This window comes from Schistocerca serialis, chromosome 7 (genome assembly GCF_023864345.2).
Source record: "Schistocerca serialis cubense isolate TAMUIC-IGC-003099 chromosome 7, iqSchSeri2.2, whole genome shotgun sequence".
Lineage (NCBI taxonomy): Eukaryota > Metazoa > Arthropoda > Insecta > Orthoptera > Acrididae > Schistocerca > Schistocerca serialis.
The window spans coordinates 598,808,417-599,079,814 of NC_064644.1; the positions used below are offsets into that span (position 1 = coordinate 598,808,417).

The following is a 271,398-nucleotide window of genomic DNA, read 5'->3' on the forward strand; positions in this document are numbered from 1 at the left end:
ATAAGTGAGATTAAGTGCTTATTTCTGTTCATATCCTGCAGAATGGGCCATGTCACCGGAGAAAAGAGTACAGTGGTTAGGGGAGAGGAGGGAGAGCAGGAAGAGAGGCTCCTTCTCTCAGCACCCGCTACCGGTCTAATTGTGAACTTACTTATTGGTCTTCTAACGCCTAGGTAAACTTTTGCAGCTGCCTCCACTGTACTGGGTGAGGGCTTTTTTTATTACAGTGATTTTTCGTGATTTTTTTTAAGTTATGGTCGATTTCAGGTATTAGCAGTGTATATAATGATCTGAATGGTTGCTTACAACAGCTTAGAGTAATCGTTGTTTTAGAAGATCTTTGAGTGCATCTTCCGTCAGTTGTGGCACAATGATCTGTGTGTTTCGAGCAGCAAGGTTGTTTGCCTGATCAGTTATAAGATCCGTAATTTTAGAGCTTGTCGAAGGCTATATTGTGAAGTCACTCTCCGCGAGTCCTCTAGGACAGCGGAATAGGACGAAGTCGTCGGAGAGGTTACAGAACCAGGACTGCAGAGAAGATGGTGCCCCTCCACGCCCACACCAACGTGGTGACCAAACCAAAAGTTCTACTGTCACCTCCGTAAACTTGTTAGTTGTGAGTGGATCACAGGATGCTGGGCTGTGATGTAGTCCGTGCGTTTGGGTAAGGGTACGCATTAACACGGTCCATCAGGTGATAGATAGTGGACGAAACGCGAGTGAGGGTAGCGATTTGAAGAGCAGAGGGAAAAAAGTGCCATGGCTCGTGCCGTGGGAAAAAATCCTCTGCAACAGTGGGATGGGTAGTAAGAGCAGTAGTGGCTTACTAGCTGCGATAGCTCATGCAAGGTTGGATTTGTTAGTATAGGTATCATGCATCATTACCGTGACAAGCGATGGCGATGTGTCCCAGTTGCTGCAGCTGCTACGTTCCTGGAACAATCAAGATCGTTATACAGTAGTGGGAGATCGGCCATAGATCATCTCACTGTGTGGGGGATGTGTGGAGCTTGTTTGCATGCAGTGTACGGTACGGCTTCCCTGTGTGGTGCCAGTTATTCGGCGGTGTATTTCAGCTGGATATCCAGTAATGGCGTCTGATTAACAGGGGCTCGCCTGTGCCGTTATGTTTGCGTATGCTTGGCCATAGATGTTATGTCCTTACAAGTATGTCTTTTGGTCTTTTATGTTTCCATCTATGGTTGTGGTCGTAGTTCCCCAGATTCAGAATAAACGGGTTCTGCGAATGTCTAGAGTTTCTGTATAGTCTTGTGGTGAGTTTGTGGATTACCTCCGTGAGAGTCTCAAGTCGGTATACCCGGTGAAGGTCCGCGATGCGTGTGTATTGTGGAGCATTGCTTATGATTTTGAGTACTTTGTTTTGTATGAGCTGCAGACGGCGCAGGCGTGTAGGCGCAGCGTATCCCCAGACAGGAGCTGCGTACGTCATCAGGGGTCGGATAAGTGTCATGTACATGGACCTCGACACCCTTTTGTTCAGTGCGCTACGCCTGTTGAGCATAGGATAGAGCTGTTTGAGCCTCGCGCTAGCTCTGTTGGTCATGTGTTGTATGTGGTCCCCCCAGAGTAATTTCCGGTCCAGCCAGACACCGAGGTATTTGACTTTCTCGCGGAAACGTATTGGACGTGCATGTAGAGTTATTGGTCTGCAGTATCGGTGTTTGCGCAGTTGCTTCGGTCTTCTTGTGAACAGAACGGCTTCGCACTTGTCGACGTTTACTCTAACACGCCATTTCTCCAACCAAGGCTCGGTCACTCCGAGTGCAGTCTGTAGGCGTGACGTAATGTTTGATGGTTTCCAATCTTGCGCAAGGATGGCTGTGTCATCCGCATAGATTGCCATCATTGTGCTGTGTGTGGTTGGGAGATCGTTTATGTAGAGGTTAAACAGTAGGGGCCCTAGGATGCTTCCCTGGGGTACTCCCGCGTGTATACTGTGTCGTGTTGATTGTTTTCCCTGCACGTCAGTGTTGAAACTCCTGTCTGCGAGGTATGAGTGTATTAGACGCAGCAGCCCGTCGGGGAATCCCGCGTCGCTGAGTTTGCGGATGAGGCCGTTGTGCCATAGACGGTCGAAAGCCTTTTGGATGTCCAGGAACACCGCACCTGTAGCTTTGTTTATGTTGAAGCCATGTGTTATATGTTCAACGACCCGTAGGAGTTGTGTTGTGGAGTGGTGATTCCTGAAGCCGAATTGCTCCGGTCTCAGGATGTCATTTGTTATGCAGTGCCTAGTGATGCGTTTGAGAATCACCTTCTCAACAATCTTACTGAGCGAGCTCAGAAGGCTGATGGGTCGGTAATTTTGTGGGAGGCTGTGGTCTTTCCCCGGCTTCCTGAACATCAGGACCTTGGCCGTCTTCCAAAAGGCGGGGAAGTGTTGGTGCTTTAGTATGGCATTCGTTATGTGTGTTAGGTACTCAGTTGCTTTATCCGTGAACTCCTGGAGGACGCGGTTTTGAATGCCATCATGACCAGGGGATTTCCTAGCAGCGGAATGCATTATAGCCCAGGAGACTTCGGCTGTGCTAGCATGTCGAATGTCGTCGCGCGATGGTTGGGCTAGAATGCGTGTAACCTCTTGGTCAGTAGCAAGTGTGAAAACTGGATCTGATGGTACCAGGTTCGGTGTGAATGACGCTGCGAGTGTTCGGGCCATTATTTCTGCTTTCTCTTCCGCTGAGTATGCAGGTCCGTCAGGCCCTTGAAGCGTTGGGGTGTATATTTTCTCCCTGGTGAAGTGTTAGTTGCCACACGCCAGGTCGTTCGGTGTCCAGCCCTTCGAGTTTTTGGTTCCACTGCTGTGTTCTGTGTATTTGTATTTTATCGTGTATGATGCCCTGTAGCCTGTTAATGTGCCGTTTGAAGTACGGACGCCTGGTGTGCTGCCATTGTCTCCTGAGGCGATTCCTCATTGAGATTAGGCCCAGGATTTCCTGGGGCAGGGCCGCACTGCGTTGTTGTGAGGTGCGATCAGGTATGGCGCCTGCCATTGCGTCCTGGACGGCGTTAGTGAGGGTTTCTACTGCCTCGTCAATTTGTGCTGTTTCATTAATTTCGTGTGTAGGTGGGATGTGGCTATCGAGCGTTTGCTTGAACAATGTCCAATTCGCACGCCTGTAGTCCAACATCTTGCGTTGTTCCATGTGCTGCAGTGTTTCCTCAATGTATAGTATTACAGGTTGGTGGTTTGAGGGTAGATCGTTTTCAACGGCAACGTTGAGTATCGATGTAATGCCCTTGATGAGGGCCGTGTCTATCACGTCTGGCCTGTGTCCCCTCTGATAGGGAATGTGCGTCGGTTCAGTCGGCGCTAGTATAATGTAGTTTCTGCCTAGTGAATGTTCGTACAGTTTTTTGCCGTTGGGATTTCGCATGCGTGAATTCCATTCTGGGTGTTTTGCGTTCAAATCTCCAGCGACTATTACTCGCGGTGAAATGTTGAGTCATGTGCTGATATCGCGTGTTGAAATGCCTACAGGGCTGTTGTATACCGATATCAGTGTGGTGTAGGCTCCGTTGAACTTGACTCTGACGATTTTTTTCAGTTCAGGGAGCTCTATGTTTGTGTGCTCAATGTCTTTGTGTATGACGATTGCAGTTCCACCTGCCACGGCATCGCCCGGTCGGTCGGTACGATGGACACAGTAGCCAGGAAAGTTTAATTGTTTGGGGGGTTTAAGCTTAGTCTCGCTCAGTAGCGCGACAAGGATTCCCTTGCGCTCCATGAACGCGGCAAATTCTGCCCTTTTGTTGTGGATCGAGTCTGCATTACAGAACAGGATCTGTGATAGTGTGTGCGGGTCTGCGTTATGGGCCGGGTGTGGTATATTATTCACGTAAGAGTGTGAAAGAGTGTTGTGATGGCAGTGTGTATGACAGCCCAGTATTGCCCGGGTTCGGCGCTCATGAGCTGGGTGATGAGTGTAGTGACGGCCGTCAGCACCTTGGTAAGGATTTGAACGGTCGTGTGTCGGGGGAATAGTGTTTCCAGTATTCCCCCAGGTGGTGTGTTGTTGTTGGGTGTGGCAGCCTGAGGTGCTGTTGTGGAGTTAGCGGCCGCTTGTGCGGGTATTGGTGTGTTGTTAGGAGCGGCATTTGTGTTTTGTGACAGAGGTTGTGGCGCCTGTGTTACTTCTGTGGTGAGGGGGATGGTAGTGTGAGTTACAGTCTCGGTGTCTTGTTGACTGTTTTCCTGTGTGTTGCTGTTCTGTTGTTGCTGCGTGGCCTGTTGTGGTGATTTCGTGTTCCCCGCCCTGTGTTTACGTGTACGTCTATTCCTCCTCTGGGCTTGGGGTTCGGGGGGTTCTTGTGTGGATGTGTTTTTCTGTGTATGGTGCGTTTCTTCGCAGCACGTGATTTCCGGGAGTGGGGTCGTGTTGTTTGGGGACATAGGTAATGTGGTGTCACCGCCAGACACCACACTTGCTAGGTGGTAGCTTAAATCGGCCGCGGTCCATTTAGTACATGTCGGACCCGCGTGTCGCCACTGTGTAATCGCAGACCTAGCGCCACCACCAAGGCAGGTCTCGTGATACGAGAGAGCACTCGCCCCAGTTGTACGAGAACCTAGCTACCGACCAGATGTACGAAGCCTTTCTCTCTCATTAGCCGAGAGACAGAATAGCCATCAGCTAAGTTAATGGCTACGAACTAGCAAGGCGCCATTAGCCATACAGTGATTGTACTTAAAGTCTCCTGTGTATCGTCAAGATCGATGTACCACCATGATTGAGTAAAGTTAAGTATTAAACCTGCTCCGTACTTTTCTTCCTAACATTAATTACGTATCCTGTTCCAGTACTTCACGCCCGTCTGCGTTAGTCTAGCTTGCCTTTTCAGCCATCTCAACTTCACGGTGTCGGCTCAGATACCGACACAACAGGTAATGGTACCGATGCTTGTTGGGTTTCAGGTGTTGTCTGTGGCTGTTGTGTGGCTGTTGCAGCGGTTGTTTCGCGTGTGTGTGAAGGGCGCTGAGGTTCCGCGGCCTGTGCCGTTCCGCCAGGGCCTGCAACCGTGGCAAACGTTACGCCGTTCCTTACTGGTTTCGGCGCTGGCCTTGGGCGTGGTATGTCGTACAGTACCCTGCTCTTGTCTTGTTTACGCTTCAGCGCCTGTTTGTATGAGTTGCACTGTCTGAAGTTTGCCGCATGGGGCCCACCGCAGTTGGCACAGCGTCGCTGGTTTGGCTGTGTTTGTGTGCAAGTTTTGGATCTGTGACTGCCAGCGCATCCGCGGCAGCGAGTTGCCAGACCACAGCGGAGGGCCGAGTGGCCGAACCGCTGGCAGTTGTTACATTGTTGGGGGACGTTGCGTGGTTCGTAAAGTTCTACACGTACGTCTATCCGCAGAAAGCTCTTTATCTGCAGGACGGCGCGAGAATCAGCCGTGTCGGCTAACTCAACCATGTAGTGTGGTAACGGTGCGTGTGTACGGAACCCTGTCATCCGGGAGGCACTTTTACAGTCGAATCCCAGATAACAAAGGGCCGCCTGTACTGTCTCGTTGGGGGTACTGGGATCCACTCCCTTAATCACGTACTGCTGGGTTCTCTCGTCCAGCGTTCTGTACGTGTAATGTTCGATCTTCCGATCTTTGAGGAAGGTCAGAAGATCTTTATATTCGTTGTCTGTGGCAACGTACAGTGAGGCCCTATCCCCCGAGTACTTTGCATGTAATGTGCTGTTTATGTGCATTTCCGCGAATGCAGTGTTAAGGGCACTAAGGTTTCCACAGTTTTGTACAACGACTGGGGGGAAACCAGTCTTGTGTTGTGTGGGCACCGCTGTGGCTTTGTGTGCTTTGTTGTTTTCGCCACAGCTGTGTTTGCGTTTTGTTTCGTGTTAGTGTTGCTAGCCTGAGATGCGCTAGTAGGTGTAGGCAACAGCGCCTTTCGGTTGCCTAGCGAGTTTGGTTGCTCGCTTGTTTGTGCTGGTGTTTTTCTGGGTCTGCGTTTTGGGCCCTCCACCTGCCAGGGCTCCGTGTAGTGGTTTTCTGTGTCCACATCCGCCACCGCTGCCTCGATCTCTTGAGGCTGCGGCGTCGATGGGACAATGGTACACGACTGTCCAGTGACAGGTGAGTGTAAGGTAATGTTTAGTGTAGTTGTTTTGGTGGGTGAGACGTCCGCCCCGAAAAGTTCGGTGATTAGCCGGCGCGACTCGAGCTGCTTTTGCGCTTTCGCGCCAAGCTGTCGAGCGTCGCCAGCCGCTCCCTTGCCTTCGGTAGCGGGCGGGGCGCGAGTTTCGGCGGGTGCAGTCGATCCTCCCGCCTCGTGTGTTGCAGTCTTACTGCGGGTGACAGCAAGGGAAGTGCTAGCAGCGTCCGCCATCTCGCACTTAGGATTATTTATTGGGTGGGAGGGGGGAAACGACGATTTTGCTTTTCTCGATAGGCGAGAGAAGTGTCTCTTGTTCCCTATTGAAGTGGGTGGTCCCTACTTTACGCTAACATGCGCTGTTCGTGCAAGCGCGGCACCTAAAGGAGGTGCCGGAGAAGAATGGCCTGCAGCACGCGGGCTTGGTCCCGTGAAGGAGCCCTGGTACTGCCTCAGAGTCCCTAAAAGAACGTGAGAATCACGTTGGGGGCGTTGGGTAGCCGGGGGCTACCGGGAGCTGCGAGCCGAAGCTCTTTCGCGGCAGTCCGCGACTGGTTGCGCGGCTCTGCGTCGAAGGGGAGCGAGCTCAACCCTTCGGCACTCGGCCGGTTGCCGCTGGGCGGCTGTATCTGGAGCAGCTAACGCGCACTCCCCGGGCGCTGCCGGGCGACTCGCTGCGGAGCGCTGGTAGCGGCCGGCTGGAGGGGGTAGCGGGCGAGCTACAGCTGCTGGCGGTCGGCGGCTGCGCTGCGAGGTCCCCTCCGCTCAGCGTCCACGCTCCAGGACAGCAGAGTGTTTGGTGGAATAGGTGGGTGGTGTTTTCGAAGTTTTTCATCGCGAGCATTGCGATACAAAGATGAGGTTTTTGATGGCTAGTAATGGGGACTACCTAACTGTGAGCTCACGCGCTGTACGTGCCTGCGCAGTTAGCCACCTGTGGGCGTCACTCACACAGCGGCTGAGGCCACACTCGTCAGCCAACGCCGGACTCGGGCCTGGCAGCTTCGTACACGTTCGCTACGCAACCTTTGCGCATGATCTGAAAGCACTTTTAAGTAGGATTTTTGAGTGAACTCCATCGTCAAACTCATGTGTTTTAGGTCATTCTGCAATGCAGTGTTCCCGTCAGTTTTTTTGAAAGTGACATTGTGAACATGTCTCACATGATACTAAACCCACTGAGCGACGTACCACAAAGGTTTCCGGTGGGTATAGATTTGAAGGTATCTGCATTCAGAAGCGTCAAAAAGAAGCCTTGAGCAGTCTATCACAGTGGCTGAAGGACTGTGTAGGATGGGATAGCCTGTGAGAATCATCAAAGAGATGCTTCAGCCAGTCTAACACACTAGCTTAAGGTATGTAGAAAATACTTCTGGAAAACCTTAACACAAAATAACACTTGTTTCACGTGTAATACAAAATCTGACGAACGGGAATACACACAGGAGACTATATTTCAGTGCTAAAAGTTTCCCCGCAAGTATGAGTATGAGGAAGGACTATGGATATCAGCAGTGAGAGGCCCTAAAGATTACTTTTGACTTGTCTAATGTTTTTTGGTTTTTTTTTTTTCTACACGAACCTGATTTAACTTAGCTGAGGACCACTTTCAGACAGTGCCGGCACATCCAGAATGTTTGAAAGCATATCACTGTTACTGTTCATTTCTTCATCTGTTATCAATAGTCAGATATTTCGCTTTTCTTCCGGTGGGGGGAGGGGGTTCCGGGTGGGGGTCATTCTTTCCAACAAATACGTTGAACGGCTTGCAGGAAGCGTCAAGTTCTTGAGTCTTTTGTCCATTTGTGACTGATTGCTGCAGACTATAAACAGAAGCCTCTCCTTCGACTGTGAGGTGGCATGATCCGTGACATAACCCTTCTCTGACAAGACTATAGTGAGACAAGTCATTACAAGTGTTTGTGTGTCATTGATCCAGCAAATCTGAAATTCCAGAAGCCCTTTTTTCGACTGTGACATATACTGGTATTCTACACACTCTATTTGCCTGAAAGACCGTGGACTGCGATGTGCTGTTAGCATCGAGATCGTGAAACACAGATGGAAGAGACGTTTGCTGGTCCTGTAGATATGAGGAACACATATTATTACGAGTATTAAAACCTTAGTTGACTTTGTAAAGTATGATCTGGAATCTGTTATATCCTTGACATCGGTATACGAGTGAAACTACCAGTTTCCTCTACTGTCGAGTTTCCAAGTAAAAGTCTTTGCAGACAAGATAAGTTTCTAGTTACTCAGTGGTTTGTAGCACGTCCCATATAATGACTTCGTTAAAGTTTGGCTCTCTAAAGAAACAATTTCCGTGGAGAGTGATACAAAAACAACCCATATGTATTTAATCTATTGTAATGATTTCACATATGAATTCAACATCGCTCTCCTTCTCAGTGGGCGCTAAATACAACCTTGGTAACTCGTCCGACTGTTGTGTTTGCAAGGGCGTTTCTGGGCCGTGAACTACTGGATCTGCAAAATAATAATATGAGATTAGCTGTATGGATCACACACACACACACACACACACACATACATATATATACACATACACATACATACATATATATACACATACACATATATATATATATATATATATATATACACACATACACATATATATATATACACACATACACATATATATATATATATATATACACATACACATATATATATATATACACATACACATACACACATATATATATATACACATACACACATATATATATATACACACACACACACATATATATATATATATATATATATATATATATATATATATATATATATATACACGCACGCTCAACATCAGCTGCATATTCCGCTACGAATTTTGCTCTGAGTATTAGCAAACTGCACCACACACAGCCGTTTATAGAAAGTCAGGCAGTATCACATTTACCACTAATCTCATGTGCAGTGGTCAGTTGTTTGTAACTAGCCAATACTGCATGTACGGTATAAAACAGAGAGGGCACAGAATCAGGAGAGATCGCTTGAGTGAAACACAGCACGCATGTTAACAAGTAAAGCAACTTGATATGTCTCTAATAACAGTAACACAGTGGGTAAGGTTATCGATATCTATAAAATATTCATCAAATAGATCAACAGCGATGTAATTTTTTTTTCGTTGATGTTGTTATTCTCAACTGTTTGCCTCCAGTAACAAGTGAACTACACTGTCGACATAAATGTAAACGGTACTATTGTATAACTTAATTGAAATTTCTTGACTGAAAACTGTGTAGTGAATCGATACAGGCATTATCATATAGGAAAAAGAAAGATCGTATCAATGTAACTATACAAACATAATTAACAGATCGAGTCAATGCTTAATAACCCGTTAGATAGCTCTTCCTGTTACCCGTAATACGTGAAATCTGCAGTTCCATCTTCGAAATTTCATTGGACTCTCCATCACTATCAGCTGTAAATCAGCTCAATGGAGAGATGACAACAGCAGAGCCAACTAGAAACATTTTGCGGTATGTATGGTGATAACGCCGTAGGAAATAGCAAGGTAAGAAAGTGGTTTTCTCGTTTTTGCGTTACCGACTCGCCAGGTTCTGATTAAGATCGTTTAACGCATTAACCTACGTTCATCCACCTCAGGGTACTCGAGAGCTAAGACGTGTAATAAACTATGATCATTGAACTATCGTGCAACATTTGAATGCGATGGGGGATTAAAAAATCCGGTTTATAGTTAGACTGCTCTAAGTCAAAATAACTAAGTGAGCAGCCGGTTATATATGCATTACTGATTATGAGTATTGAAACCTTATTTGTCTTTGTAAAGTGTGATTTGGAATCTGTTACAGCATTGACATTTTTATTCATTAAAAAATACGAGTAGAACTACCAGTTTCTTGTACTTTCGAGTGTCCACATACAAATCTTCACAGACGAGATAAGTCTCATTATTTTGCGGCACGTCCCACGTAATAATCTCCTTAAACCTCTTCATCTTCAGAATTTTGCTGTGAAGGTGATTGTTAGCATACTGCCATGCAGTCGATATCGAGAACAGTTGCGTAAATGGTATGATGATATTCCGGCAAACCGTGTGACAATACGTGAAATTTTGAAAATATTCATATGCTATATGATGATTTCAGCAAAAGAAAATGTCACGAATATAGTCTGTTTGACTTCTATAGTCGGAATTGCAGCCGATATATGTTTAGCGATCAGGAAATTAATTCGCAATTGATAAAACATTTCTCACTGATATAGCTCAGGAAGTAAATATTCATGTAATCACACAGGCCGTAGGTGGTCGCAGCTCGTTGCAGAAACACGGCAGTAAACAGTCCTAGCCGAAAACAATGCCGTTAGCGGACGCGCTTGTGCCGGAGGAACCAGCCCAACCTTTGTACACCAGTTCGGAGAGCGCATCGCCGTCCACAGAAGGCACCCCGATCAAATGGAACCTCTCCTGGGAGTCCAGTAGCCTGTATCCGAAGGACCATTGCCCATTTCCTGTAACCCTCGCACCCTCACATGGACGATTGGACACAGAAATAGCGACGCGACTGAACACTACAGGTTCTATGCAAACTTCTCTCGAGGGAATAACGCAGCTACGGTCACCTCACGGATCATCTCCTGTTATTCCAGTAGCTTGTATCCGATCGACTCCCCGTTTACTATAACCCTCACACCCTCACTTTGATGATGCGACACAGAAATTGCGTCGCGATTGTATGCTACAGGCGCCATACCGACTTCTCTCCAAGAGACTAATGCAGCTACGGTCACCACATGGAATCTTTCCTGTGAGTCCAGTAGCTTGTATATGGACCACTTGCCGTTTACTGTAACCGTCGCTCCCTCTCATTTACGATGCGACACAGAAATTGCGTTACAATTGAAAGCTACAGGCTCCATACAGACTTCTCGCCAAGAGGCTAACAGAGCTACGGTCACCATTTGGAACCTTCCCTGGGACTCAGGTACCTTGTATATGAACCACTTCCCGCTCACTGTAAACCTCGCATCCTCACAATGACGATGCCACACAGAAATTGCGTCGCGATTGAATGCTACAGGCGCCATTCCGACTTCTCCCAAGAGAATATCGCAACCACGGCGATGGAACCTATCTGGGATTCCAGTAGCTTGTATCCGATGGACCACTGCCAAGATACTGTAATGCTTGCACCCTCGCATTGACGATGCGACACAGAAATTGCTTCGGGATTGAACACAACGGGCTCCATGCCAACTTCTCTCAACGGACTAACGCGGCTATGGTCACGGCATGGATCCTCTCCTGCTATTCCATTACCTTACATCCGATGTACCACTGCTCATTCATTGTAACCTTCACACCCTCACATTTACGATGCGATGCAGAAATTGTGTCACGATTGAACACTACAGGCTCCATGAGACTAACGCGGCTATGCTCACCGCATGGAACCTCTCCTGACAGTCCAATACCTTATGCCAGATGCACCACTGCCTGTTTACTGTAGCTCTCGCACCGTCACAGAGACGATGTGACACGAAAAACTGCGTCGCGAATGAATACTACAGGCTCCATGCCGACTTCTCTCCAAGAGACAATAGCGGTTACGAGCCTCACCTGGGAATCTAATAGATTATACCCGATGCTACACTGCCCATTTACTGTAACACTGGCACCCTCAGATTCAGAATGAGGCGTAGAAATATCATGGGAATTGAAAGTACAGGCTCAATGCCCCCTTCTCTCCAAGAGACAAACGCGGCTACGGTGACCACATGGAACCTCTCCTGGTAGTACCATATACTCGATAAGCCATAGCCCCTTTACTATAACCCACGCACTCTCACATTGACGATGCGACACAGAAATTGCATTGCGATTGAAAACTGCAGCTCCATGGCAACTTATCTCCAGTAGACTAACACGGCAATGGTCACTGCATGGAACCTCTCCTTGTACTCGATCCTCTACTTCCCCTATGCTGTAACCCTCGCACCTTCACACTGACGATGGAACAAAGAAATTGCAACGCAGTTGAAAACTACAGGCTGCATTCCGACTTCTCTCCAAGAGACTATTGCGAATACAATCAACACATAGAACTTCTCATGAGAGTCCAATGACTTTTACGTGATGCACAGTGTGGCCGAGCGGTTCTAGGCGCTTCAGTCTGGAACCGCACGACCGCTACGGTCTCAGGTTCTAATCCTGCCTCGAGCATGGATGTGTGTGATGTCCTTAGGTTAGTTAGGTTTAAGTAGTTCTAAGTTCTAGGGGACTGATGACCTCAGCTGTTAAGTCCCATAGTGCTCAGAGCCATTTGAACCATTTACCTGATGCACCACTTCCCATTTACTGTAACCCACGCGCCCTCACATTGACGATGCGACAGTGAAATTACATCGTGATAGAAAACTACTGGGTCCCCTCCGCCTCCTCTCCAAGAGATTAATGCAGCTATCGTCACCACATGGAACCTCTTCTGGGAGTCTAGTATCTTATACCCTATGCACCACTTCCCATTGACTGTAAACCTCGAACCCTCACAGTGAGGATGCGACTTAGAAATTGCGTCATGATTGAATACTACAGGGTCCATGCTAAATACTCTCAAAGACATTAATGCGGCAACAGTCACCAAATGAAACCTTTTCTGCGAGTCCAATAGATTGTACCAGATGCACGATGCCCATTTACTGTAAGCCCACAGGCTCCGTGCTGACCTCTCACCAAAACATTAACGCGGCTATGGTCACCACATGGGACCTCTCGTGGGAGTTCATTAGCTTATAAAGGATGCACCACTGTCCTTTTACTGTAGCCCTCACACACTCACATATATGATGCAACACAGATTTTGCATCGCGATTTAAAACTACAAGATCGATTCAGACTTATCTCCAACAGGCTAACGTGGGTACAGTCACCTCTAGGAACCTCTCCTGGACGTCCAGTAACTTGTATCCGATGCACCACTGACCCTTGCACCCCCATATTGACATAGTGATACAGAAATTGTGTCACGACTGAATACTACAGGCTCCATGCCGACTTCTCTCCACGGCTGTATCATGCACAGTCATCGCATGGAACCCCTCATGGGAGTCCATTAGCCTCATTCCAATGGACCACTGCACGATTACTGTAACCCTCGCACCCTCACATTGATGATGCGACACAGAAATTGGGTCGCAATTGAATACTACAGGGTCAACGCCGTCTTTTCTCCAAGAGACTAACGCGGCTTCCGTCACCACTTGGAACCACTCCTGGGAGTCCAGTATCGTGTTTCCTATGCACCACTCCACATTTACTGTAACCCTTGCCCCCTCAAATTGAGGATGCGACTTAGAAATTACGTCACGATTCAGTAGTAAAGATTCCATGCCGAATTCTCTCCAAGACACTAATGCGGTAATGGTCGCCGCATATAACCTTTCCTGGGAGTCCAATAGCTTGTATCCAATGCACCACTGCCTGTTTACTTTAACTCTCGCATCTTCACATTAATGGTGCTACACAGAAATTGCATTGCAATTGAAAACTACAGGCTCCATGCAGACTTCTCTCCAAGAGACAAACTGCATGGAATCTGTCCTGCAAATCCAGCAGTTAAAACCCGATGCACCTCCTGCCCTTTTACTAAAACCCTCGCACCCTCACATTGACGATATGACACAAAAATTGTGTCGCCATTGAATACCACATGCTCCATGCTAACTGCTCTCCATGAGACTAATGTGGCTACAGTCACCCAATGGTAATAATCCTGGGTGTCGAGTACCTTGTATCCAACGCAGCACTGCCAGTTAACTGTATTCCCCTCACCCTCACATTAGCGATGCGACACAGAAATTGTATCGCAATTGAATTGTACAGGCTCCATGCCGACTTATCACCAAGAGGCTAACGCAACTACAGTCACCGCATGGAGGCTCTCCTGGGAGTCCAATAGCTTATACCCAACACACTACTTCCCGTTTACTGTAACCCTCCCACCCTTACACTGACGATGCAAAACAGAAATTACGTCGCGACTGAATACTATAGGCTCCATGCCGACTTCTCTGCATGAGACTAAAGTGGCTTTGGTCACCACATGGAACTTCTCCTGGGAGTCCAGAAGTTTCTATCCGATGCACCACCTCCAATTTACTGTAACCCTCGCACACTCACATTGACTATGAGACAGAGAAGTACCATCGCAGTTAAAGACTACAGGCTCCATGCCGACTTCTCTCCATGACACTACCATAGCTACGGTCACCGCATGGAACCTCTCCTGGGAGTCCAGTACCTTACACCCGTTGCACCACTCCTCATTTACTATGCCCCTCGCACCATCACACTGACGATGCGGCACAGAAATTGCACCACATTTGAAAACTACAGGCTCCAACTTCTCTCCAAGAGACTAACGCGGCTGAGGTCACCCCATGTAACAACTCCTGGGAGTTTAGTAGCTTATATCCGATGCACCACTGCAGGTTTACTGTAGCCCTTGCCCCCTCACATCGATCATGCGACATAGAAATTGCGTAGCGATTGAATACTATATTCTCCATGCCGACTTCTCGCCAGGACACTAACGTGGCACAGTCACCTCATGGAACCTCTCCCTGGAGTACAGTAGCTTGTATTAGATTGACCCGCGCCACCCACACATTGATGATGCAACACAGAAATTGCATCGCATTTGAAAACTACAGGCTCCATGCCCACTTCCCTCCAAGAAACTAAAGCCGCTATGGTCACCACATGAACGTCTCCTGGGAGTGCAGTAGCTTGTATCCGATGCTCCACTGCCCATTTACTGTAATCCACACACACTCACATTGTCGTTGCGAAACCGAAATTGCCTTGCGGTGCACTATATCCTCCACGCCGACTTCTCTCCAAGAGACTACCGCGGCTATGGTCACCACATGGAACATGCCCTGGGAGTCCAGTACCTTACACCCGATGCACCACTTAACCCTCGAACTCTCACACTGACAATGCGATGCAGAAGTTGCGTCGCGATTGAATACTTCACTCTCCACGCCGACTTCTCTCCAAGAGACCAACGCAGTTACGGTCACCACATGGAACATGTCCTCGGAGTCCAGTGAACCACTGCCTGTGTACTGTAACCCTCGCAACCGCACATTGACGTTGTGTTAGAGAAATTGCGTCTTGATTGAATACTACATGATCTGTGCCTATTTCAAAAATGGCTCTGAGCACTATGGGACTCAACTGCTGAGGTCATTAGTCCCCTAGAACTTAGAACTAGTTAAACCTAACTAACCTAAGGACATCACAAACAACCATGCCCGAGGCAGGATTCGAACCTGCGACCGTAGCGGTCTTGCGGTTCCAGACTGCAGCGCCTTTAACCGCACGGCCACTTCGACCGGCGTGCCTATTTCGCTCTAAGAGAATAATGCGGTTACGGTCACTGGATGGAACCCCTCCTTATATTCCAGTAGCTTGTTTCCGATGGACCACTGCCCGTTTACTGTAACCCTCACACACTCACACTGAGAATGCGACAGAGAAATTCCGTCTCGATTGTATAATACAGGATCCGTGCCGACTTCTCTCCAAGAATCTAACACGGCTATGGACGCCGCATGGAACTTCTCATGGGAGTCGACCAGCTTGTACCCGATGCAACACTGCCACTTTTACTGTAACCCCCGCACCAGCACTTGTCGATGTTACACAGAAATATCTTCGAGATTAAAAACTTCTGGCTCAATGCCTACTTCGCTTCAAGAGTTTAATGTAGCTATGGTCAACGCATGAAACCTCGCCTGGGAATCCAGTAGCTGTTATCTGATGCACCACTGCCAATTTACTGTAACCCTCACATTGACGATGCGACACAGAAATTGCATTGCAATTTAAAACTAGCGGCTCCATGCCGAATTCTCTCCAAGAGACCAACGTGGCCATGGTCACCTCATGGAATCTCTCCTGGGACTCCAGTAGCTTATACCCGATGCAACACTAGCCGTTTACTGTATCAAATGGTTCAAATGACTCTAAGCACTATGGGACTTAACTTCTGTGGTCATCAGTCCACTAGAACTTAGAACTACTTAAACCTAACTAACCTAAGGACATCACACACATCCATGCCCGAGGCAGGATTCGAACCTGCGACCGTAGCAGTCGCGCGGTTCCGGACTGAGTTTACTGTATCCCTCGCACCCTTATTTTGACGATGTGACACAGAAATTGCGTAGCGACTGAATACCACATACTCCTTGCTGTCTTCTCTCCAAGAGACTTACGCGACTGCGGTCACCAAATGGAATTTCTCCTGGGAGTGTAGTAGCTCGTATCCGAAGGACCACTGCCCATTTACTGTAACCCTCGCACCCTTACATTGCGATACGACACACAAAATTCGTCATGATTGAAAACTACAGGCTCCATGCCGACTTCTCTCCAAGACACTAACACAGTAACGGTCACCACATGGAACCTCTCCTGGGAGTCCAGTAAACTGTATTCGATGGACCACTGTCCGTTTACTGTATCCCTCGCACCCTCACATTGATGATGCGACACAGAAGTTGTATCGCGATTGAAAACTACAGGCTTCATGCTGACTTCTCTCCAAGAGCCTAATGCAGCTACGGTCACCATATCGACCTCTCTTGGAAGTCCAGTAGCTTATTCCAGATGCATCACTGCCCGCTTTCTGTAACACTCGCACCCTCACATTGACGATGCAACGCATAAATTTTGCCTTGATTGAATACAACAGGCTCCATACCGACATGTCTCCAACAGACTAACACGGCCATGGTCACCGCATGGAACCTCTCGTGCGAGTCCACTGCACATTTACTGTAACGCTTGCACCCTCACATTCACGATGTGACACACAAATTGCATTGCGATTTATTACTACAGGCTCCATGAATACTTCTCTCCAAGTGTCTGACGCGGCTACGGTCACTGCATGCTACCTTTCCTTTGAGTCCAATAGGTTGTATCTGATGCACCACTACCCATTTATTGTAACCCTCGCACTCTCTCATTGACCATGCTACACAGAAATTACGTCGTGACTGAATACTACATGCTCCATACCGACTTCTCTCCAAGTGACTGACGTGGCTACGGTCACCACATGGAAGCTTTCCTGTGAGTCCAATTGCTTGTATCTGATGCACCACTGTCCGTTTACTGCAACCCTCGCACTCTCACATCGCTCCATACTTTTCATGTCCAGGTTGGTGCCGCCCAAAGTTCTCCCCATATCAAGGAGAATGGAGTCCCACAGACTCTGTATTGTTTCTATTTTTAGTGGCCATTAACGGCGGATCGCTCTACGCTGCTACTACGGCTCTACAGAGCCCTTGTTCAATCCCGATTATGGTTTGTGGTTCGGCGGCGCCCTCAGCGTTGCGTTTACTTGTCCCGGTGCACCACTGTGTCGTTCAACTAGCGACCGGAGCTTTTAAAACGAGTCCAGTGACCAGCGTCTTGGTGGAGGCCGGAGTTCCTCCATTGCAAATCTGACGTGCACAACTGCTTGCGAGTTATGTTATTTAACATTCGTATTTCTCCTGAGCATCCGAATTACCGTCTGCTTTGCCCACTCTCGGCAGTTCATCTCCCGCATCGACCGCCCAGGTCAGGGCTAACGATTGCGGTTCGCATCTGACCCCTTCGGTCTGAACTGGAGTCCTTCCCTTTTCTACCTCTACTTGAGGTCCGTTCACGTACACCTCCATGATGTAAACCAAGGCTAAAGTTTCATCTGGACCTTTTGCATGGCCCAAGGGACTCCGTTAATCCACCCGCTCTCGGCTGTCATTTCCTCTCGATTCTTGACCTGTCCCGAGGCTCTGAAGTGGTTTATACTGATGGCTCGATGGCTGATGGTAATGTTGGCTTCGCCTATGTATACAGAGGCCATATTGAACAGCATTCCTTGACCTATGGCTGCAGTGTATTCACTGCAGAGCTTGTGGCCATATCTCGTTCACTTCAGTACATCCATTCATGTTTTGGTGAGTCGTTTCCTCTCTGTACTGACTCCCTGAGTGGCTTACAAGTTATCGACCAGTGCTACCTTCCCTATCCTTTGGTAGCGACCATCCAGGAATCCATCTATGCCCTGGAACGGTCCAATCGTTGTGTTTGTCTGGACCGCTGGTCACGTCGGAATCCAAGGAAATGAACTTGCCGACAAACCGGCCAAACAGCTACACGGAAACCGCTTCTGGAGTTCGGCGTCCCCGTAACTGACCTGCGTTCATTATTACGCCGCAAGGTTTTTCAGCTTTGGGAGGCAAAATGGCACAATCTCAGTCTGCACAACAGCCTGCCAGTCATTAAGGGGACTACGAACGAGTGGAAGTCCTCGATGAGGGCCACTCGCAGGGACTCCGTGGTTCTCTGCCTGGGCGACCCACGGCTACCTCCTTCGCCGTGAAGACCCACTTCACTGTCGGTGCGGTGCCCGGTTGACAGTGACCCATATTCTTCTGCTCTGTCCTTCTTTGGCTGCTGTGCTACTTCATCTGCGGCTGCCGGACTCGTTATCATTGATTTTAGCAGACAACGCCTCATCGGCTGATTTGGTTTTACGTTTTATCCATGAGGGTGGGTTTTATTAATCGATGTAAGTTTTAGCGTATGTCCTTTGACCCTCCGTGTCCTCTATCCTAGAGCTTTTAGGGTGGAGGTTTAACGTGTTGCAGAGTGGCTGGTTTCCCTTTTTTATTCTCATGGTCAGCGAGCCATGGTAATCTGCTTTCTTGTTTTTAATCTCTTCTATTGTCTCTGTTGTGTCACCGCCAGACACCACACTTGCAAGGTGGTAGCCTTTAAATCGGCCGCGGTCCGGTAGCATACGTCGGACCCGCGTGTCGCCACTGTCAGTGATTGCAGACCGAGCGCCGCCACACGGCAGGTCTAGAGAGACTTCCTAGCACCCGCCCCAGTTGTACAGCCGACTTTGCTAGCGATGGTTCACTGACAAATTACGCTCTCATTTGCCGAGACGATAGTTAGCATAGCCTTCAGCTGCGTCATTTGCTACGACCTAGCAAGGCGCCATTATCATTAGCTATTTATCTTGTGATTCATGTACCGTCAGACCGATGTTCACCAATTATGGATTAAAGTTAAGTATTCCAACAGCTACGTACTTTATTTGCTAGACTCAAATCCTTTAACTGTTCCAGACCTCACGCCAGCCTGCGTGAGCTTAAACGCGTGCCTTTCGGCTTCCTCTCATAGTGACTTGGCTGTCTTGCCAAGTCACAACAGTCTCTTGCGTCTTTTCTGTAGTTTTCTTGTCCTGTTTTGTCCATTGTAGTGTTTATTGTCCTTATGTAGTTCTTCTTCTTTTTCCTTTCTCCTGTTATTGTGCTCTACGTCTCCTTTGCCTTCTTCTTTCTCTTGTGTAATTGTGTTACTAGCAGTTTGGTCCCTTCTCCCCCCCCCCCTTTTAAACCAACCAACCGCGAGCCACTGGTGAAGCTGTATTTCAACCTCCCACCAAAAAAAGGCGGCATTGTGGCAGTGGGTTGCTGTCCTACTATTATTAGCCATCCTTATGCCCCTCCCAACAGCTATTCATTTGCAGATAGGAGGCGTCTCCTCTGTACTTCAGTGATGGCTTGCTGCCCTATTATTATCAGCCATCCTTTGTTATACTAATGTTACTACCCTAATGTTAGCACCCTCCTCACAGTTATTCATATGTAGTTTAACACGAGGCTACTACCCTTCACTTCAGTGATTGTTTGCTGTCTTATTATTACCCATCCTTCCCACATAGTGTTATTGGCTAGACTGGCTGGAGCAACTCTATTTGATTAATAGCGAAAATATTCCCTCCACACCCAGCACTTATTCACGAGAGTGGCTAGAGCTGTCGCCTGTTGCTCAGTGGTAGAGGCAGGTTGACTACTAATTTCAAAGGATAGCTGATCTCCTGGTAAGGCAGCAAGTGTGAGACCAACAATAGAACAATCTCGCACACAAGATGTTACCATTCCATAGTCAGAGAATCGAGTGCGACCGATATGAACGTCAAAAATGGTTCAAATGGCTCTGAGCACTATGGGACTTAACATCTATGGTCATCAGTCCCCTAGAACTTAGAACTACTTAAACCTAACAAACCTAAGGACATCACACAACACCCAGTCATCACGAGGCAGAGAAAATCCCTGACCCCGCTGGGAATCGAACCCGGGAACCCGGGCGTGGGAAGCGAGAACGCTACCGCACGACCATATGAACGTCATCGTACTCACTAAGTGAGAGCTCTCAGCTAAAGGGGGTGGATTATTTATGTCGTTGAGGATAGGCTCCGTTCTGTGATGTCATTTGTAATTATCGAATCGGTTCTACTCTTCCAGAGACGTCAGAGGTTTTCAGTACGCTACCTTTGCTTATTGAATTTTTACAGTGTTTTTACTGCTTAGTCAAACATCTGCTAGGTGATGGTGCGACCTGCCTAGAGTCCCTTACATACTGTTTTGAGGGTAACAAAGGCAGTTCTGTCTGTGCTGTTCCAACCATTTTCTGCTGAAATCGCTGACAGCCTCGGTCAAGACTATCGAGGTTGCTATCTTCCTCACCGCGTATCGTCCTTGAAATGTTTATACTCCCCGGCCACTGATACTTCTGAGGAATTGAGTAAAGCTGGGTGTTGTGATAGAAAATCTTACTTTCCCGTTACCTCAATAATTTGTTGCATTACAGTACCCTCCACTTTAACAAAATTCGTCCCGGATTTTATCCTTTCGTTTCTTTATGCACAAAAATAATTTTATCCTAGTTCAACATAATTTTTCTAACTCGTTGGTTTTAACATTTTTCTCTAAAATCTCTGACTCGCTAGTACGAATCCATTCTTAAATAATATCGTGGACGGTTGTTCACTTTCCACGATTCATTCTCTTTCTTGGACAAAAGTAGACTGCACAAATAAAAGCTAGTACCATCGTAACACTACTGGTTGATACACTGATTGTAATGATATTTTGTTCACGCATCTCTTGATATTTCCGCAAATGCTGTGACATTTGATCTACCGAAATTTGTCCTTTTTCTGCAATGACTAATTCATCCATTGCCCGCAGTAAAATGGGATCTAAGGTATTAGCCACGAAAGTTAGGTTTTGCATGGGTAACACGCTAAAACTTTTCTCTGGACAGTACAATATTGGTCGATTTCCCATACTTACAGTATCTGTAATCGAAGCAGAAAAGTGAAACTTTGATCCGTTTACTATTAACTCGCTTTGTTTCAACACTAATTATGTCGTTCCCGTAAATGTCTTATTGTTGTGACAATTAACTATTACTGGTTGTGGCGCAGACATTTGTTTGCACTTGTACCCACTTGGCGATAATTTTCCATCTAATCGAATACCGATGATCGTGAAACATTGGTGAAGATAATGTGCCAGCTAACTGCTGTTTTTGTGTTCCTTGCCTTTTCTTGTACTATCCCTATTGTACTATGAAAATCTGCGATGTCATCGTTAATTGCTGTCCCTAATATCATTTTTAATAAGTTTCCACCAACATCTAACCAACCTCCTTTCTTTCATACTAGCTTTTCTGGAATTATGTCTGTCATCTGTTGTAAGTGGGCCCTAAGTTTCTCATTGGAAAACTTCAATTCCTTGTATTCGTTCTGTACATCCAATTAGCATTCCCCTTTTCTCCGCTTCCATAGATACATTTATGAACATATGTTTTTGTAAATGTCGGATTTCATTTTTTACCTGAGTAAGTATTTATGACCACTCGTGGGTCAGGAGAAGTACATCTGTTTGTAGTGATAATAAGATTCTGTTTTCTAACAGCTGGATTTTAATAACCTCTGCTGAACCAGAACATCATACCAGTGGTAATATATTGCGAAGTCGTCTTCGACATCACTTAGGAGAAAAGAATAACCATCGATCCCCTACCTTGCAGGAAAAAAAGCGTATCTCACACAAACTACAATTGTAAACTAAAAAAAAAAAATTTAATGTAACAATTAAACACAATACATTACTATTTTATCACCTATCGCTAGACCTAAGCTCGTAAGGTAAGTTCAAAACTTTAGATAACAGTATTGGGAACAGCAATCAGCAAAGAAAAATTAGAAATAACAGTCTTGATCGCACAGTCGTTTATTAGAAATATTGACGCTTTCGGTCTCTATCAGCAGGACATCGTCAGATAATGCACCATCCGGATGACGACGACGACGCTTGGAACAGCTGTGCTGACCCTCGTCGCAAAAAAGTGTTAAAATGTCTTTACAGTTCAGTCAAACCGCTGCTAGGTGATGTGGCGTCCTACTTAATGTCTGTCTTCTGACCGAGTAACGGTGTTGGAATGTTTACGATTCCCGACAGTTGATGCTTCCGCATGACTGAGTAACGCCGACAGCGCGGACTTTGAAAAGTTTTACTTTTCCGTTTCCTTACCAATTTGTTGCGTAACAGTTTGTTGTTGACTGCTCAGATAATTTGCACTTGCTAAGGAGAAAGACTATCCTCCATTTGTAACCATCCTTCTAGAACTGACATCCCGTTACTGTTTTCAGTTTCATCACTGAATCCCTCTTCTGCGTTAACTGAATTGAAAAGTTTGAATGAAGTTCGTCGTTCATGGGACAGGACTACCCTATCCAAGGTAAGGTCAAGGTTAAGGTTCTTCGTCGTTCAGCCGCGCATCACGTCCCTTGCAGCTTCACACACTGAAGCTTGATGAGTACCTCGACAGAGGTCTTACACTCTCTAAACGAACCAGTGACACAGAAAATTTTCTGTCTCTCTTATTAATCCTTTCTGATAAGTAGTATTGCCACATCCAAACAGCAGAAAATCGGGACTTAGTGGCTGGGTCTTTAATAAAACGACGAGACAGAGACCTAAAAGTTGGGTCTAAAAAAGATACACTTAAATTGCCAAATGTTACGTAAGTATATCCTTAGAAACTGCTACACCTGCCTAATATTGTGCAGGGCCCCCGCGAACACGCGTAATTGCCACAGCACGACGCGGCATGGACTCGACTAATGTCTGAAGTAGTGCTGGAGGGAACTAACACAGTGATTCCTGCTGGGCTGTCCACAAATCCGTAAGCGTACGAGGGGATGGAGATCTCTTGTGGACATCACGTTATAAAGCATCCCCCATAAGCTCAATAATGATCATGTTTGGGGACTTTTGTGGCCAGCGGAAGCGTTTAAACTCAGAAGAGTGTTCCCTAAGCGACTCTGTAGAAATTCTGGACGTGTGGGGTGTAGCATTGCCCTGCTGGAATTGCCCAAGTCCGTCAGAATGCACAATGGACATGAATGGATTCAGGTGGTCAGACAGGATGCTTACGTACCTGTCACCTGTCAGAGTCGTAACTAGACGTACCAGGGGTCCCATATCACTCCAACTACACACACCCCACCCCATTACAGAGCCTCCACCGTCTTGGACTGTCCCCTGCTGAGATGCAGGGTCCATGATGGATTAATGAAGCTGTCTCCATACCCGTACACGTCCATCAACTCGATACAATTTGAAACGAGAGTCGTCCGACCAGGCAACATGTTTCCAGACATCATCAGTTCAATGTCAGAGTTGACGGGCCCAACCGAGGTGTAAAGCCTTGTGTCGTACAGTCATCAAGGGTACACGTGTGGGCCTTCGGTTCCGATAGCCCATATTGAGGATGGTCCGTTGAATGGTTCGCACGCTGACACTTGTTGATGGCCCAGCACTGAAATCTGCAGCAATTTGCGGAAAGGTTGGACTTCTGTTACGTTGAACGATTCTCTTCTGTCGCCGTTGGTCCCGTTCATGCTGGATCTTTTTCTGATGTTTTAGCGGATTCCTGATATTAATGGTACGCCCGTGAAATGGTCGTACGGGAAAATCCCCACTTCATCGCTACCTCGGAGATGCTGTGTCCCATGGTTCGTGCGCTGGCTATAACACCACGTTCAAACTCTCTTAAATCTTGATAACTTGCCATTGTAGTAGCAGTGACTCATCTGAAACCTGCGCAAAACACTTATGGTCTTATATAGGCGTTGCCGACAGCAGCGTCGTATTCTGCCTGGTTACATATCTCTGTATTTGAATACGCATCCCTATACCAGTTTCTTTGGCGCTTCAGTGTAAATGATGTCCACTAATAGGTGTTAAGATAGTTTTAAAGTTTGTGTAGGAACTCTGCGCAGTAACTACGGTGGCAGCTTGAAGTGACAAACTATAAACAACAGACGTACATTCGATCAGTCAGTAGTGAGCAGGCACTGAAAAGTAGTGGTCGTGATTGAAATCATGTGTTGAAGACACTCTCCAGAATATTTTGAGGAATACAGAAGTCTGTGTAAGGTTGTACCGCCCACCTTGACTCAGGAACAAAAATAAAGATACGTGGACACAAGCTGAAATGCAAAATGACACAACTCTTTTATGTGAGAAATCATCACGGCTGGAGAGACTCGGTGTTATGAATACGAAACAGCCACAAAACGACACAGTGCAGAAATTCAGATGAAATATCAGCGTATTTTGAAGACTTAGCTGACAGTGCGGCGTGCGATTTGAGCAACATCCCAAATGAGGACATCCTGACAGCATCACATGGCTGTATGGACATTCTGTGTGCTGTACTCAAGTGGGAGGAGACTGCGTTGAACACCTGAAGCAGTAAAACCACCATCTTAACTTCTATATTTTTATTATCCGCTCTAGAAACTTTCTCGAATGATTGGGCATGTTAAAAAAATAGTGGCGTGTGTTATCTGATTTTGAAGCGTTGTGCAGCATTCAGTAAAAGTTACTTGGCCAGACGTAATAATGTGTGCGACGGGCGTTCAAAAAGTAATTCAACACATTTTTTGCTCCTACTATTTCGGTAGAAAAACTGCGGAATTTATTGTGGAATATCATGGAACATTCCCGCTTCAGCCCCTACAGTTTCATGAATTTCCGGTGGCGGCGCTATGCGTAGCCTTCAAAACAGCACTTGTAACGGTGTTGCGTTCCAAGCAGAGAGCTGTCATCGAGTTTCTGTTGGTGGAAAACCAGAGCATGGCATATATTCATAGGCCCTTGCAGAATGTCTACAGATGTGTGGCAATGAACAAAAGCACGGTGAGCCTTTCGGCGAGGCGTCTGTCTTGGTCGCAATAACGTCGCGCAAATCTGTCCAATCTCCCGCGTGCCCGCCGCCTGCACACAGTTGTGATTCCTACAATGTCGGAATATGCGAACACTCTCGTTCGAGATGATCGACGCGTCACAATCAAAAACCTCGCTGCTCAATTGGATGTCTCCGTTGGTAGCGCTAACACACTCGTCCACCAGCTAGTGTACTCAAAGAGGTGTTCTACCCTCAGGAAACTGAAGAAATACTTCAGCGTGTTCGTCGCCACACAAATGCAAACTTCTCCTTCGTAGCAAAACAACTCCTCACAGAAGCCTTCGCATGCTAGAGGAGCTCACAAGACTTCACTGGGTTGTTCTTCCTCATCCGTGCCACAGCCCAGATCTCGCAGCTTCTAGCTTGTATCTGTTTCGCCCAATGAAGAAGCAGTACGTGGACGATGCAGGAAGACGTTGGCTCCGAAGTCGACCGGTAGAATGCTACCCCGTCGGCATACAGACCCTCCCAGTGGGTGGTTAAGGTCGTTGCAGTGAGTGGAGATTATGTGGAAAAATATGTTTATATATAGCCAAAAGAGCAGGGAATAATATGGTGAATAAGAATCCTGAATAAAACCAACCTGCTTTCAGAAAAAATGTCTCGCATTGTTTATTGAACAAACCTCGTAAATTATGCTTTGGAGTTGCGTCGCACGTGGACAAAACAGATGACCCTGGCTGAGTGTGTCAACGAGTCGAAGGTGTGAGCGGATTACGCGAGGCAGTCTGCGGCCGCAGACGCGCAGCTGCTGCCCGCCGGTGGGTAATCCTCTGGTCTCCGGACGCTGGCGGCGTGGGGCGCGCCACTGCGATGGCGGCGACGCGAGGACCAGCATCTCTGGTGGCGGCTGTGGCGCTGCTGCAGGCGGCGGCGGTCTGCGCGCACGGCCGGGGCCTCTGGCAGCAGGCGTTCGCACCAGTCGACGCCCTGTGGTGAGTGCCTGCCAGGTGTCTCGATTTTAGCGAGATGTCCCGATTTGTACGTGTGATGTGGCGCGTTCTGCGAAAGCCTTATGCGGTACACCTACTGTCCTGGACTCGTAACAGTTCTAAACACACTTGTGTGCAACACTTCACAACTAAACCAACTCTCGAATGATGTGTTTCTGACCGGCCGGGGGTGGCCGAGAAGTTCAAGGCGCTTCAGTCTGGAACGGCGCGACCGCTACGGTTGCAGGTTCGAATCCTGCCGGGCATGCATTTGTGTGATGTCCTTAGGTTAGTTAGGTTTAAGTAGTTCTAAGTTCTAGTGGACTGACTCAGATGTTAAGTCCCACAGTGCTCAGAGCCATTTGAATCATTTTTGATGTGTTTCTGCCAAGTAACAATGAAACTTGGACCATACATATAAAGAGCTGCTACAGTACAACTCAGAAAGCAACTGAAAGAAATACGCAATGCAACGAACAGAAATGACTCTTTTGTTCAAAGACAACAATTTCACTCAAGTCAATGCATTTTACGATCGTCTGCTGAACATTACAAAACGTTGGACACGGTGCTTATTAGGGTTTGTGATCACCACGGACGACAATGCAAGCTCTGAAACGTGCTCCCCTGCTGCTGACAAAGATTCGTAAGCAGTTCTTGTGGTAGGGCGCTCCATTCCTCCAGCAGCTTGTACATGGTCGTTGGAGCATGTGGAAGCGATGTACACTACATCTACATCTACATGACTACTCTGCAATTCACATTTAAGTGCTTGCCAGAGGGTTCATCGAACCACAATCATACTATATCTCTACCATTCCACTCCCGAACAGCGCGCGGGAAAAACGAACACCTAACCCTTTCTGTTCGAGCTCTGATTTCTCTTATTTTATTTTGATGATCATTCCTACCTATGTAGGTTGGGCTCAACAAAATATTTTCACATTCAGAAGAGAAAGTTGGTGACTGAAATTTCGTAAATAGATCTCGCCGCGACGAAAAACATCTTTGCTTTAATGACTTCCATCCCAATTCGCTTATCATATCTGCCACACTTTCTCCCCTATTACTTGATAATACAAAACGAGCTGCCCTTTTTTGCACCCTTTCGATGTCCTCCGCCAATCCCACCTGGTAAGGATCCCACACCGCGCAGCAATATTCTAACAGAGGACGAACGAGTGTAGTGTAAGCTGTCTCTTTAGTGGACTTGATGCATCTTCTAAGTGTCCTGCCAATGAAATGCAACCTTTGCTCGCCTTCCCCGCAATATTATCTATGTGGTCTTTCCAACTGAAGTTGTTCGTAATTTTTACACCCAGGTACATAGTTGAATTGACAGCCTTGAGAATTGTACTATTTATCGAGTAATCGAATTCCAACGGATTTCTTTTGGAACTCCTGTGGATCACCTCACACTTTTCGTTATTTAGCGTCAACTGCCACCTGCCACACCATACAGCAATCTTTTCTAAATCGCTTTGCAACTGATACTGGTCTTCGGATGACCTTACTAGACGGTAAATTACTACATCATCTGCGAACAACCTAAGAGAACTGCTCAGATTGTCACCCAGGTCATTTATATAGATCAGGAACAGCAGAGGTCCCAGGACGCTTCCCTGCGGAACACCTGATATCACTTCAGTTTTACTTGATGATTTGCCTTCTATTACTACGAACTGCGACCTTCCTGACAGGAAATCACGAAGTCGCTTGTGAGGAACGGTGTCAAAAGCTTTCCGTAAATCTAGAAATACGGAATCAACTTCAGATCCCCTGTCGATAGCGGCCATTACTTTGTGCGAATAAAGAGCTAGCTGCGTTGCACAAGAACGATGTTTTCTGAAACCATGCTGATTACGTATCAATAAATCGTGATTCATAATGTTTGAATACAGTATATGATCCAAAACCCTACTGCAAACCGACGTCAATGATATAGGTCTGTAGTTCGATGGATTACGCCTACTACCCTTCTTAAACACTGGTGCGACCTGCGCAATTTTCCAATCTGTAGGTACAGATCTATCGGTGAGCGAGCGGTTGTATATGATTGCTAAGTAGGGAGCTATTGTATCAGCGTAATCTGAAGGGAACCTAATCGGTATACAATCTGGACCTGAAGACTTGCCTGTATCAAGCGATTTGAGTTGCTTCGCAACCCCTAAGGTATCTACTTCTAAGAAACTCATGGTGGCAGCTGTTCGTGTTTCAAATTCTGGAATATTCCATTCGTCTTCCCTGGTGAAGGAATTTCGGAAAACTGCGTTCAATAACTCCGCTTTAGCGGCACAGTCGTCGGTAACAGTACCATCGGCACTGCGCAGCGAAGGTATTGACTGCGCCGCTTGTGTACTTTACATACGACCAGAATTTCTTCGGATTTTCTACCAAATTTCGAGACAATGTTTCGTTGTGGAACCTATTAAAGGCATCTCGCATTGAAGTCCGTGCCAAATTTCGCGCGTCTGTAAATTTTAGCCAATCTTCGGGATTTCGCGTTCTTCTGAACTTCGCATGCTTTTTCCGTTGCCTCTGTAACAGAGTTCGGACCTGTTGCGTGTACCACGGGGGATCAGTTCCATCTCTTACCAATTTATGAGGTATGAATCTCTCAATTGCTGTTGCTACTATATCTTTGAATTTGTGCTACATCTCGTCTACATTTGCATAGTCAGTTCGGAAGGAATGGAGAATGTCTCTTAGGAAGGCTTCTAGTGACACTTTATCCGCTTTTTTAAATAAAATTATTTTGCGTTTGTTTCCGGTGGATTTGGAAGAAACGGTATTGAGCCTAGCTACAACGACCTTGTGATCACTAATCCCTGTATCAGTCATGATGCTCTCTATCAGCTCTGGGTTGTTTGTGGGTAAGAGGTCAAGTGTGTTTTCGCAACCATTTACAATTCGCGTGTGTTCGTCGACTAACTGCTCGAAATAATTTTCGGAGAAAGCATTTAGGACAATCTCGGAAGATGTTTTCTGCCTACCACCGGTTTTGAACAAGTATTTTTGCCAACATATCGAGGGAAGGTTGAAGTCCCCACCAACTATAACCGTATGAGTGAGGTATTTATTTGTTACGAGACTCAAATTTTCTCTGAACTGTTCAGCAACTATATCATCGGAGTCTGGGAGTCGGTAGAAGGAGCCAGTTATTAACTTAGTTCGGCTGTTAAGTATAACCTCCACCCATACCAATTCGCACGGAGTATCTACTTCGACTTCACTACAAGATAAACCACTACTGACAGACACAAACACTCCACCACCAATTCTGCCTAATCTATCTTTCCTGAACACCGTCTGAGACTTCGTAAAAATTTCTGCAGAACTTATTTCAGGCTTTAGCCAGCTTTCTGTACCTATAACGATTTCAGCTTCTGTGCTTTCTATTAGCGCTTGAAGCTCAGGGACTTTCCCAGCACAACTACAACAATTTACAACTGCAATTCCGACTGTTCCTTGATCCAAGCACGTGCTGTATTTGCCGTGCACCCTTTGAAATTGCAGTCCACCCCGTACTTTCCCGAGGCCTTCTAACCTAAAAAACCGCCCAGTCCACGCCACACAGCCTCCGCTACCCGTGTAGCCGCCAGCTGAGTGTAGTGAACTCCTGACCTATTCAGCGGAACCCGAAACCCCACCACCGTATGGCGCAAGTCAAGGAATCTGCAGCCAACACGGTCGCAAAACCGTCTGAGCCTGATTCAGACCCTCCACCCGGCTCTGCACCAAAACTCCGCAGTCGGTTCTGTCAACGATGCTCCAGATGGTGAGCTCTGCCTTCATCTCGTAAGCAAGACCGGCAGCCTTTACCAAACCAGATAGCCGCTGGAATCCAGAGAGAATTTCCTCAGATCCAAAGCGACACACGTGATTAGTGCCGACATGTGCCACCACCTGCAGTTGGCTGCACCGTGTGCTCTTCATGGCATCCGGAAGGACCCTTTCCACCTCAGGAATGACTCCACCCGGAAAGCACACAGAGTGCACACTGGATTTCTTTCCCTCCTTAGCCGCCATATCCCTAAGGGGCCCCATTACGCGCCTAACATTGGAGCTCCCAATTACCAATAAGCCCACCCTCTGTGATTGACCGGACCTTGAAGGCTGAGAATCATCCTCTGAAACAGGGCAGGCAGCTGCATCTGGCTCAGCCAGAGACAGTGCCTGAAAGCTGTTTGTCAGACGCACCGGGGAGGCTTTCTGATCAGCCTCTGGGGACGTCTTTCGCTGCCTGCCACGCCTTGGAACGACCTCCCAATCAACCACAGGCGAGGGCTCAGCCGCACTGCGGGCAGCAACCGGGGCAACCACAGCGGCAGACCGATCTGGGGACAGACGGGACGAGGTTGACATCCCCGTGATACCCAAGTCCGGCTCCCCACAGTGGTGCCCATTGACAACAGCCTCAAGCTGCGCGACCGAAGTCAGCGCCGCTTGCAGCTGTGAGCGAAGGGAAGCCAACTCAGCCCTCATCCGAACACAGCAATCACAGTCCCTGTCCGTTCTAATCGATGTTGGACAACAGTTACCGAAACACGAGTCCGTGCCTAGATAACGCAAGGGAAACACGCAAAGAATGTATTAACTAACCTGTACAAATGCCTAATGACTGCGCTACAATCTGCCTGAATTTACGAATATAGTAACTAAACATCGAAATTACACCTCCTATACAAAACTCACACGCAATTTAAATAAGAATCTACTATTCAGGTACTAAGGCGCGATGCTACAACTCTCAAATACTATAATACCCCCGAAATTTATGAATTAAACAATGCAAGTACCCAAAAACACGCAAAGAAATTAAGAATTAAACTATGTAATAAATAAGTAAGCTATGGGTATACGACTTGCTGCTGCAGTTGATAATCCAACGGCGGCAGGGAGCACACTCCTGGCATTTAAAACTGCTACACCACGAAGATGACGTGCTACAGACGCGAAATTCAACCGACAGGAAGAAAATGCTGTGATATGCAAATGATTAGCTTCTCAGAACATACACACGAGGTTGGCGCCGGTGGCGACACCTACAACGTGCTGACATGAGGAAAGTTTCCAACTGATTTTTCGTACACAAACAGCGGTTGACCGGCGTTGCCTGGTGAAACGTTGATGTGATGCCTCGTGTAAGGAGGAGAAATGCGTACCATCACGTTTCCGACTTCGGTAAAGGTCGGATTGCAGGCTATCTCGATTGTGGTTTATCGTATCGCGACATTGCTGCTCGCGTTGGTCGAGATCCGATGACTGTTAGCAGAATATGGAATCGGCGGCTTCAGGAGGGTAATACGGTACGCCGTCCTGGATCCCAAAGGCCTCGTATCACTAGCAGTCTAGATGAGAGGCATCTTATCCGCATGGCTGTAACGGATCGTGCTGCCACGTCTCGATCCCTGAGTCAACAGATGGGGACGTTTGCAAGACAACAACCATCTGCAGGAACAGTTCGACGACGCTTGCAGTAGCATGGACTATCAGCTCGGAGACCATGGCTGCGGTTACCCTTGTAGCTGCATCACAGATGGTGTACTCAAAGACGAACCTGGGTGCACGAATGGCAAAACGTCATTTTTTCAGATGAATCCAGGTTCTGTTTACAGCATCATGATGGTCGTATCCGTGTGTGGCGACAAAGCGGTGAAAGCACATTGGAAGCGTGTATTTGTCATCGCCATACCGTCGTATCATCCGGCGTGATGGCATGGGGTGTTACTACCCGTCGCTCTTCCCTTCATTCGATCCCTGCGAAACCCTACATTTCAGCAGGATAATGCGCGACCGCATGTTGGAGGTCCTGTATGGGCCTTTCTCGATACAGAAAATGTTCGCTTGCTGCCCCGGCCAGCATATTCCCCAGATCTCTTACCAACTGAAAAAGTCTGGTCAGTGGTGGCCGAGTAACTGGCTCGTCACAATACGCCAGTCACTACTCTTGATGAAATGTGTAATCGTGTTGAAGCTGCATGGGCAGCTGTACCTGTACACGCCATCCAAGCTCTGTTTGACTCAATGCCCAGGCGTATCAAGGCCGTTATCACGGCCAGAGGTGGTTCTGGGTACTGATTTCTCTGGCTCTATGCACCCAAATTGCGTGAAAATGTAATCAAATGGTTCAAATGGCTCTGAGCACTATGGGACTTAACATCTGAGGTCATCAGTCCCCTAGAACTTAGAACTACTTAAACCTAACTAACCTAAGGACATCACACACATCCATTCCCGAGGCAGGATTCGAACCTGCGACCGTAGCAGTCGCGCGGTTCCGGACTGAAGCGCCTAGAACCACTCGGCCACAGCGGCCGGCAAAATGTAATCACATGTCAGTTCCAGTCTAATATATTTGTCCAATGAATACCCGTGTATCATTTGCATTTCTTCTTGGTGTAGCAATTTTAATGGCCAGTAGTGTAGTACGTCCGCTCAACGCATCCCCCACGTGTTCGATTGAGTTTAAGTCGGATAATGGGCAGGCGAGTCCATTCGCCGAAAATCCTCTCGGTGCAGGAACTCCCCCGCCTGCTCTCTTCGACTCGGTCGTCACTGCGAAGGAGTACAGCGTGACTGTGACGTCCGTAGGTGAGTGTTCGTGTTCAAGAATTTGGGGGTCAGTACGCCCAGGCAACAATATGCGACAGCACACCGTAACAACTGGACCACCACAACGATCGTGTTCCCGGCTTCGTCACGTGTTCCCATCTCTCGCCATATGATGGTACGTCCAGCATTGCCGAACACTGTCGTTTAGGTTGTCCAGGTGTAATGGTGTGGGTAGACGTGATGTTGCACGCGTGTGTTGACCTCCAAATCTTACAGCACGGTGCACTCATCGGTCTACGTTGTTGTGACGCAGTACTCATTCTCCACGTGCGTCTTTTCACACGTGCATTCGTCCCTGTTTTATGGGCGAAATTCCTGACCCCATCGAACAGCGCTGGTGGAGGAACTCTCGGAACGCGAGGATTTTCGTAAAATGGACTGGCCAGCCCGTTTCCTCGAGGTGAATGCCATGGAGCACGAGTGGGGTGCGTTGAGTAGACGTACTACATCGCATCCACATGTACCAACGACTAGGCAATAGCTCTCTGCCGCGTTCGTGGAGGACTGTAGCGCCCTGCTGCAAGAACTCCTTACCAACGTCGTGGCCAGGATGGGACCACACTGTAGAGCGCGGATTATCGTCCGTGCTGACCACACATCCTATTAAGAACCATATCCCGCCTTCTGTAATGTCCAGGAGACCATTACGACTAGCAGCGAGTTGAGTGCAGTTACTGTCTTTGAATAAAAGGGCCATTCTTGTTCGTCTCTTTGCGTATTTCTTTCGATTAACTTCTGCAGTACATTGTAGCAGTTCTTTCTACGTATGGTCCAAGTTTCACCGAGCTGTGTTACATGACAGTGATACAGCACGCAAACATACATGAAAGTTCCTAGATGACTTCTTTGAACGCGTCAGTGGCGGTAACCAGTGAAGCGCGTTAATAGACACATCGGACAGGAGTGCGAATGTAGCATGCGATTGAATTCAGTCACGTAAGTCAAAATCAATTTTATTACACAAGCCATCAGAGACAACATATGACTCTTCTCGTATATGAAATCAGGACGAGGGATTTCCTTAATAATCTCAGTAACATTTACTTCAGTACCCGCAAAATATTGATTGGAGCTCCATCGCCCGTTTTATCAATAATTACCCCCAAAAAACTATACAAGTAAGAATATCAGGCCACACGCCACAGAATACATATAACATATAAAGAAACTATTAACCACTATACTTCTTCGTGTCCAGTACAGCGATATACAGGATGTCCCATTTCTCTTGACCACCTTAAATAACTGTTTGTCCAGGTGCAAATTACCAAATGTTTCAAGCAAATGTTCCTCAACCGTCAGGGGGACATCAATCAGCATGATTCCCTTCGTTGTAGCTTTGCTTTTTACAAAAATACACTCCTGGAAATGGAAAAAAGAACACATTGACACCGGTGTGTCAGACCCACCATACTTGCTCCGGACACTGCGAGAGGACTGTACAAGCAATGATCACACGCACGGCACAGCGGACACACCAGGAACCGCGGTGTTGGCCGTCGAATGGCGCTAGCTGCGCAGCATTTGTGCACCGCCGCCGTCAGTGTCAGCCAGTTTGCCGTGGCATACGGAGATCCATCGCAGTCTTTAACACTGGTAGCATGCCGCGACAGCGTGGACGTGAACCGTATGTGCAGTTGACGGACTTTGAGCGAGGGCGTATAGTGGGCATACGGGTGGCCGGGTGGACGTACCGCCGAATTGCTCAACACGTGGGACGTGAGGTCTCCACAGTACATCGATGTTGTCGCCAGTGGTCGGCGGAAGGTGCACGTGCCCGTCGACCTGGGACCGGACCGCAGCGACGCACGGATGCACACCAAGACCGTAGGATCCTACGCAGTGCCGTAGGGGACCGCACCGCCACTTCCCAGCAAATTAGGGACACTGTTGCTCCTGGGGTATCGGCGAGGACCATTCGCAACCGTCTCCATGAAGCTGGGCTACGGTCCCGCACACCGTTAGGCCGTCTTCCGCTCACGCCCCAACATCGTGCAGCCCGCCTCCAGTGGTGTCGCGACAGGCGTGAATGGAGGGACGAATGGAGACGTGTCGTCTTCAGCGACGAGAGTCGCTTCTGCCTTGGTGCCAATGATGGTCGTATGCGTGTTTGGCGCCGTGCAGGTGAGCGCCACAATCAGGACTGCATACGACCGAGGCACACAGGGCCAACACCCGGCATCATGGTGTGGGGAGCGATCTCCTACACTGGCCGTACACCACTGGTGATCGTCGAGGGGACACTGAATAGTGCACGGTACATCCAAACCGTCATCGAACCCATCGTTCTACCATTCCTAGACCGGCAAGGGAACTTGCTGTTCCAACAGGACAATGCACGTCCGCATGTATTCCGTGCCACCCAACGTGCTCTAGAAGGTGTAAGTCAACTACCCTGGCCAGCAAGATCTCCGGATCTGTCCCCCATTGAGCATGTTGGGGACTGCATGAAGCGTCGTCTCACGCGGTCTGCACGTCCAGCACGAACGCTGGTCCAACTGAGGCGCCAGGTGGAAATGGCATGGCAAGCCGTTCCACAGGACTACATCCAGCATCTCTACGATCGTCTCCATGGGAGAATAGCAGCCTGCATTGCTGCGAAAGGTGGATATACACTGTACTAGTGCCGACATTGTGCATGCTCTGTTGCCTGCGTCTATGTGCCTGTGGTTCTGTCAGTGTGATCATGTGATGTATCTGACCCCAGGAATGTGTCAATAAAGTTTCCCCTTCCTGGGACAATGAATTCACGGTGTTCTTATTTCAATTTCCAGGAGTGTATTAACATAGGTATGACTTTCTTAAATGCCACCCTGTATCTTTTATTCGGTAATTCATTTCCTCTCCTAAAGACCTATTCAAAAATGTATCATAGTGTAGCATTCACTGAAACACAACGCTATTAATTACATAACTCAACATTGACCCTGACGCTCCCATGGCTTAGTGCACGTTTTCGGGGTAATGGAACACATCCACGTGCTGACGTTGACAGGGGACAAATGTAAACGTAAGTATAATGCACACCCGTCATTCCGTCAACCATCGTCAGTTGAAAAGTTGTGAGAGTAGAATGTACACCAACGAAGAGAAGGTGGAAATGCTACTCTATCTATGGGGAATGTAAGGTAGCAGAACAGTAATTGCAATACTGTTTTCCTATGTACAGGTACATTTAGTACGGTAGTTTAGTCATTTTAAATACTGTTGTGTAGAGTAGGCATACAATAAAGGCTGTTCTTCCTACAAACTCCATCGACATACCGTTTCTTTTATTATTGTTGTTGTTGAAGGTAGGGAAATGCTACGCAGGCAGCGGAACTGTACGGAGAGCGATATCCTGGCAAGAAGAACCACCTTCCCGACGGATGTTTTCCCGTCTTGTTGCGAGGCTTCAAGGAACGGGAAGTTTCAACTCACGTCAACGCAATCGTCGTACCACTCGCACAGACGAAGCTGCCGAAGTTATTGTTCTCGCTTCCGTTGCTATGAATCCACATGTGAGCACACGACAGCTTGAACACGAGATTGGCATTCCTAAAACTAGTGTACATCGTATTCTTACACTTCACCGGTTCCATCCTTACCATGTACACCTACATCAAGAATTGCGTGGGAATGATTTCCAGAATCGTGTACAGTTCTGTCAGTGGGCACAGCAGCAAATCCTCGCCAACCTGAACTTCTACTCCAATGTTCTGTTTACCGATGAATGTTCCTTCTCGAACAAAGGAGAGGTAAATACAAGGAACATGCGTTATTGGTCCAGCGACAACCCAAGATGGCTTAGACAGGTGGCACATCAGCGTCAATGGAGAGTTAACGTCTGGTGTGAGTTGCGTGGTACTACAATTATTGGCCCTTATTTCATCAATGGCAGTCTAAACGGAACACCGTATGCCAACTTCCTCAGACGAATTCTTCCTCCTCTTCTGGATGAAGTGCCGCTAAGAACCAGAAAGCTTATGTGGTATCAACACGATGGATGTCCAGCACACAATGCCTTGCGTGCACGTCGTGTTCTGAACCGAAGGTATCCTGACAGATTGGTCGAGGAGGAACAGTTACTTGGCTTGATAGGTCACCTGATTTAAATCCTCTGGACTTTTCTCTTTGGGGATGCATTAAAGACGTTGTCTACCGCGATATTCCTACAACTCCAGAGGACATGCAGGAAAGTATCGTGCTTGCTTGTAACTCTCTTCAGCAGGCAACACTGGAAGCAGTAAGTAATTACATTATTCAACGAGTGCACCAGGGTCTCCACTTTGAGCACCTTTGAATGTTCTGCTCCTGGACAATGGTACAGGAGAGTCAAAGTCAGTTTTTTTATGTTTTTACTTTGTTTTCATTTCTTTTCTGACAACTCTAGCAAGTGGACGAGTTTGTGATCCCGAGCTCAAAGTCAATGTTGTGTTATGTAATTAATAACGTTGTGTTTCAGTGCATGGTACACTGTGATACATTTTTGAATAGGTCTCCAGAAGAGGAAATGAAATATCGAATAAAAAATACATGGTGCCGTTTAAAAAAGTCATACCGTTGTTCATATCTATGTAAAAAACAAAGCTACAACGAAGGCAATCATGCTGACTGATTGAAACATTTTGTAATTTGCGTCTGGACAAACAGTTATTTAGGGTGGTCAAGATAAATGGGACACCCTTTACAAAAACAGATAAGACATGATACGTATCTGGAAGCTACAAGAGGCATATTTTGACTTTAAACTGAACCAACACAGTACGTGAGGAACAAATACCTTCCAGGCACATTATATTAACATACTCCAAACAGTCAGGAACAGGATTCCACAGAGACGTAACGATCCACACCTTAGTATATGCTAGTATACAAAAACAAATATGAGTAACGGTTCCTTCCCCTTCCTTTTTGTAGGTTTGGATCACAAAGGGCAGTATTAGACACCGGTGACGCACAACGCATGAACGCAGGCGTCACCATAAACTGTGACAGGGCACGAAGCTAGTTTGTGAATGATAGTTAGTATCAACATCCACACGCGACCCGCTCTTACAATAAGGAAAACAGAACTTTATTCTTGTTCGTTAATAATAGCCCTCTCAAAACCACTCTGCCGTGGCATACGTAATTCAACTCCCACAAGAAATAAATCGGTCATCCGTAAGCGGCGCGTTGCAGACGAATGAACAGAATACGGGCCGAATACAGTACCTCAGCTACACTGCATCATCCAGAAGCAATCTTCACGTCCACGGCGATACACGGCATACTAGTAAATCCTCAATATGACGTGCCAGGGAACCGCGGTCAGCAGATGAATTAAAGCGGCAGATCAACGCACGCTGCTACTGTACGCTTCGAAAACGCTCAGCTATGTGGCTTCCATTGTGATATTATTTCTCGGCGCTGTTTCCTTAACAGTGTTTCAAATCCAGTCACACCTTAGGCCTTTGACTGCGTACCACTTCTCTTGGCGTGCCGATTACTACTTCCACCAGTAACACTCCGCCCCCGATGCCTTAAATAATACGACTCCAATGAATGAAGAGTCGCATCCTCTGGACTGTGTGTCATACTGTGATATAACTTTGCAGGCTCGTTCAGTGCAATATGTTGATAGTATCTGCAAACTGTCTTGCGAATAGAGTCGGTAGCAAAGAAGTAATAAATTAAAACTTTATGACTGATCCTGCAGATTTACTGCGTGAACAATGGAAATAGGGTAAGCGGAAAAATTTCTTCCGTCATTTTGTGCAAGCTGTTTGCGATGAAAAGTTTCGTGTAGGTTTGCAATAATGTGTTAGGGCGTTTGTTGCAAATCGCTAAACGATCTCATTCCTAAACACAGGTTGTATTCACTCTCAGCTATCGGTTCGTCGTAAACTACAAAACCTTACAGCATATAAACAGTTTCTCTCAGTAATAACTGTCTTCTTGTCCTAAACCTTTAACGTTAAATGAAACATCTTCCTGAGTATATCACGACAGCATTTTAAATTCGGTCAATAAATATATGAAATACTAAGAACAAAATTTTAGCTGTCCCTAGCCGCTGGACAGGCAACTTGCTACTGGGTGCGTAAATCATGAACCATGAACCATGAACTGGGACAGTGGTTTAGTAGTGTGCATTCCATGCCCGGGTCTGCCCCTTACACCTCCAACTTATTCGTTTCGAGCTTTCGTTTGTGGTGAGAAATGGAACGCGGGAGCCAGCCGATTTTCAGATGTCGCACGACGCAAGTCTACGTTCTCAATTCATTCAGTCAGTGCAAATACGAGTGGTAAATAATTTACATAACATAAATCTCTTTTTAAACACAGTAAATACAAGCAATTTGAATGACGCTACATGCCAGTTTTACGTAATTACGCTAAGACGACTAACCATCGGGGTCTTTTACGTTTCAAAGTTCCATTATCGTTCTTAAGATACAAAAAGCATAGAATTCTGTATTGTACCAGTGTTACTTTGTAATTACCTCTTTAATGTGCGTTTCTTTCTGTTAAGATTCTCTTGTAGACGACGTAATGTCTAATACATATCAGGAACACTAATACAATATACGGTTTCACTTTTTTTTGAAAAACATTGCAGGCTTTGTTCATACTGCACACGTAGGAAGATGCATGTAAGAATGAGTACCCTGGTCTGTGAAGAATTAGAACGATAAAAGGCATCAACTTTCGATGTATTATCGTTTCGGCGATCTATTATGTTTCCACAAATTTGGAAACAGGCACGAATTCTGCTAACTACGTGCTGTGTAGCCGTGACAGTGTCTGCTACGAGAACGGAAATGCAGCTAAGGACGATGACACGCGTGAATTCAGACTGTGCAATCAGCAATTAAAATACTTCTATGTAATGCGGAATTGATGATTACCAGTTACAAGAGGCGGGCCGCCATCTTAAAAGGAGGCGCGCAGTGTTGTGTTGTCAGTAGAGAGGCAGTGACAGCACAGTGGGGGACGATCAGGAAATGTCAGTGACTCCGAACGTGGACTAGTCACTGGACCACACCTGAGCAACAAATCCCTCAGAGACGTTACAACACTTACCCAAATGGACTGTTGATTATGTGGTTCCGAAGCGAAAATGCGACAGAACAGCCTCAGACAAACCAAGACCGGACAGATCTCATACACTGACAGACAGGGTCCGTCGGGCGACGCGAAGGGTGCTTGTAAAACATCGCATGCAGTCAGCGGAAGGAATCGTTCGTCAGTTCCAAACTGCCACCAGAATTGCAGCCAGCACAGTGACTGCTCGTAGGGAGTCAAGAAGAACGGGCTACAGTGGTCGAGCACCTCTTCATAAGCCACACATTACTGAAGTCAGTATTAAGTGACGCATGAGATGGAGTAAGGAGCGACGCCTCTGGCCAGAGGGTGACTGGACTTGAGTGATATGGAGTGAGGAATCGCGCTAGACCCTGTGGCAGTCTGATGGAAGGGTTCCAGTTCGGCGAATACCAGGAGAAGTATATGTTTTAGTCTATGGTCGCAATTTACGAGGGTTGGAACTTAAATAGTGGCAACTATTTATTCACAACCGATACTAAAGAGATATATGTTTGCACCTGTTACTGTCCTTCAACGTAGTCACCAGCGTTGTGTAGAACCCGTTGCCAGCGATGTGGAAAACGTAGCACACCGTTAGCAGAGCCTGTTCTGTTGTTGGTGCGAATGGAGCGGCATACTGCCTGTCGAATCTCTGTAACAGTTCTGAAGCGAATGCCACGAAGTGGTTCCCTCATCTTCCGAATCAAATCAAAATAACAAGGACTTAAGTCCAGGGGTATGATGGATGGTACAGCACTTCCCAGTCCCATCGACCGAACAGAGCAGCCACAGTTTGCGCTATATGCGGCCGCACATTGTCGTCCAAAATGATGGGTGGGTCGCGTAGAACGTGTCGCCGCTTCTTTCGTAAAGCTGGCCACAGGTAATGCTCCAAAAACGAACATTAATACTGTGCATTGACGGTCTGCTGTGGAGGAACGCAACCCGCCCTCCTCTTTTAGCCATTTTTTCCTCGCCTGCTCTGTTTCTCTTCGAAGTTCATTATTTAACCTTCGGTATATCTTTCTTGCACCTTCAGTGTTCTTGTTTTTAAATTTTCTTCTAAACTCCATCTTGGAAATCATTTCTTGTTTGACCCTTGGTTTTTTTGCTCTTTTCCGTTTTACATATCCTATATTTTGCTGTCCTGCTTTAATGATTCCTTCTTTCAGCATATTCCAGTACTCGATGACATTATCAGGTTGTTCTTTGTCTCGCAATGTGTTTAGAAACTCAAGTGACAGCATTTCTGTAATTTGTTCTTTGTTGGATCTTATCTTCTCTAGATCCCACTTCTTCACCATGGTCCCCTTCTTCAGTTTTTCATTCTTATTTCTACTTCTGCCATAAGTAAGTTGTGGTCGCTATTAATATCTGCACCTGGTAATGTGTTCACCTTCTTGATTCCATTCCTGTATCTTTCATCTGCCAGTATAAAATCGATTTGGCTTCTGTATTTATCCCCTGGTGATTTCCATGTGTAGAGCCTCCTTGAACCATGTGTTTGCCGCTATCAGCTGCCTTTCCCTGCAGAAGTCAATTTAGCCATCCACCTCCATCATTTCTCTTTCCAAGACTATGACTGCCTACTATGTTTCCATCTTTCCCTTTTTCCACAATGGCGTTCCAGTCTCCCATTACTATTTTGTAACATTTTTTATTTTAGTCCATTATTCTCTCTGTTACATTGTACGTTTCCTCTACAGTTTGGTCATCATATTCTGAAGTTGGCATATACACCTGGACAATCAGTAAATCTTTTTGTGCTCCTTTCAGCCTTACACCAATAACCCGGTCATTTGCATAGTCCACATATTCCACACATTTAGTCAATTCCTTTGTCATACTCATTCCTGGCCCATTCATTCCTTTTACTTCTCCTCCTAAGTAGTACAATACATATTCATCTGACTATAACACTCCACATCCATTCCATCTTACCTGAGCAAATCCTACGATGTCCATATAATCCTTTTCCATCTCTCTTTTAAGGTTTTCTAGTTTTCCTGCTTGTAGCATAATTCTAACATTCCAGATACCAATTCTCGTTTTGATTTTTTGCTCCTTTTAAGTTGTCCCCGCCGGAGATCAGAATGTGTGCTATTTTACCACCGGATACTGATTAAACGTGAGAGGAACCCATTTTTGTGCATAATATGGAGACTGCATTATACAGGGAAGATAATCTGCGGTGGTATTCCGTTGCCTTCCGCAGTTCTGGAGGCCACCCCTAACATTGGATAGAGACGCTTTTCGCAGCCGCCTGCTCCGGGACAGACGCTGCATGAGAAGTACAGGTTGGAAAATGAAAGAACCCTAGCCCTCGAAACCTAATAGAGTCCGGGTCGGAAAAGAACAAGAGTTGGCGGAGTGTCGCCCGAAAGGAAAGATAAAAGTGAGGAGCCTGGCATAAGTAAGTGGAAGCAATGCCAGGACTCGGCTCGGGCCCCGTGGTCGCCAACTACGTGCTCACTAGGTGTGACTCCCTGGGGAGAAAAAAAGAAACTGGTACACCTGCCTAATAACGTGTAGGGACCCTGTGACCACGCAGAAGTGTCGCAACACGACGGGGCATGCACTCGGCTAATGTCGTAGTGCTGGATGGAACTGACTGCATGGATCCTCTAGGGTTCGCCATAAATCCGTAAGAGTACGACTGATATGCTCAATAATGTTCATGTCTGGGAAGTTTGGTGGCCAGCGGACGTGTTTAAACTCAGAAGAGTGTTCCTGCAGCCACTATATAGTAATTCTGGACGTCTGGGGTGTCGCATTGTGCTGCTGGAATTGCCCAAGTCTATCGCAATGCACAACGGACATGAGTGGGTGCAGGTGATCAGACAGGATGCTTACGTACGTGTTATCTGTGTATCTAGACGTATCATGGGTCCACATCACTCCAACTGCGCACCCCCCACACTATTTCGGAGCCTCCACCGGCTTAAACAGTCCCCTGCTGATATGCAGGGTCCATGTATTCATGAGGTTGTCTGCATACACATACATGTCCATCCACTCGATACAATTTGAAATGAGACTCGTCCGACCAGGCAACATGTTTGCAGTCATCAACAGTCCAACGTCGGTGTGACGGTCCCAGACGAGGCGTAAAGCTTTGTGTCGTGCAGTCATTAAGGGTACGCGAGTGGCCCTTGAGCTGAGAAAGCCCATATCGACGATTTTTCTTTTAATGATTTGCAACCTGACATTGTTTTACGTCCCAGCATTGAAATCTGCAGCAATTTTCGGAAAGGTTGCATTTCTAACACGTTGAACGATTCTCTTCAGTCCTCGTTCATTTCGTTCTTGCAGGATCTTTTTCCGGCCGCAGCGATGTCGGAGATTTGATGTTTTATCGGATTCCTGATATGCTTCACTTTTGAAATGGTCGTACAGGAAAATCGCCATTTCATCGGTACCTCGGACAAGCTGTGTCCGATCGCTCGTGCGCCGACTGCCTATACCAGTTTCTTTGGCGCTTCAGTGCATGTAATTGAATTTTTTGACCATAGCATGGCCTGAAGATGGTACTGTGTACCGAAACCGGTAGTCGGCAAAATAAATAAATTGCGACTATAGACTAAAACATAATTTTGTACTTTCAACATTGCAGCACAGTCAGCACTCGTGATAATCTAATATATAAGAAACTATCAGCCTCGATTGCGGTAATGAAACCAACCATTTCCTAGGTTTCAGCCCAAATAATTGAGCCTTCTTCAGAAGATATACCTGAATTTATAGTTTTATTTCTAAACCATGCCCTCTTAGACAAATTGTAGATTCAGGTATATCTTCTGAAGAAGGCTCAATCATTTGGGCTGAAACCTAGGAAATGGTTGGTTTCATTACCGCAATCGACGCTGATAGTTTGTAGTATATTAAAACACCCACGTTTCCAGTATTGCATTGGCCCCTGTTCCACCGACAGTATCTCGGGAATAAGGGATATCTGGAGAACGCTACCAGCCATCACGTGTAGTGCTAACAGTGAAGTACGAAACAGATGGTGTTAGCTATGGGGGGCGTTCCCTTTTGTTGCCCTCAACGGTAAATGCCCAATGGTATGACAACATTTTACAGAGTTGTGTACTGCGTACTGTAAGGGATCGATCGGTTTGGAGAGTATGATTGTATCAGCGTGACGATGCACCGTGTCGTAGGGCAGTGCCTGAGAGGCAATGGTACGTGGACAACAGCGTTCCTGAAACAGACTGGCCTTCCCAGAGTCCCGACCTGAACCCTATGAAACACCTCTGGGTTGAGTTAGAACTACCACGTCGCTTCAGTCCCCGGCTTCCAATATGACTACATTCTTTGGTTTCGGCTCTTGAGGGAGAATGGGCTGCCATTCCTCCAGAGAAACTCAGATACGTCACTGGAAGTGTTACCAGCAAAGTTCAGGCAGTCTCATGAACGCGCTATATTAATGGACCCCTAATATGTGTCCCGGTACCTTGGTCAGGTAGTAATATACCACTGTATCAGCTTTTTTCATAACTTATTACAAGGAAATACTTACCGAATCATTTCTTAAACCTCCAGCCCCTAAGTCCCGATTTTCTAGAATTGACAAGTTCCTGTGGGACCAAACAGCTGAGGTCATCGGTCCCTAGATTTACACACTACATAAACTAACTTCCACTAATTTAAGCCAAGGACAACATTCACACCTATGCCCGAGGGAGGACCCGAATCTCAGACGGGGGGAGCAGCGCGAACCGTGGCAACGCGCCAGAGACCGCACTGAGCGATTTTCTATAAGTTAGATACGGAACTACTAGTCCATTGTCACAGTGTTGCATTTACAGCAACGAAATTCTGCCAACTTTCATGTTGCCATAAAGTTTGACACAAAGGCTACGATTTCCACCGTAAGTCTAACTACTTTGTGCTGTGGCCTCTGTGTTGACTTCTGGCACGTTACCTCTAGGCAACGGATCCGGTAGCGAGACATTGGCCAGTCCGGTTTCATTGTTCTAAAAGCATTTTTATGTGCCATATCTGTTACTGTAGTTAGTTGTTTAATAAATGCTTTCTTTCTCATACGAAGAAGCTCACCGTTATTCATTGCGCGCCATTTTTCACGTTGCAAAATTTTGAAAGAAATTTTCGCTAAAAATATCTGATTTTTTGAAACATGTGATACGGTAACAGCTTCGTAACGAACACCTTACCTTATATTTTGTCATGGTCATTCTGAGATTTCAAGATAAGCCTTCAGTCAGGCACACGCACTTAACTGACGAATGTGGTACTGAAAAAATGGGATTGTGTGTAACTTAATCATTTGTTACGTTTTATATCGTACATTCCAGCGTTGGAATTGTAGCTGAAGTTTCGAAAAAGTTTTTAAACATCGTTCATGAGTAAGTGGATCTGATGTAAAAGCGCTTGTGTTGTACGGCGCGCTATCGCAGCGTCACCGGCAGAACAGCTATTTCTCTCGGCTCTCCATAGCCATTTGGGTGTAGCGACAGCCGCAGCTCGGCACTCCACGAAGGTGGATCACAAGTATTTACGTGACTGGAGTACTTTTTATCGACTACATCAGGGTCAGAGAATGCATTACGTCCATACGATTAATCAAAAAGGACAAACGTTGGAAAAATGGTTATATAATCACTGGAATGTATACAAAAACGTGTATGTTTCGAAGGACATATTGCGAAAAACAAGTAGAACGATTTCTTCAAAAAATGCTTTTCTTTAACTGTTTTTGGAAAATCTTAATAGAGGGCCCCCGTATCTAGACCCAATTCCTTAATGTTATTCATCACAAATTAATTTTTTTCACAGTTAAGAATTGTTGAGAACCTTGCAACAACCTAATAAAAGCGCTCAGTGACATGCTGTATGATGCATTTATTATGGAGGTGCACTGTCGTTTCAGACTTATCACAAACCATACACTTCTTTGAACCTTCTCAGAGTTATTCTAGAACCAAGCGTATTGTACGTCATTTCTTCTGCTAACAAGCTGCTCCTCCTAAGAATCTTTCTAGTTAGTCGCAGCGTCTAACAGGGCTTGTCCACAAAGAATTTCAGACTGCTACGATGATAAGAGGCACCTCTGGATAGGAGCAAAGTAATACGATAACAATAAATTGCAGGTAACTGATCTGGTAGACGTGTGTATAAAACGAGATCGGCACCATTCCGACGCCAGAGAAATCCTACTACCTCTTCCAGAAATTTCGACTGTACCTTGTGCTTGGGTTGTGTGTACTACTGTTCCAGACACTTATAGCTTAGTAGTTATCGAACGCTAATCAGAACACAAGTTATTAAGTGTCATTTGCATACTTAGACACATCCGGATTGTCGGTCCAGCGACAGCTGCGTGCCAGTTCAGAGAGATTACTGCGGAGCGAGTGTCGTGTTACGGCTAGACCACCCTCGCTGTATAGTCTGCGTTCTCAGGGCAGAAGTGAGTGCGCTACGTATTAGACTGGCGCATAATTTCGTAGCTGTTTTGTTTAGCATGTTGCTATTCCAGTTGCTATGGGTTTATTTATAGACTGCCACTTTTTATTTGCAGTTCATTGCTGCTGTGTGGCAGCATATATTGTCATTTGTTATCTGGAGATAGTGAGTGTAGCTGTGGACATTAGAAAATGGAGTACCAAGTGGAGAAATCCCAACGTTTCCGACATACTGACAGCAGCGGAGATAGCAACAAACATTTGCGTCTCGTATGAGGATGGTGCAATTGGACAGAGCGTGGCAACAATATCGTTTTGTCATTTTAAGCAGGATCGTTTTGACATTAGTGACTCACCACATTCACAAAGACCTTCGCGGTTTGATGAAGATCATTTAAACGCATTAATCTACAATGATCCACGTGAGTATTCCAGGCGTGGCAAATGTGGTGAACTGTAAAGATTCCACCATCATGCGACACTTGCATGCATTGGGGAGGTTTAAAAATTCGGGTGTATACGTAACGCATGCTCTAAGCTAAACTCACAGAAATCAGCAGGTGACCAAATGTGGACCTCTGCTTGCTTGTCATCAGTTGCCTAGTCAACAACGCCGACCCTTTCCGTTCTGCATCGTTACTGGCTGCGGGAAATGCTGTCTTCATGCTAACATAAGGAAAAGAAAGGAATGGTTGAACCCAAACAAAGCAGAAACTCCCCGTACAAAGACCTGTGCGCAACCACAAAAGATAACGTTATGCATCTGGTGAAACAACGACGGCGTGGTGCACTACTAATTACTTCCCCCGAGTTGTAACCATCGTTGCTGACATTTACTGTCAACCAATGAGAGATCTTGCAGACGCAGTGCAAGAACAACGATCAGGGAGGCTGTGTGAAGTGATGCTACTGCACAATAACACCCGCCCACATTCTGCTAGACTGACAAAAAACACTATACGGGAGCTGGGTTGGGAAATAATCCCGCAGCCATCATATTCACCTGATCTTGTGCCCTCAGATTTGCCCCTTTTGCGCTCGAACAGTCCTCAAGGGACTTCCTCTACTGATGAAAACTACGTGGAATCGAGTGGTTACCAGAGCTTTGGCAGACTGTTGTAAATAGTGAAGGAGAATACATTATTCATGACCAAATTCTCCGATATGTGAGTCTGTGGTATTTATTATGGAAAAACGCTACGAACATATGCACCAGCTTAACACGATCGGCTTTCTTGAGATTACGGACGCAGAGCTGTTCAAAAAATGGTTCAAATGGCTCTGAGCACTAAGGGACTTAACATGTGAGGTCATCAGTCCCCTAGAACTTAGAACTACTTAAACCTAACTAATCTAAGGACATCTCACACATCCATGCCCGAGGCAGGATTCGAACCTGCGACCGTAGCAGTCGCGCAGTTCCAGACTGTAGCGCCTAGAACCGTTCGGCCACTCCGGCCGGCTAGAGCTCTTACCAGGTGAAAATAAATATTCAGCATGAAACTTCCTGGCAGATTAAAACTGTGTGCCGGACCGAGACTCGAAGTCGGGATCTTTGCCTTGCGCGGGCAAGTGCTCTACCAACTGAGCTACCCAAGCACTACCCACGCCCCGTCCTCACAGCTTTACTTCTGCCCGTATCTCGTCTCGTACCTTGAGAGCACTTGCCCTCGAAAGGCAAAGGTCGAGTCTCGGTCCAGCACACAGTATTAATCTGCCAGGAAGTTTCATATCAGCGCACACTCCGCTGCAGAGTGAAAATCTCATTCTGGAGATATTCAGCATTTTGGCTGCATTTCATATGCAACAATAAATGACCCAATATGCACCAAATTGAAACTTATAGTACCCTATTATGCACTGCATAATTTCGGAAAATCATAGTAACTATGACCATTAACGAAAAGATGGGTATTTCTCCAATAAGCTGATAGATAAGGGTATAAGACGTGAAGGAGTGTTTTTTTTTCACTGAATAGTTTGTTTAACATCGTTTGGGAAGGACTGCAGAGCAACTGGCGCGCGTCCCTGCCACTGCCACTGTCGCTGTGTGTAGTGAGTTGGCCACCGACCGTGTCGCAGCGGGCGGAGAACGCTTCGTTCACTCCAACTAGGCGGCCGCCGCCTGTCCGCAGCTGATGCGCCGCCACTGTGTGCGGCTCTAGCCCATTACTTGAATACCAGAGTACCACAGTTTCTTTAGAGAACCGAAATCCCATGCATAAAACAAAGCCAAACGTCCAATTACTTTACAAATGAGTTACTATTTTAAATATTTGACGTTAAGCATATAAGAGAGGAAAAGTTAAAAAAAGCTTTGAAATTATGCTTAATGTTTGTTGGAAGTCGCTAAGTACTCTCATAATGAAATATTGGATGAATATAGTCTGGGAAATTTGCATCCCTTTTATGTAAAAACATGTTTTTCACGCATATGAACGTATACGATGTCAAATCTCCCGAATTATCTGCCGTGCAACGATATAATTTTGCAAGAACATTCGGTGGTATATGTGGATATAGTTCGCAAACTGCGTTGTGACAGAGTCGGTAGTAAAGAAATGACAGATAAAACCGTCAACTTTCTTTCTTTCGCTTGTGCCTCTTTCCCACAATGACGCAGGGTCGGCATGGTTAATCGGATGTGGCAAGGTTAATGGAAGGGGCGACCGGATGCCCTTCCTGGTGCCACCACCCCATACCCCCCTGGACGTAATTAGTGTACCCCAACAGTCTGTGATTAGTGTAATCCATGGAATAGTGTTCAGATGTCTGCGAGCCGTGTAACTGAGGTGAAACGTGGGGACCAGCTCGGTATTCACCTAGTGGCGTGTGGAATACCGCCTAGAAACTACATCCAGGCTGGCCGGCACACCGACCTCCGTCGTTAAGCCGCTGGGCGGATTCGAACCGGAGCCGGCGCGCCTACCCGAGTCCAGGAAGCAGCGCATCAGCGCTCCTGGCTAACCTGGTGAGTAGATAAAAACGTGAACTATGGTTCTGAAATTTCACTGCATGAACAATGCACGTGAAATCAGTGATACAAACTATTTTTCCTTTCATTATTTTATGGGGAGTGCCAGCGAGGAAAAGACGGGAAAAGAATTGAAATTGCACGTAATTTTGTTGGAAGTTGCTAAGTGGTCTCATTCTCAAATACTGGATGAATAAACCATGCATATTTGTGCGCCATCAGTTAAACTGCATCGACACAAAAACACAGTTTCTACTGTAATATTTGCCTTATTGTGTTAAACTTTTAAGGAAAAAGTGTACCTTTCGATGAGCAAATTATATCAGGATTTTAAATTTTTGAATTTGCTCAATAATTACTCAAAATATTGAAAATCGAATTTTTGTTGTATGCAGCTACTCATGGTGGTCGAGTAAGTGCTATAACTATCGTATAACAGCGAAACTTGGTAGTTATGCGAATGCGTTAATGTGGAATCAGTTTATTCTGGAAAAAAATTATTTGTAATTTTGGCCAGCAGTTGCAAATCTGTTGCTGTGGATGCAAGAAAGACATGTAGGAATGTTTCCATATGTAATGGATTAGGAACAGTCGGTGGACAGAAAAGGTCAAACTGTAAAATGGCAAGAACTATGCCCCTTACATGAAGTCATTAAAGATCACCTAACTCACGTTGAGCGAACAGTAGGGCTGAACAAAATGACTGACAAGGCACAATGTATCTTGTAGAGGATATAGTATGGACGTAGTGGAATAATTAATGTCGGGTGATGGTTTTAAAGTAATTCACACAACATGAAAACTTTGTGGAAACGAGTCGATTTACTGGACGCTAGTTTACCTCAGGGAAGTATTTAGAGTTAACCGTGGCCAGCTGGGGAACGGTGAAGGGAAGCGACAATAGGCAGCTTAGGGCGGCTCAAGCTCCGAGAAAGCGGTAATGCGGCGCGGCCTCCAGCCGCCTTAAGATGAGTGACCACATGGGTGGTTGACCCCAACCCCATGCTGATGTACCGGGAAACAGATGGAGAACCTGTATGCTTGTTGATAAATGTCCGTTGTCCCGTTTTCTGTGAAACATGCGAGAAAACCATGCAAAGCTACAGTGGAGCGGTCAACAGAGGTCAAAATATGCGTGTTCATGACTGTAGCAACTTCATGCTGAATTCACGGTCTGCAGAGTCTGAAGCAAATCAAGTGAAGAGCGACAGAATGAAATACGCTGGCCTCCGATGGGAACGTAGGAGCAAGGAATTTGAAGTACTCTCCTGGGAGTCAGAATTCCAGAAAACTTGGTGTTGTGCAGACACTAACCTTGATGGGTGGCCTGGGAGGAGCTAAAAATAGAAGAAGTTGAGAGGGAGGGAAATTTGTTCACCTCCAGGGCAGGCATTGGTCAGTGCTGGGAAGTGACACATAATTAACGCGACTTGCGCTGCAATTGGCGTAAGTGATTTTGCTGGAGGGGAAACCGAGGCGAAGAGCAGACTGGGGGAAGTCCCCGTAGAGGTCTTCCGTTCCCAGCTTGCCTAGAGTGCGGACGTGGCGTTCTTTACTCAACTTGCCTGAGAAAGAGTGAGCATCTCTGCAGTTTAGGACTTAGCAAATGGAACGATTGAGCTTGGAGATAGAACGTTTTGGTTCAGCTATGTACTGAGCAAGATAGCTAGGAGTGAATAGACGAGTGCAGCCTTGCAGCACCACGAGGTCGGCCGACGTCCACACAACGCCGCCGCTCCGCCACGCTGTATTCGGTGATATTGTGCCCGCTCTGGCCACTGATTAATTTGTTGGATCAGGTCAGCAAAGTTTCCTTGAGGATTTCATGGGCCGTGTATTGTAGAATTCTTCTCGCACTTCGCATTACACCTGGGTCAGTCGATAGCAATTACTTTTGAGTTGTCGCGCTTTACTCCACGCGAACGCAATTTATTACCACTGCCTGATAGGAGAGTCTTGTAATGTGATGATTGAAGGTCAGGAGTTAAGAAATAAATTTGTGCTAATTGACTGCATCTGTTTTCAATCAAGTAGTTGAAATCCCAAGTCACTTTCTTAATTAATTTTATGTTCAACATTCGCATCTGGTGTTCAATAGCTGAATATAACATCAATGTGCGCCCCTTTTTAATTAAAAGTGATCAATTCTGAATAAATTAATGTCAACACTGCCACCGCAGTTCAATCAGGAGTCACAGGGCCATATTACTTTTTTGCATTATCCGATATTGCGGCAGTTTTGCACTCTCTGTTGATCTCTTAGTCAATTAGTTGGGGTGAACACACGCCAAAACCAGCTAAGTGACGGGTGGGGTGTTACAAAACAAGTGAGAAACGCATAATATTGATTTTATTATTAACTGACGCTTACAAAATTCGTTCAGTGTCAGCACTAGGGTCGTCGATGAGATTGCTGTACACCGCCAGATCTGCACCTGGTGGCCAAAAGTGGAACTAGTTTTTTATAGCGGAAATCGATTCCAAATTAAGGTAATAGCATACCTACTAAGTTTCGTTTCCGTACGATAATTACAGCCCACACAGTTGCTCTATCAGAGCTGCACTTTAATTATAACCACCTGGTAGATTCTGCCTGTGACGCACAGATCTACAGTTGTTCTTGGGGAGTGGGGGTAGGGGTAGGGTTTCACAGCTATTGCCTCCCCCCCCCCCAAAAAAAAAAATCTGTCCCTCCCATTTTTGATGTACAGGGTCCAGCAAAGAGTCGTTCCGTTTTTAGAGAAACTGTTGTGTGAGTTGTGGTGGGGTTACTGATGTGGAGGGGATATCGATCGATAGCAGTATAATGAAATGAAATGATCGTATGGCATTGTAGGCCTGGAGGTCCCATCTGGGTTCGGCCGCCAAACGCGTCTTACTGCAGTCGGCGCCATATTGGGCGACTTGAGACCAATGATGAGGACAACGCAACACCCAGTCCACGAGAGGTGAAAATTTCCAACCCGACCAGGAATCGAACCCGGGCCCAGTGCATGGGAGACAAGTACACTACCAACCTGCTAAGCAGGCGGACGATCGATAGCCATCAATGTGCCATTTTCATAAGGCGTATTGACTTAGCTAGGTAAGCATCAAGTGTTTGTTTGTGGAAAAGTATATTCACAATGATGGTTCTGTCATCAATACTCAGCGAGCATTTCGCATTTAGTTCGAACTTGGTCGCATGGTTTTGTTCCTGATAAAAAAATAAAGAAAAATATATCCGAGTTTGAGTAGATAACTTTAAAGAGTCAGGTTCTGCAGCGAAAAGAAAATCTACTGGCGTACCTCGGATGACAACGAGGTCAGAAACTGCGGCATGTGTGAGAGTGCCGGTCCAGCAATCAGTCCAGCATTCAGCACCTAAACATGCAGCTGCGCTGTGATTGTCTGATGGGACAATTTGCGCACATGCACCCCTACAAAATGACGGTACCGAAGAATGAAGTGAAAAGCATTTTGAAATTCGCAGAGCTGTGTGTGAGAAAAGTCTTCAGAATATGGTCCCAAGCGCTGTTTCCATTTCTTGTGAGAAGGCCCACTTCGCCTTGTCAGATACTGTAAATAAACGAAACTTCTGCTACTGGGCAGCGGAGAACCTTCAAAAATTCACCACAAACCACTTCACAGCCATCGTGTGACAGTTTGGTGTGCCGTTGCTGAATGAGGTGTGTGAAGTCCTAATTTTTTCGAAGAAAATAGCGTAACGGTAACAGTTAATTCAAAATGCTAGTTCACATGACAGAAACCTCAGTTAAACCACTTTGTCTGGGGTCCATGAAGAGGAAGAAATCTGGTTCCAGCAATCCGGGGAATCAGCTCACATCTCTCGACGTTGTCTAGAAATTTTATGAAAGTTGTTCCTGATCGTCTTCGTTCTTCGCGAGGACACATCGCCTGCCCCACAAGGTGGCCCGATTTATCATCTTGTGATTTTTTATCTTTGGAGACAGTTAATGACTCGAGTGTACAAACATCATCCCACAACCCTGCAAGCACGTAAGCAGCCAGTCACCCAGGAAGAGGCTGCCATTCCACTGGAAATGTCACAAAGAACAGTGGACAAATTCCGGAAAATGGCTCCATCAATCTGGCATCTACGGAGAACGCCATTTACTGGACATACTTTGTAAAACTAACTAATGCAAATTTGCATAACATTCGCAGTCCACAAGTGAAAGTATTTTCTCTGTACCTTTTGTTTGTAACTACCCTTCGAAATAAGGGAAGCCTTTTTGCCAGACTCTGTATTATAAAACTTAATGTTTTGCAAATAATAACAATAAAATAATAAAATATTTAACATAATAATAACTTGTTTAAATTAGAGTTTAGCGTATCATTTTACCATAACTTGGAAGAAACTGCAAATCAGAATAATGTATCATTTTAGAAAGAAAATGGGGAAACCCATGTGTACGCAATTGATGTAAGAACAATAATAACAAACTTCCACAACTCTGACAGTGTTGTAATTTGTACGACATAATACCGAAGAGCGTGCTCGCCGCGATGGTGAACACAGGCCTGTGAAGTGCGTATATGGCTACGTGACTGTGTGGGATGCTGTTTTTGGCCGTTTTCATTTCCTTTCAGGAAATTCAGTCTTTCTGTTATTCTTTTTTGAGTGGACGATCTTTCCGTTTCTGTCTTGCTTTGTCCAAATTCCTGTGCTTTACCGGTAGTACCTGTGGATTCAGGAACTGCGTCGGATTTGTTGTTGACAGCGGATAGAATGCACTCAGCCTGTAGTATCGTGTCCAGTCGTCTAACATAGGGCGCCTAGGAAGCTGTTTTCTCGGGTCCCTAGACAACAATTCAAGCAAATCATATTAATGGACTTAACTTTGCATATTCACAAAGGAGTGTCAGAAACAAATGGTGGCATGCAATTAATCAATGTCCTTCGGTATATCCAATTTCAATGTAAACAAAATAATACAGTTCATAAGTCACTGCTATAGCGTTTGTATGACGGCTCTTCTTCCACTGTCGCGGCTAGGCGGAGCAGCACTTATATTCTCTTGGCATAGATGCCTCTCCTGTCGTGGCAGCGTCGTGGCTGACGTCGTCTCACAGCCTTCTCTGCTCCTCCGTTCTTCATCGTCGTACCGGCGCTTGCCGTTACGCCGCAACACAGCCTGTGGGTGGGGCGGCATTTGCTGGCTGGAGCGTGGTGTGCGGCTGCTCAGGCCACGAGTTCATTCATGTGGGCCAGTCCTCAGGCAAGTGTGTGCTGTGCTAAACACAGCTTGTGATTTTCGAGAACTGCTTACCGGTTTCGAGACTGTCATCTTTTTCCGGCTACAGCGATGTCGGAGATTTCATGTTTTACCGGATTCCTGATACTCACGGTACACTCGTGAAATGGTCATATGGGAAAGTCCCACTTCATCGCTATATCGGAGATGCTGTCTCCCTTCGCTCGTGCGCCGACTATAACACCACGTTCAAACTAACTTAAATCTTAATAACCTGCCATTGTAGTAGCCGTAACCGATCTAACAACTGCGCCAGGCACTTGTTGCCTTATATAGGCGTTGCCGAGCGCAGCGCTGTATTCGGCATGTTTACATATCTCTGTATTTTAATATGCATGCCTAAGACAGTTTCTTTGGCGCTTCAATGTATATACAACGGAAGCGTCAAGAAGGACTTTACTTTGACTTATTCATTTAACGTACAAACACGATATTGGTGCAATTTATATAGCAAAATACATCAAAAATTTTATCTTATACCTAAAAAGGCTCACTGTGACTTCCAATAGTTATGCAGACCACACTCCATCTGAAGCCGATTTCTTGCCAAACTCGCTACGTCATGTCTGGCGTGACTTCTTCAACTGGAAGACAGATTCTAGCTCTCGACTCTGGTAAGGAAACCGGCAAGGTAGGAACTGGTTCACCTCGGGTCATCCACTTCCCTTGAAAGCAGACTGGTGTGTCAGCACAGCATGGAATTCAACTTTTACACAACGACACAGGCTCAGCACTACAGGCTGCGAGTTGGCAGGACTGGACCAAGCGAAACATCAGACAATCGCCATCGACAGTCGCAATGAACATTTATTTGGCACATTTAAACCAGACAAATAACAAATAAGACCATCAAAACATTTTTTAAATTACCATTTACTATGATCAACCTGAAGAACAATTTTCTAAAATTTAATGAGGAAATGTAGTATTTCGTTACTGTAGTGATTGGTATTACGAAAGTAATTCAGAGTACAGGCAACAACAAACCAGATACCATGGCACACAACCACGTTACTTAAATGGCAGGCACCCTACAATGTACGATATGAAATATAAAATTTCACGTGACTAATTAAATTTGTGATTAAATCAGAATTAATTACCATATCCACATACTGTCACTTAAGGAATTTTGTACTTTCATTAATAGAATCAGTTTCGAACTATTTAAACACACAATAACAACTGGCCTCTCAGTAACTTGTAAGAATTTGTGAAACTACTCATTTAGAATTAGACACGTGTCTCTTGGACACACTAGCACTTTAGATAGAAACGTAACAATAATATTATTGCAATTTGCAGCAAAATATCCAGGGAAAATTTTATCTATGTATATGTACAGCAATTGGCCAGCTTAACTCCGTTGTGTCATATAAATACAATAACCAGGCGGCACTTAGACAAGGACCAGCCAAACTGTTTTCATTGGCAATTAACACTGACAGTAGCAATCTACAAACAGAATGTATCAGCACTCCAGCCCTAGCAGATGCTGATCATAGAGGACAGACTCAGTAGGAGTAGCAATGGCCGGCCAGAAAAATGAAGTCAACAGCACTGAACCCAGTAGTTGATTCCGGCCACAATTTACAGCACAAGCAAGGCCCTTACCCTCTCGCTTGTTCGACGAAGCCAGCCGCCACAGATCCCGGTGGCAGAAGACATGCAGAAAGCGAAATACACCAACGGCTTCCCAGTAACGTGACCGCTTCCACGCCGGCGATATTTGCTACGACGCCGTCACCCAGGTAAACAGCCCATTTTAGATGCGCTCTTCCTGCTGCCTCGCTCGGCGCCTGTATTGTCCACCCGTCTTCCCAAACGACGTTACTGCTAGGCGTCCCAAAGCAAAAATCTTCCCTACTTGCTAGATTTTACCCCTCGCTCCCCGATCGGCCCGTTAGATGGCGCCACCGCGCGCTCTGCGCACACCACTGGAAAGATGACCCATACCGGCTCTGGGAATATCGCTGATCGAGCCACACTACTTACAGACATTTAGGAAATTCCGGAGGGGTGGTGTGGTGATGCGCCATTTTGCAAGAATTGTAGGCTGCTATATTGGTCATCAACTGCAATCTGGGGGATTAAAAAGTTTTCCAGCATACCTGTGTACACTATTCCGGAGCGTTTACTCTTGGAAAAAGAATGGTCTGTAAACTGAGTCATGTGCGGCTCGCGTTGATGCCGTTCATAGCTTGGCATCTTGTAATAGCGATAGTGGCGTGTCGTTTTCTTAGTGTGTTCACTGGCGCCACTACGTTTGCTCGCCTTATATGTCCGTGAAGGGGCAGCAGCCGCGCTTATCGATAGCGTGTAGTGTGGTATCATCTTTGGAGCTGCCTCTAGTATTTCCGGGTCGTCGTGTGTCGAGCGAGTTGAGTTGGGATGGAGCAGCAGTGAGGTCCGGACAGCCAGTACTCGCCTGACTGCTGGCGACACACATGCTCTGTCCGACAGAAGGATGTGGTCACGACCACGTCAAGGACCGGATTCAGCGAGTTGTAGTTGAATGGACCGTGATATTCGAGTAGCACAACTTTAACTTGTGTGTGTGTGTGTGTGTGTGTGTGTGTGTGTGTGTGTGTGTGTGTGTGTGTGTGTGTGTGTCTCTGCATGTCGAAGTGACCTCATGGCAATAAGTTGTCAGTCGACGATTCATACTGGGATCTCTCCCGTGCCTGACTTGAGTGGGGATGACCATTGGTTGGTCGTTCGGTCGGTCGTCACAGCGGACGACGTGCATTTGGTCTTCCGACCGCTTCTGGCTTCTACGTGTTTGTGCCGACTAATAATTCGTCCGTGTTGTTTCACAGTGACTGGTTTTAGTATTGTGCGTTGTTGGTGGAATTGTTTTCCCGGATCCATGTATATCTTGTGGTTTTGAATGAGCAGTTATTTTAATGCAGTCTACGTACTGGATTTAGTGGAGGGGTTGCGAACGGAGATCTGTTCGGTTGGGGCGCAGCAGCGAGGAGGCGCGTGCAGCACGAGGGCAAGCCAGGGCCGCTGGGCACTGCCGGATCGCGGAGGGGTAGCTGCGAGAGCGACGACTTCGTTGCACACCGAACCCTGGATGTTTAAGGTGGCTGAAGAGATAACTGCTAATGCAACCTCGACTGTCCTGAGATCTCGCGTTTGGTCGGAGGTTTGTTGCACCCAGGGCCGCTGAGCCAGGCGGCAACGAGTGAAGTGTTTCGAGGCGGTAAAATATTGCAGCCGTCATTCTGTATTTGTTATTTATCATTGAATTTAGTATTATTCTTATTAGTGAAGTGTAACCAGCGGTATTATCCGCCTTGCGGCCGCTAATGCCCCAGTTACCTCTCCTGGAGATTAGCTTACTTTTCCGGCAGTGTACCTTTCCTCGTCGTGTTTATGCTGTCCCACACGGCGTGTAGTTCGACAGCCTCTTGTGTTGTACTGTGCTTTTTTGGGGCGGGGGGGGGTCTGCCTTGGTTCTACTCTTTTCCTTCGGCCTTGGGTGTTTGCTGAAGACGTAGTGCTGTCTGTCTCTTCACCCTTGCCTAAAAACATTCCATCGTTGTACTGGTGATCGGACGTTAGGCGGATTGGTTAGTCGGTCGGTCGGCGCTTAAGTTGCCCCTAGTTTGAGTTGCCATCCTGTTACGTGAAGGCCGGCCGCGGTTGTCTCGCGGTTCTAGGCGCGCAGTCCGGAACCGCGCGACTGCTACAGTCGCAGGTTCGAATCCTGCCTCGGGCATGGATGTGTGTGATGTCCTTAGGTTAGTTAGGTTTAAGTAGTTCTAAGTTCTAGGGGACTGATGACCACAGCTGTTAAGTCCCATCGTGCTCAGAGCCATTTGAACCATTTTTTTGTTACGTGAATACAACTCTTGGTTGCCTGTCTCACCTTACATTATGTTGAGAGGCACCCACTTGCCTTTCTCATACTGTGGCATCAAGCAGTCAGGCCTGCAAGATGAGTGGTTTGCCAAGCGAGTGGAATCTTCCTTTATTTATCGAGCAACATGAATTCTCGTATCTTACTATTTAGTTACAAATTATCCTCCTGTATGAATAGTACGCAACGGAAACACGCATCTGACTATCTGATTTATAGAACTCTGACTGTACACTACGCACTGGCAATACCACATTTACCTTTTGTCTTTGATTTAACGGCTTTTATATAAATTCGGGACATTACGATAACATACAATTTAATGAAAAAGGCCACCAATCTCTTTCTTTTCACTATTTGATTTATTCCTAAACACACAAATTCTACAACCTACAACAAAATCACATGAGAAATTCCGCCCAGTGGGCATGGCTTTACGTTAGTGAATCTCTATACTATGGTCTCGTAATCTATTTACCGCAACAGTGCACTCCCTGGATCGGATGGTGGATCTTTTATTATACCTCACACTTCGCCTCTCACAATAATCCTCACGAAACTTTCCTCCAGATCGAGCGATACAGAAGGAACAGGCATACCCACAAATCTTTCGAAACTACCTTGCTACTCCCATGCAAAACACACATACCCAAATTACAAGACATACACAACACAACAATATGAAATATTACACAAAGAACGGTTACAACTTCATCACTTTCCGCTTTCCCACTTCAATCAATATTTATCCCAGTTTCACACGACACTGCCCCACTTTGTAATTTCTACTTTCCTAATGTGAACTCTGGAGATAAACGCACGTCTTCCTGTGCAATGCAAGCCATGTGGCGTTGCTGGAAAAACGGCCGACTCACCTTGATTCTCTCTCAGAGTTTAAATTCAGCGTCACACGGAATGATATTTCTTAAATACTTCAACTTATGATACACACGCTATTTCTTAAATATTTCAGCTTATTGTACACACGCTATTAATTCTTAAATATTTCAGCTTATTGTACACACGCTATTAATTCTTAAATATTTCAGCTTAAGCTCACGGAAGTATCTCAACTTATATCTACACGTGGGCTCTTTGTGACCGTTGGTTTACTACAATCCCCTTAAAATTACCTGCCTCACTTTGTAATTTTCCCCACAAAAGGTCCTGTGAAAGAGAAAGTATTAATTCTAACTACTCTTAAATATTCCACATCCATACCATGCCTCCACTCTTTCATTACGGAGCACAACAAAAAAAAACAGGTCTTTACAGCAGAAGGTTCAGCGGCAGAGTACCTGAAACATGGCCGTATTCCGATTCTCTCGCACCTCTCTCGAAGTGGGAGAAGCACCCTGCTACCTTATTGGTCAGCCACATTTCAGACGCTCAAAGCTCTGGTAACTTCCATCTCTTTGGTCTCACCAAAGGTAGCCAAAGGATCGACTCAAAGATGATCATATATTCCGATTCACTATCTGTGGTTAGCAGACGACCATACATTCATTCCTTTCACAGATCTCACCAAACTGGATGTAGGGATTTATTTTGAGGGAGTGCACATGTGATCAATTAAATAAATAAATTGTCATTCTTTCCCACACTGGTATCCGGCTTCGCTGTATTAATTGAAATTGAGTTACTTTTACACAAAAAATGTGTTGTTCTGACAAGAATTTCGTACCTATTTTCAATGTTGGGCGGTACTGTACCCTTTCACCACCGGCTACTCATGCAGAAAAAAATGGCACGGTACTATCCTTGCAATGCGAGGGTAGTTCCGAACATTTTTTTTTAAGAAAACTGTATTAAAACAAACGTAGCAATTCATCAAAATAACCAGGAGGAGACCTTAGCCCCTGGTGACCTCAAATTGACGACCAAATGTTGTTACTTTACCAAATTGGCAGTTGTTGCATTATTGTACTCTCCACAATCCGGAGTAACGTACACATACAAATTTACAACAATCTACATGACAAATAAAACATCACATCATAGAAATGAAAAAATAATCTTGAGATAAAATTTTGCTTTAGTTACTGGGATCTTCGTTATTTTTATGAGTAATCCAAATTTCAATAATTCTAAAACAAATAAAAAATACTAATTGTACTCATGAAATTTTAAATACCTCACCGTCCAAACACAGAACAAGATTATTACTATGGACGACATCAAAATACATCAGTTAATTCCGATATTTTGTTGTGCAATGCAAACTCTTGTCCCCTGTGACAACCTTACTGACCAATGCAACAAGAGCCGCTACGTTAGTATTACGCCACTGGCTTATAATTAGAGCATCATTGTACCAAATATTCTAATAAACATGCTACGTGAACTTGATAACCCAGAACAGACAAAAAAACAAACACTAACTATTCTAAACACAAATGTTGATGAAATACAATTACACTTGCTGTCCCTTCAGGAATGAAACACATAAAAAAAAACATTTACACATTTACAAATACATTATTCCATATCTTGCGAGTCACACGGAAACCTTTCATTCTGTGATTTTCTTGGGGTCAAAAAGTTGCTGATAGTTTTCCTAGAACCACTGTCTCGGTGTCAAAGCTCTCCCATGGTTACCCGGACGAAAGTCTTTGAGTCACTCAAATCGGCATTTTGAACACGCACTGAACAGTAAACTGTATCTCACATTAAAGACAAATGTCATAGTCACTGTCAGAGTACCATCCACACGAATCTGTTCGTCCAAAAAGAAAAATGGCCCTACAACTACTATTACCCACGGTTCTGTCCTTTCAGTTCATGGTGTAATTAAAAGTCGTAAGTTTCAACAAACAGCACTTATTCCCGCACCAGTTCAAGAAATGTCTCCTACTACAGACGCAAATGTCAATGTCCCACTCTAGTTTCTTGCCTTCATACAATAATTGTTCACCAAACGACAACTGTCCTCTAAGTATACCAAGTGTCCCACGTGCAATTCACAAAGCACACTTAACAAGTCACTGCCAAAAGTTTATGGATCCCACCATTCAGTGGTCAAGACAAAACAAAACGATCGTCCTGTCTGCTAAAGACAAAATCTTTTCCACCACTCACAACGTGGAAACACCAGTCCTTCACTTTCCACATTATGTAAAGTCGCAGTCATCCTGTTTCACGGCTCCACAGTCCAGTACTAGTTATTAGCTGCTGGTAAAAAAAATGCTCGCCGGGCTCTGCCGCGCCTCGTCCATTCTGCAGTAGCGCCGCTGCGCGCTCCGTTGAGCAGAAGAAACCACCCGCTGTTGCCTCCGCGGGATACCTTCCCCAGTCGTAAGGGTGGCGGAACTCATGAATGGCCAGTGGTACGTGCGTGTCGCCCCAGGCCGTTGACCTGCTGTAGCGGGCGCGTGGAGTGTACCCCGTCCGACAGTGGAGTGGGGAGTGCCGCGGCTCTGTCGCCTGTCGCCATGGCATCGTCAGCTCGGCCCGCTAGCGGTATGGGCGTTACGACACCCAATCAGTTAGCCTTCCGTGCATCTCGCAACATTACAGACAAAAGGAAATTCTTACATTAAAATTATACACCCTAGTTTTCTACACATACAACATCAACATTTATCTCTTTTCTATAGACAGCCCACACTCGTTCTATTCATTGTACCTGTCGTCCCTCATACAAAACATGAAAGTGTAAAAAAAACAAAAGGAATAATAAACAATCTATACAGCTCATAATTACAATATCAAATAGTAGGCTACTCTAACATCCTATCACAGTGAAAATATTAGAAACTTTATCCTAAAACTACAATATACAATGAACTTTTGTGCTTGTGACACACTGAAATTAATACCCCTTGAAAGTGTTCTAACAAAAAATAAGAATAATCTACATAGCTCACAATTACCTACCACATGTTATTAAATAGTAAACTACTTTCACATCCTAACACAACAAACATTTTTTTGAAACTGATGACTCTAAATCTACAACATACAATGCACCTTTGTGCTTGTGACAGATTGAAATTAATACCACTTGAAAGTGTTCTAACAAAAAAATAAGAAATAATCTATACAGCTCACAATTACCTAACACAGGTTATTAAATATTAAACTACTTTAACATCCTAAGACAATAAACATTTTAGAAACTGGTGACTAAATCTACAACATACAATGCACCTTTGTGTTTGTGACAGACTGAAATTAGTATCTCTTTATACATTTTACATTTTATTATATATAACAACATTTCTAGGACATGTATGAACCATCCACGTGATGTCAAATCCTGACCTGCCATCGAGGTTCATCCAAATCAAACAATACACAATAATGTTTTAGTTACAGATCGGTAGGATCCCCTTTACAGGAGTGGGCGCATTGATCACACTACTCTACGACTCTCACTCACCAGACATCACATTTTCCTTCTCATTCAATCCATTAATACACTAACAGAATAGGTCTAGAAGTCAGTTAACCTTAACACCACCACACTCACGACAACATACCATACCTTTGCTCCCTTATACTCAACCACATAACACATGAAGCTGTTCCGGAGATAGCTTTCCAGTCTCCGAATTCGTCCTTTCACTCTGGCACCTCTCTCCATCGGCTTACCTCCGCATTCACTTCATGCTAAATATCAACTTAGAATTGCGACATTTCATCTAAGAAACAAAAATACACAAATTATTCAACCTGCAAAATAACTGTACACATTCTTGGTACCGTTTTGATTAGTTATCCTGGTACCAGGCTTCAACAACAACAACAATAAATATTATTTTTGCCAAATCGCAAATGTTATGCTAAGAATTAGATCTTACACTTATATTACATCTTACGTCAGTGTTCCACAACGTTCACCATCTGGATCTCATACTCCCTTTATGTCCTTTCACATTGTGCAGTTGTCCTCATCTCTTCATTCGTATTTCGGCTCTCCGTCCGTCCATTACTCCATCATTTCCTGGTCTTCCTTCGCCATTCGCATCAATCTCTATTGCAGCATACACAGGTCTCTCTGTAACATACATCTAAGACATCTCCACATTATTCAGTTCTACTCACCTTTATTTACCACTGTTTCATCACGTCGAATCTCTATTTATTAATCACACTGCTTCACGTCGCTTCTTCCCTTACCTATCACCTTTATCCACTACTATTTATCACGTCGCTTCTCTATCTACCATCTTTATTCCCTCATAAATCATCACGTCGTTTCTGCTTGATCCTTATTCATACGACAAAAAATACGTACATACACCACTCTGTCGACTCCTGTTCATGACTCATTTGACCAGTCTATTCCGTCATACTTCCTGACATCCCGCCTGAAAATTCTTATGTTTGATTTGACCCTGCACAACGTTACACACCACAAATAAATACACTGACTATCTACCATAAATTGCCTACTTTGGATCTATCCTTAACTTTTCCACAATTTGATGTTTGAAATGTGATGAAGCCCACGCGATTATTTTTCCCTTGATCGTCTCAATCAGTACAGCATTTTCATGGACAATCCGCCTCGCTCTGAATGGTCCACTATAAAGAATTTGCTAGTTAGGAATCTAAGCTTACATGAAAATTAAATGTATGCAGAGAATATACAAGCTGGGAGAAATGGGACAGCCCAAGTGTTAGAAACTTTGGTGCTAGTAGCCTCTTTCACTAACACCAGAATCCGAACAACCATACACAGCACCTAATTATAACTGTCACCACGACTATGACATACTATAGATCAGATGGCATCTAATTTAAAAACTTCGATCACATTACTGATGTTACCTGTAACAGCAGTATAAACGTACACTATTCCATACAGATCACAATGTTTACTTTCTACATTACGTGTTAAGTACCTGCAATAGTAAAATCGCAGTAATTATACTGGACTCCTTGGCATTATTACATAACATTTTAGCAACTGGTTTCTTTGAAGAAACAGTTCTTTTACTTTACAGTTCGAAATAAAAATTTGCAAATTTTGCTCTGAGAGACCAGCCTAACAGATGCCATTACTGGTGGTTTATTCTCTGATCAGAAGTATGGTATTTGCACTCCTACATATCAGTAGAGTATGTCCGCTACATAGACAATTTTCAGTGCCAGCTGCATGTGTTTTAAGGCAAGATGCTAAGGGCTGATATGTTGGATTTGTTTCTCCTATCCATCAATCTATTACGACAAGAAAGAAATACCAGGATTCCATGCTCTCCTGTCATTCTGATAGTTTCTGCCGTTCCTATCCTCGACTCTGTCTGACCTATGAGTCGTGTCTCCGTTCACGATATTGCTCTCATTACCCAATTCTTGTAACAAGTGCTGAAATGACGCAGAATCGTCTAAGCCTCTGCCTGCTATCACTATATCTCTGCGCAATTTCACTGGCAACTTCGCTCTACAGATCCTAATGAGCTCCCCAGGTTCGTATGTCACATCCAAATACCTATTTCCTCTCAGGATTTTCTGATAGCACGACACTGGATCTCTTATACCACCTTCGTTACAATTTGGCATCATCAATATGCTTTGCTTAACCTGGTCCTGCTTACTTTTCGACCAGAATTCATTTAAAAATTTGTCACAAAACATCTGGTAGCTACTACAGTCTTTAATAACTTCCTGCATTTTCGCTCTAGCCTCGTCCCTCAAATGGTTACACACAAACTTCATTTTTAGGAGCGGTCCCCACGATGAAGGTAATGAATCTTGAAATTGAGACAGCCACAGGCATGGATGTTGGTAATTATCAGGATCCGGAAAACAAGTGTACGTTTGTACCGACACGAAGTGTCTCCTACATTCTTCTTCCGCATTTATGTTTTCCGACCTTGGGCTATACCCAGTTGGGTTTGCCACCTGTTTTATCCGACACAACCGTTCTTCTAACTCTCTGAGTTCGTCATCCTCTTTCTGCCTATTTTCGATTTTTGAATTTATCTCACTCTCCCTCCGCAGTCTACCTGGTGGTGTTTCACCTTCGCTTCTGCACGCTAATTGCAACTGTGCTAGTTCTTCCCTATGTTTCCTATTTGTTTCTAATTGTGCCTCTTTAAACTGTAATAGTGATTGTATCTCCTCCTGGTCGGCATAAACCTCTCGCTGCGTACTGTCAGAGCCTGTTTCGCCTCTTATACTGATCTTTTCTACATCTGCGCTAATCGTATTCATTCTGACCACTACCTCCGCAACTTCATCCCTGTGTTTATTTAGCGCCATTTCCTGCCGTGTGACTTGAGCTTCCACGCTGTCTAATGCCCCTTGTTTATCTGCAAGTAAGTCCTCCACTATCTCTTTGATTCGCTCATCCGGCCACACGCCCCTATGTTCTGTAATATCGCTTTCTATTGCACTTATTCGTACCTCCAAATTATTGGCCTTTTCTTTCACAGCATCACATTCTTGCTGCACCGCATCCAGATTCTTCTCCCCCTCATCTAACCGATTATTAACTGCAGACAGACGCTCATCGATAACTGTGTGTAGCTTCCTCATTGCCTCTTTATTTCCCTTATCAATTGCCTCCAATCTTTCCTTATTTGCTTCCAATCTCTCCTTAGTCTCCCTATCTCTCTCCTTAGCCTCCCTATCTCTCTCCTTAGCCTCCCTATCTCTCTCCTTATTCTCCCTATCTCTCTCCTTATTCTCCCTATCTCTCTCCTTATTATCTCTATTGATTGCTTCTAATCTTTCGTTAGTTGCTTCAAATCTTTCCTTAGTCTCCCTATTCATCGCTTTATTATCTCTACTCATCGCTTCTAATCTTTCGTTAGTCTCCCTACTCATCGCTTGTAAAAACTGCAGTATCACATCGTTATTTCCTACTTTCGACGCGCTCACCTCGTTCGCCTGAGAAACGGTAGCTCCGCTAAGGGTAGCTTCACTTTCACTGAATACCTGACCTAGTCCCGAGCCCGCGTCGTCGGGAAAAGCCCGCGTCTGTGGACAAAGCCCGCCGCATAAAGGTTCCCCTTGCAGCGGTCCACCGAACAATACAGCCCCTTCGGAGTGTTTGTCTTTCTCGCTCATTAACCCATGGTCAACAGCTACTTCCTGCTGCACTGCTACGTCCACCCCAGAATCGCTATTCTCCATGGTGGCTACACTGTTCGACTGCGACCTAGTTACTACGGACATTACGCAAAAAAAATTATGAAACGATCTTCCAGCCTTGTGCGATATAGCAATTAATTACATAAAATAAAATAAAAGATCCTCACCAATCCAGAAACAATTTGCAAACAGAAAAAATTTTACTTCTTAGCGCTATCACAATACATTCCATAAAAAAAAATCTTAACAGCAAACCCTAACAACAAAATATCCTAACAAAAACGATCCTGGCAAAGGAATCCTGGCAACAAATTAAATATCCTGGTAACAAAATTATCGTGGCAAAAAAAACGGAATCCTGGCAACAAATTAAATATCCTGGTAACAAAATTATCATGGCAAAAAACGGAATCCTGGCAACAAATTAAATATCCTGGTAACAAAATTATCGTGGCAAAAAACGGAATCCTGGCAGGGTCGAAATTATGAGAGGCACCCACTTGCCTTTCTCATACTGTGGCATCAAGCAGTCAGGCCTGCAAGATGAGTGGTTTGCCAAGCGAGTGGAATCTTCCTTTATTTATCGAGCAACATGAATTCTCGTATCTTACTATTTAGTTACAAATTATCCTCCTGTATGAATAGTACGCAACGGAAACACGCATCTGACTATCAGTGATTTATAGAACTCTGACTGTACACTACGCACTGGCAATACCACATTTACCTTTTGTCTTTGATTTAACGGCTTTTATATAAATTCGGGACATTACGATAACATACAATTTAATGAAAAAGGCCACCAATCTCTTTCTTTTCACTATTTGATTTATTCCTAAACACACAAATTCTACAACCTACAACAAAATCACATGAGAAATTCCGCCCAGTGGGCATGGCTTTACGTTAGTGAATCTCTATACTATGGTCTCGTAATCTATTTACCGCAACAGTGCACTCCCTGGATCGGATGGTGGATCTTTTATTATACCTCACACTTCGCCTCTCACAATAATCCTCACGAAACTTTCCTCCAGATCGAGCGATACAGAAGGAACAGGCATACCCACAAATCTTTCGAAACTACCTTGCTACTCCCATGCAAAACACACATACCCAAATTACAAGACATACACAACACAACAATATGAAATATTACACAAAGAACGGTTACAACTTCATCACTTTCCGCTTTCCCACTTCAATCAATATTTATCCCAGTTTCACACGACACTGCCCCACTTTGTAATTTCTACTTTCCTAATGTGAACTCTGGAGATAAACGCACGTCTTCCTGTGCAATGCAAGCCATGTGGCGTTGCTGGAAAAACGGCCGACTCACCTTGATTCTCTCTCAGAGTTTAAATTCAGCGTCACACGGAATGATATTTCTTAAATACTTCAACTTATGATACACACGCTATTTCTTAAATATTTCAGCTTATTGTACACACGCTATTAATTCTTAAATATTTCAGCTTATTGTACACACGCTATTAATTCTTAAATATTTCAGCTTAAGCTCACGGAAGTATCTCAACTTATATCTACACGTGGGCTCTTTGTGACCGTTGGTTTACTACAATCCCCTTAAAATTACCTGCCTCACTTTGTAATTTTCCCCACAAAAGGTCCTGTGAAAGAGAAAGTATTAATTCTAACTACTCTTAAATATTCCACATCCATACCATGCCTCCACTCTTTCATTACGGAGCACAACAAAAAAAAACAGGTCTTTACAGCAGAAGGTTCAGCGGCAGAGTACCTGAAACATGGCCGTATTCCGATTCTCTCGCACCTCTCTCGAAGTGGGAGAAGCACCCTGCTACCTTATTGGTCAGCCACATTTCAGACGCTCAAAGCTCTGGTAACTTCCATCTCTTTGGTCTCACCAAAGGTAGCCAAAGGATCGACTCAAAGATGATCATATATTCCGATTCACTATCTGTGGTTAGCAGACGACCATACATTCATTCCTTTCACAGATCTCACCAAACTGGATGTAGGGATTTATTTTGAGGGAGTGCACATGTGATCAATTAAATAAATAAATTGTCATTCTTTCCCACACTGGTATCCGGCTTCGCTGTATTAATTGAAATTGAGTTACTTTTACACAAAAAATGTGTTGTTCTGACAAGAATTTCGTACCTATTTTCAATGTTGGGCGGTACCCTTTCAATGTTTGGTCGACCCTTGGAACGCTTGCTGAGAACCGCTTGTCCTGATTCCTTAGACTATGATGTTTGTTTTAAGGATATTTGTGATTTTCTAATTACTGTTGGTGTGGCCTTCAGCCGAGTAATAATTTCACTTCTTTTATAATAAGGCCTTCAGCTGTGCTACAGTTTGTTTTAAAACAAAGTATTTATCTTAATACGTGCTGTTTGGAATTGTTCTTCTGACTTCTAATTCAGGCCTTCAGCCGTTTATGATTTGAAATTGTGTGTGGCCTTTAACCGAGCAATAATTTCACTTCTTTGGTGGCAAGGCCTTCAGCCGTATAACAGTAAGTTTTTTTTAAGCAAACTTGTTTCAAAAGCAAGGGATTTATTTTAAAGGTGCTATTGGAATTCTTTTCTTAGCTTCTAATTCGGGACTTCAGCCGATTGTTATTTCAAATTGTTTGTGGCCTTCAGCTGAGTAATAATTTAACTTCTTTTATAATAAGGCCTTCAGCTGTGTTACAGTTGTTTTAAAACAAACTATTTATCTTAATATGTGCTATATGCAATTGTTCTTCTGACTTCTAATTCAGGCCTGCAGCTGGTTGTTGTTTGAGGTTATTGTTGATGGCCTTCGGCCCTAAAATTGTGGAATTTTGTGATAAGCCCATCAGCCGTCATACGGTCATAGTGTTTTTTTAAGTGATTGTTTTAAAATTATAATTTCTTTAAATAAAGTTTACATATTTGATGTGTAACGAAGAGTAACTGATTACAGCCCCATCCACAATCGTAACCTTATCCTGCCCCATCCTGAGAAACCAGTTCTCATAAACTTTGGTCCTGCTCGATGCACAATACATATTCAGTTTTAGATTATCACGTTCATGTTCCAAATATTTTTGTGGAGTCTCACTGTCCCAAATTGTACAATTGTACTTTTTAACTTTACCACTTAAGTGGAAAGTCAGCTCATCAGAAAAGATAATCTTTCCAATGAAATCATCGTCTTCATCCAATCGGTGTAATCCTTGCAAACAATCCTGTCAGTGTCTTTTTAGTTCTGGCAGCACTGTAAAGTTGCATGGTTCGAAATGCAACCATTTTATAACAGTTGCTAAACAGTCACATGTGTGATGTCCATCTCTTGAGAAGCATACCAGGTGGATTCTTTCCTCACTTGCTCTATGACACTTGTGAGCGTATGGGGTTGCTATTCTGTCATTCTGCGCAACGGATTGATCTGAGATGTACCCTCTACCCTGTGGCTCCTGCAAGATGCAATTTCCACCCCCACACTACTACAGAAGTCAGACAGACGCTCCTAACGTTCTAAAGAGAAATGCCTGAAAAAATTTCAGCAATAAATATCTTCTGGAGTCGTCCGCTGTAAGGAAATGACACAAAAATTCACAAAATTTCTTACGTAACTTGTGGGATACTTGGGTACTGGAGTAGTGCTAGTTAGTGTAAGAAAAACATGAAACTAACGAAAATTATTATTTATTTTGCAAAAATTCTGAGAAATCACAATGGCACTTTTAGTTATGAATTGATCGAGTTATATCCTGGTTCTTTTCGGAATGTGAAGTTACCTCTCAAGAATAGGATTCGCTAATGAAATTTCTATACAAAGTTTAAGATCGTTATTGACTTGGCAGAATGGCTGAGAGCCGCACCTACTCAACTTGAGTAATTATCCGTTAGAATGTTGCTAGGCACGGTCGAGGCTGTCGCGTGTGAAATGCAGTGAAGGGTACTGTTGTGGAGGAAATATTGGGCTTGCAATAGCTGTAGCGCACAATACCATAAGCTGCGATGACTGCCGTCTGCGCCGCTCGCTGCTGACAAATAAGATAACTCTCGTTCTACCTGGATTGACCTTCGCCAATCAAACTCTCCCTACGCCTTGATGAAGTCAAGGACTCCTATTCGCCCCTAGTCTAACTATTGGCGTGGTACACCGGTCAGATAACCAGTCCACCGTGATGCCACTCAAAATTCGCTCGCAGGCGTTTAGCTATAACTCTGTCCATTCACACCGCACAATAAGTATGGTGGCCAACAAAATGAACAATGCTTAATCGCAAGGACTCAATATAGAGTCACACTTCGATTCGCTCTCGACAGAGGTGCTCTCCCAGTGAAGTACTGAGGAGAGACTTGTTCCTCGCTCTTTGAGTACAAGTACGAGCGTGCACGCTCTCCTTACTTGTTCTCGCTCCAAGAGTGACAGCGGAAAAGCTCCTCTCCACTCCAGACGTGAAGGGATATATCTTTCGGTCTCTTCCATTACTCCTTCAGCTCAAGGCGTCAGAAATATCGTATGCCAATCAGCATTGCTCTTCTAAAATGGGAGAATGACGTTTCGTTTAAGGCGACCAGTCCGGAAACCTGTAGTATCGGCATTTGGCGTTTGCTGTCTCCCTGTGAAAATCTCTGAAACTGTGTGCTATGTGTAAAGACTGCGTAGGCTGGGCGCTCCTACACAACGTAGCGGAATTTGCTTTTAAGCCGAACACGGGGTCATTCCCCCTTTTCACTTTGGCGCACTCTGTCCGCTCCACAGGCAGTCACCAGCCAACGTGTGTGTGTACGCCAGCCTCGAGTATTTCAATCACGGTGCTCTTACTCGTTATTTATTAGTTATTTGCATATCGTTTACATGAATTCATACCACGTTGACTTTATCTTAACGAGTTTGGGTTCAAATGAAGCGTCTTGATGTGCAGAATATGATTGTGAGGGCGGAACATGTAAGCAATGAAGGTCAGGAGATCACGACACCGAAAGACAAAAAAGGAATTGACCTGAGGATTTGTTATGTCTTGCTTAACATCCGGTTTCAACAAAATACTTACACGACTCGTTAATAGTATGCCTGCTGGAAGGATCTTTACTACGTTCTGTACGAAAATTGCACAGTTGTCACACACTCTGACTCTTCACCGGAAAACACACAGCGAGCGCGCACCGGGTCGGTAAAGGCTTTTTTGCGATTGCCGCTAGCGCTTGCGGTGGGGCGATTCTCTACTTGCGTCACTGTGCAATATGAGTCAAAACTTGATCTATTTGCCTTCGAGACGACATCGCGACGAAGTCTGTATGAATACAAGTTTAAAAATTCACATAAAGTCCTTTTTGAGATATACACGAGGGGGCGTTCCATAAGTAATCACCACATGTTTCTCCTGAAAGTACGTGTTTTTTAACATAATCTCCGTTCAATGATATGGCCTTACGCCATCTCAGTGGGAGGGCCTGTATATCCACGGGGTAACACTCTACTGGTCGATGTCGGAACCAACGTCTTGGTGCATCAGTAGCCTGTGCATCACTGACTTACCACTTCCAGTGGAGTGCATCCTCCATTGGGCCAGACAGATGGACACTGTTTATGGTCTTCTGCTACGCGGTGAGGAACCCAACGGGCACACACGCCTTTGATTACCCAACTGGTGGACGAGTGTGCCAGCACAACCAGCAGACGTCCATTTCAGCAGTGGGTTGTTTCATTGTCATCCGTCGATCACCTGGAATGAGAGTGTCCTCACGTTCCAACATTGCAGGATTCACAGCTGTGTGCGGTTGGCCGCCACGTAGGAGACAGAACAAACACCACACTCAACCACTCACCGTGCTTTCTTTCACAGCCAAGTCTCCGCAGACATTCTGCAAGCGCCTATGAATAATTGCGATGCTCTGGTTTTCTGCCAAAACGAACTCAATGACAGCTCCCGACTTGGAACTGACCTCCCTTACAAGGCCCATTTTGATGGCTACGTTGTACGTAGACGGTTTATGTATTTGTATGTTGGCAGCGCTATGTAGCGCTCTACATTAGTAACTCTGACAGCGCTGTGCGCACTCTGTGGCTGGTCGGACTCCCAGTTGGAAGTTAAGTCAGCGATGATGGCAGTTGGAAGTCAATCGCCAGCGGGATGGAAATTGGAGGTGAACAGCCAGTAGTGATTGAGGTTGGATGTGATTAGTCAGCAGTGAGGGTGGTTAGTGGTTAATAATTAGCAGTGTTGGAGGTTTGCAGTAGCAGCGCGAGCGGACGATCTGGACATGTCCGACTTGGAGATTAAATATTATTCATGATTATATAATTTTTGGATCTGGATGTCACGGACGATTATATGTTTTTTAACTGGATGTCACATTATTGAGGTAAAAATACATTGTTTGCTGGGCAACAAAATCTTTCCTTTCATAACCATATGCCTATCAGTAGTTAGAGCCTTCAATAGTTAGAATCTTTTACTGAGCTGGCTGTGTTGGTGCTTGCTGTATCACTGTAGTTCGTATAATGATATTTTTTTGTGAGGTAAGTGTCTTATGAAACGTATAGGTTATTGTTAGGATTTCTTCTTATTCAGGACCATTCTTTTGAGTTAATTTGAAAACAGTCAGATCGCGTTACCGTTGAATATTGTGAGTAATTAATGAATACCAAAAGTTTGAGTTCTGTTTGTCAGGGCAATTTATGTAGGTCAGATTTGAAATGATAAAGACTAGCAAAGAGACAGTACGTTGGTTTCACTCAGCAATATAAGTAGAAAATTTATATAAAGACGTTTCAGCGTGTGGCGCCGCCACATACTGCAACACCATGAAACTAAAGGAACTGAAGTGCGAATATTCGACGATGTCCCTTAACAAATACCGCATTTTTTTCAACTAAAATTGGCCTATATAAAAGTGTTGCCTTACTTATTGAACGCCAATTTTATATATAAAAACTGTAATATTGGGTTGAGGAGATGCGTTTGGATCTTTGCTGGCCACAAAGTGACTTGTGTGTTCGTAATGGCATACCATTCAAATGATGCAGAGAACTAACAGCAGTCCGACAGTGGTTGCTTTCATAGCTCTAAATCCGTCGGCACACGGACCGTGCATCCGAACGTTGAGCGTTGAGCGTGCCGAGTTTCTGACGTCATACCGTGGAATAGCACGTTCGGGGGTCTTTCCGAAAGTGCAGAGCAATATCTGGCATATCAGATATTCTGAGCGTGCGTCTGAGCGTTGACCAATGAGATGACACAACGCCACCTACGTCACATGCACGCCGTCTCCCTTCAGTACAGAGTTGTGAGGCGCCATATTGGCGTTCATTTCAAGCCTATACGTATATATGCCGTTTCTGAGCACCAGCAAATTAAGAATACTGGAAAACCCGTTGTTAACTGTGTGATTCGTTCCAATAAAATAATGAGAAACATCATACTCGTGGCAAAACAATTGTTGTAACTTGCGTATTATGAGAGTAGGCTATTTGAAGGCAGCGACACACTGAAGATCCACCCAAAACGCGTTGTTCTTGGTACAATTTGTATTAATTAAATGTCAATTTGTAAGATGTCTACGATTAAGGTTTTCAGCATGGGCTAAGATAATGTGATTAGATGCACTGTATGTGTTGTTGGTTTAGGGTAATGAGTAGCATCACTGTTCTCTAATAAGAATGGCATTGACGGCGGTGGTTGGCACCTTGACACTCCCAATTTTTTTTTTCTTAACATTCGCGTTTTTATTAGGTTCTGACACTTTATTATTAGTTTAATATAAGTATATACTGTAATATTTGATATTATGTAAATATAAGTTCCTTTTTTGAGGGGTTACTTTGTTCGATTGGCTTAATCTACAGGACAGCTTGTGCTACTTGTATAAAGATATTTTGCTCCTTTTTCTTTTACGCTTCGTGATTCACATGTTGCAAAGATTCTGCTACTGGGTAGGAACAGTTATCAAGTAAGACTGACCTTGTGATTTTACTAAAATGTGGGAATGATGAGATAATGTTTATCTTATGCGGAGAAGCATTCCAAATTTGTACCGCACTGTTTGTAATGGAACTTTTATAAGCCTCTGTCCTTATTGACTGGACATGGTACTTTCCTTTTTGTGGACGAAGGAGAAAATGTGCGTTTTAATAGAGCTAACGTGGGAATTTTACGCTCGCCCGTTGAGTAAACAGTGTGATTTACGAACTAGAAGCATCCCTCAACTGCCGCTGGAGTGCGTTGCGATCGCGTTTACCACGTTGTGGCCCACGTACCGTATGCACAAGTCGCATCGTTCCTGAACGTTCAGCAGCACGTTCAACTTGGCACGCTCAACATTAACGTTCGACAGCAGGGTCCGTGTGCCGACGACCTTACGCTACCACAGAGATACGGTGAAGCTGTGGCGCTGACGACTTTCTCGTTTCTCGCAGGCCGGGGTACCGGAGGGCGCCGGCGGTCCAGCGCGCGCCCTCCGAGGAGCCCTCCTCCAGGGACCTCACCGTGGGGCTGGCCGTCGGCGTCGACGACACAGACGACGGCGCCGGCGCCGCCTCCCCGGGCTCCGCTCCAGACTGGCCGACCCGACGTGAGTCCCGACACACGCTCAGCTCAGACACGGAATGACCTCCTCCGTGCCACCCGGCTTCGAACATCCATCATGCGAAACCCAACTTGCGCTTCTGGCTCATGACATTCTGAAAGTCACGGTCCAATGCTGTAACGTAGATGCAGTATTTCTCGTGTTCTGGAAAGCACTTGACTCGCTACCACGCCAATGTTTACTGCCAAAAGTTGGATAATATGGGGTATCAAAGAAAATTTGACTGGATTCGAGACTTTTCGGTAGGGGTTGGGGGGGGGGGGGGGGGGAGGGGGACACGTCAGATCATCTCGAATGGAAAGAAGTAACCTCAAGTATGCCGCACGAATATGTGTTAGCACCATTGTTGTTCACGACTCAATTAATAATAATCACAGACTTTGCGCATAGCCGCAGGTATTTGTAATGAAGTTGTGCTTGAGAAAAGTTGCACAAATATCCAGTTAGATCTTGATAATAGTTCAAAGTGTGTGCAAATATCGGCAGCATGCTTTAAATGTCGATAAATGTAAAATAATGAACCTCACCAAAGAAAAAAGTAGTATCCTATGAATACAAGTTCTATGAGTTAGAACAGTTGTCAACTCATGCAAATACCTGTAGGCATGTGAAATGGAACGATCAAACAGCCCCAGTTGTTGAGGCAGGTGTAGACTTTGGTTCATTGTCAGAATACTGGGAAAATGCAGTCAGTCTACAAAGGTGCTTACAAATAATTTGTGCGGCCAATCTTAGAATATTACATGAGTGTGTTAGACCTATATGAAATATGGCTAAGAGAGTATATTATACACATACAAAAAAAGGGCGATATCAACGGTCTGCTCACAGGGGAGGGCCACGAAAATGTTGAAAAATCTCAATTGGCAGGCTCTTTAAAATAGAAGCCAAACATGCCGCGAAACCGTGCTTTACAAGTTTAAACAATTAGTATAAAGTGAATAGTCCTGAAATACAGGGTAGGCAGAAGTTACGCAACCCTAAATAAAAAAAAGTATGGTGACAAACTGAATCACACACCAGTGGCGATATTTGTGTTGTATGTTGACATCGGATAGCACTGTGGGAGATTCAAAACACATGATATCAAAGCAGCTTCTCTCCCGTTTGATGTCAGTGCAGAGTTAGTTGTGAGCGAACAGGCCGGCCGCGGTGGCCGAGCAGTTCTAGGCGCTACAGTCTGGAAACGCGCTACCGCTACGGTCGCAGGCTCGAATCCTGCCTCGGGCATGGATGTGTGTGATGTCCTTAGGTTAGTCAGGTTTAAGTAGTTCTAAGTTCTAGGGGACTGATGAACTTAGAAGTTAAGTCCCATAGTGCTCAAAGCCAATGGCAGGAAATCAAGACGTTAGCGGACAGAGCTAGAAATATTTGTGAACCTGAGTTGCTCGACGCTGAGATGGAACATCTCCACAATGCACTAACGAAGAACGGATATTCGTCCGCCGAAATAAAACGTGCGTTGAGGCAGCAACGCAGAAATCATACTGACGTACAGGCTACTGCAAAATCTAAGGTTTTCCTGCCGTTTGTTAAAAATGTAACGGAAAGAATAGGGAGGATCTTGACGAAGCGGAATATTACCGTAATTTACAAGCCCACCAGGAAGATACAGGAATACCTTAGGCCCGCCAAGGACGCTCGCAAACCATTGGAAAAATCTGGAGTGTATAGGATCCCATGCAGCTGTGGTGATGTTTATGTGGGTACCACTAAAAGAACTGTTTCTAAACGTTTGGAAGGGCACAAGGGAAATTGTAGAAGAGGAGAAACGGAACGATCAGCTGTTGCGGAGCATACTTTCCAGCCAGGGAACCACAATAATCGTTTCGAGGAGACGCAAGTACTAGCGGCCACGAGCGGATACTACGAAAGGCTCTACAGGGAGGCAATCGAAATCGCTAAACACCCAAATAATTTCAACCGGAAGGAGGAGGGCGTCAAATTAAACGGTATATGGATGCCGGTGTTAAAGAAGATGTGTACCACTCGTCCACTACTGGGTGATGGCAACGGCGATCGATGGCGACGGACAGCGGCCAATTGCACTGACGTTTTCAAAAACGTGACGTCACGCCGCGGCGCGGGAGCGCGGGGACACGGAATTTAGCGGCAGTCAGTGGCGAGCCAGTGTGTGTGTTGGACCTTCCATCAAGCTACGGACCCCCTTGAAGATGTCTCCCGCAGTCGGAGACGAAACGTTGGGAATCACCTCAGAATTCATCAACCGACCACGGCATAACAGCCCGGATAATTATAATGGACATGATATTTCCGGCCGTGAAAGTTTACATTTTAGTATCAGAACTACTTTCTGTCAGGAAAGCACAGTTGAGTTAATCAATCCCGCGTAAGTGAACACCATCCTTCCTGGTGATTTCAACTTTCTTTCCGCCGCCGACCAAACACCCAATCCTAACATATGTGTGGAAATGAGAGACTTAGTGAAAGGGCTGCGCCTCATGGACACCTGGCACAGCCATCCGAGAGGGAATCTCGGTTCACTTATATTACTAGCCATTCCATGAGTAGGACAGACGGAATCTACGGCTCTAGTAGATTGAAGAACAGTGTAGCTAGCGCCCAAACTTATCCAGTCACTTACTCTGACCATTTGGCAGTTGTGGCTAAGCACGCCAAAGCAAAGGGCATTTAGGGACAGAGGTATTTGGAAATTCAGTACGTCACATGTGGTGGACGCTGAGCTTTAGCACGAGTTTAAGCGAAGTTGGGAAATTTGCCTAACGAACAATCGACGCTACACAACTAAGCTGGAATGGTGGGTAGCACACGCAAAACCTAAAATACGATCTTTACTAAAAAGCTTAGCTTCTGAAAAGAAACTGTGGGGATGGCATACAATTCAATTCTACTTCCAGTTTCTAAGAGAACTACGCGCAGACACCGCCAGTGTGCCACGGATGAAGGCCAAAATAATCGCTCTGAAACGCCAGCAAATAGAGGGATCGAGAAACAGCGCTTTTCCACCTTCTGGCCGAATTCAAGAGAGATCGCCGTCTCCATATAAGCTCTCTCCGAAATGGTTATGGAAGATAACTCACCTGCCAATAGGACGTCATAAAGTTTGCACATGCTTACTTCAGAGGAGTGACGACGACACAAGTATGGCATTTTTAATCTGCATTGAACCAACTGTGATGTAAGCTGAGTATGCAGAACTGGGAACTCAAATTACTGAAGAGGAACTGTTCGAAGCGTTGAAAGGAAGCCCACGGAAAAAATTCCCTGGACCCGACGGGTTACCAGTAGTCTTACTTAAAGTACTGGAATTTAATCGGCAATTCGTTGTCCGCTGTGCTCGACGAAATACATACATCTGCCTAACAGGGCTTATAGTGGTGCTTCCTAAACTGGGCTGCGCGAGTGATTTGCAGAACATGCGTCCCGTGTCGCTTCTAAACGCTGACTACACGCTGGTTACTAGGGAACAGGTCGTTCGATTGAACGCAACTGCTGGTCGTCTTATCGTCCAATATGAGACGTGAGCCGTCCCCAGGCGGACAATACAGCGAGCTCTGGAGGAATACCGGGATGTGGCGGCTGTCGTTTCGGCATCGAACTGCAGGGTGGCCATCGTGTCGTCAGCCACGGACAAAGCTTCTTGGAACCGCGTGACCGCTACGGTCGCAGGTTTGAATCCTGCCTCGGGCATGAATGTGTGTGAAGTCCTTGGGTTAGTTAGGTTTAAGTAGTTCTAAGTTCTAGGGGACTGATGACCTCAGATGCTAAGTCCCGTAGTCCTCAGAGCCATTTGAACCATATGAACAAAGCTTCTCACAGAGTCCATCATAACTACCTCATACACGTCGTGTCAAAAATGGAAATGAGCCTATTTTTTGTAAATATTATCTGGAGGCTAAACGCGTACGTAATTTCAAAATTCTTGTAAATGCATAATGTACAGCGAGAATTCCAACTCTAGGGTCGATACGACGAGGTTGTGCCCTCTCGATGCTGCTGTACTCGATATCAATCGAGGCTCTTCTATGATAATTATTTGTCAGGCTTCCTGGAACTGAAAGTGGAGGCTACAAATATTTATGTAGATATGACCTGGTAGTGCAGATGACTGATTCAACCGATCTTATGAAAATAGAGGACGTGATTCAAGCTTACAGTTACTGTTCTGAAGTTAAAATCAGGGTCGGTAAATCTAGCATTTTGCTGTTAGGCAGAGAGATAGGATTCGTTGAAACCGGTCCAGTGGAGCAAGCAGATAGCATCAAACTTCTGGGGATACGGTGTAGCAAATGTCTTACGAAGACAGAAGCCTGGAATTTGAAAATGAAGCTCAACAGCCTCCAAGCGGTATTAAGAGAGAATTCTCTAGATATAATAAAAAAAATTACTTTGATAAATCTTGCCGTATTTTCTAAGGTGTACCACGTTGAAAGTATTTTCCCTCCCCTCCAACAACGAAGCAAATACCGTCCTCACTGGCGGAACGTTACGTGATACCACGTACGTATACGTTTGTGACTATTATAGCGCCATCTATCACAAAGCGAAAAAAGTGGTCCAACTAAAACATTCATATTTCTTTACGTTGTTGCTATTGTTTTGGTCTTCAGTCCTGAGACTGGTTTGATGCAGCTCTCCATGCTACTTTATCCTGTGCAAGCTTCTTCATCTCCCAGTACCTACTGCAACCTACATCCTTCTCAATCTGCTTAGTGTATTCATCTCTTGGTCTCCCTCTACGATTTTTACCCTCTACGCTGCCCTCCAATACTAAATTGGTGATCCCTTGATGTTTCAGAACATGTCCTACCAACCGATCCCTTCTTCTGCTCAAGTTGTGCCACAAACTCCTCCCCTATTCTATTCAATACCGACTCATTAGTTACGTGATCTACACATCTAATCTTCAGCATTCTTCTGTAGCACCACATTTCGAAAGCTTCTATTCTCTTCTTGTCCAAACTATTTATCGTCCATGTTTAACTTCCATACATGGCTACACTCCATACAAATACTTTCAGAAACGACTCTCTGACACTTAAATCCATACCCGATGTTAACAAATTCCTCTTCTTCAGAAACGCTTTCCTTACCATTGCCAGTCTACATGTTATATCCTCTCTACATCGACCATCGTCAGTTATTTTGCTCCCCAAATAGCAATTAGGTTAGGTTAGGTTAGGTTAGGTTAGGTTAGGAACTCCTTTACTACTTTGTCTCATTCCCTAATCTAATTCCCTCAGCATCACCCGACTTAATTCGATTACATACCATTATCCTCGTGTTGCTTTTGTTGATGTTCATCTTATATCCTCCTTTCAAGACACTGTCCATTCCGTTCAACTGCTCTTCCAAGTCCTTTGCTGTCTCTGACAGAATTACAATGTCATCGGCGAACCTCAAAGTTTTTATTTCTTCTCCATGCATTTCAATACCTACTCCGAAGTTTTCTTTTGTTTCCTTTACTGCTTGCTCAATATACAGATTGAATAACATCGGGGAGAGGCTACAACCCTGTCACACTCCCTTCCCAACCACTGCTTCCTTTGTGTCCCTCGATTCTTATAACTGCCATCTGGTTTCTGGACAAATTGTAAATAGCCTTTCGCTCCCTGTATTTTACCCCTGCCACCTTCAGAATTTGAAAGAGAGTATTCCAGTCAACATTGTCAAAAGCTTTCTCTAAGTCCACAAATGCTAGAAACGTAGGTTTGCCTTTGCTTAATCTTTCTTCTAAGATAAGGCGTAAGGTCAGTATTGCCTCACGTGTTCCAAGATTTCTACGGAATCCAAACTGATCTTCCGCGAGGTCGGCTTCTACCAGTTATTCCATTCGGCTGTAAAGAATACGCGTTAATATTTTGCAGCTGTGACTTATTAAACTGATAGTTGTGTAATTTTCACACTGTCAACACCTGCTTTCTTTGGGATTGGAATTATTATATTCTTCTTGAAGTCTGAGGATATTTCGCCGGTTTCATACATTTTGCTCACCGGATGGTAGAGTTTTGTCATGACTGGCTCTCCCAAAGCTGTCAGTAGTTCTAATGGAATGTTGTCTACTCCCGGGGTCTTGTTTCGACTCAGGTCTTTCAGTGCTCTGTCAAACTCTTCACGCAGTATCGTATCTCCCATTTCATCGTCATCTTCACCCTCTTCCATTTCCATAATATTACCCTCAAGTACTTCGCCCTTGTATAGACCCTGTATATACTCCTTCCACCTTTCTGCTTTCTCTTCTTTGCTTAGAACAGGGTTTCCATCTGAGCTCTTGATATTCATACAAGTGGTTCTCTCTTCTCCAAAGGTCTCTCTAATTTTCCTGTAGGCAGTATCTATCTTACCCCTAGTGAGATAAGCCTCTACATCCTTACATTTGTCCTCTAGCCATCCCTGCACTTTCTGTCGATCTCATTTTTGAGACGTTTGTATTCCTTTTTGCCTGCTTCATTTACTGCATTTTTATATTTTCATCTTTCATCAATTAAATTCAATATTTCGTCTGTTACCCAAGGATTTCTACTAGCCCTCGTCTTTTTATCTACTTGATCGTCTGCTGCCTTCACTATTTAATCTCTCGAAGCTACCCATTCTTCTTCTAATGTATTTCTTTCCCCCATTCCTGTCAATTGTTGCCTTATGCTCTCCCTGAAACTCTCTACAACCTCTGGTTTAGTCAGTTTATCAAGGTCCCATGTCCTTAAATTCCCACCTTTTTGCAGTTTCTTCAGTTTTAATCTACAGTTCATAACCAATAGATTGTGGTCAGAGTCCACATCTGCCCCTAGAAATGTCTTACAATTTAAAACCTGGTCCCTAAATCGCTGTCTTACCATTATATGATCTATCTGATACCTTCTAGTATCTCCTGGATTCTTCCATGTATTCTTTACGTATAGCACGAATGTGTAAAAAAAATGGAGGTTTATATTTAAAAAAAAAAACTCAGTTGATATCCGCTTGATCTATGGCTGCGCCATCTACCGGGCCATCCATAGCACCATCTGGTTTCGCCCTTCAAGCTAGACAAGTTTCGTTCTTTGTAGTTTTTTTGTTTGACGCTTATTTCGTGAGATATTTAGCCCAGTCACGATCAATGGACCACCCTATATAAATTACTCATATTTTGAAAATAATATTTGATAATAATTGTGAAGTCTTAAATAGATACTCAAATATCTTTTTCTGATTTTTATTTTCAATCCTGTTCACAATGATACCGTGTATATTTGGCATTTTTCATGCACATTAGCATCTGACTCCCACTTTTTTCAGTTTTTATACAAAATTGTAATCTAAGTGTGTGAATGCTAATTACTCAATCTTTTTACATCACAGAACAATAACTATCATTATATTAAACATTATCTGTACTTAATAAAACATATATTTTCTGTTTTATCCGACATTCTCAATATAGCTACCTATAATTTTTTATTACTTTATAATGATGTCTCTTTGGACATGCAAAAAGCAGTCCCTGTTAAGCGATATAGACCACAACGGTTTCTCAACCAATTCTTAGTGAGTTTGAGTGTTGAGAATGATTTTTCTGCTGTTGCAGTTGACACAGGAGAGAAGAAAGGGTCAACATCAAAGATCTAATTGAAGGAAAAATTTCTGGGTTGCAAAACTGCAAACACTCAGTTGTGCAGTCTGGAAGAATTGTTTTGTAAGCATTCTAACAATAGTAGCAATGAGAACAATGGGACCAAAGCAGGCAGTGCCCTAAGGGACACGAGGCGCGCGTGCTGCTGTGGCAGGTCGGAAAGCCCTGCTGACATCTGGCGTCCACAGTTGTTGCAGGAGAGGGACAGGTAGTACACGTAGTACACTCTCCTGGGCCCACAAAGTAAGGAGGCTTGGGGAATACTCAATTAAATGAACAAATCCGCTGACCAAGACCCCAAAATTCGAGTGCTTAACTTTGGCGCAGATTACTAAAATTGCTATTTGATTTACATTTAGCCATCCGAGGTGGCCGGGCGGTTCTAGGCGCTACAGTCTGGAGCCGTGCGACCGCTACGGTCGCAGGTTCGAATCCTGCCTCGGGCATGGATGTGTGTGATGTCCTTAGGTTGGTTAGGTTTAAGTAGTTCTAAGTTCTACGGAACTGATGACCTTAGAAGTTAAGTCCTATAGTGCTCAGTCATTTTTTAAAATTTTAATTTAGTTTCAATTCTCGGGGACGGGGGGGGGGGGGGAGGGAGGTCGCCCCCTCCGACCCCCTTTAATCCGCCCTTGGATTCAAATACGCCATTCTTAGTTGATGGTGAAAAAAGTCAAAGCCGTTTTGTGTGTAGTCAACAACGCATGTGTAGGCTTCAGCTCCCAACTAGCACAGAAATTTCCAATTTTCGTCGCGTTATTTCCGGTTTAGCTACATGCATATTTCGTTGTTGATGAAATAAAGCGATTTTTAACGCCTGTTCGTGGTTAGAAGGCAACGACGATACGTGCCATGTTCAAATCTGGGAAAGGCAAAAGTTTCCCTTCTCGATATTTCAGTTTGTCATCTCGCTACTGGTGAAACTTTTTGGTAGCTAACATTTGATTGTGCTAGGTTAACAGTAGGGTTATGTGCTGGGTTGAAATCCCAGTATAGCACAAAATTTTATGCTGTGTCTTTTCAAGTTTAGACCAGAGCACATTTGTTATTTGTGATTGATATCATTTTTAAGATTTTTCGTGATTAGTTAATAGGAACAATAGTTTCTGGACTGGTCTTGCGGGTCCCAGTCCAGTACAAAAATGTTCATAATCTAATTTCAAGTTTGAAGTTTACTTTCTGAAATGTCATTTATTGTAATTCGAGTAAAGAACCGTAATGTGTGTGTCATCTCTAGTAACATGTTTTCTGATATTTGAATTATCGTGATATTAATATGAATCTGGATTAACAGCCATACGGAGTGGTTACCTCTTGTGGCCTATTGCAGCAGTCGTTTTGTATAGTCAAACGACAATACGGTAAAGAGAGCAGAGGACCTGAAAGAGTGTTACATTACGTGGCTTGGATACAAATCTGTAGAAACACAGTTCAGGTCGTTGGGATACTTTTGTGTATGATGGTATATCAATTTCTACAACACAAGAACTGTTTATGTAACAACAGAACCATTAAGTGTCCTTACGATATGTATCCTTGTAACAGTGACATGCATGGCAGTTGTAAATTGTTCTTCTGTATGACATTACTCCCGAATACCGATGTGGTTAATAAAAGTTTCAAATGCAGCTCATTGTGTCAGAAGATGTCCTTTAATAAATAGTTCTGTGTGTATTATTTTAACGTTGATACACCAACCAATTCCTTTGTAAGCGCCTCTGTTCCGATACATCTGCCTTTTACACGTGAAATAACTTTTGATTCAAACAAATGTAACGATGTATTTGCCGCTTCCTTACCAACGCGCCGTTATAGAACACAGTTATTGCTTCAAAACGTCGGACTTTTTGACACGGTGCTGTTTCCTTTGTCCAGTGTACAGTGGAATGACACCCGACGGCGCCACATTCAAGATGCGGGTGGCGCCCAGCGCTGACGACGCAGCGGCCGCCTACCAGTGGCCGGCGCTGCAGGTGCTGCCACCTGTCGGTCCCGCGTGGTACCAGCTGGCGGCGCCCGCCGCTCCAACTGGCCTCGAGCCATATCAGACGTACAGGTATTTATTTCTAGCCGCACAGAAGGTGACTTTAGCTTCCCTGTTTGTATTGCGAAATGATGTCTAACACAATGTTCTGTCTGTGGATTTCCTTCAAGATGGCTTCCTCAAAACGAATCATTGCGATTTTATTGTCATAGATTTTACGATGGGTAAACGAGCTAAAGGAATGCGGTGTTTGACAGGAAATTAAAATAACTAAATGATTGCGACAACATCCGTAAATAAAGTCAGAGATTCTCTTCTACAGAGCAGTACACGAAGCAGTGATATACTTTGGTTTTAGAAAGTGACCAACAAGAGTCACTCCAGTCTTTACGTTCTTAATAAGTTGGAATCGGCTTGTCGCATTCTTCACGGTTCACGGTGTGTTTTTACCGGTCATGAGTCACTGTAAATTTTAGAAAAATGACAGCATTAATAAACGTCGAAATGTACTCAAAAGCTTTTTTACGCTAACGTAAAACAGAAGGGCGCCAGGAGTAACACTGAGAGGAAAAAAACATTGAAAAACCAAGACCTGCAGAACATTCTTTGAAATACTGTAATGAACTCCATAGTCTAACGTAAGGTGTCAATTATCCCTGTGAAAGCGACCGAGAATACCTTATACAATTAGGTGAAACTTATTTGGTTCAAAATGGTAAAAAATCACTTGCAAAAGACGAGTAACTGTTATTCTCATACACAAGATAAACGGCACGAATCGAAGCACGAAGAGTAAATCATTAGCCTGATCCCAGTGTCACGTCAGCTCTGTAGCGTAACGGTCAGTTTTTAGCCGCGCGGGATTAGACGAGCGGTCTTGGGCGCTGCAGTCATGGACTGTGCAGCTGGTCCCGGCGGAGGTTCGAGTCCTCCCTCGGGCATGGGTGTGTGTGTTTGTCCTTAGGATAATTTAGGTTAAGTAGTGTGTAAGCTTAGGGACTGATGACCTTAGCAGTTAAGTCCCATAAGATTTCATCACATTTCCACGGTCAGTTTTGTCAGAGTTCCACTTTACGCCTCCCTAACGTATTTTACTGTGATAGAAGAGTCCACAGGTGTATTACCAGTGCTGGGAGAGTAATGGACAAAGCACAGTACTCATAAACGCACTGAAGACGGCTAATACAATATATGATTGGTTAAAAACAGTAATACAAATCGAGATGCAGTTGACGAGTAATTATTATTCTCGTACTGGTATTAAAAATAAATAACACTGAAGTATGTGTTGCTTGAGGCTTTCCCGACGGACCAGTTGTAGAAATGGTTTTCTGGCGAGACGTCGGATGTCGGGAAATTCCCACAATATTTCATAGGCGCAACACACTGCTGAGCTGCATGACTGAAACCGCAAGTCTAAGCAGGAAACGCGCAGGCGCAAACGCGCAAGACTCAGTGACCAGTAGCGAAGGTTTCCTGATCCTTAGCGAGAAGTGCAGCTACGTCACCTGTCGGACAACGAACCAAGTGGTTCGCTGCAGGTGCAAAGGCCGCCGTTCATAGTGTTCGATGCCGTGAGTCGCACCAGCGCACTCTCTCCGGTGCCGCCTGCCATTCAGTGAATACACGTGTCAGCGCTGGCGCGTGTTCACTCTCGTCGGTGTCATCCGAATATCTACGTCGCCAACAAAGCGTCATCCCTTGTTATGATCAACAGTTCTTCTTTGTGGTCGTTGCGATTTTAACTCGGCTAGCGCGAGATCCCTTGCTGTGCAAAGTTGGGATTCTCGCTCTCTGTTCAGAAGATTAGTCTAGCTCCGAATTTCGGTGCCTTCTTTAATTATGTTGTTCCAGTACGAAGACATCGACGAGAGAATTTTGGTATTTTAGTAGACCACGTTGTGCCCCGTACTGAGACGGTACTAGGCCACTGCAGATTTCTGTGTCATCGATGTTCGACGCATCTGTATTACTCGGTGGGATATGTTTGCCCTGTGCACGACTTCCCGGAGCTACAAGGAATCTTCTCAAACCAAGATTGCCTTTCATCGAACTTAGAAGTGCTCTGAGTTACACAAGCGGATAGAAGAAGCATTGAACTTTGATTACTCGAGTAATCTTCCTATTTTCGAGGAAATCAGCTGACGTATTTCAGAGAAGCCCATTCCTCTTTCACTTGTTTGCAGCTTCTCATGTTATATAACAGGCGCTGGTTGTTAGGTACAGCGAATCTCCGGTTCGGAATATCCATTTTTCAGGAATACGGTACGGAGGTGGCGTTGCTCATGAGATAAACTGTTTGAATGTGACGCGGCTGGTGCTCTGTCGGTGAACGTCCTGAGCATGCTACTCCTTTGCGAGCGATGGTGACAGCTGGTGGCTTGTAAAGTATAAGTCCATGAGTATAGGTTTATGGCACACACCGTGATATTGCTACTGGCCGCCGAATTTGGAGGCTTCACTTATACTTAAGTCCATGAGTATAGGTTTATGGCACACACCGTGATATTGCTACTGGCCGCCGAATTTGGAGGCTTCACATCTGCGCGTATCCTGCTTAGACTGTGTGGCCCGCTCCTCCTTTTTATTAAGCCAACTCTGGTGTTTTAGGGTTAGTAGGCAACTAGACTTGATGATTATGGCAGCGAGGAGGGCGAGCTTACAACTGAGGTACACGTGTCAGCTCGACAAAGTTCTTAACCGTGTGTTCTGACACGTGCCTTGTCTACAACTCCACTAATTCTGATCATATTTCCCACAAAAATACTATCATTATTACGATAAAGTTAAATGAAGTTCACGTTTATATGACAACATTCGATTTATTATACTTTAAACACAAGCAACACACTCGCTCTGCAACCGCAATCACGCGGTTAAAACCGTGTGAATCGAGTTTGCCACTGCTGGTTCGTGTTTTACGGTCGGTTTTAATTCAGGAGTTACTCGCTGGCTCTCTCAATACCCCCAGTTCTTTAATTCAAGAAATCTTATATACGATCGCTCTCGACGCGCACACTTGCTACCGTCTCTTAGTGAAAGCACCGGAAGGACTTCGGGCGCCAAGCAGTACCATTTTAATGCAATGGGATTCCCCCGCCAACGACGCCAATTCCCTGAATCAAAGACGCATAAAGGCAGATTCGATATGTTCGGGACAGGGCTATATTTGTATCCTTACAACTGGCTTAAATTGGAGGCTACAGCCATAGATAGCTCAGCAGGCAATATATTCTTATTGTTTATAGTACCTATTACTGTATAATTTTAATTGGCTAGTACTTAAAGAAAAAGTTTCCAGCTAATTCATAAAATACTACTTACTGACTAAAACAAACCTGGTGTAGAGTATGAAACCGGAATTTGGCTGCAATAATTACTCGTCTGTTGTTTGACTGTGATAAACAATAATTGCTATTTATACATTTCTTCCACATGTCCGGCAGGCTATGAATGGCACACCAAAAAGCAGTTCTTCTTTTGAAGCGAAGCAGTCATCCAGCAATTTTCGTACATTTTTATACTGACTGAAGTATTGTTCAGCGAGAGCATGTCCCATTGACGCAAACAGATGATAATCGGACGGAGCCAAATCTGGAGAATAAGCCGCATGCCCTAGCTACAACTGAACTACTCGATCGTTTCTCTGCTGTGTGTGACGGGGCGCTATAGTGGAGCAGTGTGACTTTGTGTTGCCTATTCCCTTATTGCAGTCCTTTTTCACACAATGCTCGATTTAAGTCGGTCAGTTGCTGTCGGTAGCGATCAGTGTTAACGGTTTCACCAGGTTTTAGCGGCTCATAGTAGATGACAACCTTCTGATCCCACCAAATATAGAGCATTGTCTTCTTTCCAAAGCGATTTGGTCTTGCACTGGATGTCGATGGTTTGCCTGGATTCACCCATGATTTACAACCTTTAGGATTCTCAAAATATATCCATTTTTCATCACTTGCCACTATTCGATGGAGAAACGACTTTCTTTTGTATCTGGCGAGCAGCATTTGACAACCGGTCTTTCCATTTGCTTGCTGTCTTTCATTCAGTTCATGTGGAACCCATCTCCCACTCTCTGCACCTTTCGCATAGCTTTCAATGGAAGAGAAACGGTTTTTGCGTCACATTCAATTGATCAGCGAGTTCCCGTTGAATTTGAATATCATATTCATCCAATGAGGCCTGCAATTCGTTGTCTTCGAACTTTTTCAGTGGTTTCCCGCGCTCGTCGTTTCTTACATCAAAATCGCCACTTCTGAACTGTTTGGACCACTCGAAACACTGTGTTTTCCCTAAGAGCATGTTCGCCGAAATCTTCGAAAAGCATTCGATGCGATTCTGCAGCAGTTTTCTTCAAATGATAACAGAAAGCCAGTTCCGTTCGCAAATCGTAGTTCGTAGGCACAAAACTAGACATGTTTACTAGTTTCAAAACATACCGATGTATGGAACTTGGTTTACTGTGTGCTGACATTCGTCGTCAGCCGTTACAGGAAGCAGATGGCGCTGCAGACGCGGTCTTACGGGCTTTACTCTGACGGCTGGCACCATCTATAGGAAGTTTCCTGTTTTATACTACTACGCCTGGTACTAGTTAAGTTACTAATTCCTAATTAAGATCTAAGTCCCTTACTAATTATACTTTACTTCAAAATAAGTAACTCATGGTTTACGGCCTCTGGCACTAGCGCGGTGTTACTGGAATCTAGAAGACCTCGATAGCCCAGAGTGTTCAAATCTCGTGTCTTCTGCAGTTCCCTCTGATCTGCGACGCCTTCTCACAGTTCTGCTTCATGCCGCGATCAGTACCAGTACGTCCTCTGAACCTGCCGTCGCGGCTCCAGTAAGGACATAAGCCGCAACAACGGCGAATGTCTCTGGCTCGCGGTACAGCAAGGTGTCGCGGGCAACCGCTCTGGAGTCCACGGAAGTTGCAATCCTTGGCAGCTCGATACATGTCTTTCATCGTGCCTCTTAGGGTCATTTCAAGCTCGGTCCGAGCGCGCAATGCTACTTTACGACGAAAGGCTGCCCGCCAATTACTGTACACCACAGCGTCGTAATTCGAACATTCAACCACTATCGTCTGACACGTAACACTGAACACATGCCCGTAAGGTAGCGTTTCCATGCAAATTTATACAGGGTGTAAAAAAAAAGAAGGTATGGCCAAACTTTCAGGAAACAATCCTCACACGTAGACGAAAAAAATAAGCTAATTGACACAGGTCTGGAGCAAGGACGAGGACACCTCAACTGGAGAAAGAACGTCTTCGTGCAGCTAACAACCCTAGAGTCGTCGTAAACTATTAGCTCCAACAAGTAAAGTCGACCTGTTGTATCCACACCATGTACAGCATATGCAGGCACTATCAGCACCTTATATTCCGGCACGGGCAGGCTTCTGCGACTGCTAAATGCGTAAATCATTCAGTGACTCCCGTAAAAGAATACTGTCCAATGATCTTTCACAGAAGACATTCTGGTCGTATGTAATGGCTATTCGTGCCCCAAAGTTCGTGTCCAGTCAATCGAGAATGAGACAGGAACTGAAACTGAGGGTAGCAAAGCAAAAGCTGGAATGATTTACTCCGTTTTCAAATGTCCTTTACAAAGAAAAACCTAGAAGAATGGCCCCAACGTAATTCTCGTACCACAGAAAAGATGAGTGAAACAGACACTAGTGTTAGTGGTGTTGATAAACCGCTGAAATCGTTAAAATTGTATATAACTCCACAGCCCGATAAAATCACTATAGGATTGTGTACTGAATTTCTAGCTGAGTTATCCCGTCTTGTGACTACAATCCATCTTAGATACCTCGAACAAAACACCGTGCCCAGTACTTGGAAGAAAGCACAGGTCACACCCGTTTACAAATTGTGTAGTGGACGTCATTCACAATGCTGCCGCCCAATATCCTTGACATCGATTTGCTGTAGAATCTTAGAACGTAATCTGAGCTCAAACATAATAAGGTATCTGTAATGGAATGATCTCATCCATGCCAACCAGCGGGGATTCCGGAAACATCGATCGTGTGAAACACAACTCACACTTTTGTAACATGATATACTGTAAGCCTTAGACCAAGGCAGTCAGGTAGATGCAGTATTTCTCGATTTGCGAAAAGCAGTTCACTTAGCGCCATATCTACGATCATATGGTCTGTCAAGTGAAATTTGTGACCGGATTGAGGATTTCTTGGTAGGGAGGATGCAGCAGGTTATCTTAGGTTGAGAGGTATCGTGAGACTTCGGGTGTGCCGCAGGGACCTGCGTTTGGACCCCTATTGTTCATGTTGTATATTAATGACCTTGCGGACAATATTAATAGTAATCTCAGAGTTTCTGATGCTGATGCACTTGTCTGTAATGAAGTACTGTCCGGAAGAACCTGCGTAAATATTTAGTCAGGTCTCGGTAAGATTTCAAAGTGGGGCAAAGACTGGCAACTTGGTTTAAATTTGTTCAAAGATGTAAAATTGCGCATTTCACAAAACGAAAAAAAATGGAGTATCGTATGACTATAATATGAGTGAGTCACCGTTGGACTCAGCCAACTCTTACACATACCTGGGTGTAATACTCTGTGAGGACGTGAAATGGAATGGTTATATAGGCTCAGTAGTGAGTAAAACGGGGAAACGGGTGACAGACTTCGGTTTGTTAGCAGAGTACTGGGGAAGTGTAATAAGTCTACAAAGGAGATCGCTACTGTGTCACAGATGATGAAGAGACTTAACTGGCAGACTGTTGAAGACAGGTCTGAACTATCGCGAGAAAACCTACTTATAAAGTTTCAAGAACCAGCTTTAATTGATGACTCATGGAATATACCACAACCGCCTACCTTTGGCTCACATAGGCACCGTGACGACAAGAAGAGATTAATTACAGCACGCTCAGAGGCACTTAATCATTCTTCCCGCACTCCATATGTGAAGGAACGAGAAGAAGCCGTAATAACTAGTACAATGGGACGTACCCTCTGCCATGCACTTCACAGTTGTTTGCACTATGTAGATGTAGATGTGGAAGTACATTTAACAATATAAACCCTCACTTTAGAGAAAATGTGCTACTCAATGATGTGGCTGCGTTTCAACGATATCAGGTTGAAAGTTTTACCAATCAGCACGTATGGGCTGTCGAGAATCCTCGCGAAGTTATGCAACCACGTCAACAACATCGATTTTCTGTCAACGTTAGTGCCGGTATTATTGGTGATTGTTTGTTAGAACCCAATGTTCTTCCACCCACTCACACCAGAGAACCTTGCCATGCTTTCTTAGATAATACTCTTCCTGTTCTGTTAGGACACGTGGCTAAACGAGTGCGCCATAACGTGTGCCTTGTGCTCGATGGAGCTCCTCCTAATTTCAGTGTTAAAGTTCGTAGACTTATAAATAGCGGATTTCGTGACAGGCGGATTGGCAGAGGTGGACCAATTCCTTGCCCTCCACCCTCTCCGGATCTAAACCCACTAGACTATTGTTTATTGGGGCATTTGAAAACCCTTGTGTGTGGAACTCCGGTAGGAGATGTACATTTTGTTTAGGAAAGTGTTTCATACTGTGATGATACCTTCTCTTTTGCATATTTCCCACGATTAACGTGTTGCTGAGTTGTAGAAAGTTAGATCTAACCTGGAAAATAAAGCGTTTCCGGGTCCATGTCCATACAACATATTTTCTCCCTCTACATGTGAGGAATGTTTCCTGAAAACGTGCCATATCTTTCTGTTACACCCTGTAGTCAGTAACAATCTTTCTTCTCATTTCGAGACGTACGTTTCTATATTTTTACACATCGGAGCATCTCTTACAGGAAAGCGGCGCAAGAGTAATGCTCGATAATAATACTTGTAGGCAAGTTGCAAGGAATCACCTTTAAGAAAAATAAATGGTCATACCAACAACTGACGCAACACATGAACAGCAGTCAGTAAACAGGGCAGACTGCTCCTAATTTTTGGGTGTCTATACTGGTGAAAACTTGAACTGGAGGAAGATATTCAGTGACAAAATATAGATATACAGTGATAGGTAGCAAAGCAAGTCTTAAATCGAAATGAAAATAATTTCTTCTGTAGCCCTTCCTCTATTCCATAGACTAGTGATTGGCAAACCCATTAGTCAAAAGAGCCATGCATAAACAGTACAACGATTGAAATTTCTTTTGCGAGTCAAAATATTTAAACATAAACTGTATGTAAATTTGTGGTAAGATCTTATGGGAGCAAACTGCTTAGGTCATCGGTCCCTAAGTTTACACACTACTTAATCTAACTTAAAATAACTTACGCTATGGGCAACACACACACACCAGTGCCCGAGGGAGGACTCGAACCTCCGACGGAGGGGGAAGGGGGGGGGGGGGAGGAGAGCTGCGCGGACCGTGACAAGGCGCCTCAGACCGTAAGGCTACCCACGCGGCTTAAGCATAAACTACGTAGGTAAGTATGCTGTTAATATGTTAATTAGGGTATTAGCAAGCTGGATTTCGTAAAAACCTTCTCAATCTGATTAAAGTACATTCACTGAGGTCGACCCCTTCCAGTTTTCCCGTCCACACACTCCTTGTGTACTTGTTTCGGCTACCTCCTTTCGTTCAGCCTCTCTGCATGTTCAGGAAGTCTCGACGTACCTTTCTCAATACTGGACATTACATCTTTTTACAGTCCACAACGAATCCTAAAATTAACTTGGAAATTTTAATAGTTAAACTTTAGGTGCGCTGAATAAAGCTTAATGTCATAGTAATAAAGAAATTATTTACTGAGAAAATTAAGGTGTAAGATATCCACAAAATTAAATCGTGAAAATGACTGATAAAAACTAATGCCAACAATGACCTTCCAACTTTTATAAAGTTTGGGTAAATGAGGTTTGAATGTTGTTTTTAATTTTAGGTAAGGTTCCCGGTTCTCAACAATAAGACGACTTCCCAGTTTACTCTTGAAGATAACTGTTTTTTGTAAACCCGAATAAGGAAAGAGCAGTAAATGCTAGCTTTTTAGCTGATTATATGAATCAGAAATGCTAGCCCATGCGTTAAAAAAGAACGTGTATTTCCTTCAGAGCGCTCGCCTAAAGATAGACACAAACATCAAGTATGTAAAAATAGAATTTAAAAAACCAGTCACATCTACCAGTATTTTTATTTGTCATTGCCCAAGCTTATATTTCTTTGTCCCTATCATCGCCTCTTTCATTTATTGTCGACTCATTGTTAAATCGCTCCCCAAATGATCCCTTGTTATTTAATTATTAACATAATTACCTTTTTCTTTCGCCAGATCGCACGCTTTTTTCTACACTTGACGAGAAACAGTTCCACTCTATCCAACAAGTTAGATGCTCTCTTCCACTGTTTCATACTGCGTGAGCTTCAGTCCGTTAAAAATTATCTCACGCTGCCAACTCACAAGCGTTATCCGTCCCCCACTTTAGAAGAAATTGTCACAAGCAGAAAATGCGGTGCGGGTCGTAGCGAGTGGAAGGGGTCTGAGCAGTCCAAAATCCCGCGTAACGCAAAGTTTTCAAGATAGACTCACCCAGGCAGAAAATCGGCTTTTGCGCCTGGGCCACGGGGTTTCACTCGCACAGTATGAGGCATTTTGTGGAAGAGCCGCTCAGGGGGCCAAAGAGGCGCATATGTCTCGCAGGCCGCCTCTTCCCGATCACTGACATAGGCGAACTTTTATTTAAAAAGGGGAATTTGGCGAAGAGCTTGCGAATAGTTTTAGCATCGGGTCCTTTTGGAGCGTTAAATCGTGTTGAAAAAACCCACCTTGTTGGCGTAGGACGGTCTTCGAACCTGTAGTATTCCATTACCAGAAAAACATGTTCAACGGCGAAACTGATCGCTCTGAACTGTAGCGTATTACTTATAGACAGCACGTATTGCGATTATAGCGCCGTCTGTTAGCAACTTTTCGATCTATTTCGAAATTTTCCTATAACTTCTGTATAAAATTAACGGCTTTCACAATAAACATACTGTTTGCTGCATTCGTCTATCGATCTTCGGTTTCTAGATTTTCAAATTTTAAATGTGGAACTCCTTCGCTGGGCTCCCTGTATGATGATTTTTATTCCACTTCGACAAAAATATCGTTTAAGTGTTGCATGTAACTGACTAATTAACTAACTATCTAGCTAAGTAACCGCACTTTCCATGTTTTGCGTCATCCGATCCGATCGAAGTTTACGGTTTTATATTGAAAAGAATCTAATAGTGCTTCCATCCTCAAGCAAATGACTTTATAATCGCGAGCTGCTACATTTTTTTAGTTTGTTTTACATAGTTGGCCACTATATCATACTACGTGAATCTTGTTGACGTCAGACAAACACGTGGAGAAGATTTCTCCGACAACACTTGGTTATCTGCTCCTTCATTATCAGTCCGCCTTGACAACTGGCGCACGTTACATCACAGTGAACAGCAGACTTCCCGTCAGCACTGTCTGGGTTAAACCGATACGCGCCCAGATTAGTCGATTAAATGCTGCACCCGCGAGCGATATCTCCTTTCAGAAATCCAGAAAAACTAAATAGCCTGATAAAAAGGAAGTGAACGTGAACGACGCCTGTACATCACTATACATTCTTGAGCTCTGATGGGGAAGAAATGCGCAAAAGTTCGCGAAAAATGCACTACCAAGACCCACGTGACCGAAATTTTTGTAACACAGATTAGTTGCGTGATAATACACACACTTTATTACGTGATCTCCGGATTATAGTCTGCAGCTCATGGTCTCACGGTCGCGTTCTCGCTTCCCGACCACGAGGTCCCGGGTTCGATTCCTGGTGTGGTCAGGCATTTTCCCCTACCTCGAGATGACTGGCTGTTTGTGTTGTCCTCATCATTTCATCATCTTTCATGGTAGTGGCGAGATTGGACTAAACAAATGTTGAGACTTTGTACGGGCGCTTATAACCGCGCAGTTGAGCGCCTCACAAAGCAAACATCATCATCCGGATTATAGTCCAGTGATGTTTAAATTTTCACATGATATGAAACGAACTCCTGATTGTGTTGACAGGAGATCGAAGGTGGTTATGTTCCAGGCGAATTTCTGCACAGGTTTCCGGTTATACTGTAATAGTTCCAGCGTGCTGTTGCAGATACACTCCTGGAAATTGAAATAAGAACACCGTGAATTTATTGTCCCAGGAAGGGGAAACTTTATTGACACATTCCTGGGGTCAGATACATCACATGATCACACTGACAGAACCACAGGCACACAGACACAGGCAACAGAGCATGCACAATGTCGGCACTAGTACAGTGTATATCCACCTTTCGCAGCAATGCAGGCTGCTATTCTCCCGTGGAGACGATCGTAGAGATGCTGGATGTAGTCCTGTGGAACGGCTTGCCATGCCATTTCCACCTGGCGCCTCAGTTGGACCAGCGTTCGTGCTGGACGTGCAGACCGCGTGAGACGACGCTTCATCCAGTCCCAAACATGCTCAATGGGGGACAGATCCGGAGATCTTGCTGGCCAGAGTAGTTGACTTACACCTTCTAGAGCACGTTGGGTGGCACGGGATACATGCGGACGTGCATTGTCCTGTTGGAACAGCAAGTTCCCTTGCCGGTCTAGGAATGGTAGAACGATGGGTTCGTTGTCGGTTTGGATGTACCGTGCACTATTCAGTGTCCCCTCGACGATCACCAGTGGTGTACGGCCAGTGTAGGAGATCGCTCCCCACACCATGATGCCGGGTGTTGGCCCTGTGTGCCTCGGTCGTATGCAGTCCTGATTGTGGCGCTCACCTGCACGGCGCCAAACACGCATACGACCATCATTGTCACCAAGGCAGAAGCGACTCTCATCGCTGAAGACGACACGTCTCCATTCGTCCCTCCATTCACGCCTGTCGCGACACCACTGGAGGCGGGCTGCACGATGTTGGGGCGTGAGCGGAAGACGGCCTAACGGTGTGCGGGACCGTAGCCCAGCTTCATGGAGACGGTTGCGAATGGTCCTCGCCGATACCCGAGGAGCAACAGTGTCCCTAATTTGCTGGGAAGTGGCGGTGCGGTCCCCTACGGCACTGCGTAGGATCCTACGGTCTTGGCGTGCATCCGTGCGTCGCTGCGGTCCGGTCCCAGGTCGACGGGCACGTGCACCTTCCGCCGACCACTGGCGACAACATCGATGTACTGTGGAGACCTCACGCCCCACGTGTTGAGCAATTCGGCGGTACGTCCACCCGGCCTCCTGCATGCCTACTATACGCCCTCGCTCAAAGTCCGTCAACTGCACATACGGTTCACGTCCACGCTGTCGCGGCATGCTACCAGTGTTAAAGACTGCGATGGAGCTCCGTATGCCACGGCAAACTGGCTGACACTGACGGCGGCGGTGCACAAATGCTGCGCAGCTAGCGCCATTCGACGGCCAACACCGCGGTTCCTGGTGTGTCCGCTGTGCCGTGCTTGTGATCATTGCTTGTACAGCCCTCTCGCAGTGTCCGGAGCAAGTATGGTGGGTCTGACACACCGGTGTCAATGTGTTCTTTTTTCCATTTCCAGAAGTGTACTATGTTAATATATGTATTAAAGTATGCGCTGGGGACGAAAATACAGAAACGGCAAGAATCTGCGAAAAAGTCATGGAGGTTTATCACACTGTTCAAAAAAATATATATGGATTACGGCGTTATTAAAGCGCAACTCGAAACAGAAGAATACGTAAAACAAATAATAATATCGTTCAGGTTTCTCAGAAACTGTTTACTTCGCTGTCGAGGCACAGCGACTTCATGGCAAAATAGATTTCTTGTAATTATTGAAGTCTGTCAATGCGTTCATGACAGAAACATATCTTCACTTCTGGCCGAAAATTTTGAATGTTTTCTCAATCCCTACTGTCGGTAAAAAGAAGGAACATTAGGATTTAACGTCGCGTCGACGATTAAGTCATCACAGACGAAACACAACCTCGTATTGGGGAAGGGTATCGATTATATACTTCCAAAGAAGCCATCTCGACATTCGGCGTAAGCGACGTGGGGAAATGACGAAAACCCTAAATCTCGACGGGGATCTGAACCGGCGTGCTGCCGTTTGCCCGTCCACTCCCCGCCTTACCACTGCGTTTCCTGTTGTCGGTACGTGCGGCAGTCATTTGTGATTTTCCTCCATCCTCCGGCTGAATAGCGTCACAGCTGCCGCGTCCATGAAGCGTACCAGGAAACTCCCGCCTGCTGTCTGCAGACAAAGCGGCCGGCCGGTGTGGCCGAGCGGTTAAAGGCGCTATAGTCTGGAACCGCACGACCGCTACGGTCGCAGGTTCGAATCCTGCCTCGGGCATGGATGTGTGTGATGTCCTTAGGTTAGTTAGGTTTAAGTAGTTCTAAGTTCTAGGGGACTTACGACCACAGCAGTTGAGGCCTATAGTGCTCAGAGCCATTTTTTTGCAGACAAAGCGAAGCGCGCGGCACAAGAAACGAACACTCAGCTGCTCGAATCGTACCCTACCCGCCGCCATCTACAAAACATGGGTGTCCCGAAATTATACTGACCGCAGGCGTTCCTAAACTGAGTATTTTGAGATAAGGGAATAGTTGTCGGCAATGAATACTTCAGGAGATCTGGGATCCTGAATAATTGCAATGTGTGTTCGGGGCAAGTTCCTGTAAGCTGCTTATATCTGATAGCAAACGACTGTCTGCATCATTAACACTGGTGGCGCTACTTTGAAAGACAATATATCATCGTCGGCGCTGCGTCCACAATTCACCGAATCCATGTTCTCTTAAGGGACTGTTAACATTGTTAATAGGTTGATGCACTTTATGATCTTTTCGGTACTGACTTGTATTCTCAAGAGTTTGTTATAATGGGCTCCTGGGATTTGTTTGTTCTTCTTGGTAGACAGTAGAGTGGTCTTACGGCCTTTCATTTAGGGGTTACGCCAACACCGCTTAGATTAAGACGCGTGCTCGGAGGAGCCCACCTACCAAGGGTGAGTCACACAATACTTGCCCCCCAAGACCAGTCTCTATTGGTAGCTAGTTCTAGAAAGGCTTTTTCTGGTTGAATATTATATTTCCAGTGATACACACACTATTTTAATAAAATCAGTCTTATATCAAGTATTTAATACACTGACCGTTCCTATTTTGACACTGGGTATCCAGAACTTGTTAAATGACAGATGGCTTAATTTCGCCTATACATATGTTTCCAACTACACACAAATTAGCATGATATTAAAAGTTAATTAATCTATTTTAAGTAATAATTTTGTCAGTCATAATAGTTATAAGAAATATGGAGTAGTGAAGAATAAAAACATTGTTACAACTTAGACGTGCAGTTTTTATTGTAATCGCATTCATCACACAAATTCAGCACACTGTATACAACTAAAGTTCACTTACTTTTACTAGGTATATTTTTGTTTCTAGGGACAAAATGCTTCACGACGCTTTGATTTTTCTTTTTAGTACAATTATTAAGAAATACTTTGGCTGAAATCAGTATTACTTTGTTGTAAACGTGTTGAGCGCTGTGTCTACTACACTATCTTTCCCAAATCAGTTGATTCATTTGATTCATTAAAACAGATTTTCAAGCCAGGTTTGAATCCAGTTCTCCTTGATTTAGTTCTTTTTGATTATCACACAATGACAACCGCACTGATAACTCGAGAGCAAGGAGTGAGTAGTTTCCCTCTACTCACATTCTGTACTAGGGAATACATTGCTTGATCATCTAAAATGTCATCTAGCACCAGAATATCTTTAGAAAACTCAAGTATGCGATTGCTGCTTATGTACGAACAGGGAACTATTCATTGGAATTTTCAACAATTCCTGGTGAATTAATTTCAGTTTTATCATATAGCGAAGGACTCTCAGTATTTTTTACATCTGAGAAAAGATCCCGTGTGGATTTTCAACGACCTCGCTGAAAACTGTTGATTTTAAGTGTGCCACACTGCAAGTGAAGCTCCTTCTCTGCCTCATACACCTACCTGATACAGACATTTTGTTGACATCCATGTAACTGGCTATACTGTCCAATCTCTCTTGTAGCAATTCAGTTCGAAACTTTCCAGGTAAAAAATGAGAACTGCAAAGACTAGTGTAAATAGTTTTTTTAGAAACGTTCGTATTTGTAAGTGCTTAATATTAAATTTTATAACTTTTTCTCGTATATATTTATCAGCCAGTCATATTAGGCTACTTGTCCTTTTGTAAGCTGCATTATTCAAAAAGCAGAGTAGTTACTCTGAAACGACCAAATAATAAACACCAAAATACAGCCTCGTCTCTAATCACTAGGCGACAAGAGGGAAATTTCTACTGTTTCTGTCTTCCTTTCAACTGTGATTTGAGAACTTCGCCGTTACTCTGCTGATCCACTGATTCAGCACCTGCAGCTTGGGTGACATACAATAAACCCCGCATTTATAGTGCTCTAAATCAGAATCAGTACAATATCTTTGAACACGCTATGGGGAGCACACCAAAGCACACACTGATACGCTCTTGTTCAACGTCAGGCATCACTTGTACGGCGAGAAGACAACTAAACTGGGACAGGAAATTAATATATTGTAACAAAAATCGTCAGGCAAGTGTTGCATGAACAACCCTACAGCAAATTGGCATTTAACGTCATTTAAGTTCTGAAAATTCAACGACAACATAATGAAGCAATCGCGGAAAATCAGGATCCTTACATAAGAGTTTATCTAGAGCAGTGGACACATTTCACGCACAGTGTTAAGTTTCAACCTTCCATTACAAAACATAATAATGACGATAATAATAATAATAATATATTTTATTATTTGTTTTTTATTTTATTTTATTATTTATTATTTATACTATATTATATATAATATTATAATAATAATAATAAAAGAATAATAATAATAAATAATAAAAGAATAGGCCTCCGGTATGTTCTGCCAGTCGTAAAAGGCGACGAAAAGAACAAACCACTAATAGGGCTAACCCCCCTTTTAGTGTGATTACTTGGTTCAGGACAGAACTAAAGAAGCCTCGGACAAGCGCCATCATGGTCGGGGACGACGCTTGAACCCTATGCCCGCCCACAATGGTAACGACACTGCTAGCCAACTGGAAAATGATTTAATTCCAAATAGGTGTTTTGCAGGATATGCTTCCTGCAACCACCCTAGAAGGAAAACAAAGACAGTGGATGAGATGGTCAAATGAAGTTAATCGACACCTCATGTTCTGTTATTACCAAGCAACAAACCTAGGAACCAACACAACTGGATACAGATCACAAGTATACACAACATTTATTACCAGATACCCGGAATTAAAATTTTTAACAGAACAACGACTAGCTGATCAAATTCGTGTAATAATAAAAAAATAACAGGATACCCCAGTCAGAATTAGAAAACATCAAACAACAAGTACAACAAATACTGGAACAAAATCATGTGCAATTAGAAGAAGAAAATACAGTAATGGACTCAAACATCCCAGAGAAAACAAACAAATAACAAAACGCGTCAATTACACCATCAGAGGAAAACGAAATCTTAAGACAGCCACCAGAACAAGCACAAATAGAACACGAAGTGACACACATATTAGATATAGAAGAGAAATTTCAGCTGACACATATAGAATACAAAGACACAAATACAGACATTAGACCAATCTTGCATAGACCACCAAATAACCCACAAGTCGAAACAACAATAACAACTATCAACACAATCATACACAACAAAATAAATGAAAATACAACTATGGAAGAGTTACAACTACTGGTTTATGTAGGAGCACTCACTACACTAAATATACACACTAGGCAGAGATCAAAACCAACCAACACACAGAAGAAACCCACAAAACCAGCATGGCAACACAGGCTACAGATCAGAATAGAAAAACTGAGAAGAGACATCGGACAGCTAACACAATTTATAAGAAATGAAATATCAGACAAAAAACGAAAAAGGTTAGGTAAAATCTCACAACAAGAAGCAATAGAGCAATTAGATGAAAAGAAGCAGAAATTACAAGCATTGGCCAAACGACTTAGAAGTTACAAAAAAAGTGAAAATAGAAGGAAACAAAACCAAACATTCAACACAAACCAAAAGAGATTTTACCAAACAATAGATAACACACACATTAAAATAGACAATCCACGAAACATACCAGACATAGAACACTTCTGGAGCAACATATGGTCAAACCCAGTACAACATAACAGGCATGCACGGTGGATACAAGCAGAAACAGACTCATACAAGATGATACCACAAATGCCTGAAGTGATAATTTTGCAACATGAAGTCACCCGAGCAATTAATTCTACGCATAATTGGAAAGCCCCTGGAAATGATAAAATAGCAAATTTCTGGCTAAAGAAGTTCACCTCAACACATTCACATCTAACTAAATTATTTAACAGTTACATTGCAGACCCATACACATTCCTTGATACACTTACACATGGAATAACTTATCTGAAACCTAAAGATCAAGCAGACACAGCAAACCCAGCTAAATATCGCCCCATAACATGCCTACCAACAATCTACAAAATATTAACTTCAGTCATTACACAGAAATTAATGACACATACAACACAGAACAAAAGTATAAATGAAGAACAAAATGGCTGCTGCAAAGGAGCACGAGGATGTAAAGAGCAACTGATAGTAGATGCAGAGGTGACATATCAAGCTAAAACTAAACAAAGGTCGCTACACTACGCATACATTGATTACCAAAAAGCTTTTGATAGTGTACCCCACTCATGGTTACTACAGATAGTGGAACTATACAAAGTAGATCCTAAATTGATACAGTTCCTAAACATAGTAATGAAAAACTGGAAAACCACACTTAATATCCAAACAAATTCAGATAATATCACATCACAGCCAATACAGATTAAGCATGGAATATACCAAGGAGACTCATTAATTCCTTTCCTTTCTGGTTCTGTCTTGCTCTGAACCCACTATCCAACATGCTAAATAATACAAATTATGGATATAATATTACTGGAACATACCAACGGAAAATCACACATTTGCTATACCTGGATGCTCTAAAACTACTGGCAGCAACAAAACAACAACTCAACCAATTACTAAAGATAACAGAAGTATTCAGCAATGATATAAATATGGCTTTTGGAACAGACAAATGTAAGAAAAATAGCATAGTCAAGGGAAAACACACTAAACAAGAAGATTACATATTGAATAACCACAGTGACTCCATAGAAGCGATGGAAAAAACAGATGCCTATAAATATCTTGGATACAGACAAAAAATAGGAATAGATAATACAATTATTAAAGAAGAACTAAAAGAAAATAGACAAAGACTAACAAAAATACTGAAAACAGAATTGACAGCAAGAAACAAGAAAAAAGCTATAAATACTTATGCTATACCAATATTGACCTACTCATTTGGAGTAGTGAAATGGAGTAACACAGACCTAGAAGCACTCGATACACTTACACGCTCACAATGCCACAAATATAGAATACATCACATACATTCAGCAACAGAAAGAGTCACATTAAGCAGAAAGGAAGGAGGAAGGGGATTCATCGACATAAAAAACCTACATTATGGACAGGTAGACAACTTAAGAAAATTCTTTCTAGAACGAGCAGAAACTAGCAAAATACACAAAGCAATCACTCATATACGAGGGCTATCCACAAAGTATATTACGTTTTGGAATTAAAAATAAAGTATCGGAAATTTTTTTATTATATACAGATGAAAGCCACACTTAAACACTACTTTTCTACATATTTACCATTTGAATTAAGGCACTTATCGTAGCGATGGACGAGCTTGGAAATTCCTTCGTCGTAAAATTCGGCCGCCTGCGCCTTCAACCACGTGGTTACCTCTTTTGGGACAGAAAAGGTGATATCATCTAACACAGCCACACATCGATCAAGACGCATCCAACACATGGCTAAGAAAAGGCAATATATACAGTGAGACGGAAGGATTCATGATTGCAATACAGGATCAAATAATAAACACCAGATATTACAGCAAGCATATTGTTAAAGATCCCAATACCACAACAGATAAATGCAGACTTTGCAAACAACAAATAGAAACAGTAGATCACATCACAAGCAGATGTACAATACCAGCAATTACAGAATACCCCAGAAGACATGACAATGTAGCAAAAATAATACATCAACAACTTGCCATACAAAATAAACTAATAAAACAACACATTTCCACATACAAGTATGCACCACAAAATGTACTGGAGAATGATGAATACAAATTATACTGGAACAGAACCATTATAACAGATAAAACAGCACCACATAACAAACCTGACATCATACTCACCAATAAAAAGAAGAAATTAACACAACTAATCGAAATATCCATACCCAATACGACAAATACACAGAAGAAAACAGGAGGAAAAAATTGAAAAATACATCCAACTGGCTGAGGAAGTCAAGGACATGTGGCATCAGGATAAAGTTGACGTTATACCAATTATACTATCAACTACAGGAGTCATACCACACAATATCCGCCAGTACATCAATGCAATACAGCTACATCCAAACGAATATATACAACTACAGAAATCCGTAATTATTGATACTTGTTCAATAACCCGAAAGTTCCTAAATGCAATGTAACATATACCATACAGTTAAAAGGAAGTCACGCTTGATGAAGGTCCGCGTTACTTTCCATTTTTAACCAGACATAACGTCTGAGAAAAATAGAAATAATAATAATAATATAATAATACAATACTGCCAAAACAGTAATACAATAAATGCTAAGTCACGTGTAAATTTAAGATTATGCTTCAAGCATTTAACTTCATTCTACAGTACAATCAAAAGGAACTTGCATGATTTACCCTTTTTATCTTGCTGATGGTTAAATTTTTCCTTCTGTTAGCCCATTTACATTTCTCTAATAATTGTTCTTTTGGAAATGAAACATCTTACACTTTCTATCATGTCGGATAATTTCATTTACACCCATTCACACATCTCTAGTACATTACGTCTGTTACTAACACAAATTTGAACTGTACAGCACTTAAATAACATTAAAAACATTCTTAAACAGTCACATTGTGCAACATTTACGTATTCCTAAGCTCAACACGATGCTACGCCACACTATTTGTATCCTGTTGTGTGTGACTACACTCGGTATACGCATCGTGTTATTAGCAGGCAGCGCAAAGGCCTTCTCAATCTGGGTGCCGTTGCAAAGATCGCCCATTGCTGTCTGTTTCTTCATCCCGCTGTCAGGGGCTGCGTATTACGGAATTACAGAACACACTAACTTTACTCCGTTCATTTCGGCGGAATCGACGTACTACTGGTGCTTCCTCAGTCACCTGCCATAGACAGAAGGCTGGAAAGTTTGTTGATACGTGGAATAAACGTCGCAGTGGCTTGATTCCAAGGTTGTGTACTTTCTCAATGTCTTTCCTGCATCAGCCCCGACTGTGCCCCGACCACGCTCAGTGGACAGCGGTGATTCTTCATCAATTAGTGGGCAAAGGGCGCCCAGGTTTTGGGAGATGTTCTCTCGTATTTCGTCTACATCCCGTCACCTAGTCCCGTAGACCAAGATATCACTCGGCGCACTTGGTCACCATTGCCCATTGGTCTGCCAAATTCTCATATTTATTATGTTAATTTTTTAATGCGTTGCATTGTCGAGAATAAAAATTAATAGGACCACGAGGTTACACATCGTAGTAAGACATCTTTTGGTCCACGAAAAGGGCTTGGCATTCGTGGTGTTTTTTTGCTTTTTTTTAGTTTTTTTACCACTATGTAATATTCCTCCCAGATCAATTAGAGTCCAAACATCAGCTGCATTCTGCGAAGAAGGGACTTTAAGAGCACGACTGCCCGACTTTTGACTCACACGTCAGTCATTTGCACACTTCTATTGATGCCGCCAACCTTCTTCTAAATGACTAATTACAGCTGTTGAGTATCTTCGGCTTATTAGGCTGGTATTTTGAGGCTGGGATTGTAGGCCACTAGTCTATCGATCTCTGGGCGAGAAGATCACTGTTTGCAGTTTGTACTGCTAATGTACGCCAATTGAGGTACTCGTAGTTCTCGAGAAGTTTCGCTAATGGACTTGGCATTTCTTAACTACAGAGTTTATAAAGAAGTGTGACGCTAGACGTTATAGTAATGTCTGACACCTTGGTTGCAAACTGTTGTCAATTACTGAACACTAGCATGGCTTCCTCAACGGCTCACAGGCGCCGCACCAGTGTTGAATGTCGCACATGGGACCCAAACGTATCGTCCGGTAGGATGTCAATCTGTGGTCGAGTCAATACTTCGCCCAGAGTTGGTTGTAAGTCGACTGACGTTGTGGCTTTTTACATCCACGCAGATTTTCCCCACTTTGCTATCGCATCCTACCACACTGTCGGTTAAGTCCTCTGGAGCAGCGTTTGTTTGAACGCCTGATAGTCTACACAGCAGCAGTTTCAAGATCTTCTCATCAAAGTAAGCCAGAAGCCTCTTTTTTCGGTACATTCTTGATGCATTTTTGCACTTCGCCTTCTGTGATGTTTGCTGACTCGTGGTCATCTTCAAGCTCAGTAGCGGGGCACACACAGAGTTGTTCTTAAAGTTCCACGTGTGCGAGATGCCACGGCTTTTATATGAGTTGAAAGCAGAGCTCAAAAATTTTTGCTAGTCCAATAGTTCTGTTCTCCAGTGTGTACACAAGTTCGTCGGAAGCCGTGACTGGTGACGGTCTCGATTTCTTCTCTGTGGAATGACGTGCTACTCTCTATGCTGATGCACATGGTTGCAGTGAGGCGACGTTTTCTGAACACCATGTGTTAACAGTAAGCCACAATGGCTGCTTTTGTCTGGTGTTTTAGGCGATTCACTCCAGTACTAGTTGTTCCAGGCCTTGTGAGATGCCATTCTGCTGAATCTCTCATGAGTTCCAAGATTTCCAGGGAAGTACTGGGTGTCCCACTCAAACCTCCCTGATTTCAAAGACCCAGGAAAAAGAACGACAGTGAAAAATGCACCACATCGTAGAGCATCTCAAAGAATTTATTTATTTATCATCAATACACCTCTACATATGAACCATTTCCAACACGAAGAATATCGCGTCTATATTCAATTTCTTGCCAAGTCCTTTGTAACATTTCCTCTGTTATTTTTGCAATCGCATTTGTGATACGATGTCACAACTTAGGAATATCAACAACTTTATGTAAGTCTGCAGCCTTTCGTGGCCGTTGTCACTGAAGTTAAAATCTTCTGGGTTATTAGGCCGCGTCATGTTTCTTCTAAAATGTTCGACGTTTCGACCCCTCTGCTGGGATCTTCCTAAGGATTTTTTTGGTGTCCACTACTGGTAGAACACTCTAGCAGTAGTGGACCCCAAAAGATCATGAGGAAGATCCCAGCAGAGGGGTCGAAACGTCGAACATTTTAGAAGAAACATGACGCGGCCTAATAATCCAGAAGATTTTGACTTCATCATCCACTTTGGTCGCATACACACGGTCCTTCGCGAATCCCCACATGAAGAAATCAAGTGGCGTAATGCCATTACTTCATATTAAAACACTCGTGTGTGCTTTGCACCAAGTTCTTTCTCCTCGAAATGACTTTGTGAGCGCGCCGCTGAAGCAGTGAAGTGCGCAGCTGCAGACGACTTTACAGCTCGAAAGCACAGCTGCGCGTGAACTCTTTAGCTTTTATCGGCAGCAATGGTGTAAGATTGTGTGCTCTCACATGCACAAATATAGACTTGCCTTCGGTTCTGTGCAACATTCGGCAGCAGAGTGGAGGTGTCTAGTTAAGACAGTCTGCTCAACTCCAGGGACTCTTGTTGTGTTCTAAAAGGAAAGCGTAATCGCGTGCCTGTGCGCTGGCTGGCTGTTGGGTTCCTTTGGTGCGCGGACTCGTGCCTCTACACGAGGCAGCTGGCTATAGTGCTAGTGATTTGCATTCAGATCAGCAGCTGTGACGCACTTCCCGCTGTTACTGAGCAGGCTGTTTGCCTCTTTCGCGGTAGCTTGTGCTTTATGTGGTTTGTACGCAGAAAGGCACACCAGTTCCTTGTCTCATTTCCACGGCGACGATTGTGATCTCCATATTGCTCAGTGGTCTTGTTGGCTTTTAATAATGTCGGAGCGAGTTGCTGTTCCACAGGTCGCTGTTAGTCGATCTGTTCGGTAACAGATGTAGTCGCCACCGTTTGCCCACAGTGTGTTTCAAGTGAGATTCAAATACAGGGTAGAGATCAACGTTCCTTCTTGTAGGAACTGTCGGAAATCTAAGAGAGAGTTACATATGCTGTATGTATTCGTAGTCACTACGACAATACCTTCAGTCCTTCTGTTCTTGGCCGCGGTGATCTCGCCGTTTGTCCTGTAGGGTGGAGCTCGTCATCAGTGCTGCCCGAATGTCGGAAGCGATTGTCTTTGCAGAGTTGTTTAGTAGTGCAGTCTGTAAGTTCATTGACCTGTCAATCGTGTTACTCGGTGGTCTCATTCTCCTTCTCCCTCTCCCTCTTTTTCTTCTTCTCCTTCTTCTTCTTCTTCTTCTTCTTCTTCTAAAGGTTAATTTTTCGGTTACAAGCACCTTAAGTGATTTACAAATAACTGTACACAACATCATCGGAGCAGATTTTCAAGTCAATGCATACTTATCATCACGGTCCGTTACGATGATGATCAGCTGTGTAGTTATGTTCACACTTTTCACGCAACACATCTGTAAACTCACAAGGAATTCAAGAAGTCTAACAACATTTAACAAGTGGCAATAATACTTCATCTACACACAATAACTGTTCCATACAAATGGCTTTGTGCACATACTTCAGCCATATCTCGGAGTGACCACCCGAAATTGAACTTCATATGACTGGGAGCTGAACACAGGTTGACTACTTCAGGATGTCAGAATGAATTGTTTACTCTGCAGCAGAGAGTGCACTGATTTGAAACTTGCTGACAGATGAAAACTGTGTGCCGAGGCGGGACTCGAATGTGGGACCTTTGCTTTCACAGATAAGACGTTAGAGCACCTTCCCACGGAAGGCAAAGGCCGCAGATTCGAGTCCCGCTCCAGAACACAGTTTTCATCTGCCAGCAAGTATCAAATTTGCTTCAACGTTGTTCCATGATCACGTGAAATAATACTAATTGACGCTCAACTTCACATTTTGATCATTGAGCGGAGGCTGAAAATCATTTATTACATTTCAAGCAGCAACATAAAAGACAGAAAAAGTAGAGCTCATATACACAAATTAGTAAGAGAAGTTATATTGGTTACAGACTGGCTTAAGGACCATAAATTGATACAAAAAGTGGTACTATTTCATGATGCGGATGTTTCAGCACGCACAAGAATTTAAAAAAGTGCACCAAGTTTGTCATGGGAACTCAAATTTTCTAATTTCGTAGTTTAACACTTGAAAAGTTTAAAAACTGACAATTCTGAATAAAGATAACTTTTAATTTATACAATTTTGAAAAGAAAATAACATGTTCTTCAGAAATACCGGAATACATCATAAAGTAATTACTAGCGTTTGCGAATTTTGAAGTGGACGTGGCCAATTGTGAATTCTCATTATATCTTTAAAAGAAATTAATACGATGTTGTTATAGGAATTCTGTAAACTTCAAAAATAAAGCACAGAAAATAATTTGTAGATCTCGTAGTGCTTACTACGCCGTGCTGATCCCGGCTTATGCATTGCTTTAAAACTTGGCTGTTACTCTGCGTTTGGTTTCCCACGGTTATTGCGGTTATGCCGTGGTTCTTCCTCCTACGTGTGGCAGCAGCGGCGTGTATCGATATTTGCACCGTATACCATCTTTGGTCTGGTGCTTATAGTTCCGGCTTGGCGGTGTGCAGCCAGTCGGTCGGTTGGATCGGATCAACAAGCAAGTCTCTGCGCGGCGCAGTCGGCTGGGCCCTCTGGCGGTCTCTACGCAGTGTCGGAGCGTCTGGGGGCTGTTCTGAGTGGTACGAGGTTCGTGCCTCACCGACCCAGGACAAGAAAGTTGAGCGGTGATTTAATTACCGAAGCCACGTCTGTTCGCGTTGTCCCCTTGGTTGGTGGTTCGCTGTTAGCGGTATTCCTCGGAGCAACAGCGAATGTTCGAGTTGGTGAAGATTTAGCCGGCGTGTGGTCGAATTAACTATATTTGTCAGTTTGAAATTCAAGTGCACCAGCCGAATTTTCTGCGTTCCGTTAGTGTTCCAGTTACCTGCCCTGGTTGCTGACGTAAATTCAGACAGTGTTCTTTCCTCGCCTGTTGTCACTGTCCAACATGGTGTGTAGTTTTTGACAGCTTCATATATTTTTGGCTGTGGGCGGCTATGCCTATAAAGTTTTCGCTTTGGAATTCTTGTATACTGATCGGTGGTTAGCAAGTCGTCTTATCGGTGGGTCCCTGACTGTCTCTTGGTTGTGTTGCCTGCGGATCGAGTGTAGTTGGGCCGACTTCTTGTCTCACCTAAGTGAACGTTAAGATTTCAAGGGCAGACCGAGCCCCCTGGAAACTGCTGAGCGCCATTGCCTATACTGCCTTCTTATTAGCGGCCGGCCGCGGTGGCCGAGCGGTTCTAGGGGCTTCAGTCCGCAACCGCGCGACTGCTACGGTCGCAGGTTCGAATCCTGCCTCGGGCATGGATGTGTGTGATGTCCTTAGGTTAGTTAGGTTTAATTAGTTCTAAGTTCTAGGCGACTGATGACCTCAGAAGTTGAGTCGCATAGTGCTCAGAGCCATTTTTTTGTTAAGTCCCATAGTGCTGAGAGCCATTTGAACCATTTTCTTATTAGCGTTTAATTGTTTATTTTTAATGGCTCATAGCCGATGGTTGGAATTTGTATGCTTGTAATTGCGTTTTTAAAAACAAAGGCCTTCAGCCGTTTTACAAGTATGTTTTTCTAAATTGGGCAAGTCTTACGTTGTCTGAAGATAGAGCTTGGGCATTCTGCCTGTTGAAAATTTATTGTATTGTTTTTAAAAGCATCGCCCTTCAGCTGCTTTAAGTTTTAAGGATCTTGCTTATCAATTATTACCTTTTGGAAGATAAAACTGTGGGCTTTCTGCCTGTTGAAAATTTATTGTAGTGTATTCTTTTTAAAAGCATCGCCCTTCAGCCACTTTAAGTTTTAAGGTTCTTATTTATCAAGTATTACATTCTTTCAAGATAAAGCTGTGGGCCTTTTGCCTGTTGAGAACTTATTGTAGTTGTGTTGTTCTTAAAAAGATGGGCCTTCAGCCGCTTTAAAATTTTGGATTCTCACTTATCAGGTCTTACATCACTTGGGCTTAGACACTATTTAAGGTTTGGCCTTTCGCCTTGGAAAATTGGTTGCAGTTGTTTTTAACAAAAGCCTTCAACTGTTTCAAGTAAGGTTTCTTATTGCTCATAAATCTTGGGCCTTCTGCCTATTGAAATGTTATTGTGTTGTTTTAAATTTATGGCCCTTCAGCGAATTTTAAAAACTTAATCTATCTGACTAGTCAAGTCTTACATCGCTTGGCTTTAAATACTGTTTAAGGTTAAAGCCTAGAGCCTTCTGTCTCAATAATAATAATAATAATAATAATAATAATAATAGCAATTGTATTTAATTCATGGGCCTTCAGCCGTTTTGAAGACCCTTTCTGTCGATAGTCAAGCTTAGAAGTTGCGCTGTAATGTTTGGACAACTAAATAAAGTGTTATGTTTGGAGTGTAACTGACAGCCACTCATTCTGGCCCCCTTCCACAGTTCCTACTACTTGTCCTGTCCTGTGGGTTTAGCAGGGCGTCTCACTTACTATACGCTTTACATACGGAACAGAGAGAAGCAAAGCAAAAATTATGTTTAAGTAAAGAATGGAATTATAGTAAGTGGGGATATTCCATGTTGCTACGTTTCACGTCGCCTTCTGAAGGGAGACTGTAAGCGCTTGCAGCAGAGTGGAAAGTTCGTTGCTGGTCTCCATTCGGCAGTGCTGGAGCGTAGTCGCTGTCTCGATGGTCTTGTTGGGTCCGCCTCCTTTTTTTTTTCTGCGGTCGACCTCGGCGCCGCTAGTGCTTACTCCTTCCGCGAGAGATGCAAGCAGTCGGGGCCGCACTCTTTCCGTGTTCTGTTGTATTGTTACCTTGAAACTTCCCGGCAGATTAAAACTGTGTGCCGGACCGAGAGTCGAACTCGGGACGTTTGCCTTTCGTGGGCAAGTGCTCTACCAACTGAGCTACCCAAGCACGACTCACGACCCGTCCTCACAGCTTTACTTCTGCCAGTACCTCGTCTCCTACATTTCAAACTTTACAGAAGCTCTCCTGCGGTAGCTCAGTTGGTACAGCACTCGCCACGAAAGGCAAAGCTCCCGAGTTCGAGTCTCGGTCCAGCACATAGTTTTAATCTGCCAGGAAGTTTCATAACAGCGCACACACCGCTGCAGAGTGAAAATATCATTCTGGTATTGTTACCTTGTTAATGCTGTTATCTTCAGTGGCGGGCGCGCTTCGCTGGGCGACTACGTATCACCAGGAGGCTTTTTCCCTAGCGGGCAGCAATGCGCTTTGTCTTATTTTCGCGTTGAAGCTAGCAGTCCTTGAAGCTAGCACTCTGTTGTTTACTATAGTTGAAACATTTGGCACAGCCGACTTCAGGCTGTTGGCTCTGCCTACTATCGTGATTCCCACCGCACTAGACAAACCTCGGTGGAAACCCGCAGTGTTGGGTACTATATTGTCTAACCTCTGACTTCAGAAACACAGTTGGGCACTTGTGCTATTGAGTAATTTTAGTATTTTCACCACGAGTGAAGACAACCGAGTCAGCTGAAAATTCTTCCTCTGTCCTCGAGTGTCGTCCAGTATGACGATGAGCAGCAGGATTTATCGCTGGCATGAGTACCAACCGTTCTTTTTATGCCGACATCTACATTGTACTCTGCAAGCCACCTAACGGCATGTTGTGGAGGATACTTCCAGTATACTGTTCCACTCGCTAGTGGTGCTTGGGAAGAATGATTGTCAGTAAGCCTCAGTATTAGCTCTAATTACTCGAATTTTCTCGTCATGGGCACCTCGCGAGATGTATGTGGGAGGAAGTAACATGTTGGCCGAATCTCCACGGAAAATGCTCTCTCTACAATTCTGAAGTAAACCACTACGTGATGCACAACTCCACTCTTGTACCGTCTGCCGCTGGACTTTGTAACTGCTTCTACAGATTCGAGTTTGGCGACATCAGTATTGGTGTTCTATATACTGGCTATCCATTAACACGCGATAATTTAAAAAAATCACAACTTCGAAAGTATCAGAGACAGAGTATCGTGGTTTGTCGTAAAACTTTGCATAAAGCATCCCTCATAGTTTTCTCTTCTGTTACGTGAGAGTTTCAATGTATGCTCCACTCGTCATTCGTAGAACATGAAAGCTAGATTTAGAGTCCTGCCCATGTATGGAGCAGGATTGTAGCATCACCAGTTATGTTTGCTTCGTTGATTGGTATAAGAAGGGTGGCAATACCGAGGACTGGTGTTGCGTACCTGACATCCTTGACGTAAACCCAGTGAAAGAAGCGTGACGGGGTGGAATCAGGAGAGCGAGAGGATCTTCAAGACCCATCCATCTCTCATGAAGTCCGTGATTCGGCGCACCTTGCACATTCAAACTCCAGCAGTGCATCATCATGCTGGAAGATGATGGACAGCTTCAGCTCTGCGATCTGTCGCTGTTCTAGAGTATACAGATAAACACTTCCCTTTATGGTTCTCTTTGCGAAGAAAAATGGACCTATTATGCTGCGTGCATTAGGTTGGTTCAAATGGCTCTGAGCACTATGTGACTTAACATCTAAAGTCAACAGTCCCCTCGAACTTAGAACTACTTAAACCTAACTAACCTAAGGACAGCACACAACACCCAGTCATCACGAGGCAGAGAAAATCCCTGACCCCGCCGGGAATCGAACCCGGGAACCCGGGCGCGGGAAGCGAGAGCATTAAGCTTAGGGATATCACAGATGTGTTCATGGGTGTTGTATAGATTCTCCGAATCACATGACCAGAGATGGTGAACGGTCCTTAATCGTTGCTTCATCGGCGCTTTCTCAGATAGTCGCTGTCAGCATCTATGGACATCAGCATGAAACATGCGAAGACGTTTGGCTTCAATGCTTGGACAATATGCACTGCTTACGCAAAAAGGCGTAATCGGTTATGTAACGCTTTATGGACCGTTCATCTTACTTCCTGCAATTCGTGTGATGCAAGACGAATAGACTCCTGGGGGCTGCGTTGAAATGCAGCTTACGTCCCATGTAGTGCTAGAGACACAGGTGACGTGGACTTCGAGGAAGTCCATCGGCACTGCCCGTCTCTTTAAGGTTTTTGAACCACCCCATTATGCTTGTTTATGCCGGTTGTGCCCTCCGATACTAGCGTGGGTAATTCCGCAGTGCTGTTGCCATAGATTTACATTGTGCATGCCGGATGACAAGCTCGCCTTCTCCTGTCCTGCCGCCTGTGTGATGCACTCCCAGTCAAAAGTGCAACAAAGGGAAAAACCTTACACAGCTGCTAAAAGTTTCACAACAAACTACGATTCTCTACTTGTAATAGTTTACAAGTTACGATTTTTTAAAAATTATAGCAGGAATTTATGGACGCCATCTACAACAACTTTAATGAATTTCGATTTGATCTCCGAGTCCATAAGCTTGGCAAAGAAGAACAGTTCTGGCGAGGTCGCGTTTCAGCCCGTCCTCTCGAACATCCGTGCGGATGAATTCTTGGCTCATTTAATCCTCACCCGGCTTTGAATCTGGAGCTAGTCTGCTTGAACCGTATGTACCGGGTGGGTACAATTAAGGTCTAGCTACTCATTGAGGTCGACTGTGATCTGTAATTATCGTAAGGCAGCGAGATTCGTCAGATATGCTAATGCATTAATGCGGAACATATTTATGCTGAGAAAAAATTAGTTCCTATTTTGGCCATCAGTTCAAATCTGGCAATGCTCACCATGTCGTCGACGTTTCTTGTTCTTATGTTAAACAAACTGTGTAAGCAGTGGTAATTAATAAACTCTACATTATGCCTTTCTCGCTTGTCTGATCTTTCCTGGTCGCGTCTTGTTCCTATACGTCTCCATTGCATTCGCAGCGCCAGATTGACACCTGTGGCCAAAATTTCAGCGTAAATCGGTTCCGCATCAACGCATTAGAATAGCAAACAAGTTTCACTGCCATACGACAACTGCAGCCCACACTTGACCTATGTGAGTAGTTGTATTACTACGCAGTATATTGGTAACAGGTTTTGTGGTCGCCATTGCTCTCTGTCTTGTGATGGCATATGTCGCTGTGTTAGGTCCCCTGTTGGCTCAGTATCCTGTACAGGGAAGCTGTTCCTCGTCTGTGTACGTCCTCGTGGCTCTTATCCCAGTAGCTCGATTTTCTTCTTCCCATACACTCTCATGAAGCCATCTTCAGATAAAGTAAGTTTGTATGGCATGATTAGCTGTGAGTCCCGCAGGAGGGATGTTTAGCAGCCTGTTTTACAAGTTCTTTCAATTATTATGGTCTCCAGGCTTGCACTTTTCCGTAAGAACACCAAGCTCGATACCTTCAGCTGAAGCATTCGAAAGCTGCTGTACAGTAGCAGGATCAGAGGTCAGAGCTCGTTTCCGTGTTCCGTGCCTCTATTGGCGTATCGTATGTCTGTTTCAATTACCGTGTCGTTTCTTTCGGTGTCTTCGAAGACTGCTCATAGACGTTTATGAAGCGAATGTGGAAGGCAGTCGACACGTCCACTTTGTGGCTGGGGCAAAAATTACACGAAACTCCGCCGTTAAAGACAAAGAGAGCTGGCTAAAGTTCTTGACGAGTATTGTTCGTGCAGATTCTCTTGGTCAGGATGAGAGGACATACACTAATAAAAACCCTTCAGCTTAACAGTTGAATCTACATCGTTCATTAAAACAGAAGCAACCAGAGGCTGTAAAAGGAAAGCCGTTGAAAGGATCGACATGTCGTTGCCTGCGGTCACTGTACGTAAGAGACTTCTCAGACTATCCTCCAGAGGGTCACGAACGCACACCCACGTGACGAAAGGGCGATCAAATGCACGAGACGACCGTCCGCAGTACTGTACTGATGAAAACCGCGGAAAAGAGGCTTCAAAAGATGGAGCCAGGCGTGTAGTGCGTTCTGGGTGGCGGCGATCACGCGTTCGTCCACTGGAGACTTTGTCACTTTCAAATAACTCCCGGGAATTCAGCAAGGTAACACTTTCAGCGACCGCCGATATTTCGGCGGGAGAACACACCGCCATTTTCAAGGCAAACTGCAGTTTACCTTGAAAATGGCGGTGTGTTCTTGAAGTGTTACCTGGCTGAATTCCCGGAAATTATTTGAAAGTTGTATACGCCAGGAGAAACTCAGGTCTCACTTTGTCACTTTGGTTTGGGTTCGGACACAGTCTCGTGTCCATCGAGCACTGACGCAGGAACTCATTCCTTGGTAGAGCGCTGTAGTCGTTCGAGAGTGTGTCCCATTCGACATGTTTCCTGTGCTGCTCGAAGACTGTTCAAATAGTTCTAAGCGCTATGGGAGTTAACATCTGAGGTCATCAGTCCCCTAGACTTAGAACTACTTAAACCTAACTAACTTAAGGACTTCACACACATCCATGCCCGAGGCAGGATTCGAACCTGCGACTGTAGCAGGGCTGAACCGCCTAGAACCGCACAGCGGCCGGCGAAGACTGTGAGGCAGCCATTGCGCCCACACTTCGCGAAATTTCAGTCTGTCTTCAATGATAGCGTGAAGAAACTCTAAGCTCAATCAGACATCTGCAACTATGGCTACTACCGTAACCCGCCGGTCTTGAATAATGAGGGCGTACACCTGCTGGAAAATGGCATCGGTGATGCTGTGTGGCGTTCCAGGCCGTGCATCATCGGCCAACGTCATCTGTTCTTTCCTGAACCGCTTGTACCATGCCTCGAAACTTGCAACGGACATGCAATGTGCTCCATACACTTGTCATTCTTGGATGAATTTCCGTTCCCCACACATCTCCCGCTGTCAGGAAACGCACTATAGCCCTCTACTCTTCTTCTGAAGCTTCTGTCTCCCTGTTTTCCACCAATACTGACAATGGGAAGCCACAGCGTTGGGATCACGAATTTACTTCAAACTTTGTACACCTCTAGGAGGCCATTCAAACAACATAATGTGCAGGTAGTAAGGTGGACTTCTCTGGCAATTCCGAGAAAACTACGAGAAGTTTTACGCGTCTATTATGTAAGTGATGTATTTGTGGAAAGGGATGGGCTCGACGAAGTCGTTGCGGTCAAGTTGGCTGTTGAGGGGAAGCTTCCCCACGTTGACTGGCGTGCTGTTTGGCGATCGGTGTGGCGCCCTTATCTTGACACTGACTTCCGGACTGCGTGGAATCTTACTGTCAATGGGAAGCAAGTACGCCGATCATGATGTTATGGACACAGACCAGCACCGCCTTGTGTGCAGATGGGCGAGGTCTGGTTCTTGCTGCGACAGGTGCTGTCCCTAACTACCTGTACGAATCCTCATCAGATACCTACTCAACTGCTGTTTCCAGGCGCGGAATGCTTCCCGTAAGCGGAGGCGAACTCTATGAGGTGGGTTTGTGGACACGCAGCACACTACTTGTTTTCTGATGGTGAGAAATGTGTCCTTGACTTTTGGCAGTTCCTTAATGAACTCCACTGTGCAGTTGTCCGCAATCCAAAATACAGACAATTTCTCTCCAGTTTCCTCTGCAGTGTCTTCCTTAACCCACCCCAGAGATGGTGTTCCTGTCACGAAGAATTGATCCCCGCCTCTTCCACACATAGAACCGATATATTCACTGGTAATCGGAATGTCCTTAGTCTGAAGTCATGCTGCGCCCTCCTGGTCGCGTGACGCCGGTTTCCTGATGTTCTCGGTGGTATTAACGACAAAGATAAATAAACAAAAATAAAAATAAAAATAAATAAACGATGTTCGTTGTACCTCTCCTCCACGTTCCCTACGCTTTCTTTGGTTCCTGGAAGGTGGGAACGGGACATCATGGCTAGGCCTCGGTTGTTGTGACCCCCGCCCATTTTACCCCCATTCCTCTCTTTGGGCGCCGGGAAGGTACCTTAAAAAAATGGAGATAGCTTTGTGCCCAGCAAATGGGTCAAGGACGAGGCAACGGTTCGAACCCCGCGAACATCTGTTTTGTAAATGTAAATGTTTTTCATCACTGGTCACATTTAATTTATATGATATCTGAGAGGTAATAAAAAGAACGACAGGCATTTTCATGAATTTGTAGTGAATTTCGTCTGTTATTTCACGATTTACTAATTTCAGTTAAATTTTCAAGGACGAGGGACAGGTTTGGAAAGACCAAGTCATACCTCGATAAAAAATTATGCGAATGACGTTATTCATGATCAGTAATATTGTAAGTCACAATGTGCCAAACTACAATAGTAATGTTTAATTACATGTCGGATGTGCTCACGACATCACACGTTGCAGCATGGTATTTGTGATACAGATGTGAAACTTCATGCAAACCCTCTCAAATGTCACATAAATTAAATAATATGGCTAGTGATGTTAAAAATAGATTAATGATTAAGTTTCAGCGGGAGTTGAACCGTCGCCTCACACACGTTTGTCTTATGCATCTCGAACGCTAATCACTAGACCACAACAAACTCAAAGGTCCGGCACCTACGCACAGATACATGTGCCCTATATTAGACGCCTAAAACGTCTCTTGCGATTTTCTCGGAACTGTCAGAGAAGTGTACCTTGTATTGTGTTGTACACAAATGAAAACCTTAAATTTGTAATAAGAAATCGAAATTTCGCGCCGTTATTCTTTAAGTTGGTAAGCGTGCTACAAACAGCGTGCAGCCCCCCAGGGGGTCCACAACTCTTTTGTGGATACCTGCGTAGCGAGCACGGGACCCCGAGTTAATGTGGCCCCCCTTCCTTCCCGGGCTGCATACCTTCCTTTTCCGCGTCCTTCCCTATCCCCTATCTTCGCCCCTCACCTCTGGCGCTTTCCTTCCCTTTCTCCCCCTCTGGGAGTATGGTTTGTGCCTACGTCCAGAGACGGACGCTCGTAAATTTAACGCATTCTTCGCCCTTTCTGCTTGTATGTCTTCATCCTTCCTTTGTCCTTCTCTTTTCCTTACCTCTTCTCTTTATCCTTTTCTCCGCTGTAGCGTTTGAGACCTCTCTTCTTTCCTTTCCCTTTCTTTGTTTTTCCCTTTCTCTTTCTTCCTCCCTGTGCGTGTCTGAAGGCCAACCCACGCATTTTCGTGCGTAGCCGGTGACGGGGTAATGCGTAATTCCCCGCCCCAGGTAGACAGGTAGGACACGTACGTACCCCCTGGTAACGGCCAGGCCCAGGGAGGGGTGATTACCTGAGCTGATACCTTCCGAAAGTGCCGATTGGTCCCTCCATCCGTGTGACCTGAGGGCTCCCATAAGGGAGGAGTGCGCCATCAGAGACGCCAGTAATCATAGGGGATTCTTCCGCAATGGTTTCCTCACCTTCCACTATGTCCGCTCACAAGCGTGAGTTCACTGAGTCGCAGCCACAGACAGTTCTTCCATCATTGCCACAGTTCCTTGTTGTTTCTCGGTCTGATGAAGGTCACGACTTCTCCACGGTCAACCCTTTCATTATTCAGAAAGGTGTCGACGCAATTGCAGGTCCTGTAAAGTCTTATTCCAGATTACGGAATGGCACCTTGTTGTTAGAAACAGTCAGTGCCCTCCAGGCACAAAAATTGCTGCGTACTTCACTTCTCCACACCTTCCCTGTCCGGGTAGAACCGCACAGTACTTTAAATTCCTCGCGTGGAGTCGTTTATACACGCTCCCTCGATGGATTGTCTGACAACGAAATTCAGCACTACTTGTCTGACCAGGGCGTAACGGCTGTTCATAGAGTTATGAAAAGGGTTGACACGAACATCATTCCAACCTGCACTGTCTTCTTGACATTTGACAAAGTTCAACTCCCATCCAAAATCAAAGCAGGCTATGAGATAATTTCCGTTCGCCCTTATGTCCCAAACCCTACGCGTTGCTATTGGTGTCAGAGGTTGAATCACACCAGCCAGTCCTGATCCAATCCGGCCAAATGTGTTACGTGTGGCAAGGATGCCCATGAGGGTGCTTGTCCACCTCCATCCCTTCGCTGCATCAACTGTATGGGTGACCACGCTGCTTCCTCTCGAGATTGCCCCATTTTTAAAGACGAAAAGCTCATCCAGGAAATCAGAGTGAGGGAAAAGATGTCGACCTTTGCTGCTCGAAAATTATTCGCCAGTCGACAGCCCACCGTGCCTTAGACAGGAAAATACAGCACTGTCCTTGCTTCTCCTCGGCCAACAAAGGAGGTGGCCACGCAGACTTGCGACCTCACCTTTAGTGCCACGGTCGTCAGATCGGCCAGCGCAAAGATCGCCCGTTCAACCTCACCACTTTCGCCTGCCCATTCTATGGTTCATCCTTCATCGGGTTCTGCTAAATCTCGAGCCCAAACGTCAGACACCAAGACTCCGAAAAAAGAGCATACTCGTGAAGATTTTTTACGTACCCCAACTTCACAACCATCGGTTCCTCCTTCATCTAAACATCATATTTCCAAGAAGGCTAATAAGAAACCCAGTTCATCTCCTTCTCCGCCAAGGTGTGTCTCATCTACAGCACCACCTGGCGAAAATCTCCCTCGGTCTTCTGTGTCGCCGAGGCGCACTGCTGGCGGCCGATCAACCGGCCGATCGCTGGTGGCAGGAGCTGCTCCTGAACAACCTATGGATCAGGATCTTCTGCCTTCGACTGAATGCCATTCCATGCTGTCGGTCGCAAGCTCTGAGCAGTCGTTGAGTTGACAGCAACCTTGGTCACATTCCTCCATTTTCTGTTCACCCTATGTCCATTATCCACTGGAATATCCGCGGCATTCAAGCCAATTGGGATGAATTGTCGATCCTCTTACGATCCTATTCGCCGGTCATCTTCTGTCTTCAGGAAACAAAGCTGTGTCCCCATGACCACTTTGTTCTCCCCCATTTTCAGTCCGTCCGATTTGATCTCCCCTCTGTTGAAGGCACTCCAGCCCATGGAGGACTCATGATTCTTCTCCATGATACTCTCCATTATCACCCAATCCATTTAAACACTTCCATTCAAGCTGTCGCTGTCCGTCTTTCCCTTTCTGGATATACCTTTTCTCTTTGTACTGTATACATTCCATCCTCCACACAAATGGCACGAGCTGATCTCCTTCATCTTCTTGGTCAGCTTCCACCCCCCTATTTGCTGGTTGGGGACTTCAATGCCCACCACCCGCTTTGGGGATCTCCACATCCTTGTCCACGTGGCTCACTATTGCTCGAAGTCTTCCACCAAGCGGATCTAGTTTGCCTCAACACGGGGGTCCCTACATTTTTGTCTGCCTCCACGACAAATTTCTCTCATTTGGACCTTTCGGTCGGTACTGTTCTGCTAGCTCGGCGCTTCGAATGGTTCGCCCTTGATGATACACACTCGAGTGATCACTTTCCATGTGTCCTTAGACTGCAGCCTCAACTGCCCTATATGCGCCCGTGACGCTGGAAGTTCGCCCAAGCCGATTGGACACTTTTTTCGTCTCTAGCGACATTCGATGACCGTCACTTTCCTAGCGTCGACGATGAGGTCACACATATTACCGGTTTGTGCTTACAGCTGCGGAACGTTCAATACCACGCACCTCCGAATTGCCCCGGCGCCCCCCAGTTCCTTGGTGGAACGAGGCCTGCCGTGACGCAATACGTGAGCGGCGACGTGCTCTTCGCGTTTTCCGCCACCATCCTACTTTGGCCAACTGTATCCGCTATAAGCAGTTCCGTGCGCGATGCCGTCGCGTCATCGGCGATAGCAAGAAGGCAAGCTGGAAATTGTTTATTAGCTCATTTAACACCTTCACTCCCTCCTCGGAAGTTTGGAGTCGGATTCGACGGTTATCAGGCGCCCCTAGTTTCTCCCCAGTCTCTGGGCTCACTGTCGCGCGTGATACGTTATTGGACCCCGTCGCAATTTCTAACTCCTTGGGTGAACACTTTGCTGAGATTTCGAGTTCATCAAATTACCCGCCAGCGTTTCTCCCGAAGAAACGTGCAGCGGAAGTGCAACCTCTTGCTTTCTTCTTCTCAAAATCGCGAAAGCTATAATACTGTTTTCTCCATGCGGGAACTCCAACATGCACTCTCTTCTTCTCGCTCCTCCGCCCCAGGACCGGATGGTACCCACATCCAAATAAATGTTGCTGCATTTATCAACCCAAAGTCTGCGTTACCTCCTTCGCATTTATAATCGAATTTGGACCGACAGTACTTTTCCCAGACAATGGCGGGAAGCTATCGTCGTTCATGTTCCGAAACCTGGAAAGCACAAACATCTCCCCCCTAGCTATCACCCCATTTCTCTCAAGAGTAGTGTATGTAAGGTTTTGGAGCGTATGGTGAATTGCCGTTTAGCTTGGTGGCTGGAGTCCCGCAGTCTTTTAACACCTGCCCAATGCGGTTTCCGAAAGCATCATTCTGCAGTTGACCATCTTGTTTCTCTCTCCACTTACATCATGAACAAATTTCTCCGGAAACGCCAAACAGTAGCAATCTTTTTTGATCTGGAGAGAGCATACGATACCTGTTGGAGGACAGGCATCCTCCGCACACTGTTCTCTTGGGGCTTTCGAGGTCGGCTGCCCCTTTTTCTTCGCGAATTTATGGAAGAGCGCACATTTAGAGTGCGGGTGAACACTACTCTCTCCCGTACTTTCTCCCAAGAAAACGGGGTACCCCAGGGCTCCGTGCTAAGTGTTGTACTGTTTGGTATTGCCATAAATCCAATTTTGGATTGTCTCTTTCCTGATGTCTCGGGCTCCCTCTTCGTGGATGATTTTGCTCTCAACGGACCAGCCTTCTTGAACGACGTCTTCAAGGATGTCTCGATCGCCTCTACCCTTGGAGCACCGAAACCGGCTTCCGTTTTTCTCCCAATAAGACAGTTTGTGTTAATTTTTGGCGACGTAAGGAGTTTCTTCCACTCTCCTTACATCTAGGACCTGTCAAACTTCCGTTTTCGGACGTCGCTATATTCTTGGGTCTTATGTTTGACAGAAAACTGTGCTGGTCCTTCCACATTTCCTATCTTTCGGCTCACTGTCTGCGATCGCTCAACACCCTCCGTGTCCTGAATGGTACCTCCTGGGGAGCGGACCGAGTGGTCCTTCTCCGCCTCTATCGCGCCTTAGTGCGCTCGAAATTGGACTATGGCAGCATAGTTAACGCCTCTGCTCAGCCGTCTATTCTTCGTCGTCTCGATTCTATCCACCATCGTGGATTACGTTTAGTGTCTGGAGCTTTTTACACCAGCCCTGTGGAAAGCCTTTATGCTGAGATTGCTGAACCTCCGCTGTCCAATCGGCGAGCAGTCCTTCTGAGTCGTTATGCTAGCCATCTGTCTTCCATGCCTGCTAATCCAGCCCATGACATTTTTTTCGACGACTCCTTTGATGTATGGTATGCAGGCCGCCCCTCCTCCCTACTACCACCGGGAGTCCGCTTCCGTCACTTGCTCCATTCTCTTTCCTCCCGCTTTCCTAAAACCTTCTTGACAACTTGGGGTACAGCACCGCCTTGGCTCCGTCCCCGGATCTGCCTGCTCCGTGACCTTTGTCAATTTCCCAAGGATGGTACCCCTTCACTTGTTTATCGTCGGGCATTTGCTGCTTTATGTGCACAAATGAAGGAAGCCACATTTATTTACACTGATGGCTCGAAAACATCGTTAGGTGTAGGGAGTGCCTATATTGTTGGCGACACCCCAAATCAATTTAGGCTTCCCGACCAGTGTTCGGTTTATACTGCGGAGCTCTACGCAGTTCTCCAGGCTGTCCACTACATCCGCCGCCATCAGCGGATACAGTATGTTTTCTGCTCAGATTCTCTCAGATCTCTCCTCAGTCTCCAAGCTCTTTACACTGTGCATCCTCTGGTCCACCGGATTCAGGACTGTCTGCGCTTGCTCCACATGGGGGGCGTCTCGGTGGCGTTCCTCTGGCTCCCGGGAAACGTTGGTATCGGTGGAAATGAGGCGGCCGATATTGCGGCCAAGGCTGCAGTCTCTCTTCTTCGGCCAGCTATTCAATCGATTCCCTTCGCCGATCTACGGAGCGTTTTATGTCGTCGTGTTGTTCTTTTATGGCACGCACATTGGTCGACACTTCCCCATAATAAATTGCGGGACGTGAAAGCTCTTGCTTGTGCTTGGAACTCTTCCTCACGAACGCGTCGTCGGGAGGAGGTAATTTTAACTAGACTCAGGATAGGGCACTGTCTTTTTAGCCATCGACATCTTTTAAGCGGCGATCCTCCCCTACTCTGTCCCCACTGCTCTCAACTGTGGACGGTAAGACACCTTTTAATAGAGTGCCCCTATTTTAATCCGTTACGCGCCCGTCTACAGCTGTCGCCTGATATATCGTCAATTTTAGCAGATGACACGCGCTCGGCCGATCGCGTTTTCGAGTTCATTAGTGCCAGTGAAATGACGTCAGTCATTTGAAGCTTTTTTTTTGGGGGGGGGGGGGGGGGGGGACAACCAACCCCTTTCTGTAATGGATTTTTAAGCCTTCCTTCTGCTTTTAGTTTCTCCAATTTTTTGAGTTTCGTTCCCATTGCTGCTGGTTTCCATTTTCGGTTTTTACTAGGTCACGGACCGGGCGCTAATGACCATAGCAGTTTTGCGCCCCAAAACCAAAAACAAAAAAAAAACAGCGTGCAGAATGGAGTGTAGGTGGCAGCTTAGTGCAGATGCACACATACCGTCGCAGTATCAGTATAATGATGGCCGCCCCACTTGCGTCTTGCACCAGGGAGGAACAGCGTTCTGTTATTCGGTTTTTGCGTAGTGAAGGTATGAAACATATCGAAATTCATCGACGAATGAAGGTTCAGTACGGTGATGCGTGTTTATTACAGCAGCAAGTCTACGAATGGAGTAGGAAGTTCGAAAATGGTGTGACTTCAGTGGAAGATGCTCCTCGTCCAGGTCAGGCTCAACGAGTTGTGACTCCACACAACATTGCAGCAGTTGAAGCGATAGTGAAGGAAAACCGCCTAGCGACACTGAATGACACTGCAGCATGTTTACAGACTAGTCATGGGTCAGCACACCACATTGTGCATGATGTGCTCCAGTTTCACAAAGTGTCTGGAAGATGGGTGCCACGGCAGCTGACTCCTGAAATGAGAGAAAGACGTTTGATGCTTGTGAAGAACTTTTTCGGCCCTTTGAACGAGAAGGTGATGGCTTCCTTGCAAGAATCGTTACTGGGGACGAAACATGGGTTCACTTCCACCAACCAGAAACGAAGAGAGCGAGCAAGGAATGCGCCATTCCTCATCACCAAAACCAAAGAAGATCGAACAGAACCATCAGCAGGGAAGGTTACGCTGACTCTCTTTTGGGACGAAAAAGGCGTCATTTTGGAGTATTACATGCCTAGAGGGACCACTGTCACCAGTGCATCATACAAAGATCTCCTAGAAAAATCATCTGCTGCCTACAATCAAATCAAAGCGACGTGGATTGCCGTCAGCAGGTGTCTTTCTGCAACATGACAGTGCAAGGCCCCACACTGCCCCTACTGCAGTTGCAATAATCACAGACCTGCATTTTGAGTGTCTTCCTCATCCACCATACTCACCAGACCTTTCCCCAAGTGATTTCCATATGTTTGGACCACGGGACGCAATGGGAGGAAAGAAGTTCCGTTCTGATGAAGAGGTACGCCACACAGTGCATGAGTGGTTGCGTGGACTACCAAAAGAATATTTTTCTAAAGAAGTTTATGCACTTTGTAAGCGCTGGAGGACTTGCATTGAGCGTGGGGGAGATTATGTTGAAAAGTGATACAGCTTTGTACCAGTTGTGCACAATAAGTAATATTAAAACAAATATTTAAGGTTTTCATTTGACTCACCCTCGTATTGTACTGAACTGTGGGCCTAGAAACGACGGAGAGGCTTCATCTCCTCCGTAGCCCTCAGTGGTTCACAACCCCACAACAGGCTACAGCAGTCCACTCATCCTACCGTCGTCCCACACCTAACGCCGTTCGGTCCCCAGTGGACCATCCACTCCCGACAACGTCTCATAACCGACGAGTGTAATCCCAAATGTTTGCGTGGTAGAGTAATTATGGTGTAGGCGTATGTGGAGACAGTGTTTGTGCAGCAATCGCCGACATATTGTACTGAGGCTAAATAAGGGCACCCAGCCCACATTCGCTGAGGCAGATGGAAAACCGCCTTAAAAACCATCCACAGGCTGGCCGGCACACCGGACCTCGACACAAATCCGCCGGGCGGACTCGTGCCGGGGACCGGCACGCCTTCCCGCTCGGGAAGCAGCGCGTTATACCACACGGCTAGCGGGCGGGCTATAGTCTACCCTACTACTTTGCACATTACGTTGTTTCAATGGCCTACTGAAGGTGTACAAAGTCTGAAGTAAATTCGTGATCCCAACACCGTGGCCTCCCCTTGTGAGTGCAGTGGGCGGTCGATGCGTGCCCGTGCCCGCTCTGTCGTCACGTGGAGCATACCACGCTAGCGGCGATTGGTTCAAATGGCTCTGAGCACTATGAGACTTAACTTCTAAGGTCATCAGTCCCCTAGAATTTAGAAATATTTCAATCTAACTAACCTAAGGACCGTAGCGGTCGCTCGGTTCCAGACTGTAGCGCCTAGAACCGCTCGGCCACCCCAGCGGGCTAGCGGCGATTCCGAGACCTCGGCGCTCTTATCGGGACCGTACCTTCTTCCGCAGGCAGTATTACGAGGGTTGCAGCGGCTCCACCCAGCAGGTGCTACCTTAACACAGTCGTCCGACTTTCGTCACACTGTACCTGGACAGCGTCTCAGAATTGATCTGCAGTCCGCATAATAAGAACCAAACCGGACACTGTACAAGTGATTTTGCACACTATTCACTGAATTTAGGACTACATGGGTGCCCTGCAGGTGAACGTTGAAATACAGGGTAGTCAAAAACAGTATGAAAAGTTTGAAGTATTTTGCAGGGTACGTTGTGCTGAGAGACAACCGTTAAGAAAAAAATTCGATACTTTGCCCAGTGTCAGAGTTAACTGGCACTGAAGGTAACCAGCCAGGCCGCCGGGTGCGTCTCGCCCGAGACGATGTCACCAACGGTGGTGGTATTCGTTTGTTTCCTGCGCCCTGCTCGAGAGTGGAACGGTAGAGAAATAAGAGTGAAAGTGGTGCGGTCGAGCTTCTTCCAGGCTGTTAGGTGTGAATTGCAGAGTATTCATGTAGATGTCGATGAACTTTTGCTAATCTGTGTTTCCATTTTATTTTTGCCGTAACTGTTGCCCAATCCTGTTTGGCCTGTGACTAATCTGTATATCTGCTGCTTGCAAGCAAGTAATCTCTTAAGAGCAACTATTTCGGTGGTAGGAATTTCTCCTACCACATTTATACAGGGTGTTACAAAAAGGTACGGCCAAACTTTCAGGAAACATTCCTCACGCACAAAGAAAGAAAATATGTTATGTGGACATGTGTCCGGAAACGCTTACTTTCCATGTTGGAGCTCATTTTATTACTTCTCTTCAAATCACATTAATCATGGAATGGAAGCACACAGCAACAGAACGTACCAGCCTGACTTCAAACACTTTGTTACAGGAAATGTTCAAAATGTCCTCCGTTAGCGAGGATACATGCATCCACCTTCCGTCGCAAGGAATCCCTGATGCGCTGATGCAGCCCTGGAGAATGGTGTATTCTATCACAGGCGTCCACAATACGGGAACGAAGAGTCTCTACATTTGGTACCGGGGATGCGTAGACAAGAGCTTTCAAATGCCCCCATAAACGAAAGTCAAGAGGGTTGAGGTCAGGAGAGCGTGGAGGCCATGGAATCGGTCCGCCTCTACCAATTCATCGGTAACCGAATCTGTTGTTGAGAAGCATACGAATAATTCGACTGAAATGTGCAGGAGCTCCATCGTGCATGAACCACATGTTGTGTCGTACTTGTAAAGGCACATATTCTAGCAGCACAGGTAGAGTATCCCGTATGAAACCATGATAACGTGCTCCATTGAGCGTACGTGGACGAGCTCTAACATGGAAATTAAGCGTTTCCGGACACATGTCCACATACCATCTTTTCTTTCTACATCTACATCTATATTTATACTCCGCAAGCCACCCAACGGTGTGTGGCAGAGGGCACTTTACGTGCCACTGTCATTACCTCCCTTTCCTGTTCCAGTCGCGTATGGTTCGCGGGAAGAACGACTGTCTGAAAGCCTCCGTGCGCGCTCTAATCTCTCTAATTTTACATTCGTGATCTCCTCGGGAGGTATAAGTAGGGGGAAGCAATATATTCGATACCTCATCCAGAAACGCACCCTCTCGAAACCTGGCGAGCAAGCTACACTGCGATGCAGAGCGCCTCTCTTGCAGAGTCTGCCACTTGAGTTTGTTAAACATCTCCGTAACGCTATCACGGTTACCAAATAACCCTCTGACGAAACGTGCCGCTCTTCTTTGGATCTTCTCTATCTCCTCCGTCAACCCGATCTGGTACGGATCCCACACTGATGAGCAATACTCAAGTATAGGTCGAACGAGTGTTTTGTAAGCCACCTCCTTTGTTAATGGACTACATTTTCTAAGGACTCTCCCAATGAATCTCAGCCTGGTACCCGCCTTACCAACAATTAATTTTATATGAGCATTCCACTTCAAATCGTTCCGCACGCATACTCCCAGATATTTTACGGAAGTAACTGCTACCAGTGTTTGTTCCGCTATCATATAATCATACAATAAAGGATCCTTCTTTTTATGTATTCGCAATACATTACATTTGTCTATGTTAAGGGTCATTTGCCACTCCCTGCACCAAGTGCCTATCCACTGCAGATCTTCCTGCATTTCCCTACAATTTTCTAATGCTGCAACTTCTCTGTATACTACAGCATCATTCGTGAAAAGCCGCGTGGAACTTCCGACACTATCTACTAGGTCATTTATATATATTGTGAAAAGCAATGGTCCCATAACACTCCCCTGTGTGCACGCCAGAGGTTACTTTAACGTCTGTAGACGTCTCTCCATTGATAACAACATACTGTGTTTTGTTTGCTAAAAACTGTTCAATCCAGCCACACAGCTGGTCTGATATTCCGTAGGCTCTTACTTTGTTTATCAGGCGACAGTGCGGAACTGTATCAAACGCCTTCCGGAAGTCAAGAAAAATAGCATCTACCTTGGAGCCTGTATCTAATATTTTCTGGGTCTCATGAACAAATAAAGCGAGTTGGGTCTCACACGATCGCTGTTTCCGGAGTCCATGTTGATTCCTACATAGTAGATTCTGGGTTTCCAAAAACGACATGATACTCGAGCAAAAAACATGTTCTACAATTCTACAACAGACCGACGTCAGAGATATAGGTCTATAGTTTCGCGCATCTGCTCGACGACCCTTCTTGAAGACTGGGACTACCTGTGCTCTTTTCCAATAATTTGGAACCTTCCGTTCCTCTAGAGACTTGCGGTACACGGTTGTTAGAAGGGGGGCAAGTTCTTAATTTGTGTGTGAGGAATGTTTCCTGAAAGTTTGGCCGTACCTTTTTGTAACACCCTGTATGTCTGCCGCCAAGTACATTTGGTGAATACGATACAAAACTGCCTGAGCAACAAGGACACAGCTGTCATAAACAACGAGGAAGAAGAATGAGGCCAAAAGATTTTGTCTCCAGAGTCCAGTTCTGTCGTTGCTGTGCACCAGTGCCGGACTTGATTCATTCGTATTGCTCACGAATGAAGCCTCTTTGAGCGCACATTTCTTTTTTTTCAGTTGCCGTAATAGTGATGCAATGAGTCAGATCAGGAGCAACGATCTTTCGTCAGCTTGTGGGCTGGATTCGTGTAAGATGCACATTTCGAATTGTACGCGGAAGTTTGGGTTCGTTCGAGGTGTGGTGCCATGCTTGGCGCTCCTTCCGTTGTCCGCGAAATGACGCTTCGACGCGATGGTGCACCATCCCACTTAAAATTGCGCGATTTCGCTAAATCGATTAAGACAAATGCCGGGATGGTTCCTTCGAAACGGTGATGCCGCTTTCCTTCTCCATCCTTCCCTAATCAGAGCTTGTGCTCCGTTTCTAATGACCTCACTGTTGATGAGTCGTTAAACACCAATCTCGTCCTCCTCTTGCTCTAGGGCAACGTGGCGTTCTGAGTATGGAAACCAACTGGAGCTGGAAGAGGAACCGGTCGGAGGGCGCTTAGCTGGCTGCCTCGTGGCAGAACAGGCACCGGGAGAGCGGCAGAATTTGAAGGGGAGCTGTGATACGTGCGGGCGTCACTGTGAAGAGTTGCCATGAGCTTCGGTTCTTACTATAAGCGGCAATGTACCAATAAAAAAACTACATACTTAGTTCTGTATCTCAACTTCACACTTTATAATCTTCTACCAGATTATACAATGTTGATCCTAAAGGACTCGTACACACTGCATCATGATCACTTTTTAATATCATACATAGTCCCGATTTACTGTGTTTACTGTTTTTGATAACATAAAGATAGAAAGTCATATCGAGTAGGCACGATGAAGAAGGGCATTTAAAAGAGGATTACAATCGTGATCCAGTAACGTAGAGTTCGAAGTTCACGTAACGCCCGACGCTGCATTGTCTTCCCTATCATTTGTATTTCAAATTCTTCACGGCGAAAAAGAAAATGAGAAGGTATTTCGTTCAGTAAGGTCATTTTCTTACTTTTTTATACTGGCAGTAGATTTTTCTCCCAGCTAGATGCTCTTGAAGTAATGTAACGTGTTCCACGTGTTGAAAGCTTAGCACAAATTTATTTCGTAGTCGCCTTTTGATTACATATTACATAGAATAAAGGCTTCCGATACGGTGATTGATGACTGAGGTAACTCGTCTGTCCCATCATAATTTTGTACTTACTTTCACTCCAGATCTTTTACGAAATTTCGCCGTTAGAGAGTCGCCTTGTAATTATTATTGAGCTTTTCGTGGCTTTGAACTTGCTAGGAAATACAAACGTATAGAAAATGGCTGTCCTGTGCGGTAGTGTCACACACTGGTGACGTTTGTGGGACTAAGTAAAGTACTGAAATCTCCTCTGCAGTATACTGAGCATCGTCTATCCTGGCAGCACACTAATACTGAAATTTATCTTTAATGGTGCTCAGTCACGTACCTCACTAAGTGGACCAATTTTTTAGAACAGGCTGTACAAGAAGACACACATTTATTGCGATTTCTTAAAATACATACAACGAGGGGACTTGAAAAAATTAGTTACACACTGCTATGACTTGTATTGAGTGCTGTACTATTCATAAAAGTGGTACAGATTGAGCTTATTATTTTTCAAGTAAGTCACCGAGCCTCATTATTCGACGATCGGAATGTTCTAGCAGTAGTTCAGAGCCTCGACGTTAGAAATTCGCTACCTGATCAAACAGCCGTTCGACAACCGCTGTATGAACGTCCTCGGCGTTGGAAAATCCCTTTTCCCCCAAGATGTTCTTAGAGCTTGCCGAAAAGGTGGAAATGTCATAATGCAAGATCTGGACTTCTCAATCAGCCGTCACCCACGTCTCTGCGACCTTGGACAAACTGCTGGAAGCGTTTGACTTCGGCTGGACGGGACATTGCGTTTGGTCCACATGCCGCCAGAATTTCACGGTCACTCTTTGCGCAGTTTAGACACTTTGCCCACAAGAATCGTCATGTCCTGCGTGCTCTACAACTTCGGAGTCCGCTTCCACCATTTCAGTCGCACACTCTGATGCCCTTGCTGTCCATACGGAAGGTGACCTTTGTCTACAGGAAATCAGAACGTGTACTCTTTCCTGACAATGCGCCGGTCTTCTTGTGTAGTGGTTTTAGCGTGGGAGTACAAGTATAACTTATTTTCTGAAGCCGCTACGTATATAACCAGGACTTTAAAAAAATGAAAACTTAAAAATGAACTGAGAAACTGGAAGAGTTCAATTTAACCTTATTTGATTAGGAAGGAAAAGATGAAGATCGTATAGAATGTGTAAGATGCCACCACTAGCGCCATTCCAGATGCAAGGGTCCCGCTAGTACACATCGAGTCGCTCGCCCTTACATCGTACACTGGTCTCTAGCACATTGGACTCGCATTCAGGAGGACGACGGTTCAAACTCGCATCCGGCCATCCTGATTTGGGTTTTCCGTGATTTCCCCAAAATCGCTTAAGGTAAATGCCGGAATGGTTCCTTAGAAAGGTCACGACCGCTTTCCTACTTCATCCTTCCCTAATCTCTTCTGCTCCGTCTCCAATGACCCCGTCGTCGACGGGACGTTAAACTCAAATCTCCTCCACCTCCTCTAATGCTAGTGTTTCACTGTCTGAAGGAAAGCATGTCAGAAATAACTTGGACTCGCTGCCTTAAGTCTGCCTACTACGCTACTCTAGTCTGTTCCAATTTGTATACTATTTTCTTTCAATGTAATTTGAATCCTAGTATCGTTACAGCGCGGGAAGGCCGCGCCGAGAATCACGGTTGGGATGGGGGGCTGTATCTTGGTGCTCGGTTCCTATTTGAGCTGGGAACATGGGGTAAAACGTTTTTGGTTTAACTCGGACCAGCGGCAATTTGTATAGCCACTCGAACATCTGCCTTCCTGTAGACGTATTACAGAATATTAAGCAAGGTTTGAACGACGAACCGGAGCTGGCGCCCAGGCAAATTGTGCGAATCGATTAATTCCTTTTGCAAAAGATTTTAATTTGTTAGAAGTTAATGGTCAGCTAATGCCACTATTTGCATCTGCACCGTTCGGATTATACGTGCAAAAACATTCACCCTTAAATAACTCCCGACTGGAGCGAGAATGATGGTTCAAATTTGATCCATCGGCGTATCGGACCGTCATTGGAGAAAACTTTTAATCGTTTGACAAAATATTGCTTGTTTGGATTTCGTGTGGATTCTTCTGGGAAGCTTTCGAAGCGCACCACTCCTATACTTGAAACTTTGCACGAGGGCAGATAAACTCGCTTTCAAAAATGTAGCCTCACTCGAATTTTACGTGCAAAAAAAAACGCTTTTGAGAGTTTTTTTACAGGCGCCACTCCTGTATTTCAAGCTTGTACGAATCAGTTGAAATTTTGTAAGAAAAAGACAAATACATTAATTAATGGTCATCCTGCTTTGTGAAAGCTTTATCAGTTGCTATGGTTCGAAAGACAGTAAAAAAACCTATACCGGTTCAATCGTTGTCAGTCAACAATAATGTACATCGGGTTGTCAAGCTATGTCGGCCTAATGTCAAGAGTAAAAGTTGGGACCCAGAATGAAAAACAATCCTATCGTAGCATAAAAAAGGCGAACAGGCGAATATGTGCTGGAGAGAATCATGGATGTAAAAGAGGGGAAGTAGCTTTTGAACGTATCTTGCAGCTTCAAAGGCATTTAAATCAAAACATCTTGACATATTCGCGTTTTTTGAAGAGTTAACCCTACTCCCCAGCGCTGTGACCTAGCTTAGACCCACTCCCTTTTATACACTGCTGACCACCGTAAACGCAACACCAAGAAAGACAAGAGGTAGCACAACAAAATTTATTTTGTAGATAACATGTTGACCAAGTATCAAATGATTACGGTTACAGACGTCTGTGACATGTGGTTCCTGCCAGAATCAGTAGCCAGAGTAGCCGCCATTGTTGGAGATCACCGCTGCCACACGTCTCGGCATTGAGTCAAAGAGACGTTGGATGTGTTCCTGGGGTACAGCAGCCCAAGCAGCTTGCACACGTTGCCAAAGATCATCTGGTGTGGCAGCTGGGGATGTAATCTGGGTCACTCGTTGAGCAACCACGGACCACATGTTTTCTATCGGCGAAAGACCCGGAGAGCGAGCCGGCCAGGGAAGCAATTCAATCTGGTTATTGACGAAGAACCTTTGGACAATGCGTGCCACGTGTGGTCGCGCATTATCCTGTTGAAATATGGCTGTGGCCGAGCCCTGAAGGTAAGGAAGGACAACTGGCTCCAGCACCTCGGATATGTAGCGCCGGCTATTTAAAGTACCGGCAATGCGTACTAGAGGCGTGCGGGAGTAATATCCAATACCGCCCCATACCATAATACCCGGTGCAAGACCAGTGTGGCGGTGCATAATGCAGCTGTCCAGCATCCTCTCTCCACGGTGTCTCCACACTCGAATCCGACCATCGTGGTGCTGCAGACAGAAGCGTGCCTCGTCAGTAAAGACAACGTCATTCCATTCTGCCGTCCACATCCGACTGTCATCACACCATTGGCGACGGAGACGTCTGTGGTTCTGCGTCAATGGTAGACGAAGCAATGGACGTCTTGCGGACAGACCACTCTGCTGTAAACGGCGTCGAATGGTACGCGCAGACACTGGATGATGCGTTACAGACGCAATGTGCTGTGCTATGGTTCGGGATGTCACTGAGCGATCCGTCACTGCCTTGCGCACAATTTGCCTATCAGCACGTGCAGTGGTGCACCGAGGTGAATGCGATCGACCACGTCGGTCCGTCGTACCCTCCTGCATCCAACGGTCACATATCCGCATTACAGTTGTTTGGTTTCGTCCAACACGACTAGCGATTTCTCTGTATGATAATCCACAATCTCGGTAAGCCACTATCCTTCCTCTGTCGAACTCGGATACTTGATCAAACGATGTTCGCTGTTGTCTACGAGGCATAACTGATCGTCTTGTGAAACAACCACAAGGTAAACACACGTGCCGAACGTACACTCGTCGAAATCGCCAAGCCTTAAATGGCGCTATGAGGTGGCGCCACAGGTGCGCATGATGTGCGTCTGCGCTGAAATTCTAATCAGTTGCATATCTCATCGCTGCAAACCCATGGTGTAAATTTCACTTGATTCGGATGCTTCCTTCAGGGTGTTGCATTTACGGTGGCCAGCAGTGCATATATGTAAGAACAAATAGACAAAAATTTATGTGCTTCTTTATCCTGGAGCGGGGATGCATACATCCTAAACAGTAGCGACACGTCCTATCATGTTGTACGACCAGAGGAGATGTACTAAATACTCCAGAATTCGAATCCAGAACAGCTGCCGACATGAGTAACTTAGAAGTAGATATCCTCGAAGTAGTGACACAACTTACATCACTTAATAAAAGCAAGTCTTCCGGTCCCGACGGTATACCAATTAGGTTCCTTTCAGTGTATGCTGATGCAATAGCCCCACACTTAACAATCATATACAACCGCTCGTTCGACGAAAGATTCGTACCCAAAGACCGGGAGTTGCACAGATCACACCAATATTCAAGAGAGGCAGTAGAAGTAATTCACTAAATTAGAAGCCCGTATGATTCACGTCGATATTCAGGAGGATTTTGGGACATATATTGTGTTCGAACATTATGAATTACCTCGAAGAGAACGTTCTACTTACTCACAGTCAACACCGATTTAAAAAACATCGTTCATGCGAAACACAACTGGCTCTTTACTCTCACGAAGTGTTGAGTGCTGTTGACAAGGGATTTCAGATGGATTCCGTATTTCTAGATTTCTAGAAGGCTTGTGATACCGTATCTTACAAGCGGCTTGTAATCAGATTGCGTGCTTATGGAACATCGTCTCAGTTACGTGACTGGATTCGTGTGAGAGAGGTCATAGTTCGTAGTAATTGACGGAAACTAATCCACTAAAACAGAAGTGATTTCTGGGGTTTCCTGAGCTAGTGGTGTAGGACTCTGCTGTTCCTTATCAATATAAACGATTTACGAGACAACCTGAGCAGCCGTCTTAGGTTGTTGCCAGATGATGGTGTCGTTTATCGTCTAGTAAAATCATCAGAAGGTCAAAACGAATTGCAAAACGATTTGGGAAAGATGTCTGTATGGTGCGAAAATTGGCGATTGACCCTAAATAATCAAAAGTGTGAGGCCATCGAAATGAGTACTAAAAGAAATCCGTTACACGATAAATCAGTACAAATAAATACCTAGGAATTAGAATTACAAACAAATTAAATTGGAAAGAACACATAGAAAATGTTCTGGGGAAGGTGAACCAAAGACTGCGTTCTTAGAAGGTGCAGCAGATCTTCTGAAGAGACTGCCGACACTACGTTTGTCCGTCCTGTTTTGGAGTATTCTTGCGTAGTGTGGGATCCTTACCAGAGAGGATTAACGGAGTAGATCGAGAAAGTTCAAAGAAGAGCAACACGTGTTGTCGAGAAACACGGGAGAGTGTGTCTCGTACGTGATACAGGATCTGGGGTGGACATAATTCAAACAAAGGCGTTTCTCGTTGGGGCGGGTTCTTGTCACGAAATTTCAATTACAGACTTTCGCCTCCGAATGTGAAAATATTTTGTTGATGCCGACCTACATAGGGAGAAACGATCATCGTAATAAAATAAGCGAAATCAGAGCTCGCACGGAAAGTTATATAGGTGTTCGTTTCCTCCACGTGCCGTTCGGGAGTGTGTAACATCGAAAATGCAGATAAAATGCCTTCTGCACCATCCAAAATTTTTCCCCATTAATATCCGTTGATAACTTGCACTGTACTTCTAATTCTCAATCTTTAAGCTTAATTACAGAAACCTTATTTAATATGTGATGAATGTAGTAGTGTGTTTATTTGTGAATGTGTATGATTGATTGTAATTATAATGTAAATATTGTAAATCGCTGGGTTGTAGCCAAGGGAACTTTATTTAAGTGTATCGATAGCAGTGACGAAATGGTGGTAGCTGTGCCATTGTTTATCTTTGCGTATGGAGAGTCTTTGTCGCGCTGCAAGTAGAGAGGAAGCAGAGCCGCTCGAGTGATAAAAAGAGTGCGAAAGTGTTTGTTGGGCACTCCCTCAGACGCTGTGTGTAGCTACGATCGCTCCAGTGTGGGCATACCTAATCCGTTAGCCAGCGGGTATTGGGAGCACCGAAGGAGTGAACAGGCGGAGGAAGCTGCAGTTCTGTCCCACAATTATCCGTGGCTCTGGAGACGACTCGTGGTGTTCAACCGCCAGCTGCAGCAACAGCGGCAGCTCAGCGTTGTCGTCGGCTACATTCTTCGTCGTCCACGCAACTACAATATCGTAAGACCGTTAACTAATATTGGACAGGCATTACCCAGAGGCATTTCTTTCACAAGCTTTAATAATTTTCTTCAACAGTAACCTGCAACAGTTAACTCTCATAGGACACGTTGTCATTGTCCTCAGACATTATTACCAAGCAGAATCCCTTTCCTATCCATGCAATCATTGAGTGTCGTAAAAACATTTACGGCCAGTTTCGTCTGTTTACTAATGACCAGTTTCAGTCTAAATTTTGCTGCATCAGCAACTGTTCTTGTACTGCATGACAGAGGCTTAACTAATTTGCAATTTTGAGTATTAACTTCGCTCACTTAAAGTAAAATTTCATTGTAAAACTAATAACTAAAGATACAGCACAAATTAAGAGTGCGCAATTTCATTTATTCGTATTTATCTTACCGAGTGACTTCTGCTAACTTCGTACGTGCCTTATTGTTATGTTAAAAGTAAATCAGTTGCTCATTTGCTTAAAGTAAATTCATTCAGTCTTTTAATAATCAAAAGGAAGTTGCTTGCCTTTTTCCAAATAGTGCATTACGTTATGCTGAGGTTACTGAATGTTAGTTTTTGCAAAACAAAGTTTCAGTTACAGTCATTTATTTAACCATAAACTTCATTTAACTTTACTTTCAAAATTTAGTGTTTCAGAATAAGTAACAGCAAACTTAGTGCTTTCTAATTCATTTATTTTCTCGTCTACTGTTGTGTTACCTCCGCAGCGATTATTTGTTTAATTTTATTTGCCATTACCTTTCTTGAGATACTGGAGATTCATTGTTAATCAGTATTTTTTGCATTATCAGTATTTTTGTATTAATATTATTTGGTACCCACCCCCCTCCTCCTCCCTGTGTGGTTGGTGAGCGACTGCACTACATTCCACCCATTTCAAAATTATTACATTGTCAGTATTTAGGCATAGAATAGATTCCTCCTTCAGAAGCGTCTGTCGTACACTTTCCTCCTACTGCTCGGTATTATTTTCCTTCGGTAACTCACTGTAAAATTTCATTAGGCACACACGATCACAGTCAATTGTCTCGCAATCCAGTAGGCGGATTAGGAAGAGGGGGGTTACAAGTGGAATAATAGAGAATTATTGTGAAGTTGGTTTGACGAGCCCTGTGTCAGACACGTCACTGTGATTTGTATAATCGCCATATAGCTGTAGATGCAGATGACAAATACTATGTTGGATGAGATGATGGCACGTCATGTTACATGACATGACATCTATCAAGTTACTTTACTTGATTCAATGATCTAGCTGACACACGTTTTACATTTACATCTAGTCCGCGGTTGTCACCTCTTCATTTCTGTCTGCGGGAAATTATCCGTAACTCCGCCACTTACGAAAGTGATACCGAGTGTTCAAATTGGTTCAAATGGCTCTAAGCTAGGGTGTCCAAATTATTTTCGGTGAAAACCGGGACACATTCACCCGGGTGCCAATGGACGCCTCATTCCACATGTACCCAGGTTTCTTAATTTTAAATATTAACGTTTTGTTGATACATTTTGTTAACCCAATTATTATAACTAATAAGAGGATACGAAAGATTATATCAATCTAGATTATCTGTATAATTAATGACATTTAATAAACGTATACAGCAATAAAGAAATGCATTACGATTTTACAAAATTTTACAGCCATTCAACTTTTTATCAATTAATATTAACATGAGCTTTAATATTACTGAGCGCTTGTAGATGGAATTGACTGTCCTTGGAGAAAAGGGTATTTTTCATTGCCTCCAGCCTTCTTGATCATTTCTTTTTTTCATTGAGACACAGTGATAAAACTCGGCACAATCCATTTTGCAGTTGTACAGGATCTGCAAGATTGCTTCAAGAGAGTCCACCCCCATTCTGTTTCTTTCATCAGTCCACTGGATATTCATGAACGAAAATATTCTTTCCTCATTGGCATTATGGGCTGGGATTGCAAATAAATACCTTGCAATTATTACCGACTCAGAGTAATGCTGAAGACAGTCACAGCTTTTAAAAAACTTACCCACTTCTCATCACATTCCAATGGTGTTTTTTTTTTTTTTTTCATCATTCCACTTCTGAAGACTTTCTTCAACAAAATTTGTCAGTATGCCGAACTGATCAAAGAGAATGGAATCATCGATTTCAATCTCTTTACTCTTCAAATAAGAAACTGTCTCTTCAACACTTTCCCATTTTGGTACTCTCTTCAGTAACATCCAATCAAACACCGGCGATGAGGGTAAATATGAGGCGCTCCACTTGCTGAGATATTCTACACAAGTGTCATAGAACTTGTTAACTTCTTCTCTAAAACTCCCTTCCGCTGCTTCTGATACTTCTGCTCTTTTAAGGACAGATTTAACATTAAAAAAAATGAACTGCTGTTCTCTCCTCTTAGTAACAGTTTCCAGAGTATTTTTCAAAACATCATTTACCTCTATTACACTTTTCGTGCTTCCCTCAATTTCCTTTATCCCATGCTGCAAAGTGCTAAACTGACTGTGAATGAACCATAAGTAGGCTTCACTTAAAGGGTTACTGAAAAACTGAACCAATATTTTGAGGGCTTTGTCTTCATTTAGGAAAAAATCTTTTAACAATTCAAACAGGCGGATTACTGTTTCAACTGCTGGAAACAGTAATAACCAGCGAGTGTTCGAGTGACACATTACATTCATATATTCAGTTCCCACATAATCACAGAACTCCTTAAGCCTCTCTGTTCTAACAGTATATATGTAAAAGTGTGAGTATACCTTCATGACGATAGTTTCAACATCACAGCTTAAACTGTCAGCAGATGGCTGCACGCTATTTTGTAAAACACGTGCAGGGCACCCTATGCCTTCAATGTTTTCATGCAATGTTGCCTTTAATTTGGTAAATACGTTGCATTTGCCTTGTCTTTTTAAACCACCAAAGTTTGTGTTGGTGTTGTTTCCACAAAATGCCACACATTTATTTTTCTCAAAGTCAAACATTTCGATGGTATTCATACAAAATCTTGAAATTTCGTCAAAAGTTTGGTCTGAATTCCCTGATTAATATCGAAAAACTGAACAACAAACGGAAATATTTTAGTGGCCTTATGATTGCTGGCATCAGTGGATATCCCGTAGAAAGAAGACTTTTTGATGTATTCAAGGCTTTCCTTTACACTCTGAGGAGCAATAACTCCTTTCACTAAGGCTGACACTTTAGTTCTTGCTGAACTAAACTTTTTTGCAATGGAAGAATCATCAAACATAATGCTGTTAAGCTTATTAGTACAACGTTTGTGATGTTTTAACGTGTGGTAGGCTAGTGTGAGCTCGGCTGCTCGAACTTTCGTCTCTTCACTTGACTGATGTTTCACAAAATAACTTTGTTGAGTTTTACTGCAGCTCGGTGCACTGTATCTGTTAATGTGTTTCTTTGATCTAATGTGATCAACTTTGTTGGAACGTCCACCATGACTTATACTAATAACACAGTTACATACGGAACACTCTGCTTCGTAATCAAAACGACCTTTCTTAATGAAATTCCATTCCTTGGAATAACAGTCACTGAACTTGCAGGCACGTTTCGGCATTGCGTTTCACTATTGCAGTTCGTCTGACAAAACATCAGCTACTACACTGTTCTGACAATGAGTGTGTAAGTGGCGCGACAATCGGACGGTTTCATAGCTCTATTACAATAATACAACTTGTTGGCCAAAGTACCGCTCAAAGTAAACTATTGCCGGAGTGTATCAATACTGATACTGTGATTAGTAGTATGGGACAATGGAGGTTTTAGACAAATAAGCTAAAATATATTAATTTCTTGTGTTTTATTTCCTTTAATATAGCGAAATCCCAAAAATTTGAGAAAGTTTCACGCAATGTATTTAAAAACTGAATTCCGGGCCTTTTGAGCCTCCCGAAACAAATTTTCGGGACACCGGAACACAGGGATGAAAACCGGGACAATCCTGGTTTTCCGGGACGTTTGGTCACCCTACTCTAAGCACTATGGTACTTACATCTGAGGTCATCAGTTTCCTAGATTTAGAACTACGTAAACCTGACTAACCTAAACACATCACACACGTCAATGTCCGAGGCAGGATTCGAACCTGCGACCGTAGCAGCCGCGTGGTTCCGGACTGTAGCGCCTAGAACCGCTCGTCTTCCGCGACCGGCACCGTGTGTTCCACTGCATCGTTCATTGTTTGTGAATTGTCAGAGCCCGTGTTTTCGTTCTGTTCTGTGCCGGATACGTAGTGAGTCCTTGCAGTAACAAAAGAAATGCATAAGTTATCGCTTCAGTGCAGAGGGTTAACTAGAAGGAGGGAAGCGTTATCGCGTGACCGTGACACACGCCGCCAACTCGGACGCCCTGTTCGCAGCTTGCAGCGTCATAGTAAAGTGAGACGGAGACCCATTAGCGCCTGCTGGTCGCAGCCAATTGAGGTGACATATGGCGCGCGGCGCGTCCATGCGTGACAACAGCGGAGTGTTCTTTCTTGCCTGACGGCATTCCACGCGTCACTCATTCACTCCGCTTCTGCCGTACGCTTGCAGAAGTGACTTGCATTAAAATTATTGTGAATAGCTCGTGCCCCAGCCCATCTGTATTACAATGTGCGTCTAAAATGTTGGGCAACGTACACCATCATTCGCTACCTCCAAATCGTTTTAGCATCCCTCAAGTTGGATTTGATCTAAACCTTGGTGACTAATAACCATTAACTTGGTTCTTTTTCATGTTTATATCTAGACCCAAACTTAAACTAATAGTTTTCACTCTGAAGAACAGATCCCTAAGTTCTTCCTCACTGAAGGTTTCTTGAAATTACTGCTGTGAGGGTGGATCATGTGCAAAGCGTGAATTGTTGATTTTCCTGTCGTCGATCGAAATTCCATCATTCTAGCCAACCAGTGCTTCCCTAATGACATAATCGGCATAGATGTTATAGAGCTGAGGCGCCATGTGCAACCTCGCCCATCTTCATCTGTCACATCGAAAAGCTCAGAGTATTCGCCATCCACCTTTATCGTTGCAGTATGACTGTTATAAAGACCTGTCAGTAATGATACTAGGTTGTTTGGAACAGCAAACTCATTGTGCACGTGCCTCAACTTGTCTCACATGACATCAAATGTCTTTTTGTAATCCAGGAAACAAATTAATGTGAGGACATAGAACTCACGATATTTTTTAATTATATGCCTCAAACTCAAAATTCCAATTTTATTTCAACGTAATTTAATGAATTCCGTGAGTCCTTGGACCAAAGCGTCGAAAACACCTGATACTAAGAGGCATATCGATTAGAATTAGACCTAAACATTAAAGAAGTTGATCAGTCTGCTGTCTGAATCGCCAGTGGCGAAAACTGAAGGTGATCGCCCGTCTAGTTGTAACTGGCATCAAGTCTGGTATTGGACTTACCAGTTCTCGGACGAATTGCTTTCAAATGTTACATTCAAAATTGTGCTTCAACATTGTGGTAGTGGTATGTATCCACCATCAGTTCACGAATTAAAGTTTCCGAAGCAGTTCGTTGTTCTAAAAACACTATAAAGCAATTTGAATCGTATTTTGAAGGTGGCATGACAGGTGCTGCAGCCATATCTTATCATGAAATGGCTGTCACTGTGTAACGCCCAAAAAATTCACTTGTCCGTTAATTTACGTATCTATACGAACGATGGCGTCATCGAACTATGGGACGCGAAACATCAGTGATGTTATCGACGTTTCGAAGCAAGAGATTGTTACCCAGAACAAAGGTATATAATTCTGTCAAAGAACAACCTACTCTGTGCGTTAGAATAACACTTTTTATGCAAACAGTGTTTATGGCTGGTTTGGTTGATGAAATATTTTTTATTGATAAAAGAACAATAAAAAGCTGGGAAAACACCTAACACATTTGTGGGGATGGTGTGAGGATTGGTACTTAGCATATCGCCCCCAAACACAGGGGCATAACACGAATAACTACTGTGAATCCTTAACACGAACTTTTAAATAAGTGGACTTTATCGCGATGACGTTGGACGCATACCACAAGAAAAGGTTTATTCGGTTTGCCAATGGGAGAGAGAGAAATCTTACGTTAGCATGTGAAAAATTTTGCCAAGCAAGTAGCAATATTGAAGATATTGTAGACGTGGATGACAGTACTTACTTAGTCTTAGAGAAGACTAAACCGTACGTTGTGAAATGGAGGCGTGTGATTGTCCAAATTGAGCTGGGGCCGATTCTGCAAACATCTCTGTCGTGTAGAAAAAGAACTTGCGACTGTGCTTACCACAAGTAATTCTGATTGTGAACAATTTGCAAAATACGCTCTGGGTGACCAATTTTCCCCATCATTAATGTTATGGGTGAATCAAGTGCAGATAATTAAAGCAGCCAAAGTGACTCTGTTACATCAGATGAAGTACGAGAACCATTTAAACTTCCAACAAACGGAGAAGAAAGCAGCAAAACTATCAGTAATGAAAACTTTGACAATGCTGTTGAAAATATGAAAGCTCAGTGGCAACGAATTACTGACATCTTGGAAAGGAATTCAGATGCTGGACATACAAAAATTCTCAGCGAGTTTGGATCTGATTTGTCAAACCTACAGACTGTATCAAGTATTATATCATTTATTGTCGAAAAATAACCGGCGATGTTCTCGAAAAATCAATGAACAACGTACATCGATCTCCGCAAAGGAAGGTGTCTTCCACCATGCGGCAACGGAAGGATTCAGTCAGGACGTTTCGTTATTTCTAAAAATTTCTTCAGAAGAACTGGGCCCTAAAAATGTAAGCCTACATAAATTCAGCGAGGAGAAGCTTGAGTTCACTTTACAAAGGACCACTGTTGCAAATGCAGTAGAAAGAAGAGCAAATATAAGCTAAAATAACGCCACTAAAAACAAAAACTTCCGCTTAACACTACGAAAGCTTAAGCGATAAGGAAAACTGGAAAGCAGTGGGCACTATATACAAGCGTCTTGCTGGTGTTAATTTTACATTAAAACAATATGACAATCTCTTACAGAAGGCCAATAATAAATATAATAATTTTAGAGGTATACATTTTATACATAGAGCTATCTGTAAAACATCTATGTAGCAGAGTGATACTGCACGAAACTTAGCGTGGAGAAGATATAAAAAATTGTTTGTGTTACAAAAAGGTGGAGGAAAGACTAAAATAGATGAAATTACATCACAACATAGAAAATGAGCCTTCTGCTTAACTGTACAAATATCAATTTTTGGAATAAAAGTTGCAGGAACATTTGTTGAAAAGGCCACGAAGAACGAAACCCAGTGATAAGAGATGTTAGTAGCTCAGTAGTAAAGAAGAAATATTTTGAGGAGAACGGGACATTCATCGATGTTAGCGGAAATCGGTAAACACGTATTATTTGACCGTGAGCAACGGTTTTTCACCCTCTTCAGATTTATACAGTTGTGATCCGTAGCCATGTTTAAGATTTTCTTTATAATTACATTTTTATTTTTATATCTAAGTACTTACGTTGCCTTACAAACTGTACGAATCTTTGAACGTAGTTTCATTTCCATCCTATATAACAAAAATACTTAAAGAGTTTGTGTTTCAATGCCCATTTTTCACACACGAAACATGCCCCGAAATAAACACGAGTTTGTATAACTCAGTCGGTGCGCTTGGTGATTATAAACCCTATCAGCATAGGACGACGAACGCCATAAATTCAACACATTCTTATAAAGGGAATTAGCGTTGCAAACCTAAGCGTGTTTCAGCACGCCTTTGCCTCCTATTGTATACGGAAAAGGAAATATGCTGCCGGATGGCAGAGTTTGTTTCGCATGGCCTCGACTTTCACCCAGTCTGATGTTATACGATTTTTACCTTTAGGGATTCACAAAGGAACGTGCGTATATGCCTCCACCACCAGCTGGTCTCGCTGAAAGAAACGGGGTTGAAGCAGTTGCTGCAACGAATACTCGAGACATAACTCGACGTGTGTCCTGTGACAAGTGGTGCTCGCACTGAACACTTGTAAGCAAATCTTTTTGAGTTGCTCTTTCATGTAATGTATTATTTATAACTGTAAGTCGAATGTAATCAATGGTTCAGAGTCTTAAAACCACGATAATAATTCTGAAACACCCAGTATTTTATCGAAGCTGCTAGTGGTGGTGGTAGCAGGCGTCGTCCTTGCTGCAAGAGGACTGGTAAGTACTCCTGCCACAGCGTCGAAATTTGTGTCAGGAGCAGGAATTACGCATACGTGGAGAGGCACGCACAGTTGAATGTAAGTACTGTCCATAGCCTCCCCTGCTGGGAACCGAAGACAGGCCTATCGCACGTGCGTAGTGGTCAATGGCTGGGCTGCCCAATGCCCTGTGCTTAGGAACTGAATAATTCTGCAGTCCGCTGAGTCGGGTCACATAGCGGACGTTATTCTGTCTCCTGTTTTAATTTAATGGCAGCCAGTGCTGCATTCCAGGCATTACATTCAACTTACAATCATAAATAATACATCATATGAAAGAGCAACTCAAACAGATTTGCTTTCAAGTGTTCAGTGCGAGCACCACTTGTCACATGACACGGATCGAGTCATGTCTCGAGTAATCGTTGCAGCAACTGCTTCAGTCCCGTTTCGTTAAGTCAGCAAGATCAGCTGGTAGTGGAGGCACGTACGGCACACACGATACTTTTTGAACCCCTGAAGGTAAAAATCACGTCCTTGTTGATAAGATTGCTTGCCTCCTTAAAGACACAATCCCAGAACGATGATGCTAACGATGAAATTTCAGTCTGCTCGTAAAACCTGCTACCTCCGGTGTTCAGGCAGTACTTAGATACAGGTGATTTCTTACGTTGGCCCAGACGGCTATGTTGATGGTGTTCATCACAATGTTTTTGCGCGGTGCGAATTGTCTGCCCAATATAATAAGACTTTCCACGCTGTCATAGGGTCTTGTATATATCGCATTTCCTGAAGTTAGCATCGTCTTCGACGGAACATTACAGGTTCTTAAATTTCGCCAGTGCACGAAAAACTCACTATCATACAGAACCATGGACCTTGCCGTTGGTGGGGAGGCTTGCGTGCCTCAGCGATACAGATAGCCGTACCGTAGGTGCAACCACAACGGAGGGGTATCTGTTGAGAGGCCAGACAAACGTGTGGTTCCTGAAGAGGGGCAGCAGCCTTTTCAGTAGTTGCAAGGGCAACAGTCTGGATGATTGACTGATCTGGCCTTGTAACAATAACCAAAACGGCCTTGCTGTACTGGTACTGCGAACGGCTGAAAGCAAGGGGAAACTACAGCCGTAATTTTTCCCGAGGGCATGCAGCTTTACTGTATGATTACATGATGATGGCGTCCTCTTGGGTAAAATATTCCGGAGGTAAAATAGTCCCCCACTCGGATCTCCGGGCGGGGACTACTCAAGAGGATGTCGTTATCAGGAGAAAGAAAACCGGCGTTCTACGGATCGGAGCGTGGAATGTCAGATCCCTTAATCGGGCAGGTAGGTTAGAAAATTTAAAAAGGGAAATGGATAGGTTGAAGTTAGATATAGTGGGAATTAGTGAAGTTCGGTGGCAGGAGGAACAAGACTTCTGGTCAGGTGACTACAGGGTTATAAACACAAAATCAAATAGGGGTAATGCAGGAGTAGGTTTAATAATGAATAGGAAAATAGGAATGCGGGTAAGCTACTACAAACAGCATAGTGAACGCATTATTGTGGCCAAGATAGATACGAAGCCCACACCTACTACAGTAGTACAAGTTTATATGCCAACTAGCGCTGCAGATGATGAAGAAATTGAAGAAATGTATGATGAAATAAAAGAAATTATTCAGATTGTGAAGGGAGACGAAAATTTAATAGTCATGGGTGACTGGAATTCGAGTGTAGGAAAAGGGAGAGAAGGAAACATAGTAGGTGAATATGGATTGGGGGACAGAAATGAAAGAGGAAGCCGCCTGGTAGAATTTTGCACAGAGCACAACATAATCATAACTAACACTTGGTTTAAGAATCATGAAAGAAGGTTGTATACATGGAAGAACCCTGGAGATACTAAAAGGTATCAGATAGATTATATAATGGTAAGACAGAGATTTAGGAACCAGGTTTTAAATTGTAAGACATTTCCAGGGGCAGATGTGGACTCTGACCACAATCTATTGGTTATGACCTGTAGATTAAAACTGAAGAAGCTGCAAAAAGGTGGGAATTTAAGGAGATGGGACCTGGATAAACTAAAAGAACCGGAGGTTGTACAGAGATTCAGGGAGAGCATAAGGGAGCAATTGACAGGAATGGGGGAAATAAATACAGTAGAAGAAGAATGGGTAGCTTTGAGGGATGAAGTAGTGAAGGCAGCAGAGGATCAAGTAGGTAAAAAGACGAGGGCTAGTAGAAATCCTTGGGTAACAGAAGAAATATTGAATTTAATTGATGAAAGGAGGAAATATAAAAATGCAGTAAGTGAAACAGGCAAAAAGGAATACAAACGTCTCAAAAATGAGATCGACAGGAAGTGCAAAATGGCTAAGCAGGGATGGCTAGAGGACAAATGTAAGGATGTAGAGGCCTATCTCACTAGGGGTAAGATAGATACCGCCTACAGGAAAATTAAAGAGACCTTTGGAGATAAGAGAACGACTTGTATGAATATCAAGAGCTCAGATGGAAACCCAGTTCTAAGCAAAGAAGGGAAAGCAGAAAGGTGGAAGGAGTATATAGAGGGCCTATACAAGGGCAATGTACTTGAGGACAATATTATGGAAATGGAAGAGGATGTAGATGAAGATGAAATGGGAGATATGATACTGCGTGAAGAGTTTGACAGAGCACTGAAAGACCTGAGTCGAAACAAGGCCCCCGGAGTAGACAATATTCCAGTGGAACTACTGACGGCCGTGGGAGAGCCAGTCCTGACAAAACTCTACCATCTGGTGAGCAAGATGTATGAAACAGGCGAAATACCCTCAGACTTCAAGAAGAATATAATAATTCCAATCCCAAAGAAAGCAGGTGTTGACAGATGTGAAAATTACCGAACTATCAGCTTAATAAGTCACAGCTGCAAAATACTAACACGAATTCTTTACAGACGAATGGAAAAACTGGTAGAGGCCAACCTCGGGGAAGATCAGTTTGGATTCCGTAGAAACATTGGAACACGTGAGGCAATACTGACCTTACGACTTATCTTAGAAGAAAGATTAAGGAAAGGCAAACCTACGTTTCTAGCATTTGTAGACTTAGAGAAAGCTTTTGACAACGTTGACTGGAATACTCTCTTTCAAATTCTAAAGGTGGCAGGGGTAAAATACAGGGAGCGAAAGGCTATTTACAATTTGTACAGAAACCAGATGGCAGTTATAAGAGTCGAGGGACATGAAAGGGAAGCAGTGGTTGGGAAGGGAGTAAGACAGGGTTGTAGCCTCTCCCCGATGTTGTTCAATCTGTATATTGAGCAAGCAGTAAAGGAAACAAAAGAAAAATTCGGAGTAGGTATTAAAATTCATGGAGAAGAAATAAAAACTTTGAGGTTCGCCGATGACATTGTAATTCTGTCAGAGACAGCAAAGGACTTGGAAGAGCAGTTGAATGGAATGGACAGTGTCTTGAAAGGAGGATATAAGATGAACATCAACAAAAGCAAAACAAGGATAATGGAATGTAGTCTAATTAAGTCGGGTGATGCTGAGGGAATTAGATTAGGAAATGAGGCACTTAAAGTAGTAAAGGAGTTTTGCTATTTGGGGAGCAAAATAACTGATGATGGTCGAAGTAGAGAGGATATAAAATGTAGGCTGGCAATGGCAAGGAAAGCGTTTCTGAAGAAGAGAAATTTGTTAACATCCAGTATTGATTTAAGTGTCAGGAAGTCATTTCTGAAAGTATTCGTATGGAGTGTAGCCATGTATGGAAGTGAAACATGGACGATAACCAGTTTGGACAAGAAGAGAATAGAAGCTTTCGAAATGTGGTGCTACAGAAGAATGCTGAAGATTAGATGGGTAGATCACGTAACTAATGAGGAAGTATTGAATAGGATTGGGGAGAAGAGAAGTTTGTGGCACAACTTGACCAGAAGAAGGGATCGGTTGGTAGGACATGTTCTGAGGCATCAAGGGATCACCAATTTAGTATTGGAGGGCAGCGTGGAGGGTAAAAATCGTAGAGGGAGACCAAGAGATGAATACACTAAGCAGATTCAGAAGGATGTAGGTTGCAGTAGGTACTGGGAGATGAAAAAGCTTGCACAGGATAGAGTAGCATGGAGAGCTGCATCAAACCAGTCTCAGGACTGAAGACCACAACAACAACAACAACATACAGAATGTTCGAAAATTCCCGTTACATACGTGTAGGATTTGTAAAGAGAAATTACATAATATTTTGAACAGACTCACGTCCGCCCGAGCACGGGGTCCCGGGTTCGATTCTCGGCGGGGTCACGGATTTTCACCTGCCTCGAGATAACTGGCTGTTTGTTTTGTCCTCATCATTTCATCATCATTCATCAAAGTGGCGAGTTTGGACTGAGCAAAGGATGGGAATTTGTACGGACGCTGATAACCGCGGAGTTGAGCGCCCCACAAACCAATCACCACCACCCATGTCGCGGAGCGTACCGTTTCCGTTTCACGACGGTTTCAGTTCAGATGTCTTATCCACTCCTGCTTGAGGAACAGAATTAGGCACGGCGCATTACATTTATTAGGCACCAATTCGAAAGGAAACATAACGAAACATTCATTCATCACTTAAGCACATTTTTTTGTATTAACGCTTAAACATTACGTGTTTACATTATTCCAAAACAAAAAAGAAATCAGCATATTGTACGTACAGGACGGTACTGATGGATTACAACAGCGGTTCGATGTGGCGACCATCAGCGTTGTTCCAGACATTTTGCTATGAAGCATGCTCCGGCACACTCTCTTCATGCCATCTGGTGTCTCTCCAGTTTATAGCGTATCGGCCACAACACGTGCCAGCAGATCTTCCTTTGTCTCTACAGGAGTCCCGCAAAGTAAACTATGCATACGACCCCGCAAAAAGAAGTTGATAGCAGTTAAATCCATAGTACAGGTAATTCTGTCTACCCTAATGCATATCAAGACAAGCAACTCTTGAGTCTTTTCTCTTTCCCTCAGCACAAGTCGACGCGTTACATATCTGAATAGAAACCACTGTAGAACGGAAACAATATCTTCCCGGACATGCTCAAAACAATATGTACTCACTCGCCTCTACAAGTCATAAAAGTTTGTAACGGGAATTCCTCAACACTCTGCATTTCTTGAGAATCCTTTCTGTTCTAGAAGACATGCCGCCAAAATATGGAAAGACAGCTGTTGCAGCGGGCGCCTCCGCGTGTTCGTTTACATCCCCACATTGAACTCCCTTTGATAGGAATGCAGTGCGTAAGTATTTATCAGAGTAACCGTTCTGTTGGAACAACGGCTCTGCTTAAGTGCTTGTCGATATCATACGATGGTTTGCCTATCGGCGACGCACAGTGGGCCAGCATACTGAAAACCTGGCCAAAATTGAAAAATCTGCTCAATTATGGCCAGAGTTAATGGGGACTCTGACCCTTCTGATAGTGATTTTTATATAAGAATTCAAGGCCGGCCGGTGTGGCCGAGCGGTTCTACGCGCTTCAGTCTGGAACCGCGCGACCGCTGCGGTCGCAGGTTCGAATCCTGCCTCGGCATGGATATGTGTGATGTCCTTAGGTTTAAGTAGACCAAAGTTCTAGGGGACTGATGACCTCACATGTTGAGTCCCACAGTGTTCAGAGCCATTTGAAACATAAGAATTGAAAAATTGAAAGTAGCGGACGCAATATGACGCAAAGGATGAAAAAAACTTTAATGAAGCGGAAAAAAATGTTTCCCGTGAATATCTCTAATTTTCATGGTAAACTTTGTTACAAAACTGCCTCTTCTATTGTCTTTATTACAGAACATGTTTATTAGCAATAAAAATGAAAAATTTTATAATTCTTGTGAATTTTTCCTCTTGCGCTTCTTGTTCATTTTTTTTATCCTTCTTCCTCACCGACATTTGTATCCCCTTCGTCATCCTCAGCATCTAATTTCTCGTAATCCTCTGCAGTAAGTAGCAAAGAGGGCAACAGCTCCCAACGGCGGACTTTTCAGATTCCTCGGAGATGATAGTCGCAAAGAAAAAATACGAAATAATAAAATGTAATTTCACAAAATTAAATTTATCACGGAAAAGATTATGGACATGAAACAATATACATATTTTATGAACAGTACTTTTGAATTTTTAATATTTCAAGTATTTTTTATATTTAGTAGTTGTATTTTTATTTTGTAATAGGTTATTAGCAATTTAAGGAAATAACAATTGAATGATTGTGTACATATCTGTTTTTTCATATTTTAGTAAAATTTTCAATTCTATTTGCGCAGTATAAATTACGACGTTTTCAACTGTCGCTTAAAAACTGGCCCACAGCCGAAGTTGGGGCTAGTAGCTGGATCTTAAGGCTGATTAGCGAAGATAATAGAACGTCAGAATGAAAAAGAAAGCAGAATGTCGTGGTATCTAACACTTAACTCTTTCTTTCGCACGTGTTCTAAATTTTTTTGCTCGCATTCTGGTAAGAAGTTAATAAAAAACCTATTTCTAATTTACTGAATTTACTGACTAAATAATGAAATAAGTGTTCTTAATTAAGTACACCTTCTGGAAAAGCCGGCCGGAGTGGCCGAGCGGTTCTAGGCACTACAGTCTGGAACCGCGCGACCCCTACGGTCGCAGGTTCGAATCCTGCCCCGGGCATAGATGTGTGTGATGTCCTTAGGTTAGTTAGGTTTAAGTAGTTCTAAGTTCTAGGTGACAGATGACCTCAGAAGTTAAGTCCCATAGTGCTCAGAGCCATTTAAACCATTTGAACCTTCTGGAAAAGCCTCCATTAAAAAAATTTGTTTGATTTCGACGAACAAAAATGTTTTATCCGAACGAAATTCAACCTTCGGCAGCTTCTAAGACCCAACCATTACTCTGGCCAGCCTATTAAACGAAATTGTTAACTCAGAACTTCTTGTTTTGATTTGATTCGGTGTCGCTTCTTCGGGATTCTGACTCAACGCACGACGTCATGCTTTGGAGCTGAGAGACACCTGTTCGGAGCAGCCGCAGTGACGAGTGGGGCGGGGCGTGTTTCAGCCGTGGCCGGAGGCGGATGTCCGGCGTTAGAGACACTGAAGCTGAGCAGCGAATATGTAGTAAATGATAAGCTTCTTCCTTTCGTTGTTTGGTGTGTATATTGAATGAAAATAGTCTGGGCTGTTTGCCCACCGTTGAGTTACTCTACCTCGAGATGCACACGGAGGTGACATAAGTCATGGGATAGCGATATCCACATTTACAGATGGCGGTGCTCAAGGTATAAAAGGGCACTGCATTGATGGAGCTGTCATTTGTACTCGGATGATTCAAGTGGAAAGCTTTCCGACGGGAAATCACAGACTTTGAAAGCGGAATGGTAGTTGGAGCTGGGCGCATGGGACATTTCATTTCGTAAATCGTTAGAGAATACAATATTCCGAGTCAAGAGTGTGCCGAGAATATCACATTTCAGGCATTATAACTCATCACGGACGACACAGTGGCCGATGGCCTTCGTTTAACGACTGACAGCAGTGTCGTTTGTATAGAGTTGTCAATGTTAACAGACAAACAACACTACGTGAAATAACCGCGGAAATTAATGTGGGACGTACGAGTAACGTATCCGGTAGAACGCTGCGACGAAATTTGGCGCTAGTGGGCTATGTCAGCAGAAGACGACGTACGCGAGTGCCTTTGCGAACAGCGCAGCACCACGTCGCCTGCAGAGCCTCTCCTTGGCTCGTGACCACATGGGTTGGACCCCATACGACTGAAAAGCCCTGGCCTGGTCAGATGAGTCCCGATTTAAGTTAGTAAGAGCTGATAGTAAGGTTCGAGTGTGGCGCAGACCCAACGGTGCCATGGACGCAAGTTCTCAACAAGGCACTGTGCAAGCTGATGGCAGCTCCATAATGCTATGAGCTGTTTACATGGAATGGACTGGGTTCTCTGGTCCAGCTGAACCTATCATTGACTGGAAATAGTTACGTTAGGCTACTTGGAGCCCATTTCCAGCCATTCATGGACTTCATGTGCCCAAATAGCGATGGAATTTTTATCGATGATAATGTGCCATGTCACTGGGCCACAGATATTCGCTACTAGTTTAAAGAATATTCGGGATAATCCGAGCGAATAATTCGGCCACCCACGTCGCGCGACATGAATCCCATCAAACATTTATGAGATATAGTCGAGAGGTCAGTTCGTGCATAAAATCCTGTACTGACAACGCCTTTGCAATTATAGACGGCTGCATGGCTCAGTATTTCTGCAGGGGACTCCTAACTACTTGAATCCGTGCCACATCGAGTTGCTGAACTGCGCTGGGGAAAAGCAGGTCCGTCACGATATTAGGAGCTATATCCCATGACTTGTCACGTCATTGTATACACAGTCCCTAACTTCAGTACTTGTCTTACTATGTTAAACGTTTAACGTAACATTATACCTCTGAAGAGGACATTCTGCAGGCATTTTTCATTTTTAAATTCGGTCAGTAACAATTAAATGAAGTGCTGATAATGTTTTGTGGCATTCTAAACAATGTGCGGAAGAAGTTTAAGATAAATTATCAGTCCTATATGAGTAGCGCATTATTTTCTAGTTGGTTACAAACTATGCCCAACACAAAATTATCAAGAGACATCCCAGTATGTGTAGCTGCGATTACTCACGAACATCGGAGGATGCACTGAAGAGCCAAAGAAACCGGTACACCCGCGTAATATCATGTATGGCCTTCGGGAGCACGCAGAAATGCCGCAACACGACGTGGCATGGACTCGACTAATGTGGTGCTGGAGGCAATTGACACCATGAATCCTGCAGGGCTGTCCATAAATCCGTAAGAATACAAGGGGTAGAGGGCTCTTCTGAACAGCACGTTGCAAGGCATCCCAGATATGCTCAATAATGTTCATGTGTGGGGAGTTCGTCGGTTAGGGGAAGTGTTTAAACTCGGAAGAATATTCCTGGGGCCACTCTGCAGTAATTCTGGACGTGTGGGGTGTCGCGTTGTCCTGGTGGAATTCCCCAAGTCCGTCGTAATTCACAATTGATAAGTCAGAGTCGTATTCAGATATATCAGGAGTCCAAGGTTACACGATGGGCCTTCGGCTCCGAAATCCCATATCGATGATGTTTCACGCTGACACTTGTTGTAGGCCCAGCACTGAAATCTGCAGCAATTTGCGCAAGGGTTGCACTTCTGTCAGGTTGAACGATTCTCTTCAGTCGTCGTTTGTTCCGTTCTTGCGGGATCTTTTTCCGGCCGCAGCAGTCGGAAATTTGCTGTTTTAGTGATTTCCTTATATTCACGGTACACTCGTCAAATGTTCGTACAGGAAAATCCCCACTTCATCGCTACCTCGGAGATACTGTGTCCCATCGCTGGTGCGCCGATCATAACACCACGTTCAAACTCACTTAAATGTTGATAACCTGCCGTCATAGCAACAGTACCCGATTTAACAACTGCGCCAGACACTTGTGTTGTATACGCGTTTCCGACCGGCCGCCGTGTCATCTTCAGCCGACAGGAGTCACCGGATGCGGATATGGAGGGGCAAGTGGTCAGCACAACGTTCTCGTGGCCGTATGTCAGTTTACGAGACTGGAGTCGGTACTTCGCAGTCAAGTAGCTCCCCAGCTTGCCTGACAAGGACTGAGTGCACCCAGCTTGCCAACAACGGTCGGCAGACTGAATGGTCACCCATACAAGTGCTAGCCCAGCGCTGAACTTGGGTGATCTGACGACTGCGGCAAGGCCGTTGGCTTTAGTGTATGATTGATAAATTTCATAATCTGTTGTGGAAGCAAACTTTAGCAGCTGGAATTTGAACGTAAATACTCAAACAATAGTCCATATTTTTCAAGTTTCAAACACGAACGAGCGCCCTATATTCGCGATGACATACGGACCCCTTTAAGACACTGCCGATGACCCCACTTATTTTTCCACTTCTGGGGCATGTTTTATGCTTTCTTGGAGATACACTTATGTATTTTTCAGCGCGGTATTTCTTGTGCGGCGGCCAGAGGAACTTGCAACGACGGCGCAAAGTACACCATCCCGTCGGGTCAACCCGCCGGCAATCAGCGATGGCAGTCTGACCCGTCTATTGAGCAGGCCGGCGGTCGCACACACACACACACACACACACACACACACACACAGCAGCTGCACTCTCGTATCCTGGTTGCTGCAGTCTGTCCCTGCCCCTCTCCCAGCTCCACTTCCATCTTGCGTCTCACAATATTACACGGAACAGATCAACGTAGAATTTACTTCGTTGCGACTAACTTTTGTCGGTATCTTTTGTCGCCTACTTTATAAAGAATCAAACTCCTGTGTACAAAACAACTACAGACTCTGGATTACTTTACAAATGAGCTAAGGTGTTGACTATTTGACGTTAAGCGAGAAAAGGCTTAGAAAAGATCTGAAACTATGTTTAAAGATTGTTGCAAGTCACTAAGTACTCTCTTTATGAAATATTGGATGCCTATATTCTGGGTAATTAGGACTCCGCTTTTAAGCAAAAGCTAGTTCTTCGCACGTCTAAGTATCTATGACGTCATACGGGAGTGGACAAAAATATGGAAACACCAACGCATTACCATGCATAAGCTCTGTTTGGTTTCCAGAGGAATCTTTTACAGATCTACCTGCACGACAGTGGCAAGTTAAGGTAATAATGATGGAGGCTGATAGCGATCATGCACGCTTCTCTAGAACGTTGACCACAGAGGCGCAATAGTATTGGCATATGGTGACTGAGGTAACCATGGGAGGCTCTAAAATTCATCCTGGTGCACACAGAACCAGTCCTGGATGACGCGAGCGAGTCCTGTCACCTTGGAACAGAGCTTCACCATTGGGTAACAAACGTTGTACCACAGGATGCACCTGATCAGCCTAAATTGTCACATATTCAATGGCAGCAATGTCACCTTGCGGAGTAACAATGGGATCAACGTAATACCACGATATGGCTGCCCAAATCATCACCGTACCCCCGTCACGTTTCACTCCTCGGACGTAAACCTGCTTAGAACTTGACTTTCTTCCAATGCTCCAGAGTCCAGGTTCAAATGGCTGTAAGCACTATGGGATTTAACATCAGTCCCCTAGACTTAGGACTACTTAAACCTAACTAACCTAAGGACATCAAACACATCCATGCCCGAAGCAGGAGTCGAACCTGCGACCGTAGCAGCAGCGCACTTCCGGACTGAAGCGCCTAGAACCGCTCGCCCACAGCGGCCGGCTCCAGAGTCTAGGTTTTGGTTCGGTTGGGTTGTTTGTGGGAAGACACCAAAAGCGAGGTCATCGCTCTCATCCGATTAGGGAACGACGGGGAAGGAAGTCGGCCGTGCCCTTTCAAAAGAACCATCCCAGCATTTGCCTGGAGCGATTTAGGGAAATCATGAGAAACCTAAATCAGGATGGCCGGACGCGGGACTGAACCGTCGTCCTCCCGAATGCGAGTCTAGTGTGCTACCTCTGCGCCACCTCGCTCGGTCCAGGTTTTATGGCTTCGGCATTGCGTTTTCCTGTTACACGGATTGTATCACTGATAAGTTATTTTCGAATTCCAGTTCGCCCTCCAATTTCCTACTTACGCATGTTTTGGCGCTGATGTGGTACACGAGTGCGACATTCAGTTCTCCGGTTATTTTTACAGCTTATATTTCGCCGCAACCCTCTTCAATCACCGTCTGTCACGATCTCTCACAAACATCTTCGCCCGGGTTGTGACTTAGCGAATGACGTTTTTTCCTCTTTTCCTGTAGGCAGTACAAATCTCCGATGTGGTACCCCGTCGGACACCAAATTCTTCGCCTCCCTTGGAAGCACTCACCACGCGTGCGCCGACAACTTGCCCTCTTTAGAATTCGCTTATCTGCGACATGAGGCACTCAGAACTGTCCCGACCACGACTGACTCTTGCCCCGTACTGAAGACGTTGCACAGGTGCCGTTGGTGATCAAATACATCAGCGCAACCTGCAGGCTTGGCTAGCATATGCATTATGTTCAAGCAAACTCACGCAGTTTCCATATTTTTTTCCAACGCTTGTGTATTCTAAAACATGAGATAATTCTGTGGTTACAGTCACTGGTATATGTGTATACTGTCTGCAAGATACGTTGCGAGTACAGTTAGTAGTAAATAAATAATAAATTAAAACGTCTTGGCTGATGCTATACTTCTACTCCATTAACAGTGAAAATGTAGTAAGAGAGAAACTTTTATCATTTTGGTAGAGGGTGCGGGGTATAACAGCGAGGAAAAGTTTCAGAATGGTGTGAAAGTACGTTACATGTCACTATTTGCTCCATTTTCAAATCCTGGATGAATATGGTTAGGGTATTTGCGCGAGGTGACTTATACCGCCTCAAGACTCATACACAGTTTATAATTGTAATATTTATCTTACTGTGTTTAACTTTTCACATAAAATTATAGTTCTTAATGAGTCGATTACGTCAGGATTCTAATGAACAAAAATTTAATAGCCAACATCACATTCAATTCTATTTTTTCCTGATGAACATTTTCAACAGTTAAGGTTGTCATCTTCTGATCTTTAAAAACTAGTTCTGCGTCCTGTTCCATTACGATCGTAGCACACATGCCATGTTGACATTACTGTACATAGTATGTAGCACATTTCCCACACATTAGTTGAAAATAAAATCAGGTTTGTCAGGAATAACCACAATACAGTTAAAAAGCACATTGTGTAGCTAGGGATGTCCGCACACATATCGTTCCAAATGGTTCTGAGCACTATGAGACTTAACATCTGAGGTCATCACTCCCCTAGAACTTAGAACTACTTCAAACTAACGAACCTAAGGTCATCGCACACATCGATGCCCGTGGCAGGATTCGAACCTGCAACCGTAGCGGTCGCGCGATTCCAGACTGAAGCGCCGAGAACCGCTCGGCCACACCGGCCATATCGTTCCACTGAAGCTTGTTGGATGTTTAGTCTCGTAACAGTGCACATATGTGTACATGTTTACATTTTCATGACTAGCTAAATACACCATTATTTAACTCGTCGTGTAAACTTAAACAAGTGCACATGGAAATGAGCGTACGGCATTGTGGGCCGGGAGTCTCCCGTTCGGAGTTCGGCCGCTGAGGGCAAGTACTTATTGCATTCGACGCCACACTGGGCGACTTGCGCGTCGGAGATGGGGATGAAATGATGATGACAACAAAACACCCCGAGCGGAGAAAAATCTCCTGCTCCAGCCGGGAATCGAACCAAGGCCCCGTAGCGTGGCATTACGCCACGCTGACCACTCAGCTAACGGGGGCGGACAACGAGTGCACAAATGTGCACTGTTACTCAATTCAACATCTGAGAGTGCAGTGAAGTGCGCTGTGTTGATGGCTCTTCACAACCGTAGTGGTGGGATTCTCTGTCTACATCAGCATATGAAGATATGCTACACAAGCCACTGCACAGTGCATGGCGGAGGGTATCTCGTACCACTCTTATCGATTTTCTGTCCTTTTCCCCTCGTGTACTGAAAAAATTTCTCTGAGCACTATGGGACTTAACATCTATGGTCATCAGTCCCCTAGAACGTAGAACTACTTAAACCTAACTAACCTGAGGACATCACACAACACCCAGTCATCATCGTGTACTGAGCGACGAGAAAGTGACTATCTGTTGTATACCCTCTTCCACGCGCTATACAGATTCTCTAAACTTACCCTATAGGATTTCGCGAGAACTCTTCTTCCAAGGATTTCCAGTTAGATTCTCCAATCGTTTCCGTTACAATTACATATGGGCCACACCACCCTGTTACTATCTCAGCGGAGCATCTCCAAATTCGTTCGATGTCTGTTTTCATGCCTATTCAGGAAAGACTCGAGACACTGGAATAGCACACTAGAACTATCCGCACTAGCATCTTGTACGTGACTGCCCGTGCAGATGCGCTGCACTTTCGCAAAACACTACCAACCAATGTGTGTCTTGTATCCGCATTCCCTTATACTGAAATAGCGAAGTTGCAGAGGTCACACCAATGCTCAAGAAATGAAACAGGAGTAATCTGCTAAATATGATTTTGGAACATATATTGCGTTCGATCATTATGAATTGCCTCGAAGAAAACGATTGTTAACACATAGTCAATTCGGATTCAGAAAATATTGTTCTGGTGAAACACGATTAGCTCTTTATTCATATGAAGTAATGAGTCCTTTCGACAGGGAATCTCAGATTGATTCTATATTTCTAGAAGCCTTTTGATATCATTGGTCACAATCGGCTTGATATAAAATTTCGTGCCTATGGAATACTGGCTCAGTTGTGCAACTGGATTCGTGATTTCCTGTTAGAAAGATCACAGTTCACCGTAACTGATGGAAAGTCACGCGTAGAACAGAAGTGATATCTGGCATTCCACAGGGAACAGTTATGTGACCTCTACTCCTCCGAATACAAATTTAATGATTTAGGAGACATTCTGAGCAGTCGCTTTACACTGCTTGCAGACGCTGCTGCCATTAACCTCTCGTAAAATCATTAAAAGAACAAAACTAACCGGAAAACGATTTAGTGCAAAAAGTTGCAATTGACTCTAAATAATAAGAAGGTTGAGATCATCAAATGGAATGCATTAAATTTCGTTTATACGATGAATCGCACAAATCTGAAGGCTGTCGGTTCAACTAACTACCTAGGTATAACAATTATGAACAAATTAAATTGGAACAATCACATAGAAAATGTTGTTAAGGCACACCAGAGACTGCGTTTATTGGCAGAACACATAGAAGATGCAACAAATTCACTAGAGAGACTGCCTGCCATACGCTTATCTGTTCTCTGCTAGAGTGCTTATGTATAGTACGGGTCCTTATCAGATAGGCTTGATGGAGGATGAGCTGGTCGCTGTGGCCGAGCGGCTCTAGGCGTTTCAGGCTGGAATCGCGCGACCGCTATGGTCGCAGGTTCGAATCCTGCCTCGGGCATGGAAGTGTGTGTTGTCCTTAGGTTAGTTAGGTTTAAGTAGTTCTAAGTTCTAGGGGACTGATGACCTCAGATGTTAAGTCCCATAGTGCTCAGAGCCATTTGAACCATTTGATGGAGGATGACGAAAACATTCAGAGAAGGGCGGCTCGTTGTCTACAAGCGCGGAATAGGGGGAGGGGAGGGGAGGGGAGGGGGGGGATAATATCACGGATGTTATACGCGAGCTGGGATGTCAGTTATTACAACAGAGACTTTTTTTAGTTGTGGCGAGATCTTCTCACGAAATTTCAGTCACCAAATTTCTCTTCCGAATGCGAAAGTAATCTGTTGACGTCTACCTACATTGGTAGAAATGATCATCGTAATAAAATAAAGAGAAATTAGAGCTCGCATGCAAAGATGTGTGTATTTTTCCCGCGTGCGCGTTTCGAGAGTGAAACAGTGGAAGAGCAGTGTGCAAGTGGTTCGATGAACCCTCTGCTAGGCACTTTAGTGTGCATTGCAGAGTAGTCATGTGGATGTGGACGTGGATATCGCGTGATCGTCCCATTTCATATCAAATGTTTTTTATTCCAGTCTTTGATCACAGTAATAGCCCTCGACGATGACCGGTTTCAATCAGTAATGACCATCTTCATATCTGTTCTACACCACGTCCTAATGTGATAAGACCGTAATGGCTTCGTCAAAACATATAAATACACTCAGCAAGACATCTTCACGTAGAACTAAAATATGGTGTAAAATAGGCCACATCGTCCACACAGCCATTTTGCAACAAGCGTTACTGTACAAAGCATACTCATATTCATATCGTTTCTTAGTTGTACCACTAATTATTTATGTAGTGTGGCTTGCTCAAGATAAGCGCAAAACTATTAATTAGATACTGCCAGATTATTGCTCTTTATTATAGGCATTATCTTACATTTGTTCACATTTAAACGCGGTTGTTATTCAATATACCAAGCAGAATTTCGTCCAATTCTTTCAGCAATTCATAAAATCGTCCAATGATCACACTTTCCTTTAGGCAACAGCGTCGTCAGCGAACGATTGGGTCATTCCACGTCAAAGGTACCAATATTAAAAAGTGTCCCCACTCGAACATCTCCAAATCTAATGAAATTTGATGTGAATGTTCTACATGGTCTTTTATTGTTATATACAAAATGTCAGACCAGTATCTTCAGTGGTTGAATTCTTAGGGAATTTTGAAGAGAGGCTACTCACCTCAGCATCATGTACGAACGTGCAAATGTGCCAACTTTGCTAGGCTTTTTTAAAAGTTCTAGAAAACATTTGGTCATTTGCTTTAGCATACATAGACAACTTTTTATGCTGAATCACACCATAGCAAAAATTAGGGATTTAGTCATTCCTAAATATAGATACAAGCCTCTAAATTGGCTAAAAAATTTGTCACTCTATTCTGAGATCCATGGTTTGATCGACCACTGCTACCTTTCGTATGAGCCAATCACGCCACAACTTCAGATGGCTATTCATATCTATGAAGTCTACATATCAATCAAATTTAATTAGCACTGGGTGCCGAGATGAAAACATATGCATCTGCAAAGTTGGCCAAAATTTTCTAACTGCATATTTTAGGGTATTTTTGGGGGGCAATATCTCAACTGTCTTCTTCAATCCTTTTTTTCTTACCACAGATGGATAGAGTATTCTTTAAGATTTCGAAGCTATACTGTTTAATTTCTGGATCTTGCATATTGATGAGTAAGAATACCTATCAAAAGTAGGAAAAATGGATTACTGATAAATACAAAAATTAAAACAATTTGAAGCTGTAAATAAAAAATGTGTAATTGTAGTGTCTTTTAAAAGTATAAAATTTTTCTGTGGTTTAGGAAAAGTAACTATGCTAATAAGTGTTTTTACATTATTTTACAGTGTAGAATATAAGTATAATAAAACGTCAGAAAGTGCCCTGAAGAATATAAAATCTAGGATATCATAATGGAATGCTGTGTTGCTTTACAAAGTTTCAACCCTTGAATGCATTGACACTCGGTTTCCTTTGGTATTTTAAAGCGGCGATAGTTTTTTTAAGGCTCTACGCATACAGCAGTGATATACATTGCTGAATCACCACTTGTAATTGCTGCTTTCATTATTGGCAATTTTCACAGTGCCAGTCTTTTGTGCGTTGACACTGTACAATCTTAGTGTTGCGTACTGAGTGTTTAAATAATCAGTAATCATTGTTGTAGCTGAAGGTAAGCACTAAAACAATATGTTTTGATAGCCTAATTTGTATATTTAATATAAAAACAACAGTGAATATTGTCTGAAGTCATCACCATTCTATTGTGGAAAAAGAGAAATACAATCAGTTAAGGAAATGTGATTCAGCACACATGATGATGGCAACAATGTCGATTGCCTAAATATTGTGTCCTTTGAACACTCACACCAGGCTGTTCACCCGATATTTATTCGTCAGTTAAGGAAATGTCGCAAATTGACAAGGAGATTCTTCAGTGTAGGTCTGGGCTTGGTTTTACTCAAGATGCCCTTACCTTAAAGAAACGTTCATTGCTTATTGTAAGCAATATGGAAATGAACTAAGCTTCTCAAAATTTTGTGAACTAAGGCCGAAATGGTGTAGTACAGCTGTTTCTTATGGATCACATTCAGTATGTGTATGTGCAATTCATCAAAATGTCAAATTAATGTTGGCTTCAGCAACGTCCATTCAAGATGACTACAAGGATTTGATGAAAAAAACTGTATGCAGTTTGGAATCAAATAACTGTATGCTCCAACATTGTGTGGAATGTCCAGGAAAATGGGACTAGAGGCTTTTCTTGAAGACTCTTTTAAAGACTGTGACCCTGAAGAAACAATGGAATACAAAGCAATGGTTCCATACTGGCAGACACACATTGGAGACTTGCCAGAGAACTGATGAAGATTTCATGGAGGCATTGATTTAGAAAATTACCGGTTTAAGAAGCCATCACTTTGTGTCAGAACACCAAAGTTTATATCTTAAGCAGCTAAAAAGAAATCTTGCAGAAAAAGAAGTAAATGTATTGATAGATTTAGCTGAGAATTATTCATTTGTTGTTCAAGATGCTGTGCAAGGATTCTATTGGAAGAATAGTCAGGCCACATTTCATCCATCTGATATGTATTTTGATGGCAAATAATGCCAGAATATTGGCATTCGTATGGTCAGCGACTGTTCTGTCATAATAGCATTGCTGTCCATGCCTTTCAAATAAAGTTGATAGCATATTTAAAGACTAAGAATGAAAACATTATGAACATTCATTATTTTAGTGGTGATTTAGCTGCTCAATCTAAGAATTTCAAAAATTTCATCAGTTTATGCCTGCACGAAAAGGATTTTGGCATCACTGCCAAAATGGAATTTTTTGGAACAAACCGTAGTAAATTACCTTGTGACGGCATTGCGGGAACAGAAAAATGAATTGTGGCCTGTGCTAGTCTGCAGAGGGCCTTAGATAACCAAATACCGTCTCCATATGATTAATTCAAATTCTGTGATGATAGTATTCCAGGGGTAAAGCTTTTTTATGTACCAAAAGAAGAAATTGAAAAAATCCATCTAGATCAAGAAACAAGGTTTACCATGGGAATGCAGTGTCTGGAACAAGAGAAAATCAATTAATTGCAATCAGCTCAGAGTAAGCAGAGTTTCCAGTAATGCTACAGCACTTACAGTTAACGCCTTCTAGGCAGATGAAGAGATTCCAAGTTTGAAGAAATTCCAAGTTTACAACCAGGACAGTATGTTACTTGCATATATGGCAATTTTGGTGGGTTGGAAACATGTGAAGTTTCACATGAACTACAAGATGTCCTCATCAGCTTTATGCACCTACACGGTCATGCTCGTTCCTTCCACTGGCCGACTGCTAAAGATACCTGCTGGATTCATGAGCAACACATCTTCATGACTTTAGAAGCCTCATCAACATCACCACCAGGAAGACAATACAGTTATCCACGATTCATTGACAAAATGCTAGAAGTGCTTAACCAAAAATGGAACTGACTCTTTAGTATTTTTGTTCTGCAAATTTTCTGTGTTTCGTACTATACTTGTTTTTACGTCATTTGTTAAATTGTTTGAAACTGACATATACACATGAATAAAAATCATTATGGGACTTAACGAGCAAAATATTTGATTTTTCAATCTACCCGAAGTGCTAAAGTAATCACTTTTTAATCGTATTCTTACTCGTCAAACTGAAAGATCCAGAAATTAAACAATATTTCTTTGAAAGCTTAAGGCACGCTTTTTCCAGCTGTAGCAAGAAAAAGAGGATTGAAGAAGACACAGTTGAGATATTGCCCCCGCAAAAATACCCTAAAATTTGCAATTATAACATTTTGACTAACTTTGCAGATGCATATGTTTCATCTGGGCATCCAATCTTAGCTAAAGTTTGTCGAGGCATCATAGATATGAATAACCCTCTGAAGCTTTGGTGTGATTGGTTCATATGAAAAGTAACAGTGGTCGGTCAAGCTATGGATCTCAGAATAGCGTGACGAATTTTTTAGCCACTTTAGAGGCTTGTATCTATATTAGGTAAGGCTAAATTCCTAATTTTTGCCACGGTGCGATTCAGCATGAGAAGTTATCTGTGTATATTAAAGCAAATGAACAAATGTTTGCCGGCCGGTGTGGCCTAGCGGTTCTAGGCGCTTCAGTCTGGAACCGCGCGACCGCTACGGTCGCAGGTTCGAGTCCTGCCTGGGGCATGGATGTGTGTGATGTCCTTAGGTTAGTTAGGTTTAAGTAGTTCTAAGTTTACGGGACTGATGACCTCAGAAGATAAGTCCCATAGTGCTCAGAGCCATTTTTGAACCAAATGTTTGCTAGAACTTTTAAAAAAGCCTAACAAAGTTAGCTCAGTTGCACCTTCGTACATGATGCGAAGGTGAGTAGTGTCCCTTTAAAATCCCTAAGAATTCAACCACTGAAATACTAAACTGAAATTTGGTATGTAGCCACCAAGCACCATATAGAACCTCCACATCAAATTTCATTAGATTTGGAGATAGTCAAGTGGTGGAATGATCCATTTACATAGTTGTTTAATAAAGTGTTTAGACGTACTGAGAACATTAGAGACCCTACTACGTTTTACTGGCACATCCGACGATACTTACGTTTGTGTGGAACTTAAGCCGTCAAGTATAGTGTTCTCGCTTCAATCAGTCAAATATCATTGAGCTAATCACATATCTGCGAAGACACTTCCTACAGTCGTATCTTGATTAGTAGGCGTTGATGCGGTACAGTGTGCAACGCCGTACGGAAATCCAGGAGGACTCAGTCTATCTTTTGCCTGTATCTACGTATTTTTTGCGAGATGTCGTATATGAGTAAATCTAGCTGTTTCACATGAATCGTTTTGTTTGAATCCATACTGACTGCGTGACAGTGGCCCGCACGTCAGTATTGCGGCTGTTCAGCATTCCGTTTCTGGTGAGGCCCTCGTCATCCGAAAGGCGACCGTGAGCATTAACGTGCGGACCTAACGTACCACAGACAACAACACTCAATGGGTCTCTGTGACGCTACGTCTCGAGTCAGCAGGATTGAAATACCACAGTTTCTGTATTTTGATCAACATCGATTTATGGAGCAACTAAGCGAGTGTTAAATGAGAACTCTCCACATACTCGAGCGAGTTCTGCCTCACGTGCGCACTTGGCCCGATACAACCTGGAATACAGACGTCTAAAGAGTGAGATATACGGAGAAAAGCGGCTGAGCAGAAATGACTGGAAGACAAATGTAAGACCACAGAAGCATGTACAACTAGCGGAAAGATAAGTACCATTTGCACAAAAATTAAAGAGTTCTTTGGAAACAGAGAAGCAGCTCTATCAATATAAAGATCGCAGATGGAAAACCAGTACTGAGCAAAGAAGTGAAAGCTGATAAGTGGACGGAATATACAGAGAATCTATATAAGAGAAACAAACTTCAGGACAATGTTATAGAATAAGAACAGGAAGCACGCAAGATAAGATGGGGGATAAGATATTGTGAGAAGAATATGAAAGAGTGCTAAACGATCCAAGTGCGAACAAGGCCTCTGAAATACACGACACTCACTCGGAATTACTGGCATGCTTGAGAGAGCCGGCCGTGACACAATTATTACACCTAGTACACCTGAGACATACGAAATACCCTCAGACCTCAAGAAGAATGCCATAATTCCAATCCCAAAGAAGGAAGTTGCTGGTAGGTGTGAATACTACTGCATCAACTGTTTAATAAGCCATCGTAGCAAAATATTGACAAGAACCATTTACAGAAGAATGGACAATCTGGTGGAAGCGATCTCAGGGAAATTCAGAGTGGATTCCGGATCAATGTAGGAACACGCGAGACAATACTTACCCTACAACGTACCCTATAAGATAGGCTGAAGAAGGGAATATGTGTGTTTATAGCATTTGTAGATACAGTCACAAGTTTTGACAATGTTGAGAACACTCTTTGAAATTGTGAAGGTAGCAGCGATAAAATACATGGATCAAAAGAAAACCAGACTGCAGTGGTAAGAGGCGAAGGACATAAAAGGGGAAATGTAGATGAGAAGGGAGTGAGACGGGGCCGTAACCTACCCATATGTTATTCATTCTGTACAATGAGCAAGCAGCAAAGGAAGCTAAGGAGAAATTTAGAAAGAGAATTAAAGTTCAGAGAGAAGAAACAAAAAGATTGCGGTTTGCCTACGAGATCGTTATTCTGTCAAAGATGGCAAAGAATTTGGAAGAACATGCGGCGTTTATGGCACATAGCTGCCCACGTTTACTCCTTTTTCTTTGCTTTGTTTTGATGCACAGTATAGGAAGACTTTGTTATGATAGGCTAGACACTAGGTAGGATCATGTGGCACACTCATCGAACGAAGCACCAGGTAGCCACAGAGCGTGAGAACAGCCGGGCGAACGAGAGCTGTATCGTACTCGAGCGGAAAAAATGTTCAGATGTGTGTGAAATCTTACAGGACTTAACTGCCAAGGTCATCAGTCTCGAAGCTTACACACTACTTAACCTAAATTATCCTAAGGACAAACACACACACACCCATGCCCGAGGGAGGACTCGAACCTACGCCGGGACCAGCCGCACAGTCCATGACTGCAGCGCCTGAGACCGACGGGAAATCCAGCGCGGCTTGAAGTACTGGATCATCCTCCATATAGTCCCGATCTTGCCACTTATGACTGTCACTTGTTTGGTTCACTCAAACAGGCATTAAGGAGCCGTCGATTTGCCTCGGACGAAGCACTGAAAGAAGCGGTGCATTCCTGCCTTGCAGCTCAACCGAGAATCTTCTTTTATGAGGGCATCAGGAAGCTTGTACAACGATGAACCAAGTGCGTTGAAACGCAAGGAGACGATGTCGAAAAATGATGTTCTTGTAAGTTTCGTATTTGATTACAATAAAATTGTATAGCTACTTTGCGGAGAATAATTGACTTACCCTCGTACTTCCGAATCTGTCGCTTTCTGACCGATATTCCCTATGTCGCAAAGCTAGGGCTGCTCCTCTCCATCATCCTTGCACGTCTTTATCATCAACATAGAAAAATCCATACTTGTGCATTGTTATATAATACTTGGAATACATACAACCATAATAACAGTTGGGAGGCAAAACTGTAGAAAGATATTGTTCAAGGTCAAGGTATACTATGTAGCAACTACACAATTGTAGCAACTACACAATTGTAGCAACTACACAATGCAAATTGTTTTGAGAAACATTTACTGGTGACAGTGGCTCGAACATTAGACTTGTTATTGTCTGTATACTTGCAGTAACTCAACATTTCCCTGTACGTCTACGGAATATAGTCTGCGATAAACAAATGGTTCTTCTTGGCTAGAAGGTAATTCTCAGGTTCACACTTCCTTCCTATGTCAGAACAGATGTTCCTTGCTTCTCCTAACTAATTACAGACAAATACCAGCTCAGCTGCTCAAAAAAGGCATCTGAAATACTGAATGTAACATACGGCATATGGTTAAGGAGATTGGCGTCATAAACATTAGATGCGCTAAAAGCTAGCTTCTGCTTAAAATTGAATTCAAATTTCCCTGACTATAGTCATGTAGAATTTGATGATGATAGCACTTACCAGTTTAACGAAGGTTATAAATAATTTCAAATCCTTACGAAACTTTTTCTCACTGACACCCCTCGAAAAATAATAAAAAGGAAAAAAGTTTACTGCTCATCACATTTTCGCTGTTCATGGGTTAAAAATTCAGCATCAGGCACAATGTTATAATTTATTACTTCTTTATTAATAATTCTATTCGTTTCATATTTTCCACACAGTTTCCATGTATACCATTGAATGTACCTGCAGAATTATATCACTGTACGACACATATTTAAGGAGACCAGGGACCAACAGCGTAGGTGGCAAGATGTAGCAGTGTTCCTGGATGCTCAAGTCTCACAACCTCACACATGAAGCTAGAAATTAATGGAGAAACTTCAGTATTTAATGTGTAAAAATTTGGACAACAGTTTTTGTGTTGTGCGAGGGTGGCCGAGGGATGTTAAATAGACGATAACACATTGGCACAGAGGTATTTTTCCCTCATTTTTGTGAGGCGATATCTGGTTGCATTAAAAAGTTACTAATATCGGCAAGACGGCGACATCCTTTAAAAGAAAATACTTATATGCAGCTGTTGCCAATAAAAAAAAAGTGCCACTTTGCTTGGTTGTTTTATATGTACGCAGAGTTTTCAAATAACATCTAAGGCGAACTGTGGTTCTCATTTTATGGACCTACATGAGGAAACGAACAGCGATAGCTACAGTGAGCCCCCACGCCAGATAGATCAACAGCTTAGGCGGCATTCTGTTCCTGGATGCTGAAGACTCAGAGATTTGGTCAAGAATGCCGGCTTCCTACGAACAAACTTCTTGAGCATCTTGTTGCTGGCTGTTCGTGACAACTTGATTAACAAATGTTATAACGATAACTTGAAAATATCGCAACAGGCTATCGACAAAGCCACATATGCTGTCGCTCAGGTAACGCTAAATGTTATGTTTCCATTGGATGATTATTTGGTAGAATCTCTCTCTCGCAGACCTTCGTCTTGTGTATTTAAACACTGATAGTGTGTGATTTTCTGCTGTTTACCGAGCAGGTACCGTTAGTCCAGTAATTTGTAAACTCGAGCAGTTTGAGCACGCTTTGTCACTCATTTCACTGCTGAAATAGTAGCTGATTACGTGGCTTCTTGTGTCTGTAATTGAGGGCTTCATTAAATATACACTACCGTATCTGGTCAAACGTGTCTGGACACTTATTGGTGGACATTAATATGGGAAGTGTCCACCCTTTGCTTTTGTGACGGCCTGAAGTCTGCTGCAGACACTTTCAGCGACCTGCCTGAAAGCCTGTGGAGAAATTGCAGCCCATTCTTTCATGAGAGCCGAATCCAGAGAGGGCAGTGACGTAGGACCCTGGGGTCTGGAAGGACTCTGACATTCTAACTCACCCCAAAGGTGTTCCACACGGTTGAGGATGAGACTCTAGATAAGCCAGTCTATTTCAGGAACGCTGTTGTCCATAAACGGTGACCTCACAGACGCTGATTTCCAACAGGCTGCGGTGTCATGCTGACACAATCGACCACCGTCTCCTGGCTGTTCCCCTCCTGTACGCAGGACAGAGTGACATAAGAAGTGTTCATATTCTCCCTCATTTAGCATTTTGTTAAGCGCAGTAAGAGGGCTATACCCTAACCACGAGAAACACCCCTGTACTGTAACAGCACCTCATCTGCCCTTCACTGCTGGCACTACACATGATGGCAGGCATCCACCAAACCGAAACTGTTCTACAGGAGTGCAACAGGGTATAGTGCGATCCATCACTGTCGCTCTCTATACCAGTTCAAGCGTTGTCTTAGCACAGAAATGTGTGGCTCATGAGGACCTGCCCAACCATTGTACCCCATTCTCAGTAATTTCCTGCACACAGTAATTGTACAATGTGGAGCGCTGGCAGCACTTTGGAACACACGAGTGATTAGTTCCGCTCACTTCATTCGACTTTTTACAAGCGCCCCCCCCCCCCCCTCCAGCAATGCTCGGCTCTTCTCGACCGCTATTGTGTGATGTCTGTGTGGTCTAGCTTTGACCGTGATTGTTCCTTTGCGTTTTCCCTTCACAACCACATCACGAGTAATCGACTTGTGCAGCTTTAGAAGGGTTGCAATACCATTGATGGATTTGTTACTCGGGTGTCTTCTAGTGTCTAGTGCACACTCGAAAGGCAAGTCTATTGTGTTCTTACTGCTTCTCCAGTGGCCGCCTCCTTTTATACTGACAGGCCCCCTCTCACAACATCTGGTGGTCAAATCCCCATTATGTATGGGCGCCCGGATACATAGCATGTCTGTTTGTTAGCATCTGTGTAGAGCTCTTATTTATGTAGCATCGTAAACCCACATGGGTCCTTAATTTTCACTACTAGTTTAATCTCAATCACAGTGATTAAGCAAACTACTAGTCGTTTGCCGTACTAAGGGCAGCTCCCCCGCCGGCGTGTTTCAGGTGGTACAGGCCGCCCCCGCCGCCGCCAGAGGAGGCAGTGGAGGCGTCACAGGTGGTGGGCGGGCGCCCCCTCAGCCTGGTGGGGCCCTACGGCGACCGCCGCGTCGGGGCCTTCCGCCTGCGGGCCGACCGCGGCTACCAGCTCACGGTGAGACACACAAAGCCCGCCCCAGCCGCACCCAGCTACTGCACTGCTGGCCAGCAAAACTGCGACACGGTGAAGGCGCCTTGCAACAAACGCCAAATTCGCATACAGTGTATGTACAACGAAAACTACATGTGACAGTGTTTACAATTTCAGTGCAATCGCACAAACCAGGTGGGAGTAATGCTACATACATTCTATATGTAAGGAAAGTTCACACTGTGGGTTCCTCGTTCAGAAGTTGCCTTTCAGTGTTGGTTGTTTCTGAGGAGACTGTCTTACACCTCGTGTAAGAATACCCCCCATGCACCGACATGCTGGTAAGTTACAGTTTCTCTCCGCGATGCAGCTCGCATTGGTTGGGATCTCTGACTGTCCTGCTGATATGGAATCGATCGGTAATGGAAGACCGTACTCAACATCATTCTGGATGTCAGTCCCCCCCTACGACAAGCAACTGAGAGGACGGACACACAGGGACTGTACGATCTTTCCCTCACCTATTTGATTCCTATCGGCAGGATATCTAGGGCACGTCTACAACTTCAAGAAACACTCTAAGACAAAAAAAAAAAAAAGACACACCACAAAGGGATTATCCAAATGAGATGGAAATCGGTAGATCTGACGTACATTTGCAGACCAACATGTGATTATAATTTCAGAAACACTGGATGATTTATTCAAGAGAAAGAGCCTGACAAATTGAGCGAGTCAGTAACACGTTCGTCCACCTCTGACCCTTACGAAAGCACTTGTTCGCCTAGGCACTCATTGATATAGTTGTTGCATGAGGTCTTTAGGGATATCGCTTCAGATTCTGTCCAACTGGCGCCTTACACCGTCAAAATCCTGAGCTGGATGGAGGGCCCTTCCCTTAATGTTCCAAATGTTCTCAATTGGGGAGAGATCCGACGAACTCATTGTCCAAGGAAGGGTTTGGCAAGCACAAAGACAAACAGTAGCAATTATTTCCCTCTACAGGCGGACGTTATTTTGCTGAAGTGTAAGCCCTGGAATGAATGACAACGAAAGGGCGCGTACTGCTGTGCTGTAAGGGTGCCGCAGATGACAACCAAATGGGTCCTGCTATGAAATAAAATGGCTCCACAGACCAGCACTCCTGATTGTTGGGAAGCATGGCGAGCGACAGTCGGGTTGGTATCCCACTACGGCCTGTGGCGTCTCCAGACACGATTTCGTTGCTCATTGGCGCTCAAACCGGAGCGGCGCTGTTAAGTGAAGACAAATCCACTGCAGTCAATGACATTCTAGGCTGAAGACGTGTCTGGAGTCTTCCTGGACAGAAGCGGATTATCAGCACCGCTGTCGCCTCCATGCGGCCTGACAATCAGAAGTGATGGTCTGTGGTGTCATTTCATTTCATAGAAAGGTAACCCGTGGTCCAGGGATACCACTGATGTTCTTTGTACCACCGCTTCCGGTTCCCTACACTTTTCTTGAGTCCTGGACAGAGGGAACAGCACATAGCTGCCAGGCCTCGGGTTGCGACCCCTGCCCACTCTGCTCCTATCCCTCACTTTCGGCGCCAGGAAAGTAACCTTCCTTAAAAAAAAAGTAAATAAAAATAAAAGAAGTAAGGCAACCGCTTCTTTTAAGTGGGAAATTAGGGTTCAAGTAAAAGAAAAAAGCCCGTAGCATTTTCGTTAGTAACCAAACGTCCTCGGTCCCGGTTGCGAAATACACTGCTGTCTATATTTTGGATAAAATCACCAACAATGGCGTCGAAGACTTCCGGCATATTAAGTCATCCTCATTCATCCAATTACCTTGTCAAAGTTTCAGGGCACTCGCTTGCCTTTGGGGTGGGAGACTGCCCCCAAAAGCGGAAGAATCAGCAATGATCAATGGCATGAGGATGCAGAAGGCAATGGAAACCACTGCATTAAAGACACAGTGCGTATTCACAGGACCTGTCGCCTATAACTGAAAAAGTTTCATGATGATCTCTCTATTGGCAAAAAATTCCGGAATACTCCCTCGTTCGGACCTCTGGGAGGGGACTCTGGGAGGGGGAGATGACCATGAGAACGGTCGAATAAACAACGAAATAATAACGTCCTACGAGTCGGGGCATGGAATGTCAGAATCTTGAACAAGGTAGGGAAGCTAGAAAATCTGAAAAGGCTAAGGCTCAATCTAAATATAGTGGGGGTCAGTAAAGTGAAATGGAAAGAAGACCAGGATTTCTGGGCAGATAAATATAGGGTAATATAAACAGCAGCAGAAAACGGTATAACTGGAGAAGGATTCGTTATGAATTAGAAGGCAGAGCAGGGAGTGTTACTGTGAACAGTTCAGTGATAGGGCTGTTCTTGTCAGAATCGACAGCAAACCAACATCGACAACGATAGTTCAGGTAAACCTGCCGACGTCGCAAGCTGAAGATGAAGAGATAAAGTATGTGAGGATACTGAAAGGATAATACAATACGTAAAGGCAGGCGAAAATCTAATAGTTATGGATGACTGGATTGCAGTTGTAGGGGAAGGAGCAGAAGAAAAGGTTACAGGGGAATATGCGCTTGGGCCAAGGAATGAGAGAGGAGAGGGACTAATTGAGTTCTGTAACAAATTTCAGCTAATAATAGCGAATAGTCTGATCAAGAATCACGAGAGGAGGTGGTACACTTGGAAAAGGCCGGAAGATAAGGGATTATTTCAGTTGGATTACATCATGGTCACAGAGAGATTCCGAAATCAGATACTGGACTCCAAGGCGTATCCAGGACCAAATATACTACGATCTGAATGTAGTAAAGATGAAGAATAGGCTGAAGAGTTTACGAGACTTGTCACAAAGAATCAGAATGCTCAGAAGTGGTATAGGGAAGTACTAAGAAATGAAGAGATACGTTTGAAGTTCTCCGTGGCTATAGAGAATGCGATAATTGGTAGCTTTTTTTTTTTTTAGGTGATCTCATTTTGTTCCATATTGTTCGTTTAATTTGTTCGGGGTGGACGTCCGATGACACCCGTTCAGGTTCTTCGTTGATCGTTCACTCAGTTTTTTTATTACAGAGGGTAGCTAACTCTCTGACCGAACACGCTGAGCTACCTTGCCGGCTCAGTAGGCAGTACAGTTGAAGAAAATGTGTGTGTGTGTGTGTGTGTGTGTGTGTGTAAATTCCTAAGGGACCAAAACGCTGAGGTCATCGGTCCCTAGACTTACACACTACTTAATCTAACTTACATTAAGAACAACACACACACCCACGCCCGAGGGAGGACTCGAACCTCTGGCGGGAGGGGCCGCGCAGTCCGTAATATGGCGCCTAAGACCGCGCGGCCACTCCGCACGGCACAGCTAAAGAAAGGACATCTCTAAAGACGGCAGTCACAAAAGTTAGAAAGAACCGTAGGTACAAGGAAAACAACTGCGAAGAAACCATGGACAAGATATGGAATGCTTCAGCTGATCGACGAAAGAAGGTAGTACAAAAATGTTCAGGGAAATTGAGAAGTACAGAAATATAAGTTACTTAGGAACCAAATAAATAGGAAGTGCAGGGGAGCTAAGACAAAATGTGCGCATGAAAAATGCGAAGAAATCGAAAAAGAAATGATTGTCGGAAGGACGGATTCAGCATACAGGAAAGTCAAAACAGTCTTCGGTGAAATTAAAACCAAGGGCAATGACAATAAGAGTTCATTGGGAACTCCAGTGTTAAATGCGGGAGATAGAGAGCGGAGAGGTGGAAAGGGCGGGAAGACTTGTCTGATTACCTGATAGAAGAAGCAGGAGCCGACAGGGAAGAGATTGGGGTCCAGTATTAGAATCATAATTTAAGAGCTTTGGAAGACTTAAGATCCAATAAGGCAGAGGGTGTAGGTAACATTCCGCCGGAATTTCTAAAATCGTTGGGGGAAGTGGCAACGAAATGGCTATTCACGTTGATGTGTTGACTGTATGAGATGGGCGATATACCATCAGACTTCGGAAGAACATCATCCACACACTTCCGAAGACTGCAAGAGCCGACAAGAACGATAACTATAACAAAATCAGCTTAACAGCTCTTGCCGACAAGAAATATACAGAAGAATGGAAAAGAAAGTTGAGGATCTGTTAGATGATGATCAGTTTGGCTTTAGGGAAGTGTTATGTCTAGGAATCCTGCGCACTCGATTCGCTAGACAATCAAACAAACAACTCGTACTAATGAGTTTATTACAAAAAGACAATTACAGATACTTGACTTTGGCAATTACACAGATGTGTCTGAAGCAAAAGCGATATACGAAATAATCAGTCTTTGCAGTGACTGCTGATCTCTAACTGAAATAAGCCTGTCCTGAACTGCAGACGAAGCGCCTAACGTTGACGCTGCTATCCAAGTGGCTTAACATTGAAGTTGCCATCCAAGTGGGCCGTCACCATACGGGCACGGCGCTTATGCCCTCTTCACGTAGCAGCCGCTGCTGTCGCGTTGTCGTCCTGGACAGAGGTCGGTCAGTGTGCGACTGGCTGACTTATCCTCACAGCCTTCTCTTCCCTGTCGTTCCCGACTCGCGTGCCGGCGCTTGACTTTAATCCGTAACAGAAAGGTAAAGGCGTCAGAGAGGCAGTTCTCACGTTCGGGGAAAAGTCCTGGAAAAAGCGTTAGTCAATGTGAAATGGTGCAATGTGTTCGAAATTCTGCGAAAAATAGGGGTGGTCTATAGGAAAAGGCGGGTAACATACAATTCTTTACAAGAACCAAGAGGAAATAATAAGAGTGGAATTAAAATTCAAAATGAAAGGACACCAATGATACGATTCGCTGATGACATTGCTGTCGTGAGTGAAACTGAAGAACAATTACAGGATGTGCTGAATGGAATGAACAGTTTGATGAGTACAGAGAATGGTTTGAGAGTAAATCGAAGAAAGGCGAAAGTAACGGGAAGTAGCAGTAATCAGAAAAGCGAGAAACTTAGCTTCAAGATTGATGATCACGCAGTAGATGAAGTTAAGGAATTGTGCTACCTAGGCAGTAGAATAATCCATGACGGATGCAGCAAGGAGGACATATAAAACAAACTGACAGTGACTTAAAGAGCATTCATGGCCATGAGAAGTCTACTAGTATCAAACGTAGGCCTTAATTTGAGGAAGAAATTTCTGAGAATGTACGTTCGGAGCACAGCACTGTATGGCAGTGAAACACGGGCTGTGGGAAAACCTTAACAGAAGAGAACAGAAGAATTTGAGACGTGGCGCTGCAGAAGAATGTTGAAAATCAGGCGGACTGATAAGGTCAGGAGGTTCTCCAGAGAATCGGCGAGGAAAGGAATATGTGGAAAACACTGACACTGAAGAGGGGACAGGATGGCAGGGCATCTGTTAAGACATCGCGGAATAAGTTCTGTGATACTAGAAGGAGCTGCAGAGGGTATAAACTGTAGAGGTAGATAGAGTTTAGAATACATCCAGCAAATAACTGAGGATATAGTTGCAAGTGCTGCTGTGAAATGGAGAGGTTGGCCCCCAGGTGAGAAAACTGGGGACAGAGAAATAGCAGGTCCCCTTTGGTTGTCATCCGCGTCATCCTTACAGCACAGCCTGGACGATGTTATACGCTCCGTTTTGTTGCCATTCATCGCAAGCCATTCTGGGCTGACATTTCAGCAAGATAATGCCCGCCCGGACACGGCAAGTGTTTCCACTGCTTGTTTCCGTGCTTGCTAAACTCTTCCTTGGGCAGCAGAGTCGCCGAATCTCTCCCGAACTCAGTACATCAGTAGCATAATGGGTAGGGCCCTCGATCCAGGTCGGAACTTCGATGATCTAAGGCGCCAATTGGACAGAATTTTCACGATATCATCCAGGAGGATATCAAACAACTATCAATCAATGCCAAACCAAACAGGTGCTTTCATAAGGGGCCTGAGGTGCACCAGCGCGTTTACAGACTTGTTCGGTTTGCTAAGCTCTATCTCTTGAATAAATTATGCTATTTTTTCTGAAATTGTAATCATTTGTTTGTCTGTACGTGTACGTCATATCTTCTGATTTCCGTCCCATTGCGATAATTCCTTTGTTGCATGTCGGCTTTTTAATTTTCTTAAGAGTGTGTATAAACAGGGATACGTAACTGTCAACCCGTTTACAGAAGACCGAGTTTGAAAATATTAGGCCTGCTTATATACTTTGTACGGTCGGCAGCAGTCATGACTTCCGCAACTGAGCGCGTAAGCGGTTAGTTTCATGCGGTCGATGTCCCTGGATCGCATCTGGCTAGCGGTATTTTGTTTTCATTCCCACGTTATTCTGCCAGTGTGCAGTATTACAGTAATCCGTCTGAACTGTACTCCTATCAACCTTACAAATAACTACAAAATTGCGTGTGCATCGTAGAGAAATAACTTTTAGAGAACAGTGCATAAAAATTCAATCAATCGTGCAGCATCAGTCATCCGTACCAATATTCGATGATATGCTTGGATATGCATGCTAGCCCCTAAACTATGCGATGAGCGAAAACCGGTTATGAATGTAAACCATGTTTGTTTTGCATTAGACACACTGAAAAAACGATACAGATGCAAGAAATCGGCCTTCGTCACAGGTGCTGTAAGTCGCAACTGTTGTGTTGGCAGAAGAGCCAACACCGTATTACTAGAGGAGGCCGAAATGCACGCGTTTTAGCTCACGCAGGCTGGCGTGAGGAGGGAAGAACTATACTGACGTGAGGTCTGGAACAAGACAAGGAATTAGAATTCAGAAAGCGGACATAATTAGTTTGATACTTAACTTTAATCCATCAATGATGAACGTCGCTCTTGACGGTACATGATTCACAATATTTTCTGTTCAGAATAGTAACTGAATATGGCGTCTTGCTAGGTCGTAACAAATGACGTAGCTGAAGGCTATGCTAGACTGTCGTCTCGGCAAATGAGAGCGTATGTAGACAGTAGACCATCGCTAGCAAAGTCGGCTGTCCAACTGGGGCGAGTGCTAGGGAGTCTCTCTAGACTAGACCTGCCGTGTGGCGGCGCTCGGTCTGCAATCACTTATAGTGGCGACACGCGGGTCCGCCGTTTACTAACGGACCGCGGCCGATTTAAAGGCTACCACCTAGCAAGTGTGGTGTCTGGCGGTGACACCACAGCAACAATTATTATGTTTCTACGATCAGTATAATCTTGATTCGTGCAGTGTTTATAGGGTACATATTATACTCGTCACTAATGTACATACAAAAATACGAATGAAATGATTTGTTTGGAAGTTCTGGTGCGCCTTTTTTTTTTTTTTTTGATTCGAATGTCATTCCAAAAAAGATTTTGCCCTTTTTTCATGATAAATATTGCGCCATGTAAATAACAAGTAAATCATCAAATATTGATAATTTACAGGGTCATATTAAATCTGTTGTTCTGGGAAAGAAAAAAAGCACCTGTCACGAGATTCGATACAGAGACCTCCCGCATAAGCGACCTCGGGCTGCTTGAATATTGGCGACCATACAAAGCATATAAGCGCGCCTAAAATTTTCACACGCGATCTCGAAAACGGCTGAGAGTTGTGTCTACCTATTTACCTCTGCTGAAGTCATAGTCGCACCCTACGCACCCCGTCAGTACGAATGACATCGGTGTGGGGAGGTTCGCACGCCCCTCTTTCAGCAGCGCATGTTTTTACAGCCGCATAGCGTGCGTCTGGTCTGGAAACGGGTTTGTCTGCAGCAAGGCGAGCTCCCGCGACTCCTGGAACACAGCTGTCTGTCCGCACGAAGACCGCTGCCGCGGTTTTCCCGGACACGGCAGCGAAGGGGGCGGCACGCCGGCAGGCCGGCCGAGGTGACCGAGCGGTTGTAGGCGCTACAGTATGGAACCGCGCGACCGCTACGGTCGCAGGTTCGAATCCTACCTCGGGCATGGATGTGTGTGATGTCCTTAGGTTAGTTAGGTTTAAGTAGTTCTAAGTTCTAGGGGACTGATGACCTCAGAAGTTAAGTCCCATAGTGCTCAGAGCCATTTGAACCATTTTTGCACGCCGGCAGAGCTAAGGTACGGCCAGCGACAACGCTGGACTGACGCAATTCAAAAGATCGTCAGGGGGGATGAGCACATGGCGTGATGTTGCGAGCTTCACTCAGTGCAGAACACGAGCACATCTGGCTCGCGCTGTCGGTTATTTGGACAGCAGCCGTTACACTTCTGACGGCTTAAGGGAGAACGACAGTGTGACGGATGAAAACATTGCTCAAATTCAGGATTTTTTTCTCTGTGCTTGGAATGCAGTAGCGAATGGGGTTTGCTGCAACGAATAAAGCATGGATTGAAAATGTTATTGGTATTTTTTATTGAAAAATATTAACATCTGCAGTGTGTAATCGGGATTTTTCCCGAGGCGTCTCTGAAAGGAGGTAACCCCGGTTGTGGTTATCTGAAACACGAAATTAACATATGAGCCTGATCCTTAAAGGTGTAATTTCAATTCATGGTAGGGATTAAAAAAATTGACGTAATTATAGATACCTGAAAAAACAGCCATTTTTGGACCCCTGTTTTGGGCGGAAAAATACTAACATCAACAGAAAAAAATTGGCTACGAGAACTGAAGAGAATTCAGTGTGCTTCAAGGAAGACCATAAGTCATTAAAATCGGATGAAAATTGTGGCGTGGGCGATGACAACCATGCTGAAAAACATGATTTTGACAAAAACGCGTTTAATGTTTGACAGGTGTTCATTACATACAAAAAGGGGCAAAAATTGAAACTTAACGGGATATCGACGGTTGTCGCTGTAACTCCGGTTGTGGTCGTCTGAGATATGAAATTTACACATCAGCCTGATCGTTACAGATGTAACTATCGGCCCGGCTAGCGGATGGCCGCGTTCTGCTACTCTCAGCTGATACACCCACATTTTGGTCCTGAAAGCCCTTTTCGTCACTGAGCGCATCGCCGCTGGCGTCTCTGTCTTTACAGGATCGGCGCATTTCACCGCCGATTTTGATTGGAAGGTCATTTTTCACGTTTATTAATGCAGTATGGCCTAAACTGAATGGACATACAGCCAATTTGAAGCAATGTTGACAGTTTCGCTTCTGCTGGATGTTATTTTTCGAGCGTATATCCAAATGAGACTATTGAAACTTTAGCTCACATTTTGAGTAAAACCTTTCAAACAACGCTCCAGCAAATGAGGTTTACTCAAATCAGTATAAAGAGGGGTGATGGCGTGAGCACGGAACCGGTTCTGTAACGCCGAGACGTTTGGCTTCAAACGCTCATAGCCCAACTGTCTGCGATTAGTGTAATCCATGGAATAGTGCGAAAGTGTTCAAATGTCTGTGAGGTGTGTAACTGAAGCGGAATGTGGGGACCAGCTCGGTATTCACCTAGCGGGATGTGGAAAACCGCCTGAAAACCACATCCAGGCTGGCCGGCACACCGGCCCACGTCGTTAATCCGCCGGGCGGATTCGATCCGGGGCCGGCGCTTACCCGAGTCCAGGAAGCAGCGCGTTAGCGCGCTCGGCTACCCTGGCGGGTTAATGTATATACAGTGCCAGATCAAAAAAGTGTATCACCCAGAAGAAATTGTCAGACGTCAATGTAACTACGCACACGTTGGTTTAGGCGCACATGTAAATGCGTAAGCTGCAACTCCCTGTGACTGGTAGAACGGCCACCAGAGAACATTATAGTCGTTTGTGTTTATTGCTACCAGGCTTGGTAGGATACATAAAGGGCACGAACAGCGTCAGATGTAGAATAATGTAGAATAATCGCTGTGAACTACACGTAGATGCCACATACTCGCGTAAGCCAGCGTTACCAGTACCTACAGGGTTTTGGAAGGGCCTCGTTGCAGGTCTCGACCCTCTGACCGAATTGTGCAATACCCCGACTGGTGGGCCATTCAGAAGTGGCGGTCGCCCGAGGTTGGACTCTGGTCTGCATGGGAACTCGAGTGCAGGAATTAAGGTTCCGCTCGACCGAGTCTGACCAAGACAAGGCAGGATCGCAGCACTGTGCAGCGGGGCCGTCATGAACCTTTCACATCTGCCCCTCCCGTCCTATAAGTAACGAACTTTCTGCAACATTCTGTGTCAGGCCGTACTATTGGTCGGAGGCTAGCAGCAACTGGGCCTTCCGTGGGCTGCAGTTAACGCAGCAACGCAAACAACTGCTGGAGCGTCACGGTTCTGCACTGGCGCAGCTGGCGGTCGTCCTGGAGTACTGTGGTGACCTGGACAGCAGTTCCATTCTTCCAGCGTTTTGGAGAGGCGCACCAGTGTTACACTTGGTGTCACGGTGTGGGAAACCATCACGGCTGGTAGTTATTGATGGGGTTCTGGTGGCACAACGAAATGTCACAGACATCCTGTGTCCTCTTGAGTTCTTCCACGCAAAGCACATATACCTGAATTGTCCCTACGGTGATAATGTACTACTGCGGCTATCAAGATTCCCAGATCTGTCCCGAATGGCACGCGTCGAACCAACACGGCCGTGAGCTCCGTCCGAGCGCCACTATCCAGGGCATCAAGGACCAGCCGAAACAGGTGTGGACCAGCTTGCTTCAGGAGAAGATACAACGGCTTAACGGCACTCTTCCCAACCGGGTCAGAGCATGTATCCTAGCCACAGGGGGTGCAACGTCATACTGGTAAGTGGGCTCATTCTGTAGAGTTCTTTTTTTCTCACGCAGTGTATATGCAATAAGTAAAATTCTGTTATCTTTTGTTTCTTTTTGTTTGGCGTTACACTGGCCAGCAGTGTAGATAGTCTTGTGCTAGCATCATTGCGGCAGGTAGCGCCTGCGCCGGCAGCTGGGACTTCGGCGTGTCTTTGCCTCGCGCTGCGCGGCTGGCCCATTACTGCGCTGACCTTGAACCGCCGTCCCGTCTTTGTTCGCAGATGGACATTCCCCCGGCAGCGCCTCCGGGCTCGCGTGCAGACGGCGTCCTCGTCATGGAGATGAAGGCCAATCTGTACAGGCCGGTCGTCTGAACGGGCAGCTGCTTCTCTCAGCACCCCATCGCCGTAACAGAATGGCGTATTTCTGTACTATGGATAAATATATTAAAATCGTAGCATTACGTATTTATCCGTTTCATTTTTCCCCGGAAGTACACCCATGAACAAGAAATATGTGTACATAAGTGATGTGATAATGGTTTCTATCTCTGCCACCGAGGTCACTAAAGTGCGATAGTGCTCAACTTGCTGGTTCAGATCCTGGTGACGCGACAGATTCTTGCCGCGCTATACGCGGCACCTGCATCTCAGTTTGTCACAGTAATGTTTGTGTCAATGCAGACATTGTGCCGTGTGCGGCTTGTACCGCGGTTTTCAAAGCGTGGTCCCATCTTACACTGCTACACCGGAGCAGGCTGGTATGCTTAAGGTCTACCTCATAGTTTACATATTTCATGACGGATGGATTATGTATCCAATTACCTTGTTGATTTTACATTATATGTGGTTTTACGACTGGTAGGTCACGTATCCAGCTACTTTTACACAATCTGATATCCCGAAAGGGTGAAACGCGTCATTGACATTAAATAATTTCGCCATCGAGACTGTTTTTTTTTCTGAAAAACTTTTAAACTGTATGCCACGATGAAATGGGAAAATTTTTACTTGTATCAACTTTTTTCCTTATGTCTCATGAACAGCAGCACTAGCACAAGAATACGCTCCACACACACATGACAATCATCTACCGTAAACAGTTTCTACATGTGTTTAAATACTCCACAAACCACTGTAGAGCGTCTCGTTACTTGGTACCAATACTAGCGATTTCACCTCTTCTTTCATTCGCCTATTGAGCCTCTGTAAACGTTGTAATCTTTCTTCCTTTATCCTCATGATCCCAAGGCGAGATTTGAAAGAGCAAGGTACGCATATCGTCCAACAAGAAGGCGATTGCACAAAGGCAATGGCGCATTCTGAGAAGAGAGTGTGTCCCCGCCTTGCTGCGCAGTTCTGCTAAGTTACCGATAACGGGTGCATCAGACAGCGTACGACTGGAGTGGCGCGGAATCTGGGAACGTACTCCAGAGTACGATTCTTGTGGGGAAAAGTCTAGATTTCTAACAAATTCACCGTGTCACGGCTAGCTGTAGTGAAATGGTGCCAACGATTTGACCAAATTCGCACAGACATAGGCGACACTGATCGGGAAGTCCATAACTTGCATCATACGATTTCCATCCTTTCAGCAAGCTGAAAGATCATATTGAGAGGAGGTGGGGGCACGGGAGGGAATAGAGATTCAGCAGCGGTTTTTGAGTGCCTACGTGACCAAGGAGCACATTTTTGTCGTCGACGAATGGAATGATTGGCAGAACGGTTGCTTACAGAGACTCGGTGACGATGTTGAAAAGTAGAGTCATGTATTGTGTCACTTTCAAGTGCAGTGCAGCAAATCAGTAAAAGTTAGTTGTGGTGTGATAATAATTTGGAACTTATTTTATGAAAACCTCTCGTATATGCCAGTGTACGCGCAAAAAATGGTTCAAATGGCTCTGAGCACTATGGGACTTAACTTCTGAGGTCTTCAGTCCCTAGAACTTAGAACTACTTAAACCTAACTAACCTAAGGACATCACACAGGCGCTTCAATACGGAACCGCGCTGCTGCTACGGTCGCAGGTTCGAATCCTGCCTCGGGCATGGATGTGTGTGATGTCCTTAGGTCAGTTAGGTTTAAGTAGTTCTACGTCTAGGGGACTGATGACCTCTGATGTTAAGTCCCATAGTGCTTAGAGCCATGTGAGCCATTTTAACCTGTTTGAATTGGCTGTACTTTGGGATACAGAAAACCGGGTCACCTCTCTTAAGCTTAAAAAATGTGAAAGATGCAAGAAAGTTGCCCTTAAGTCGGGAATTCGCGAGCCGCTGTTGCGAGCCGCCCACTGTAGGAGAGAAGTGACACACAGCGGGTCCTCTGCCTAGCAGCCTCTAGTAACAACTGCCCTTCAACCAGTGATCAAGCTGTGATCGAGGGGGAAAGAGTAGCCGCTGTATATACGAAAGGGTAGGAAAAGAGTTGCGGAGTCTCCACGTTACTATTATAAGTTACTAGAGGATGTAGCTGAATACAAGATGTAATGCAAAGGTGCATTTGCACAGCTGTTGTTTTGCCGGTCAGCTGCACTCGGAAGTACTTAAATTCACGGTGCGCAAGTTTAAAATTTTCGTTAACTTGTAGACCTCGGTGCACTTTTCAGTTCCTTTTCAAAACAAAAACAGGAGACAGACAAAACTTAAGTTTCCATTGTGGTTGTCTAGAAGCAGTGCAAACTGTTATCTTTTACCCCAACAGTACGCAATTCAGAACTGGCACTACTCCTTTATTGTTAGAATTATCGCACTCACGTTAGTGGACTCGCTCACACGGTAGATACTCAACATTGCAACTTGTGAGCACTCCACTCGAAGTTCGTTCGTGGTGCGTAATGTGAGTAGCAGGCGATCCGCTGTACAAGTTGACCAGTCAGCTGCTGAGCCGTGGCTCTGCCTGATGCACGCTCTCATTTGACTGACGGATCGCTTTAGCTAACTGCAGCTGGCCCGCATTCTCCTGCGTGAAAGACCCGAAGCTACATTAGTAAAGTAAATAAATCACAGCCAGTTTTACATACAATTAATTTAATAAAACCAAAGTAAGAACATTATAATAACAATAATCGTGACAACATAATAAATCATCCAACTACTTTTCTCAACATTTTTGCAATAAGAAACACAAAATTTAAATGTTTAATTTTGTTGAAATTCCGAGTCTTAGGAAACTCTGAACTGGTCGAGAAAGCAAAATTGGTCAAACAAAGCACTATCGCCTACTGATAATCCTTTACCTTGCAGAAATATTACTACCCTTGTCACTCCATTCCGAACAGGCTCTCAGTCAAGCAACGTCCATTTGAAAATGAAGAGACAAGTTCGTTTACCATTTTTTTAAAAATAATCCACGCATGTTTCGTAAAGCTGTTCAATATCACAATGAAATTTCTGACTATCTCTACCTGACGCAAACTTCATTTTCTGCGTTATAGACGTCACTTTGAATGGTACAAGTTTTTCTTCTTTACGCCGTCCTATCAATTCGACAGCATCTTCCAAAATCGCAGCTACTTCTATAATACTACCATCTGCTTTCTCGAGTTTAAATATTTGTCTATGAAACACAGTCATCTGACTGCAAAAACGTCAGTCAGCGGATGTGGAAGAGTTGTCAGAAATGTGAGTGCCTTCTCCTTTGACGAGAAGAATGACTTTAGAGCATCACATTCTCTTTATTGCCTTGACTTTGTCTGTCACAACTATGCATGACAATCTGTGTCAACAAACTTACAAAATTCTTTTAGGTGCACCCCTCGAACCGTGTATAAGGAGAAATAACTGAAAAATTTATTTACAAATCTTTCCACATCGACATTCTTCACGTCAGCGACTGTCTTCGCAGCATCAATTGATATGTGAGCGGGGCATCCAACTCCTGCAAGATTTTCTGCACTTCACTTTTCCATTTCGCGATCTCATTGTTTGTACCAGCTCGTACTCCTCCAAAATTAGTACTGGCAGTCATAGGAACACACTATGCACTTATTTTTTTATCAATTTTGTTTTCCTCTAAGGCAGTGACGTAAAACGTACTTATTACAAAGGCAGTTTCATGTGGGAAAGAAGTTAAGTACTTTCATTCGAAAGCCATTTTTCGGTGTAAAATACTGAACAATTAATGGAAATATTTTCTCGGCTTTGTGATTACTAGCATCTGCGGCTATAACAAAATAACGAACCTTTCAAAGATCAATCCTTGCATATCTGATGATAGTGTCGGGCGCTAATACCGATTTCACAATTGCTGTTGCCCTTTTCCTGCCCAACTCACCATTTTTGTTGTTTCGGAGTCATTAAAAGGTTTAGAGCTTAACTTAGAAGTATAGTCCACTGATTTCAAAGACGTATTATGTTTAACGGTATGACAGCTTATTGGTAATTCCGCTGCTGGTACTAATTTGGCCGGTTTAAATGAATTTGAAAAAAAGCTGTCCTTTTTTTTAAGTACTTGCACCGTGTTTGATTTATTTATGTTTTACGTTAGCTAAATCATTCTTAATATCTGGTCTTCCCCAATGTGTAATGAAAACTTAACACTTACAAATTACACATTCTACTTCATAGTGATTTCTGCATCGTATTATGGACAAGCAGTCTTCTGAATATTTTTCTTGGAATGCACACTTCTTCTTTGCTACTCCGAGTTCACTTGAATCAATCAAACACTTAAGTACTTAATTGTGATACGACTCAAACCGAGAAACAGATAAGTGACAATACTGGGAACTCAGCAGCGTTGCCGCGCAAAAATACTCCTCGAGGGACTCACTCAGCTGCGATATTAAAGACTTTCGTTATTTAGCTTAACAGATGGAGTTGAACAATTTGGAGTAAAAAAGTGATCGTATGTGAATATTTCTCTGAATTCCCAAATCCGGGACGAACTTCCGTCCCGAACATATCTCTGGGACATCAGATTTTCTTAATCTGAAACTGGAATCGTCCTTCAAAACTGAGACATGTGGTTACCCGAGCATTTCTGTTACACTTTCGTATGGCCTATACCGACTTGTTACAATCATTGCAGCGCGTCTCTGAATTATTGCGATGTGTCCTGTAATACAGTTTGTGAATGGAACTCCGACTGTTTGTATTCGATTTTTATTTCCGATACATATTACAGAGCGAAAGCTCAATTATCGTGGTTTCAAACGCACTTGCATACTTTCTCACGATATGGTGAAGCAGTCGTACCTAATGGAGGTTATGTTGTGGTGTAAACATAAAAAAGAACATAAGACAGCTAGTAAAAAAATCTACAGCGCTGTAGATCACCCACATACTGCGAGAGTTTGCTTCACTGGTCATCCAAGACGAAATTCCTTTAAGTTGTTTGGTTTTCACTGCCCACGTGTCATAGAGAACAGAAATACCAAGAGACTGAAACTAAATGTCATGTGATCAAAGACATTAGTTTAAAGTAATTCTACTCGATAGATAACATTCACTAGAGAAACAAGAATACTGTCAAAGACTATAATTTTCTTGCTACTTCCAGCATACTAATCAGAACAGGTACAGGATGTTTTTCAATTTCTTACACAGTTCTTTATGACGTATCTGTTATGAAAGGACAGAAAAATATAAGACCAAATAAAAACGTACGATAGATTGGCTACTTTAAACCAAAGTTTCTTGAGAGTATTCGTTTTCTGTATCACGTACCTTTTGTGATGAGATTGCACGATTTCGTGCCTCAAAATTTCTAAATATTGCAGGATCACGTTTAACGTACCTGTGATTGCTGTGTCTGAACATTTGACAGGTAACCGGTTTCTTTCATCCGTATGAGTTCGCAGTCGTAATCATTCCTGACCTCGTAGATTTGCTTTTGTTGTAAACACTCACCTGCTGGAGTGTCTAATCATCTTTCTGGTATACGGTCGACTTGTTTCCGAAAATTTCCAAACTCTCTGATTCGATTTCAATTCGTTTTCAGTCCCAGATATCACGTAGGAGCGACTGTTTTCTAAGAAATACTTCAGTTTTGGGAACTAGCTATCAGCTACTATTTTCAGATTCTGCCTCTGAGCACTGGCTGTCAGATTTATTGAAGTAATGTGATTATCCAATGTTGGTTTTTCTATAGTAGATCTTGGAGTTTCTCTTAAGTTAAACATCCTCATGTACACGCTTCATGTACTCTAATCACTGGAGTGGCCCTTTTCGGTGCATAGCTATCTACGACGACTTTACAAATCTCCGCCCGTAGAATAGGTCGAGGCTGTTCACAGAATCTGATTCAGACCTTCGACTCGGCTCCCGACCAGACGTCCCAGACCTGTCATCGGAATAGTGTTGAAAACCGAATGCTGTAGAGAGAGCCAATTGATGAGTCTCTACCGCTTCCTGCAGTCTCCGGTGAAAACAGCCATCTTTGGTGACGATATGAGAGCCGATCTGCAGTTGACGGCTGCCCGTGCTCTGGGTACACTCTTGTGATGGCATCTCCCACGTGGCAGACAATTCTTCAAGGGATACACACTTGACGCACATTTGATTTGTTCCTCTCCCATGACGATACTTCCCTAAAATAAGCCAATAATTGCCTGTAGCAGAATCAGCGAAAGATGATCCACGACACCTAACAGCACTGTTGCCGGTTTTAAGTGTGAAGCACGAACGGCTGCAGGGGAAAACAGTGGTCGTCTGCAGAGCTGTTCCAACAGTGAGGTGTTGCCTTAGAAAAGGAATGAAGGTTGGGGTTTAACGTCCCTTCGACATTGAGATCATCAGAGACGGAGCACAAACTCGGATTGTTTCAACGATGGGGAAGGAAATTGGCCGTGCTAACCAAACTACCATCTGCCTGGTGCGATTTAGGGAAGTCACGAGAAACCTAAATCTGGATGACTGGGTGCAGACTGGAACCATCGTCCTCCCGACACCGAGTCCAGTGCGCTGACCATTGCCATGGTCACCTCGCTCGGTGCGTTGCCTTAGAGACACTGATCAGCCAGAAGTTTATGGCCACCGACCTGCTACCGATACAGACCCGTCCAGGCTCTAGCTGCCTCTCCTGGCCAGGAATGATTGCCAGTTAGACACACGCACGGTGCACGTAGTATCAGTGTGCGAGCTGCCCGTGTGTAGAATGCTGAAGGCGCGTTATCTGAGTGAGTTTGACCGAGGTAAAGTCGTGATGGCCCGAAGGCCCTGGCACGAGCATATCGGAAACTGCACGACTTGTCGAGTGTTCGAGGAGGGCTGTGGTGAGTGCCTTCAACATATGGCGAAAACAAGGTGGAACGATGTCTAGACGTGGTGGGGTAGGACGGCCACGCCTCATTACAGATGCCAGACGTCTTAGGCTGGGCAGACTGGTAAAACAGGACAGGCAGCGAACTGTGGTCGAAGTAACATCATACTCTAATGCTGGGCAGGCTACAAGTGTGCCTGAACACACAGTGCACCAAACACTCCTAACGCTGGGCCTCCGCAGCCGACGATCCATGCATGTTCCAATGTCAACACCGCGACATCGGCAAATACTGCTGAAATGAGCACGTGACCATCGGTACTGGACCTTGACGCAATGGCAGAGCATTGGACGGTCTGATGAATCCCGATACCTTCTTCATCATGCCGATGGGAGGGCGCGAATCCTTCACCTTCCGCAGGAACAGCTAGCTCCTTGACACCTGTACTGCGGGACGAAGACATGCTGGCAGCGGCTCCATCATGCTACGGCCAACTTCCACGTGGGCATCCATGGGTCCAGTGTAGCTAGTGCAAGGCACCATGACGGCCAAGAAATGTCACGTACACCGGTTGCATCTCACGTACACCCCCTCGTGACGATCATCTTTCTCGACGACAGTGGCATTTTTCACAAGGCCTCGAATGTCATGGAGTGGTTCGAGAACACAGTGGCGAATTCCAGTTGATGTGCTGGCCCCCCAACTCGCCATATCTGAACCCGATCGAACACATCTGGGATGTGGTTGAACCTGGCGTCAGAGCTCATCGCCCTCCTCCCCGGAATTTAGGGGAATTTGGTGACTTGTGTGGTGCCAACTCCCTCCAGCGGCCTACCAAGGCCTCATTAGTTGCAAGACGTGACGCCGCTGTGCTCCGGCTATTAGCTGCGTGGTCGTAATGCTCTGGATGATCAGTGTACAAAATCGCGTTACGTGACTGTCTGAGACAGACGACGCGATGCAACCATGCCGAGCCCGCTGCAACTGTCCGGGACCTTCTTTCGCCGACTCTACGGAAACAGAGAATTGCCTGCAACTGACAGGCCCTAGATGCATCACTAGTAATTCAGGAAGGAACGATGTCAGCGGGAAGAAAGGATTATGTGGACGAACGTACACCTCAGGTCCTCTTTGTACAGTAACGATACAATATTTGAGGACATCAGATCTCGTTGTCTGTATACTTTGTTAGGTCACAGCTTAAACACTGACGCATTTTCATGTTTAGCATTCAGTTTGCTGCAACGTGCTGTAGTCACCAGTCCAAAGACGAGTTTTGTGCTGTCTACGTTGTGCAAATCTTTCCGTATCTGCTACCTGGTGTGCTTGCCTACTGTATGCAAACCTTCGTCTTCTTAGAATTTTTGCTCTCCACAATTCTCTCCATTGCTAAATGAAGTATACCTTGATATCCCTAGTTGTCTTCTATCAAGCTAGCTCTTCTTTTAATTGTATCACAGTGCTCTTTACTCCTCAGTTCAGTTCAGTACCTATCCGTTAGTTCTTCGATCTACCCACATAATGTTCAATGTTCTTCTGCAGCACCACATTTCGAACATTTGTGTGTACTGTCCATCGGCCACGTTTCACTGCATTCCAAGCTACACTCCAAACAAATTATTTCCAGAAATGTGTTACCAAACCTTAAATTTATAATCGATATTGTCCGATTCTTCTTTTTCAGGCAAGATTTTCTGTGTATTGCATTTTATATTCTCTTTAGTTTTGCCGTCGTCAATTACTTTGATGCGGAAATAGTAAAATTTTTCCACTACTTTCCTAATTTCCTCCAATAGTTAGCCTAATCTTCTTATCATGTATTTTAATTGCTTTATTAATTTGCTCCTACTTTCTATGCATGCTTTTCAAATTTTCTTTCATGTACTTTGTTGTTGCTCATCGTTGGGGGTTCTAGGCGCTTCAGTCTGGAACTTCGCGACCGCTACGGTCGCAGGTTCGAATCCTGCCTCGGGGCATGGATGTGTGTAATGTCTTTAGGTTAGTTAGGTTTAAGTAGTTCTAAGTTCTTTGGGACTGATGACCTCAGATGTTGAGTCCCATAGCGCTCAGAGCCGTTTGAACCATTTGAACCAATTACACTTCCCGGTACTAGTATGATTATGCAGCACGTGTTCTTGATACAAACATCTGCTCATCTGTTCCTGAGTTAGTATTCGCGTCAATATGTGCCACTCATCTGCCGAGCGGTTGCTGCGAATTGCTATCGCTTCTTTGTCATACCCCGATATGCATTGGAATTTAAAAACTTGACCACGAACAGTTGATACACAGACAGCAATTAAACCATCTCCACCTTTGAACTAATAAAACAGAGAGATATTAAAAGGCTGCAGCAACTAATGAAACTATTGTATGTAACAGTCATCGAAAGCAATGGTTCTATCAGCTCAACGTTATCTTCAAGCAACGACTGGTTGCAGGGACAGTCCCTTGCTACAGTGACTGAAGAGTTATTAATTGCCGCAACTAAATAACTAAGTATTCAAACTGATTGAGGCGGGGAAGTGGTTATGACACAGCGCATTCGCGTGGGCGGCAGCTACGATGTTGTAAGTCTAGTTCCAGAGATTAACTTTATCTGACACTGTTGTTATACACTTTAAATTTCACAGATCTGAAGATGTTAATTTCTGATGAGCACTACTAGTTTTAAAAAAACGCATGCGCGTCTGTTGTTTGTCTGCACGACACTTACAGAAAATTGTAATATTAATAACTAAAATTGCAGATTTTTTTCAATAAACCGTAATCACCCCACGATTTGTCTGAATTTCCTGAAGACTATGTCAGTTTAATCTTTCCACTTTCATTTCTCTATGTAGCATGCAGAAAGCCCTTGTTGTTACCGTGGCGCGGTGCTCCTATGGATTTTTAATTTTAAAGAGCATATACTAAAACGTGACTACAGCTTACATTCTATATTTGCACGCCATAATTTTCGTTCTATTACGCTTTTGACGGATGGTAAGTGCAACGTTTATTGTAATGGCAAAAAGATTTGTTTTATGTGATATAATTACGATTTAAGTAATTATAGATTTTTTTACTTTACTTGTACTGTGAAACGTTGCTTCCTGCCAAATTTTGTGATTCCATTTCAATGGAAAGTACCCCGTAGATTTCGATGACTGAGTTTTCGGGTGTCAAAATATATGACATAAATGGCCGTATCTTTTGACTCAAGTGGCTTAGTAGCTTAAAATTTTTACTCTGCCAAGAGACCATAGATCTTAAATTGCGACAAAAATCTGAACATGATACGTCTACCATTTCCTTAAAAAAAGATTCATAACAGTCGGCCAAAGAGAATATGGGCAACAAAGCGATTCTATAAGGGTTCCTTCTATACACACTGAGGCGCGGAAGCCTGAAAAGTAACATTATATAACTAAAGGACATCAGTATGAATACCTTGCATTAAACTTCATTACATGCTTCTTAATCTTTAAAAGGATCTTTTTACTTTTTGTGATCGATGTCACCTGCCTGACGGTAAAGGCTTTAAATCACGTTTTGAGATCAAGAGAGGAAGATATTTTTCGAAATATAGGGGGAAAGTGAAATCTGTCTTATTCTAGGTTGGTATCATCGCGCCTAAATTCTTAGATACATTGAGTTTTTTCGCGTTTGATCGCGGCCCTCAGCCACACCCAGCGACCAGCATAACGCAACCAGCTGTGTCATTTATCTTAGCTCTGCACGGAGGTACTGCTTCTACAGTCGGAAACATCTGGGCGACGTTTAAAAATAACAATGACAAAACATCAGCAGTGTCACGATAGGTACACGTTTGTTACTGTGCTCCATAAGTTCTGATTTCCACCAGTTTCCTTTTCACCTTTAGTTTCGAAACAAGCAAGAGTATTTAAAACCGAGGGTAGATTTTTTAGATTTGCAACTTTTTGTCCTCCATCGTATATTTACGTCTGTGTTTAAGCACCTATGTTTTGTTCAGCGCAGCCCGCATCTCGTGGTCGTGCGGTAGCGTTCTCGCTTCCCACGCCCGGGTTCCCGGGTTCGATTCCCGGCGGGGTCAGGGATTTTCTCTGCCTCGTGATGGCTGGGTGTTGTGTGCTGTCCTTAGGTTAGTTAGGTTTAAGTAGTTCTAAGTTCTAGGGGACTTATGACCACAGCAGTTGAGTCCCATAGTGCTCAGAGCCATTTTTTGTTCAGCGCACCTGCTCCAAGCCTCGACAACACGTTTTTTTTCCTTTTTAAGACTCCAGTTTAAAAAGTATCATGATTCTGCGTCAGCTTTCACATGATGCAATTTTTTTTTATACCAACTTCACTCGTAACGCCTGCTTAGGATGCGCCGTCCCTGTTGCGTTTCTTTGGATATATTCTTTGAATGTACCCGTTATCTTTCTTACACTGAAGCGAAGTACTGAATGTGAAGTTTTTGCAGCCATTGTGGACGGCACTGTCGGTCTTACCGAGATAGCTGACTGCCGAGGAATATACAAGCCATGCGGTAAGCAAACATTTTCAATTACGTTGTCTGTGCTCGTGACCTGTTAAATGGCAATTCAGAATGAATATTGCGGCCACGAATGGCCATATCTGTTTGATCCCTAAAGATACATCGATAATAGTAATTAATATTATAAATACAGAGCAATTAAAATAAAATTCAAAACGCCAATCGTCGTGCAAGCGCAGTAAATCGAAAGTCGGCGCAAGTGTTTCCAGCAAAAAAACTGTGCGCTCAGTTTTTCTTCATTCAGATAAATGATTCAATAAGATTTACTGGAACGAGCCTGAGCAATGGGCGTTGCCACAGGTTAGTACTGATTCAGCGGATTACATTTTTCAGCTCGATCGAGCGCCCACACATTGGGTATGGAGGTTCGCACATTTTTAAATCAACATTTTCCAAACCGTTGGATGGAGCGCGTTCGACATGACATGGCCATTTTGTGCCCTTCCCCACTTGGGTCTCCGGACCCGACGCGCGTGGACTTTTTTTCATGTGGTTATGTTTCTCCTTTTCCGAAATGAATTCCGTAACTTCAAATGCGCATCAGCAATCTGCTCGTGTCAATGACTTCAGAATGTATGACGTAAAGTGGATTATCGCTTATATGTTGTCCTTGTGACGATCAGGAGTCGCATAGAACACCTATGAAATATGTAATAAATTTTGACCTTTCTTTTACATTTTCTGTAATTCTTATCGAAGCATTGCTGTTCATTAAATAGCTATCACTGTTTGTAATCGCCATATTCATTTTGAATTGTTCTGAACTTTGATTTAGATTAAGGTAACATTCCTCAGCAAACAGAGGGCACATGAAGGTCTGGTAACACTGTATTTGCATGAACTGGCGAATTCAATACCTACTCAAAATATTTATGGAAATATTCATGTCTTCTCCCTCAGCGAGCAAAATTGGTGACACACCTTTAACACAACTTACGATTTAAATTAGGAAATTTAGTTCAATGATCTTAAAGACATCATATCTAACGCCACTATTGACACCTGTAAGGAATAATCATCTCTAAGGTGAAATGGTGATTAAATATTATTCAAAACAGGTGTTCTCAGACAGTCGCAGCGAAATAATAGCGTTAACGGCAAAGAGGCTCGCCAGGACACACTGCAAGATACTAACTTGCACCTCCCTCGTTAAGTGGTTGGTATTGGTCAGATAGGACAGTGGGTGGCAAACTCCTTGGTCAGTAGCGACAAACGCAAACAATACAACGATTGAAATTTCTCTTGACACATATTTTATCGGCTCAAATTACACTGAAGAGTCAAATAAACCGTTACACCCGCCTAATATCATGTAGCACCCCAGCGAGCGCGCAGAAGTGCCACAACACGACGTCTGAAGTAGATCTGGAGGAAACTGACGCCACGAATCCTAAAGAGTAAGAGGGGGTGGAGATCTCTTCTGAACAGCGCGTTGCAAGGCATCCCAGATAAGCTGAATAATGTTCATGTCTGGGGAATTTGGTGGCCAGTGGAAGTATTTAAACTGAGAAGAGTGTTCTAAAAGCCACTCTGTAGCAATTATGGACCTGTTGGGTGTCGCATTGTTCTGTTGGAATTGCCTAAGTCCGTCGGAAAGCACAATGGACATGAGTGGATGCAGATCATCAGACAGGGTAGTTACGTATGTGTCACCTATCAGAGTCGTATCTAGGCGCATCAGGGGCCCCATATCGTTCCAACTGCACACGCCCCACAGCGTTACAGAGCCTTCACCAACTTGAACAGTCCCATGCTGACATGCAGGGTAGATGGATTCATCAGGTTGTCTCCATACCCCACACATCCATCCATGTCGGTGTTGACGGACCCGGGCGACGTGTAAAGCTCTGCGTCGTGCAGTCATCAATGGTACGCGAATGGGCCTTCGGCTCCGAAAACCCATATCAATGATGTTTCGTTGAATGGTTCGCACGCTGACACTTGTTGATCACCCAGCATTGAAATATGCAGCAGTTTGCAGAATGGTTGCACTTCCGTCACGTTGAACGATTCTCTTCAGTCGTCTTTGGTCCCCGTCTTGCAGGATATTTTTCGGCCTCAGCGATGTCGGAGATTTGATGTTTTACCCGATTCCTGATATTCACAGTACACTCGTGAAATGGTCGTACAGGAAAACCCCCACAACATCGCTACCTCTGAGATGTGCCCCATCGCTCGTGCGCCGACTGTAACACCACGTTCAAATTCACTTAAATCTTGATAGCCTTGCATTGTAGCGGCAGCAACCGTTCTAACCACTGCGCCAGACACTTGTCTTATATAGGCGTTGGCGATCGCAGCGTCGTATTCTGCTTGTTTACATATCTCTATTTGAATACATATGCATATACCAGTCTCTTTGGCGCTTCAGTGTATGTAGTTATAGATACTGATTAGGATATTCCTAAGCTGACCTATGCTAAGAACGTTATCACTCTCACTAAGTTCGCTGAGAATGACCCTTTCCAATCCCCCCATCCACAGTTGTTTTGTATAATTGTTTCGTCCATCTCCTTTCGTTCATCATCTCCCCATCTCCAAAACATTTCAACATACGTTTCTCGGTACTCGACACTACAACTTCCTTCGCTCAGCAGCACTCCCAAAAATGAACTTTTATGTAAAGTTTTAAGTCTGTGTTAAACTATAGGTACGTTCAATTAAACTCCATACCATCCTTACACATTACAAAAATATGTGTATGTATTTTCCACATTTCCTCCTGGACCACTGGATCGATTTCAGCCAAACTTGATACACATTACTTATTGTCTGTAAAGAACCGCCATGGGGTAAAGACCGCCTACCTCTCAAAGGGGTGAGGGTGGGGGGGGGGGGAGGGGGGAAATAATCGTAGCTCACCACACGCAAATAGCGACAGTACATGAAAATGAGAGCTCTTAGTGGCTTTAAACTAACTTTATCGCTGACAACACGAACAAAATGATGAAAGGGAAATAATTTCTCGCTCTCCACTGTTCATGCAGTGAAACTCCCACATCAGACATAAATTCTTTTCTACTAGCTGTATTAGGAACACATTTCGCAGAAAGTTTGTAAATACATCATTCAATGAACCTGCAAAATTTTATCATTGTATGACACATATTTCAGGGGAATGAAGTCATAAATATTAAGCTGCGTGAGAACGAAACTGCAGGGCGAAATTTGCTAGACATACAGGTGAAACATGCGTACAAATATGGGTGAGATATGTTAAATATACTCGTAGGTGCCATATATGTATGACATGAGCTAACCCAGGCACTGCCGTGGGTAAAACGATCCTTCTAAAAAACCTGGAACAATTTAAATCATATTTTGTACAGATTTACACACTACCTGGGAAGAAATACAATGTGGGTAAGAATCATGTACTTCCTATTATGATGAGGATGATAACATGCTGATGGAGAGAGAGAGAGAGAGAGAGAGAGAGAGAGAGAGTTTGAGGAGGAGAAGGTGGACAGAAAGAAGGATAGGAGGAGAAGGTGGACAGAGGCTTAGCGGAGGATGGGAAGGTGGGAAGAGAGTTGGGGAGAGGAAAAGGAAGACAAAGAGTTCAAGAGGTGCACTGAGGGTTGGGAGGGCGGAGGAGAAAGTGGGCAGACAGTTGGGCGGAGGAAGAAGAGGACAGACATTTGGGCAGAAGAGGAGGAGGAGAACAGATGGTTCAGGGGGTGGGGGGATGGGAGAGGAGTACAGAAGGGTGTGAAAGGAGGAGATGGTGTAATAGACCACTGCTGTGTACTCAGCTAGTACTTATTGTTATTAAAGATATTATTTGATGACATAATTGAATTAAAAGGCACCCATAAAATTAAATATGGCAATAAATGACGAACACTGCGAACAGTAGCCTCACATCCTCTTGGAAAGTTTGAATAAGTCTAGTCAGTATGTGGTTTGTAATTTAGGCACGAATCCAGGTTCTCTTCCATAGCATAACCTTTCAATTTTCTGTTGATAAGTTTCATGCTGTTTTACTCGATGACTTTCCGTCTATTACTAAGCACTGTGATCTTTCTGACAGGAAATCACGAATACAGTCGCACAACTGAGGCGATACTCCGTAGGCACGCAGTTTGGTTAGAAGACGCTTGTGAGAAACGGTGTCGAAAGCCTTCTGGAAATCTAAAAATATGGAATCAATTTGACATCCCCTGTGGATAGCACTCATTACTTCACGAGTACAAAGAGCTAGTTGTGTATCACAAAAACGATATTTTCTGAATCCGTGCTGACTGTGTGTCAATAAATCGTTTTCTTCCAGGTAATTCATAATGTTCGAACACAGTATATGTTCCAAAACCCTACTGCAAATCGACGTTAGTGATACGGGCCTGTAATTCAACGGATTACTCATATTTCTCTTTTTGGGTATTGGTGTGACTTGAGCAATTTACCAGTCGTTAGGTACGGGACTTTCTGTGAGCGAGCGGTTGTATATAATTGCTAAATATGTAACTATTGTATCAGCATGCTCTGAAAGGAACTTGACTGGTATACAATTTGGACGGGAGGCCTTGCCTTTATCAAGTGATTTAAGGTACTTTGCTACATCGAGGATATCTACTTCTATGTTCCTCATCTTGGCAGTTGTTCTTGATTGGAATTCAGGATTATTTACTTAGTCTTCTTTGATGAAGGAGTTTCGGAAAACCCTGTTTAATAACTCTGATTTAGTGGCACTGTCATCAGCAACTTCACCGTTGTTATCGCGAAGCGAAGGTATTGAGTGCGTCTTGCCACTGGTGTGCTTTATGTATGACCAGAATCTCTTTGGGTTTTCTGTCAGATTCCGAGACAGAGTTTCGTCGTGGAAATTATTAAAACATCTTGCATTGAAGTACGCGCTGTATTTCGAGCTGCTGCAAAACTTAGCCAATATTGGGTATTCTGTGTCCTTTTAAATTTGGCATGCTTTTCTCGTTGCTTCTGCAACAGTGATCTGACCCGTATTGTGTACCATGGGGGGTCAGTACCACCACTTATTAATTTATGTGGTATATCTCTCAATTGCCGTCGACACTATCTCTTTAAAATCAATCTACATCTTTTCTACCCTTACGTGATCAGATCGGAAGGAGTGGAGACCGCCGCGCGGAGTGGCCGCGCGGTTAGAGGCGCAATGTCACGGACTGCGCGGCCCCTCCCGCCCTCACGCCGGAGGTCCGAGTCCTCCCTCGGGCGTCGGTGTGTGTGTTGTTCTTACCATAAGTTACTTTAAGTAGTGTGTAAGTCTAGGGGCCAATGACCTAAGCAGTTTGATCCCTTAGAAATTCAGACACATTTGAACATTTGGAGTGGAGACTCTCTCTTAAAAAGGTGTTAAGAGCATTTTTATCAGCTTCTTTAAATAGATGTACTTTGCGTTTCTTTTTTATGGTTGTACGTGTTACGGTATTCAGCCCAGCAGTAACTGCCTTGTGGTCGCTAATCCCTGTATTCGTCATGATACTTCCTATTTGTCTAGGATTATGTGTTGCTAAGAGGTCAAATATACTTTTGCAACCATTTACGCTTCGGGTGGGCTCATGAACTAATTGTTCAAAATAATTTCATTTAATACAATTTCGGATGAAACCGCCGGCTTTAAACGTATAATTTTTCCAGCATATCGAGGGTAGATAGAAGTACCATCGACTATAATTGTGTGAGTGGGGTACCTATTTGAAATAAGACTCAAATTTTCTTTGAACTGTTCAGCAACTAAATCTTTTGAGTCGGGGGGGGGGGGGGGGTCGGTAAAAGGATCCCATTAATAGTTTTGTCCGATTGCCAAGTATAACCTCTACCCATACTATTTCACAGGAACTATCTTCCTCAATTTGACTACAAGGTAAACTGCTTCTGACAGCAATAAATATTCCACCACCAACTGTATTTAATCTATCCTTTCTGAACACTGTTAGGTGGTTTGAAAAAATTTCAACTGAACTTGTTTCTGGCTTTAGCCAGCTTTCTATACCTATAACTACATTATTATAATCATACATTGATATCATTCTGCAGGTACTTTAAATGGTAAGTGGGGATGCTACTAGTGGGGCTAGGGGTTTCTGATGCCGCTTCCATTGCTGCCAAATGGATTCATATTGGTGGGTCCAAGATGGCGCCCCTAGATGTGGCAACATTGCACTGACATCATGGCAGGAAATTCAAATTTTGGCGGCAAACAGGTTAATTGGGCCACTGCCGCTAACCTAACTCTCCACTCCTATGATGTCAGCCCCCCTCCCTCCTCCAACATACACCACACCCCTGGAAATGGCAGGAAACGTCCAGTCTCTGTCTAGCTGCCACAGAGGAAATTTAGGTTGGTGTACTTTATTTATATTTTGTGTGAAACGGTAATTCTGTGCTGGAGAGGAAGGCAGGATATTTAATTTACTTATTTACGTTTTTTATTTGTGCCTCAATTGGGCCACCTCCATTAACCTCACTCGGAGATTCGTGAGTGTTCGCCTTGACGTGCAGGGTCTGACTGAGCTAGTTCACACTACATCCACCAGGAGGCACTTCTTGCCTCCCGCAACCCTCCGCCACACCTCCCCCACTTCCCTCTCCACATCCCCCCCTCTCCTGTTCCACTAGTGAGAAGCTTGAATCCGTGCCGACCTGCCGGACAGGATGGACATAAGTCTTTACTTTGTGCACTATTTTGAGTGGACAAGATGTCGGTGTCAGACAAGGAAGAGTTTCTTCTCTGACACCTAAATCTCTTTCACTATACTAGTTTCAATCATGCAACTGAGGATTGCATCCATGGCTCACTGCATGATGCTTGGAGACTGCAGATATTGGATGAGCATAGGATACCTTTCATGAAATAATGAAGATGGAGTGGGATGTATTGAAGCTACATTTTGCAACTCATGCTAATAGATGCTTGTTCTGGAACTGTAGACCCTTTGTGAAAATTCCATTCAGTCTTCCAAAGTGAAAGAGACTGGATGGTCATCTGCTCCAGTTTAGTTATCTTGTTCAGGATGTGTACAGTTGAGGAGATGCTGGTGACAAGCAGGGAGGATTTTAATAGGCCTACTATATGCAAGTATGGATCTGAGGACTGCACCCTAGCTCCCTACATGAGGATTGGAAAGGAAACATAATGGGTGAATGTAAGAAAGATACTTTTTGCAAATGATGGTGATGTGTCATGATAGTTGAAGGTGCATTTTGCAACCCATGAAAATGGGTGTGCCGGAATGGTCTGCCTCTTTTTGTCTAAGAGATGAATGTGTGTTCTTCACCAACTATCCCCTACCGACTGAGCTAGTTCACAAAACTGCTGCAGGAGGTGACTGAAGTGGGACTTACTCCTTACCAGGGCGTCAATAGGAACCCAACTTTCCCTCCACCTTACCTGAAAATTGGAATGGGCCAATATGAATGCAGGAATATTATACCAGGTCACGTGATCTTGACACCAGGGGTGATATAAGGTGAACAGAGCATTCACTAGTCCCAGTCAGTGGAGAAATACTAGCCATGATGAAGCAACTGCAGTCGAGATCCTCGTTCAACTCCATGTCTTTGTCTGTGGATGCTTATTGTTTCTTCTACTTCTTTGTTCAAGTGGTTACTGCAAGTCTGGACAAGCAGTGACCTACAGCTTGTTGTGACCTGCAGCACCCACCATCTTATCGGAACCTACAGTGACCTCCAGATTGTCCAGACCAGCAGCAGCAATAGCCACCAGCTTGCCAGCATCTGCACCAGTGTGGGATCCTGTAGTGCACCTGGCCAGCGTTTTGGAGCAGGACAATGAGTTTCTGTTATCCATCGGCTTGTCGATTTGTGTAAGGAAGACACCCAGCCAGCCCCTGAGTCTCTGAAGAAGTGTGCTGGTGGTCAGTGCAGCTCAGTACTGGAATCCGGCATACGTGCCATCCCAGAACATTCCAGTGTTACTGCAAGGGCGTGTGTAGACTTGGTGGATGAGAAACTACCAGTTCCTCCCAGAGCTCTGATGCTATTCAGTTCAAGTTATAATGTGACAGCGCCTCAAAGCGCTAAAGTATCAATATAGAAGCATCAGTGAATGGTGACTAGCGTGTTGTGCCAGAGATTGAAAATACATCGAGAGATGTTAAAATGAGGTCTATGGAGTTGGAATTGGATGAACTGTGTAATGCAGAGCCCTACATTAATTGGCAGATGACCGCAGAGTATGATCCGCCCCACCCTCCCTGTTGATTTTTTGTGCTGGACTGATGCTATCAATAACATTGCTGTCGCCGGAGTGGCACTCATGCTGAGATTGGATGGTTGTTTGATCTACAAATGGTAATGTCTGTTGTGATGGAAAGACTCAATGGATGGTTGCCTCATGTTCAAAGCAAATATAAAGACATTGTAGCCTATATCCAAGTGAACAGTGTGCATGCTGACGATTTACAACAGCTTATCAATACGGTGCCCAAAGAATCTAAAGGACAACCAATAAGTCTGAAAGAAATTCAAACTAAATTCCGGGCGTACAAGGAAACTTTATTTGGTAAATTCTGCACAGGAGTGAAAGTGAAGAAAGAGCCTGTTGATTTTTTTTTTAGATCTATTGCATCCAATTTATGGTTATTAAATAACAAAAACAATATGTATATACGACAAACTGTGTTTTATTTTTCTCTGTGCCCATCATAATAATTATAATAATGTCACTGTTATCTGTAATTTCAATGTAACTGCACCAGCAGCAACCTGTATGAATCATGAATCACACCATCGTCTTTACCCATTGTTGAACTGTATGACAGACAACACTTTCAGGTGTATATATACCCTGTAGCTTAGTTGATGATATTTTTTTCTGTAAAAGTCCATTGCACACCAATACCTGATGTATTCGGTATCACGGCAGTGTGAGTGAAGTAAAGCATCAGAACTTTGATGTAAGTGTCTGGTTCTCTGTGGAAGAAGAAGAAGAGAAATGAGGTACAACTCCCTCATAATATGCGAGCAATAATTGTAGGTCCATTCAGTTGCGGCGAGACAAATGTGCTCATGTCCACATCCTGATGGAGTCCGATTTGAGCAGGTATGCATGTTCTCGAAAACTCTGTTTCAGCCCAAATACCAGCTGCTGCAAGAGATACAACATACACGACATTCAGTCAAAGCAGTGAAATCCCTCCACCAGACAAAGTAAAGCCTAACACAGTGTTCATATTTGATGGTTTTGCTGTGGAAAAAACAAGACCAAATCTACGATATTTATGTTCTGGTCGTCATATGGGTGTTGTATTTTATTTGGGTCAGACATATCCGAAAATCACAAAACAGTTGGTGAGGGATAATGCAAAACCTCGTAATAGCCTTCAAACAAGACAGTTTGAATTTGAAACACATTTACCAAGGGCATGTAGGGAGCAATACGTTGTTCAATGAATTTATAAAAGTAGGTAGAGATTGTTGGAATCGCACATAGTGCTGTTTTCTTGTTATTGATAAAACAAGAAAACTGAATGATCATAGGTACAGATGCAACTTCCAGGAGGTACATAGTATACATCACACCATGGACAAGTTCACACACGTGTCAGGCCCTCCAACCAAGAGGATAGATGTGCATAGATGTGTTTATACAGTGATGGAAAATTTCAACCTGTCGAACGTAAAGTGAAGGACCTAGAGACGATTCCCTACAACTTCTGAGACTTACCAACCAAATAGGTGTTTCCACTTGCATAGAATGTAAAAGACTCACATTTAAAGGCTGAGAGAATTCGGCAGGATGTATATAAGGCACATATTGCAAAGGAGTTTGCTTAGTATACAACAAGATGTCGACTATGCATAAGGTCATTGCGGCATGGAAAGCTGTTCGAGAAAAGCTATGACTGTTAAAGGTGGGACATTTGGATCAAGAAAAAACACTGAGAGAATCTTTTAAACCAGTTACTGAATATTTCGATCAACTCCCAATGAAATTACACAATGACGCTTAGCTTTCTGATTTCGTGAACCATCACAGCCACGATAAGATAGACGAAGTATTCGTGTCAGTGGTGAAAAACCATACATACTGGGCAAGCAGCCTATAAGTTTAAAAGAAAAGAAATATGTTTAGGTGATAGAGAATTTAAGAATACCTGGTCTAATAAATCTCATTTTCCTAATTCCAGCAAAATTTGTAAATTATTCGCCCAAAGATCTGGAGAAGTACGGTGAAATACTGCAAATGACCAATGCACATAGCAAAGTGGGAAACCGTGCAACAGTGCAAACTACAGAGCTGTTATTAAACTTATATTAGATGCTCTCTATAGCATCATTGATGGTATTGGCATCCAGCATAAAAGTATCAGCAATTGACCTCCGCAATATATATGGTATGATGATCCCAATGAGCTAACAGATCGACTGCGACTGCTCATGTCATCAGCTGCTGCTGATTTTACTGCTCACTCGAAAGAGGTTGTTTCAATAATTTCAGAGCTTAGAGAGAGAGAGAGAGAGAGAGAGAGAGAGAGGTGTTACTGAATTAGAAAGGAGACAGTAGTTCGAGAACTGCACAAAGCGGCACACAAAACATACCTTCGTAGGCATGTTATGGTTAAAGATCTGGATGACTTATGGCAGGCCAATCTTGTAGATATGAGTGAGTATTCAAATGTGAATAATGGATTCAAATATATTTCAAACGGTCATTGATACATACTCTAAATTCGCCTGAGCATTATTGTAATGTTGTTGCATTAATTTGCTCTGAAAGCGGTGCTGATATTCAAGACCATAAAAGTGGGTTAAAAGCTGTGAGCTGTCTGAGGAAGTTAACCTTGCATTACTGGGCAACTGTTTCACCAGATATACAGTCTAGCTTACCAAATTCCCAGCCAGACTAACATTAATTATAATCTTTTAGTACTCATATTACGATAACCGGTGATATATATAAAAAAGAGAATTTAAATAAAAAGAAATAAATCAGTTTATATTTGGACATTTATTTTAACATTGATCATTGTTCTGTTAAAATTTCAGCATATCAAACTTGATTCATAACTAAACTGGTGCCTTATTTAGGATTGTGAAAATGTGAGTTTGTAATCTTACGGAACACATCAGATATGGAGCCAAGATTGGGAGACTACATACAACACTGCATTCATAAAATAACACATGAAGAACGTTGAAACATATCCAAGAGGAAATTAACCACAACCAACCGATTCAGTTTCCACCCAAAGAAGTTACGTTCGTAGCGCAATCCTGTCCGTAATGAAATTACCACACACTGGTATACTAAATTCATATTAACTCTCTGTGAAATCTTCCTGAAAAGAATAGCTGAGGGCTACTTTGACGCTTACACCACATGCTTCACGTTGTCAACTTGGTTTACACAAAAAGTGTAACTCCACAATAATTTTGATAATTGAAATAAATTACATCGAAACGCAATTTACAAAAGAAAAACCTCGAACTGGTTACTATTGTCTTACTATTAACCTGATGGGTCAAACAATTGTATAAGCACGTGGTACTGGTCTCACAAAGTACACCCCACGTGGGTTGAACATAAAGAAAAGCTGCTATATTGAAAAATATTGTCAAGACGAGACGTTATAATCTCACGCACATTCGTATTTAAGATTGATGATCAACACGTGGTTCCACTTTACTCACAAAGTAGTGACAAAGCAACTACCGGAAGATATTCTGAACTTCACGCTCGAATTACACTGCGTTGCAATTTAAGATAACATTAGATATTTTAGAGCTAAACCTGAAATAAAGGTGATTAAATTTTCAGTTAGGCTGAACTTAAGAAATCCATTGTCCTACGGACTTAGCAGACACGCGCTTAGCCGGAGATCTTACCACTTCAGACGCTCGCCGTGGACAGACTGACCTGGGCCCCTACTGAGCGTGCTTAACAGATACAAACGGAAGTGACCAGAGAGGCAGCTTCCTATACCAACATGACAAGGGACGGGCAGGACCATAGTAAGAATATAAGCAATCTCTGCTTTTAGAAAGCGTAGCTACCTATTCCAACATTGGTCCCACTGTTCTCTAGCAGACAGGCTTGTCTGCTACCATCAAGCATGCAACTAGAAATACATTTGCTCATTCGTCCTCTCACACAGAAGGAAAGGGGGATCACAGTATCTTATCATATACAGTATATAAAAGAAAGTGGATGTAGGTTCCGTATGAGACTGTGTGACATGAATTACATGTAAACCGTGTTTTAAAGTGTAGTAGTGTGACAGATTGTTCTTGATTATGTGTAAAAGCAACACGTTCCACTGCCCAGACTCCTCCCAGATAGTCAGAAACACCACAGTAAATTTAGAAGTGGAATGTATGCCGTAAACGACAACAGTTTTAAGAAATTAACATGCAAGGAATCCAACAGAGACCTTTCATAACCCCAACGCTCTGGGAAAAGACTGTGCAGGAAATTTTCTGGCCATGCTAGGACATTCCCAAGCAGGCTTCTCACACCCAACTTAAACCAAAAGAATGTAAAGAAAAAGCAAAAGGTCACCAGTTATTCGCTAAAACACAATAATTTCAACACATCTTTAGAATCTACCAATTCCAAAGAGAAAAAAAACAATCTGTGACACCTATTTGAAATATAGTGTGGACCTAATTCGGTCAGCAAGTAAAAACAATGGTTCAAAAAAAAATGGCTCTGAGCACTATGGGACTCAACTGCTGAGGTCATTAGTCACCTAGAACTTAGAACTAGTTAAACCTAACTAACCTAAGGGCATCACAAACATCCATGCCCGAGGCAGGATTCGAACCTGCGACCATAGCGGTCTTGCGGTTCCAGACTGCAGCGCCCTTAACCGCACGGCCACTTCGGCCGGCCAAAAACAATGGTCCCTGTGTCATTAATATGGAAACAATTTCTGGTTGTTACCCTTTTGGAGTTCACCAGTATTTGCTCATTGCAAGAGCCAACTGATCACAGGAAAATTAATGACTGTTTATTAACAAGTAAAATTTATGAAAATAGCAAAGGTGCCACAGCAATTTAAAAAAACATGAAAATAATATCAGTATTATAAAGGAGAACATTACAATGCACAATCCGCAAAAGCAAAAAAATGATGAGCGAAAAACATGCTTTACAAAGTGGTTATCGCAAAAAAATTCTAAATCTTATTAAACTAATAATTTGTAGAATTAAAATGTGGCACTAATTTAATCACTCTACTATATTTCAGTTTGTTTGTACATACCCCTAACCCACGACTTTTACCACCTCAGTGTATTCTGTATTAATAATCTTTCTCCTAGGATTTGACGATGGCAGCCTGCCGAAAGGTATAATTTACAATTCATTTGTCTAAATAAAGTGCAACCTAGGGGCAGTATTCTCGCTGTACAAATGCACTAAGATCGCCGACCTCCTTCAAAACTTTCTGTTTTATAGAGTAGTAGTTGATGCAATACAGAGTAATTGATTTTATCCTTCGGGACACCAATAAGTTCTAAACACAATATTTTAAAATAATCGTAGTGAAATGTTCAGTATGTTCGAAGTTTTTAACTGGCTCCGCGTTACTGGTCCAGTCTTTAGAAATTCATACAGCTCGAGTAGTAGCAGCGGCAGTAGCGGCAATCTAGAACTTCTCACTCAGATATTGCGGCGATGTTCAAAGGCGACGCTATGCGATGTCTTAAATGAGCGAACCTTGAACGCTGTCTTCTGTATGCTGGCGCGCCCATCTTCGGCAGACGAGTAAACGAAGTTGCAGGTCTCATCGAAGCTTTTTTATGCCAGTGGTGTACAGCATGGCGGGTGTACAGCATGCACAGCGTGTACAAGCACCCCATTTTAATCAACTTCAGACTAGTTGCACAAGCAAACGACTGTACTCACAAGATCGAAAAAGACATCGATGTTATGGAACGGTGTAGTTACAGAATGTCAGCTGACGGCTTTCATTGCCACGTAGGGCGCCTGACAGATTGCAGAGCACGACCTGCTTTATCTTAAGCCACACAACTTTATTTCACAAAGGCCTTAAGACCTGCCTGATAATACTCCAGTCTTCGTTAGCAAACCTGCTGCCAGTAAGAAAACCGTTATTCCAAGAGGATCTGTTATTCAGTTCAATCACTGAGAAACTGTGATATAGCTCACAGAGAGCGGCGCATTTGGTAGTTCGGTGCCATAAGGGCAGCAGTAATTATACCACCTCCCTTCCTCACCCCTCACCAAACAAATAAAAGTAAATATAAAATGTGTCGACAATGTAACATGAAACAAGATATTCGAAATTCTCAGAAAAATACTTCAACGTTATAGAGAAAGAGGGGTAATATATAATATGTACAAGAACCAAGAGAGGGCAATAGGGATGAAAGACCAGGAGCGAAGTACTCGGACTCGTAATGGTGTAGGACAGGGATGGAGTTTTTCGCCACTGCGGTCAGTCTGTACATAAAAGAAGTAATATCGGAACTAAAAGAAAGTGTCAGGAGTGGGATTAAAATTCAGGTTGAAAGGATATCAGTGATAATTGCTACCGTCTGTGATACTGGAGAACAGCAGGACCTGTTGAATGGACTGGACAGCCTACAGAATATAGAATATGGGTTGAGAGCCAACTGAAGAGAGACGAATATAACGAGTAGTGCTAGAAATGGGGTTAGTGGTAAACTTAACATCAAAACTGGGGAACACGAAGTAAATGAGGTGAAGGAATTCTGGTACTGTAGAAGCAAAATAACGCAAGACAAACAGAGCAAGGAGGATATAGAAAGCAGACAACCACACGTAAAGAGAGCAATGATGATCAAAATAAGTCTACTGTCATCAAACATTGGCGTTAATTTGAGGAAGACATTTCTGAGAATGTACGTTTGGAGCACAGAATTATATGGAAGTGAATCATGAACTGTGGGGAAATGGGAAAAGAAGAGAATCGAAGTGTCTGAGATGTAGTGTTGTAGAAGGATTTTAAAAGTTGTAATGCAAAATGAGGAAGTTCCTCATAGAATCAGTAAGGAAAGGAATATATGGAAAACAATCACAAGATGAATGGATACTGTGCGGGCGTAAGCTGCCGCCAGCACACTGGTCGGCAAGGACGAGGAGATCGATAGTAGCCGCTGGAGCAAACGCCCCTATCAGTAGAGAGGCCAAAGACACACTCGCACACATTGCGCCACCAACGCCCTCTCGACCGCAAGTATTTAGATCGCCACTATGGACCAGAGAGCCCAGTCAGTTCCAGCCAGTCGCAGACAAAGTCAGTCGCAGTCGCAGTCAGCTCAGTTACTAGCTCACACACTATTCTAGTTGGCATCTGTCAGTTCATGTCACCGGCTACCAGAATGTAGGGTTTATGGTGGGACTTGTACTTCACCAACAGTGAGGTCAACATGGACTTACTTAAGTAGCTTCTTGTTCTTGTGAATAAACAACATCTTCTCCCTTGCTTCCCCTGTTACAGGACTCTACAGTGTCGACGAGGACGTAAAAGACAGAACATGTACTGAGTCATTAGCGAATAACCTATATGTGGTGTCACCGCCAGACACCACACTTGCTAGGTGGTAGCCTTTAAATCGGCCGCGGTCCATTAGTATACGCCGGACCCGCGTGTCGCCACTGTCAGTGATCGCAGACCGAGCGCCACCACACGGCAGGTCTAGAGAGACGTACTGGCACTCGCCCCAGTTGTACAGCCGACTTTGCAAGGAACGGTTTACTGACAACTACGCTCTCATTTGCCAAGACGACAGTTTACCATAGCCTTCAACTACATTTGCTACGACCTAGCAAGGCGCCGTATTCAATTGCTAATTAATATTATGAAGCATGTATCATCAAGAGCGATGTTCTACAAATTTGGATTAAAGTTAAGTATTCCAACAGCTACGTACTTTTCTTTATAGCATTCATTACATATCCTGTTTCAGATCTCATGCCAGCCTGCGTGAGTTTAAGCGCGTGCCTTTCGGCTTCCTCTCATTGTGTCTAGACTGTCTTGTCTAGACACAACACTCTACAAGAGGGAGCTGAAGAGCATAAAAGCGTTTGGAGACTACTGACACTGTAATGTACCAAACAAATAACAGAGAACATCGGTTGCCATAGGAGAAGACGTCGTGGTGGTCGCATCAAACATGTCAGATGTTTGATGGTAAAAAAAAAAAAAAATTAAAAAAAAATAAAAAAAAATCCAAACATAGTAACAATGGCAGAGGAAGAACTGAAGCCATTGCTTACTTTTTACCACTTTAAAATGAAGTCACCACAACTCCATAGTTCTTGTGGATTCTATTTGCTATTTTCCACGTTCGGTGGGGCAAATCGAAGTATGTTCGTTTACTGTATCAATCTGTATTTCTGATGGTGTCTACCGTATCCACCAAGGGCAACGGCTTCAATTTTGTTTCTATTTTCTATGTTTATATTCCGACGTATTTATGCCTATATGTCTCTTCTGGTAATGCACTGATGACGACTATGTTACAGTCGAAACCCAGATCTTCAATAAACTACGGATTCTACGACTGACTGCTGTCTTCCTTTACATCTGAATATCCAACGGTCGCTGTCCACCACAGGTATCCAGTGGATTCCAATTTAGTTGATTAAAATATTTTATCTGGAACCAAATTTTAATTTTGTATGTTTATAATTTAGTTTTCTTCCAAACGTCGGTCCCACTTCAGAACAAGGTGAGATTTTTTTCTGGTTGGCTTTCATATTCCACAGTTTTTTTTTACATCTTGAGCCAGCACGTCCACACAAGTATATCATTCAGTGCTGTGACATGTCAGCGCTTTCTTAATTGAAACAATTAATAAAGACATGATAATAGTTACAAACCTATGAAGTAATAACTAAACATAAATGCACAGGGTTCCAAAATCCGTCAGATCCACTTTTTACGAAACAGAAGCTCTTAATTTGTATTAGGTTGGTGCATAAGTTCGGAGAATTTTGCGACAAGTTTATTAAACGCAACAGATACACATAACAGAGGCTTTAATAATCAATAATATATTCTCCTTATATTCTCCTTCACTTCCTGTCTTCCAACGCTAGGTTAACTTTTAGATTCAATGACTGTAGAAATAACGCTGTTTTGAGGTGAAGAACCTGTCGATCCATGTTCAGAGCGCACATTCCTTAAATGTTGTGCCATAGAGAATGGAAAAGGTGAAAGTGTGAGGTCGCAATATGAGGAGAATAAGATGGGTGCGGTATAACTTTCCAACCCAGCTCCTGCATAGAGTTAGTCTAGTAGAACGCGGGCGGGCGGTATCCTGTAATAGCATCACTTCACGCAATGTTCCTGGAAGTTGTTCCTGGATTGCGTCTGCAAGACGTCTCACTTTTTGAAAGTTAATATCGTTAGCGATGGTCGTCTTGGAAGCAGTTCGTAGTGCACCACATCGGCGCTGTTTCACCAGATGCATAACATTATCTTTGTAAAGGGAGTTCCCGCTTTGTCTGTGTTCAACCATTCCTTTTTCCCCTTGTGCTAGCATAAAGGTCCATTTCTCGTCACCAGTAACGATACAGAACGGGAATGGTTGGCGTTGTTCACTAGCCAATTGATGACGAGCAAGCAGAGATGCAAAATGGTCACCCGCAGATTATTGTGATTTTGGCTTAGGGCATCCGATACACATATACTCGATTTCTGAACCTTCCCCACTTCATGCAAATGTCGCACGATGGTGGCATGCTCACACTTCAACACGTTTGCCATTTCTCGAGTACAATGACACGGATCGTTGTGGATTAATGCGTTTAAGCGATCTCCATCAAACCCCAAAAGTCTTCCTGAACGTGGAGAGTCACTAATGTCTAAACGATCCTCCTTAAAACGAGAAAACCATTTTCTTGCCTTGTTTTGTCCAATGGCATTATCCTCATACGTGGCGCAAATGATTCTGGCTGCCTGAAACAGAAAAAGATGTCGGAAACGTTCCAATTTCTCCACTTGCCACTCCATTTTCTAGCGTCCACAGCTCCACTCGCTATCTCCAGTTGGCAAAATTACAATATGTAAACTCAGATAGCAACAGTGAACGACAAATAAACAACGACGGTCCGCAAATAAACCAGAATACCAACAGGCAAAACAGAAACGCTACGAAGTTATACACCAACCAAGCGGCAGAAACCTAACTTCATCGTAGCTCAGCCAGTTGGCAAGAAATATTTGTAAATTATGTACAGAAAGCTTCCTCGTGAATGACTCTACCTCTCACAGAAAACCAGATCAAAACACCTACAGTAGTTCCTGAGATTTTTGACGGATGATGAATACAATATAAGTTTGTCACCGCAAAAAATATTTTTTTTTGTGATATAATTGATAATTAACATTTTTATAATTTTTTCCTTTACTTCTACGGTGAAACTTCGCCTCTTGTCAAATTCCATCGTTCTAGGTCAACGTTATGTGTCTTACAGATTTTGATGAGCGAGTTCGCTAGTATCATAAAATGGCCACTTCGTTTTATTACGCTTAGTAAGAAGCTTAATTTTTTTTTTACAACTGAGTGACCATAGACATCAGCATGTGACATAAATTTCAATTTTACTCTTCTATCCCCCCCCCCCGCCCCCCCATGAACCACGGACCTTGGCGTTGGTTGGGGAGGCTTGCGTGCCTCAGCGATAGTCCGCAGCTCGTGGTCTTGCGGTAGCGTTCTCGCATCCCACGCCCGGGTTCCCGGGTTCGATTACCGGCGGGGTCAGGGATTTCCTCTGCCTCGTGATGACTGGGTATTGTGTGATGTCCTTAGGTTAGTTAGGTTTAAGTAGTTCTAAGTTCTTGTGGACTGATGACCATAGACGTTAAGTCCCATAGTGCTCAGAGCCATTTGAACCATTTGATTAGTCCCCCATTCGGATTTTCAGACGGGTACTACTCAGGAGGACGTCGTTATCAGGAGAAAGAAAACTGGTGTTCTACCGATCGGAGCGTGGAATGTTAGATTCCCTAATCGAGCAGGTAGGTTAGAAAATTTAAAAAAGGAAATGGATAGGTTAAAGTTAGATATAGTGGGAATTAGTGAAGTTCGGTGGCAGGAGGAACAAGACTTTTGGTCAGGTGAATACAGGGTTATAAATACAAAATCAAACAGGGGTAATGCAGGAGTAGGTTTAATAATGAATAAAAGAATAGGAGAGCGGGTAAGCTACTACAAACAGCATAGTGAACGCATTATTGTGCCCAAGATAGACACGAAGCCCACGCCTACCACAGTAGTACAAGTTTATATGCCAACTAGCTCCGCAGATGATGATGAGATAAAAGAAATTATTCAGACAGTGACGGGAGACGAAAATTTAATAGTCATGGCTGATTGGAATTCGATAGTAGGGAAAGGAAGAGAAGGTAACGTAAACGTAATAGGTGAATATGGAATGGGGGTGAGAAATGAAAGAGGAAGCCACCTGGTAGAATTTTGCACAGAGCATACATTAATCACAGCTAACACTTGGTTCAAGAATCATGAAAGAAGACTGTATTCGTGGAAGAGGCCTGGAGATACTGGATGGTTTCAGATAGATCATATAATGGGAAGACAGAGATTTAGGAACCAGGTTTTAAATTTTAAGACCTTTCCAGGGCCTGGTCTGGACTCTGACCACAGTCTATTGGTCATGAATTGTAGATTAAAACTGAAGAAACTGCAAAAAGGTGGGAATTTAAGCAGATGGGACCTGGATAAATTGACAGAATCAGAAGTTGTAGAGAGTTTCAGGGCGAGCATAGGGAAGAATGGGGAAAAGAGGTACAGTAGAAGAAGAGTGGGTAGCTTTGAGGGATGAAATAGTGAAGGCAGCAGAGGATCATGTAAGTAAAAAGACGAAGGCTAGTAGAAATCCTTGGGTAACAGAAGAAATATTAAATTTAATTGACGAAAGGAGAAAAAATAAAAATGCAGTAAATGAAGCAGGCAAAAAGGTAAACAAACGACTCAAAAATGAAATTTCCTTCTTGCTTTTTATTTTCAGACATTAATCACGTCATTACAGCTACTGAATACAGTAAATCACTCCCTGTATATAAAATGGCCCTGTCATTTTGTCTTCCTTCTGTCAATGAATTACAATACAGACACTTGAAAAGGGCGCGATTAAAAAAAATTTCAAAATAATTTACACATTAGGAAAAACTGATTTTCCGTCTGATGTTTTCTGCTTGTCTTGTTACTTGACTGCTTCCCATCTGCATCTAAAAATCTGTTATAGAGATGAGGTAATCCTCGGAACTGGCCAACAAAAGAGCGAGATTCGTTGTAGCCTGAACTTGGTAAGGCGCTGTACGCATCGTACATAAGATGCCCCAGTCGCTCCTTCCACCACATCTCACTCACGTCTACCAAACTAGATGGTTGCCGCCTACAACGTCTGGTGCACTTTTAACGAGATAGCGGAATGTGGTTGGGGAATACGTAGCCAGCTGTTCCGCCCGTCTCGAGGGAACAGTTTCCCCCCGACCCCAGGGCGGCGCCTTCCAGTGACGTTTGTATCGAAAAAGCCAATGCTAGACAGGCAAGAAACCTATACCACCCGCTATTCCTCGAGAGGAGGGACATTTTGAGACGGAAAGTGTAACCGCAGGATCCAACCATGGCGCGAAATCACGAGTCCTAAAACTAAGTAATCTGCGCAGTGACTGAGCCGGTTTAATAAGTAAAAATAAAAAACGAAAAAGGGAAACACATGTGGCGATTTAAAAATGATAGTCCCGGCTGAAGAAGAGAAATTTGTTAACATCCAGTATTGATTTAAGTGTCAGGAAGTCATTTCTGAAAGTATTCGTATGGAGTGTAGCCATGTATGGAAGTGAAACATGGACGATAAATAGTTTGGACAAGAAGAGAATAGAAGCTTTCGAAATGTGGTGCTACAGAAGAATGCTGAAGATTAGATGGGTAGATCACATAACTAATGAGGAAGTATTGAATAGGATTGGGGAGAAGAGAAGTTTGTGGCACAACTTGACCAGAAGAAGGGATCGGTTGGTAGGACATGTTCTGAGGCATCAAGGGATTACCAATTTAGTATTGGAGGGCAGCGTGGAGGGTAAAAATCGTAGAGGGAGACCAAGAGATGAATACACTAAGCAGATTCAGAAGGATGTAGGTTGCAGTAGGTACTGGGAGATGAAAAAGCTTGCACAGGATAGAGTAGCATGGAGAGCTGCATCAAACCAGTCTCAGGACTGAAGACCACAACAACAACAACAACAGTCCCGGCTTGTGGTGGGGGATTTGGCGGTCTCCTGTTGGCTCAGTTCGAAATCAAGCAGTTCAGAACAGTACGGACGACAGCCTGCTATAAACTATGGTACAGCACTTTGCTCTTGGCTGCACCTCAATAGACAACGGACGTGCCCCAGGTGCTACACAATACTGACTGTGTAATACAGGGGCTGCACAAACATATCGAAACATCAAAACACAACACATTACCATGCCTTATAAAGTGCAGGAAAACCGTTGGCATTGAAAACGGCTTCTAGTCTTCTCGGAATGGATAAATACAGGTCCTGTACGGTTTTCAGCGGAATCGTACATCATTCTTCCTACAAAATAGTGGCAGCTTCGGGCAATGACAGTGGAAGACGACATCGATCACGCACCCTTCTCTCCAAAGTGGACTGCAGTGTGTCAATAATAGTGAGCTCTGGTGACTTTGTGACCAGAGGAGACGTGATAATCCATCCTCGTGTGCTCAAAGCCTGTCCTAGACGACGCGATCTGTGGTAGACGGGAGTCCTGCCGTTGTGGTGCACAGCATCTTCATTGGGGAACAAATGTTGTGCCAAGGGATGTATGTGATCAGCCAAAACGGTCTCATAATCCATGGCAAAAATGTGACCTTGCACAGTAGTCATACAGCTCATGGAACACCACGATATGCCTGTTACATTATCACCGAACCCCTGCCATATTTCAATCTTGGGACTTAAATAATACAGCAAAGCCGATTCTACGCAACCTTTGACATCAAACTGATGTCAGATTAATTAATTAAACTAATCAATTAATTACCCCCTTCTACCTTTGGGGGATCCCCAGCCCATCAGTGGATCCCGACCCTTCCCCCTCTGAGAAATCCCCAGCCCTCCCCTCTGCGGGGTCAGACCTGTGAGGCAGTCCAAAATTCGAACCTGGGAACTTTGGCAGATAAAAGTAGAGGTTCTGGCACAATTTTGATACCGAATTAACTGAATAATTACTTAAATTGACCATTTGATAACCCTTCCTCCCCACCTGGAAAACGGCAGGAAATACAAAGTCAGTGGAAAATTCAAACGTTCGTGGTAAATTCGAATTTTCGTGGTAAATTCTAATGCTAACTACATTGCATTGCATTGCAGATATGATAATAATAATGATAATAATAATATAGTCATTATTCACAAAAATTCAATTGTCATATCGCTGGTGGGGAACGATGTAGGGTACTCTTTATTTCATTATCTTTGGAATATTGGCCCAATCTAATTCCCATCCTCTTATTGGCGAGAAATTCACAAATCGCTGGGAAAATTCCTTAGGTTAGTTAGGTTTAAGTAGTTCTAGGTTCTACGGGACTGATGACCTCCGATGTTGGGTCCCAAAGTGCTCAGAGCCATTTGAACCATCTAAATACACGAACAGTGCTGGCATTGATATTCGGAGGGAAATTCACAAATCGCTGGGAAAATTCGGGCATGGATGTGTGTGATGTCCTTAGGTTAGTTAAGTTTAAGTAGTTCTAGGTTCTACGGGACTGATGACATCCGACGTTGGGTCCCAAAGTGCTCAGAGCCATTTGAACCATCTAAATACGCGAACAGTGCTGGCATTGATATTCGGGGATATGAAGCGTGGGAGTTGGGGCGCAGGTAGTTGCCACTGATCGAGCGCTGGAGAGGAGCTCCAGCCATTCTACGTGGGAAGCATGGGCAGTAATAACACGACAGCAAGCTATCACTGAAGTACAGGGGGTAGCCTCCTGCCAGTCTACAAGTAAATAGCAGCTGGGAGGGAAATGGATGGATAATACTATTCTGCCAGCGACTCACTGTCCTAGTGCTGCTATAAATCCATGCTCCCTATGTACAAGAGTTATGTAGCAATAGTATTGGCCAATGAAACACTTATACCTATTTACCGAATACAAGTCGCATCCTAGCTGGTAGAAACATGGGAAATACTTAGTCCGATATTTTTGTCTTACTTGAACATGGCGTCTCAAGACGAAAAAACTGGCCAGTCCACTCCAGTCTAGTCCAGCTCCACCTACCAACTGTACTGTGTAACTGAAGAACCTTACTTTCTACCTGCCCAGTCGCAACAGGCTAAACCACGGCTTCCATTCGGCCAAGCCTTCATGACCTAAATTGCTGCTGGCCGCAGACCGGTGTCGCTAACTCCTAGCACACTACGAGACAAGCAGGTGCGGCTCCGACATAGAATTCTAACTGCAGTTCCATGCCCGACATAGAATCCTTAGTTTAAAAAATCCATTTTACCTAGTCGAGTTCATACACCCGAATTACTCTCCCTTTTATATGCATTATTTTTGAAGACAGAAGAAATCAGTGCATACACGAGTCATCAAGTCGCTTAACAATCGTTACTTGTTGATTCTTAGTGTGAAATCCTGTACAACAGTATGGCATAGGCTATGGTCCCTCTAAGTATTCTCTCATCTGTTCTTATCAGCTTAATACCTGTTACGTCATGCATCACAGGACTAGAATATTGAACTCATTCGTGGCTCATGACGGACTGCTAAGAACATGCTCTACCTCTCTGATGGGATGCCTCTTCACTTTCGAAAATCTGTTAAGGAAGCCAAATAGCAGCACAGAGGAGTCCTCTACCCCATGCCCCTCCTCGCAATCCCCTCGTCTTCTGTCTCCTCCCAGCCCCTGCATCCCCACGTGTATGCTGCTCCTGCACCTGCACCTGCTCCTGCCCCTCCCCCTGCTCCTGCTCCTGTCCCCCCACACGCCGTTACCCCCCGCCCCGTTGGTAAGACTTTCCCCCACTCCCCAGCTACAACTGCTCCTTCTTCCCCCACCAGAGTCACTGCCCACCACGCCATAGTCACCTGGCTCCCACCACCTCCCAATCCACCAAGTCCCTCAGCATTCCTCCCAGGCCACTCCTGCCAAAAAACCTCCCAAGTACCCAAGTGTCCACCATGCCTCCACCCCCCCCCCTCCAAAAAATCACTGCCCACTTTGCTTCCTTCTAATCCCTCCATGGACAACACCCGTCCTCCCCCACCCCCAGCCCCCTCCTGTGTACCCTTATCCTTGCAAACCCCGATCGTAAAATCGTAGCTGTCCATCTCCTTTACCTAAACATTCGCTCCCTCACTGCCAACAAATACCTCTTCACGCATCATCCTTAATGAAACCTTCCTCCAACCTCAGCATGTTGTCCACACTTCTCCCTATCTCCTTCACCCCTCGTATGAGGGGGGTTGCTATTGGCCACCTCAAGCATATCCCTCTCCGGCCACAACCACTGCTCAGTGACCGAGCTGAACAGCTTCTCCTCAGTGTCTTTTTTCCCTCCCTCCCCGTTACCTTTACCACTATCTATGTCTGTCCCATAGCTATTCTCCCATATGACTTCATTTCCAATATTGACTGCACCTTCTCCACCTGTCTGATTGCTGCTGCCATCAGCATCCACAGCCATGACCCTGCCACTCTTTCCTTACTACCCTCCACCATGACCTACTTCCCCTTTCACAGCACACCTGTCCCAAAAGTAACTCGATCGCAGATGTTGTCCTCGCTTCCCACAAACTCCTTGGTCATATCACCACAGACGTCCTCGACCCCATTGGTAGCAACCACCTCCCAGGCCGTCTCACCTTCTCCTCAGCCTGCCGCCCCCCTCCTGCTCCCCATCCTGCTGCCCCTCCAAAGTCCATCCATGAATATTGCCACACCGACTGGGATACTTACCGGGGATCCATTGCCTCACACATCAGAAGCCATCACCTTACCTCTCACCATCCCACTGACGTCACCCATGCCTTTTCCATCCTCCAGAAGACCATCACTGATACCATGGAGGACGATGTTCCTACCAAACTCATCCACCCTCACTACCTGAGCCGTGTACTGACTCGTGCTACACCTTGTGTTTAGATTGCATTGGTTTTCCTTTTCTTCCCCTGACATGTTTGTTTGATATGTTGTCTGTCATTAAGTGGCTACTTGGTTGTCTTTTCCCTCTGCTATCTATATCTGCGTTTTGCTTCCGGGAAACTGCTATGGAGGAAGTGAGATCTTTGACCGGTTGTAACCTCGTGTGGTGGCGCGGAAGTAGGGGCGCTGCGAGCTGAGAGTGTGGTGGACACGGGAGGGTAGTGTGGCTCTCCAGCGCGAAGCAGCCGTGGTCGGTTGTGCCGAGTCGCCACGTGATGTATGTCGGTTGTGTGTAACGAGTGGGTCGAGTTGACGGAAGAGCTCCCCGCGTGTTGGTTGTATACAGAATCGCTCCACGAGTAGTTGCTGTTCATTTCGCCTTGGTGGGACGTTAACAAGCTTCTTTAAATCCTCCATTTCAACACTGGAGTTTAAAAGGAGACACCTACATGAAGGAGCGGTCACTACTCGTCAACGTTGCAGAGAAGACGTGAACTCCGGCGACAGAGCGTGTTGTCGCGTGGCCGTGGCGTGTTGGGTACGCTGGCGACGCGTGCACGGTCGGATGTGTGGATCCTTGCCATCGGAGGTCATGTACTGCCTGTTCGAGCATAATCGCAAGTTAAGTTCGTGGAAGGTTTAATCATTAAATGATAATTTTGTGTAACCAGCGTCTCTTCTGCCTTGTGGCCTCAGGCGACCGGGTTTCCTGTCCCTGGCACCGGTGTACTTGAAGACAGTGGTTTTTGCTCCTCCTCTCGTTACTGTGCGATGGGAGGTGTAGTTTTGGCAGTTTAATTGTTTCGCTATTCTGTCGTGGGTTATGAGTAAATTCATGCTTCTTGTTGGTTGATCATGTGGTCGCTCATTCAGGAACTTGTGGTGTAATGTTTCCTTGCACGGGGTTAGCTCTAATTCTGTCAGCAAGTTAAGCCATCTTATAACAAGTTTTCGCTGGCTAAAAGTTGGCGCAGTGACCAGCCTGAGAGTGACGATTGTGTTTACGGGCGTATTTAAATTAGTCAGTATTCTGTCTAGCCTGAGCATTCCTGAGTGGGTGATTTGTGGCCGCTTTACACGGGTCCGTCATAGCTGTTACGTTCTAATGATATTCAAGGACGCTTTTGTTTAAAAAAATTTTAAATTCATCCAAATTCGTAAATTCCTTTTATTGCCATTAATCGAGTGTTTGCTGAGACCTGTTTATTTTTTTTTAATGGCGGTGTTGGTAGCTTCACTACCTCACCGTACTTTATTAACCAAGTTCTGTATTTACTTTAGTAGCCTGTTTACTAATGTTCTTTAAATTTTTTAAAATTGTTGTATTGCTATAAATTACTTTGATTGGCGTTAGCGGCGTGTTCTAAGAGGTAGTTTATTGCCGTACTGCTAGCTTCTGTGTTTTTTTAAAATTTTTTTAACTGTTGTATTGCTATAAATTACTTGATTGCCGTTAGCGGCGTCTTTTAAAAGGTTGTTTATTGCCGTACTACTAGCTTCTGTGTTTTTAAATAAAAATCTATTTTAAATTGTTTTATTGCTATAAATTACTTGATTGCCGTTAGTGGCGTGTTTAAAAGGCTGTTCATTACTGTACTGCTAGTTTCTGTAAGATACGAATAAAACATTTGTGAAAATCTCAACTCGACAGTAAACTGCTAGAAATTTGACCCCGTTTCCCATCTTGTGGTGTGGCTTGTAGTAACCATAACCAATATGTGTGTCACTACCCTTCTGGTACCACGTGCCGTGGAATTTGAATCCTCGCCAGACGTCATGGACGTTGAAGACCCCTAGAGGTCTCTGCAACATGCACCGTAAGCTGTGGCGGCGCACGCCCCCTGGCCCGCGTTTAGTGTGAGGGCGCCACAGTGGAACACGTGGTTCCAGCGGCCAATATCGGCGCCCCCGATAGAGTATTTAAACGCCTGCCACTCGCTCAGCCAGCCACCCCCCCAAATTCTATAAGTCCCTCCAGATCCTTGAGCGTCATGCACTCCGCCTCGCCTTCCGTATACGCCTCCTGTCCCCCACACAGATCCTCTATGATCTCATTCCTTTCCCCCATCTGCTCCTATTCCTCGAACATACCCGCATCCTCTACACCTCCCGCTGCCTTGACCCCCCTCACCCCCTGGTTGCACCTCTCCTCTCCCATCCCCACCCCCTGCCCCCTCTTCACTGTTGTGTCCCCCCTACCCTTCATCTCCTTTCCCAAGGTGGCTTCCCTCAACTCCCCCTCCCGGATGATGCCCTCTCTCCCTCCATTTATCCCTCCTATCAACTGATCCCCCTCCTTTCCTCCGTCCTTTCCCTGGGCTCCCTCTTCCTCCCCCCTTCCATCCTGTGTTTTTTCCCCACCTAACCTCTCCCTATCTCCTTTCTCCCCCCCCCCCCAATTCCTTTTGTATTCTCCTACTCTGCCTTCCCCACTCCCTGGCACGTCTGCTCAGCACCCCCCATCCCTCTTATGGATCTTCATCTTCCATTGGCTCCTTTCCCCCCTCCCCCCTTCACTTTTCATCTCCTTCCGCCCTTTCTTTTTTCCGTCATCTGTCCAGTTTCCCCCACCTGCTCTCGGCTGTGGTATGCCATATTTGTGCCAACTTTTTAGTGCAGTGTTTAAGTGAGTGTTCAGTGTTGTGCGTCTTTCCACAGTGTTGCGAACAGAAATCATGCTGTCACTGGGTGTGCATTTTATATCTCTTGCGAACAGAAACCAGACTGTCGCCGTGTTTTTTAATTGTCTATTATTTTCCTGCTCCCTGTGTATTTTATTAGCATCATCAACCCTGTGTTTTATGTTTTAAGTTCCAGAATTTTCTGCCATTTTACCTTTAAGTCACCGTTTTTATCGCCAACTGTTATTTTTTTATTATCTTCCTCTTTTTAAAACAAATTCTGTAGGCTGCAGAGCACATAATAAGCTGCTGCCAGCACGGCCTCTTCAGGGGGAATCGAAACACAATAAAGGAAAAAAAAAAACAAAAAAAAAAGCTCAGCCAGCGAGTCTAATCTTTGCGTGAGTCTTGACCTATCGCCTCGACAACCGACGGTGTGTTTACCGTTCCTTGTTTTCATTATTAGTGGACGTCTTGGAATCGTTTGGTTGTCTCTCTCTCTCCGTTGCTTCTAGCGTGTTGTCGTCTACATCTACATCTACATCTACATTGATACTCCGCAAGCCACCCAACGGTGTGTGGCGGAGGGCACTTTACGTGCCACTGTCATTACCTCCCTTTCCTGTTCCAGTCGCGTATGGTTCGCGGGAAGAACGACTGTCTGAAAGCCTCCGTGCGCGCTCTAATCTCTCTAATTTTACATTCGTGATCTCCTCGGGAGGTATAAGTAGGGGGAAGCAATATATTCGATACCTCATCCAGAAACGCACCCTCTCGAAACCTGGCGAGCAAGCTACACCGCGATGCAGAGCGGGTCTCTTGCAGAGTCTGCCACTTGAGTTTATTAAACATCTCCGTAACGCTATCACGGTTACCAAATAACCCGGTGACGAAACGCGCCGCTCTTCTTTGGATCTTTTCTATCTCCTCCGTCAACCCGACCTGGTACGGTCTCTATCCATCATCCATCGTTGTTTCATGTCCGTCCTTTCCGTTCGTTTGTTTGTTCGCGGGCCACTCACCGTTTGGTCCCGTCGTGCTTTCTCGGCCATCCCGCGACCGTTCTGGTCGCGGTTACAACAGGTTACAACAACCCTACTCTTCCTCCATAGGCTGTCCTTCTCTGTGAATCCCGCAAGCTCTGCCGCTCCTTCCTCTGAATCCTGACTAGGATACACTCCTTCACCATTGGCAGTTACAAGGACACATCTGAAACCTCCTCACAGCAAAAAAAATGCCGGTACTGGCGCCAGACTCGTACATGCCTCAACTCCACTCTCCCTGTCAACTCCTCCAAGTATTGGTCTGCCTTCCACTGCCTTTCTGGTAGCCATCCCACCCCACATCATCCTCTTATCCATGACAGCTGCCCCTTCACTGACAACCTCAATAAGGCTAACTATTTTGCTTTTCACTTCTCCGAGATCTTCTCCTTTCCCGATGAGCCCCATTGTGATTATCTCTCTTTCTCATAGTCCTCGAACACACCAATACCTCTGTTCCGCCACTCGCCCTCATTTTCTGGTACTTGAATCAGTTACACCTTTCAGACATAAACAATCCCATTACTGCAAACAACACCAAACTCGTCCTCTTCTCGAAATGCACCACCAGCCCTGGTCATGGCAGTGTCACCTGCCACCTCAAAGAATCCCTCCCTCTTTCCTGGATGCCCTTCCCTCTCCAACAGCTTTTACTCTGACCTGTGGAAGACTTCCCATGTTCTGCTGTTCCCTAAACCTAACAAACCTGACACCTCTTCCTATCGTCCTATCTGCCTCACCTCTGTGTTCAGTAAGGCCTTCTTGTCCATTCTCTCCTGCTGTATTCACCATTTCAGCCGAAGACCGGCTCCTTAACATTACCAGTCTTCTTCCCCTCCTGTCACTCCGGTATCTTTGTTTCCCCTGACCTCCAGAAACCATACGACCTTGTTTGGCATCCCGGGTTCTTCTTTAAACTTTGGACCTATGCTCTTCCCATCAATTTCGTCTGTCTCGTGGCTTCCTTCCTCTCCCATCATCCCTGCTATGTCACTATCCACAATGCCAACTCCAATATTTTCTATCCCACTGCCAACGTGCCCAAAGGGTTCCTTTCCCCTCTCCTCTATCTCCTCCATAATGCAAATATTCCCAAACTTCCCCCACCTGTTCACCTCCTCCAATTTTCTGATGACACCACCTTCCTGGCCTTTATCCTACATTTCAACAGTCCCAACGTATCTTTCAAACCCACTTCAACCAGTTCACTGTGTGGTGCAACCAGTGGCTCCTTCACATCAACCCTTCCACGCATTACTCACCATTTATGGTTGTCCTATCCACCTCACTCCTACCCTGAAATATCTTGTCCATACCCTCGACTGTCACCTCACCTGGACTCCCCATATCCTTACGATCCAACATAAAACCCACAACAGACTCTGTATCCTGAAACTCCTGTCCGGATGGACATGGAGACTGCATCCTTCCACCATCCTTCACACCTACTTGATCTGCTCCACTCTTTGTTATGGCAGTGTCACCTGAATTTTTCACCCCTCCCAGATCCTTGAACGCCATTCACTCCACTTTGTACCCACCTCCCATCCCCACACAGGTCCTCTAAAACCTCATCGCCTTCCCACATCTCCTTTTCCTCAAACACATCTCCACCCTGTACATTGTCTGCAGACTCGATTCCCCCCCGCCCACCCCCTGGTGCCTTCTATCCGCTCTACACGCAGCTCATTGCCACACCTTCACCGTGGAGTCCTGCCCTCTCTCCATCTCCACACACTCCAATTCCTTTCCCAACACAACTTCCAGCACCTACTCCTCACAGATGATGAGCTTTGCCCTGATATCTACCCCTCCTACCAACTCTAATCCTACCTTCCCCCTTCCCACCCCCCAGATCTCCCTCACCCCTTCTCCTGAGTGATTTTCCTCTTCCTTCATCTCCCTACCATTCCAGTGCACACCTTCTGTGTCTCTGCATTCCCTCTTGACTTGCTTTCCCTCTCCCATGCCACCTGTCCCCTGCCCCTTGGTGCGCCCCCAACCCCTTTTTCCTTTTCATCCCACCCCCTCCATCCCCTCTCCCCTGCTGCACCTTCCTCTGCCCTCTATTTTCCTCCTCTCAGGCCTCCTCCCCCTCGGCAGGTCTCTCCCAGCAACTTTTATTCTTCATTGTGTGTGCTCCATCTCTTACAGTGGTTTCAAAGTGTCTTCGTTATGGAGTGTTTTAGTACTGTGGCCAACTTCTATCTTGTGTGGGTGACTTCAGAGTATTTTATTTGCTCCACGAATCGCCAACTGTGTTTTTTAACTTTGTCAAAATTTTTGACTGTCCCCACAATAAACATCCCCATGTCAGTGTATATCTTAACCCCCATTTTCTTCACCTAATGGGGGTTAAGATATACACTGACATGGGGATGTTTATTGTGGGGACAGTCAAAAATTTTGACAAAGTTAAAAAACACAGTTGGCGATTCGTGGAGCACATAAAATACTCTGAAGTCACCCACACAAGATAGAAGTTGGCCACAGTACTAAAACACTCCATAACGAAGACACTTTGAAACCACTGTAAGAGATGGAGCACACACAATGAAGAATAAAAGCTGCTGGGAGAGACCTGCCGAGGGGGAGAAGGCCTCCTTTTTTAACTCTAATGTCAATCGGCTGTAGAGTGGCAGAGTGTGCCACTGCCAGCGGTGCCCTATCCATATGGGGCAGGGGAATGAAATCACGATAAAGAAAAAATAGTATCACTGGGACGGTGAGTCGCTCTCCTAATAGTATTATCATCGTTATGCCCATTCCAGCAACTGTTTACTAGTAGATGGGCAGAAGGCTGCTCCCCTACATACTGATGACAATTTGCTGTCCTGTTATTATTAACCATTCTTCCCCCATAGGGCTGCTGGCTACACTGGCTGGAGCAACTCTCTAGTGCTAGACTAGTAGCGAAAATATCCTCTCTACATCCAGCTGTTATTGACAGCTATGGCTAGAACTACCCTCTACTGCTTGGTCAATGGCAACTTCCCCTGCCCCAGCTCCCATGTTTCACATTCAGAGGGAAAAAATTTGATTTTTCCCACTGTTTTTTAAATTTCCTACCAATTTTTGAATTGAGCGAGTCAGACTGCACCACTATTCCAAAGACAATGATGTAGAGAGTACTCTACATCCTTCCACATCAGCGATGTGCAAATTAAGTTTTTATAGCTAATGAATACATTATTATTATGTCCTACACAACGCAACGTAATTAGCATTAGGAATTACCACAAAAACTCGAATTTACCATGAAAATTTGAATTTTCTGCCGATTTTGAATTTCTCTACATTTTTCCAAGGGGGGGAGGGAGAGGGTAATTAATTGGTTAATTTAATTAATTGGTCAATTAATTTGATATCAAAATTGCGCCAGAACCTCTTCTTTTACCTTCGAAACTTCAAAGGCTCCTGGTCTGGCATACATGTTTGATCTCCCAGAGGGGAGGGTAGAGATTTGCCAGATGGGTAGGAGGAGGGATTGACCGATGGGCTTGGGACGCATTTGACCAAATGACTTTCCGCTATTGTTCCATAGCCCAGGTTCTATGGACTCGGCACCACGTTTTCCTGTTATGGGAATTTGCATCACTGATGAGTGGTTCTGTAATTCTAGCTCACTCTGCAATTCTCTGCTTATGGAGCACCATTCGTGTTGTTTTAGTGGCGAGAGGGTTCACAGTTGCGACATTTAGTTGTGGAGTGACTTTTGCAGCTGTCATCCTCTTATATCCACCTCAGTCGCCATCCATCACCATCACCTCCATACTAAACTTCAGTGGTGACATGGTCTACAGACTCTCTCCATTGTGATATAGTTCTCCCATTACGTGCCCACACTGAAAGCAATTTCACTCCTGGTGTTCTCCTTATCTCTCCTGACCTCTTTGGGAGCTTTACTGCAGCAATCTTTGATCCCAGCGGAAGCGACCATCTCCCTGTCCTACTCAACATCCCCTACACCACACACCTCACCTGTGCACTGATTACTGCCTCTCCCAAACACATCCAGGACTACTCCTGTACTAACTGGGATACCTACATGGAATTCATTACTGCCAAACTCGGATGCCATCCCTTATCCTTCCAAGACCCCCATGACATCCATCTTCCTACAGAACACGTTCCCAAACGCCTTAACCCACCACATCTCGACGAAAACCGTCTATCCACGCTGTCCCAAACTCCCTCCACATGCTCTCCTACTCCATGAATCCCATCTCTACCACTCTTTCCTCCAGTCTCATGACCAAGACACACCCACCACCGACAACTCCAACAACACATCCGAAATCTACTGAATGCAAAGAAACGCCGCGTTTGGCGCCAAACATGCACAAACCTCAATGTCACACTGCCCATAAACTCTTTCAGAAACTGGAAGGCATTTTACTGCCATACTGGCAACAATCCTGCTCCCTCCTACTCCATTCTGCACGATGATCACCCTCTCCCTGACAACCTAATCAAAGCCATCACTTTACATCCAACCTCTCTGACACCTTCACACTCCCACTTCGATTATTCTTTATTCCCAACAGTCCACAGTCTTACCAATACCACCATCTCACCCCTCGCTACTAGCTTCCAATATCTCTGAAATATCCCACAGATGGACGCAATACTACTATGAGTGAACAAGACATTCAACAGGTGCTCCATCACAAATGCACCATAGCTCGTGGTCACAATTGTATCACCTAGATACACCCGAAAGACTGCCCCCTCTCCTTCCTGGAAATCCTAGCCATAATTTACAATGTAATCCCACACACAGGTTTCTATCCAGAGCCATGGAAAACTTCTTAAATCTTCCTCTTCCTCAAACCTAACAAACCTGTTACTACCTCCTCCACCTGTCCCATCTGACTCATCTCTGTCTTTGAGTCCAGTCTATCCTGACATTCCATAATCACCTACAACAACATCTACTCATTCCTGTCCACTAAAGTGGCTTCCACCCCAACTGTTTCTCTGATAATCAACTCCTGTACCTTACTCATCTTGTATCTCACCTAATCAACAACCACAAATCCGCCTTTTTTACCTACCTAGATCATGAGGAAGCTTATGACCATGTGTGGAATACCGAGTTCCTCTTTAACCTCCAGGGCTATGCACTTAAATTATGTGCGCCTCATCACCTCCTTTCTCTCTAGCCGCCCATCTTATGTCACCATCTACAATACCAATTACGATATCTTCCTCCTGTTCCTTTCCTCCAGTACGCCAAAGATACTACCTTCCTCGCCTTTTCCGCTACGCTCCTGAAACCCCAACGATCCCTCCAGCTCTATCTCAATCAGTTTACCTCCTTGTGTAACCAGTGGCACCTCAAAATCAACACTACCAAAATTCAGGCAATAATTATAAGTTGAACCACCCACAACTTCGATTCCCACGATTTTTACCTAATTGTTGTCCAGTTAATTAACTCACTAAAAGACCTTGGACTAACACTTGATTGCCAGCTAACATGGAAGCCTCATCCACTAGCCATTCAACAGAAAGCTCACAATAGTCTAAAATTACTGACCGGTTGAACACAGGCATTGCACATTGCTCCACACCTATAGGGCCCTAATCCGACCCATCCTTTGCTATGTGAATGTGGCATGGACTGCCCACTGCTCACTAATCCTGGCATTCTTCCACGCCTCTACTACCACATTCCCCAAACACTACATCTCCATGCTGTCCACATCCTCTCCCAACGAAACTTTAATCATCTTCCATTACTCAACCATGAAATCTGCCCTGATATATACCCATCCTACCAGATCTAGGAGATCCCTACCACCTACCCCTCCTACCCCTAGTCAGGCTCCCTTCCTTCCCAATGATCTCCACTTACTTTCTAAGTCTTGGTTTGGAACTGCATACCTCTCTACACTTCCCCCATCCCTTCTCCAAATGTCCACCTAGAAACACCCCATTAAGCGCTACCATTAAACGCTATATTCCCCTGATACCCTTCTCCCTGGCAGTGTATTTCCACTCCTCTCTTCACTCATCTATCTAACACTTTTAATAAATCACACATCGGCCTTGCCATATTACTTTATGCAAATGTCTATCTGTTTTTGTACATGTGGTACATTCATTTTCCATTCATCTCTGTCTATATTTTAATTAATCACAGTATCATCCTTTTATATATTAACTCATGAAACCGACGATCTGTCTTTTTATTGTACAAAACGTTTATTTTTGTGAAACGCCGTTGCTGTAACAAGGAATAACACAATAAATATATCACAATTCTATGGTTTATTAACACAGCACTGATAGAAAAAATTCTATTGCCAAGCGCCAAGTTGTAGATGAACACTTTATGGAAAATTATACAAACTTATTATGGTTATGCCAATATCCAGGGAGTGCAAGGGAAATGCAGAATTCTGGCGGAAACCACAAGTCCATTGACATACTAAGCCTAGTAAACGTTGAAGTCCAAGTTCCAGTATAGCATTCGGACTTTAAGTCCAGAGTGCAGCCGCATCAACATCAAACAGCAGGTCCACTGCATCGTAGCACTTCCGAGTTCTGGAGTAGAAACATAGCATGATGAGAACTGACTTGTAGGCGTCACTAGCGACGTTCAATAAGGCTCCATAGTTAACAGAGCCGGCAGTTGGGGTCTCTGTATATTCTGTGCAGCCAATCGCTGTGTGTTATGGGTAGCCAGTCGCTGTGTTTCGAAGGGCATGTGCGAATGCGGCCTGCGATGTTAGCAGCAGGCAGCATCCGGAGAAGTGTGGGCAACGAATGAATTTCTTGGCCGCATGTAATGGAGTGTGCCTCTGCTCGGTGCGTAGATGTAATAGTCGTGGATACCACACCCCTTCCCCTTTGGTGAAACAGGGAGCATCTTGTCCACGGGGCTCTCCTCAGAGTCCTCAGCGGCGTTGGTGACTCAGGACAAAGGAGCATATGGACGAAAATGCCTTGCCCAGGGGGCGACGGTTGTATACTGAGGATCTCTGCAGTGCAGCCTATGGAGTGGGAGTAGACAGCGGTATGTCTTCATCTTCATCCGGAATTACTCGTGATTGGTGACTGGCCAACATCTCATAGTCAAGGAAGGGCACCCTCTGTGGCTGGGCGGCTTCTGGTGTAAGTCACTCTTGTTGGGAGTTGGTGTTGGTTACTTGGGTGTGGACAAAAGACATGTATAAGTCTAGTGTTACTCTGGCTGGGTGGCTTGGGATAGGATGGGAACTAGCTGAGTGGTAATGGTGATGTAGAGATCAGTATAGAAAAAACTGTTGGGAAACTAGTCAGGGACAAAGTGACTGACATGTCGCAGCACCTCCCGATCTGGAAGCTGCACCCTGAAAACCTGAATCCAGGCTGGTTACTGGCCAAATCCTTTCGTCCACACCAAGGTCATACAGCGGAACTTGGTAGCAAGCAGTGGTTGTGCTGGCTGTGGCGCCAGCCGGAGTGGCCGTGCAGTTCTAGGCGCTACAGTCTCGAGCCGAGCGACCGCTACGGTCGCAGTTCGAATCCTGCCTCGGGCATGGGTGTGTGTGATGTCCTGAGGTTAGTTAGGTTTAATTAGTTCTAAGTTCTAGGCGACTGATGACCTCAGATGTTAAGTCGCATAGTGCTCAGAGCCATTTGGACCATTTGGACCTGGCCGTGGCATTCACATGAGCAGGCTTGGTACACCCGCTAAACCCGCTGGGCAGAACAGGTAACAGGATTGTGGAAAGGGCCAAGGGTTGAGGTCAGTTTCTGCTTGTAATTGTCATTTATTGTAATTTAATAACCTTTACAACCAAAGCGGCACATAGCCGAATCTTTACCAAGTGGAACTCTTTCACAGCTGAAGGCCCCCCAACAAGAAATCTTAACAAGCTAAAAATCCAATTAAGATAGCAATAGAATAATTCAAAAAACAACATCCGCAAAGTGCAATATAAATGGCTGAGGGCCACAATTAAATTCCAAAATTTTAGAGTATATGACCATAGACCTTTAAAGGCAGAAGGTCGACAAGAAATCTTAAAAAAATCAAAAATTCAATTAAGATAATAAAATAATTTGAAACCCAAAAAAAGCAACATACGCAAGATGCAACAGACGAAGACAAATCGGGAGTCGATGCACACACACACACACACACACACACACACACACACACACACACACACAACCGACTCATGAACGATCGGCGAGCAAGACCGACCGACGATCCACCAAGTCCGTGGCCCGGCTCAAGTGATGCGCGGCGGCAATGGTTGGGCGAGCCATGTCGACGCAGACCTCACTGCTGCTCCACCCGACTGCACTAGTGCCACATTACAACTCCCCGACAGGCAGGTGAAGAAAATGGGGGTTAAGATATACACTGACATGGGGATGTTTATTGTGGGGACAGTCAAAAATTTTGACAAAGTTAAAAAACACAGTTGGCGATTCGTGGAGCACATAAAATACTCTGAAGTCACCCACACAAGATAGAAGTTGGCCACAGTACTAAAACACTCCATAACGAAGACACTTTGAAACCACTGTAAGAGATGGAGCACACACAATGAAGAATAAAAGCTGCTGGGAGAGACCTGCCGAGGGGGAGGAGGCCTGAGAGGAGGAAAATAGAGGGCAGAGGAAGGTGCAGCAGGGGAGAGGGGCTGGAGGGGGTGGGATGAAAAGGAAAAAGGGGTTGGGGGCGCACCAAGGGGCAGGGGACAGGTGGCATGGGAGAGGGAAAGCAAGTCAAGAGGGAATGCAGAGACACAGAAGGTGTGCACTGGAATGGTAGGGAGATGAAGGAAGAGGAAAATCACTCAGGAGAAGGGGTGAGGGAGATCTGGGGGGTGGGAAGGGGGAAGGTAGGATTAGAGTTGGTAGGAGGGGTAGATATCAGGGCAAAGCTCATCATCTGTGAGGAGTAGGTGCTGGAAGTTGTGTTGGGAAAGGAATTGGAGTGTGTGGAGATGGAGAGAGGGCAGGACTCCACGGTGAAGGTGTGGCAATGAGCTGCGTGTAGAGCGGATAGAAGGCACCAGGGGGTGGGCGGGGGGGAATCGAGTCTGCAGACAATGTACAGGGTGGAGATGTGTTTGAGGAAAAGGAGATGTGGGAAGGCGATGAGGTTTTAGAGGACCTGTGTGGGGATGGGAGGTGGGTACAAAGTGGAGTGAATGGCGTTCAAGGATCTGGGAGGGGTGAAAAATTCAGGTGACACTGCCATAACAAAGAGTGGAGCAGATCAAGTAGGTGTGAAGGATGGTGGAAGGATGCAGTCTCCATGTCCATCCGGACAGGAGTTTCAGGATACAGAGTCTGTTGTGGGTTTTATGTTGGATCGTAAGGATATGGGGAGTCCAGGTGAGGTGACAGTCGAGGGTATGGACAAGATATTTCAGGGTAGGAGTGAGGTGGATAGGACAACCATAAAAGGTGAGGAATGCGTGGAAGGGTTGATGTGAAGGAGCCACTGGTTGCACCACACAGTGAACTGGTTGAAGTGGGTTTGAAAGGTACGTTGGGACTGTTGAAATGTAGGATAAAGGCCAGGAAGGTGGTGTCATCAGAAAATTGGAGGAGGTGAACAGGTGGGGGAAGTTTGGGAATATTTGCATTATGGAGGAGATAGAGGAGAGGGGAAAGGAACCCTTTGGGCACGTTGGCAGTGGGATAGAAAATATTGGAGTTGGCATTGTGGATAGTGACATAGCAGGGATGATGGGAGAGGAAGGAAGCCACGAGACAGACGAAATTGATGGGAAGAGCATAGGTCCAAAGTTTAAAGAAGAACCCGGGATGCCAAACAAGGTCGTATGGTTTCTGGAGGTCAGGGGAAACAAAGATACCGGAGTGACAGGAGGGGAAGAAGACTGGTAACGTTAAGGAGCCGGTATTCGGCTGAAATGGTGAATACAGCAGGAGAGAATGGACAAGAAGGCCTTACTGAACACAGAGGTGAGGCAGATAGGACGATAGGATGAGGTGTCAGGTTTGTTAGGTTTAGGGAACAGCAGAACATGGGAAGTCTTCCACAGGTCAGAGTAAAAGCTGTTGGAGAGGGAAGGGCATCCAGGAAGGAGGGAGGGATTCTTTGAGGTGGCAGGTGACACTGCCATGACCAGGGCTGGTGGTGCATTTCGAGAAGAGGACGAGTTTGGTGTCGTTTGCAGTAATGGGATTGTTTATGTCTGAAAGGTGTAACTGATTCAAGTACCAGAAAATGAGGGCGAATGGCAGAACAGAGGTATTGGTGTGTTCGAGGACTATGAGAAAGAGAGAGTAATCACAATGGGGCTCATCGGGAAAGGAGAAGATCTCGGAGAAGTGAAAAGCAAAATAGTTAGCCTTATTGAGGTTGTCAGTGAAGGGGCAGCTGTCATGGATAAGAGGATGATGTGGGGTGGGATGGCTACCAGACAGGCAGTGGAAGGCAGACCAATACTTGGAGGAGTTGACAGGGAGAGTGGAGTTGAGGCATGTAAGTGTCTGGCGCCAGTACCGGCATTTTTTTTTGCTGTGAGGAGGTTTCAGATGTGTCCTTGTAACTGCCAATGGTGAAGGAGTGTATCCTAGTCAGGATTCAGAGGAAGGAGCGGCAGAGCTTGCGGGATTCACAGAGAAGGACAGCCTATGGAGGAAGAGTAGGGTTGTTGTAACCTGTTGTAACCGCGACCAGAACGGTCGCGGGATGGCCGAGAAAGCACGACGGGACCAAACGGTGAGTGGCCCGCGAAGAAACAGACGAACGGAAAGGACGGACATGAAACAACGATGGACGATGGATAGAGACCTTACGACGACAACACGCAAGAAGCAACGGAGAGAGAGAGACAACCAAACGATTCCAAGACGTCCACTAATAATGAAAACAAAGAATGGTAAACACACCGTCGGTTGTCGAGGCGATAGGTGAAGACTCACGCAAAGATTAGACTCGCTGGCTGAGCTTTTTTTTTTTTTTTTTGTTTTTTTTCCTTTATTGTGTTTCGATTCCCCCTGAAGAGGCCGGGCTGGCAGCAGCTTATTATGTGCTCTGCAGCCTACAGAATTTGTTTTAAAAAGAGGAAGATAATAAAAAAATAACAGTTGGCGATAAAAACGGTGACTTAAAGGTAAAATGGCAGAAAATTCTGGAACTTAAAACATAAAACACAGGGTTGATGATGCTAATAAAATACACAGGGAGCAGAAAAATAATAGACAATTAAAAAACACGGCGACAGTCTGGTTTCTGTTCGCAAGAGATATAAAATGCACACCCAGTGACAGCATGATTTCTGTTCGCAACACTGTGGAAAGACGCACAACACTGAACACTCACTTAAACACTGCACTAAAAAGTTGGCACAAATATGGCATACCACAGCCGAGAGCAGGTGGGGGAAACTGGACAGATGACGGAAAAAAGAAAGGGCGGAAGGAGAGGAAAAGTGAAGGGGGGAGGGGGGAAAGGAGCCAATGGAAGATGAAGATCCATAAGAGGGATGGGGGGTGCTGAGCAGACGTGCCAGGGAGTGGGGAAGGCAGAGGAGGAGAATACAAAAGGATTTGGGGGGGGGGAGAAAGGAGATAGGGAGAGGTTAGGTGGGGAAAAAACACAGGATGGAAGGAGGGAGGAAGAGGGAGCCCAGGGAAAGGACGGAGGAAAGGAGGGGGATCAGTTGATAGGAGGGATAAATGGAGGGAGAGAGGGCATCATCCGGGAGGGGGAGTTGAGGGAAGCCACCTTGGGAAAGGAGATGAAGGGTGTAGAGATGAAGGGTAGGGGGGACACAACAGTGAAGAGGGGGCAGGGGGTGGGGATGGGAGAGGAGAGGAGCAACCAGGGGGTGAGGGGGGTCAAGGCAGCGGGAGGTGTAGAGGATGCGGGTATGTTCGAGGAATAGGAGCAGATGGGGGAAAGGAATGAGATCATAGAGGATCTTTGTGGGGGACAGGAGGCGTATACGGAAGGCGAGGCGGAGTGCATGACGCTCAAGGATCTGGAGGGACTTATAGAATTTGGGGGGGGGGGGGGGGCTGGTTGAGCGAGTGGCAGGCGTTTAAATACTCTATCGGGGGCGCCGCTATTGGCCGCTGGAACCACGTGTTCCACTGTGGCGCCCTCACACTAAACGCGGGCCAGGGGGCGTGCGCCGCCACAGCTTACGGTGCATGTTGCAGAGACCTCTAGGGGTCTTCAACGTCCATGACGTCTGGCGAGGATTCAAATTCCACGGCACGTGGTACCAGAAGGGTAGTGACACACATATTGGTTACGGTTACTACAAGCCACACCACAAGATGGGAAACGGGGTCAAATTTCTAGCAGTTTACTGTCGAGTTGAGATTTTCACAAATGTTTTATTCGTATCTTACAGAAACTAGCAGTACGGTAATGAACAGCCTTTTAAACACGCCACTAACAGCAATCAATTAATTTATAGCAATAAAACAATTTAAAATAGATTTTTATTTAAAAACACAGAAGCTAGTAGTACGGCAATAAACAACCTTTTAAAACACGCCACTAACGGCAATCAAGTAATTTATAGCAATACAACAGTTAAAAAAATTTTTAAAAAACACAGAAGCTAGAAGTACGGCAATAAACTACCTCTTAGAACACGCCGCTAACGCCAATCAAAGTAATTTATAGCAATACAACAATTTTAAAAAATTTAAAGAACATTAGTAAACAGGCTACTAAAGTAAATACAGAACTTGGTTAATAAAGTACGGTGAGGTAGTGAAGCTACCAACACCGCCATTAAAAAAGAAAATAAACAGGTCTCAGCAAACACACGATTAATGGCAATAAAAGGAATTTACGAATTTGGATGAATTTAAAATTTTTTTAAACAAAAGCGTCCTTGAATATCATTAGAACGTAACAGCTATGACGGACCCGTGTAAAGCGGCCACAAATCACCCACTCAGGAATGCTCAGGCTAGACAGAATACTGACTAATTTAAATACGCCCGTAAACACAATCGTCACTCTCAGGCTGGTCACTGCGCCAACTTTTAGCCAGCGAAAACTTGTTATAAGGTGGCTTAACTTGCTGACAGAATTAGAGCTAACCCCGTGCAAGGAAACATTACACCACAAGTTCCTGAATGAGCGACCACATGATCAACCAACAAGAAGCATGAATTTACTCATAACCCACGACAGAATAGCGAAACAATTAAACTGCCAAAACTACACCTCCCATCGCACAGTAACGAGAGGAGGAGCAAAAACCACTGTCTTCAAGTACACCGGTGCCAGGGACAGGAAACCCGGTCGCCTGAGGCCACAAGGCAGAAGAGACGCTGGTTACACAAAATTATCATTTAATGATTAAACCTTCCACGAACTTAACTTGCGATTATGCTCGAACAGGCAGTACATGACCTCCGATGGCAAGGATCCACACATCCGACCGTGCACGCGTCGCCAGCGTACCCAACACGCCACGGCCACGCGACAACACGCTCTGTCGCCGGAGTTCACGTCTTCTCTGCAACGTTGACGAGTAGTGACCGCTCCTTCATGTAGGTGTCTCCTTTTAAACTCCAGTGTTGAAATGGAGGATTTAAAGAAGCTTGTTAACGTCCCACCAAGGCGAAATGAACAGCAACTACTCGTGGAGCGATTCTGTATACAACCAACACGCGGGGAGCTCTTCCGTCAACTTGACCCACTCGTTACACACAACCGACATACATCACGTGGCGACTCGGCACAACCGACCACGGCTGCTTCGCGCTGGAGAGCCACACTACCCTCCCGTGTCCACCACACTCTCAGCTCGCAGCGCCCCTACTTCCGCGGCACCACACGAGGTTACAACCGATCGAAGATCTCACTTCCTCCATAGCAGTTTCCCGGAAGCAAAACGCAGATATAGATAGCAGAGGGAAAAGACAACCAAGTAGCCACTTAATGACAGACAACATATCAAACAAACATGTCAGGGGAAGAAAAGGAAAACCAATGCAATCTAAACACAAGGTGTAGCACGAGTCAGTACACGGCTCAGGTAGTGAGGGTGGATGAGTTTGGTAGGAACATCGTCCTCCATGGTATCAGTGATGGTCTTCTGGAGGATGGAAAAGGCATGGGTGACGTCAGTGGGATGGTGAGAGGTAAGGTGATGGCTTCTGATGTGTGAGGCAATGGATCCCCGGTAGGTATCCCAGTCGGTGTGGCAGTATTCATGGATGGACTTTGGAGGGGCAGCAGGATGGGGAGCAGGAGGGGGCCGGCAGGCTGAGGAGAAGGTGAGACGGCCTGGGAGGTGGTTGCTACCAATGGGGTCGAGGACGTCTGTGGCGATATGACCAAGGAGTTTGTGGGAAGCGAGGACAACATCTGCGATCGAGTTACTTTTGGGACAGGTGTGCTGTGAAAGGGGAAGTAGGTCATGGTGGAGGGTAGTAAGGAAAGAGTGGCAGGGTCATGGCTGTGGATGCTGATGGCAGCAGCAATCAGACAGGTGGAGAAGGTGCAGTCAATATTGGAAATGAAGTCATATGGGAGAATAGCTATGGGACAGACATAGATAGTGGTAAAGGTAACGGGGAGGGAGGGAAAAAAGACACTGAGGAGAAGCTGTTCAGCTCGGTCACTGAGCAGTGGTTGTGGCCGGAGAGGGATATGCTTGAGGTGGCCAATAGCAACCCCCCTCATACGAGGGGTGAAGGAGATAGGGAGAAGTGTGGACAACATGCTGAGGTTGGAGGAAGGTTTCATTAAGGATGATGCGTGAAGAGGTATTTGTTGGCAGTGAGGGAGCGAATGTTTAGGTAAAGGAGATGGACAGCTACGATTTTACGATCGGGGTTTGCAAGGATAAGGGTACACAGGAGGGGGCTGGGGGTGGGGGAGGACGGGTGTTGTCCATGGAGGGATTAGAAGGAAGCAAAGTGGGCAGTGATTTTTTGGAGGGGGGGGGGTGGAGGCATGGTGGACACTTGGGTACTTGGGAGGTTTTTTGGCAGGAGTGGCCTGGGAGGAATGCTGAGGGACTTGGTGGATTGGGAGGTGGTGGGAGCCAGGTGACTATGGCGTGGTGGGCAGTGACTCTGGTGGGGGAAGAAGGAGCAGTTGTAGCTGGGCGAGTGGGGAGTGGGGGCGGGGGGTAACGGCGTGTGGGGGGACAGGAGCAGGAGCAGGGGGAGGGGCAGGAGCAGGTGCAGGTGCAGGAGCAGCATACACGTGGGGATGCAGGGGCTGGGAGGAGACAGAAGGCGAGGGGATTGCGAGGAGGGGCATGGGGTAGAGGACTCCTCTGTGCTGCTATTTGGCTTCCTTAACAGATTTTCGAAAGTGAAGAGGCATCCCATCAGAGAGGTAGAGCATGTTCTTAGCAGTCCGTCATGAGCCACGAATGAGTTCAATATTCTAGTCCTATGATGCATGACGTAACAGGTATTAAGCTGATAAGAACAGATGAGAGAATACTTAGAGGGACCATAGCCTATGCCATACTGTTGTACAGGATTTCACACTAAGAATCAACAAGTAACGATTGTTAAGCGACTTGATGACTCGTGTATGCACTGATTTCTTCTGTCTTCAAAAATAATGCATATAAAAGGGAGAGTAATTCGGGTGTATGAACTCGACTAGGTAAAATGGATTTTTTAAACTAAGGATTCTATGTCGGGCATGGAACTGCAGTTAGAATTCTATGTCGGAGCCGCACCTGCTTGTCTCGTAGTGTGCTAGGAGTTAGCGACACCGGTCTGCGGCCAGCAGCAATTTAGGTCATGAAGGCTTGGCCGACTGGAAGCCGTGGTTTAGCCTGTTGCGACTGGGCAGGTAGAAAGTAAGGTTCTTCAGTTACACAGTACAGTTGGTAGGTGGAGCTGGACTAGACTGGAGTGGACTGGCCAGTTTTTTCGTCTTGAGACGCCATGTTCAAGTAAGACAAAAATATCGGACTAAGTATTTCCCATGTTTCTACCAGCTAGGATGCGACTTGTATTCGGTAAATAGGTATAAGTGTTTCATTGGCCAATACTATTGCTACATAACTCTTGTACATAGGGAGCATGGATTTATAGCAGCACTAGGACAGTGAGTCGCTGGCAGAATAGTATTATCCATCCATTTCCCTCCCAGCTGCTATTTACTTGTAGACTGGCAGGAGGCTACCCCCTGTACTTCAGTGATAGCTTGCTGTCGTGTTATTACTGCCCATGCTTCCCACGTAGAATGGCTGGAGCTCCTCTCCAGCGCTCGATCAGTGGCAACTACCTGCGCCCCAACTCCCACGCTTCATATCCCCGAATATCAATGCCAGCACTGTTCGCGTATTTAGATGGTTCAAATGGCTCTGAGCACTTTGGGACCCAACGTCGGAGGTCATCAGTCCCGTAGAACCTAGAACTACTTAAACTTAACTAACCTAAGGACATCACACACATCCATGCCCGAATTTTCCCAGCGATTTGTGAATTTCCCTCCTAATATCAATGCCAGCACTGTTCGTGTATTTAGATGGTTCAAATGGCTCTGAGCACTTTGGGACCCAACATCGGAGGTCATCAGTCCCGTAGAACCTAGAACTACTTAAACCTAACTAACCTAAGGACATCACACACATCCATGCCCGAATTTTCCCAGCGATTTGTGAATTTCCCGCCAATAAGAGGATGGGAATTAGATTGGGCCAGTATTCCAAAGATAATGAAATAAAGAGTACCCTACATCGTTCCCCACCAGCAATATGACAATTGAATTTTTGTGAATAATGACTATATTATTATTATCATTATTATTATCATATCTGCAATGCAATGCAATGTAGTTAGCATTAGAATTTACCACGAAAATTCGAATTTACCACGAACGTTTGAATTTTTCACTGACTTTGTATTTCCTGCCGTTTTCCAGGTGGGGAGGAAGGGTTATCAAATGGTCAGTTTAAGTAATTATTCAGTTAATTCGGCATCAAAATTGTGCCAGAACCTCTACTTTTATCTGCCAAAGTTCCCAGGTTCGAATTTTGGACTGCCTCACAGGTCTGACCCCGCAGAGGGGAGGGCTGGGGATTTCTCAGAGGGGGAGGGGTCGGGATCCACTGATGAGCTGGGGATCCCCCAAAGGTAGAAGGGGGTAATTAATTGATTAGTTTAATTAATTAATCTGGCATCAGTTTGATGTCAAAGGTTGCGTAGAATCGGCTTTGCTGTATTATTTACGTCCCAAGATTGAAATATGGCAGGGGTTCGGTGATAATTTAACAGGCATATCGTGGTGTTCCATGAGCTGTACGACTACTGTGCAAGGTCACATTTTTGCCATGGATTATGAGACCGTTTTGGCTGATCACATACATCCCTTGGCACAACATTTGTTCCTCAATGAAGATGCTGTGCACCACAACGGCAGGACTCCCGTCTACCACAGTTCGCGTCGTCTAGGACAGGCTTTGAGCACACGAGGATGGATTATCACGTCTCCTCTGGTCACAAAGTCACCAGAGCTCACTATTATAGACACACTGCAGTCCACTTTGGAGAGAAGGGTGCGTGATCGATGTCGTCTTCCACTGTCATTGCCCGAAGCTGCCACTATTCTGCAGGAAGAATGATGTACGATTCCGCTGAAAACCGTACAGGACCTGTATTTATCCATTCCGAGAAGACTAGAAGCCGTTTTCAATGCCAACGGTTTTCCTGCACTATATAAGGCATGGTAATGTGTTGTGTTTTGATGTTTCGATATGTTTGTGCAGCCCCTGTATTACCCAGTCAGTATTGTGTAGCACCTGGGGCACGTCCGTTGTCTATCGAGGTGCAGCCAAGAGCAAAGTGCTGTACCATGGTTTATAGCAGGCTGTCGTCCGTACTGTTCTGAACTGCTTGATTTCGAACTGAGCCAACAGGAGACCGCCAAATCCCCCACCACAAGCCGGGACTATCATTTTTAAATCGCCACATGTGTTTCCCTTTTTCCTTTTTTATTTTTACTTATTAAACCGGATCAGTCACTGCGCAGATTACTTAGTTTTAGGACTCGTGATTTCGCGCCGTGGTTGGATCCTGCGGTTACACTTTCCGTCTCAAAATGTCCCTCCTCTCGAGGAATAGCGGGTGGTATAGGTTTCTTGCCTGTCCAGCACTGGCTTTTTCGATACAAACGTCACTGGAAGGCGCCGCCCTGGGGTCGGGGGGAAACTGTTCCCTCGAGACGGGCGGAACAGCTGGCTACGTATTCCCCAACCACATTCCGCTATCTCGTTAAAAGTGCACCAGACGTTGTAGGCGGCAACCATCTAGTTTGGTAGACGTGAGTGAGATGTGGTGGAAGGAGCGACTGGGGCATCTTATGTACGATGCGTACAGCGCCTTACCAAGTTCAGGCTACAACGAATCTCGCTCTTTTGTTGGCCAGTTCCGAGGATTACCTCATCTCTATAACAGATTTTTAGATGCAGATGGGAAGCAGTCAAGTAACAAGACAAGCAGAAAACATCAGACGGAAAATCAGTTTTTCCTAATGTGTAAATTATTTTGAAATTTTTTTTAATCGCGCCCTTTTCAAGTGTCTGTAGAGTAATTCATTGACAGAAGGAAGACAAAATGACAGGGCCATTTTATATACAGGGAGTGATTTACTGTATTCAGTAACTGTAATGACATGATTAATGTCTGAAAAGGCAAAGAAGCTGCTATGCCTCCCTAATATCGTGTAGGCCCCTGGCGAACACACAGAAGAATTGCAACACGACTTGGCATGGAGTCTACTAACGTCTGAAATAGTGCCGGAGGGAACTGACACTATGAATCCTACAGGGCTGCCCGTAAACCCGTAAGAGTATGAAGCGATGGAGATCTCTTCTGAACAGCACGTTGCAAGGCATCCCAGATATGCTGAATAATGTTATTGTCTGGGGAGTTTAGTGGCCAGCGGAAGTGTTTAAACTCAAAAAAGTGTTCCTGGACCCACTCTGTAGCAATTCTGGATGCGTGGAGTGTCGCATTGTCCTCCTGGAATTGCCCAAGTCCGTCGGAATGCACAATGAACATGAATGGATGCAGGTGATCAGACAGGATGCTTACGTACGTGGCAGCTGTCAGAGTCGTATCAGGGATTCCATATCATTCCAACTGCACACGCCCCACACCATTACAGTGCCTCCATCAGCTTGAACAGTCCCCTGCTGATAATGCTGGGTCCATGGATTCATGGGGTTGTCTCTGTACCCCTACACTTCCATCCACTCGATACAATTTGAAACGAAACTCGTCCGACCAGCAACATGCTGGTCATCAGCAGTCCAATGTCCGTGTTGACTGGCCGAGGCGAGGCGTAAAGCTTTGTGTCGTGCAGTCATCGAGGGTACACAAGTGGGCCTTCGGCTCCGAAAGCCCATATCGATGATGTTGCCTTGAATGGTTCGCATGCTGACATTTGTTGACGGTTCAGAATTGAAATCTGCAGCAATTTTCGGAAGGGTTGCACTTCTGTCACGTTGAATGATTCTCTTCACTCGTCGTTGGTCCCGTTCTTGCAGGATCTTTTCCAGGCCGCAGCGATGTCGGAGATTTGATGTTTCACGGATTGCTGATGTTCACGGTACACTCGTGAAATGGTCGTACCGGAAAATTCCCACTTCAACGTTACCTCGGACATGCTGTGTCCCATCGCTCGTGCGCCGAATGTAACGCCACGTTCAGACTCACTTAAATTTAGATAAGCTGTCATTGTAGCAACAGTAACTGATCTAACAACTGCTCTAGACACTTGTTTTATATAGGTGTTGTCGATGGCAGTGCTGTATTATGCCTGTTTAATACCTCTGTATTTGAATACGCATGCCTATACAAGTGACTTTGGCGCTTCAGTGTATATACATATGTGCATTACTTTTTTGGAATATCATGAGTACAAACTATTTCAGTTGCCAAACGTCGCAGGTAAAATGCGTCTTGGACTTGATTCTGTGGAATTTGCACATTTTGTATATAGTCAAAATTAATAGGAAAAACAAGCTGCTCGTCTGTCCTTTTAGCTTCTTCTGTAAGCTTAGAATAAAACTTTTGGGCCCTTCTTTTGTGAACCATTAGCTTTCCTGTGTCACATCACTTTGCAACATTGTTAAGGTGAAGGCTTCTCATTTTCACAGTTAGCTCTTCACATGTGTAGTGGCATTCTATTCGAAGGCGTCCGAAATGCAAATGGAAATTTTCGTTGAAAAATGTTACACAAGTTGACCTTTCGACTTATATGTGGGTATTTTCCTTCTCAAGCGACTTGTAGATTACTATAATGTTAAGTATGGCATCTAAATACGACTTGCCAGGATAACGACTTTCTTTTAGTGGAAAACTTTCCATGTGTTGCCGGACAGCTTCTCTTGTTTCCGCTGGAAGGGCTCCCCTGGCATGCTAGGAGAGCCCCAGTCACTGACTGAAGTCCTTACTGCAAAGAATATGATTTCTGTAGCATCTTTCTTACCGTAACCGAACATGTAACTGAGTGTCTTCTAGGATTAAAAGATGCAGCTACCCTCCAGGAACTCATCAATATGCTTAACTCCATTTTGGATATGTCCTAACTGAGACTTGCTTTTTTACCATGTGAATTCTGTAATTAGTTTAATCTTGTATTCACAAAATACGGCATTACGCTGTCGTGACGGAGCCACTCTGATTTGTAAATTTTAATTGTCCGAATGAGACAGTCTAGATGACAATTTCTACTATATCTTCCTAACCGGTTTCAGCCACTGTAGGGCATCTTCAGATATAAAATCTCGCGATAGAAATTGTTGCCCGTCGTCAGCTGAATTCAGTGAGCTGTATATACAACCGAGCCCGTATGATCATTCCATTCTGACTCGATATTAACTATTACGACCATGTATTTATAGGAGTTAACTGATTCATACTATGACTCACTGATCAATTTCGATAGTTTTTTCGTTGCTTTTAACTGTAAAGCTTCTTCAGTGGTCATTGGCGCTTTTGTCTGTTATTTAAGTGTACTTTATCCATCGTTCTTAGCCGAGGTTCAAACCGAAAAACCTTGACTGCACATTCACTTATCGCAATTTTGTCGCCTTTCATGGAACCGCTTTTTCTTACACTGCATTTGTGTGTGTGTGTGTTTTTTTTTTCGTGATTACCTCACTGTGGTAAAAGTCACAAGAGAAACATGTCTTTGGTTTCAAGTGTTCTGCAATGATCACTGACTCACTGATGTTGTAACAATAGAATCCTACATTTTGTGAAGCGCACAATTTTACACTAGTGAACAATTAACGTAAGATGCTACCCTCTGAGCCATATTGAAACCTTATCAAGATCTTACTTTAACAACAGACAGCAGAAGTTCATTATTCACAATGTTGGGAATGGCTGCGATGTGGGGTCTGAGAGGAGCATGGTCAAATGGGGGGGGGGGGGGGGGGAGGGGGTGCCCCAGGGATCAGTGCTCAGGCCACTCCTGTTCTTTATTTATACAAATGACATGCCCTCTAGTACTACAGCTAATTCTAAAATTATGATGACACTAGCTTGATAGTGAAGGATGTTGTGCGCAACAATAGCTCTGTTTCAAATAGTGCAGTTCATGACACAAGCACATGGCTTGTAGAAAATAAACTAACACTAAATCACAGAAAGACACAGTTTTTACAGTTTCTAACAGATAATTCTACAAAAGCCGAAGTTTTAATTTCACAAAATGGGCACATGATTAGTGAGACTGAACAGTTCAAATTTCTGGGTGTTGAGATAGATAGTAAACTGTCGTGGAAAGCGCACGTTCTGGATTTTGTTCAAAGATTTAATGCTTCCATTTTTTACTGTTCGAACGGTATCTGAAGTAAGTGGTAGTCCGACATGAAAAGTAGTCTAATTTGCTTATTTTCATTCGGTTATGTCGGATGGTATTATATATTGGGGTAACTCTTCCCATTCTCAAACGATATTTTTGGCTTAGAAACGAGGAATTTAGGCAATAAGTGGGGTTAGTTTGTGAACCTCTTGTCGATCCCTGTTCAGTAGTCTGGGTATTCAGACATTGGCCTCTCAATATACGTATTCTTTACTGTCGTTTCTTGTAAACAGTATCAGATTATTCTCAAGAATTAACACTAATTAGAAATCAAATTTGCATTTGGTTCGCACTTCCTTTACTCTTATGCAGAGAAGCGTGTAGTATACTGCTGCATCCATTTTCAATAAGCTGCCACAAGAATTCAAAAATCTTCGCAGTAATACACGAGCTTTGAAATCTAAACTGAAGAGTTTCCTCATGGGTCACACCTTCTATTCTGTCGAGGAGTTCCTTGAAAAATTAAGCTGATTCCTATCTTACACTCTTGATTGCATTTACTTAAACTTATGGCTTGCCTTTTTGTGGATTCATAAACATTTTATTTTATCTGTTATCACTTTTATGAGGTAATTTCATGTACTGACACGTTTCACAAACTTGGAGATTTGCTCCTCAGTTTGTTACCACGGAACTAGACGTGGAAAATAAAATAAAATAAAAAAATCTAACTAAATATTTATGTAGCCTTTTCGAGACAGCACTGTATTACAGCAAATTTATCATCTACAAAAGGCTGTGGTCATTCATATACACTATGTGATCAAAAGTATCCGGACACTCACAAAAACATACGTTTTTCATATTAGGTGCATTGTGCTGCCACCTACTGCCAGGTACTTCATGTAAGCGACCTCAGTAGTCATTAGACATCGTGAGAGAGCAGAATAGAGCGCCCCGCGGAACTCACGGACTTGGAATGTGGTCAGGTGGTTGGGTGTCACTTGTGTCCTACGTATGTACGCGGGTTTTTCACACTCCTAAACATCCCTAGGTCCACTGTTTCTGACGTGGTAGTGATGTGGAAACGTGAAGGGACATGTACAGCACAAAAGCGTACGGGCTGACCTCGTCTGTTGACTGACAGAGACCGCCGACAGTTGAATAGGGTAGTGATGTCTAAAAGGCAGACATCTATCCAGACCATCACACAGGAATTCCAAATTGCATCAGGATCCACTGCAAGTACTATGATAGTTAGCCGGGGGTGAGAAAACTTGCATTTCATGGTCGAGCGGCTGCTCGTAGGCCACACATCACGCCGGTAAATGCCAAACGACATCTCTCTTGGTGTAAAGAGCATAAACATTGGACGATTGAACAGTGGAAGAACGTTGTGTGGAGTGAGGAATCACGTTACACAATGTGGCGATCCGATGGCAGGATGTGGGTATGGCGAATGCCCAGTGAACGTCATCTGCCAGCGCGTGTAGCGCCAACAGTAAAATTCGAAGGCGGGGGGTGTTATGGTGTGGACGTATTTTTCATGGAGGGGACTTGCATCCCTTGTTGTTTTTGTGGCACTATCACAGCACAGGCCTACATTGATGTTTTAAGCACCTTCTTGCTTCCAACTGTTGAAGAGAAATTCGTGGATGGCGATTGCACCTTTCAACACGATCGATCTTCGGTTCATAATGCACGGCCTGAGGCTGAGTTGTTACACGACAATAACATCCCTGTAATGGACTGTCCTGCACAGAGTCCTGACCTGAATCCTACGGAACACCTTTGGGATGTTTTGGTACCCTGACTTAGTGCCAGACCTCTCCGACCGACTTCGACACCGCTCCTCAGTGCAGCACTCCGTGAAGAATGGGCTGCCATTCCCCAAGAAACCTTACCGCACCTGATTGTACGTATGCCTGCGGGAGTGGAAGCTGTCATCAAGACTAAGGGTGGGCCAACACCATATTGAATTCCAGCATTACCGATGGAGGGCGCCACGAACTTGTAAGTCATTTTCAGCCAGGTGTCCGTATACTTTTGGTCACATAGTGTACATTACTGTGCAAAACTTAAGGAGGAAAGTAACTTTCGACGATGTGTCACTCCAAGTAACCTAGCCCGATGAAGCTTGGAGCTTACATCCAAAGAATGCTTACAGTATTGTACAGAAAGTAACTGGAAGAAATATGCAATAAGACGAACAGAAATTACACTTTCGCTCGAAGAAAGACAATTATTACACTCAAGTACACCTGGACATAGTAAAAGATGGGACATGGTTCTTAATAGGGTGTGTGACCAGTACTGACGGCAATACATGCTCTACAACGTGCTGCCATGCTGATGACAACGTTGGTGAGGAGTTCTTGTGGTAGGGCGTTCATTCCTCCACCAGCGCCGTTTACAGCTGCTGAATCGTCGTTGCACATGTGGTGTGGGCGTGCTGCAGTGCGTCCCTCCGACGCATCCCACACGTCCTCGCTGGGGCAGACCAGTCCATTAGCCGAATATCCTCTCGTTAAAGAGCCCCTCCATCTCCACTGTTCGATTACGACGCGCATCGTCATCCACAAAAATGAAATCAGGGCCTAATGCACTCCAGAAAAGACGCACGTGGGAAAGAAGTGCAGTGCCACAAAAACTTTGAGCAGTGAGTGTACCGTGTTCAAAGATTTGGAGGTCTGAACGCCTATGCAACATTATCCCTCTCACACCATAACACCTGCACCACCAAAACGATCACATCCGACACTGTTCCTTGGTGCACCAAGCCGGCGGGATTGCCCGAGCAGTTCTAGGCGCTACAGTCTGGAACCGCGCGACCGCTACGGGCGCAGGTTCGAATCCTGCTTCGGGCATGGGTGTGTGTGATGTCCTTAGGTTAGTTAGGTTTAAGTAGTTCTAAGTTCTAGGGGACTGATGACCTCAGAAGTTAAGTCCCATAGTGCTCAGAGCCATTCGAACCATTTTTGGGTGTTCCCGCCTATCGGCATATGAGGGTTCGAGCAGCATTGTGTTGCATATTGTTTCATAGGCGTACTGACTCCAGATCTTTGATCACGCTACACTCACTGTTCCACGTTGTTGTGGCAGTGCATTTTTTCCCTCTTTACGTCTTTTCAGGGTTGCATTCGGCCGTTTTCTTATGGATGACAGTGCGCGACCGCATCGAACAGTGCAGGTGGAGGAACTGTTGGAACGAGAGGATTTCGGCGAATGGACTGGACTGCCCGTTCCCCAGCTTAAATCCCAACGAGCACTTGTGAGGTGCGTAGGGGATACGTACAGCAGGGCATCCACATCAACCAGCTATAACAGTTGTCAACCGTGCTGGTGAAGGTAAGAGACGCCCTACGACAACAACTCCTTACCAACTTTTTGGTCAGCGTGGGAGCGCGTTGCAGAGCATGCAATGCCGTCCGTGCTGATCACATGCCGTATGACGAACCATCTTTCGCCTTTTGTAACGTACAGGTGACGATATCAATCGCGGCGACTGGAATGTAATTATTGTCTTTGAATAAATGTGTCTGTTTTATTCTCTTCGTGATGTATAACTTTCAGTTACTTTCTGTATTGTACTACAGCAGTTCTTACTATGTATGGTCCAAGTTTCATCGAGCTATGTTACTCGACAGTAACGCCTCATGCGAAAGATACTTGTGTCAATTAGTTTTGCTCACCAGTGTACAGCACATAGACATCCGCGAGAGGGGTCAGTTGCCCCCTTCAGGAATTTGTGGTACAGAATTGTAACACAGGCTGTTCATCGGGAGTTATGATTTTCCTTCGATGTGGTGATGGTTTCAAGGCACATGTGACGTTTTACAGAACATTGGAAAAGTATAGTCCACAAATACTCTCTGTCCCCTCCTTGCACTCTTTTTATCGAGCTCCAAAAATGGGCCTTCCCAAGACGCCGGCGTGCGAATTTGTACGCCTATTCTTAGCATAAATAGACGCATTTGCAATATAGCTGTCCAGTATCCTTCCCTGGCTCCAATAATGACACTCTCTTCTCCTCCTAGATCGAAAAGATCTCCAATTCTCCGTTTCGAAAAGTTCGATCTACTAAACACAATGACAAATGCTTCAAATGGTTCTGAGCACTATGGGACTTAACATCTGAGGTCATCAGTCCCCTAGAACTTAGGACTACTTAAACTTAACTAACCTAAGGACATCACACACATCCATGCCCGAGGCAGGATTTGAACTTGTGACCGTAGCGGTCGCGCGGTTCCAGACTGAAGGGCCTAGAACAGCTCGGCAACACAGGCCGGCCACAATCACAGAATTATGAATGCAGGAGTCCACTTGGCGTGGCTACACAATAACTTGTCAAACTGTCAAACTGGTGGGGGAGGAGGGGGGAGGGGTCAAAGGAAGAAGTCTCACAGTCATCTTGGTTCAGTTCAAGGCGGCTAGGTTGTTAAGGGTCGATTGTACCAGACAACTCGTGATTGTTTTGGAAAGTTGCCCACACTCATTTTGTCGAATACTGGCCTTTGTCCAAATTACTTAAGAAATATAACTTTCAAACCATATTTTATTAACCTTTATTCATGCCAGTTAACTTTAAAAACTAGAAGGTATGAAAATATCGCAATAAAATGCATTAACATGATCTGATGTGAAATTTTGTAAGCAAACAGGTGGCATAAGTTAAATTAGTGTTTTAAAAGGTTTTTCCTGTTTCTTCACTCTAAGCAGGATTAATCACTGACATTTTTGCTAGTTATTTTCTTAATAATCACAGCAATTAAGTCCTCTGATACAAAACCTGATAATTTTCGAATCTTGTCCCCCCTTCATGAACTTCCACAGACGCCCAAGGTATGCTTTGAATAGTAAACTGACAACACACGTCTCTGTCGCACGTTTCAACTTACTTCTACATCTGTTAATGACTCTAGCTCCAAAATAACTTGTTGCATCTCCCTAGCAAGAAATCTTCCATTTTGTCATAAATGTCGTTTGATGCCCTGTATGGTCTTAATTTCATTAGGAACCGTTAGTGTCGTACTGATTCAAATTATTTTCGGAAGTTAAGAGATACTGCGTCCACATTTACTGCAGTGGTCCATGACTTTCACGATGTCGTGTGACAGAACCTCGAACTGGGTTTCGCGTGACCGTTGCTTTCGGAGCCCATTATGGTTGGGCTGATTTCGGCGGAGGAGACCAAACTGCGAGGTCATCGGTCTCATCGGATAGGGAAGGGTGGGGAAGGAAGTCGGCCGTGCCCTTTCAAAGGAACCATCCCGGCATTTGCCTGAGGCGATTTAGGGAAATCACGGAAAACCTAAATCTGGATGGCCGGACGCGGGATTGAACCGTCGTCCTCCCGAATGCGTGTCCAGTGTGCTAACCACTGCGCCACCTCGCTCGCTTGTCTATTATGGTTGTCATCTTAGAGATCCTTCGCTTCGAGATATCTCGGGTTATGTTCTAAGCTTCTGCGACAGCAGGATGTCGATGTTACTGGATGGTAGTTTTGGGGGACACTTCTGTTACCTTTCCCGTAGACGGGTGTGATCTGTGCGTTCTTCCAACGGCTCATGTTCTAGGGATCTACGGGATATGTGATTAATTTTCAGCGTTTATCATGCCTATAAATCACAGCCTTCTCGTGATGAGTGGAGTCGTCACGGCTACTAACGTTAAGTTCCTTGTTAAGATGAACAAGCGAAGTGGCGAGATGGTTTGGATGATGAACCCGCGATCCTGAAGATGGAGATTCGAGATCCTGTCCGTCCATCAGGACCAGGGTTTTCATCGTTCTCGAGATGGGCATTTTGAAAAGGGCGCGGGGTGGTTCCTTCCCCAATCCGAGCTTATGCTCCGTTTGTAGTGACGGAACGCTGAGCGCTAATCCTCCTTTCTTTCTTCCTGTTTTTTTCCCCTGCATTTACTTCTTCCTTTCTCCCTTCGTTACGGTGATTGCCCAGCGACAACTTCTGGCCATTCAGTAGTTCTGTGTAGCCGCTCCGATGCAAGTTCCAGCGCAATGAAAACGTCTTCAGCAGGACACAGACGCTCCTGCAGAGTACGCGCGTTTCTCCCAGAATGCTTGCTCAGATCCACCCTCTACACGACACCGCACATCACCCCGCTGAGCCAGGAATACGAGTCATCACATAGCGTGTTTAAATACAGGGTGCAAGTGTTCTTCCTCCTGCTATAACCACGCATCTCTGTAGACATGCTGGAACTGCGGTCCCTTGCACTTAGCTCTGCTCCAAACGCCAGTTCATAGTATCTTCTCCTAAACGAATTTGTATGATTCCTTGTTAAAACACTGCAAGGGTCTCTTTCTTTCAGATGCGGTTTATCCACATGAGCTGCATCGCTATCTGTCATGGTCATTTTAACCCGCAGTTCTGCTGTAAATTCCTTATAGATGTATCGATTGTCTAGGTAAGAGCTTTCATACAACATGCTAAGAGAGTTGCACCCACTATTTTAATAATTTATGAGACCAGTACTGTGCAGCCATCACATTACCTTGATTATAGCCACATGGATTCATCAGCAGTAGGAAAGAGTGTGGTGGTACCTGTTAGTTTATACATAGTATAAAAATGGATGTACAATTGGACGAAAGTTCGTTCCACAACTCCCCCTAAAGCACTGGACCGATTTCAACCAAACTTGGTACACATAACTAGTGGGACAAAGCCGCTATAGCCCCACTCTGCATTGTTGCCAAATTTATTGGAGATGGCGGATCGGAGATGGCGGCCATAGATGTGGCATGTTGCACTGACGCCATGGCGGGAAGTTCAAATTTTGGCGGGAAAACAGGTCAATTGGGCCACCTCCACTAACGTAATTCTAGCCCCCTCCCTCCCTCTCATCCACTCCCCCATCTGGATTCCTCACATAACACACCATCTACTCTATGTGACCACTTTCAATAAACCATCACTCTCCCTTGCCTATAACCCACTGGATATATTGCAGAGCCTCTGACATGGCACTGGGATAGAATGCGTTACAAATACTGTTAGAGTGAGAAATATCTAGCAGCGACGTGAGGGAATTACAAATACCAGTTTCATACCACGTTCCTTAGCCGAATCATTTTCCAAATTCGGAGATTTTATTACGAGCTTACACCGCCAGCGACGTATACCCGCGCTTTCGGTCTGTTAATACACACCCTGGCGATCACTGTTTATATTCAATGTCGCGGTATTTGTGTGGAAAACCAGTTCATTCTGAGGCAATACCGTATCACCATTTATAAAGCTTGTATAGTTTTTAACATGGGTATCGTTAGCGACACTTGGTGCGCTGCTACTAGAACCAAGACCGCTACTTATGCATGGCGACAGTTTTTTTTTTTTTTTTTTTTTTTAGATACCTGGTCGCGTATAAGACGATTACATCTCTCTTCCTAAGTCACTCGGGTAGCACACGCAAGAAAAACAAATGGGGCATGTCCATCCATAGCGGATTTTTGCTCAGTATTGTTTGGTATCACGAGCATTCAGTTATTGGTGAAGTATTATAGTTAGTAGTAGGGGACATATGATAGATTCGCTGTGATCAGCAGGTTTATAAAATATGTGTACTATGGTCAATGTTCCGATGTGATCAGCAGGATTATAAAATGTGTGTACTATGGTCAGTGTTCCGGCAAGTGCATAGAAGAAGACTATGCTCTGCCATAAGGAGAGCTATGGCTCTGATGTGGAAAATTGTGATAACCGCAAGGGGAGGGGGAGGGTTGAAAGATTTTTGTATGTGGAAGATTATGTCCAGGCATAAGAATGCTACAGATATTGATATTTCCAGAGCCACAGTTGTCGGGAGGGGGTATTTATGATACTTTGCTTATTGTCCAATGTCATCAGCTTGAGGCTGCAATCGTAATATTTAATTGTAACTACAGTGATAAAATATATATGTCTGGTTTCCTATGACGATTCTGTCTGGAGTGGAGGACACGTGGCGGCAGTAGCCTGTGGCCAGAACGATTGACATCTCCGGCTTACGGTGGGAGCTGTCCGAATTGGACAGGGTGGAGCACAAGAATGCATGCAGTGGGCCTAACTGTGTCGCCCTCTAGACGGTTGAATAGCGAACTAATGCTCAGTATGCATTGAGCAGCCATCGTGATCATGTGTGTTCTCTGTGGAAATTTGAGAAGATTCAATATTGAGGTGTATTTGTGTTGGACAATTACTCCCTCCCATGTAAATTGCCTGGTTGACTGCTTCTACACATATCCCATCTTCATTTGGTTGAGAGAACATCGATTGTGGTGTGTTTTGTGTGCATCTAGATGATGAAAAACAGGTGAAAGAGATGGTTGCTGGTTCTATAGACATGAGATACACCTTAGTTGACTTTATAAAGTACAAGCATGATTTGGAATCTGTTATATCATTGACATCAGTAGTGGAACTATCAGTTTCCTCTATTTTTTCGAGTTTTCAAGTAAAGATCTTTGCAGACGAGGTAAGTTTCTAGTTACTCAGTGGTTTGCAGCATGTCCCACCTCGCAAAACTTTCGGGTTTCTAGAGATATAGTTTCCACACTTCATCTCTGGAACTATACTGTCCAAGTGATCAGTATCAGACAGCTACAGTATATAGCTGATATCGAGAACTATCGTGTAAATGGATGATATTCTGGCAAACCATGTGAAAGTACTTAATTTTCTTGTAAACCCAGTGTCTTGAGATGGCTGTAGAAAGCATGGCAGAAAGCAACCAGGTCGGTGCCAGAAACAATAACGCCTTTGTGCAGGGAAAAACAGCCCAGTCTTTGCACACCAGTTCAGACAGTGACTGCTGTGGAGGGGGCTCTGATCACGCATCAGGCCATTGTGTACCGTGGGCGGACGACTCATCACGGTTGGCCATGGTGGCTGATGGACTAAACTCGTGGGAAGTATCTAGTGCTGCGACCATATATATGGTGCATGTGATTATGTTTTTTGGGATCTGTCTGTCGTTGCGGTATATCTACGAGTGTCTGGAGGTCGATAGCTACACGCAGGATGCAAAAGTGGTGATTTTGTGTGGCGCAGGATATGAAATATGTTTACTACATCGATATGGTGTAACCGTTTGTGGTGATATAGACCGGTTGGAGATCGGTTTCAAGCCAAAAAATTCAAGCTTTCCTCGACAGGAGCAGAGCAGTGTAATTGATGAAATGCCTTTAGCTGTTATTTCAGTATCTCATGATGTGTAGATCACTTTTGTAGGGTTTAAGTGTCAGTGTAATACTACTGCTCTATGTCCTTTGGATCTGTACAAAATAGTTTTGCCGCTGTATGTCTCGTAATTTGTCTGCCTACAGTAAATGGCGGACAGTGCTCGAACACCAGCATCAGCAGCAGTTTGGCAGGTAAATTCAGTATGAACCAATCAGAATGCTCCATTCACAGAAAGTTCCACTACGTCAGAGTCAAAAGACATCCTTTCTACGGGGCATAGGAACCTCTACACACTAGTTCAAACAAGGTGGGAAAAGGTATCTACAGAAATTTCTGTGACATCTGACTGTCATGTGATGTCTTCTTTGTTCGAGAGTTCAGAGCCAAATCCGAGCAGACCATCCTTCTCTGTCGCCTGCCCGCCATTGTGGGACATCGAAAGTTCACCGAAAATTCCAACAATTTTTCTCGTCTGTAGGACAGTGCTTCGAATTCTGCTTGTGTTTTTTTTCACGGTTTGTTGTGGGATTAGAAATATGTCATGAATTGTGCTTCGAGAAGTGAGGAAAACAACGTTCCTGACTCCAGCAACAAATATAAACTAAGCCCAGTCAGCGTTTCAGAAAAATAATGGAGACAGTAGCAGCTGTAGGACTCACAAATTTTGCTCTCGTTGGCAGTTCCTTCAAACAAGCAGCTAAAACTCGAAAAGTGGTTAGAGTCCTGTTTAGAGTTACCGAGATATTCATTTCGACTTCCAGATATCGCCGTTTTCGCGTGTAAAATCGGATATTGCAGCCGATATCAGTTTCGGGATCTATTTCATAGAAACGTGTGTGAAGTATTCCAGGGAGTTTTCACAAGTGTGCCGCAATCCTTTTAGAGTCTGTGTTCAAGCGTTGCGGTATACACCGCAAATTTCGACTTCCAGATATCGCCGTTTTGGCGTGTAAAATCGGATATTGCAGCCGATGTCAGTTTCGGGATCTATTTCATAGAAACGTGCGTGAAGCATCCCAGGGAGTTTTCACAAGTGTGCCGCAATCCTTTTAGAGTCTGTGTTCAAGTGTTGCGGTATACACCGCAAAATTGAAGCAAACTACTGTGCAGCGATCTTTCTGAAAGTGTATTTAGAGACATATTCAATTGAATTTAGTAACTCCTGACTCAGCTCATGCTCAAAGACAAGGAAAGGATATGGTATTTCCCACAAAAACGCACGGAGTGTCTCAGGGATGGTTTCACAAGTGTGCAGCAATCTTTTTTTAGAATCCATGTTCAAGTGCGATGGTGGTATTCCTCAGAATGAAACGTGTAATTACATAGCAGATCGTTTAAATATTCTTGCATCATTTGGAAAGCTCTCTCTTTCTTTGTGCAGGGGTACATTTAGTTCCTGTGACATCTTCACATTATGTATGTGGCAATATTCCGCACAATGCTTATACACCAGATTTAATAACTCCTGAAGCACTGCATGCTAATCAACAGAGGGTATCCGTGGGTCAGAAGTGAGGTGGAATGATGCAGGTATTTCCAAGGCAACAGGGAGTACTTAGTGCGCGGCTGCCCTGCAGCTACCACTTGCCGGTGCTATGAGACCAGCGCACTCCCTCCCCCCAGAGTATTCGCGCCCCCTGGAAGAGGCCACACACTGAAGTGGGTGAACGTCTTACCTCTTGCACTTCGGAAGACTGACTGGACTTTTACTGAATGATCTACAATTACTGCACACGCATTGATTAGCGTGAGTTGTGAAGAGCAGCTTAGCCCAATCCTTCTGCATATTTATTATTTGATGAATCATATTTGCCTTCTTCATACATTTACCAAATATAATTTCTTTCTAAACATTGTGCAGGTGGCTATGGACACAGTCCTCAGCTGCATGATTACAGCTAACATACCTGTTAAAGTCCTCCTTCTCCAGAACAGACATCTCATCCATTTAACACATGGTACACAGTAAACAATTACATCCTTCTTCTTGGGAAGCTCAACAGATACTGTGCGAATATCCCACCATGTTGGATTACGTCACAGGAGAGGTATGAGGAGGGGAAAGGAGAGGGCCAACAGTGCGCTCTGGTGGTGTGTTGTGAACTAGCTGTTGGACTACGAACCTCAAGATGAACATACTGGATGGACCTACAGTCTATGACAAATCAAATTGCTGAAATAAACAATACACTGCAATGCACACAAAATAAAGACTTACGTCCATCCCCTCTGGCAGCCCAGCAGAGACTGAGTCCTGTTCCCACTAATTTCCAGATGGGGGAGGGAGGAGAATGGGGAGGGGGAGGGAATTAGGTCATTGGAGGTAGTGCAATTGACCTATTTTCCACCAAAACTTGAACTTCTCGCCTTGATGTCAGTGCGAGATTCCCGCATCTATGGTCGACATCTTGAATCCGCCTTCTTGTATAAATTTGGCAACAATGCAGAGTGGGGCCCTAGCGGCTTTGTTGCACTATTCACATATCACTTGCCATCTGGAAAGAATTGCCATGAGGGTAATAACCTCATACCTATCAAAGGGGTGGTGGTAGGGAGGAAAATAGAGTGTAGCCTACAACGGGCAAATTCTCAGATTTTATTTGTCCAATATTGTACAATGAGAACACTTAGTGACTTGCAACAAACTCCACACACAATCTGAAACTTTTATGAAACAATGAAAGGAAAAGAGTTTACCACTTTCTACATTTTCGCTGTTCATGCAGTTAAACTGCCGCAACAGCGCGACGTTTTAATTGATTATTTCTTTACTATTGAACTCATTCGAGACGCACTTTGCAGACAGTATTCATATACACCGCTGAATGTACCTACAAAATTATATCATTGTACAACACATACTTCAGGGGATATGGCGTCATAAACAATGAGCTGTGTCAAAACGGAACAGCAGGGTGAAATTCGATAGAGATACATGTTAATATGTGTACAAACATCTGTGAAAGATGTTATATAAATATGAAATGTATCTGGTATCTGCATATGTGGCAAAGCCACTGATAAAAGACTCCTGCTAAACCCCTGGATCGATTTCAACCAAGCTTGGTACACATACACTATGTGATCAAAAGTATCCGGACACCCACAAAAACATACGTTTTTCATATTAGGTGCATTGTGCTGCCACCTACTGCCAGGTACTCCATATCAGCGACCTCAGTTGTCATTAGACATCGTGAGGGAGTAGAATAGGGTGTTCGGCGGAACTCACGGACTTCGAACGTGGTCAGGTGACTGGGTGTCACTTGTGTCATACATATGTATGCGAGATTTCCACACTCCTAAACATCCCTGGGTCCACTGTTTCCAATATGATAGTAAAATGGGAACGTGAAGAGACACGTAAAGCACAAAAGCGTACAGGCCGCCGTCATCTGTTGACTGACGGAGACTGCCGACAGTTGAAGAGGGTCGTAATGTGTAACAGGCAGACATCTATCATCACACAGCTATTCCAAACAGCATGACAGTTAGGTGGGAGGTGAGAAAACTTGGATTTCATAATCGAGCAGCTGCTCATAAACCACACACCACGCCGGTAAATACCGACGACCCATCGCTTGGTGTAAGGAGCGTAAGCATTGGACGATTGAACGGTGGAAAAACGTTGTGTGGAGTGACGAATCACGTTACACAATGTGGCGATCCGATGGCAGAGTGTGGGTATGGCGAATGCCCAGTGAACGTCATCTACCAGCTTGTGCAGTGCCAACAGTAAAATTCGGAGGCGATGGTGTTAGGGTGTGGCCGTGTTTTTCATGAAGTGGGCTTGCGCCCCTTGTTGTTTTGCGTGGAACTATCACAGCACAGGCCTACACCGATGTTTTAAGCACATTCTTGCTCCCACTGTTGAAGATCAATTCGGGGATGGCGATTACATCTTTCAACACGATCGAGCACCTGTTCATAATGCACAGGCTGTGGTGGAGTCGTTTCACGACAACAACATCCCTGTAATGGACTGGTCTGCACAGAGTCCTGGCCTGAATCCTACAGAACACCTTTGGGATGTTTTGGAACACCGACTTCGTGCCAGGCCTCACCGACCGACATCGATACCTCTCCTCAGTGCAGCACTCCGTGAAGAATGGGCTGCCATTCCCCAAGAAACCTGTCAGCACCTGACTGAACGTATGCTTGCGAGAGGGGAAGCTGTCATCAAGGCTAAGGATCGGGCATGATGGAGGGCGCTACGGACTTGTAAGTCATTTTCAGCTAGGTGTCCAGATTTTTTTGAGCACATAGTGTATTACTTACTATCTGGAAAAAAATACTGTGGGGGTAAGAGACAGCTACCCTCCTACTGATGTGGGAGTGATAACGTGGAAAGAGAATGGGGGGAGGAAGAGATGGGTAGACAGAGGGGGAATGAGGAAATGGACACAGATGTAGTAGAGGAGGAAAAAATGCGCAGAGAAAGGACAGAGGAAACGATTGACAGAGAGAGGGGGAGAAGGAGATGGACAGAGGGAGGAAAGAGGAGGAGATGGAGAGAGGGGAGGGGGGAGTAGAGGAGGAGGAGGGGGGATAGAGGAGTGAGGAGGAAATAGGGGGACATGATGAGATGGACTTAGAAGAAGAGAAGATGTACAGAAGGAAAGGAGCAGATGGGCAAGTGGGGAGTAGCAGATAGAGAGAGGGGAAGGAGAAGATGGACAGAGAGTGGGGAATGAAGGAGATGGACAGAGAGTGGGGAATGAAGGAGATGGACAGAGAGTGGGGGATGAAGGAGATGGACGGAGAGGGGGCGGAGGAGATCGACGGGGAAGGGGGAGATGACTAATAGAGTTGTAATAAATGCATATCCAGGCAACGCCGGGTATTCAACTAGTGTTAATACATTTTCAGGGGAATAAAACATACACGTGTAACAGACAGGGAGAACAAACACAGTGGCTGCAAGACAGCAATCACTGCGTATACCATACGACTGGAAACGAAGTGGTATGTGAAAGCAAGTTGACAGCAGGTGAACAACTGTTCATTTACATACCCTTTTTCTCATACCGAATTTGTATTTGGACTATCTGAGTGCTATATACCTTAATGTACACTGCTGTTTAACTAAATGCCGTAGAGGAAAATCGTGTACATATCAGGGAAGAATGGCAATTGCCAAATACTGAGATATACAACAGTACCATACGCAGGTTCAGAAATGACGTAGTAAATAATCGTCACATTGTTTCTAGAAAAACCAAAACTTTGACATTCTACTTTATTACAGCCTCGATCGTCATTTTCATCATTCTGTATTGCTTCTTTCGTGATTCTCTATTTTTTACTTTTTTTGTGTCTTCTGACTGATTTTGTGCGGTCGGTCCTGTGCCAAATTCTAGCACCAGTTTACACTGTCGAACGCTTTTCCTAGGTCAACAAACAGCATGAACGGATCTTGATTTTTCTTAAGCCTTGTTTCCATTATTAGCACAACGTCAGAATTGCCTCTCTGGTGCCGTCACATTTCCTAAAGCCAAATTGATCGTCAACTAAAAGATCCTCAACTGTCTTCACTATTTTTCCGTAAGTTATTCTTGCCAGCATGATATGTTAAGCAGATTGTGCGATAGTTCTCGCATTTATATAACATTGCTATTTTCTGGTATTGTTTGAATGGTATTTTTCTAAAGCCTGATGGTATCACTCCAGACTAGTACACTCTACAAACCTACTTGAATAGTCTTTTGGCAGCTACTTTCTGCATTTATTTTAGAAATTGTGGAGTAATTTTATGTGTGCTGGCTTATTTCATCGCATCTTCCAAAGCTCCATTAAATATACCTCTAATACTGATTCCCCTATATTTCCGACATCGCCGCCCACTCGTTCTGCTATCTCGTCATGAGACAGTTCCCATCCCTCGTAGAGGCCTTCAGTGTACTCTTCCCACCTATCTGCACTCTCCCATGCCTTTAACAGCGGAATTCTTCTTGCGTGCTTAATGATAAAGCTTTTTCTTTTAATTATACGGAAGGTTGTTTTGACTGTCCATATGCTAATCAGTCCTTCCAATAACCATTTCTTTTTCGATTTCCTAGCATTTTTCCTGCAGCCATTTCGTCTCGGCTTGCCTGCATTTCTTGTTTATTTCATTGCTAAGTGACGCTTCATTCCCGTCTTTCCGTGAACATTTTTGTACCTCCTCCATTCTCCGATGAAATGAAATATGTAGTGTTGGCAGAAGAGCCAACACTGTTTTACTAGAGGAGGCCGAAATGCACGCGTTTAATTACACGCTGACTGGCGTGAGGTCTGGAACAGGATAATATCTTGAGAATTTCAAATAAAGTACGTAGATGATGTAATACTTAACTTTAATCCACAATTGTAGAACATCTCTCTTTACGGCACATGTTTCACATAATAAATATCAATTGAATACGGCGCCTTGCTAGGTCGTAGCAAATGTAGCTGAAGGCTATGCTAACTATCGTCTCGGCAAATGAGAACGTATTTGTCAGTGAACCATTGCTATGAACGTCGGCTGTACAACTGGGGCGAGTGCCAGGACGTCTCTCTAGACCTGCCGTGTGGTGGCGCTCGGTCTGCAATTACTGACAGTGGCGACACGCGGGTCCGGCGTATACTAATGGACCGCGGCCGATTTAAAGGCTACCACCTAGCAAGTGTGGTGTCTGGCGGTGACACCACATTCCTCCCCCGCAAATCGGCGTACGGTTGTGTTATAAGGCTTCCGCCCGCCGTGGGGAGGACCCCATGTTGACGTATGCGACGAGGTGGGGAGCCGAACAACAGGCGAGGCTGTGCCACCCGCACCCTGCCATTCGGTCCGAGGGGAGCTAGGAAACGCCTGAAAACCTATTCCAGGGTGCACGCCAACATGCGGTGTACGCGCCCGTAAAGAGACAGGAGGGGCCGAAGATTCGACCTCCATCGGGGCGGGGCAGCCGACGGGCGAAGACGACATCTGGTCCGGAGCGGGCACGAGGTCCATGTCGGAGGACAGCTGGTCACGGGAAGCGATCGGCGGCGCGTGACCCAGGGAGGCGTTTGGCGGCTGCAGCGAAGCGTCCACTGCGGGCGTCGCCGGCGGGAGAACAGGCGGCGGCGGCGGCGGCGCGTCGCCATGGGGCAAAATGGAAGGCAGCGTCGGTTACACCTGGGGATGAGGCGAGCCAGTAGATGGGTCCCCAGGGCGCTGACCGGAAGGCACCGTCGCTGAAAGCAGATGGGGAGCGGCAGAACCCGTGCGACGACAGAGGCGCAGCTGATTGAGATGCCGACGCACCTCACCAGAGGCCCCCAAAACCAGATACATAGCGCGGCCGAGGCAGCGAAGAATGTGCCCTGCGAGCCAACGCCGTGAACCTCGATAGTTGCGATAAAATACAACGTCGCCTGGAGCAAAAGCAGGAGTCTGCCGCTGCACAGGAACCTGATGCGGCGGATGCAGCAAAGACATCAAGGTTCGATGAGGACGACCGTGGAGCAACTCAGCCGGCGAGCGACCATCTCGGGGCTGAGAGCGAGACGAAGACAAAAAGAGCAACAATGCGTCCTCCCGAGAATGCGACTCTTTCAATTTCAACATCTGTAACTTGAAAGTCCGGACCAATCGTTCAGCAGCACCGTTTGACTGAGGCGAAAACGGCGCGGATGTCAGATGTTGAATACCATTGGTCTTGCAGAATGACTGAAATTCTGCGGACATGAATTGTGGGCCATTGTCGGAAACAATAGTCTGTGGAAGACCTTCTATGCAAAAGATAGTGGATAACGCTTGGATGGTGGCAGATGACGTCGTGGCAGACATCCGGACAACAAAAGGAAAATTACTGAAAGAATCGACCACAACCAACCATCGAGCATTCCAAAATGGACCAGCAAAATCGATGTGCAAGCGTTGCCAATGGGAAGTGGCACTCGGCCATGCAAAGAATTTCCGCGGCGGTGCGGAGTGTTGTTCGGCACACGCCATGCAAGAAGAGCACATATTCGTAATCGCAGCATCGATTCCGAACCAAGTACAGTGCTGACGAGCAAGTTGTTTTGTTCGCACTATACCCCAATGTCCTTGGTGGAGAAGCCGTAAGACAGAGGACTGTAACGAACGTGGGACCACGACCCTGGACTGATCATTATCAGAACGCAATAGCAAAAGACCACGTCGAACAAAAAGTCTCTCCTTGTGACCAAAAAATCGGCGAACCAACGGATCCGCGATCCGTGACTTTGACAAGGGCCATTGCGTAGCAACAAAACGCAAAACGGTAGCAAGGACAGGGTCAGCAGCTGTGGCCGTAGCTACACGACGAAAATCAATCGGAAGCGATTCGACCACTTCATCGGTTTCCGAATCAATGAACATGCAAACAAGTTCGGAAGAATCGAATGCTCTATCCTCAGCAACAGGCAAACGGGACAACGCATCGGCGTTTCCGTGCTTAGCAGTGGACCGATACAAGTTATCGTAGCGGTACTGCGAGAGGAAAATAGACCAGCGAATGAATTTCTGCGCTGTACGTGGAGGTACAGGCTTGTTCGGATGAAAAAGTGATGTCAAAGGTTTGTGGTCTGTGATGATGGTAAAGTGACGACCATACAAGAAATCGTGAAACTTAGTAACACCAAATACGAAAGCCAAGGCTTCCTTCTCAAACTGGGAATAACTTCTTTGCGCAGACGAGAGCAATTTGGACGCAAAGGCAATAGGGCGATCGTGCGATCCATCCTTGTGCGCAAGCACAGCACCTATCCCGAAATCCGACGCATCTACCATCAACAAAAGGGGTTTCTGGGGATCGAATGGCGTAAGGCAAGTATTTGAAAGCAACGCCGATTTCAACTGGCGAAAGGCACGTTCGCATTCCGTCGTCCAGACAAACGGAACACCTTTACGGCATAAGCGATGAAGCGGAGCTGAAATGGAAGAGGCATGGGGAACATAGCGATGGTAATAATTCATTTTACCCAGCACACTCTGTAGCTGCTTCAAATTCTGCGGCGAAGGCAAGTCTTGTATGGCACGGAGGTGCTCGGGACTGGGATGTATGCCTTGGGCATTGATTACATGTCACGAGCAAAAAACACACATTTGTCCTTCCGCAAGCGAAGACCATTTTGTCGCAAGACCTGAAATAATGTTCGGAGGTTGGCTAAATGTTCTTCTTCCGTCTTTCTGGAGATCACAATATCGTCCAGATAGTTTGCTGCAGTAGGGACCGAGGCACAAACAGTTTGCAGATATTGCTGAAACAATGCAGGGGCGGATGCACACCCGAATGGTAGTCTTTTGAATCGATACAAACCAAGATGCGTGTTAACCACCAAAACTCGCTGGGATTCTTCGTCCACCGGTATTTGCAAGTACGCATCTGCTAGGTCCAACTTCGAAAAATATTTACCCGGGCACAGTTTGTCAAAAAGATCTTCCGGGCGGGGTAAAGGAAAAGTTGCAATCACTAATTGTGGATTCACTGTTGCCTTGAAGTCCACACAAAGTCTCAATTTTCCGGAAGGTTTTGGCAAAATTACTAAGGGTGATGCCCAGAGAGAAGCCTGCACACGTTCAATCACACCTTGTGATTCCAAATCGTTTAATGTTCTTGCGACCTCATCACGCAATGCGTGGGGAACATTGCGCACTCTGAAAAATTTCGGTTGCGCGTTTACTTTCAGTTCCAAATGTGCTTTATAGTTCTTAGCGCAACCAAGGCCCAGTGCAAAAATGTCTGCAAATTCTTCACATAGACTAGAAACACTGGCTGAAGGCACAGTCTGGTTCACTGATAGGACCTGATTTACTATAGACAAGTTAAACAACTGAAATAAATATAAATCAAACAAGTTCACTGCAGAAGAAGAACAAAGAACGTAAAATGACACAAGTTTTGTTTGTCCCTTGTATGTTGCAAGAAGGCTGCACTGTCCTAACACGGGGATATTCTGACCTGAATAACTATTTAACGTAACATTTGCGGCACGCAACGGAGGTGTGCCCAGTTGTTTGTACATGTCTTTATTGATCAATGAAACCGCAGCTCCGGTATCGAGCTGGAATGGGATCACGTTGCCATGAATGTCCAAATCTACAAAAAGTTTATTGTCCTGCTGACGACAAGAGCGACTGTCTCGTGCAACGTGAACAGACACTGGTACAGAAGCACTAGCGACTTGACGGGATTTCCGTCGATGTCAGCGCACACTATTTGTGGGACGAACACAGTCACTGTTAGAGAGAGGGGCACTGGGTGGAGTGGTATTAACTACATGAATTTCCATGGGCGAAGGTTCACGAGCCTGAGTATTCTTGGTTCGAATCTGGCGCGAAGCAAAGGGCCTGGAATGGTTGTGTGTGTCCGATCTGAGCTTTTTCTGGCAAACATTCTGAACATGTCCTTTTTTATTACAGAAAAAGCAAATAGCCTGGCGTGACGGGCAATTCTCACGCGAATGTCTAGTAGCACACCGCGGGCATGATTTTAGCACTGCATTTGCTTGCTGCTGCGGGACACGTGGTTGAGAGCTTGGCGGCAGCTGCGCGGACGAGCCCGAGGGCTGTTTACTGTTCCGTGCAGCTCGCCTGGCGGGCCGGTTAACGTGACACACAGCTGGCGAAGTTTCAAATGATTCCTGAGCAAAGTCAAGTGTGTCCTGCCTATCCAATATGTCTATCACTTGTTGAATGGAGGGATTGACTAGTTTCAAAATTTGCTCCCGTATACGAACATCAGAAACGTTCTGTGCAATTGCATCATGTACCATAGTATCTGAATAAGGGAGTCCACATTCACACTCAAAAGCACAATCCCTAGTAAGGCCTTGCAAAGTTGCAACCCACTCCCGATTAGTTTGACCGGCCGTACGTTTTGTACGAAAGAACATATACCTTTTTGCAACTACATTGACTGATTCCTTGAAATATGCATCTAATGCAGACAAAATTTCTTCGTAGGACAGAGTTGCTGCGTCGCGGCGGGGAAATAATTTCACTATCACACGGTACGTCTGCACCCCTACACACGCCAATAAGTGAGGCTGCCGCTCGTTACCTTGAATTCTGTAGGCGGCGAGATGGAATCCAAATTGGCGTGACCACTCCGTCCAGCTTTCCAGTGCCGCATCAAATGGACGGAAAGGTGGTGCAGCTGCATGTTGTGGCTGCGGCAGCTGTGGAGCGGCGGCTGCCGCATCGTTTTGCATTGCATGTTGACCCTGGACGAGCTGTCCAAGGGCATCCAATAAGGCCTGCGTCTGCTGATTCTGCAAGCGATAAAATTCGGACAGTACATCTGGAGATTGTGGCGAAGCCATGACACAAGTAAATTAAGCAAGTAGAAAAAAGAAGACCCTTTTGAGACTCGTCGCCAATTTGTAGTGTTGGCAGAAGAACCAACACTGTTTTACTAGAGGAGGCCGAAATGCACGCGTTTAATTACACGCTGACTGGCGTGAGGTCTGGAACAGGACAATATCTTGAGAATTTCAAATAAAGTACGTAGATGATGTAATACTTAACTTTAATCCACAATTGTAGAACATCTCTCTTTATGGCACATGCTTCACATAATAAATATCAATTGAATACGGCGCCTTGCTAGGTCATAGCAAATGTAGCTGAAGGCTATGCTAACTATCGTCTCTGCAAATGAGAGCGTATTTGTCAGTGAACCATTGCTATGAACGTCGGCTGTACAACTGGGGCGAGTGCCAGGACGTCTCTCTAGACCTGCCGTGTGGTGGCGCTCGGTCTGCAATTACTGACAGTGGCGACACGCGGATCCGGCGTATACTAATGGACCGCGGCCGATTTAAAGGCTACCACCTAGCAAGTGTGGTGTCTGGCGGTGACACCACAAGATATTTCTTCTGTTTCCCAGTATTTCTCTGCAGTTAGCTTTCTTGTATCTATATTTACCTACCCAAATTACGTGACTGCACTTTTTAGATATATCCAGTCCTATTCGATTGAACTCACTAATGCGGTATTCATTATTGTAGTATCTTACTTCAAATTAGATTGGTTTTTCGTGATGATGCTCTTAAACTCCAGTCTAGTCTTCATAATTACTAAATTTTGATCTGAGTCTATATCTGCTCCTGTATACGCCTTACAATCCAACATCTGATTTCGGAATCTCTCTCTGATCCTAATGTAATCCAGCTTTAATCTCCCCGGATCTCCAAGCCCTTTCCAAGTACACTTCCTTTCCTTGCGATTTGCGAACTGTGAATTTGCTGTTACTAGCTGAATATTATTGCAGAACTCAAACAGTCTTTCCGCTCTTTCATTCCTACTGCAAGTCCATATTCTCCCATAACTCTTTCTTCTATACCTTACAACCACGTTCCAATCTTCCATGATTATAAGGTTTTTACCTCCCTTAACATACTGAATTACACTTTCAATTTCCTCATATACACTCTAAGACAAAACAAACGAAAAAAAACACGCACCACAAAGGATGAAACCTGGTAGTCAAGGAAGGTAGGATTCGGTTACGATTGTGGACGGGGTCGTAATCGGTTACTATCGGATCCCTTTTGCAATTATACACATTTATTTTAAAACGGTAATTCAGGACTCAGCAATAAATAAAGATACCACACGTTATTACTGAAAGAATAAACAACTGTGTACTTAATAATGCTTTCAGTGTGTTACCAAATGAGCATAAAATACAGACTCAGCAAACAATGTTTTAAAAGCAAGTCACTGTGATCCCAGTTAGAATTTTAAGGTAAGTAACCACTGTCACGGCTGAAGGTCTTTACCGCCAAGAATGGCAATTATAAAAAAAATTAACAAACACACTGTAAGACAGCAATGCAATAGCAAAGGTTAATTTAAAAAGACAGGCAACTGTTGACCAAACGAGTGAGACAAAATGATTCGAAACTTGGTAGCACAAACATTTAAACATGTTGTAACGCCAAGAATGGCAATTATACAAAACTTTTAGAAACATACAGTAAAACAGCAAATACAATAATAAAACAAAAGGGCCAGTCACAGACGGTGCACCAGGAATCGACCTCTGAGTAGGTCCGTCAAAAACAGTTTCGCGAGCGATGAGATAGGCAGCCAAGAGTTGCATTCGCTTCACAAGATGGAAACTCAGGCTAGTGGCAGTCTAACGAATGATAATGATAATCTTGCTGAGGCTACCTGACGTCCAATAAACCAAATGAAAAGATGTAAAAATACGCCAAAGACGGAACTGGCGGTCTGGACTCCGCCTGCAGAATGTACTGTGCTAGAGCGCCCGGAACGAGAATGGAATCACTACCACCAAAGTAGAAGAATCGCCAACCAACCTACAATTAAGAAAGCTGCCAAAACCACACGTCTCACCGGATAGCAGCGGCAAGGCGAGGAAACGTACACTTCCGTTACATACATTGACCCCCAGGGCAGGTAACTGGGGCGTTAGAGGCCACGAGGTGGGAAACATTCTGCTGGTTGAACTTAACAAATAGTAACAAACTGAACGCAATAAATAGTAATTAGAAGTCCAGGGAAGCTAATCAGATCCACCTTCCCCAAGCACTCCACTCACTGCTCTTCACCTTAGCAACACTACGAGTAGCAACACGAATCCAAGTCACTGGAGAATCGCAAGTTCTCACCATGGTGGAGGTTTCTCTACTTGAATACAAATGAACTCACCTTAAAGCTTGCAGGATCCAGTTTACGAGGAGGTCGTGCACCCTCGTGACCACAGGCCTTCAATCCGGCAGCCCATGCGCGCTGCCAGCGGTCTCGACATGCTCTCGCACTGCATGGACCTGGCTCCTCGTGAGTCCCCAAGCGAAGTGCACACTGACACGACCCAGAAGAAGCACGACGTCTCCCCAAAGATAGGGCCACAGTTACTACATATCGATAATTGCTGCTGCAGCCACTAGTGGACAGGCAACTCTTGCGAAACCAAGTGGCGCCAGTCAACACGAGAAGAAGACAAACACCTGCAACCATGTCAACTAAATGATATGGTCTGGCTTCCAACAGACGACGGAAACCTACAAACAGCACCAATGCGAGCCACAGCATGGCTCAAAGGAATTACCCGAATAGGACGGAAATCGCTAGATTGGACGAACGTGTACAGACCAACAAATAATTACAATTTCAGAAAAACTGGATGATTTATTCAAAGGAAAGAGCTTCACAGAGTGAGCAAGTCAATAATGTGTTGCTCCTCCTCTGCCCCTTACGCAATCAATTGATATCGATTGACAGAGTTGTAAGCTGTTCTCCTGAGCGATATTCATGCCAAACTCTGTGCAACTGGAGCGTTAGATAGTCAAAACCTCGAGCTGGTTAGAGGGCGCTGCCCATAAAACTCCAAACGTTCTCAATAGGGGAGAGATCTGACGATCTTGCTGGCCAAGGTAGGGTTTGACAAGCACGAACACAACCAGTGGAAACTGTCGCCGTATGCGGGCGGTCATTATCTTGCTGAAATATAAACCCAGGATACCTTTCCTTAAAGGGCAACAAAAAGGGGCGTAGCATATCGTCGATGTACTGCTGTGCTGTAAGGGTGCTGAGGATGACAACCAAAGGTGTCCTGGCACCCCAGACCATCACTCCTGGTTCTCAGGTCATTGGCGGGCGACAGTTATGGTGGTACTCCATCACTGTCCGGGGGTCTCCAGACACGTCTTCACCGGTCATCGGAGCCTGGAGTCTCAATAACTGCAGTAGCATTGTCTTCAGATGTGAGTCTCTCTACGAACTGTGCGAAGATGAGCAGCGAAGATGTGTCTGGAGACATCCCAGGCATCAGCAGGATATCGACGTGACTGTCGTTCGCCATACGGCCCGACAACCAGGAGTGGTGGTCTGGGGTGCAATTTCTGTTCATAACAGGACCGCTTTGGTTGTGTCATGCAAAGTGCCCTTACAGCACAGCAGTACATCGACGATATTCCGCGTCCTGTTTTGTTACCCTCCACGGCAAGCCATCCTGTGCTTACGTTTCAGCAAGATAACGCCCACTCGCACACTTCGGGAGTTTCTACTGCTTGTCTTCGTGCATGCCAAACCCTTCCTTGCCCAGCAAGGTCTCCAGGTCCCTCTCCTATTGAGAACGTCTGGAGTATTATGGGAAGGACCCAACTACCGTCTCGGGATTTGACGATCTAACGTGCCAATTGGACACAATTTGGCACTCTATCCCTCAGGTGGATATCTAACAACTCGATCAATCAACGCCAAACCAAATAACTGCACCTAGTGAGGTACCGCAGTTGTTAGTACACTGGACTCGCATTCGGGAGAACGACAGTTCAAACCCACGTCCCCCCGTTCTGATTTAGGTTTTACGTAATCTCCCTAAATCGCTACAGGCAAATCCTTCCCCAGTCCGATGGGACCGATTACCTTGCTGTTCGGTCCCCTCCCTCAAACGAACCAACCAACCATGCATCCATAAGAGCCAGAGGTGGACCAACGCATTATTGATCTGTTCAGTTCGTGAAGCGCTTTCTCTTGGATAAAACATGCACTTTTTCTGAAGTTTTAATCATTTGTTTATCTATGCGAGGACGTCATGTCTAGCGATTTCCGTCCCACTTGGGTAATTCCTTCGTGGTGCGTCTTTTTTTTTCCTTATGATTGTACTTTCCCCCTCTCTTCGACTTCTGATTGACTGTTGTTGGCACTGGTTTACCGTCGGTTCCGGTGAGAATAATCGTATAACTGAACCGTTCACAGTAACTTATTCTCTGATCTACTTTACTGTTCTTGACGACTTCTACTCCCGTTGCACTGTTTTCTGCTGCTGTTGATATTACGCTATATTCGTCTGACCAAAGATCTCTATCTTCTTTCCATTGTACTTCAATGACCCCCATTATACCTAGACTGAGCATTTGCATTTTCATTTTCAGATTGTGTGCCCTTCCTACTACATCCATATTTCTGACATTCCACGATCTGATCCGTATAATGTTACCCTTTCGTCGGCTATTCAGTACTTCTCTTATGGTCACCACCCTGCCAACAGTCCCCAACCGGAAATCCGAAGGAGGGACTCATCCGGAATCTTTTTGCCAGTGAAAAGATGAGTTACAATTTTTCGATGACGAGTTATGTAATGTATCCCTTCTTTGTAACACAGTTCGTTCGTTACCACGGACCCAATACCAAAGTTTCGCATTTTCAACCATCCTTAAAGTCGCTGACAGTCTAATAATGTATCTTAAATGTCCTTCCACTCACAAACTCAGACTTGAGTCTGAACTGTCAAATACAGGTGTCAGAAGCTTAATTTCGATTCTGTATTAACCACGTAAAGGGCTGGATAGTAATTTTGAAACAATTAGATCCCTGTACGCTAGTTTGAACACTTAGATTGTAGTTACTCAGAAAAGATTATGATTGCATTTGTTATGTTCCCACTCACTTTTGCAACAAGCACAATATATGTAAAATTAATGACCTTAAATATTGTCTCGCGAGAGAAACTGCTACTAAAATATCTATCAATGTATGGCACCAATTCTGCTAAGTGCCATAAAACGCACAAGGAATCTCTGAGAGGAAAGTTTTCTCTGAGCATCATTCCACATCATAATGTAAAAAACCATACCGGAAAGACCAACGTTTCGGCCACAGTTGTAGTGGTCGTCTTCTGGGTCTACTGATCAGTAGACCCAGTGGAAGGCCACTATAACTGTGGCCCAAATGTTGGTCTCTCCGGTATGGTTTTTTTTACATTGTGACGCGGGACGATACTCAGGAAACCTATCTCTGAACTGATGCTGGCAGCAGATAGCTACGCAATTATAAATGTCAGGACTGTTTCCAAATTATTATTCTTTGTGCAGTATGCAACAAATGTTTAGCCAATCTCAAAAATTTGACATTAAAATTATCGTATCTTCCAATAATTCTGAACGTATGCTACAAAACCCATTGGGCTGGTAGGTAGTAACATTGAAATATAGATATGACCACAGACTACTTAATAAGATAAGCACAATTTTCGTTTTTCTATTCGTGTTTGTTTCAAATATTATGATTACTTATCAATGTCGTTCGTTATTGGTAAAAATCTATGTAACAAATTTTCGCTGATGTGCAAAACTAACAATTATATCTGAAGAATATCTGCGCGTGAGTTTATTTCAGTTGAATTCCCAGAAAACGGCTGTTCAACGTTCAGCCTTTCTGGAAAACGCTATTGCTCAAAGAAAGCCTTTTATGTCAGTAACACTCCTTCCCCTTAGCTGTGGTCCCTTTTCCACTAATTGCCTTTTTTGTACGCCACAGAAATCCCTCTGGCTTTTAGGCTACCCCAGACACACTTTTATTTGTATGCTGACAACGCTTGTAACTTCTCCCAAAGCCAAGTGTTCAGGGAAAGCCATCGTTTGCTAATGGCTGACGGACAAACATCATTTCTGTGGTTCATGCAGATGGAAACCCATAAAAATCCATCATTGTCGCCGTGGTTTTGTACATCCTGTGACAGTCTCACACGCCACAAGCTCTGTACGTGAAATTAGTTTTGTAAAAATAGTCCGTAATGAGTAAACAATTAGCAATTAGTATCTCTTCAGTTCTAATAGGGCGCTGGTAATATTTATAGTGTATCAGACCTTTAAATTAAAAGATAATGGACAAGCTTATTTTAACGTTATTTATTTACTGTTCTGTAAAATACTGCGCCAAGCACATTGCAGCCCGTGGGTATGCTGAGGTCTCATGCACCGGATAAGTTATTTGCTCTTTGAAAGCTGGACGAGTTATTTGCTCTTTGAAAGCAGCTGCAAATCGTCCTGACTACTGCCAAGCGATCTGAAGCTGCTGCGAACTGGTGTATTGGGAGGACAACCGAGAGCCATGTATCAAGGATAGCAAGGAAATCGCAAGTACTATTCTCTCCTGTGAATAGTGTCTCTTCTGCAGGAAGTAAAGAGACTTATCAGTATTCATCCGCTTACCTGCGAGCGTTATGTCAGTGGTAGGCCTAGGCGTCCTATACAAAGAAGAAAGGGAGCAGGAAGAACTTATTATGTTACACCCATCCCCCTAACCAACGAGTTCGAGGTGGTGTGTTCCACTGAAACCCAAACTGAGCATGTGAGAGTCACTTCGCCTATTGGAAAATACAGCTGTAGATTGGGGTGACGACAATGACAATTTGAGCCCGACCGGGACTCGAACCTGGATTTACCGCTTCTACCGAGCGGTATCCTTATCATTTGGCTAGCCGTGAACGATCCACGGCCAGATCCAAACTTCCATTCCAGTAAAGGTGAGACATTTTACGAGTACTTGAAAGTAGTTTGCTCGGTGGCGGCGGATAAATACGATATTGCAGTGCCTGTGTTATCCCGAATTACGATGTTAAGTTTCTTTGGACAGACATACGTATTAGAATGTGGTGATACAACAGAACTGCGATTTGTAGATATTTACTTGTCAGCGATAATAATAATGAAAAAAGTGAAGTCTGCATCACGTTACTTGTCCCCTTTAATGCTTAATGGCGTTCTGTACTTGCAA

At 44.5% G+C, this 271,398-nt stretch overlaps 1 protein-coding gene across 1 annotated transcript; it reads left to right on the forward strand.

Annotated features, from left to right (window-relative positions):
• The first annotated feature begins 26,123 nt into the window (after window positions 1–26,123).
• On the forward strand, window positions 26,124–181,940 carry LOC126413283 (uncharacterized). The gene is made up of 5 exons (XM_050083183.1): window positions 26,124–26,245; window positions 74,870–75,024; window positions 84,506–84,686; window positions 170,729–170,876; window positions 181,755–181,940. The coding sequence occupies exons 1-5, from the start codon at window positions 26,124–26,126 to the stop codon at window positions 181,845–181,847; spliced, it is 699 nt and encodes a 232-aa protein (XP_049939140.1). The 3' UTR covers window positions 181,848–181,940.
• Window positions 181,941–271,398: the final 89,458 nt, after the last annotated feature.

Bases quoted from the DNA above. Each gene is read 5' to 3' on its own strand.
- LOC126413283 (XM_050083183.1), top strand. From the start codon at position 26,124: ATGGCGGCGACGCGAGGACCAGCATCTCTGGTGGCGGCTGTGGCGCTG. The intron at 26,246-74,869 runs GTGAGTGCCTGC...CGTTTCTCGCAG, and splicing joins GCACCAGTCGACGCCCTGTG to GCCGGGGTACCGGAGGGCGC. The intron at 75,025-84,505 runs GTGAGTCCCGAC...TCCTTTGTCCAG, and splicing joins TCCAGACTGGCCGACCCGAC to TGTACAGTGGAATGACACCC.